Below are 288,358 nucleotides of genomic sequence, written 5' to 3'. Positions count from 1 at the left end.
GCAATTAGTAAATTCTTTAAATTGAAATGAATGGTTGTTAAAAGTTACTTTATATGAGAAAGATTATTATTACGAGATTTTTAAAACATTTACATGGGACTTGAGGTGACATTACTACATATGCACGAGGCTGCTTTTTACCTTATACAATAATACTCAGGCTCCGACATCGCTGCACCGCGAACGGCCCAGCCAACACGATACACCAGACCAGACCAGAGCAGACTGCAGACTAGCAACAACTTACTGCTACACCTACACAATTCCTACTGCAGTCAACACTGCTCTCTGGTCAGAGATTCTCTTATACCTTGCATATCTCAGGCAGCGAATGAGCAATACATCGAAATTACATCTGCTCGGACCTCTTACATAAAATTACATCTGCTCGGATCTCTTACAAGGCTTATCTTATCTCCGCAATTACGCTCAATATCACTGGAACAACCGTGAAGAGCCATCTGCTGCGAGAGATGCTTCGTGTGTCGGAGTCGCGCGGGATTAGCCGAGCGGTGTGAGGCGCTGCAGTCATGGACTGTGCGGCTGATCCCGGTGGAGGTTCGAGTCCTCCCTGGGGTGTGGGTGTGTGTGTTGTTCTTAGGACAATTTAGATTATGTAGTGTGTAAGCTTAGGGACTGATGACCTTAGCAGTTAAGTCCCATAGGATTTCACACACATTTGAAGATTTTCGTGTGTCGGAACTGACTCTGCTTCATTGAAACAAGTGCACTTTGCCTCCCTCCATGACTTACACGGCTATGCGACATACATGACACCAGGTGATCAGACTGACAGTGGTATGGCGATGCTTGTGCGTGGCGATATTCTGCATCTACATCTACATGGCTACTCCAGAACTCACAGCAGAGGGCTCATCGAACCGCCTTCACAATAATTCTCTGTTATTCCACTCTCGAACAGCGTGCGGAAGAAAGAACACCTATACATATCCGTGCGAGCTCTGATTTCCCTTATTTTGTTATGTTGATCGTTTCTCCCTATGTAAGTCGGCGATAGCAAAATATTTTCACATTCGAAGGAGAAAACTGGTGACTGAAATTTCGTGAGAAGATTCCGCTGCAAGGAGAAAGGCCTTTATTCTAATAATGTTCTCTACATCTACATCTACATCTACATTTATACTCCGCAAGCCACCCAACGGTGTGTGGCGGAGGGCACTTTACGTGCCACTGTCATTACCTCCCTTTCCTGTTCCAGTCGCGTATGGTTCGCGGGAAGAACGACTGTCTGAAAGCCTCCGTGCGCGCTCTAATCTCTCTAATTTTACATTCGTGATCTCCTTGGGAGGTATAAGTAGGGGGAAGCAATATATTCGATACCTCATTCAGAAACGCACCCTCTCGAAACCTGGCGAGCAAGCTACACCGCGATGCAGAGCGCCTCTCTTGCAGAGTCTGCCACTTGAGTTTATTAAACATCTCCGTAACGCTATCACGGTTACCAAATAACCCTGTGACGAAACGCGCCGCTCTTCTTTGGATCTTCTCTATCTCCTCCGTCAGACCGATCTGGTACGGATCCCACACTGATGAGCAATACTCAAGTATAGGTCGAACGAGTGTTTTGTAAGCCACCTCCTTTGTTGATGGACTACATTTTCTAAGCACTCTCCCAATGAATCTCAACCTGGTACCCGCCTTACCAACAATTAATTTTATATGATCATTCCACTTCAAATCGTTCCGCACGCATACTCCCAGATATTTTACAGAAGTAACTGCTACCAGTGTTTGTTCCGCTATCATATAATCATACAATAAAGGATCCTTCTTTCTATGTATTCGCAATACAAAATCTTGTATCATGTCCACGACACTCTCTCCTATTTCTGAATAATGCAAACGTGCTGTCCGCCTTTGAACTTTCTCGATGTACGCTCTGAATCCTATCTGGTAACGATCCCGCACCCCAGAGAAGTTCTCCAAAAGACGACAGACAAACATAGGGCAGACAGTCTCTTAAGCGGATCTGTTACATCTTCTGAGTTTTCTGCTAACAAAATACAGTTTTTGGTTCGCCTTCCCCACAACATTTTCTGTGTGTTCTTTGCAATTTAAGTTGTCCGTAACTGTAATTCCTAGGTATTTAGTTGAACTTACGACCTTTAGATTTGATTTATTTATCGTGTAACTGAAGTTTAACGGATTCCTTCTAGTACTCATTTGGATGACATCACACCCATCATTATTTAGGGTCAACTGCCACTTTTTACACCACACAAATATCGAAATCGTTTTGCAATTGGTTCTGATTTTCTCGTGACTTTACTAGACGATAAACGACAGCATCATCCACCAACAACCCAACAACAGAGGGTCGCCAGAAATCATTTGTGTTGTACTCGACGACTTTCCGTCATTTACCACTAATTGTGGCCTCTCTTCCAGGAAATCACGAATCCAGTCGTATAACTGAGACGATATTCCATAAGCATGCAATCTGATTACAAGTCGCTTGAGAGGCACGATGTCAAAAGCCTTCTAGAAATACGGAATCAATTTGAAATACCTTCTTGACACCACTCAACACTGTGTGTGAGTAAAGAGCTAGATGTGTTTCACAAGAACGACGTTTTCTGCATCCGTGTTGACTACGACTGAATATACCGTTCTCTTCGAGGTAATTCATTGTGTTCGAACACAGTACATGTTCCAAAATCCTGCTCCATATCGACGTTAGTGATATGAGCCTGTAATTTAGGGGATTACTCCTATTGATTTTCTTGAATACTGATGTGACCTGTGCTACTTTACAGTCTTTGCGTACGAATCTTTCGTCGAGCAAGCTCTTGTATATGATTCTTAAGTAAGTAGCTATTGCATCTGCATACTCTGATAGGAACGTAACTGGTATACAGTCTGGACCGGAAGCCTTGCTTTTATTAAAATTTATTCATGTTCGCAGCTGTTCTTGATTTGAGTTCTGGATTATCCGTTTTGGCTTCTTTGGTGGAGGAATTTCGGAACGCTCTGTTTAATAACTCTATTTTAGCAGCACTGCCATCTATGGTATTTCCATTGCTATCGCGCAGAGATGGCGTTAATTCTTTCTTGCCGCTAGCATACTCTACATACGATCAGAAGCTCTTCGGATTTTCTATCAAGTTTCGAGACAAAGTTTCGTTATGTAGTCTATTATAAACATCTCTTATTGAAGTATATACTAAATTTAGAACTTCTGTAAAAGCTCTACAATTTTGGAGATTTTGCGTTTAAATTTCACATGCTTTTTTTCATTGTTTCTTCATCAGTGTTCTGCCCTGTTTTGTGTACCATGGAGGATCAGCTTCGTCGATTGTTAATTTATGTTGTATAAATCTCTCAATTGCTGTCGATACTATGTCTTTGAATTCGAGCCAGATCTGGTCTACACTTACATTGTTAATTTGGAAGGTGACAAGCGAACTTTTATTTGCTTTTTTCGTCAGATTTCAGTACCTATAACGATTTGAACATTATTGCTTTCTATTAGCGTTTGTAGCTCTGATGCTTATCCAACACAGCTACTACAATTTACAATTGTTATAACGATGGCTCCTAGATCTATGTTCTTCCTGTGTTCGACTATACCTTTTGAGACTGAAGTCCTTTCTGTGCTTCCTAGAGAACCTCCAGCTTCTAACCTAAACAACCACTCAGTCCACGCCACACACCCCCGTTACCCATGTAGCCGCCTCCTGCGTTTAATAGACTCCTGACCTGTTTAGTGGAACCCAGGGCGTTACCAGCCTACGGGGCAAGTTGATGGATCTGCAGCCTATACAGTGTCTGAACCGTCTGAGCCTCTGATTCAGACCCTCCACTTGGCTCTGTACCAGAGGTCCGCAAGCGGTCCTCTCGACTATGCTGCAAATGGTGAGTTGCGCTTTCATATCGCATGCAGGACTAGCAGCCTTTATCACTTTAGATAGCTGCTCGAAATTGGAGAGAATTTGTTCCAATCCAAAGCGACACTCATCATTGCTGTCGACATGAACCACCACCCGCAAATGTCTGCACCCTGTCCTCTTCACAGCATCCATCTGGAATGACTACACCCGGTATGCACATAGAGTGTACATTAGCTTTCTTCTGCACCTTGGCGTCCATGTCCCTAAGGGGCCCTATAATGTGCCTAACATTGGAGCTCCAAGCCACCAATAATCCCACCCTCTGTGAAGGCCTGGGGCTTGCAGGCTGAGTGGTTTCTTCCAACAGGACAAGCTACTGCACATGGCTGAGGGACATGGCCAGCTACAGATAGCGCCTGGAATCTGTTGTCAGACTAACCGTGGAGGCCTTATGTTCGGTCCCCCCCAAGAGAGTCTATCGCAGCCTGTTACGTCCTCAGGCGACGTCCCACTCGACCACAGATCAGGGATTAACCTTAATGAGAACAGTAACTGGGCTGGCCACTATTGCGGACCAATCGTCGGGCTCATGGATAGAGCTAGACGTTCGTTGGATCACCATGGCCAGTCCACAGCAGTGGTGCCCATCTACTGCAGCCTCAAGCCAATACAGTCTGGAGCTGAGAGCGAAGTTTCACCCGCTCAGCTCGCATCCGCACACAACAATCACAGTCCCTATCCGTACTAAAGACGGTGGAAGACTACAGTACACAGACAAACAAAAGACCATCAACACTCGATGCGACATACAGCAGTGGACACTGAAGAAAACGCAAGAACTGCTGTCTAATAAAAAAGATTAACATACAGCGATTCAAAAACTAAACTACCAAACGACACAGGTGAGAGTAAATAATTCGCTCCTGGTTAGGAACTCTTCAAATGTCACAAAATCGGTTACTTTCCTGTTGCCGCTGTTTGTCGCCCAGTGGCTGTTGCCTGAAATCGAGGATCAATTTTGGCATGGTGCAATATACTTGCGTTCGGTCAGGTGATACAAAATGTGCAAAGGACATCACCGAATGGCATCGTCACTTTTTGGACTTTTATTATGCTATGATTCGCGAACTTCCATCCCAATCGCCGTTAACAGACCAACAGGTAGCAAGGCGCCGAATTAAGTCAAAAATATTCTGTCTTACACTACGAAAATTGGAAGGTGTCGTTATGTGGTCGCGGGGTTGCGACAGAGGCCGTGGCAAAATTCCATCTATGCACCACATAGTGCTAGATAGCTGTCGACGCTGACGACAGCTAATCACGAACCTCACTTCACCGGATGGTCGAACGTTAACAACTGAGGCGGCGATTGTGAAAGCCTTTACAGACCGTTTAGTGACGCTTTTAGCAGGAGAAGAATATGGAGGAGGGGGAAAATAGTGACATTTTGCAACTCGTGTCGTACACCGTCGAAGACACAGCCGCATCGTCGTTTTTAGTGGAGGTAACGCAGGACGACAACGAGGACGCGCTAGACAAGGATGCACTTAACACATAGCCGGGGCCAGACGGACTGCCGCTCGAACTCTATCGGACTTTCTGCAACCTGATGATGCCACGTTGGACCACTATGTTCCGAGGGCTACTGTCCCCGGTTTCTGCGTGCCATATACCTTCGACGATGGACTTCTATCCCTATACACAAGTTTCAAAACAGGTCGGACGATCGAGGACTACAGCCCGATTACGATGTTAAATTCGGACAATAATATCTTTGCTCAACTTCTGACAGCTTGCCTAAAGAAGGTGCTGCAACTAATCCTTCCAAAGGGGCAAACGACACAGGGAGAACAGACCAACATGCAAACGGCCGCCGATGAATGAAGGGATTCGATAGCTCTCGCCACACCATGTCGCCTTTGAGCTGCTGCGATCTCAGTTCGACCGCGCTTTTGAGAGAGTGCCCCACAAGTTTCTTACGTCAGTTATAGCCCGAAAAGGCTTCGCACCTGACTTATTCGATGTAGTTTTGTGCCTCTTACTCGCAGCACCATCCCACGTACTCGTAAATGCCCACCCTCTATGATTTTTTACGTGATGATACGCTCATAGGAAGGCTGAAGCGCAGACTTTCAGGGATTACGTTGAGGGGACACACTGCAGAGCATATGCTGATGACCTACTGCTGGTCGGGTCGGGTGATGATGTATGCACCGTGCCCGAATGGATCAAACGATATAGATTGGCGGTGAGAAGCCACATGAATGTAGCCGAGTGGGTGGCGATTCCTATTGACAGGAGCTTCGGGGCGCGCAGCGCGGCGCCCGTTGCACAGGTAGATGTGATCAGATATTGGGCCGTTACATTTACGCCAGACGTGCTCTGCATGGCTACCACGATTTGTAAATGTCCACTGCACACGATATGCACAGAAGTCCACGAGAACCTACTTCGACGCAGGGACCTCTAACACCATGTCGAGTGTCTTACCCTTCATATGGCGACCAAGTTGATGCATATGGTTCAGGTTCTCCACTACCAACAGCGATGGCACGCAGGCTACATGCAGCATTTGGATATTACTGTTGGATTTCTATTTAATTTCCTTTACGACGCCCTGAGTCTCCCTCCATATGAGGGCAGATTGAGACTTACAAACGTACAAGTGAGAGCTGCATTTGTGCTCAATGGCAAAACTGTGGACCCACCAGTGTACTTCACTTATGCCGCGCAGGATTAGCCGAGCGGTCTGGGGCGCTGCAGTCATGGACTGTGCGGCTGGCCCCGTTGGAGGTTCGAGTCCTCCCTCGGGCATGGGTGTGTGTGTTTGTCCTTAGGATAATTTAGGTCAAGTAGTGTGTAAGCTTAGGGACTGATGACCTTAGCAGTTAAGTCCCATAAGATTTCACACACATTTGAACATTTTGAACTTCACTTACGGGCAGTCTGTTGGAGGAACTATTTCCAGCATCCATCCTGCCACCTGTTACGATTGTTCACATCACTCCCTCTCTTTTTCACATCTCGGCATTCATACCCGAATATAGTTACGTGCACCACCATCTCACCACCGTTTGATCTCTTGAGGGGAGATACATCTGTCGTCTGCTGCTGTGATCCAACCCTCACGAAGTGATTGAGAGTAAAAGCACAGACACACTATGGCCTGCGGTGTCGAGAGTAGTCCAACAGCCCTTCCTTCCTACACACTTAGGACTAACGTGGCACCATGGGGTCTACTGGAAATACGTGATGAGACACTGGTTGCGCATTATCGGGTTGGCAGATTCTCCCTTTACCCACTGCGCTACCTCCCAGGTCCTGACGAACACCAATCTACATGTGGAACAGCGGTTGACTTACGGATTCTGGTAAAAAAGATCCTCGTCTGTTACCTCTGAGCCCCACCTCACGCGATTGATCCCCAGATCCTCCTATGCCTGACGGATACTTATTTCCCAAAAGAAAAGACTCACACTCTTACATGGTTTAAGGGCATCTTCATTTACGACATATTCCTCAATGATGAGAAGATGGTTCTTGACTATTGGCAATATCTCCTAGATCATCATAGCGCACTGGATCGCACTACTTGCTATCAACATGTCTTTGCAAATTAATTGTGCATTGTTTTTGTAAACCCCTCACAGTTGGAGAGTACCAGGCAGAAGACGGCCTCTGTAGTGGACCTTGACACTAGAGGAAATGTAAATATACTGAAAATAGGAAGCAAGCATGGGATGGGGTGCAGGATTTGTTTTGCAGTATTATTTTGATGTCCTGGGACACTGTGGACGCTGTTTAAGCCTACTTTGTCTGCAACAGCCTGAAGGTGACCGCTCTCCTTCCTTAAGGAAATGAAAGAAAAAGTCAGGAGTAAAAAAAAAATTCCGGTGATTATTTGAAAAAAGAAAAAATAAAAAAATTAGAAAGGGCGCTCGACGTGGGGGTAGGCCAGTTAGAATCCTGATGGTGGAAAAAATAATTATTGACGGTATTTGGTTGGCAAAGGGAGAAGAGGTGGTGGTGTAAATTTCCATGTCATCAGACTTTGCGCCAATGTCCTGGTTTAAATACCAAACCTGTCTTCAGCGTCTCGCGAAATGACAGCATGTCACAGTATTGATGGTGTGATCCGTTCGTCTAGAGGGGACATTAAGTTCGGAAGCCCCCTTGGTGCTATTAGTGAGGAATGAGCTATGTGCTGGCACTCGGTTTCATCCTCTTCCTTCTCTCGTCATCTTCATACAACACAAACACTACACTACACACACCACACACACCTACCCTCCCACGCGCCTACCCACCCACACACACACTCACACACAATACATACATGTTTTATTACAAAATGCAGTAAAGGAGCGTGTTGCATATAAATAAACAAAAAATAAACACCTCTTTGTCGAGGAAGCCAAGCGCAATCGCGGAAAGTGTGCATCTCCCGTCGGTACAGCGGTTCACGTCCATTAATCCCGTTACTGATTTCCATAGGACGAGTGAATGAATTTTTATGAAGGAAGTACGTTGGGATGTATGAAAAAGCGTACACAGGAACTTTAGGCGGGTAGCCAAGCGTGACGTATTTTCAATTTTTCCAGGATGCACGAGGTCATGGTATGCTTTTCGTATAAATCCAGCTAATTATTTCACAAACATTCATTATTTTTCATGCAGGACGAAAGGATATCCGTTTGGCAGTCCACCCGCTGAGAAATGGTTGTCTTTGTTGCTTGAGCTCCAGGCTAGTAAAGCAGGTACGCTCATCTTCTGACCACAGCGCTCTGTGTCTTATATTTTAATGGAGGTCTGTTACAAAAGACCTTTTTTAAAGATTTATATGTATGCAAGTACTCTTGCAGCCAGAGATCGCCATCTAATTTTTTTAAATTATGTGTTTCAGTCTCAGATCACACAAATGGTTTCATAGCGAGTTTCTACTTATAAGTAATCGTGTACGTCATCGCGTCTGTAATATATGCTTAAAACTGTTTTCATTTTATCTGAGTTTAAATAAAGGATAAACATGGTAGGTTCATGGTCAGTTGTAGTTCGATCACATGTGGTAAATTTGTGTCAGCTCTAAAAAACAGTCTCTTTCCTACATTTATCATTTAACAAGTATGGCTATTTGGAAACAGCTTTTATTTCTTTGTTTGCAGACGTAAGAACAGAAGACAGGCAGCGTGGAAGTCAGAATGAGATTTTCACTCTGCAGCGTAGTGTTCGCTGATATGAAACTTTCTGGCATATTAAAACTGTGTGCCGGATCGAGACTCGAACTTGGGAACTTTGCCTTTCGCGAGCGAGCAAATGCTCTACGAACTGAGCACTCCTGCGCAGTGGTTGGGGAAATACCGGCTGTCTATATAGTAACCTCCAGCTGTTTCAATAAATCTCTCAGTGTAACAACTGGAAGTAGGGAGCAATGGAAGAACGAAACACGACACCGTGCAGTGGACGTAGTCTGGTTTGCTGACGAGTCGAAAACAAACGAAGACGCTTGGGTCGGGGTATACGGGGTGCAGCCTATACGAGAGAGGACGATATCTCTAGGGTAGCAGGCCACGGTATTCCACGTGGAAGTATCCGCTACAGAGTGTGCATGGAGGACAATTTGCTTACGTGCCACAAAGATCGTAGCATCAACATTTATTCAGACAGACAAGCAACTCTGAAATCTCTGTCAGCCCATACAACGAGATCAAAAATCGTTCCAGAATGTTAAAAAGCTCTTGTACGACTGGCAGAAAGCAGCAGGATCAACCTGCTGTGCGTCGCTGGTCACGAAGGAATCAGTGGCAAAAAACAAGCTGATAAGCTAGCCAGGACAGAAGCAACGACTCCATTTATTGGACCGGAACATGGCCTAACCATCACTATCGCGATGGTTAAATCAAAACTGTATCAGAAGTCAGCATGTAGAATATTGGACTATGACCCAAAAACAAAAATATGGTAATCTAATGATGCCAAATTCATGTTTTAAGAGAAGTACCGTAATACTGAGCGTGAACAGGAAGTAGCCTAATTCGTGGTATAATTAAAAAAAAAAAAACAGGCCATTGGAACTTTAAGAAAGACGTACACACGACGGGTATAGAAAAGGAAACACTTATGTGTAAGATATCTAGTAAGGGTGATGAAACGGTACCACAAGATCAATAGACACACAATATTCGCTTCATCAAGTCATGAAGAAGTTGCATTTCATAAAGAACTTGTACAGAACCTCATACTTTTCTTTAAGGGTACTGGTTGACTTCACTGGCATCACGGGAAGTGAAATCGCACAACAAACCCTGTTTCAGTGCGGGCAGTAGTGGGCTCCAAATGTCAGACACTCAGGTCATTACCAAACGTTGTATGTCGACTGAGTATTAACCAAAACAGCGATTTAGTTCCTGCTGTGTGCTGTCGTCCAGCAGAACACGCGTGTAATTAAACGTAACACTGGAACTACGGAGCACCGGAAAACTGTACCTCTCACTCATTGTTTCGCATAGGTCTGGTGGGTGATTTGGTAGAGCGTGCGGTCGTCCTACGTGCTGACAACTTTTTAAAAACTGTTTACGCTTGAAACTGTTGTATGGGAGAAAATTTTTCTGACACGTAAGAGGACTTTAAGGATTTTGTAGCGATGTTCTTTTGGCAGACTGCTTCGTTAGTTGAACGACATGACCTTATTATTGATCTTATTAATTTATTTGTTATTACTAATGCTACCTCTATTATTATTATTATTATTATTATTATTATTATTACTATTATCATTACTTCCGACGTGTGATGCAATTGTGTCTTTATTTTCTTCTTCTGATTATTTATTTTGTGAAACTACAAATGTACTCTATAGGTTTACTATTTTCAAAGAAACAAAGCGAAAGCAGACCGCCAAGAGAAAATTGCTGTAATCTACATACAGCCCTTTAACAAGTCAAAAAAATGTTGTCGCATATAAAACTTTCTCGCAAATCCAGTAAAAGAAATCGTCAGTGGTGTTTGAACCGATGACCCCTTACGCGGAGATGTAACGCTCTATCAAGTTCCTCACGGAAGGTATGCATATTACTTATTCACAGTTATACTTTATAGGACCTTCGTAAATGTGGTGTACTGTACTTTTAATTGACGTTTACACCCGTTCTGCAGGACGATAGCACATACTGCGAACTAAATCGGAGTTTTGGTTGATACTCTATCGACATACAACGTTTGGTATCGATCTTAGTGTCTGACGTCTGGAGGTTTGGGTGCAACACCACTCTTGTTTTTAGCTCCCTGTTCAAATAAAATTGAATTGAACCAACAGAATAAACATTTTGGCTTATGCTCGTATGCTGTTCTTGTTGTCGTCGCTGTTTAGTATTGGCCTACAGTTGTAAGGTTGATTTAATGCAGCTCTCCACGCTAATATGTCCTTGTGAAATGCTATCCATTTGTGCATAAGTACTGAAATTTACATCCATTTGAGTAAGTTTGCTGTAGTGAAGCCTTTATGCCACTCTCCAAGCCGTACGCCCATTGCGGGTTCTTATTACCAAACTGACAATTCTTGTTTTAGTCACTTTGTGCGAATTCACCCTCTTCTCCTCTATTCAAATGCGTAAATTTATTAGTTTTTCGATCTATGCACCATGAACCGTTGCGCAATCGGTAACTCGCGCCACGTCTCCTAGAGCACGATCTTTGGCGTGAAGGGGGCGTGGCACATTCGCCGCGACTGGCGTTGAGACGATTTTCTGGGACAGTTGTTTGTTCTAGCGCCCCTGTGACTTCCACATTTGTCTGGCTGAGCATATGCACTGGTAGTGAGAGTGGACACATTACTCATTTGACCGACCACATTTGGAGGCGAGTGATGACTCGTCTTGACGTCTCCCAGTTTTTCCACTGTTTGTCACCGCACAGGCCCTTTGGATGCTCTGTAAGCTGCTTTTAGCTTCGTTGCTTCGGTGCCAAGAACAAGCGGTATTTGTGAAGACCGATCTTGCTCCCCATTGTGGGGGTGATAATTGTTATTGGTTCGCTTACTGCGTGTGTTTGTGTCTTGCTGCTTCTGTAATGGGCTCGGTTCAGCCTGCTGCTGTTGTTGTTCCCTGTCTCTGTGTCGTTCGGCCAGGCGATTTGAGGAGCGTGTCTTTCGTATGAAAACATAATAGCTTCAGTTTGTCACAGAGTTGTGATCTGATTGATTTAAATTATTGGAGGTTTGTAAATTTTTTATTTTCATTGCGTCATTATTCATGAAGTTCAAATTCTTTTTGCCTGGTACGTAGTGCCAAGTGCCAAGTCACTTTCTTTGATTATTTGAAGCCTTCAAGCTTGTGCGTGTTACGGGTGCAAATCTTGTTGCATATATTTTGGTGGGTTATACTTTCAAGCTAAGCTTGTTTTTAACGTAGGTAAGTTTCATCAGCCAACCGTCCGCATGTTCCTTTTACCTCCTTCCACCTGTGTTTGCTGTCCCCGTTCTTACGGACCACATTATCCTATGTGTGGTGGTTTCATATCAAGCGGTGGCTTTAATTGATTTTCTTTCCCTGTAATGAACCCCCTTTTAGTTAAACCTGAATTATTTGTTGTACTTTAATCAAACACATTCTAAAGATGTTTATTGTCTTCCTGTTTGGATGACTGTTTTTGTTGTTGTAAAACACTGTTTTTTTGGAGCAGTCTTGAGATTTGTAATTCAACCTTAAGAACCTTCAACGATATTGTTTTCTGGATTATCAGTAATTGTTTTTAAACTTTCTTAAGTAATTTGATCTTAATATGTTAAGGTCCTGTTGACATAATTGGTAAAGTTACTTTTCCTGCTGTGTGTTAGTTAAAATCTTGATACGAATGATATTCAGTCTTTATTTTGCTCAGTCCTTCCACTCGCAGGCAACCTTACGGTATTACTGCATACCATTGCTAGGAAAAGTATTGTTATTTCAGGAAGTTAAGGGATTGAAGTGTATTAAAGATCATGTTGTTGTTGTGGTCTTCAGTCCTGAGGCTGGTTTAATGCAGCTCTCAATGCAACTCTATCCTGAGCGAGACTCTTCGTCTCCAAATAACTGCAACATACATCCTTCTGTATCTGCTTACTGCATCTAGACTTGATATCCGTTTACGATTATTAACGCCACACTTCCCTCCAATACTAAACTGGTGATCGATTGATGTCTCAGAATGTGTCCTATTAATCGATCCCTTCTTTAGATCAAAATGTGCCACAAATTTCATGCCTCCCCAGAGCCTCCTCATCAGTTGCGTGATCTACCCATCTAATCTTCAACATTCTTCTGTAGCACCACATTACGAATGCTTCAGACAAGTATTTTCAGAAAAGACTTCCGAACGCTGAAATCCAAATCCCATGTTAAAAAATTTCTCACTTCAGAAAAGCTTTTCTTGCCATTGCCAGTCTACATATTATATCTTCTCCACTTCGGCCATCTTCAGTTATTTTGCTGCCCAAATACCAAAACTCTTCTAATACTCAAAGTGTTTCGTTTTCTAACCTAATACCCTCAGCTTGACCTGAATTAATTTGACTACATTCCATTATCCTTGTTTTGCTTTTGTTGTGTTCATCTTATATCCACTTTTCCACACAGGATCCATTCCGTTCAACTCCAAGTCCTTTGTTATCTCTGACAGAATTACAATGTCATCATGTCATTGACGAACCTCAAAGTTTTTATTTCTTCTCCTTGAACTTTAGTTCCGACGCCAAGTTTTTCTTTTGTTTCTTTTACTGCTTGTTCAGTGTACAGATTGAATAACTTCACGGATAACGTAGACTTATGCCTCAAATTCTTCTCAACCACAGCTTACATTTCATGCCCGTTTAATTTTTGTAAAAACTGTAAATAGCATTTCGCTCGCTGTATTTTACCCTTGCTTCCCTCAGAATTTCAAAGAGAGTATTCCAGTCCACATTGTCAAAAGCTTACTCTAACTCTGAAAATGCTATAAACAGGGTTGTCTTTCCTTAACTTATCTTCTAAGATAAATCCCAGCGTCAGTATTGCCTCGAGTGTTCCAATATTTCTGATCTTCCTCGAGCTCGGCCCCTACCAGTTTTTCCATTCTTCTGTGAAGAATTCGTATTAGTATTTTGCAACCATGACTTATTAAACTGATAGTTCGGTAATTTTCGCATCTATCAGCACCTGCTTTCTTTGGAATCGGAAATATTACATTCTTCTTAAAGTCTGCGGATATTTCGCCTGTCTCATACATATTGCGCACCAGATGGAAGTATCAGTAGTTCTAACAGCATATCGTCTGCTCTCGGGGCCTTGTTTCGACTTAGAACTTTCAGAGCTCTATCACATTCCTCTCACAGTATCGTATCTCCCATCTCACCTCCATCTGAGTCCACTTCCTTTTCTATAATCTTGCTCCTAGTTTACTTCCTTGTATAGACCCTCTATTACTCCTTCCACCTTTCAGCTTTCCTTTCTTTTGTTAGTGCTAGTTTCCCATCTGAGCTTTTGATGTTCATACAGCAGTTTCTCTTTTCCTCACAGGGTAATTTGGACAGTATTTTTCCTATAGTGAAATATGCTTTTAAATCCTTATATTTGTCCTCTAGCCATTCCTATTTAGCCATTTTGCTCTTCCTGTCAATATCGGTTTTTGAACGTTGGTATTCCCTTTCACCTGCTTCATTTGGCGCATTTTTATATTTTCCCCATTCATCATTTAAATTCAATATATCTTGTGTTATTCAAGGATTTCTGCTTGGCCTTGTCTTTCTACCTAGTTGATCCTCTACTGCCTTCACAACTTCATCTCTTAGAGCTACCCATTCGTCTTCTACTGTATTATTTTCCCCAAACCTATCCAACAGTTGTCTAATGTTCCTTCTGAAACTCTCAACAGCCTACTTCATTTCCTACCTTTTTCCAATTTCTAAAGTTTTAATCTACAGTTCATAATCAACAAATTGTAGTCAGTCCACATCTGCCCCTGCAAATATGACTTAAAATCTGGTTCCTAAATCTCTGTTTTACCGTTATATAATCAATATAAAACACAGTGAAGTGGTGAAGGCAGCAGAGGATAAAGTAAGTAAAAGGACGAGGGGTAGTAGAAATTCTTGGGTAACAGAAGAAATAGTGAATTTAATTGATGAAAGGAGAAAATATAAAAATGCAGTAAATGAAGCAGGCAAAAAGGAATACAAACGTCTCAAAAATGAGATCGCAAGAAGTGCGAAATGGCTAAGCAGGGATGGCTAGAGGACAAATGTAAGGATGTAAAGGCATATATCACTAGAGGTATGATAGATACTGCCAACGGGAAAATTAAAGAGACCTTTGGAGAAAAGAGAACCACTTGTATGAACACCAAGAGCTCAGATGGAAAACCAGTTCTAAGCAAAGAAGGGAAAGCAGAAAGGTGGAAAGAGTATATAGAGGGTCTATACAAGGGCGATGTATTTGAGGACAATATTATGGAAATGGAAGAGGATGCAGATGAAGATGAAATGGGAGATGTGATACTGGGTGAAGAGTTTGACAGAGAACTGAAAGACCTGAGTCAAAACAAGGCCCCAGGAGTAGACAACATTACAGCAGAACTACTGATAGCCTTGAGAGAGCCAGTCCTGACAAAACAATACCATCCGGTGTGCAAGATATATGAGACAGGCGAAATACCCTCAGACTTCAAGAAGAATATAATAATTCCAATCCCAAAGAAAGCAGGTTTTGACAGATGTGGAAATTACCGAACTATCAGTTTAATAAGTCACAGCTGCAAAATACTAACACGAATTCTTTACAGACGAATGGAAAAAAACTGGTACAACTCGGGGAAGATCAGTTTGGATTCCGTAGAAATGTTGGAACACTTGGGGCAATACTGACCCTACTACTTATCTTGGAAAATAGATTAAGGAAAGGCAACCTACGTTTCTAGCATTTGTAGACTTAGAGAAAGCTTTTGATAATGTTGACTGGAATACTCTCTTTCAAATTCTAAGGGTGGCAGGGGTAAAATACAGGGAGCGAAAGGCTACTTACAATTTTTACAGAAATCATATGGCAGTTATAAGAGTCGAGGGGCATGAAAGGCAAGCAGTGATTGGGAAGGGAGTGAGACAGGGTTGTAGCCTCTCCCGGATATTATTCAATCTGTATATTGAGCGAGCAATAAAAGAAACAAAAGAAAAATTCGGAGTAGGTATTAAAATCCATGGAGAAGAAATAAAAACTTTGAGGTTCGCCGATGGCATTGTAATTCTGTCAGAGACAGCAAAGGACATGGAAGAGTAGTTGAACGGAATGGACAGTGCCTTGAAAGGAGGATATAAGATGAACACCAACAAAAGCAAAACGAGGATAATGGAATGTAGTCGAATTAAGTCGGGTGATGCTGAGAGAATTAGATTAGGAAATGAGACACTTAAAGTAGTAAAGGAGTTTTGCTATTTGGGAAGCAAAATAACTGATGATGGTAGAAGTAGAGAAGATATAAAATGTAGACTGGCAATGGCGAGTAAAGCGTTTCTGAAGAAGAGAAATTTGTTAACATCGAGTATAGATTTAAATGTCAGGAAGTCGTTTCTGAAAGTATTTGTATGGAGTGTACCTATGTATGGAAGTGAAATATGGACGATAAATAGTTTAGACAAAAAGAGAATAGAAGCTTTCGAAACGTGGGGCTACAGAAGAATGCTGAATATTAGATGGGTAGATCATATAACTAATGAGGAGGTATTGAATAGAAATGGAGAGAAGAAACATTTGTGGCACAACTTGACTAGGAGAAGGGATCGATTGGCAGGACATGTTCTGCGGCATCAAGGGATCACAAATTTAGCATTGGAGTGCAGCTTGAAGGGTAAAAATCGTAGAGGGAGACCAAGAGATGAATACACTAAGCAGATTCAGAAGGATGTAGGTTGCAGTAGGTACTGGTAGATGAAATAGCTTTCACAGGATAGGGTAGCATGGAGAGCTGAACCAAACCAGTCTCAGGACTGAAGACCACAACAACAACAACAACATAAAACCTTCCGGTGTCTCCATGATTATTTCACGTATATAACCTTCTTTCATTATTCTTAAATCATGTGTAAGCAATGATTATATTACGCTGTGTGCAAAATTCTAACACGTAGTTTCTTCTTTCGTTCCTTCCTCCCTTCCTTTTCCTGCTATCGGGTTACAGTCCCTCATCACAAATTTTCATCTGCTTTAACTATCTGAATAATTTCTTTTCTCATGATATACTCCTCAATCCCTTCATCATCTGCGGAGCTAGTTGGCATGTAAACTTGTACTACTGTGGTCGGCGTGGGCTTTGTGTCTGTCTCGGCTACAATAATGCGTTCACTATGAGTGTATAGCAGCTTACCCGCATTCCTATTTTCTTATTCATTATTAAACCCACCTCTGTATTACCCCTGCCAGATTTTGTATTTAGAGCCCAGCATTCATCTGACCCTCTGTTGCGGTTGCACCTACAGTACGGCTGTCTGCATTGCTGAGGTAAGCAAGCCGCACCACCGACGGCAAGATCCATGGTTCCTGGGCTTAATAGTTGTATTCCATCTGCCTATGCAGAATCTGATGTTTTTTGGTTTTGGGGTTCGGGTGCATTCGTCTGTTATGGAGCCTCAAGTCGTGGTGGGAGTGGGCTGCCTTTGCGAGAACCAGCTGAGATACAAGAATAAAATCAGAGGTTGGGAACGTCGCAGAGCTATCAGCACATCTTCGTACAGCTATGGGGTCCAGTGCATGTGGCAGCGGAGTGTATTGGTCAGGCGAGAATGGCTATTGAGCACTGTGTCGCTTCCCTGTCAGAGATAAAGCAGACCCTAAAGTTGTTTCGGTTTAGTGCCCCACCGCGCACTCAGCTGTACTGTATGAAGGGGCAGATTACGCATCGGTTGCATAATATTGTTTTTAAGTTCATGTATCCTTTGTACCAAGGGTCTTTGGCCGAAATGGATGGTGAGGTCTAAGTGAGAGAGGAATGTTTAAGGGAATGCTAAGGGAGCACCTGTCTTCCAGGATTAAGAGCGACTTCATTAATCAATTCTTCGTTTCCAGCATGATTATGAGAACCTAATTATTTTCGTGAAGTACGTAGGGCAGTCGAGGCCTTTAATCTAGAGTTGGCTGAGCACGAGATTGTTGCCACCATTTTGCGAGGGATTAAACTGGAGAATAGTTCCAGGGTCTTGTTTGTCGAGAGGTTAAAATGGTTGGCTCTGAGCACTATGGGACTTAACATCTATGGTCATCAGTCCCCTAGAACTTAGAACTACTTAAACCTAACTAACCTAAGGACATCACACAACACCCAGTCATCACGAGGAAGAGAAAATCCCTGACCCCGCCGGGAATCGAACCCAGGAACCCGGGCGCGGGAAGCGAGAACGCTACCGCACGACCACGAGCTGTGGACGTTTGCCGAGAGGACGACTACTTGCTTGGATAACTTACTGACTTTTGCGGAGGGAGATAAACAAGCTGATCAAAGGAGAGGCTATGAGAAGGCATCATCTCAGTCTTATGCCAAACCCACCTCAGGCGCCGTTTCCGCTAGTAAGATGATGTTCTCTTAAAGTACGTGATATCGCTGTAGTTGGCAGGGGCGTTTTTCCCACTAGCGCGAGGTCACCAGAGAAAGGTGTTTCGACAGCTAACGCCATAGGCAGAGACACTGTGGCACCTTTTCCATATTGCCGAGTGCATGTAGTAATGTAAAAGGGGTAACGTATAATCCTCTTCCGTTTATGTGTGAGTGCATTAGTCATGAATCGCTCTGTGCATTTTTAGATTCCGGCTTCACTCCTAATGAGTCGTATGTGGTACTCTGGATACTGGATCAGTTGTAAGTTTTCAAATTTAAAGCCTGTGGGTAGAAGTTGTAGTACTGTTGATAATCAAGCTCTTCTGACAAAATCCATGCGCATTTCTTGTAGTGTTGGCGAATTTTCTTGGCCCATTGTGGTGACACTGGCGAAAGGTTTAAGAACCGACCTCCTCTTGGGATCGTACTTTGTAAGTGAAACGGGATTAACTTTGGATTATCCAGAATTGGTAGGAGCGCCTGGTCGCCGGAACGAATCCGCCCGGCGGACTTGTGTCGAGATCGGGTGAGCCGGCCAGTCTGTGGATGGTTTTTAGGCGGTTTTCCATCTGCCTCGGCGAGTGTGGGCTGGTTCCCCTTATTCCACTTCAGCTACAATATGTCGGCGATTACTGCCAAACAAGTTCTCCACATACGCGTACACCACAATTACTCTACCACGCAAACATAGGGGTTACACGCGTCTGGTGGGTAAAGTGGACTGCGGTAGTCATCGTGAGGTTGTGGACCACTGCGGGGACGGAGCGTCTGCGTCGTTTCTAGGCCCCCAGTTAACATACAATACAACATAACTTTGGATTATGCCCTTGAGAATTTTTGTTTTGAATTTCGGTCTGAGGCTAAGTTTCGCTTGTGCTGCCGTTCTAATGGAGTGGGTGTCTGTGATGCTAACGTTAGTGGGCCGGAGTTCGACATTGCTCACTTACCTCCTGATCCGGCTGAGGCTTTCCTTTAGAAATTGCTTGTTTTCTCGGAAATATCGACGGATAAATTAGGTGTGACTAATCGTACTGAATATCGGATTTTACTTTCCGACTATCTTCCAGTTAGGCAATCACCCTACCAGCTATGTTCACCTAAGATGAAGGTATTGCAAAATGCTGGGCATTCGCATCACCGGTATTTTCGATGTCTACGAGAAATCGGGGAGGGATTTCAGACCAGTTGTGGTCCATTGTGCCTTTAGTCATGACGTGATCTTCGGGTCTGTCCCTATTTCTGATCTACACATGTGGTTTTCATGGTTTTCCAGGGCTCACTACTTTTCCGTTTTCGATATTACCAGGTGTGTTACTAGATTCCCCCTTGCTGAAGAATCGAAGACCGCCACTGTCTTTCGGCCTTTCTGCCGGGGGAGGGGGGGGGGGCGGGGGGAGGTTCAGTTTTTTCTAGGTTACTCGATTCCATGTTTGGAGATCTGAAGTTCGAGTGCGTGTATAACTACTTAGACAATGTTGTCATTTACAGTGCCACGGCTCCGAGCATTTTCAGCGGTTGCAATTGATTTAAGAATGTCAGAGGCAAGTGAGGCTAATTGTCAAACAGACTATAGTTACCTTATTTCATCAACAGATATCCTGTCATGGGCAACAAGTCTCTGCTGAGGGGGTCAGGACTGATCAATCTAGGACGCAAACTATTTGCAGTATCCGTCTAGACTATGAAAGGGATAGCCCGTTTCATTCGAATGACTAACTTCTTCCAAAAATTCGTTCTAAAGTTCGTTGAGATAGCCGCTTTGTTAAACCTGTTGTGAAAGATGGGTTTTTTGGTTTGTCTGGACCGACAGCCAGCAGGCTGCATTTGATGCGCTTAAGATCGCTTTGAGTAGTGCCCCTGTTCTGGTCGTTCCTGTCTTCAATCAACCCCCCCCCCCCGCCCCCCATGGCCCAAATCGACGCCTCTAACTCAAGGGGGTTGCTTCAGGAGCGAAGTGGTGAGTGGTGGCCTTTAACTTACGCCTCTTGGCGCCTGTCTCCAGGTGAGAAGAAATACTGCTTATGAGTTAGAAGCACCGTCTGTTCTCCTCGCGCTACAGAAATTTAATTACTACCTTGGACACCAGGAATTCGCACTGGAGACAGACAACTAGGCTCTTAGTTGGGTTCTGGCTCTCCTACACAGAAGAGGGCGTGCTGTGAGGTGGTCTGTCGGAATTTCCGCCTTCCACTTCAACGTGTGACACATAAGAGGGTGCGATAATGTTGCAGCGGCTACCCTGAGCAGAATGTTCAAAGAGGAGGAGGACGATTCCTCTCCCCACGATTCGAAGGTAGCAGGAGATCTTGTTAATTCAGTGGTTACTGAGGTTCCGATATTGTTTTCAGACCTTGCACAACAGCATGAGCAGAACCCCAAGTTAACATCTGATCAGCAGGTCTCTGGCTACGAACTTCGGAACCGGCCGCTTTGGCCTAGCGGTTCTAGGCGCTTCAGTCCGGAACTGCTCTGTTGCTGCGGTCACAGGTTCGAATCCTGCCTCGGGCATGGATGTGTGTGATGTCCTTAGGTTAGTTAGGTTTAAGTAGTTCTAAGTTTAGGGGACTGATAACCTCAGACGTTAAGTCCCATAGTGCTTAGAGCCATTTGAATGAACTTCGGAAGGACAAACGTTGGGATGAAGAGCTTAAAATCTGTCTGCCTCTCGCACTTGTTACGGCTGTTTTCAAATATTATCAGAATTCTGTGATGAGGGTCATCTGAGGGTACGTAAAACCATTCACAAGATGCGTGAGTCCCTAGACTGGACCACCCTCTATTGTGGTGTAAGAAAAATAGTTAATTAGTTCCGGGAATTCAAGATAGCTAAGCCGAATTCTGATGCCCATGGGAGGTTGCTTCAATCCACTTGGGTGGGGGTCTCTATGGAGAGTCTTTTTATTGATGGGCCCAAGGTGGGCAATGATATACACTCCTGGAAATTGAAATAAGAACACCGTGAATTCATTGTCCCAGGAAGGGGAAACTTTATTGACACATTCCTGGGGTCAGATACATCACATGATCACACTGACAGAACCACAGGCACATAGACACAGGCAACAGAGCATGCACAATGTCGGCACTAGTACAGTGTATATCCACCTTTCGCAGCAATGCAGGCTGCTATTCTCCCATGGAGACGATCGTAGAGATGCTGGATGTAGTCCTGTGGAACGGCTTGCCATGCCATTTCCACCTGGCGCCTCAGTTGCACCAGCGTTCGTGCTGGACGTGCAGACCGCGTGAGACGACGCTTCATCCAGTCCCAAACATGCTCAATGGGGGACAGATCCGGAGATCTTGCTGGCCAGGGTGGTTGACTTACACCTTCTAGAGCACGTTGGGTGCCACGGGATACATGCGGACGTGCATTGTCCTGTTGGAACAGCAAGTTCCCTTGCCGGTCTAGGAACGGTAGAACGATGGGTTCGATGACGGTTTGGATGTACCGTGCACTATTCAGTGTCCCCTCGACGATCACCAGTGGTGTACGGCCAGTGTAGGTGATCGCTCCCCACACCATGATGCCGGGTGTTGGCCCTGTGTGCCTCGGTCGTATGCAGTCCTGATTGTGGCGCTCACGTGCACGGCGCCAAACACGCATACGACCATCATTGGCACCAAGGCAGAAGCGACTCTCATCGCTGAAGACGACACGTCTCCATTCGTCCCTCCATTCACGCCTGTCGCGACACCACTGGAGGCGGGCTGCACGACGTTGGGGCGTGAGCGGAAGACGGTCTAACGGTGTGCGGGAAGCCCAGCTTCATGGAGACGGTTGCGAATGGTCCTCGCCGATACCCCAGGAGCAACAGTGTCCCTAATTTCCTGGGAAGTGGCGGTGCGGTCCCCTACGGCACTGCGTAGGATCCTACGGTCTTGGCGTGCATCCGTGCGTCGCTGCGGTCCGGTCCAGGTTGACGGGCACGTGCACCTTCCGCCGACCACTGGCGACAACATCGATGTACTGTGGAGACCTCACGCCCCACGTGTTGAGCAATTCGGCGGTACGTCCACCCGGCCTCCCGCATGCCCACTATACGCCCTCGCTCAAAGTCCGTCAACTGCACATACGGTTCACGTCCACGCTGTCGCGGCATGCTACCAGTGGTAAAGACTGCGATGGAGCTCCGTATGCCACGGCAAACTGGCTGACACTGACGGCGGCGGTGCACAAATGCTGCGCAGCTAGCGCCATTCGACGGCCAACACCACGGTTCCTGGTGTGTCCGCTGTGCCGTGCGTGTGATTATTGCTTGTACAGCCCTCTGGCAGTGTCCGGAGCAAGTATGGTGGGTCTGACACACCGGTGTCAATGTGTTCTTTTTTCCATTTCCAGGAGTGTATATTTGTGGTGGTTGGTGATTTTACTCGGTTCAGCTGGTTTCTCCCTAGTAGCGGTGTCACTGTAGGACCAAGTATTAGGCATTTGAGCAAGATCTTCTCTTGGTTCAGTTCTCTGAATGATAATGCACCTTGTTCCTCTTTGAGGGAGTTTCAGCACTTCTGCTACTGATCCGACGTTAAACACATCACCAGGGCACCCTATTATCCTAGCCTTCGATCGTGGTTGTGAGTTAATCTCTGTTTTACACTTGGGCTCTAACTAAATGGGATCTTTCTTTAATATGGCACACATGAGGAGCAGAGAGTTACCCCTGCTTCTATCGTGTTTGATTATCCCCTTAATTCTCCCATTTCAAATAAGTGGCCCATACAAGGTTTGTTGCCCTGTGATGTTAGTCCTGAGTCAATCATAATTGGCATTGAACCAGGGTAAATATTCAGAGCGCCAATAAAAGGAAAGTGGCTCAATATAACCAGGGAAGACATCAGGGGAACGTTCTCGTCTGGGATATAGTCTTTATGAGAAATTTTAAGGGTAAACACTCTGCAGGTAAGGCGTCCGAAAAACTGTCACCCCAGTTTGTGGGCCTGTATAAGGTGTTGGAGGTACCCACCCTAGTCATGCTTAGGCTCAGTAACGAATAGAGTGGAAATGAGCTGCAGGTGCACCTTAGACAAAAATGGTTCAAATGGCTCTGAGCACTATGTGACTTAACTTCTGAAGTCATCAGTCGCCTAGAACTTAGAACTAATTAAACCTAACTAACCTAAGGACATCACACACAACCATGCGCGAGGCAGGATTCGAACCTGCGACCATAGTGGTAGCCCGGTTCCAGACTGTAGCGCGTAGAACCGCACGGCCACTCCGGCCGGCCACCTTAGACAAGTTAACAGAAGTAATATTAATAAAATCTCTTTTGTGACCCCTGCCCTCTCCGGGTTTCCTGTTTTGTGGGGAAGACTGAATCATAGCGCCATCGACAGCTAGTGCCACGTCTTCTGGAACATGATGTTTGGCGTGAAGAGGGCATTGCACATTTGCTACTAATGGCGTTGAGGCGGTTTTCTGGAAGAGGCACTGAGTGAAGCAGCACACAGAGTGGACATATACTGCGCAAACGGCTGGCTATTTGTTTTACTGCCCATGTGACTTTCAAGTTTGTCTGGATGAGCGTCTTGTGGACATCAGAGACGTACAATGGGAATGGGAGTGGATACATTATTCCTTTGACCAATCAGATTTGGTGGCGAGCGACGGGTCGTCGTCATTCACACATCTCCTGAAGGCTCCAAGTTTTTCCACCTTTTGTTACCGCACTGGGCCTTTGGGTACGCGGTGAGCAGCTTTTAGCTTCGTTTCTTCGGTGGCAAGACCACACGGAATTTGTAAGTTCTGATCTTGATACCCACTGTGGGCGTGATAATTGTTACTGGTTCGCTTATTGCACGTGTTTGTGTCTTGCTGCTGCTATATTGGTCTCGGTTCGGCCTGCTGTTTTTGTTGGTCCCTGTCCCTGTGTCTGGCCACGCGATTTGGGAGCGTGTCCCTCATATGAAAACATAATAGTTTCAGTTTGGTAATTCTCACAGAGTTGTGATTTGATTGTTTTATTGGGGTTTTGTAATTTCTTATATTTTCAGTGTGTCATTAATCGTGACGTTCAAATTCTTTTTGCCTGATACGTTGTGCACTTAATCGCCAAGTAACTTTCTTTAATTATTTGGACCCCGCAAGCTTGTACGTGTTTCGCGTGCAAATCTTGTTGCATATATTTTGGTGGGTTATGCTTGTAAGTAGGCTGTTTAGGTATTTTTTATTCTTAACGACACGTAGCTCTCTGTATGAAAATCACTGACTGTGCTGTGTGCAGTCTGTGGCTGCTTTGCATTGTTGTAATACTCGCGATTGTAGTGTTGGGCAGTTGGCTGTTAACAGCGCGTAGCGTTGCGCAGTTGGAGGTGAGCCGCCAGCAGTGGTGGATGTGGGGAGAGAAATGGCGGAGTTTTGAAATTTGTAAGACTGGATGTCATGAACTGCTATGTATATTATGATTTTTCAACACTATTAAGGTAAATACATTGTTTGTTCTCTATTAAAATCTTTCATTTGCTAACTATGCCTATCAGTAGTTAGTGGCTTCCGTAGTTTGAATCTTTTATTTAGCTGGCAGTAGTGGCGAGTAACGAAGATTTTTGTGAGGTAAGTGATTTGTGAAAGGTATAGGTTAATGTTAGTCAGCGCCATTATTTTGTAGGGATTTTTGAAAGTCAGATTGCGTTGCGCTAAAAATACTGTGTGTCGGTTTAAGGACAGTGATGTATAATTTTTCCAAGGAGACGTTTCATATGCCGAATTTCAAAACTCCGCCATTTCTCTCCCCACATCCACCACTGCTGGCGGCTCACCTTCAACTGCGCAACGCTACGCGCTGTTCACATCCAGCTGCCGCTGCCCAACACTACAATGGCAGACAACAATGCAAACTAGCCACAGTCTGCACACAGCACAGCCAGTGATTTTCATACAGAGCGTTACGTAACGTTGCGAATAAAAAAACCTAAACAGCCTACTTACATGCTTTCAAGCCAAATTCGTTTGTAATGTAGGAGAGTTTCGTCAGCCAACCGTTCGCGTCTACCTTCCACCTACCTTTCCCGTCCCGTGCGACTCTTTAAGCAGTTACCAATTCCGCCTCGTAGCGTGATTCAAAGCTGAATCTCGGTTGATCACTGAACTTCTTTACAATCAGGTGTAAATGGGAAGGAGGTTGCCTTGGCCAGTTATCTTATTATCTTTTAACGACTTAACACAACTGTTTTGTCTATGTAGCCAGAGGGTAATCTAATGACGTAAGGTTTTACTTGCTTTACTTAAAAGATATTGCATGCTAACATTGCATGTTTATGCCTTGGGTACCGTCTCAATAGTTGCTTAGAAAAGGAGGAGTATGGTGTGCAGCACATCGTGCCTGTCCTAAGTAATATCGGCGCCGTCCTGACCACATTATCTGATGTATGGTAGTTTTGTATCAGTCGGCTGTAATTGTTTTTCTTTCCTTTTAATGAACTCCATTTTTTCTGTTTTGAAGCCTTTTTTTCTATTGTTTCATACTTTTAAACATTGTTATTTGGGGCAGCCTTTAGTTTTGTACTTCGACCTTAAGAATGTTCGAAGACATTGTTTTGTCGATCGTCAGTAATTGTTCTTAAATGATCCTACTTAATTTAGTCGTTTAGTTTTAATATGTCAATGTCTTGTTGAAATAATTGATAAAGCTACGTTTCCTGAGAAATGTTAATAAAAATCTTGATACGAATCATGTTCAGTCATTACTTTGCCAGATCCTTCCAGTCCCAGGCAACCTTATGCAGTAGTGCATACCACATGTATGTTCACTATTCTTCTTTAGAACCACATTTTAAAAGCTTATGTTCTCTTCTTGTCTGAAGTTTATTGTCCATTTTTCACTCTCACTTCAGAAAATTACTCTCTAGTACTTTAATCTATATTCGATGACGACAAATTTTTGTTTTTCACCGACAATTTTCTTGCTACCCAGTCTGCATTTTAAACCGTAAACAGAAGGTGCTTGACGAGGGACGTGCAGTCTGATACTAACGGACGGTGTGCGTGAATAACTTATAATAAAAGTGAAAATGCCTGCTACCCTACTTCGAGCAACCAGGTGCTACAGCAGCTACCCAATAATCTGGGCTACTCTGAGAATCCAGTAATCAGTAACAGCAATTAAGAAAACCCTCTCGAGAAATGTCCATGGGCCACGTGTGCGTATATCGACGGATGTAAGAGGGCTGCTTCTGTGTTGGCAGCGCTGTGTAGCGCTTTGCATTGGATCTCTGACTGCGCTTTCGTTGTAGGAGACTCTGTGGCTGGTCGGACTCGTTGTTGGAAGTTAATCGCCAGTACTATTGGGCAGTTGGAAGTTAGTCACCAGCAGTGATGGAAGTACTGTTGGGCAGTTGGAGGTGAACAGCCAGCAGTGATGGATGTTAGATGTGAGAAGTTAGCATCAGTGGAGGGTAGAGGTCTGAATTGTTAGTATAGGCTAACGATCTGTACATGTTCGACTTGGAGATTGAATAATATTCATGATTATATGCCTTTGTACTAGATGTTAATGACGATTTACACTGGTGCCTGAACTGGATGTCACATTATTAAGGTAAAAAAATACGTTATTTGGTTTGAAACAAAATCTTTCCTTTGGTATCCTCATACCTATTAGTAGTTAGTGGCTTTAGTAGTTAGAATCTTTTATTTAGCTGGCAGTATTACGCTCGCTGTATTGCAGTAGTTCGCGTAATGAAGATTTTTGTGAGGTAAGAGCTTAATGAAATGTATATGTTATTGTTAGGATTTCTTTTTAGCCAGGGTCATTCTTTTTAATTAATTATTTGAAGTGAGGTTATCTTTTTTGAGCAGTCAGATTGCGTTGCGCTAGGATATTGTGGGTCTCAGTCATTTAGGAATTTAAGTACAGCCACACTCATTTAGATAAATAAGTTTCAGTGTAAATACAAAGATACTGTCGTCTGTGTCTATTTCGCTTTTAAAAATAACAAGAGTGAACTATTTCTTTCGCCTTAAGAGGCGTGAATGTACACCTGTTGAACTCTAGTCACTGCCAGAGCACTAATTTAAGGCATGACCATAGCGGCTGACAGTCTTGTCATACTCACGGATTGCTCTCAACGGTGAAAGTTCTTATGTTAATTTATAAGGACAAAGGGATGTGTTAGCTTACGTACCGAACAACTGCTGCTGTGTCGGAGTTTTATCAAACCGGTAAGGGGGTCTCATTTCTGTGGATCAAGGACCGTGCTGGGATTGTTTGGAACGAAAAGTCAACCAATTGACTATAGAATTTGGTGGCCAGTGGAAATGTTTAAACTCAGCAAAGTGTTCCTGGAGCCACTCTATAGCAATTCTGGACGTGCAGGATGTCGCATTGTCCTGCTGAAATTGCCCAAGTCCGGTGGGATGCACAATGGACATGAATGGATGCAGGTGATGAGACAGGATGTCACCTGTCAGAGTCGTATCTAGACGTATAAGGGTCCCATATCACTCCTTCTGCACACGCCTCACACCATTACAGAGCCTCCACCTTGAACAGTCACCTTCTGACTTGTAGGGTTCATGGATTCATGAGGTTGCCTCCATACCCGTGCACGTCCATCCGCTAGATACAATTTGAAATGAGACTCGTCCGACCAGGCAACATGTTTCTAGTCATCAACAGCCCAATGTCGTTGTTGACGGGCGCAGGCGAGACGTAAATCTTTGTGTCGTGCAGTCATCAAGGTTACACGAGTAGGCATTCGGATCCGGAGCCCATATCGATGATATTTCGCACGCTGCCACTTGTTGATGGCTCATCATTGAAATCTGCAGCAATTTGCCAAAGAGTTGCACTTCTGTCACGTTGAATGATTCTCTTCTGTCGTTGGTCCCGTTCTTGCAGAATCTTTTGGCGGTTGCAGCGATGTCGGAGATTTGATGTTTTACCGGCTTCCAGATATTCACGATACACTCGTGAAATGGTCGTACGGGAAAATCCCCACTTCATCGCTCCTCGGAGATGCTGTGTTCCACCGCTCGTCCGCCGACTTTAACACCACGTTCAAACTCACGTAACTCTTGAGAACCTGCCATTCTAGCAGCAGTAACCTGTTGTTTTATACAGGCGTTACCGACCGCAGCGCCGTATTCTGCATGTTTACATGTCTTTGTATTTGAATGTTTATACACATTATTAGTGGCATTTGTTTTAAAAGTTGGAATTGAATTGTAGACGTTAATTTGGATACTCACAACTTTCTGGGGAGTCTCTAATTGTCCTTCTACATTATGGAAATAAAACCATCATAAATCTGATGACACGTCTATATTGAAATGAAATCGGTAGATGCGAGTAAAGTACCTTCATACAGGTATGCGGCCTTTGGAAACATCTCATCATTCTTGACTTTTTTATTTTTACGGCTTTATGATGATTTGAATGGTTACTCAGTATTAAGTGACAACGTTGATATTTTTAATTTGGAATTTACACATTGTGTGTGTGCGTGGATGCGTGTGAGTACGCGCGCGTGTTTGAGTCTTTGATTGTGTGTTCTAAAGATGTTCTTTCGCACTGTTTCACAGCTGATTGTTAGCTTAATGGACCGATGTATTTATTTCAGTATTATTCTAAGACGTTGTATGTCTTTTTTGTATTAATCATAATGTAACTGAAGTTTTCTTTAATTTTAAACCTTTCTAAGACGTTGTATGTTTGGGTTGGCCGTATGGGTGCAACCGAAAGCCAATAAATATACACAGAAAGAAAGGTGAATGTGCTGCTGAGTTGGGATTCAGAGTCATTATTTTCTTAGAACGCAGCCGCCGCAGGACAGTTTGTAGATGAATAAAAGACGAAATGCCTGTCCACAGTTCAATAGTCTTGTCTTCCTCAAAACTTTCCCCAACCCAGAAGCCGGGAAAAGCCTTAACTGAGTGCTTCTACCAACCAGTAGGATCAATAGCTGCAATCACAGACCGCTTGGAAGTGAATCTCCCTTGATTGCGCTCAATTTTACGGTTTGCACTACGGTAGCAGCAGGGCTCTTGTATCTCTCGCGTGATACGTGGAAGAACCACTCATCAAATACAACTGAAGAGGAAATCTTGTCTTAATTCAGGTTTTTTATTATTGGTGCGTGATTTGTAATGAACATCAATACAACATCTGAAAAAGTAAGTAAAGTCAGTGTGCCGGACTGTGACTTCAATTCGTGACACAAATCATTCGCATGAAGCGTCTGTAGGTCTGCGGAAGTTTAGCTCTAACTTAGGGATCGGATCTGTTAATCACGGATTTTGATGAGTCTTAGGTATGTTGTGGATGGAGCTGTCCTGAGTACTTGGCTAACGGCTTTTCATGTGACCGTCCCAGTTCCTGTGAATTTCGATGTTGAAGTTTTACACGTACCTCCAGTACCGGTAACGTTATTAAAGATTTCACCGTGTGAACGTAGCGCAGCGGCTAAGGATCACGGCTGTCATACTGGCGTTTCAGTTTCAATTTTCATCATCAGGTGTATCACAAATAGTATATGTCCTGCAAAATTACTCAAAAATAGTTATTTTCGCCGTGGTCATTCTATTAATAGATAAATAATCGCATCAAGCTTTCTCAATAATGTGTATTGTGTTTGTGGTTCGTTGTTAAAATTCCAAATATTTGGGCAACGGTCGCTTGATTCGTGGGGAGAGCCGTTTGACAGGCACCTTACGATCAAATCTTTGTAGATGAGTGAAAAGCATGGGCCTGCACCTTAAAAATTATCTCACCCAAATGTACTCCACTTTACCAACCCTGTAGCGTTTATTTTTGTAGACAAGTTAAAATTTACACGAAAATTCAAAATGCTCCGAAGTTTTTAAAAAGTAATGGAGAAATCGCTTCAAGGGAAGGTTCCATAGATTAGATTAGATTAGATTAATACTAGTTCCATGGATCATGAATATGATATAATGAATAATGATGTGGAACGAGTCAAATTTTCCAATACATGACATAATTAAGTTAATTTAACAACATAATTAAGTTAATATAACAAGTTTTTTATTTTATTTTTTTGAATTTTTTTCCTTAGTTTATATCTAAAAATTCCTCTATGGAGTAGAAGCAGCTGTCATTCAGAAAGTCTTTTAATTTCTTCTTAAATACTTGTTGGTTATCTGTCACACTTTTGATACTATTTGGTACGTGACCAAAGACTTTAGTGGCAGTATAATTCACCCCTTTCTGTGCCAAAGTTAGATTTAATCTTGAACAGTGAAGAGCATCCTTTCTCCTAGTATTGTAGTTATGCACACTGCTATTACTTTTGAATTGGGTTTGGTTCCTAATAACAAATTTCATAAGAGAGTATGTATACTGAGAAGCTACTGTGAATATCCTTAGATCCTTAAATAAATGTCTGCAGGATGATCTTGGGTGGACTCCAGCTATTATTCTGACTACATGCTTTTGTGCAATAAATACTTTATTCCTCAGTGATGAATTACCCCAAAATATGATGCCATATGCAAGCAATCAGTAGGTGAATTTGGATTGGGGGGAAGAAATGAAAGAGGAGGCCGCCTTGTAGAATTTTGCACAGAGCATAACTTAATCATAGCTAACACTTGGTTCAAGAATCATAAAAGAAGGTTGTATACCTGGAAGAATCCTGGAGATACTAAAAGGTATCAGATAGATTATATAATGGTAAGACAGAGATTTAGGAACCAGGTTTTAAATTGTAAGACATTTCCAGGGGCAGATGTGGATTCTGACCACAATCTATTGGTTATGAACTGCAGATTGAAACTGAAGAAACTGCAAAAAGGTGGGAATCTAAGGAGATCGGACCTGGATAAACTGAAAGAACGAGGCTGTAGAGAGTTTGAGGGAGAGCATAAGGTAACAATTGGCAGGAATGGGGGAAAGAAATACAGTAGAAGAAGAATGGGTAGCTCTGAGGGATGAAGTAGTGAAGGCAGCAGACGATCAAGTAGGTAAAAAGACGAGGGCTAATAGAAATCCTTGGGTAACAGAAGAAATATTGAATTTAATTGATGAAAGGAGAAAATATAAAAATGCAGTAAATGAAGCAGGCAAAAAGGAATACAAACGTCTCAAAAATGAGATCGAGAGGAAGTGCAAAATGGCTAAGCAGGGATGGCTAGAGGACAAATGTAAGGATGTAGAGGCTTGTCTCACTAGGGGTAAGATAGATACTGCCTACAGGAAAATTAAAGAAACCTTTGGAAAAAGAGAGCCTTTGGAGAGAAGAGAACGACTTGTATGAATATCAAGAGCTCAGATGGCAACCCAGTTCTAAGCAAAGAAGTGAAGGCAGAAAGGTGGAAGGAGTATATGGAGGGTTTATACAAGGGCGATGTACTTGAGGACAATATTATGGAAATGGAAGAGGATATAGATGAAGACGAAATGGGAGATAGGATACTGCGTGAAGAGTTTGACAGAGCACTGAAAGATCTGAGTCGAAACAAGGCCCCGGGAATAGACAACATTCCATTAGAACTACTGATGGCCTTGGGAGAGCCAGTCACAACAAAACTCTACCATCTGGTGAGCAAGATGTATGAGACAGGCGAAATACCCTCAGACTTCAAGAAGAATATAATAATTCCAATCCCAAAGAAAGCAGGTGTTGACAGATGTGAAAATTACCCAACTATCAGTTTAATAAGTCACAGCTGCAAAATACTAACGCGAATCCTTTACAGACGAATGAAAAACTGGTAGAAGCGGACCTCGGGGAAGATCAGTTTGGATTCCGTAGAAATGTTGGAACACGTGAGGCAATACTAACCTTACGACTTATCTTAGAAGAAAGATTAAGGAAAGGCAAACCTACGGTTCTAGCATTTGTAGACTTAGAGAAAGCTTTTGACAACGTTAACTGCAATACTCTCTTTCAAATTCTGAAGGTGGCAGGGGTAAGATACAGGGAGCGAAAGGCTATTTACAATTTGTACAGAAACCAGATGGCAGTTATAAGAGTCAAGGGGCATGAAAGGGAAGCAGTGATTGGGAAGGGAGTGAGACAGGGTTTTAGCCTCTCCCCGATGTTATTCAATCTGTATATTGAGCAAGCAGTGAAGGAAACAATAGAAAAATTCGGAGTAGGTATTAAAATCCATGGAGAAGAAATAAAACTTTGAGGTTTGCCGATGACATTGTAATTCTGTTAGAGACAGCAAAGGACTTGGAAGAGCAGTTGAACGGAATGAACAGTGTCTTGAAAGGAGGATATAAGACGAACATCAACAGAAGCAAAACAAGGATAATGGAATGTAGTCAAATTAAATTGGGTGATGATGAGGGAATTAGATTAGGAAATGAGTTTTGCTATTTAGGGAGTAAAATAACTGATGATGGTCGAAGTAGAGATGATATAAAATGTAGACTGGCAATGGCAAGGAAATCGTTTCTGAAGAAGAGAAATTTGTTAACATCGAGTATAGACTTAAGTGTCAGGAAATCGTTTCTGAAAGTATTTGTATGGAGTGTAGCCATGTATGGAAGTGAAACATGGACGATAACTAGTTTGGACAAGAAGAGCATAGAAGCTTTCGAAATGTGGTGCTACAGAAGAATGCTGAAGATAAGGTGGGTAGATCACGTAACTAATGAGGAGGTATTGAATAGGAATGGGGAGAAGAGAAGTTTGTGGCACAGCTTGACTAGAAGAAGGGATCGGTTGGTAGAACATGTTTTGAGGCATCAAGGGATCACAAATTTAGCATTGCAGGGCAGCGTGGAGGGTAAAAATCGTAGAGGGAGACCAAGAGATGAATACACTAAGCAGATTCAGAAGATGTAGGTTGCAGTAGGTACTGGGAGATGAAGAAGCTTGCACAGGATAGAGTAGCATGGAGAGCTGCATCAAACCAGTCTCAGGACTGAAGACCACAACAACATGCAAGCAATGAGTGAAAATAGGCGTCGTAAGCTAATTTATTAAGATGTTTATCACCAAAATTTGCAATGACCCTTATTGCATAAGTAGCTGAACTCAAACGTTTCAGCATATCACCAATGTGTTTCTTCCAATTTAATCTCTCATCAATGGACACACCTAAAAATTTTGAATATTCTACCTTAGCTATATGCTTCTGATTCAGGTCTATATTTATTAATGATGTCATACCATTTACTGTACAGAACTATATGTACTGTGTCTTCTCAAAATTCAGTGAGAGTCCGTTTACAAGGAACCACTTAGTAAATTTCTGAAAGACATTACTGACATTTTCATCAGTTAATTCCTGTTTGTCAGGTGTGATTACTATACTTGTATCATCAGCAAAGAGAACTAGCTTTGCCTCTTCATGAATATAGAATGGCAAGTCATTAATATATATTAAGAACAACAAAGGACCCAAGACCGACCCTTGTGGAACCCCATTTTTGATAGTTCCCCAGTTTGAGGAATGTGCTGATCTTTGCATATTATGAGAACTGCTTATTTCAACTTTCTGCATTCTTCCAGTTTGTTACAAATTAAACCATTTGTGCACTGTCCCACTCATGCCACAATACTTGAGGTTGTCTAGTAGAATTTCATGATTTACACAATCAAAAGCCTTTGAGAGGTCACAAAAAATCCCAATGGGTGGTGTTCAGTTATTCAGATCATTCAAAATTTGTTTGGTGAAAGCATATATGGCATTTTCTGTTGAAAAACCTTTCTGGAAACCAAACTGACATTTTGTTAGTACTTCATTTTTACAGATATGTGAAGTTACTCTTGAATACATTACTTCCTCAAAATTTTTTGATAAAGATGTTAGAAGGGAAACTGGACAGTAATTGTTGACATCAGATCTATCCCCTTTTTTATGCAAAGGTATAACAATAGCATATTTCAGTCTATCATGGAAAATGCCCTGTTCCAGAGAGCTATTACACAGGTGGCTGAGAATCTTACTTATCTGTTGAGAACAAGCTTTTAGTATTTTGCTGGAAATACCATCAATTCCATGTGAGTTTTTGCTTTTAATTAAGTTTATTATTTTCCTAATTTCAGAGGGTGAAGTGGGTGAGATTTCAATTGTATCAAATTGGATAGGTATGGCCTCTTCCATTAACTGCCTAGCATCTTCTAATGAACACCTGGATCCTACTATATCCACAACATTTAGAAAATGATTATTAAAAATATTTTCAACTTTTGACTTTATGTTCGTAAAGTTTTCATTCAATTTGATGGTAATACTGTCTTCCTGTGCTCTTGGTTGACCTGTTTCTCTTCTAACAATATTCCAAATTGTTTTCATTTTATTATCAGAGTTGATGATTTCAGATATGATACACATAGTTCTGGATTTTTTAATAACTTTTCTTAATATAGCACAGTAGTTTTTATAATGTTCAATAGTTTCTGGGTCAACACTTAGCAAGCCATGGTTTGTTACATATTAACTATTTTCTTGGGGAAGCAGTTTTAAAATGCATTTACAAAAGTGTCATGAAATAAAAGATATTTTAAATTGGCATCAGGTTCACGGTACACCTCATCCCAGTCTAACTGCTTTAGCCTTTCCCTGAAATTTGCAATTGTTTAATCGTTGGCTGAGCATACTACTTTGGAGGACTGTTTAGTACTGCTGAATGGAGCTATGTCATATATTGTAACTAGCTGTGCACCATGATCAGAAAGACCATTCTCAACAGGCTGAGCATTTATCTGGTTAAACTTATCTTGGTCTACAAACAAGTTATCTATCAGTGAGCTGCTATCCTTTACCACCCGAGTAGGAAAATCAATAGCGGGTGTCAAATTGAAAGAACCGAGTAATACTTCAAGGTCATTTTTCCTATTACCCTCTTTCAGAGAATCTACATTGAAGTCCCCACAAATAATAATTTGCTTCCCCCTGTCTGATAGATAGCATAACAAGGATTCCAAATTTTTCAGAAATAGACGAAAATTTCCCGATGGGGACCTATATACAGTTACTATTATAAATGTGCCTTTATTTAATTTAAGCTCACAGGCACATGCTTGAGAATCGAAGCATTTGAGATGTGGTGCTATAGACGAATGTTGAAAATTAGGTGGACTGATAAGGTAAGGAATAAGGAGGTTCTACGCAGAATCGGAGAGGAAAGGAATATGTGGAAAACACTGATAAAGAGAAGGGACAAGATGATAGGACATCTGCTAAGACATGAGGGAATGACTTCCATGGTACTAGAAGGAGCTGTAGAGATCAAAAACTGTAGAGGAAGACAGAGATTGGAATACATCAAGCAAATAATTGAGGATGTAGGTTGCAAGTGCTACTCTGAGATGAAGAGGTTAGCACAGGAAAGGAATTCGTGGTGGGCCACACCAAACCAGTCAGTAGACTAATGACCAAAAAAAAAAAAAAAAAGGCACATGCTTCTACATGTTTCTCTACATAAACCTTTTGTGTTTCTATACTTTTTGCTCAATAATAACTTTTGACATATATGGCAACTCCTCCTTTCTCCATATTTTCTCTAGTTACATGTGCAGAGAGCTTATATCCACTTACATTTACTTTATCCATATCAGTAACAATATGATGCTCAGAGAGGCATAGTATATCTATTTTATCCTCAGCTTCTAAATCTTCTAAACAAACCAGAAGCTCATCTATTTTATTCTTTAAACTCTCAATATTTTGATGAAATATACTTACATTATATTTAGTTATACTTTTATGAGAACCTTTCCTTATTCTAACATTTGCAGTTCTCTCCTGTCTGAGTTTCTCATTGTGCTTAGGCCTAGTTCCTATACCAGTGGTCACATGGTGTTCAGAGAGGCAGATTATGTCAGCTGGGTTGGGTGACTTTAATTCATCAATGCAATTACCTAGGACTGAGATACAACTTGGTGGAGATACAATTTCTGGTGATTGGTGAAAATTTATAATTGACAGCTGCGATTGGTGATCCAATGTGCTAGAATTGTACTGTCTAATTTCTTTCCTAAACTGAAGATTTGTTTCAATCCTGACCTCTCGTAGAACTTGACATCTTTGTGTCTTACCTATCCTAGAAAAGGTGCTGCTCCAACACCTGTAACCACTGGTATTTTACCATTCATGGCAGTGCCCCCCCCCCCCCTTAAATTTCCTGCTATTACCCCAGGCAGTTTACCTTTCCCTTTCCTGTTAAGATGTAGGCCGTGCCTGGTATAGTCCCACCTACTGAGAGAATCAACAGGAACCATACCAATATGAGCCCCCACACCCGACTCAAGCAGCTGTTCCAACTCCAAATTAACTCTCCCAACAGAAGAGTTCAAATGAGGCCGGTCATGGCGTCTCAGGACAGATACAAATTCAACATTGGTGTGTCTCGATGCCGACGCAATCTTTACTAGGTCACATTCTATACTGTACCCAGGATCTCTGTCGATACTGTTCCCTGGCCCTCCCACAATAACCACGGTGTCTTCCCTGGTTAATCCCTTACAGAGTGAACCTAAATCCTCTGTCATCTGATCCAGACTAGCACGTGATTTGAAAAAAAGTTGTGACCTGGTATTATGGTGCTAATTCCTCCTGCAGAAGTTGGCCTACACCTCTGGCATCAGAACTGCCTAACAACAAAACTTTCTTCCTTTTCGATGACTTTCCTACATTCTTTTTCAATTTCCTATTGAAAGTTTGTTGTGTCCTGTCTACACCTACCTCTGCTTGAGGCTCATCACTTTCTAACTGAAGCAACAGGTCAAACTTATTTTTGACATTCACCACAAAACTGTCAGACATAGTTCTAGGCCTGTTCCTTCTGTTACCTGTTGCCACTTCCCACCTCTCTTTGCCCTTCTCCCTTCTTAACCTGTCCAGATCTTCCCTAGCTTGATCTATCTCAGCCTGAAGGGCAGCAATTTTCCACTCCTGTTCCACTATCTTCCTATCTCTGCTGCAAATCCTACATAACCACTGATGAGCCTGATCCACTTCCCCGACACCCACGCCACTGCAGTCCCCCCAATGAAAAAAACTACTGCATCCATCACACCAAACCCCGGAACTAACAATTCTACGGTAAGTCGGGCACTTCTCACTCATGGCAAAAATAATACTTTAGCTAGAATAAATCAATTAAATTACCGAAAATCAAAAAAGACGTTACAAGAATTAAGCCTATTCACAAATGTATATAAGCAAGTTTCTGATTTAAAATTCGGCTGTTTTTCTGAGATCTGTAACAATGAAGGTATACGCTATTTTTTATATATTTCACTCGATGGAATGAAAAAAGGACAATTAAACGAGATACTTTAAGTTTGATTCTCCAAAAACGTTACGAGAATTTGGCTATAAACAAATGCATATAAGCAGGTTTCTGATATAAAGTTACACTGTTTTTCTGAAATCTGTATTAAAACAATGAAGTTATACGCTATTTACGGTAGTTTACTTATTTGTTAGCGAGATACTAGTCAAATTACCGTGAAACAAGAAACAATCACGTTTACAAAATTTAAGCCTAAACGCGGCTTCGCGAAGTTACGATCTTTTCGTGTTTTCTGAAAAAATACGCAAAGAAAACTGAAACCTTTAACGCCAAGACTAAACGATACACTAATGCACGTATTTAATTTGCTGTCGGCGTTAAACTAAATTATATTCCTGTCTAAATCACTTAACTTTCTGGAAATAGTTTCTGGCGTCACTTACTCGGCGGCCATCTTGGAAGCACTCTTTACTTCTGCATCAATTTAGGGCATCTGCTTTGATAGGAATGTTAAAATAGGCATGAGTTTAATCTAAGTTGATCGAGAAAAGAACCATCTTTTTGAATTTAAACTAACTGCGTTTTCTGGTATCGCTTCTGAAAAACCGGTGTGCCTGCAAAGCTTTAGCCTTAATTAAATATGTGTATGTTCTATGAACTTGTGTGTTAGATGGTTGTGCATCAAATACTACCTGGAATTCTGTTGCGGCACAGCAGGCGATGCAAGAGATAGCCAGTAAGACGATTCTGTAATCTGTTCCGTAACAAACGGGACACACATTTGATTGATTACTACTGCGAAAATAACTGTTTTTGAATACTTTTGCATGACATATACTATTTAATAACATTCTGTACAGTTAAATTGAAAAAAACGAAGAAAAGAAAAAAGCCAGCGTGGGACCGTGAACCTAACTTCCTGTACTACTTGCCCATCTAACATAAGATGACATGAAAGTGACGTAAATTAGGTGTATGCTGTTCATTAGTAGCTCTTAAAAATTGCAGAAAAATAACATGATACATGTCACTGGAAAAATGCAGGTTTTTCAGGATATGTTGCCGATAAACAGAATACATTGAATAAGAGAGTACGAAAGAACATTGAAGATGTAAATTAGTGCTAAAGGAGAGTGTGATACTTTTCGAACATAGTGATTCATTAACTACAATATGTACCATATTAAAAAGAAGTATCCGAGACCCATTTCAGGCCCTTTCGGCCAGATTTTCAAATTTGAGACGAAAAGATATTTTGCAAATTATTCCGAATTTAAGTTTAGAGAAAGGAAGATGTTTTTACATGCTGTAATGACCTTTTGAGATTACAGATTCATATATTTTTATTTTCATTGTACGAAAGTCTATGAACACACTAATATTTGAATCTTTCTCACCTCTATAGTATTTGGGCCTGATTTCCACTCAAAAGCGCTAGTATAGACTTCCTATAGTAAACATGAATTTACTCTTCTAAATGTTGTTGTTTTCCACTTATTCCTTAGACGTAATTCATTGCACAACAAAAATCGCAACTAATTTTCCTACGTGAAGTATGATGATGGCCCTGTTTCTATACATATTGGGAAATACGGAGATAAGCAAGACTCGTCTCCAGTCTATGTATAAGAACAACAACCGCTGGTCTAGTACAGTGGCCAGCTATAGTTTGAAAGTGTTTTCGCTTATCCTTTAAGATAATGGCTGATTAGTTCCTCACAGCCGCCTTACAAATGCTTCATACACCTAAAACGCGAAACCACACAAAACAGAGTTGATACGATTTTCATACACCCTATTTCTCACATTATGTGTGAAGGCATATTTTTGAACCAGAAAGACTCAAAAAGGAAACTTCACATCGGCTATGAGTATAACTTGCAATGCAAGTTAAATCCAGGAATAATGAGAAGGAAAAAGGATATTGTTATTTAATTGTAACTAAACGTAACACAAGCGCAACGGACAAACAATTAATGAACGTCGGGAGACATTTCATTCATGCGGCCCGCCACGAATTCCTCCCCTGTTTCAAACTCTTCATCCCAGAGTAGTTAATTATTTGTGGGATATATTCCAATCCTTGCCTTTCCCTATAGTTTTTACCCTCTACAGCTCCCAACAAAGGTCCTATCAGATATAATAATGGATCAAGAAGAAAGTGTAAACTTTACAAAAGCATTTTTAAACTCATTACGTCCGCCCCCTATGCCTCTGCATGCATTAAAACTGAAAACTGGATCGCCAATATCATTATTACGAAATGTTAACGCACCCAAATTATATAATGGGACCAGATTGTGTGTCAAATAACTATTTCCTAACATTACTGAAGCAATAATTTTAGCTGGTAAACAAAAAGTAAAATCGGTGTCCACATGAAGAATCTCATTGATCTCCACTCATATGCCATTTTCTTGTAAAACATTACAATTTCCCGTGCAATTATATTACAGTATCGCAATCAATATGGCTCACGGCCAAACATTTCATTACTGTGGAGTTAATTTGAAATAAACTTGTTTCTCACACGGTCAACTCTACGTTGCGTTTTCACGTGTCGGATAAGCAGAAAATATATATGTGCATGCGCCACAAAACCAAATATCGAATATAGTGTATAAGAATTTAATTTAATGTAAAGGCTTGGTATGTAAGATATTTGTTCGAATATAAATAGAAAACAAAACGATAAAGTCTTTCACTGCAGTTTTGTGTCCCTTATTTCATTTACAGCCACTGACAGAAGATTAAAACTCGAGGGAAACGAGTCACTGTTAACTAGTTTTTCATAATTTCCTTTCGTGACAATCTGAGTGTACGCTGCTCAGTCTCTTATACTCGCCTAAAAGGAACGTCGATTCATTGTATAATATTTTTTCACTGAATCTACTTTCAGAGGACGTATAGCGTGTTCTTACTTGTTCAGTTCAACTCGAGTCGAGCAATAAGAAATAAAAAGCCAGCAGTACTGTTTACTCAGATTTACACACTCCCTGACAGTGGAAAAATTGATTGCTGCCGCTTCCGTACCGCCGCACCAGGAATCCCAGGAGAGTGATTCCTCTCTCCGTTTTCTTTTTTGCCCACTGGCGCTCACCTGGAAGTGACGTACAACTCGCAGAGATAGCTTTGAGCGCTGGCGCGGGAGAGCGAGCTAGACCACCCGCGTGACACAGCTCTTGGCTGCGTTCAGCTCCCTGATACGTCACCGCCAACGTTCGCTCGTGGTGTGTCTCACTTGCCACAACAAAGCTTAACCGACGAGCGGGCTCCAAACTGAAACCTCTTACCGGCAGCTACGCCTGAGCACACTAGGGTGGCTACAACGGAAAGATGAACGGAGAAGGAAAAAAGGAGAAAAATATCAGCATCCCGCAAGGAACACCTCTGATCTCGAACGCTCGGAACCGTACGAAATTATGCTTTGACTAACAGTCTATCATTAAAAAAAAAACTGTGGTCTATTTCATTTCCACCTAAAACTTTACAGTCTACCACAAGTGACATTATAATAGGCAGAAACAAAGTAGCAAGATATCAGTGACATCAGTGTATCATTACATTTTCAATCAACAGACCCAAAAACTCTCTACTTAAAGTGAATATAATAGCGCAAAAGCACATATCGTACACACCTGATGGCGCTTATATTAGTCATCAAATGCAGATGTGGGAGTCCGATGAAGTTGATAAAACAAGGTGGAAGAGAACAATGGCACACCACAGTAAAGTCAAATTTTTACACTCAAAATTCCTTTCTCATTCAAGCAGTCCAATATTAGAAGCCACTCTAATTATATGTTCGAATGATGATATGGGTATGTCAATGTCATTACCTGCCTTCTGCCAGAGTATTGGAACATACGCTATACTTTCGTGCAGAAAATTGCTTGTAAATCACAGACTGAAGTTCGATGATGAAATAACGATTATGTACCTTCACTTGTGGATTGGCACATTGTAGTCTCCTTCTGATACAGAGCTAATGTTGCCGAAAGAATTAAACATCAAGAGGCTGGCAATATTTTGTTGTTTTCGGTGGGAATGTCTCCAACATAACATCTTTGTTTGGAAAACTTGCTTCTAGAAGGGTATGATTTTATGACCTGACCAGGTTCAAAAAAATGGTTCGAATGGCTCTGAGTACTATGGGACTTAACTTCTAGGTCATCAGTCCCCTAGAACTTAGAACTTCTTAAACCTATCTAACCTAAGGACATCACACACATCCATGCCCGAGGCAGGATCCGAACCTGCGACCGTAGCGGTCGAGCGGCTCCAGACTGTAGCGCCTAGAACCGTTCGGCCACACCGGCCGGCCCTGACCAGGATTCACACAACAATAGGCTCTTTTCACTTGCTAGATGTTCGCCAAGAACTGAATTTACAAAACGTTTCTTTTGTTCTTTAGTCCTTTTTCCACTTTTGCTTGAGTCTGCATGAATCCTTCGTGCGTAGATTGTATGAAGTTTCTTTGAAAATATTTCGGCCGAAAGTGCCTTACGCCTTTTGTAAACAATAGTACAATTTATTTGCTAGTCTCCCTGTCACTGATGTAGCCACATCAATTGTGTAGCTGCGGGTAGGGCTATGGAATGACTGCTGAGTAGCAAAGTCACCGTGGTGTAGTGGTTATGATACGGCCGGCACGGTAGCTCAGCGTGTTCGGTCAGATGGCTGCTCGCCCTCTGTAATAAAAAACTGAGCAAAGGAATCAACGATCAACCTGAACGGATGTCTTGTGACGTTCTCCCAGACCAAACGCAACGAACAATACCGAACAAAATACAAAAGAAAAAAAAAAAATGATACTAGACTGTCGCATGGAGGGTTGTGAGTTCAAAATTCACCTGAACTGTAAAATTTTTATTTCTGTATTCGGTTCGAGTACATTCTACAAGTACCCACAAACGTCAAGAATCATTGTATTGGAATGTTCTGTAACTCTATATGTACCGTACGTGAACTGACCGGAGGCAGTTCGCTCCACGATCTTGTACGTACAAGTGCTGAATAAACCTCTGTTTAGTGAAGTTGGTGTCCGTCATTCAACTAATTACACCTTCTTCTACGTGACATTATTCTGGTGGAGACGCTGGGTATTGGAACTTGTGATAGCGCACATTATCGGCGATACTGTGGCTCCCATCAGGCCACGACAGAGCCGCCCTTTACTAGGCGAGAAACTCGAGTCCGAGCCATATTCAGCAGATCGCAATCTATCGGAAACAGAAGAAGAAGACGACGTTACGAAGAGAGCAACCGTGTGCCAGCACATGAGACATCCTTCCGGATTCTCTGGTGACGACGGCCAAGATCCAAACAAATGGGTGAAGGTATCCGAGAGAATAGCCAAATTTGTCAGATGGGATGACACCGTGTGTTTGGATAACATATTTTTCTACTTGGAGGGCACTGCCAAGCAATGGTATGAAAACAACGAGGAGAAGTTCACAAGCTGGGAAGTATTCCAGGCGGAACTGTGGAAGTATTTCGGTGACACACAACGACAGAAGTGCGAGGCTGAAGATAAAGTGCAGGGCATAGCGTCCAGTAGAAACTACAGCATTCGACATTCAAGACGTCATTAACTGTGTAAACTAGTGGATCCTAGAATGAAGGAGGAAGATAAGGTTACACATCTCATGAAGGGTATTGCTGAGGACATGTATCAAGCCCTGCTCATGAAGGAGGTCTAGACTGCAGACGACTTCATAAAATGGTGCTAGTATATCGAGACAATGCCTCAAAAAAGAATTAGACGCAAGAAATTTGAACGGCTTCCAAACGTCGTATCGATGTCTGTGATGGAGGATGAAACTGATTTCACAATTGTTCTTCGTCAGATAGTGAGAGAGGAAGTTCAGAAGGCACTTGGATTGCACGGCGATCAAAAAACCGAGACACTTCAAGAGGTCATAAGTGTGGAAGTGAAACAGACATTGAACCCAATCTCTCGTCCTTAATGTCCCTTAAAATGGTGAGAACGTCAAGACCCAGGCAAAGTTACGTTTCTACAATGCCGCATGAGGAGCCTGTTTGGGCACCAAGGAATACTGACGTCTGGAAGACCCAGGATAACCAACCAGTATGTTTCCACTGCAGACGACCGGGACATTCAGTGCTATTGTTGAGAAAGGCGGCGGATATTTGATGACGCCCGCGCCAGAAGACAGCAGACCGATCTTAGCCGACGCCAACTCCGGGATGACGAAGATGAACAAGAAGCAGGACGATATACACTCCTGGAAATTGAAATAAGAACACCGTAAATTCATTGACCCAGGAAGGGGAAACTTTATTGACACATTCCTGGGGTCAGATACATCACATGATCACACTGACAGAACCACAGGCACATAGACACAGGCAACAGAGCATGCACAATGTCGGCACTAGTACAGTGTATATCCACCTTTCGCAGCAATGCAGGCTGCTATTCTCCCATGGAGACGATCGTAGAGATGCTGGATGTAGTCCTGTGAAACGGCTTGCCATGCCATTTCCACCTGGCGCCTCAGTTGGACCAGCGTTCGTGCTGGACGTGCAGACGGCGTGAGACGACGCTTCATCCAGTCCCAAACATGCTCAATGGGGGACAGATCCGGAGATCTTGCTGGCCAGGGTAGTTGACTTACACCTTCTAGAGCACGTTGGGTGGCACGGGATACATGCGGACGTGCATTGTCCTGTTGGAACAGCAAGTTCCCTTGCCGGTCTAGGAATGGTAGAACGATGGGTTCGATGACGGTTTGGATGTACCGTGCACTATTCAGTGTCCCCTCGACGATCACCAGTGGTGTACGGCCAGTGTAGGAGATCGCTCCCCACACCATGATGCCGGGTGTTGGCCCTGTGTGCCTCGGTCGTATGCAGTCCTGATTGTGGCGCTCACCTGCACGGCGCCAAACACGCATACGACCATCATTGGCACCAAGGCAGAAGCGACTCTCATCGCTGAAGACGACACGTCTCCATTCGTCCCTCCATTCACGCCTGTCGCGACACCACTGGAGGCGGACTGCACGATGTTGGGGCGTGAGCGGAAGACGGCCTAACGGTGTGCGGGACCGTAGCCCAGCTTCATGGAGACGGTTGCGAATGGTCCTCGCCGATACCCCAGGAGCAACAGTGTCCCTAATTTGCTGGGAAGTGGCGGTGCGGTCCCCTACGGCACTGCTTAGGATCCTACGGTCTTGGCGTGCGTCCGTGCGTCGCTGCGGTCCGGTCCCAGGTCGACGGGCACGTGCACCTTCCGCTGACCACTGGCGACAACATCGATGTACTGTGGAGACCTCACGCCCCACGTGTTGAGCAATTCGGCGGTACGTCCACCCGGCCTCCCGCATGCCCACTATACGCCCTCGCTCAAAGTCCGTCAACTGCACATACGGTTCACGTCCACGCTGTCGCGGCATGCTACCAGTGTTAAAGACTGCGATGGAGCTCCGTATGCCACGGCAGACTGGCTGACACTGACGGCGGCGGTGCACAAATGCTGCGCAGCTAGCGCCATTCGACGGCCAACACCGCGGTTCCTGGTGTGTCCGCTGTGCCGTGCGTGTGATCATTGCTTGTACAGCCCTCTCGCAGTGTCCGGAGCAAGTATGGTGGGTCTGACACACCGGTGTCAATGTGTTCTTTTTTCCATTTCCAGGAGTGTAGATCACCATCGCCGCAAGCTAGCTGCTGGGGAGGACGCTCCCCAACACACCGATCAAGGTCTCCATCGCCGTTTAGATGCTCGAACCGATCACCTAGCCGCCGCAACCTGGAAAACTAAAAGGTGCGACCTTCCTTGGAGGTGAGGCCGCCGAAGAAAAAAATCCTCCGCTGTCGATCACTACAAAAATGATAGGAAACTACGTTGATATCCTCTTGGATGGTCGACCAGCCCAAGTTCTTGTGGTCTCTGGAGCATCATATTCAGTCGTTTCGGAGAAGTACCGTCGCCAGTTGCAGAAAACCGTATTCGTCGACAGCAAAACATCTCTGCTGAAGGTGGCTAATGGGAAATATGTAAAACGTACAGGAACATGTGTCATTCGTGTAGGTATAAGTGGCCATACACAGCCCTTAGTATTTCGTCTTACACGAGTGTAGTCGTGACGTCTTTCTCGGATCGGATTTCTTGAAAGCTTCTCAGACAATTATAGATTGTGGTCGCTCGAAGATTATGCTAGCCGAAATGAGACACTGTGGACAGGAAGATGCGCATCCAAGTGTGTGGAGACTGTGTGTGCTGGATGAAGTGATCATTCCTGCAGGAAGCGCTAGAAAGGTAACTATCATGTGTCATGCCATGCATCAACCCATGGATCTTGTAGTGGAATGTAAGAGAAGCATACCACTGAGGAATAAATTGGTCATCCCAACCACTGTCGTCTAGTGTAAGAACGGATTCGGTGAATTGTGGATGGTTAACTGTCGCCGAGAACAACAGATCCTTCCATCATTCATGTAAAGAGCAAACGCTGAGTCGTTAATTGCAGAGCAGCTGAGCATCATAGAAACCTCCGATGCCAAGTCTGTGGGCGAAATTAGCGCTACCACAACGAGACCAGATCTTCTAGTTCGACTATCACCAGATCTTACTAAGAAACAACAAAAGAAGATACTTGCCATTCTTCAAGAGTTCTCTGAATGCTTCAATCCATAGGTGAAGCGCAAATTAGACAAATCGATGGTGAAGCACCGGATTAGCACTGGAGACCATCAACCAATAAGCCAGGGAGCATACCGTGTGTCAGCAACGGAACGTCGAGTAATTACCGACGAAGTATAGAAAATGATGAAGAATAACATCATTCAGCCTTCGCAGAGCTCATGCTCGTCACCATTGGTTCTTGTCAGGAAGAAGGATGGCAGTTGGCGCTTTTGTGTTGGTTACAGGAAGCTTAATAGGATAACTAAAAAGGACGTTTACCCTCTTCCACAAACTGACGATACCCTAGATTGTCTGAAGGGGGGTAAGTTTTTCTCAACCATGGACATGTACTCGGGATACTGGCATATGGAAGTAGATGAGGCTGATCGTCAGAAAACTGCATTCATCACTCCTGATGGCCTGTATGAGTTCCAGGTTTGTGTAATGCACCAGCAACTTTTGAACGGATGATGGATAATCTTCTAAGTCACCGGAAGTGGACGATGTGTCTTTGTTATTTAAATGACATTATAGTGTTCTCAGAGACATCTGATGAACACATAAAAGGACTGAGGACCATTCTTAAGTGTCTTCAACAAGGCGGACTGAAACTTAATCCAAGAAAGTGTCTCTCTGGGGCAAAAGAAAGCAAAATACTTGGACACCTTGTGTCAAACGAAAGTATGCGGCAAGACCCAGAAAAGGTGAGACCTATAACGGAATTTCCTATTCCTAAAAGTATTAGAGATGGGAGAAGCTTCTTCAGATTATGTTCTTATTACGGGCGTTTCCTCAAAGACTTTTGTATCAAAGTCAGGCCACTCCAAGGGTTGTTAAAAGCCGATGCTAAATTTATCTGGGGTGGTGCTCAACAAGATTTTTTCGATGTGCTGTGGAAAGCTCTGACGGCTGACCCTATAATTGGTCTGTATGATGAGAGAGCACCTGAAGAACTACACACAGCTGCTAGTAGGTATGGGATCGGTGCTGTTCTGGTACAGATTTTGGATGGAAACGAGAAGGTTATAGCCTATGCTTCTAGGACACTTACAAAAGCCGAGAGAACTACTCAACTACAGAAAGAGAATGTCTTGCTGTGATCTGGACCATGTGCAAATTTCGACACTATCTCTCTGGAAGGCCATTCACAGTTGCTACAGACCATCATTCACTTTGTTGGTTGACAGGTCTTAAGGATCCAACGGGACTATTCGCCAGCTGGACACTTCGTCTTCAAGAGTATGACATTACCAGAGTGTACAAAAGTGAAAGAAAACACCAAGATGCCGACTGTCTCTCAAGAAACCCTGTGCAGGACCATCAAGATTTTGATGAAGGCAGTGACTGTTTCGCTGCACTCCAGGATCGCTGTGCTGAGCAGGAGAAGGACGCCAAGATACCTCAAATTATGCTTGCCTTAAATCGGTCAGAGGGTGTGAAAGGTCAATTTAAGGTAGTTAATGGATTACTTTGCAATAAAAACTTTGATCCGTTTGGAAAGATGTTGCTACCAGTACATTCTAGAAGTATCCACGAATGTCAAGAATAATTGTACTGGAATGTTCTATAGCTGTATATATACTGTATGTGTTCTGGCCGGAGACAGTTCGCCCCGCGCTCTTTTATGTGCAAATGCTGAATAAACCTTCGTTAAGTGAAGGTAGTGTTCGTCATTCATCTAATTACACCTACATCTACGTGACAATATTACATACTCTCTTATAGTTTGTAATTGTGTCGGTCTGTTGCCTTTGGACTGAGCTCCTACTCACCTTTGATGAACACATATTTGAGAAATAACCTTCATTTACTTTCCATGCACTTATAGTGGTTAATCAGTTTGGGACAGGAAAAGAACCCACGATAGTAATAGTCTTCATAAATGTTCTCTAGTAAGTTGTCATCAATATCTTCTAATACACTAGACCTCGACACTTTGGTTAGAGATAGTTCGTATTTACTTTGACTGGACTGTTCCTGGTGCTCTGGAGACGATCGTTGTGCACTGCTTAAACAGCCATCTTCAGGTTCTTTCTGCCCTTCAAAATTGTACACTTATGTTCAGAAAAAAACACCTTCAACGACTATAGAGAGGACGTTCATATTAACAGGACGCGTACATTAGAACGTTTCTGCAGAAATGATTAATATTTGAACCATGCCGGCCTTCGGGTTCGAAGTCAACATCCATATCGCAGCCCAACACCACATACTGCTAAAAATGCGCCTGCAGCTCTCGTTGTCGATATAAAGCACAGGGTTACGTGCGCCTCGTTCACTCCTCCGCCTGCCTTTGATGAATGTGCAGAAACATTATGGAAGGAGATGGCGTTTGGAACGACGTCACTGGGACAGAAATGGCATCAGATAGTGTTTTCAGACGAATCCAGGTTCTGTTTATTTGAAAATGATGGACGCATTTTTGTTCGCCACAGACAGGAGGAGTGACCTTATGGTGTGGCGTACAACCACAAATCACAGATGGGGCATGTCCAGTGCACGATGACTAGTGTGACCTTCGTGAATGACATCCTGCGACCTGTAGCCATACCCTGTTGTTGTGGTGGTCTTCAGTCTTGAGACTGGTTTGATGCAGCTCTCCATGCTACTCCATCCTGTGCAAGCTTCTTCATCTCCAGCCATACCCTCTCTGCACAAAATCCCAGACGCCATTTTTCAGCAAGATAATGCATGACCAAATGTTGCTGCACCAATGCGTGCCTTCTTGGTGTCACAAGATGCCAGCCTTTTGTCTGGCCCGCCTGATCATCAGACTTCGTCAATGGAGAATGCATAGGATGTGGCGAAGCGACGGTTACAGTGCTATGGCCAAGTGCCAACCACCATAGATGAACTTTGGAACCAGATGAAATGCGGCATGGATGGCTATATCACAGATGCCATAACCGCCGATGCCGTCAAACATGGAACAAGTTATCAGGGCCCATGGTGGACACTGCGCCTTCTAGGCTACAGGACACATGCTGAACTGAGATGACTGAAATACTAATCATTACTGGAGAACATTCTAATGTACACGTTCTGTGAGTATGAACGTTCTATCTCTAGTCGTTCAAGGTGTTCTGTTTTTTTTTCTGAACACGAGTGTATATCAAATTACAAATAGGCAGGAATTTAAGGAGATGAGACCTGGGTAAGCTAAAAGAACTAGAGGTTGTAGAGGGTTTTAGGGGGAGCATTAGGGAACGATTGACAAGAACAGGGGAAAGGAATATAGAAGAAGAATGGAAAGCTTTGAGAGATAAAATAGTTCAAGTAGGTAAAAAGACGAGGGCTAGTAAAAATGCTTAGGTAACAAAAAATTTGAATTTAATCTATGAAAGGTGCAAACATAAAGATGCAATAAATGAAGCAGGGAGTACAAATGTCTAAAAATTGAGATTGATAGGAAGTGCAAAATGGCTAAGCAGGAATAGCTAGTAAACAAATGTAAGGATGTAGAAGCATATATCACTAGGGATAAGATAGATACTGCCTACAGGCCTTTGGAGAAAAGAGAACAACCTGTATGAATATGAAGAGCTCAGATGGAAAACCAGTCCTAAGCAAAGAAGAAAAAGCAAAAGGTGGAAGGAGTATATAGAGAGTCTATCCAAGGGACATGCACAGATGCACTTGAGTGCAATTTTATGGAAATGGAAGGGGACGTAGAGAAAGATAAGGGAGATATGGTACTACGAGTAGAATTTGACAAAGCACTGAAAGACCTTAAGTCGAAAGAGGCCCCAGGAGTAGACAACATTCAAGTTAGAGCTACTGATAGCCTAGGGAGAGCCAGCCATTACAAAATTCTTCCATCTGGTGAGCAAGATGTATGAGACAGGCGAAATAGCCCCAGACTGCAAGAAGAATATAATAATCCTAGTTCCAAAGAAAGTAGGTGCTGACAGGTATGAAAATTACCGAACTATAAGGTAAAAAGTCACTGTTGCAGAATACTAACACGAATCATGTACAGAAGAATGGAATAAATCGTAGAAGCCACCCCTGGGGAAGATCAGTTTGGATTCCGGGGAAATGTAGGAACACGCGAGGCAATACTGACCCTTCGACTTCTCGTAGAAGACAGCTTAAGGAAAGGCAAAGCTACGTTTATAGCATTTGCAGACTTAGAGAAAGCTTTTTACAATATTGACTGGAATACTCTCTTACAAATTCTAAAGGTGGCAGGGGTAAAATACAGGGAGCAAAAGTCCTTTTACAATTTATACAGAAACCAGACGAAGGGGAAACAGTGGTTGCGAAGGGAGTGAGACACGGTTCTAGCCTATCGCCGATGCTGTTCACTCTGTATATTGTTCAAGCAGTAAAGGAACCATAAGAAAACATTGGAGTAGACAAATAAAGACAAATAAAAACTTTGAGGTTTGCCGATGACATTGCAATTTTGGCAGAGACAGCAAAGAACTTGGAAGAGCAGTTGAACGGGATGGACAGTCTCTTGAAAGGAGGATATAAGATGAACATCAACAAAAGCAAAACCAGGATAATGGAATGTAGTTGAATTAAATCAGGTGGTGCTGAGGGAATTAGATAACGAAATGAAACACTTAAAGTAGAAAATGAGTTTTGACATTTAGGTAACAAAATAACTGATGATGGCCGAAGGAGGCAGGATATAAAATGCAGACTCGCAGTGGCAAGAAAAGCATTTCTGATGAAGAGAAATTTGTTAGCGTCGTATATAGATTTAAGTGTTAGGAAGTCCTTTCTGGAAGTATTTGTATGGAGTGTAGCCATGTATGGAAGGAAACATGGACGATAAATAGTTTAGACAGGAAGAGACTAGAAGCTTTTGAAATGTGGTGCTACATAAGAATGCTGAGGATTAGATGGGTGAATCAAATAACTAATGAGGAGGTAATGAATAGAATTGGGGAGAAGAGAAATTTGTGGAACAATCTAACTAAAAAAGGGATCGGTTGATAGGACGCATTCTGAGGCATCAAGCGATCACCAATTTAGTACTGGAGGGAAGTGTGGTGGGTAAAAATTGTGGAATGAGACCAAGAGATGAGTACAGTAAGCAGATTCAGAGGGATGTATGTTGCAGTAGGTACTCGGAGATGAAGAGGCTTGCACAGGATTGAGTAGCTTGGAGAGCTGCATCAAACCAGTCTTCGGACTGAAGACCATTACAACAACAACATTCAGTTCGTCGCAGCTTTGCCCCAAATATTTGGAACACATTCGTAAGATTAATTTTCTTCATGAAATAACTGTACACAATTTACACAGTATCCCGGATGCGAACACTCCAAGAGATGCATTCGTACTGCAGCTATACCATTCACACAACTCGAGCAGTTGCTTGTGCAGCTACAGCACGCTATTGTCTGATGGCGCTAGCAGATAGGTGTGGAGTTCTACATGGAAATGACACAACCCACTATTGTTTTTATGATCGAGTATTAGTCTAAGCAAGGTTTCGTGCTGTTCCGAGTTTTCGAGGTCAAAGGTGTCCCTTGTCGGTTCAGGAAGTAGCTCATCTGCTAAGCTGTTTATAGCGAGTATCCTGTTAAGTTACAGGCGAGACCCTCTGTGACATTACAGGTAATGTTCTGGCCATAGACTGGGATATTTCGGGCCGTCTGTGACACAAAATTATCTTATATAGTGAACAATACCAGGCTTGAGGTGAACTAAGCCCGCTTTGCTATCCTTCTTTTCTTGGCCTCTCTAAGACCAGCGTTGAATACATGCAGCGAGGTGACAGAAGCCATGGGATAGCGATACGCACATATGGATGAAGGTAGTATCGCGTACACAAGCTGTGAAAGGGCAGTGTATTGGTGGAGCTTTCATTTGTATTCAGGTGAGGGATGTGAAAAATTTTTCGACATGATAATGCCCAAACATCTACAGCTACATCTACCTATATACTCCGCTAGCCACCAAGCGGTGTGTGGCGGAGGGCACAATTCGAGCCAAAGTCATATTTACTGCCCCCCTCCCCCACCGTTCCCACTCTGTTCCACTCGCCGATAGCACGAGAGAAAAACGAGTGTCTGAACGCCTCAGTACGAGCTCTAATTTCCCTTATCTTTGAATGCTGATCATTGCGTGATTTGAAAGTTGGTGGTAATAATATAAGCTCTACATGCTCGGTGAGTGGTTAGCACACTGGACTCGCATTCGGGAGGACGACGGTTCAATCCCGTCTCCGGCCATCCTGATTTAGGTTTTCCGTGATTTCCCTAAATCGTTTCAGGCAAATGCCGGGATGGTTCCTTTGAAAGGGCACGGCCGATTTCCTTCCCAATCCTTCCCTAACCCGAGCTTGCGCTCCGTCTCTAATGACCTCGTTGCCGACGGGACGTTAAACACTAACCACCACCACCATGCTCGGTGAAGATCTGATTTCGGAATTTAGTGAGCAGCCCCTTCCGTTTAGCACGTCGTCTGTCTGCGAGTGTATCCCACTTCAAACTTTCTGTGAGATTTGTAACGCTCTCGCGATGGCTAAATGTACCAGTCACCAATCTTGTCACTCTTCTTTGGACCGTTTCAATCTCTTGAATCAAACCCAACTGGTAAGTCTTCCATACAGACGAACAATACTATAAGACTGCACGAGCTAACGTATTGTAAGCTATTTCCTTTGTTGAAGAACTGCATCGCTTCAGGATTCTACCAATAAACCGCAATCTAGAGTTCGCCTTGCCCCTTACTTGTGTAATCTGATCATTCCATTTGAGATCATTTCGAATAGTCACACCCAGATACTTCACGGATGTTACCACTTCCAAAGATTGGCATTTATTTTGTACTCGTACATTAATGGGGATTTTCGTCTTGTTATACGCAATAGGTTACACTTACTATAGTTCAATTCTTTTATCTTGGCGGCTCGCGCATGCCCGCCCAGACGCGGGAGATTGCTGCGTTGCCAGTTGCACACGACGCACGCGCCAATAGAAGCAGCGCCATAGTATAGCATAGTTCGCAAACTTACGTTTAGGGGGGAGCGCGCAGTTCATGAAGTAAAGCCACCACGGCCGCATTAACCCTTTCGCTGCTACAAAGACGTGCTCCCTGCCTTCCGCGCCGTGCGCGATTTTGTCACTGCACTGCTCGCCTGTGCAGACACATTGTGTTCCGACTGCTTTGACACTCTTATCAATCGATTCCACAAAAACTATTTGGCACAAAAATTAGATTTTTACACATCTTCTGGACTGATACCTTCCACTCAAAAATGACTTAATTTTGTTTCGATGTTCAACGTAGTTATTATGCAGCATTAAATATAGTAAACCATTGCACGAAATTTTGAAGAGTTTGCAGAGGTAAAAGTCCATAGAGTATATTTTCCTTATGGTCGATTTTAGTCGCCACAATGTTGAGAATGAAATGTGGACAAGATACCTAAATTTCATATAAAATTTACTGTATAACAATAGCTCATTTAAGTACCACATAGGTGTCGTATGTAATATTGAGAAATATTCCGTCTTTCGCGACTGTAATAAAAGTTTTATTTACACTGAGCACGTTTGGCTTTATTTTAAAGCACTTCAATCAATCAAAAGGAAGTAGACAAAATACATTAAACAAAACTGTGGACTTACAAAAACATTAGGACTTGAATATACCGTCTATCAGTGAAGTGCTCTGAGCTATGTCAAATATAATTTTTGTGTGTGGCACACACAAACATCATTTATTTGCTAAAACACTGATCTGCCAACACAAACGTTGAATATTGTGTTACGGCAGCACAAAACTACGAAAGGTGACTTGGCAATGGAGGAGACAAAATACTGTCCACTGAAGATGCTTCAAAAGAGAGAAACGCGTCTGGTCTAAATAAGCCTCTTATTACAGTTGCAGAAGAGGAATATATTTCAGTACCCTTGGTAAAACTGCGACTGTGGAACAAAAACAAGAAAGAAAACATGTGCCATACCTTTCCTTGATTGAAGTGCTTTAAAATAAAGCCAAACACGTCCGGTGTAAATAATACTTTTATTACAGTCGCGAAAGACGGAATATTTCTCAATATTACATACGACACCGATGTCGTACTTAAATTAAATGAGATATTGTTATACAGTAAATTTTATATGAAATTTAGGTATCTTGTCCACATTTCATTCTCAACATTGTGGCAACTAAAATCGACCATACGGAAAGTATACGCTATGGACTTTTACCTCTGCAAACTCTTCAAAATTTCGTGCAATGGTTTACTACATTTAATGCTGCATAATAACTGCGTTGAACATCGAAACAAAATTAAGTCATCTATGGGGGGAAAGGTATCAGTCAAGAAGACGTGTAAAAATCAAATTTTTGGGCCAAATAGTTTTTGTGAAATCGATTGATAAGTGTGTCAAAGCAGTGGGAACGCTATGTGTCTGCACAGGCGAGCAGTGCAGTGATGACAAAATCGCGCACAGCGCGGAATGCGGCGAGCACGTGTCTGCAGCAGCGAAAGGGTTAATGAAGAGACAAAGCACTAGAAATTTCAAAAAATTGCATTCAAACGAATATAATTCGTGACGTTAGGCACTTCGATATTGTTTTTAAATAATGAAAATATTAAGCGCTGCATAAGGTTTGAACTCATAACCTTTCGCATAACAGTTCAACACCCTAACCGTTACGCTAATGCACCGCATGCGACTACATAGCGCCATGTATGGATTATAACACGTAACGCAAAATACTGACAAACACTGTTGGTATGACTATGAATTACTCACGCTTCGTCGAAGTGCATTAGGAAATAAACAATTATCGCTGTTCTTTATTGCGAAAAAGCGATTCGTGAGAGTGATACAAACACCTTTCCTTGCTATCGCCTGAATTAGGAGTCTTATTGCTTGTTTGGTTTAATTAATTAATAGAATATGAAGCAATTGGTATAAAGAATGCTTTTTCCAAACTTTCTATAAAAGAATGTCTGCTATCAAGACATTGCTTTTGTTCTATTACTTTATTTATGACTGAACGTTTCTAAAACTGAAGACACTCGTCCATGCTCTGCACTGCAGTCGAGATGTGGCAACGTCGTTCTCTGTTCATTGGCTGACTGTGTTTTGTGACGTCAGATGAGCAGAACGAACCTAAACTCGGCCGCCAAGATAAATGACGCGCACTTTAGTATTAAGAGATAACTGCCAGTCATTACACCATGGATTTATTTTCTGCAAATTCTCATTGATTTGTTCACAATTTTCGTGTGATACTACTTTCCTGTAGACTACAGCATCATCGGCAAACAGGCTAATGCCGCTGTCAAAACCATCAACCAGATCGTTTACGTAAATCGTAAAAATCAGCGGACCTATTACGCTGCCATGAGGCACACCTGAAGTTACGCTTGCTTCTGTTGAAGTCACCCCATTCAGGACGACATACTACTCTCTGTCTGTTAGAAAACTTCCTATCCAACCGCATATGTCATCGGATAGACTGTAAGCGGGCACTTTTTGGAGCAAGCGACACTGTGGAAATGAGTCGAACGCCTTTCGAAAGTCGAGAAATACGGCGTCAACCCGGGAGCCAGTATCTAGAGCTTGTTGTATATCATGCACAAAGAGAGCCGTCTATGTCTCGCATGACCGCTGTTTCCTAAAACCGTGCTGGTTTTTGCAGATGAGCTTCTCAGAGTCTAGAAGGGTCATTATGTGTGAACACAAAATATGTTCCATGATTTTACAACAAATCGATGTCAGTGAAATTGGCCGGTGATTATGTGCATCCGATTTTCTACCCTTTTTATAGATTGCTATGACCTGGGTCTTCTTCGAGACCTCTGGAACTGTCCGCAGTTCCAATGGTCTCTGATAGATGATGGATAAGCATGGTGCTATATATGTAGCGTAGTCAACATATACTCTCACGGGGATACCGTCTGGGCCAGATGCCTTCCTGGCGTCTGAGGATCTTAACTGTTTTACAGTCCCAGATACACTAAACACTATGTCAGCCATCCTTGCGTTTGTTCGATAATTGAAAGGGGGAATGGTGCTGCAGTCCTCTACCGTAAACGAGTTTTTGAACGCTAGGTTTAGAATTTCGGCCTTCTGTTTATCAACATTCGTTACATTACCCGTCCTGTCAGCAAGAGAAAGTATTGAATAAACAGACTGTGAATGCGGAATGGTAGCCAGAGGTAGACGCATGGGACATTCCATTTCGGAAATCGTTAGGGAATTAAATATTCCGAGATCCACAGTGTTAAGAGAGTGCCGAGAACACCCAATTTTCAGGCATTATCTCTCACCATATAGGACGCAGTGGCCGATGGCCGTCACTAACAACGGAGAGCAGAAAGACTATATCGGTAGGACATTAGACGACTGGAAAACTGTGCCCTGGTCAGATGAGTCAAGATTTCAGTTAGTAAGGGCTGACGATAGCGTTCGAATGTGATGCATACCCCACGAATCCTTGGTCCCACGTTGTCAACAAGGCAGTGTGGAAGCTGACGGTGGATCCATAATGGTGTGAGCTCTGTTTATATGGAATGGAATGAGTATTCTGGTCCAAATGAAACGATAATTGACTGGAAATGGCTATTTTCTGGTACGTGGAGACCTTTCGCTGCCATTCATGGATTACATATTACCAAACAGCGATGGAATTTTTATGGATCGCAATACGCCACGTCACTGGGACATAATTGCTCGCGATTGGTTCGGAGAACATTCTGGGCGATTCGAGAGAATGATTTGACCACCCAGATTGTCCGCCAGGAATCCCACCGAACACTTATAGATCGTAATGGAGAGATCAATTCGAGCACAAAATCTGGCACCGGCGACACTTCCGTTATTATGGACAGCTATAGAGGTGCCAGACTCAACATTTCAACAGGGGACATCCGAGTTGTTGAGTCAGTGCCATGACGAGCTGCTGCACTACGCCGGGTAAAAGGAGGTCCGACACAATATTAAATGGTATCCCAAGACTTTTGTCATCTCAGTGCATAGTCCTTCGTTAACTGTAAAATTTTTACCATGAGTGAAAAATATGGGCTTTATCATGGGTTTGTGAGAAGAGGTTTGGGAGTAGTGTGAGATTTGTGTAAAGTATTTTCATTTGGGAGCAATGCAGTGGGGAATCCATTATATAGTCTAGTGAGATCTCCTATTAGAAGTGCAAAACGTGAAGCAAAAATGAGTTAATTGAGGAGCAGGAGTGTACGAAAATGCAAGGGAAGAACTAGATAGAATGAGGTGGAGGGAGGTGGCTGGGAGACAGTTGCACTGATCTCAGCCGTTCAGAAGCCTAAGTCAGTTGTAAATTCAAACAGAAAGAAGGAGGTATATCTCATTGCAGAGTAGTGGGCCAACAGATGCAAGAAGTGTTAAGGAGGGAGTTCCTCATCACCAGCATTGTGAATCCCAGTGCGTGACTGGATCAGGTGACTGATATTATAGGGGAGATAAATAGCAATTTGACAAGACTATCAGATAGTACGTATGTTTTTGGATTGGGTCCACCGTAAGCAAAACACAATTTTGTTTTTTAACCCAAACATGCTCCACTGCAGTTGCAGCATCTACAGTGGGCTTTTATTCTTCATCTATTAAGGATAAAAAATTTTCTTTACTGTTTGTATGCATGTAACTATTAGGTTTTAAGTCGTAATTACAGATATTTGAAAAAAAAACACATAAATTATGAATTCATACGTTTTAGCTACATGGTTTGGTTTTTCTGATGTGTTGTGTTACTACAGTGACTGTTTTGTTCCACAGTTTGCCATCTGCAACCATTTACGCCTTAAAGCAGATAAATTGTTTAAGCTAAAATTACGATTTGAAAACTGTTATTTCTATGCCTGAAGTTAATTAATTATGTAGACACACGAACACACACACACACACACACACACACACACACACACACACACACATACACACACACAACACTTAGAACTAATTAACTTCAGGCATAGAAATAACAATTTTCAAATCGTAATTTTGGCTTAAACAATTTATCTACTTTAAGGTGTAAGTGATTGCAGATGACAAACTGTGGAACAAAGAAGTCACTGTAGTAACACAACACATCAGAAAAACCACGCCATTTGATAAAAGGGTGTGAATTCATAATTTATATGTTTTTTTCAAATATCTGTAATTACGATTTAAAACCTAATAGTTACATGTATACAGACAGTAAAGAACATTTTTTATCATTAACAGATGAAAAATAAAAGCCCACTGAAGATGCTCCAACTGCAATGAAACATGTTTCGGTTAAAAAACAGAACTGTGTTTTGCTTACGGCGGACCCTATCCAAAAACATACGTATTGTTAAAGTAAACACGGAAAAGAAGAGCTTCAACCCCAAGATGATTAGTATCAGATAGTGGTTGACAGTGGAGCTGGGAATACTCTTTATAGGGACAAGGGAATATGACATAGGTGGTGACCTGGAAAAGTGGCTTCTCAATCTTGTGACACAAATCTAAATTGCTTTTTATTTTTGAAAGTAATATTTACGAAAATAGAACAATTACTGTTATTTGGACAACTTAATAGATATTTTTTACATTGTTTTATTGAATTAGTGCCATTGTATGGGGTGTAAATTATTTGAGGTCCTTGTGACCCTATTGGTACACATGAGCCTGGTAGTAGGAGGGTTAAGCGACGTGACCGTTCAGAGGCTTCCTATACCAGGATACAGATTAGGTGGATCTTTTTAAAGGAGATCTTTGCGGATTGGGGGAGTGGCCATGTACCTGGAAAACGTTATTCTATTGAATCTATTGATATATCAGAGTACTGCAAAGATGTCGTTGAATGTTATGTGGAGCAGTTGTATTGAGTTAAATGAAAGTTTTAATTAGGAGTATAGTTATCTACAGGTCCTTTAACTCTGATTTCCGAATAGTTCTATTCAAGCTGGAGAGAGTTCTTGACTCACTCTATAGAAAGTACTAAAAATTATTTGCACATGGAGATTTTAATACTAATTTCATAAGTGATTTGCGACAAAAGCAATGTTGGAAGATTTCGTAAGTTCATACCATGTAATGCAGATTGTCTGCATTCCATCTAGACTGCAAAGTAAAAGTAGCACAGTGATAAACATTTTTGTTCGTTCTTCATTAATAGGAGGGCATTCCATTAGTAAGTGGGTAGATGGCCTCAGACCTCGATGGACAAATTTTGACTCTAAAAGTGATTTGTAGTCACACTCACTGATTAAATATAATTACAAACTATTTGGAAATAATAATCCAGTGGCAACAGACCTTTTCAAATCTTACTAAGCAATGAGATTAGAAGTATGTTTGTAATGCTGATGACATAGATAATAAACGTAACGCTTTCCTCATACTCTTAAAAAACTTGCTTTCCTTTAGACCGTCTAAAACAGAGTATTAGAACTAACCGGCAACCTGGGTGCCTGACTGGTAGGCTAAGGATATCATATAAAACAAATGGAAACTACATCAACACGTCAAACACAGTCACAGTAGATGTGCAGTAGCACATAACAGGTAGTACTGTAAGGTGTTTGAAAACGTTATTAGGAAGGCAAACAGTATGTGGTATGCAAACAGAAAACCTAACTCTCAGGATGAAATTAAAACCACGTCGTCAGTCGTGAAGGATGTGTCTGGCCAGCAGCACATAGTCGAGGATGTAGAGCCAATATACAATAAAATATTTTTGTTACTGATAAGTAATATACACTCCTGGAAATTGAAATAAGAACACCGTGAATTCATTGTCCCAGGAAGGGGAAACTTTATTGACACATTCCTGGGGTCAGATACATCACATGATCACACTGACAGAACCACAGGCACATAGACACAGGCAACAGAGCATGAACAATGTCGGCACTAGTACAGTGTATATCCACCTTTCGCAGCAATGCAGGCTGCTATTCTCCCATGGAGACGATCGTAGAGATGCTGGATGTAGTCCTGTGGAACGGCTTGCCATGCCATTTCCACCTGGCGCCTCAGTTGGACCAGTGTTCGTGCTGGACGTGCAGACCGCGTGAGACGACGCTTCATCCAGTCCCAAACATGCTCAATGGGGGACAGATCCGGAGATCTTGCTGGCCAGGGTAGTTGACTTACACCTTCTAGAGCACGTTGGGTGGCACGGGATACATGCGGACGTGGATTGTCCTGTTGGAACAGCAAGTTCCCTTGCCGGCCTAGGAATGGTAGAACGATAGGTTCGATGACGGTTTGGATGTACCGTGCACTATTCAGTGTCCCCTCGACGATCACCAGTGGTGTACGGCCAGTGTAGGAGATCGCTCCCCACACCATGATGCCGGGTGTTGGCCCTGTGTGCCTCGGTCGTATGCAGTCCTGATTGTGGCGCTCACCTGCACGGCGCCAAACACGCATACGACCATCATTGGCACCAAGGCAGAAGCGACTCTCATCGCTGAAGGCGACACGTCTCCATTCGTCCCTCCATTCACGCCTGTCGCGACACCACTGGAGGCGGGCTGCACGATGTTGGGGCGAGAGCGGAAGACGGCCTAACGGTGTGCGGGACCGTAGCCCAGCTTCATGGAGACGGTTGCGAATGGTCCTCGCCGATACCCCAGGTGCAACAGTGTCCCTAATTTGCTGGGAAGTGGCGGTGCGGTCCCCTACGGCACTGCGTAGGATCCTACGGTCTTGGCGTGCATCCGTGCGTCGCTGCGGTCCGGTCCCAGGTCGACGGGCACGTGCACCTTCCGCCGACCACTGGCGACAACATCGATGTACTGTGGAGACCTCACGCCCCACGTGTTGAGCAATTCGGCGGTACGTCCACCCGGCCTCCCGCATGCCCACTATACGCCCTCGCTCAAAGTTCGTCAACTGCACATACGGTGCACGTCCACGCTGTCGCGGCATGCTACCAGTGTAAAAGACTGCGATGGAGCTCCGTATGCCACGGCAAACTGGCTGATACTGACGGCGGCGGTGCACAAATGCTGCGCAGCTAGCGCCATTCGACGGCCAACACCGCGGTTCCTGGTGTGTCCGCTGTGCCGTGCGTGTGATCATTGCTTGTACAGCCCTCTCGCAGTGTCCGGAGCAAGTATGGTGGGTCTGACACACCGGTGTCAATGTGTTCTTGTTTCCATTTCCAGGAGTGTATATATACAGTATCTAACGATCACTTTTTGAATGTAGCAGGTGAGTTAACGAAAACATGATTTCAACAGGGAATTTATGACACTCTCGGCTCAGTAATTAAACCGTTGAAACTAAGGAATCCATTTATATGACGGGGTATGTAGCAGAATACCAAAGCACTGTGCTACATATATTAACCGCATTTGTAATGTATCCTTTAGGGAAGGTGAATTTCGTGACCGATTAAAGTATTCAACAAGGAAAACGCATTATAAAAAGAGAGAAAGGGATAATGGAGACAATTTTCGATCTGTTTCCATACTATTGATGATTGCTGAAGTTAGTGAAAGAGTAACTGATCATTTCAGTTGACGTAATCTGCTGTCAAACGTAACGTAGGCCTTAGAAGTGGTTAACAACTGGAAATGCCATATTATCCTTTTTAGTTAACCCATTGAAAGAACTGAACGGAAAGTTGGGAACACTATGTGCTTTGTAAGACCTTGGTTTCTCCCGATGTATACAATGTTCAAATAACTTACGAGAATGCAGCCTGTTAACGGCGTCGACAACAGCATATATTCCGACAGGAGCCCGCACTGCTATTTTCCAGACAAAACTGCAACCAGTAAGCTTTGTGCAAGTGAATTTAAAACCTTAGTGTTCAGAGAAACTCTGTAAAGATATCACACGTACACACACACACACACACACACACACACACACACACACACACACACACACACACATGTGCCATCAGAAACAAAAGATGACACAGACGTCAGACGTAATCGATAGTGTTACAAATAATCGACGGTTGAGGTAGCATGAACTCTGTCTCTCTCTTTTTTGACAAGTGAGAGAGCAGGATTCCATGCAGAATTTAGACAAAAACTACCATCTCTGTTCTTAAAGTTACTAGCTAATTTAATTTCCACAGTTTTCTTAATAACACTATCACAATAGCTGGAATTACATGCCAGAATCTCTATGTTGTATTCCATAGGATGACCAATGCCAAGACACGTTCAGCAATGGCGGATTTGTTCGGCCATTGTAAGCGTGTATACCGCTTATGCTCAGTACGCTGGTCTTCCACAGTCCTGAAAGTCTGACCAGTACGAGACACGCCACAACTGCAAAGAATACAGTACACAACTGATCCAAACCAACAACATCCTTTACTGAGCGTAAAAGAATCCTGATCTTAGATAGTGGTCGAAAGACACACTTCAGGCCGTTTTTCCGCAAAATATGACCAGTCCTGTTCGAAATGCTCCCTGCGTAAAGAGTAAAGGCCGTAGACTTTGGTGTCACCTCGGTGCACAGTTGCTCGATAGCGCAATGCACGTCCAACTATCAGCCTGCAGACACATGTCAGCGTGAGTACGCTTCATATAAACGGCATGTCCCACTGTACCATCCACCATCCTCATGACGAACACATCAAGGAAGGGAAGACATCCATTCTTTTCAACCTCCATCGTGAAACGAACATTCGGTTGGATTGAATGCACGTATTCTGAAAGGTCATTTATTTCTCACTGCCATGAGACCAAGCAACAAACGTATCGTCTAAATATCTGAAAATAAAAGGGAAAAAAAGGAGCAGGTTTCAACAACGCCGACGCCAAGGCGCATCCTCGAAGTCTTGGCAGTAACATGTGACAACGGGCTTCCCACAGAAACTCCATCTGTATGCTGAAAGTATCTATTATTAACTGACCTGCTCTTTCCCTTGTCCGTAATAGAGGGAGAGAGTTTAAGCTACCTTACCCGTTGATTATTGATTTCACTGCCGGTACTGTCTTTTATGTATACGCATATGCCTTCTAGTCTTAAAGGTGATTCTAAAATATTTCTGTATGCTGATGGTACTAGCTGGGAAGTAAAGGATGTTGAGTGCAACATGGGCAATGTAACAAATAATCTAATGTAACAAATAACCTATGTTGAAGACTTCTAGGAAATAAACAGTAAGACTCAAGTTTTTACAATTTCTAAGACGCAGTTGTATAAAACTGACATTTCCATGATACGGAACAGGCATATGAGTAGTGAGACTGAACAATCCAGGGAGTACAGTACGCTACTGAATTCCTTTTTAGTAAGCTACCACAAGAATTAAAAAATCGTAGCAGTAACGCCCAACATTCAAGTCTGAACTGAAGAATTCCCTTATGGCTCACTCCTCCCATTCTTCTGGCGATTTCCTGGAAAATAAATAAATAAACAAAAAACCTAAGCAGATCCTCATGCCTAAAATTCGTGTAAATTTTATTTTACCTGTTATTAACTTTTCCGGTGGCACTTTCATGCACTGACTCGTTGCATGGTCATCTACATTTGATCCTCGAATTGATCCTAAACGTGTAAAATAAAAATAAATAATTGCCTTTGGTACTTGATATTACATCGTTAATATGATTCACTATCTCTTTGAGATTAAAATTTTTATTTTGACGCCGACTGGTTATCACGTCAGAGTCTATGTCGTTACCATAAACAGACAAGATTCTAATTTTCAGTAAATAATTCATTTGAGTGTATGTCGTTAAGTTATTGTATAACTGCACGTTAATCCATTTGAGGAATAATAGGATAAAGAGAGGTAGATTCTTTCCTAGGACCTCTTTCAGAAACTGTAAAATTCAGTTCATGACGTTATTCGTTGCCTATACAACCAGAAAACTCGACAAACTGCTAATGGAATCGGTAAGTTGTTGCATTCTGTACTACCAATTACTTTTGGAAATATTTTTCAATATTAATATTTCCTAGAATTAATCATCATATAATTGGACTGCTTTTCGTTAACGTAGTTTGCAGTTCATTCCTCTCTCTAAAACGCTACAATATTTTTTCGCAAAATCACGTCGAACTATTATGAGAATTAAGACAGACTTTTGTTTTTCGTATTTCTCATGATTAAATAATACATTTGACCAGTTAACTAATATTCCACGACAGATACAACTTAAGTTTTATACATCTGACCACTTAGCTAATACTCCATAACAGATGCATCTTAAGTTTTATTCCTCGTTGGTTAATAACGTTATCCCCCATAAATCATATGGGTTATTCATACCAATATTATACAAAGGATGGGCACGTAATAAAGTGTTTTGACTGACTCCATAAAAGTGTGAGTCATTTGAGAGTAGTAAAGATGAGACTCACTACACTTTAAAAGACGTACATGACGTACATTACTTATCCAGTTGTTTCATTAAAAGACCATAATAGCCACCGGAGATGTGGTATAGCTTTAGGCTTATTGCTGTGGTGAAGGACCGTCGACCACCTTGTTATTTCATCCGGAAACTTGATAACCCTGCATCGCCTGAAGTATAGGCGTCGCAGCTCGCCGTATTCTGGCGGTGTGTACGTAACAAGTAAAACCAGACAAACGACTTTGTATTTTATTGTAAACAAAAGTATCATAATAAACTAATTATATTGATTATATACAGTACCAAATGTATCGTGTAGGTGGCAAAGTTCTCTGTGAGACTGCAATACTTATGTACCACTACACATCGCAGCTGAGTCAGAATTACTAAATTAGCTTGCGCTATATGTTATGTGGTTTGCATGCCTCCAGTGGGGTAGCGTACTGCAGTCGTACAAGTTAACGTTACATATTCACTCCCTGCGAATTCCACGGAAGAACTGTCGCCGCGACATCGTTCGAAAGTCCCAGCAGAGACAGTTTAGCGGCAGGGACGGAACTCTTTGAGTTTTAGCAGCACACCTTCTTCTGCCACACAACTTAGGCCCCGTGCCAGAACCGCTCTCGCGGAACTTTCGAAACCATATTAGAGGGGGTGGGCGGAGAGGGGTAGGACGAGGGGGTGAGAGGGGCGTGGCCTACGCAGTGGACCGGCCTTCCCTGCGGTTCTGGAGGCGCAGAGCCAGGTGGACGCAGCCGCTATTAAGGGAGAAACAGAGCGAGCCACAGAAAATAAGACCCAGATACGGGTAGTTTGTGACGAGACGCATTATGCAGTTACGAGGCACTCCCTGAGACTGTCCAGTCGTCTTAAAGTGGACATACATTAACAAAGAGGTATGCAATTTTCAAAATAGCGGACCACTTTGTAACGGACAGCCGGCTCCAGAATTATTCACGAAGATGCGCGAATTAACTGTAAGTGACCATGTGAGGAGTTGGGGCTGGTGTAAATGCTTATACATAAAGTAGTATACTAAAACAAGACGCCTACTTTTATCAGTTTATACTTATTTGTGTGTGAAAACTGACTTTTAAGACAGTCTGAAATTGCTGGCAGTAATGGGATATTCGCTATATGAAGCCAAACTCAGATATGTATCTTAACTCTTTGAAGGGCAGGCAAAACTGTAACTAACGACATACGTAGACGGTTTCAATGGGCGATGGTCACTGTGGCTAACCACATAATATTTTCTCCCTTTACCGCTCAGGGGCCAGTAGTCTCTCTGCCAACCACCTAATTGTTGCCTAAAATGCCCCTAGATGGCAGTGCAGGTCTTCTGCGCGAATTTTTGCCGCGTACTCAGAACAATAGTTGATACTTCTTCATTGTTAGCACTGTTCTTGGAAGCGGCGTGCCGTTTTCTCTGTAGCTCTTCTTTATACGACTATTTTTTGTAAGTAATTGCTTATATTTATGTGTTGAACATATATAAGTCTACGTGTAATGTAACTTTAAATTTAAATAGAATTTTCCATGTTTTTACGGACAAATTTCTGTGTGGTTAGTGCTGCTAACCACCGCCCTTCTGCTCCATCCAGTATATTTTCTTCGTCTCCGTCGAATATGTCTAGCTGAAAATGAATAACTGAGGACGAATGTTACCGAATTTTATTTGAAGAAATACCTTCTAGTGACAACAGTGTTGACAGTGATGGCAGTGATGGAAATGACCCCACATTCACGACAATCTGTGCAAGTTCTAGGCTTGTGTGCAGTCGTGTGTTGAGCAGTAGTGATTCTCTGGATGACAGTGAAATTGATGACGTCACTGAAAATAACATTTTACCATCTACTGTTCCATCAACAGTCACGGTAAACTGGAGCCAAGAAACAAGTGTTGACCAAGTGCCCTTATTTATTGGAGAAGGTGATGTGATCGCAGAAATAAAGAACAAAGTGAACCTAAAGCCAATTGACATGTTTTGTGATTTTTCGATGAAACACTGATAAAACACATAGTGTTCCAAACTAATTTGTATGCTACACTGAAAGGCAACGCTTTCATGCCCACCAACGAAGTTGAAATTAAGACTTTTATTGGAATAAATCTTTATATGGGTATCATAAAAAAGCCTAGCTACAGAGATTACTGAAGCACTGATCCAGATCTTGGAGAAAGTTACATATCAAAGCTGTTGCCAGTAAAACGGTTTAGTTGGCTCCCAACAGAAACAGTCAGAACTATGATAAACAGTACAAACTACGTCCATTTCTAGACCATTTGAACAGGAAATTCCAGGATTGCTATAAACCACATCAAAAACTTGCTATTGATGAAGCAGTGGTTAAATTCAAAGGCAGATCATCTCTCAAACAATATATGAGGGACAAACCTATAAAAAGAGGGTAAAAAGTGTGGATGTTATGTGATCAGTCGTCATACAACCTTAAATTTGATGTTTATACAGGAAAAGCTTCACATTCTCCAGTAGGATCGAAGGTGGTTCTAAATTTAACCAGCGGTCTTCATGGAAATAATCATATTATTTTCATGGACAATTATTTTACATCATATGATCTGTTCAAGGACTTAAAATCCAATGAGGTGTACGCTTGTGGAACAATAAATCCCAGAAGGAAAAACATGCCAAAACTCAAGGAGGAAAAGGAATTGCAAAGAGGGGAATTCGATCACAAAATAAGCAATGATGACGGAGTAATTTATGGATGGAAAGATAACAGGGCAGTCAACTTGATTTCAACATGTCATTCACCATCAGATGTGTCCACAGTAACTCAAAAAATGAAAGATGGAACAATAACCAGTATCACTTGTTCAATTGTATTGAAAGACTACAATTCCAGTATGAACTATGTGGATAATTTTGATCGACTAAAGTCAGACTATGCCAGTGATAGAAAAAGCAGTGTGACAAACGCGTTCATTATGCACAAAGAAATCGAAATGGAGCAGTTCTCCAAAAATCTTGTTGGCTCCAAAAATAGTTTCAGTGGCTTCTGTATCCCAAATTAGTATAGCAACCCAGATCAAATCACACAAACCATACGTAGACAAAAGTATTCGCCATGAAAGCAGTAAACATCAACCAATTCTCTCATCATCTAGAAGATGCGCAGTTTGCAGTTCAAAGAAAAATCTAGTGCGAAGAGTGTGGATGTGTTCAGTGTGCAAAGTACCTTTGTGTCTGAAAGCAGGCAAGAACTGTTTCAAGAGATATAATGAAAATTAAAAACTAGTTGTTTCAAAGTTCAACCACCAAATATCGAATTTGTTTCCTGTAATGGGGTGGTGGTTACCTGTAGTGACCACATTTAATGTTAATACTTTGTTGTTGTTTATTTGAATTTTTTACAAACTCAATGTATAAAACATGTCGAAACAATAAAACAAATGTGTTACAAGTAAAAGAAATTTGAAATTTTCAAATAATTTTTCTTGCCCCACTAGGGTAAATTTTAGTGGTGTTTACCTGCCCCTCAAAAAGTTAAACAGTTTTTCTTCCAGAGCCCTGAAGAATATCTTACATGTGATTCCACGGCTCTACACGTCGATTATTAAATCTTATATGAGTGGATATGAATATTCATTTAAGAGGAAAGATACAAATGACTGTAGTGCTGATGCGCCACAAGTGACGTCAAAAATCAGTCAGTAGCTAGAACCAATTTCCACGATCTCAGCGAAGGTTAGCCCATTCATGAGTGATTGTCATTGTTTAAACCAACTATCACCAGCAATAACGGATTTGAATAGACCACGACCATTCTTAATGGAATAATAGGTTCAGAGTTTCCATCATTCAGATGGTTTTCCAACAAAAGACTGAATTTGTAAACAGTATAAAATTTACGTGTAAGAGTTTCTACCGGTAATCAGGAACGTGGTGTGCATTTTCATAGTAAATTATTTATTTAGGCAATACGCGTGAGACAAAGGCAAGACAAATTAAATTATGAAATAAATTTCAGCTAGCAAAAGCAAATACGCCTTTCGAGGTTCACAAGAGGAGGAGAGACACTTCGAAAAGACATGGAGACACGGAAAGACGGCAGCTGGATAACATCATGCTGTATAGAGACTCAGAAATCCAATACTAGGTCGTAAGGCATACTCAGGAGCAGGTATAGACTCAGATCGCAATTAAATAATGATAAAAAAATAGCCTGATGCTTGAAAGCAAGGGTATAATCGAGGTACAAGAAAGTAGCACGGTACATATTGCTACACTAAATAGTACCTTAGTTCAGTTTAGATGGAATGGGTACCTCTAAAAAGGGTATCGACAAAAATACATATGAGATGTAACTGTGATTAATTGCGATTAGCAGGAGATATACTTCAGTTGATTGATGAAAGAAGGAAGTACTAAATTTCCGGAAAGAGTAACGAATACAGTAATACAAATCACTTGGAAAAGAAATCTTTTGGATGTGCAGTGGAGCTAAGGCGATAGCAAAACTGTGAAGAAATGGGAAAGGAAATGATCGTTGGAAGCGTGGTTTCAACATCAGACAAGTGAAAAATTACCAAAGAGTTCAAAACACTAAGGCGACAACATTAAGATGCAAAAGCAATCCCTTTGACAAACGCGAAAGAAGCAGCATAAAGATGGAAAGAAAAAATGAGGTTCTGTACGAAGTGGCGCTAGCATAACAGAAGAAGAAATGAATGAGAGTTTAGAGGATAAAGGAAATAGAGCATTAATCAGAGGGAAATGTATTCGTAGTTGGGAATATAGGCAACCATCAGGTCGTTAATGGAATGACGACAGCGAAATTTTCGCCGGGCGGTGCGGGACTCAACCGGGATTTTCCACTTATCGCAATGATCTCCTTACCATTAGGCTATCCGAACACGCTCCAGCGCACGACCCAAACTTCCATAAGTCGTCAGCTACCTGTTTTTAACCTGCTCTCGTACATTCATTATGTAAGTTCTCGTACAGGGAAGACATTTTGACTGAAAGTCGATTGCCGTGTGTTGGCGGACAACTACGGTATTGTAGTGCCTATGTCGTTCAGAAAGACGATGCAGTGTTACTTAGAATATGCAGGCACGTCCGAAGCTTCGCAAGCACGCTCCGTAGCTAGAAGCAAACTTCAATATGTCGTCAACCATGTGATATAGCCTGCACGTGTACATCCATTATTTATAAACCCGTAAAGTGGAAACATGTTAATTGGAAGTCGCCTGCCAGGTGTTGGCAGATAACCACATTAGTGCAGCGCCTGTGTTGCTCAGAAGTGCATTTTAGAAGAAATATTACATCATCTTTCTGAACAACGCAGGTACTGCATTATCGTATCTATCCGCCGACACCAAGCGATTGACTTTCGGTTAAAATGTGTGGAGGAATGTACATAATGGATGTACGAATGGAGGCTGTAGTCACGTGGTTGACGACATACGGAAGTCTAAGTCTGACTGTGGAACGTGGTCGGACACCCTGATGGTAAGGTGATCTCTCGCGATAAGTGGGAAATCCGGTTTCGAGCCATGTACGAATGGAGGCTGTAGTCACATGGTTGACGTCATACGGAAGTCTAAGTCTGACCGTGGAACGTGGTCGGACACCCTGATGGTAAGGTGATCTCTCGCGATAAGTGGGAAATCCGGTTTCGAGCCATGTACGAATGGAGGCTGTAGTCACATGGTTGACGTCATACAGAAGTCTAAGTCTGACCGTGGAACGTGGTCGGACACCCTGATGTTAAGGTGATCTTTCGCGATAAGTGGGAAATCCGGTTTCGAGCCCCGATCTGGCACAGATTTTCATTGTCGTCATTGCATTATAAAGCTGATGGTTATACATGCAACAGCAAATTCGTTTCATGTTCCCCATAATGACTGTAGTTCCCGCAGTGCCTGTATTTTTGAATAACACAGGCACTGATACATCGTTTTCATCAGAGCGACAGAGCTTTGGAAAACGTGCAATGAAACTGTGCAGAAGGGCGAGACCTGTCCTTCAGAATTGTTATTGTAGGACGTGGCAACTACAGAAACACTGAAGAAGCATTGAAGTAATTATGAGAGAATTTCAGAAACGGGATTAAATTTCAGAGGGAAAGGATATCCGCGATAATTGATAAGACTTCCTGATGACGTTGCTGTCCTCTATGTAAATGAGGAAGAATTACTGAACGTGTTGAATGGAATAAACAGTCTAATGAGCGCATGGATTGAGAGTGAACCAGGGAAATATGAAAGCATTGAGGAGCAGCAAAAATGAGTCTGGAAACAATCATACGAAAAACTTTGCAGACAGCACCGCAGAAGACGCTAAGAAATTACTCTACGATGGCGGACGATGCGTGGGAGACCTAAGAAGAAGAGTAGCACGACAAAGGGAGCTTTCACATGTAACAGAGCTCTACTGATGTCAAACATAAGCCATAACTTGGCGAAGAATTTTCCGAGAACGTTTCTCTGGAGCACCGGAAGCGAAAAGAATGGAACCGTTTGGCACGTAGTGCAACAGAAGAACGATGACAATTAAGAGGTCTAGCTGGGTAAGAAGCGAGATTCGCCATAGACTCGACGAGGAAAGAAAGTCATGGAAACATTATTAGAAGAAAGGACAGGATGATGGGCATGTGTTAAAACATCAAAGAACAAGTTCAACGGTACTAGAAGGAGCCGTAGGCAGCAAAAGTTGTAAGAGAAAAAAAGAGATTGCAATATATACAGCAAACAACTATACTATGAAAAGACGATATTGTCCTACAAATGTGTTAGAAGACTAGTAACTTCCTCCTCCTCCGCCCTTTTCCCTTTGTTCCCAAAAAGACCTTAGTTGTTTGGGTCAAGAAATACGTGGACATTTTAGAGCAACAATTCAGTTACAAGAATTCAGTCTTTCAAAATGAGAATGTTGAAACATTCACTAGTGCTATGGGGGAATGGGTACAATGGGTAACACCTTATCAGTTCTTGCTTATTTATCTTTTCTTTTGCTGATATCATTATGTATATAATCATTTATGCTGATACTAAGAATATGTAAGAGTTTGCTAAGGAGAACGGTCGTCTGTTGTCCTGCTCAGAACATCAGTTACCGTTCGAAATTATCGTCGAAAACAGTCTGTAACTGAAAACGTTGTGTATTTATATTCTTTCTGCATACGTTTCACCTGAATACTGTAAATACTTCGGAACGTACACTACTGGCCATTAAAATTGCTACACAACGAAGATGACGTGCTACAGACGCGAAATTTTACCGACAGGAAGAAGATGCCGTGATATGCAAATGATTAGCATTCTAGAGCATTCACACAAGGTTGGCGCCAGTAGCGACACCTACAACGTGCTGACACGAGGAAAGTTTCCAACCGATTTCTCATACACAAACAGCAGTTGACCAGCATTGCCTGATGAAACGTTGTTGTGATGCCTCGTGTCAGGAGGAGAAATGGGTACCATCACGTTTCCGACTTAGATAAAGGTCGAATTGTAGCTTATCGCGATTGCGGTTTATAGTATAGCGACACTGCTACTCACGTTGGTCGACATCCAATGACTGTTAGCAGAATATGGAATCGGTGGGTTCAGGAGGGTAATACGGAACGCCGTGCTGGATCCCAACGGCCTCGTATCACTAGCAGTCGAGATGACAGGCATCTTATCCGCATGGCTGTAACGGATCGTGCAGCCACGTCTCGATCCCCCAGTCAACAGATGGGGACGTTCGCAAGACAAAAACCAACTGCACGAACAGTTTGACGAAGTTTGCAGCGACATGGACTATCAGCTCGGAGACCATGGCTGAGGTTAGCCTTGACGCTGTATCACAGACAGGAGCACCTGCGATGGTGTAGTCAACGACGAACCAGGGGGCACGAATGGCAAAACGTCATTTTTTCGGATGAATCCAGGTTCTGTTTACAGCATCATGATGGTCGCATCCGTGTTTGGCGACATCGCGGTGAACGCACATGGGAAGCATGTATTCGTCATTGCCATACTGGCGTATCACCAGGCGTGATGGTATGGGGTGTCATGGGTTACACGTCTCGGTCACCTCTTGTTCACACTGACGGCACTTTGAACAGTGGACGTTACATTTCAGATGTGTTGCGACCCGTGGATGTACCCTTCATTCGATCCCTGCGAAACCCTACATTTCAACAGGATAATGCACGACCGCATTTTGCAGGTCCTGTACGAGCCTTTCTGGATACAGAAAATGTTATACTGCTACCCTGGCCAGCACATTCTCCAGATCTCTCACCAATTGAGAATGCCTGGTCAATGGTGGCCGAGCAACTGGCTCGTCACAATACGCCAGTCACTACTCGTGATGAACTGTCTTATAGTGCTGAAGCTGCATGGGCAGCTAGTTGTACCTGTACACGCCACCCAAGTTCTGTTTGACTCAATGCCCAGGCGTATCAAGGCCGTTATTACGGCCAGAGGTGTTGTTTTGGGTACAGATTTCTCAGGATCTATGCACCCAAATTGCGTGAGAATGTAATTACATGTCAGTTCTAGTATAATATATTTGTCCAAGAATACCCGTTTATCATCTGCATTTCTTCTTGGTGTAGCAATTTTAATGGCCAGTAGTGTACATATTATAAGTCAAAATATTGTCTTGTCGGTGTCAATTTCATCAGCAACGTCTAATACGTAAACAATATCATGCTGTGTGCATTCAAAGCTCAAGGAGAAAGTGGTATTTTGATTACTAAGGTGCAGATGCTACAGAAATTGGATGATTCCGTGATGTGTTAATGGGGACACTCCTCCCCTTGCAAAGCTTCTCGCTTCATTGCATGGAATGGACTATAGCCACAGCAAGGTTCTGACACAGACCTCCAAATTCTGGGACTGTCTCATTACGAAATCTACTGAGATTCGTAATAGCGGGGATGCACATCACAAGGTATGTGACCCTCCATTACAATGGTCAAGAACTGGAATGAGGTACTAGACAACGAACTGACTTCGGGGGCAGGCAGAGGAACAGAAGAGGTGCAGCTAGCACACGCACCTGGGCGCAAACCTAGGACAGAATATAGGGTCGGCGGGGGCACTGGGGCTGGGTACGCTGAGCGCAGGTGGCCTATAGAGCTGCAAATTAGAGGGAGATGGGGAGGAGATAAAGGCGCGGCGCCGGCCACTTATCAGCCAGTTCAGCAGCGCGCCTGAAGATGGCAACGTCGTCGTTTGTCGAAATATTGTGTCTGTCCGGCAATTCCACATGACCTATTTATAGAAAGATTAAAAGTTTGTCCTTCTCGCCAAAATGTTGGCTGGTGAAAATTTTTACCAATTGTTAAGGCTTTTAAATATTACAGAAATCTTGTGAATGTAGGAAGTGGAGGCTACTATTAATTCAGCTCAAACATCCCCCGTAGCAGAAATATGTCTCCCCACTTAAGATCCTTAAATGATCATTAAATCAAGACCCTACGCTGTCGACAAGAGTTGATATACATCAATGGGGACAGTTGAAAATGAGTGCCCCAACTGGGACTCGAAGCCGGTATCTCCTGCTTACATGGCAGACGCTCTATCCATCTGAGCCACCGAGGGCACAGAGGATAGTGCGGCTGCAGGGATTTATCCCTTGCACGCTCCCCGTGAGACCCACATCCCCAACTTAATGTCCAGACACTACATTCGTAGTGCCCCTACCCTCGGTGGCTCAGATGGATGGAGCGTCTGCCATGTAAGCAGGGGATCCCGGGTTCGAGTCCCGGTCGGGGCACACATTTTCAACTGTCCCCGTTGATGTATATCAACGCCTGTCGACAGCCTAGGGTCTTCATTTAATTATCAATACATTCCAGAGCCCTGCATGGTCACCGATGATATCTGATCTTTCGGACATGTCTGAAAGAACAGATACCATCTTCATGTAAGTTCCTTAAAGGTGCCCAACTGCATGCTTGCTATTTAAACTCTTGTTTGACAGGTCAAAATTACAGCAATGGTGTGGAAACACAGTGTGAAATGACAAATAACATTAATTAATAGTACATTACAAAATACTACTGAACTTTTGCACAATTTGATGCAATGCATTTGATTTCTTAAACAGAAAACAATAAAACCTAAATAACTATAATGTCTCTTCGAAGTCTACGATAGTCTCACCGTAACTGGTAGTTACTAGCAGACATGCTGTTAATGATCTTAGTTCACTCTAAATTGTAACTGCTAACTCAGATGATAGTCTAGCAGGGGACCATACTCAACTGGCTGCAGGCACTGAACTGAACTAATTGCTGGTTCAGAACTGTCTGAGTGACTGTGCCATGTGACGTTTTCGTGCCTGTCAAAAAATGGTTCAAATGGCTCTGAGCACTGTGGGACTTAACATCTGAGGTCATCAGTCCCCTCGAACCTAGAACTACTGAAACTTAAGGAGATCACACACATCCATGCCCGAGGCAGGATTCGAACCTGCGACCCTAGCGGTCGGGCGGTTCCCGACTGAAGCGCCTAGAACCGCTCGGTCATAGAGGCCGGCTTGTTGCCTGTCAGTGGAAGGATTTCCATGTCTGCCAGAATAAGTCAGAAGCAATGTAGTCTGTGGTTGACAATGCCCCTCACTATCCACTCTAAGGGCAAACATATACAATATGCTGAAGGAAGTGACGCAGAAGCAGGAAGAGGTCGATGTTTGTGAGCTCCATCCGGAGGCTGTCGGCACCAGATGAGTGGTTGTGACTGTGTGGTGACGGCCTCTTGCGACATTTCGTGAATACTCAACCTGTAGTTGCTCGCATTGCTCATAGGTGTCGCTCTCAGTCCACTTGATGTGGCAGGAGTTGTATTATAATTTCTTGACACTGATTTTTTGCACTACGTTCAGATGAGTCATACCTCTGCAATATAAGCTCCTTGCTATATAGTGTACACTGTCAATCTGGTTTCACACAACAATCAGAATATTATTCACTGCTTATTCTACATCACTAACAGTTTGTAAATTAATAAATCGGCACTTCTTCACTGAAGGTTTCACGTCCTGTCACAGTTACCATGTATCATGCCTGGAGGTATAGTAATAATAAGGTCTCGCTTCCTCCTGCTATTGTTGCACACGCTTTTGTCAAAGACAGGAAAGTAAATTGGGTATGTTCCACATATCTGACACCACATGACGGTTTTCCTTCCTCTACTCCCACTGCTAGCTAAAACCAGAAAGCAGTAATGTTAATTAGTTGTGGCAAGTTGGGAAACACACAGTGATAGTCATGAAAAACTGGTAGTATTAAAATACACTGTCCAGTCACACAAATGTGACCAACTGTCAAAAGCATGTATAACCACCACTTGGAGTGCATCGCCTACAAGACGCCCCGAAAGAGAATCAATGAGATTCTGGAAGGTACCGACAGGAATCGGAAGCTATGTCGACTTCACTGCCTTGACCAGATGCGCTAGCCCTCACGGATAAGGATCCATGGCGCAAACAGCTCAGCTGAGGTGGTCACACAGATTCTCGAGTGGGTTTAAGTACGGGGAGTCTGGTGGCCAGGGGCGAACGGTAAACCCATCCTGGTGCTCTTTTAACCACGCACATACACTGCGAACAGTGTGGCCTATTGCATTGCCCTGCTGGTAAATGTGATCGTATCAAGGAGAAACAAAGTGCATGTAGGGGTGGACTTGGTCCCCAAGGCAGATGCATACTTGCGTTGATCCATTGTGCCTCCAAAATAATGAGGTCACCAAGGAAATGCCACAAAAACGTTCCGCAGACCACAAAGCTTCTTTTTCCGCCCTGGACCCTTCCGATGATTGTAGCTCGGTGTTTGCTTTCAGACGTTTCACACTGTACATGCATAAAACGTGACTCATCTAAAGAGGGTACATGTCGCCTATTAGTGGGCGTCCAGTTTCAGTACTGGCGTCCAGCTTTCAGCCTTTGTCGGCGATAAATAGCAGCAGCATGGGCGCATGAACCAAGTTGAGGCCCACACATAGCAACATTCGCTTAAAGGACATTGATAAGACAACGTTGGTAGCCCCTTGATTCATCTGGGTGGTCGGTTGCTCAAGTTGCACGTTTCTTCGTCCGTACACATTTCTGCAGCTGTTATGCGTCGCAGTCATCCATGGCTCGTGGTACATCGCAGTTGCCTCGGCGCCAATTTTGGATAGCGCCGTATTGCCATGCACCGTATACTGTAACCGTGGTGGCATGCAGATAGTTCACAAACTCAGTCGTTTCGGAAATGCTTCCATCCTTGGCGGTAAAGCCAATGATCATGTCCTTTTGGGAGTCAGTTAAATCCCACAGTTTCCACGATACGACAATGAATATGACGACTGCACTGTTGTCTGCATGCCCCTAACACTCTTTATATACCCTTCTCTGCTAGTGTTGCTACTCGCAGTCTGTGAGTGCTTCCTTAAAGTTAACATAGGCGGTATCACATTAATTTCACTCGACCGTATATATTATATCATGGGATCCACAGCTCGCAATGGCTGTTGTCATATAATCTACGTAATCATGTATTGACACTTCAACCATGTAGTCAGTTGAGATACACTGACGTCTACTATCGAGATGTTAATCACTCATGTCAATTACTTAGCGGTCAAAGATGCAAACTCTACTTTTCAAAGAGGTTGTTGTAAGTTTCGACGTGTGTACAAGTTTACATTAATCCATCATAATGGCATTATCAATTACTTTCACGAGAGCTCTTGTCGCCGATCGCGTAGCAGCAGCTGTTTGACGATTTAGCAGTGCAATATTCTTCAAGAAACATCCATGTTCTTGAGATTTAGTGCAACCAATTATATGTCTGATTTTCACTTAGCATGTTCAGTCAGATGTAATAGAGTCCTTCTCTGCCTCGTGATGACTGCGTGTTGTGTGATGTCCTTAGGTTAGTTAGGTTTAAGTAGTTCTAAGTTCTAGGGGACTGATGACCATAGATGTTACGTCCTATAGTGCTCAGAGCCATTTGAACAATTTTTTTGTAATAGAGTCCATGTGATTTGTCCCATAGCTGTCGAGACACGGTTCACTGTTGTCTCGAAACATGGCACATGAGTTCGGAAATTTCAATAGTCAGGTAACTTACTAATACTGAACCGTCAGGACTGATGAAAGATACACAACTTTCGTGCTAAATACTTAAATTAAATCGTCAAAATGTCACTGTTTTCATTCTTGCAGCCATGATGTCAGCACCCAGCGTGACATGCTCCATGGAAGCTGAACCACGAATTTCTACAATCTAGTTTCTCCGGAGAGGAGACTTTTGATATTGTCGCAGGATTGACAGCGATAATTTGTGTAGTTGTAACTTGAACCCTTGACTTCGAGGCTACAGTTCATATGCTCACCACTATAACAGGAGCAGATGGAGCACTACAACAGCTCGAGCGAAAGAAAATTCATTCACCAGAAACTTGCTTCACGAGGTGACAGATTTCTTGGAGCCGTAAGTGAATGACGACTGGCCAGCGGCCAAGTTTTATGTCAAAGACTGTACATAATCGGTCTTATAGCCAACATAACTTCTGGAGTATCCTCTGTCTGTCAGTCAAGTAAACAATCCTTAGCACAATCAATGTGGATGACTACTGAGTGAGTGACAAATATCTCTCCTTCGTTTTATCAATGACTGCTTTCACCTGCTTGACGTCTCGTAGTCGGCATGTTTTGCTGCTGCTATTGACAAATTTTCTGTCCCTTTGTATACAGTGAGCGAATTTTTTTGTTGGCGTGTGTACATCTGCAATCTCAATATCTTTGAAGTACCTTTCATTATGGTGACAGCCCCATATAATCACGGAGGACTGTGCCTCATAAATCCATAACTACAATGTCGATCATATTCCTAAAATAGGTGTATACGATTCCGACTACTGACAATGCCACTGTAACTCAGCATTTTATCAACCTTTTTTTCCAAAACACAGAGGAACTGAAGACAATAGCTGCCAGAGCGCATTGATGCTCAGTTACAGTTAATGTCTGTAATTCCTATGTGTCTTCATTCATAGTGGCTGCAGCTGCAAAATGGTGTCCGTTCTCTCGGTCATGTCTGAGATAACAGACACCACATACATAATTAAGGCGATGACGGCCAATGATCGCTTCAGTGCAGATACATACCGAGCTCAAACTCTTATGGTAATTGGGGAGGTGCTGAGATTAATGAGGCTAACGAGCAGGGCTACTACATCAGTAGTGCATGTTATAAATTGAGAATCTGGGTCTGACAGAAGGGATACTAGAATATTCCGTGCATTTATGGTGGCCATTGTGTCTGGATGATGTGATGGTCAGCAGGAGACGTGGGTTCAAATCCTGGTCCTGCACAAATATTCAATTTGTCTTATTGATATAAAAATCAGTGCCCACTGGCAGCTAATGCCTTTAATTCCTTTTTCTCTTGATTCACAATGGCTGCAGAATCAAAATGGTGTCTGTTCTTTTGGACACTACTGAAAGAACAGACACCAGATATATAGCTTTTATGAATTTTAGATTTTGTAGCCTCCTATCAACCTCAGCTCTAAAACTCTACTCCCCCAATTATTTCTACTTGTGTTACTGTACGTCGAAAACAGCTATGTTAGTGAGGAAGTTATTAAAACAGTCGTTGATTAGATTAGATTAACTTTTCGTTCCACAGACCCAAAAATGAAATGATTCTCGTGGGTGTGGAACATGTCAGAAAGTATAACGTAAAAACGTAGAACATTTAACGATACTACTCACGTCCCTGATCATTTGGCAGATGTGTGAATACATTACAGTAAACGGCTAATATTTACAGAATCAATACGCTATCAGAATGAAATATAGTTATGCAAATAAATTTATCATACACAGATATCTAAGATTGACTGTTGTGATCAAGTGCTGTCAGAACTGAAATGTAACAGACATTTTCACTTAAGCTGCTCTAATAGCCCCCCTTAGATATTCATCTACAGAGCAGAAGCAGTTCCCTTACAAAATGTCTTTCTAACTCTGATTAAACTGTGTTTTATCTGAAATCAAAATTATAATGGTTGTTGCCTTTTTATAGAAAATGTATGTTCTTCAGTATTGGACCACTTTCTGGACTAAGGTAAGTGTTTTTAGACCTTTATATAGATTGCCCTTATCCCTAGTTATGATATGTGTTGAACTGTTGGTGGGAAGTAGACATGTTATTTGCAACAAATTTCATTAATGAATAAATATGCTGAGAAGCAATGGTTAGAATATCCATTTCCTGGACCATTTTTCTACATGATGTTCTTGAATGTACACCACAAATGAGTTTCATTAGACGCTTTTACACTCTAAAAACTTTTACTTGGTGTAAAGAGTTAGCCCAAAACATGATCCCATATGTCACAACAAAATGAAAATAAGCAAAGTTTGCAATTTTTTTGATATTTTAATCTCCTAAATGTGACATAATCGACATTGCAAATACAGATATGTTCAAGCGCCTCAGCGATTCTGTGGTATGCCCTTCCCAGTTAAATTTATTATCGAGTTGTAATTCCATGAATTTGACACTATCAACCTTTTCTATCTGTATGTCTTCATAGGCTGTACACAGGCTGGAAGAAAATCTCTTACAGGTTCTGAACTGCATATAGTGGATCTTTCCGAAGTTTCATGACAGTGAATTAGCCTTAAACCAATTATTAATGTCAGTGGAAGTTTGATTAGCAGCCGCTTCTAAATCTGTATTTGACTTGCTATTTATTGCAATGTTTGTGTCATCTGCAAGAAGAACAAACTTAGAATCTAGCAATATAACGGACGAGAGGTCATTAACGTACAAAAGAAAAAAGAATTGACATAAGACAGAACCATGAAGAACACCACATGTATTTAAATCCCAACCAGATGAAGACTGGTTGCTTACTCCACAGATACTTAGCAATGACACCCTTTGTTTCTTGTTAGTTAGGTAAGACTCGAACCATCTTGCAGCACTACCAGAGACACTGTAATATTCTAATTTACTTAAGGGAATTCTGTGACTCATACAGTCAAAGGCCTATGACATGTCACAGAAAATAGCAGTAGCCTCTAATTTGTTATCTAGTAACTCAAGTACATTTTCGCTGTATGTGTAAACAGCCTTCTCTGTATCAGAACCCTTAAGGAATCCAAACTGTGCCTGGGGCAATATATTATTTCCAGTCAGATGCCTTAGAAGACACTTAAACACGACCTTTTCAGACATTTTTGAAAAAGCCGCCAAAAGTGAAATTGGTCCATAGTTTGATACTATTTCTTTATCCTACGTCTCGTAAAGAGACCTAATGTCAGCATATTTTCGCCAGTCTGGAAATGTTCTGCTGATAAGAAATTAATTACACAAATAATTTAGAGCTCAGCTCACGTGAACACTCTTCGATTAACTTCACTGATATATTACCATAACAATAAGATTACTTTACTTTTAAGGATTTTATGTTTGATGCTACTTCTTTGGGAGAAGTGGGTCTCATTTCAATTTTACAGAAGTTATTTGTAGAAACTGGTGGCAGATATTCCATTGCACTGTTTACTAAACCTGATAACCTCAAGCTGTACCATAACAGAAACAAAGTACTTGATTTAGATACTTGCAACACTACTTGCACTTGTTACCAATGTCTCATTTATTTTTAGAGATATCTGTTCCTCCTCCTTTCTGGTCCCCACCCGTCTCTTTCTTCACTGTATTCCCTATAGTTTTCTCTGGTGCCTTTATCTCATAATAAAGCTGCTTACATTTCTGGATTACTTGCTGAAGTATTTTTCAGTATTCTTTGCAATGTATTATAATGCCAACATCAGAGCTGTTCCTAGAAAGTAGACACAGATTCCTTTTTGTCGCACATGGTACTTTTGTCACTCATGTTACTTTCATTCCTTGTGTAATTCATGGTTTGCTTTTATGCTTTCGTTTGATTTGAGTTACCTATAGGGGAAAAAAGCTTTCAAATGAGTAAATTACTTTATTAATGAATGCTTAGTACTTTCCATTTGAGTCAGAAGAATTGCAAACATCTATCCAGTTCATGTCTTTGAGAAGTATCCTACAATTCTCAGTTTTTGCTCTTTTCTTTTCTTTTCCTTATAACCACCCTGTACTTAGATTTAATAAAGTTTATATCCCAACAAGTTTCAACATTTAACATAAGGTCTCCCGAGGTGATCACGAATGTAAAATTAGAGAGATTCGAGCGCGCACGGAGGCTTTCAGACAGTCGTTCTTCCCGTGAACCATACGCGACTGGAACAGAAAAGGTAGGTAATGGCAGTGGCAAGTAAAGTGCCCTCCGCCACACACCGATGGGTGGCTTGCGGAGTATAAATGTAGATGTAGATGTCATTATCAGATAGCCCATTTACTAATTGTTCTATGATATGACTATCTCCCGAGATTTGTCTATGAAGATATTATCAATAGTAGTCTCAGAGCATTTACATAGTTTAGTTGCAAAGTTCACAATAGGAATAAAATCGAACGACAATGTTACTGCCTGTAGTAACTGTTCACTGTGTGGGGCGGCGGTTAGAAAATTTACTGTTGTATAAATGTATGAATGTTGAAACACTTCCCGGCCGATGCACCAATTGTGGGGCGGCTGGTTGAATTTAATCAATTTTATGTTGTTTATATAAATGTTTGGTTTGTAGAATGTAAAACCAGTTCCTATTATTTATGCTGTTGTTTTGACGTTCTCAACACTGGCTCTCTAACTACAATTTTGGCAACCAGAAAGTGATTAGCAAAACGTGAAGCCTGTAATTAGAATTCCTAGTGCCCACTTCATCTGAGAACTACACTTATAGCTACAGCTTATAGCTCTGAGGAATTAGGAGATTGTCTGGGATTCATAATCAAAAACGATCGTGAAAAAAACGTTCTCTGTATTCTGAAAGTCACAGATGAAAAAAAAAGAATCCACACAATCTGACTAACACAGCAGTTCAGAATCTAATGCGCTGATGCAACTATAATTGTCCAAATTAAATGTTTAATTGAATGCTCGCCATAATTTGATGATAATGTTCATCAAACGCCACGCTAAGTAATGGTAGAATGTCTGTCCCGCGGCGGCACGTGAAAATACGACATACGCAAACTGAAGATATATCATTAAAGTCATCCCAGAATTAACACTTCACTCGAAAAGATTTCATGGTTACGCATATCCCGAGTAACTTAATACGGCATCCGAGGCTGTATATAGCAATGATACCGACGCGACGCGACTCTCGACACAGATGGTGTGCTATTCAGTGTCTGGAGAGAACTGGGGCCTTCTTCTCTCGCGCAGCGTTCTTATATATAAAGCCGCGGGTCGGACGGCTGATCAGATCGGCTCTCCCGACTAGCCGCTGGGCTAGTAATGCACCACATTAAGTTATTGAAAAAATCATAGCTTCTTTTGCTGATAGAAGATGAAGCTCTCAATTGAAATGTGCATTCAACACACAGGTAAGTAATCATAATAAAAGTTTAACGTGGATAAGTTAAATATTTTGCGCCAGAGAATTAATTTAATTACACTGCACGCAGTAGACGAGCTCTGAACTTGTCCTTTGGAGATACGCTATCGCTATAGTTTTATAGTTATTCAGTTGAAACTTCTCACATCTTTATGATTATAGCGGATCCCTATTCTACTTAAATATAAACATCCTAGCCTTGTTTATTAGCCTACTTAATCTATCTTGCTTCCTTAATTTTTAAGACGAAACCAGAAAATTATGAATTTCAACTAAAATCTTAATTTATGAGATCCAAAGTACTGTTTCTATTAAATTATAATGGAAAAGGAATCTAAATATAAATTTTTAAATCTCTAGCTCTTTTCTGTTGCGCCAATGATTTTTACAGAAAAACGTCCAAATTTCGAAAATGGTTAAAGTTATCGAACTGATATTCAACACATATTAATTTAGTATTACTCCTGACATGCTAGAAACATTTTAGGTTATTTACTTGATTTTTAAAGTATTGCGCAACATTTATGATGTCAGAGCTAGTTACAGCGGACTGGCTGGCACACAATGGAAAGACTGATGTGAATTTATTACGGCGTGAGTAGGCTGCTTCCCTACATCACCCTCTACTTAAATTTTTTTGTTTTTGAATGTTAATGAACAAAAAAAATTTAATTACAAAAAAGGGAAGCAAGAGTACAGCTTAACTTCCTATGAAAAATTAAAATTGAAATGTAAACATATAGAAATATTAAAAGAAAACTGATTACCTACTTCATTATTTAAATTACTGGTATGTTCACTGCCTCTTAAGCAATATCATCCCTCAAAGTTTAAGCAAAATCAATGAAACACTTTGGCATACATATTGCCTTAGACAAACAAACACATAAAAATACGTAAAATTATGAAAATCTTAAATCCATTAAATAAATTTTTACATACACAAATTCAAAGAAAATAACACAGTTATTCATGATACACAAACAGATGATTATCTCTTTGCAGTCTTTTCTAAACCTGAAAGAAAATTTCACAAATGATTTTTACACACGTGATTGTAGCCGCTTTGGCTGGCGTTCTACACTTCCATTCACAAGGGTAGAGGAGGGGAAGTTGCTATGGTGTGCGTCTTTCACGTTCACTCTAAATTACATGGGGAAAGGGGAGGGGTCACTGTTAGTTGTGTCCAAGTTACTCCTCGCTTTCACGCAGCTACCAGGCTGCCATTGTATGGTTTGCCTGTAGAACAAACAAAAAGAGTGCCTCAGAATCTGTTCACTTAATATCTAAGGGTGGGTCACAATGAAATGGGGATATATACATTTTATCCTTCAATATTTTGCTGGAACAAAGTTAACAGAACTTTTTCAATATTACTCTCGTCGTTACTTAATTGTCATAAAATCGGTAAACAAATGGCTTAAAACGCCGTTAGTCATGTACTAGAGAAAATTTATGCTCAAGGCATACAATCATAAATCCTATTTAATCTGAATTTATTATTTCTGGGCCGGAACACTGAACCAATGCTCGGTACATTCCTGACAAATCTGTATTTTATTTACTTAGCTGACTCATCTTCGATTACCTTATTCTTAGAGATAGTATGAGTATATTTGATTAGTAGTTGTTTTCTCAGCTTCTTTGTACATGTGAGTAACTTGTGGTAATAGTACAGTTCTGAGTGTTCAAAACACACTACGTTTAGTTGACTACTAAATCCACTTATTGGTCCACTCCTGCTGTGTCAGTTCCACATCTGCAGTTATGTACTATTTCATCGAAGTGTATTTATGCTGAGCTATAAATAATGTTTCACGTCTGCCATTATGTTACTCAAATATGTTGCTAGTGTATGTACTTATTTAACACTCACTCTATTAACATTTAAAGCATAGGATAGCACATTTATTTCATATCTATAGTGTATTGCAGCTGATCAGTTTGCTCACGTGGCAATCCATTTCCACTTGATCGGACGCTGAAACAACAGGTAGTCTCTCTCGACCTACCACTAAAGTGCATCAAGTAATTATGGACGAGCGTAATGCTAAATTCCTTAAACCTATAGGACACCATGAGCTGCTCTGTCTCATCTAACATAAGGGTACCTATGGTCGCATTCACGCCTCTAACTCATAACCTCAATACGTGTAGGTGTGTCCTGTCACACACTACACCAAATAACGGCCAGCTCCAACCTTATAAATATTCCAGGGACGTGTCCTTCACGTCTCAACCACAAACACTGTTCAACTCTATTACACTGCCATTCCTTGCTACACAAGGTGAGTTCATTCTTACAACTTATCTGCATATTTTTCATAACACAAAGCAATCTCTTTTATTATTAATTAGTTAGCTCTACATCATACAATAGGTTTCACTCCCACTTCAGATCCTGCTTGAACACGAATTTATACATCTTTTTAAAATAATATTGTCGGACCAGTTCCAATAAAACAACAACTTGTACTTACAATATTACCAGGGTTCTATACTTACTTGTTACTCAAATACATTTTATCTTAATTACATCATACATCTCTGTTGTTTATGTCACTGTTAGGTTTGTCACATTAGGTATTTTTCTTCACTAATCGGTGGATAGAATGGTTACAGAACTCATGGCTTGATAGCCATGACGGAAAATTTTAGTATTTGAGAGTAAGCGTCAAAATTTTGGTGGATAGGAAAGATGAAGAATGAGTGAGACCTGAAATGGGAAAGAAGATCTCACACAGCGGGGACTGCACAGCTGCCACACTGTGTAGAGGTTACAGAACAACCTCCTCCCTGCACAATTCATTGGTTTCAGAAAATTTTCATGTTGGAAAGAAGGGGTCGAAATTTTTGTGGATAGGAAAGATGAAGAGTGAGTGTGAGACCGGAATGGAAAGAAGATCTCACACAGCTGGGACTGCACAGCTGCCACACTGTGTAGAGGTTACAGAACAACCTCCTCCCTATAGAATTCATTAGTTTCATGAATTTTTCGTATTGGAAAGAAGGGGTCGAAATTTTTGTAGATAGGAAAGATGAAGAATGAGTGAGACCTGAAAAGGAAAGAAGATCTCACACAGCTGGGACTGCACAGCTGCCACACTGTGTAGAGGTTACAGAACAACCTCCTCCCTACAGAGTTCATTAGCTTATTAAAATGGTTCAAATGGCTCTGAGCACTATGGGACTCAACTGCTGAGGTCATTAGTCCCCTAGAACTTAGAACTAGTTAAACCTAACTAACCTAAGGACATCACAAACATCCATGCCCGAGGCAGGTTTCGAACCTGCGACCGTAGCGGTCTTGCGGTTCCAGACTGCAGCGCCTTTAACCGCACGGCCGCTTCGGCCGGCGCTTATTAAAATATTCGTATTAGAAAGAAGGGGTCAACATTTTGTAGATAGGAAAGATGAAGAGTGAGTGAGATCTGAAATGTGAAAGAAGATCTCACACAGCTGGGACTGCACAGCTGCCACACTGTGTAGAGGTTACAGAACAACCTCCTCCCTACAGCATTCATTGGTTTCAGAAAATTTTTTATTGGAAAGAAGGGGTCGAAATTTTTGTAGATAGGAAAGATGAAGAATGAGTGAGACCTGAAAAGGAAAGAAGATCTCAGACAGCTGGGACTGCACAGCTGCCACACTGTGTAGAGGTTACAGAACAACCTCCTCCCTACAGAGTTCATTCATAACCTTTGACCACGCCACGTCGATCTGAAAATACTTTATGATGCCTTTTAAAAACCTGTCTCAGTTCTTCCTTCTGATTAGCTGAAATGTTATCGATTTCCTGCAATTTAGCTTCTATTTTGTCCAAAATAATTGCTTCTTCTTCTGTGTTTAGCTTACTTGTACTAAGATTAACACCTTCGTCCCAATATCTCCTATTTTTCAGAACTCGTATAGGCAGCTCCCAAGTTTCATCATTAGTTACTACATGTTTATCAATAAAAGGTACCATAATTACTCCAGTTATCGGCAAGACCATTTTTAACTGGCTTCTTTCAAAGTCAACAACACTCTGATATTTCGACAAGAAATCTATGCCAATTAAAACCTCAATACTGAGATTATTTACAATTAAGCATGGATGGTCAATTAAATTACCATTAATGTTAAAGGGCAGCAAAGCTTCTTGCTTTACCGTTTTTGACACCTTGCCAGTAGCACCAATTATTCTCAGTCCTGATACCCTCATTACTGTAAGCTTGTCTTTACCAGGTAATGCATCAAATAAGGACTGAGATATCGCACTCACCTCACTTCCACTGTCTAAGAGACAACGTACATTGATACCCAACATATTCACTATTATTATAGGGTGGCTTATTCTAGGTTGTACAGGTGGTTCCTCAAATTCATTCAATAGTTCCTTTTGGATTTGTCTCCAACTAAAGTGATCGACATCTGTCTTCATTACATTTAGGTCAGAGTGTGTAGGGGTTTCCTGAACTACATTTTCAGCTGCCTTTTCCAGTCGATCTATTAATTTCAAATCAAAACACCGCACGACTTCATTACATTTAGTTTGTTGAACATGACCCAAATTACTGTAGTCTGAGCGATTCTGCGCCTCCAGACCGGGCATAACACTAGTTACAGCTAAACCACTTTCATTATTATTGTCGGGTTCCTTCTCAAGTGACAACTGGTCACAGCTACTGGGTTCATCGACCCCCAACAGGCTACCCTCTACATTCTCACTTACCTCCTGTTCTAAATCTATTAGTACAGTATCAACATCCTGCACAGGCACTTTAGATAAGAGCACATCATCCTCATCTTAAATATAAGCATGAATTTCTTCTGCTTCTTCACCTGTCAATTCAGTATTTTGTAGCTCTTCCCCACCGTTACACTGCTGCACCTTCTCTTTCTCTTCCCACTTAGAAAGCGTCTCTAACACGGTATCTATCAAATACTGTGAGTGATCTAATATTTCAGTTGTATCCTTAGATGCTACCGACCCTTCATCCACATGTTCAGTTTGAGTATTCTGATCTGTCTTACCAATTATTGTAATTACTGGCTTAGGAAAAGTAACCGCCTGGTGAGCGCCAGTGTCCTCAAAGACGGGAACTAGTTTTCTTGCCTCGGCCTACTACTGTTTCCTTTATTTCCATTATAGTTAACTGGCACAGCATTGCTTTCCGTACTGTTGTTTACCTGCATAATTTTGTTTGGAACAAAATTACTATCATTTGGATGCCATTGTTGGTGCTGATAATTATTTCGCCCATTCCTATCTCTCTTAGGATGGCGAACACCTACTGTTCTGATGTTTACATTGCCATTCTGCTCGTTCTTAAAATTACTACTAGTGTTATTACCATTTCTGTTATTACGTGCTTGCTCCTCATTGGCAGCCACACGCTCTACACGTTCCAAATATTCAATGAAACGATCCAGATTGTCTCTAGGGGCAGATATAATTCTAGTTTGCCAATACCATGGCAGTTTGGCTTCAAGACCTAGTATTATCATTTCAGGTTTTAGCTTTTCGGCCAAATGTGACAAACGTGAGATCCATGATCTACCAAACTCTTTAATAGATTCCTTGCCTGCATTGAGGCATTTTCCACTCCAAAATTCTCTCAACACTTCATTTTGCTTATTACTAGACCAATACTCATTAATGAAAGCTGTTTTAAATTCCGCTAATGTTTTACACTTCCACATAACATCAGCTGACCAATGCATGGCGTCACCTGCTAAATGGCTTCTAATAAATGAGACTTTCTCTCGTTCACATCAAGTTGGTGGAATCACATCTTCAAAATCGTTCCAGAAATCTAGCAGGTGGATATTTTTATCTGGATCGAACCGCAAGAACTGCCGACACCCGATAAAAGCGACGTTTGCAGCTACAGTTTGTTGCATACTACCATTACCAGAAGTTACTGAAGCTACTTTACTCTCAAGGTTAGCAATGTTAGTACTAATATTTTCTACTCTCATTTCAACATTATCTACTCTTTGCACAATATGAGTAGTATCAGTTTTGATTGCATCTACTTCTGTTTGACATATGTTTACTTTTATATTAACATCTTTAAACCTATCTGAGCACAGTTCAGATTCCGCCTCGATCTTTTCTGTTAACTTGTGCTCCAGCTTCGCATCTTTCATTTGGAAATCTTTGCGAACCTCAGCAACTTTGGATTTTACTGTTTTATACATTTCAGAAAATTGTTGAGCAACTTTTTTCTTAATATCCTCATGGTTGTAATCAATTTTATAATTCAAATTGTCCAGATCCTCTTTCAACTTATTGCAACCAGCCTTTAAGGTATCGTCCATTACCTCCAATCGTTTATTAAAATTAGTTTGGCTGGCCACAATCTCATATTTAAAATTCAGCATTATTGGTTTCTAATTTATTGCCCATTACCTCAAACCGTTTATTAAAATTGGTTTGACTGTCCACAATCCTGTTATTTACCTCAATTATATTAGATTTTAATTCAGCATTACTGGTAGCTATTGCTTGTAATATAACATTTAAATCAATAGCCCCAGTATCTTTGGGTTGCTCACTAGCTGGCTTTTTATCACACTCAGGTGACGAAAAACTAGCTCCAACACCAGAATCATCAAAACTAAATGAAACTTCTGATTGATCAGTCATACCTAACTTCTCCTGTTTAAACTCTACCACCTCTGATGACTGTTTCGTTTTTAACTCATCAGATAAACTATCATCCAATAAATTAACAATTCCTGCTTTCTGCTTTACTACAGGGGTCTCTATTATTGAATCATTGCCTCTTCCCACACTACTGTCAGAAGACAATATTTCATATTTCACATTAACATTACTATTTTCATGCATATTTACACTTGAACCGTTGTCTGGATTTACAGTTCCTTCAACAGACATAGGTTCTGATTTAAGTTTAACCTCGGTTTCTTCTGGCAGTTCCATTACCGACAGTCTTTTAGTGCAGGTTAGTAAAATTTGTAACAGCTTTTCATTTAGTTCCTTCTGCACGACGTATGGCGTTGCCTGTGCGGCGTACCAGGATTACTGATGCGACGCAGCGCGTTGAACTGCAGACTGCACTCTGACGGCTGTTGTGTGTTTGCGTGGCCCGCAACTGCAGGCACGGCTCCGGCTGCTCCGGCGGACGACTGCGGGGAGGCGAAACTGGCTTCTCGCGATGCCGGCAGCACCGCTAGACTCAGTGCCAGCTCCGTCAATCCAGATGCGTTGTTAATCCAATTGCATCGTCCACACGCTCACGTAACACTTTCACTGTTCTATTACTCAGTTGCGTGTCGCATTTCACTCCCGAATTCGAATACTTAAAAATCACTTTCACTTCTACTCAGTTTGTTTCTTTCCCGGCCGATGCACCATATGTGGGACAGCGGTTAGAAAATTTACTGTTGTATAAATGTTTGAATGTTGAAACACTTCCCGGCCGATGCACCAATTGTGGGGCGACTGGTTGAATTTAATCAATTTTATGTTGTTTATATAAATGTTTGGTTTGTAGAATGTAAAACCAGTTCCTATTATTTATGCTGTTGTTTTGCCGTCCTCAACACTGGCTCTCTAACTACAATTTTGGCAACCAGAAATTGATTAGAAAACGTGAAGCCTGTAATTAGAATTCCTAGTGCCCACTTCATCTGAGAACTACACTTATAGCTACAGCTTATAGCTCTGAGGAATTAGGAGATTGTCTGGGATTCATAATCAAAAACGATCGTGAAAAAAACTTTCTCTGTATTCTTAAAGTCACAGATGAAAAAAAAAAAAAAAGAATCCACACAATCTGACTAACAGAGCAGTTCAGAGTCTAATGCGCTGATGCAACTATAACTGTCCAAATTAAATGTTTAATTGAATGCTCGCCATAATTTGATGATAATGTTCATCAAACGCCACGCTAAATAATGGTAGAATGTCTGTCCCGCGGCGGCACGTGAAAATACGACATACGCAAACTGAAGATATATCATTAAAGTCATCCCAGAATTAACACTTCACTCGAAAAGATTTCATGGTTACGCATATCCCGAGTAACTTAATACGGCATCCGAGGCTGTTTATAGCAATGATACCGACGCGACGCGACTCCCGACACAGATGGTGTGCTATTCAGCGTCTGGAGAGAACTGGGGCCTTCTTCTCTCGCGCAGCGTTCATATATATAAAGCCGCGGTGCGGACGGCTAAGGGAACGCCTGATCAAATCGGCTCTCCCGACTAGCCCTGAGCTAGTAACGCACCACATTAAGTTATTGAATAAATCGTAGCTTCTTTTGCTGATAGACGATGAAGCTCTCAATTGATATGTGCATTCAACACACAGGCAAGTAATCCTAATAAAAGTTTAACGTGGCTAAGTTAAATATTTTGGGTGAGAGAATTAATTTAATTACACTGCACGCAGTAGACGAGCTCTGAACTTTCCCTTTGGAGATACGCTATCGCTATAGTTTTATAGTTATTCAATTGAAACATCTCACATCTTTATGATTATAGCGGATCTCTATTCTACTTAAATATAAACATCCTAGCCTTATTTATTAGCCTACTTAATCTATCTTGCTTCCTTAATTTTTAAGACAAAACCAGAAAATTATGAATTTCAACTAAAATCTTAATTTGTGAGATCCAAAGTACTGTTTCGATTAAATTATAATGGAAAAGGAATCTAAATATAAATTTTTAAATCTCTAGCTCTTTTCTGTTGCGCCAACGATTTTTACAGAAAAACGTTCAAATTTCGAAAATGGTTAAAGTTATCGAACTGATATTCAACACATATTAATTTAGTATTACTCCTGACATGCTAGAAACATTTTAGGTTATTTATTTGATTTATAAAGTATCGCGCAACATTTATGACGTCAGAGCTAGTTACAGCGGACTGGCTGCCACACAATGGAAAGACTGATGTGAATTTATTACGGCGTGAGTAGGCTGCTTCCCTACAACTGAGAGCGATTTTCATAAATCCAAATTAAAATCACCATCAGCCACTATTTCTTTGTTTGTTGTGAGATGGGACAACAGAACTTTCAGGTATTTTATGAAGAGGCTAACGTTTCCTGAAGGTGCTGTTTATATCCTTACTATTGTTGAGGACTCATTCTCAAACACTACTTCTGTTGCACGAGGTTCGAAGCACTGCTCTGAGTAAAATTCGTTACTATCAATATGCTTAAAATTAATACAATTTCTGACAATTGTGACTCATCATCCTTTCTTCATATTTTCTCTACAGAAGTAAGAGGCTAACTTGAATGCTGTAACATTTAACATATCTGTTCCTGTGGTCACATGGGGTTCAGAGAGGCAGCTTATATCAAGTGGTTTTCTCAACTCTAATCTTTCAACACAAATAAGCAACTCATTACGCTTATCCCTAAGTACTCGGTATTCAGAGGCAGTAAGGATAACTGATTTTGTGGACTAGACCTAATCATTCCATGTAGGCTTTCACGGACAGCGTCTTCATCAGTAAACACTTCTGGGCTAAGTTGCCGTGGTCGATCTGCAGAACTTCTTCTCCCTGACGTTTCGTTCTCAACAACAGAGAACATCTTCCGAGGTGAGTCAACGACTGGCTGCTAGGAGCTGGAGCCGCCGCTTATGTGGATATCGTAGGGGGCGCCACCGCACGTCGCGTGGCGTCGATGTGCAGCTATCTCTGGCTATCGTCTGTTCTCTCGATTGCAGGCAATCGATTGTCACGTGATTGATGCAACGTCGACCGCCATATCTTATCCAATTTTAATCCTTCTTCTTTACGATTAAAATTGTATTGATGTTTGTGGATTTCAATTGCCTCTCTATACATACGTGTATAATAGTGCGACGTCCTCGCTAGCACGCTTGTTTCACCAAATTTTATTTCGTGATCTCCATCCTTAAAAACATGTTCCGCTACTGCCGATTTGTCGATATGTCCCAAGCGACAGTTTCTTTTGTGCTCCGTCAACCGTGTATTGATGCTTCTTTTTGTAGTTCCTATGTAAACCCTGCCACAACTACACGGAATTTTATATACCCCTGGGGTGGCTAGGGGGTGATGAGCATCTTTTGTTGATCTTAGGCATTCACTAATTTTCTTAGTAGATCTAAAAATGGTCTCCACCTGAAACTTGGCTAGTACTTTCCCAATGCGATCCGTGATATTATGGATGAACGGAAGAAATCCTTTTCCAGCTGATGGTTGTTGCTGTCTCCTATTTTTAGGCATTTTTCTATTTCGGTGAAGTGCTCGGTTAATCTCGTTTTTCGTATAACCATTTTTCGCAAAGGCCATTCGTAAATGATTTAGTTCTTCTTGTAAGTAACCTGGTTCACAAATATTATTGGCCCTATCCACTAGTGTTTTTATGACCCCCTCTTTTGCCTAGGGTGGTGGTTTGAGTTCTTATGGAGGTAGCGAGCAGTATGTGTACCTTTCCTGTAGACCTTATGGCCTAAGGTCCCATCCGCCCGTTTGATAACTGATACATCCAAGAAGTTAAGGAAGGAGAAGAATGGACAACTTAACTTCTTGGATGTATCAGTTATCAAACGGGCGGATGGGACCTTAGGCCATAAGGTCTACAGGAAAGGTACACATACTGCTCGCTACCTCCATAAGAACTCAAACCACCACCCTAGGCAAAAGAGGGGGTCATAAAAACACTAGTGGATAGGGCCAATAATATTTGTGAACCAGGTTACTTACAAGAAGAACTAAATCATTTACGAATGGCCTTTGCGAAAAATGGTTATACGAAAAACGAGATTAACCGAGCACTTCACCGAAATAGAAAAATGCCTAAAAATAGGAGACAGCAACAACCATCAGCTGGAAAAGGATTTCTTCCGTTCATCCATAATATCACGGATCGCATTGGGAAAGTACTAGCCAAGTTTCAGGTGGAGACCATTTTTAGATCTACTAAGAAAATTAGTGAATGCCTAAGATCAACAAAAGATGCTCATCACCCCCTAGCCACCCCAGGGGTATATAAAATTCCGTGTAGTTGTGGCAGGGTTTACATAGGAACTACAAAAAGAAGCATCAATACACGGTTGACGGAGCACAAAAGAAACTGTCGCTTGGGACATATCGACAAATCGGCAGTAGCGGAACATGTTTTTAAGGATGGAGATCACGAAATAAAATTTGGTGAAACAAGCGTGCTAGCGAGGACGTCGCACTATTATACACGTATGTATAGAGAGGCAATTGAAATCCACAAACATCAATACAATTTTAATCGTAAAGAAGAAGGATTAAAATTGGATAAGATATGGCGGTCGACGTTGCATCAATCACGTGACAATCGATTGCCTGCAATCGAGAGAACAGACGATAGCCAGAGATAGCTGCACATCGACGCCACGCGACGTGCGGTGGCGCCCCCTACGATATCCACATAAGCGGCGGCTCCAGCTCCTAGCAGCCAGTCGTTGACTCACCTCGGAAGATGTTCTCTGTTGTTGAGAACGAAACGTCAGGGAGAAGAAGTTCTGCAGATCGACCACGGCAACTTAGCCCAGAAGTGTTTACTGATGAAGACGCTGTCCGTGAAAGCCTACATGGAATGATTAGGTCTAGTCCACAAAATCAGTTATCCTTACTGCCTCTGAATACCGAGTACTTAGGGATAAGCTTAATGAGTTGCTTATTTGTGTTGAAAGATTAGAGTTGAGAAAACCACTTGATATAAGCTGCCTCTCTGAACCCCATGTGACCACAGGAACAGATATGTTAAATGTTACAGCATTCAAGTTAGCCTCTTACTTCTGTAGAGAAAATATGAAGAAAGGATGATGAGTCACAATTGTCAGAAATTGTATTAATTTTAAGCATATTGATAGTAACGAATTTTACTCAGAGCAGTGCTTCGAACCTCGTGCAACAGAAGTAGTGTTTGAGAATGAGTCCTCAACAATAGTAAGGATATAAACAGCACCTTCAGGAAACGTTAGCCTCTTCATAAAATACCTGAAAGTTCTGTTGTCCCATCTCACAACAAACAAAGAAATAGTGGCTGATGGTGATTTTAATTTGGATTTATGAAAATCGCTCTCAGTTGTAGGGAAGCAGCCTACTCACGCCGTAATAAATTCACATCAGTCTTTCCATTGTGTGGCAGCCAGTCCGCTGTAACTAGCTCTGACGTCATAAATGTCGCGCGATACTTTATAAATCAAATAAATAACCTAAAATGTTTCTAGCATGTCAGGAGTAATACTAAATTAATATGTGTTGAATATCAGTTCGATAACTTTAACCATTTTCGAAATTTGAACGTTTTTCTGTAAAAATCGTTGGCGCAACAGAAAAGAGCTAGAGATTTAAAAATTTATATTTAGATTCCTTTTCCATTATAATTTAATCGAAACAGTACTTTGGATCTCACAAATTAAGATTTTAGTTGAAATTCATAATTTTCTGGTTTTGTCTTAAAAATTAAGGAAGCAAGATAGATTAAGTAGGCTAATAAATAAGGCTAGGATGTTTATATTTAAGTAGAATAGAGATCCGCTATAATCATAAAGATGTGAGATGTTTCAATTGAATAACTATAAAACTATAGCGATAGCGTATCTCCAAAGGGAAAGTTCAGAGCTCGTCTACTGCGTGCAGTGTAATTAAATTAATTCTCTCACCCAAAATATTTAACTTAGCCACGTTAAACTTTTATTAGGATTACTTGCCTGTGTGTTGAATGCACATATCAATTGAGAGCTTCATCGTCTATCAGCAAAAGAAGCTACGATTTATTCAATAACTTAATGTGGTGCGTTACTAGCTCAGGGCTAGTCGGGAGAGCCGATTTGATCAGGCGTTCCCTTAGCCGTCCGCACCGCGGCTTTATATATATGAACGCTGCGCGAGAGAAGAAGGCCCCAGTTCTCTCCAGACGCTGAATAGCACACCATCTGTGTCGGGAGTCGCGTCGCGTCGGTATCATTGCTATAAACAGCCTCGGATGCCGTATTAAGTTACTCGGGATATGTGTAACCATGAAATCTTTTCGAGTGAAGTGTTAATTCTGGGATGACTTTAATGATATATCTTCAGTTTGCGTATGTCGTATTTTCACGTGCCGCCGCGGGACAGACATTCTACCATTATTTAGCGTGGCGTTTGATGAACATTATCATCAAATTATGGCGAGCATTCAATTAAACATTTAATTTGGACAGTTATAGTTGCATCAGCGCATTAGACTCTGAACTGCTCTGTTAGTCAGATTGTGTGGATTCTTTTTTTTTTTTTTCATCTGTGACTTTAAGAATACAGAGAACGTTTTTTTTCACGATCTGTAGTTGAGAACGAAACGTCAGGGAGAAGAAGTGCTGCAGATCGACCATGGTAACTTAGCCCGGAAGTGTTTACTGATGTAGATGGACCTAATTTTTCTGTCAATGAATCACGTTTACAACGCGCTGCTACAACTACCCCATCCAGTACCCTACACATTTCCGTTGCACGACTGATCGTTCATTGCGTTTGAAATATACCCCCAATACTTGTGCGCCCCTTCTGGTGTTATGCAGTTACGGAAACTACCTCCAAAAAGGAGAACAGATACAGGATCAGTCTTACTCCAAGCCAAAGTATTAGTAGCACGTAAGTTTCTGTACAAACGGAAAATTGTCATATGAGGCTGGACGAGGAAGAAACTTTCGCTTATGGACCATAGGCACCACATGTAATTGACATAACGTATATCTTAAAACCGAGCTGGCGACGTTTCCCCAGGCCAAGTGTAACAGCTGTCTGCGACTGACCGAACATTTTGTATATGTTACACTCGCCACTGTCAGTTCAGATGATTAAGATTAGTTGATGCACATCTCAACACAGTGTTGCCAAAGTCATGTGTAAACACCACCACACGTATAAAGATACCTCTTAGAGCTATTTACGTCTTATTTTATCTGACCCACAGATATAAATTTTTTTCCAAATACTTACGAGCCTTAGGAAAAGGGAAAAAGAGGAAGAAGACTATTACTGTAAAAATTATAAACCACAATATAATAAATTTTTATGTGCATGTTGCATATTAAATCAAATTTATTTTTTCTCTTTTTCATCTATTTTGTATCCAGTTTAATGAATGTGTTTACCAGCCCGTGTGGCAGAGTGGTTCTAGACACTTCAGTCCGGAACCGTGCTGCTGCTCCGGTCGCAGGCTCGAATCCTGCCTCGGGCATGGGTGTGTATGATGTTCTTAGTTTAGTTAGGTTTAAGTAGCTCTAAGTCTAGGGGACTGATGACCTCAGATGTTAAGTCCCATGGCGGTTAGAGCCATTTGATTTTTGAATGAATGTGTTTAACAGAGTTTGAAGTAGAGAAAGAACAAAGAAAAAATCGGACATATGCGAGTAGGACTTGCGCTCTGAGGGTTCCATACAAGCTTAATTATATACGTATGTTTAGTAATAATAATAACATGGCGTGGTTCAATGGTCTGTTGCAAGCCTTTCATCTGGATGCCACTTCTGCGACTTGAATATCCCTAAGCGACAGATTAACGAGGAATCCGAACCACTTGTCGCTTCTCGTGGCTCCTCACATCGCTGAGAGGTGAAGGCAAGACCGAAACAAAGATTGAAAAATCCATCGACCGACCGAGATTCGATCCGACGATCTCTGAGATTCCAGGCATGCGTTTTATCACTAGCACACTACGCCGGACATGTATTTAGCTAGTTCATTTTTAGGTTTTCATGAAACAGTTTGCATGTAGCAAAATATATGGTATAAATGGCCACATATTTTGATTGTGTTGGCTTAGAATCTTAAATTTTTTACACCGCCAATGGACCGTAAACCTTAATATTTGACATAAATTTCAACTTGAAGCTTCTACATCTTCCTAAGAAAAATGGATCTGAACAGTCGGCTGGAGATACAGACAGACAGACAACAAAGTGATCCATAAGCTTTCCGTTTTTACCGACTGAGTTACGGAACCCCTAAAGAAATTCAAGACTCGCCTTTGATCATTATCGAACTCGTACTGTTTTACATATTAGCTTGCGTCCTCATAAACTGTGCCGTATGGCAAACTGGTGTCGTGTATAAAGAAGGCAACTAAAGGCGATTCGCCCGCTGCCCGAGAACAATACCTCTTGAACGAAGGCCCTGCGATGTGAGAGGTTTTGTAATGAGGTACCAGGCAAATTCAAATCACCATTTTTCGATCCCAATCTCCAACTCCACCCTCTCATAATGAGAAAGTTTCTTTGTTTGCCTTGAAGTCCACCTCTGCACGGCAGAAGCTGACAAGTTCTTAGAGAGTTGGCATTTGTGTTGTTGACAACACCGCACAAATTGTTGCCGAATAAAGCATCCAGCCACGTGGTCAATAGTTTATATTTTTGTGTGCACCTTGACACTTTTCCTTCTGGCTTAATTCATCAGTTTCACTCATCTTAGCACTGTGTCCCTACTTTTGATAGTTACGCATCACCGACTTTAACTATCTTCAGCATTCTGCTTGCAACACTTTTTCGTTCCCCTTGCTGAGGTAGGGTGGCTTGCGCGCCTCAGCGCCTACCGTAGGTGCAACCACAGCTGAGAGGTATCTGTTGAGAGGCCAGACAAACGTGTGGTTCCTGAATAGGGGCAGCAGACTTTTGAGTAGTTGCAGGGGTAAACGTCTGGATGATTGACTGATTTGACCTTGTAACATCAACCAAAACAGCCTTGCTGTGCTGGTACTGCGAACTGTTGAAAGCAAGGGGAAACTACAGCCGTAATTCTTTCCGAGGACCTGCAGCTCTATTGCATGGTTAGATTGTGATGGCCTCCTCTTGGGTAAAATATTCCAGAGGTAAAACAGTCCCCCGTTCGAATTTCCGGGTGGGGACTACACAGGAGGACGTCGTTATCAGGAGAAACAAAACTGGCCTCCTACGGATCGGAGTGTGGAATGTCAGATCCCTTAATCGGGCAAGTAGGGTAGAAAATTTTAAAAGGAAAATCGATAGGTTAAAGTTAGATATAGTGGGAATTCGTAAAGTTCGGTGGCAGGAGGAACAGGACTTCTGGTCAGGTCAATACACGGTTATTAATACAAACTCATCGGTGGCAGGAGGAACAGGACTTCTGGTCAGGTGAATACACGGTTATTAATACAAACTCAAATATGGGTCATGCAGGAGTAGGTTTAATAATGAGTAAAAAAATAGGAACACTGATAGACTACTGTGAACAACATAGTGAACACATTACTGTAGACATGAAGCCCACACACCACAGTAGTACAAGTTCATATGCCAACTAGTTCCGCGTATAAGGAGGAGACTGAGGAAAGCTATGATAAGATAAAAAAGATTATTCAGATGGTTCAGGGAGCCGAAAATTTAAGTCATGGGGGACTGGAATTCGATAGTAGGAAAAGGAAGAGAACGAAAAGTAGTAGGGGAATATGGACTGGGGGAGGAAAGGTATGAAAGAGGAAGCCGCCTAACGGAACTTTGCACAGAGCAGTTTAGTCAATGCTAATCATGAGAGAAGATTGATTACATGGAACAGACCGGAAACACAGTAAAGTTTGAGACTGAGTATATATTGGTAATATAGAGATTTAGGAACGAGATTTTAAATTGTAAGACATTTCCAGGTGCTGATGTGGACTCTGACCACAATTTATTGGTTATGAACTGCAGATAAAAACTGAAGAACCTGCACAAAGGCAGGAATTTAAGGCGATTGGTCCTTGATAAACTGCAAGAACCAGATGTAAGAGTTTCATAGGGAGCATTGGGGAAGAATTGACAAGAACAGGGGAAATAAATACAATAGAAGAAGAATGGGAAGCTTTGAGAGATGAAATAGTGATGGCAACAGAGGATCAAGTAGGTAAAAAGACCTCTAGTAGAAATCGTTGGGTAACACAAGAAATATTGACTTTAATCGAGATAAGTAGATAATATAAAAATGCAATAAATGAAGCAGGCGAAAGGGAATACAAACGTCTAAAAGTTGATATCGACAGGAAGTGCAAAATGGCTAAGCAGAAATAGCTAGAGGACAAATTTAAGGATGTAGAAACATATATCATTAGGGGTAAGATAGAAACTGCCTACAGGAAAATTAAAGACACCTTTAGAGAAAAGAGAATCACCTGTATGAATATCAAGAGCTCAGATGAAAACCAGTCCTAAGCAAAGAAGGGAAAGCAGAAATGTGGCAGGAGCGTATAGAGGGGCTATACAAGGGAGACGTACTTGCAGGCAATATTATAGAAATGGAAGTGAACGTGGAGGAAGATGAGAAGAGAGATATGATACTGCGTGAAAATTTGATAAAGCATTGAACGACTTACATCGAAACAAGCCCCCGGGAGTGGATAACATTCCATTAGAGCTACCGATAGCTATGGGAGAGCCAGCCGTAACCAAAATTCTTCCATTTGATGAGCAAGGTGTATGAGACAGGCGAAATACTCTCAACTTTCAAGAATACAATAATCCGAATTCCAAAGATGTCAGGTGCTGAATGGTGTGAAAATTACCGAACTATCAGTTTAATATGTCGCGGCTGCAAAACACTAACGCGAATCCATTAGAGACTAATGGAAAACCTGGTAGAAGCCAACATTGGGGAAGATCAGTTTGGATTCTGGAGAAATGTAGGAACACACGAACAATAATGAACCTACGACTTGTAATGGAAGACAGATTAAGGAAAGGGAAACCTACGTTTCTAGCATTTGTAGACTTAAAGAAAGCCTTTGACAAAGTTGACTGGAATATGAAAGGAAGATATAAGATGAACATCAACAGAATGATAACGAGGACAAGGGAATGTCGTCGAATTAAATCAGACGACGTTGAGGGTATTAGATTAGGAAATGATGCAATTATAGTAGTAAATGAGTTTTGCTATTTGGAAAGCAAAATAACTGATGATGGTCGAAGTAGGGAGCATATAAAATGTAGGTTGACAATGGAAAGAAAAGTGTTTCTGAAAAAGAGAAATTTATTAACATCGAGTATAGATTTAAGTGTCAGGAAATCGTTTCTGAAAGTGTTTGTATGGGGTGTAGGCATGTGTGGAAGTGAAACATGGAGGATAAATAGTTTAGACAAGAAGGGAATAGAAGCTTTCGAAATGTGGTGTTACAGAAGAATGCTGAGGATTAGATGGGTAGATCACATAACTAATGAGGAGGTACTGAATAGAATTCGGGAGAAGAGAAATTTGTGGTAGAGCCTGACTAAAAGAAGGCATCGATTGGTAGGGCACATTCTGAGGTGTTAAGGGATCGCCAATTTAGTACGGTACTGGAAGGAAGCGTGAGGGGTAAAAATGACTGAGGGAGACCAAGAGATGAATACAGTAAGCAGATTCAGAAGGATGTAGGTTGCAGTAGTTACTCGGAGATGAAGAGACTTGCACAGGATAGAGTAGCATGGAGAGCTGGATCAAACCAGTCTTCGGACTGAAGACCACAAGAAATTTAATTTTGATAACAAAAAACTTTCGCTCTCAGGTAACAAGCTGCTTAGTAATAGCACTGCTTGGCTTCTGCTGTCTGGGAAGAGCGCTATGTTACAAACAGGCCAGTAAACATAAAGTAAGTCACAAATTCATTATCCATTACGAAATGCCGCACTCGAGACAGATTATAATTGGTTAAATTAATAAGAATGCTCATAAGCTGTCTGTATACTCCTGGAAATGCTTTGATTCATTTATCTGTCTGATGTTGCAGAAATTCCTCACAACGTAAAATTTCAATAACTTCATGACAGGTAATTTCAGAAGGGTGCTCGAATCTGGAGTCTTGCTTCCCATGGGCAGGTTTCTTACCGAATGAGATACCCAGACTCGTACAAGCTATCGCTTCACACTCAAAGTTTGCCTCCCACTTCAAGATTAAAAATAGCTAAACGCTTAAATTGGGCTCGAAGTTTAATGTACGAGGAAGTTTCGTTAGAGTGGGATCTCTACAGCAGACTGAAATATTCTGATTTCTACCATAGGTCACGTTTAGTGGGTGACATCCCTTGCCAACATGCGACTCAGTTAACTTCTGCCGCCCGCTTGTTTGGCCGTGTAATTGAAACCACCAATGCGTAAACACTTTGTGTAATGCAGTGCGCTCGCACGGAAGTTGTGTGAAATAACCTAATTGTGGACATCTAGCTGACGCTGCAGTCAATGCTTTGTGAGAGTAGAGAATACGCTGCACAGGAGGTTTGTGATAATTATATACGGAAAACTGTATTTCGTTTCGTGTCCACTGGGAACGGCCGATAACGTTTACGAAATTTATCATTGACAGGGGATCCCTTGTTATTTTTCCTTACTAGCTTTTCTTTGGACACACTGCGACAACACTATCTGCGCTGACTGTTAAATCATTTGAAATTATCCTTGACTGATTGTACTTGAACCATCTTTATTATATCGTAATGAAATTTGTTGGAAACTTTTGTATGTCTTCGGAACCTGGTGTGAAAACTAAGAACAGTTCCTATAACTTCCTAGTAAGTAGACCTCTGATAGTGATTCATAGTTTTAGTGTGTTCGATAGTAAGATGTTGACTTCTTGTATCTATTTTAACACTAATGACCATTTACAGCAGTGCCATAAGCCATGTACAACGAATATGAGCCTTGAATATCTAATAAAGTGTGGTGCTCAAGCCACAGAACATTGCCTACAGGATTAATAGCAACATTCAGAATTAAATATTAAAATGGAAAACATAGAGGCAGCTCAAATGGCTTAAAATGGCTCTGAGCACTATGGGACTCAACTGCTGTGGTCATCAGTCCCCTAGAACTTAGAACTACTTAAACCTAACGAACCTAAGGACATCACAAACACCCATGCCCGAGGCAGGATTCGAACCTGCGACCGTAACAGCAGCGCGGCTCGCGACTGGAGCGCCTAGAACCGCACGGCCACCGCGGCCGGCAGAGGCAGCCCAAAATGTGGTGCAGTCCTTTAGTGGCCTGTCTCTATGTTTTATATTTTAATATTTTGTGACTAAAGCGTTATCGCTTCATATTTATTTTATACGTGACATGCCGGTTTCAATTTTTTATTTCTCATGAAGGCACTCTTAGAAGTGGCCGAAACCTAGGTCAAAAAGACTTCATCTTCGCGACCGAGGGCTGCAGTTGATTTAATTTTACCCTGTAACGGTCGCTGACAACGCAGCCATGTTTAAAGCTTTAAGTAACATTCAGTGTCAATAATTTGTGTCATACTGGCAATATTTCTTGTTTGTCACAATTTTCTATCTGTCTTTTTTCTAAGAGTTTGTGCTGACAGACTGAACAGAGCGTTGAGAAACGGTCAATGAAGTTCTGCGTTGCTGAATGCTAGAACGTGAGTTTACACACAGCTGCATCAGAAAAGATAAAAAATCATTTCTTAATCTTCAGTTCGCTGGAGCAGTGAAACTGTGTTTTTTTTCTGTGCTGGGCTATTTGTCTCCCGTCTGCATACTTTCCACGTTCAAAGCACTCAACAATTAGAAAATTTCGGTATTTGTCCCTATCTTGCTCTGTGTTTCCTTCTCTAAATCCTCGCACAAACGAAAAAATGGCTGACATCGAAATAAGTGTCCAAGGAATAGAAAAGCAACTGGAATCACTCAATAGAGGAAAGTCCACTGGACCTGATGGGATACCAATTCGATTCTACACAGAGTACGCGAAAGAACTTGCCCCCCTTCTAACAGCCGTGTACCGCAAGTCTCTCGAGGAACGGAGGGTTCCAAATGATTGGAAAAGAGCGCAGGTAGTCCCAGTCTTCAAGAAGGGTCGTCGAGCAGTTGCGCAAAACTATAGACCTATATCTCTGACGTCGATCTGTTGTAGAATTTTAGAACATGTTTTTTGCTCGAGTATCATGTCGTTTCTGGAAACCCAGAATCTACTATGTAGGAATCAACATGGATTCCAGAAACAGCGATCGTGTGAGCCCCAACTCGCTTTATTTGTTCATGAGACCCAGAAAATATTAGATACAGGCTCCCAGGTAGATGCTATTTTTCTTGACTTCCGGAAGGCGTCCGATACAGTTCCGCACTGTCGCCTGATAAACAAAGTAAGAGCCTATGGAATATCAGACCAGCTGTGTGGCTGGATTGAAGAGTTTTTAGCAAACAGAACACAGCATGTTGTTATCAATGGAGAGACGTCTACAGACGTTAAAGTAACCTCTGGCGTGCCACAGGGGAGTGTTATGGGACCATTGCTTTTCACAATATATATAAATGACCTAGTAGATAGTGTCGGAAGTTCCATGCGGCTTTTCGTGGATGATGCTGTAGTATACAGAGAAGTTGCAGCATTAGAAAATTGTAGCGAAATGCAGGATAGGCACTTGGTGCAGGGAGTGGCAACTGTCCCTTAACATAGACAAATGTAATGTATTGCGAATACATAGAAAGAAGGATCCTTTATTGTATGATTATATGATAGCGGAACAAACACTGGTAGCAGTTACTTCTGTAAAATATCTGGAAGTATGCGTGCGGAACGATTTGAAGTGGAATCATCATATAAAATTAAGTGTTGGTAAGGCGGGTACCAGGTTGAGATTCATTGGGAGAGTGCTTAGAAAATGTAGTCCATCAACAAAGGAGGTGGCTTACAAAACTCTCGTTCGACCTATACTTGAGTATTGCTCATCAGTGTGGGATCCGTACCAGATCGGTTTGACGGAGGAGATAGAGAAGATCCAAAGAAGAGCGGCGCGTTTCGTCACAGGGTTATTTGGTAACCGTGATAGCGTTACGGAGATGTTTAATAAACTCAAGTGGCAGACTCTGCAAGAGAGGCGCTCTGCATCGCGGTGTAGATTGCTCGCCAGGTTTCGAGAGGGTGCGTTTCTGGATGAGGTATCTAATATATTGCTTCCCCCTACTTATACCTCCCGAGGAGATCACGAATGCAAAATTAGAGAGATTAGAGCGCACACGGAGGCTTTCAGAACCATACGCGACTGGAACAGGAAATGGAGGTAATGACAGTGGCACGTAAAATGCCCTCCGCCACACACCGTTGGGTGGCTTGCGGAGTATAAATGTAGATGTAGATGTCTGCAACGCTTAACTACAGCTCACTACTTTATAATGTATCCCATTAAATTACACTCACCCTATTTTGTAATGGATTTCTATTTAATTCTGTTATCGAATATTATGCCTAGTACTTCTTTAATATCATTTTCAATACACGAAATTTCTTGTCAGCCTCCCAGTACCAGCTGGCATCGAACCCAGGAGCAACCACCCTTTGAAATTATTGCTATTTTAGTTACTTCATTCTTTTCCTTACCATCCGTGGCTCAATTTGTGACAATACTACATGTAGAGCCTAACGAGATATACACTTAATGTTATCAATTACATCATTTATGGATTATATTGTTAGGGCTCTGACTGTTAATTAGAATGACAAAATTTTATTTCATCTAAAAGATATTAACATGGGTGACAATCATCAACATCCAGTGGAAGGCGTCTTTTATACAGCCGTTCCTGCTGGCAAGCATTCATGATCTAGTGCAGCGGTACGTGAGGCGACTGTGTGGTTAAATTGGGACCTGCAAGTGCAGGCAGAGCAGAACATACTGCCTCTGTAATTCGCATGGTTTTTTCAATACACATCAGTGACACAAACAATATTATACCTAGTCCACGAACTCATGTGCCAATTCTAAGTTCCCAATACTCGTTGAAAGAGTGTGTGGGGGAAGTGGGGGTGGGGGGAGGGGGAAAGGCAGTACGTAGTAGTAGCAGTAGGAGGAGGAGGAGTTTCTAGCAGTGCAGTGACCTTTTGCTGCTCTTGGGTGTACGTTTTACAAATAAAAACGACATAAAAATACATTACAAGGTGGTAGAGCAACGACGATGTAAATGGAGTAGTGTTGGTTCTGTTCCTTTATTAGCAATGATGTTGGTGATAATCAATACTCGGAGATAACTGTAGAGAAGCAATTTGTACGTACAATCTATTGGAGATGATACCTGAAAAAAAAAACTGAAAAAAAACTGAGCTGTAATATGGTGGAAGTACATTAGTGTAGAGGTGTAGAGATTAGAATATATGCAGTATTTCATTTAGGGAAGAAGATAAAGAGTCGTCAGGTTAGGATTACCACGCAGTTAAAAACTTCTTTGAGATCATTTAAATAATACAACACGCAGTATAATGCGCACTGACACAAGTTAATCATTCTTCACAAAGCCAACCATTATTCGGAACATGGCCTTGAAACTAATCAGCTTAATACTTGTCATCAAAAGAATCTAGTAATTCACAACTGTGTGACTTTCAAATTGTCATGTACTACTATCTAGAATAGCCTTTTCTTCCCTACTTATGAATATGCACGTTATCTGTATAAGTTGCTTAGAGTGTATGAATGTGTGTGGTGCCCATTGTTCTCAACTGAATATGTCAGTAAATGAAACTGAATACAAAGAATGGCTATAAAAAGCGCACACAACGGCTTCCTCATCAAACAATCATAGCACACTGTGTAATTGTCGTGTATTCAACCTGTCCCCTCCTAGAAAACGCACCCACTGGATTACACGAAAATTTGCAAATGAATGCTGTCTTACAGTTGTTTCTTACCTGCAACGGATAACTCAGCTCTGTTCTGCCTTGTTCAGTTGTAAGAATATAAAATGCAGCAGTGCATGATCCTGAAAAAGTCTTTCCGTGGCAGTCTTATCATTCCCTACTTTTCCAAAAATGAGGTAGCTGTCCACGCAATAGTGCAAAGCATGACAGGGCAGTAACGTTATGAGATACATTGACATTGTGAGGGTGAACTTCAGTGAACTGTTTGCAAATAAACGTAAGACGTACAGCAAAAATCAATAATCCTACATGACTGTATAGTGTATAGGTTACCATACGTGTAGAATAATAATAAAGTAGTGAGTGAAATGACAAAAAAATATTGTACATTTTGAGGAAAGAAATAACTGAATGACCTACAACTATTGACAGTTACTTGACATTAAAGTATTAAATTTCTTTAGAAATAGATAAGTTGTCTTGCTAAACTGACAGAAAAGATGCATGAGAAATAACTCATGCACTAGGAAGTGAAAATGTTTAGCTAATGGCAAATGTCACACGAAACAGGATTTTTGTTTTATAGAAGACACACTATCAATTGATTCGTATACTCACAGCTGGACAGCCGGACGCGGGGGCCGAGCGGTTCTAGGCCCTTCAGTCCGAAACCGCGCGATTGCTACGGTCGCAGGTTCGAATCCTGTCTCGGGCATGAATGTGTTTCATGTTCTTAGGTTATTTAGGTTTAAGTAGTTCTAAGTTCAAAGGGACTGATGACCTCCAATGTTAAGTACCATAGTGCTCAGTGCCATCACATCTAGACAGAAAGACAAATGTTTATGGACCTACGACAAACTCAGTAAAGTGGTCAGCCAACTGGCTCAAAGGACTGACAGTCCATTACATCTCAACGGCTATGACGAAGAGTGAAGCAGATTATTGGAAGTGCCTGATGACAGAACATCAAAAGCTCGAACGACAAAAGGAATACAAAGAAAATTACGTAAATTTCTTGAACGAAACATTGTCTTAGCGCCAGAGCTGAAGAACGATTAAACGATACTTTCTTCAATCTCAGGATTCCTTTTTTTTATGAAATTATTTATTAAGTTTCTCAGTAATTCTACGCCAACAAGGTGGCTATTTCGTTTACCCTTTGCCCTCGTGTAGAAGCACAATTAGGTTGCTGACGCAAACATGAGACCCCGGCAGGCTGAAGTACGCCTGCCTCTCCTATAAGAATCGTTCACGCACAATGACAGAAGAATGTAGCGGACCTATTTTCTTTCCACAACGCCAAAAGAAGTGAAAAAAAAGTTGCTAGAGCACTTGCCCGCGAAAGGCAAAGGTCCCAAGTTCTAGTCTCGGTCCGGCACACGGTTTTAATCTGCCAGGAAGTTTCATATCAGCGCACACTCCACTGTAGAGTGAAAATTTCATTCTAGAAACATCCCCCCATGTCTCCGCAATATCCTTTCTTTCAGGAGTGCTAGTTCTGCAAGGTTCGCAGGAGAGCTTTTGCAAAGTTTGGAAGGTAGGAGTCGAGGTACTGGCAGAATTAAAGCTGTGAGGACGGGGCGTGAGTCGTGCTTAGGTAGCTCAGTTGGTAGAGCACTTGCCCGCGAAAGGCAAAGGTCCCGAGTTCGAGTCTCGGTCCGGCACACAGTTTTAATACGCCAGGAAGTTTCAGAAGTTAAGTCCGTTCTACCACAGACAAATCAATGATTTACTGTAGGCAGAATAACAGCAGCGTTGTCTCTTTTCCCAGTTACTGTCAGCTGTGCTGCATCTAGCCCATTTTCTGAGAATAGGACCAGGTGATAAGACAAAATGGGGAACTAATGTTGTGGTAATTTTTGCATAATACGGCGCTTGAGATGGTGCACAGAGAAGCGTCTGTCGTCCTCCACTAAATGAAGCGGAAGTGGACATCAAGCTTCAATGTTGATATCATCCATATAAGAGCTCCTATCAGAGTAATGTGTGCATGCATATCTTTACAGAATTGAGTGCCTCTCATGCTTGTCCCGAAGACATGAATCATGAATGAATGTAAGTTAGACATTATATTAAATGCACCTACATTTGAAGCTAGAATACAAGACTGATTGGGTAAATGCATAAAGTTATGTATACAGAGGACAAGGCGCCTCATGAAGCAAAATCTGTTTATAATACCTTGGATTATCTTATGCAATGAAATACTAAGTTTTGTATATAAAAGTAAGCAATAATATATAATATTTATGTGTCACAAAATGCATCCTGTAATGTTGAGTTTCTAACTAAATTATAGATAGGACGTATGGGATGACATGAACATTGGATAACAAAATGTGTGCTAATATACTAATTGTATTATGCTGAGATCTTAATTAACGAATAACCTCAAGACAGGAAAAGAGAATAATCTATAGGATACCCATTCATTCATTACAAGTATGTAAACAGAAGACATGCTAAACTACGACCCAATATAAACACCATTAGTACAAATATCTTGTTGTTGTTGTTGTCTTCAGTCCACTGGTTTGATGCAGCTCTCCATGCTTCTTCATCTCCCAGTACCTGCCGGCCGGAGTGGCCGAGCGGTTCTAGGCGCTACAGTCTTGAACCGCGCGACCGTTACGGTCGCAGTTTCGAATCCTGCCTCGAGCATGGCTGTGTGTGATGTCCTTAGGTTAGTTAGGTTTAAATAGTTCTACGTTCTAGGGGACTTATGACCACAGAAGTTGAGTCCCATAGTGCTCAGAGCCATTTTGAACCCAGTACCTACTGCAGGGCCGGCCAGAAATTCTGCACGCGTGCGGTGCTTTTGCACATCTGCAACTTCCGGGTCACAGCGTGCACGCCGCAGCCGTCAGCGTTCATGTATTGCATGTTTCTACGCACAGATGTCGGTCCTCTGTTACACAAAGTGCGTTATCGACATCTCGTATGTATATCACAATCTGGGCTGTATCTGTAAGATCTGTTGCTTCATCGAGCGCAACAGAGAAAGCAACAAAGTATTTAGCCTTATTTATTAGCTGCCTGTGCAGATCGCCGGCCATAGGACTGATACGTCTTGTCACTGTTTGTTTGGATAGACTGATTTCTTGAAACCTACTAGCGTTCGTGGGACACACAAGTTCTGCAGCATCAATCAGACAGCTTTTCACAAACTCTCCTTCGGAAAAGGGTTTCCCAGATTGTGCAATTCTTAATGCGATTTTAAAACTTGCTCGCAGTGAAGATTTAGTGTGGTTGTCATTCTGGAAAATTGAAAACAGTACAATGTACAGCGTACAGCAAAACAGACATAAATGTAACAAAAGAATCTAAGAGTTCAAGAAGTATCAGTTACTTTGACGTACAGTAAAATCGAGTTGATTTGTCTCATCCATTTTCTTAAGGACATTTAATTTTGCTTGCCGTTCTTCACTGTTGAGTACACTACACTCGTCTTTGTGATATGTATTGTAATGTCTTGCAATTGAAAACTTACGCTGGCAGCCTATTTTTCGGCGGCAGAGCAAACACTGTGAGTTTTCACCACCGGCTACAAAAAATAATTGCAGTTCCCAGTCATTTTTAAACGACTGAGAACATAGATCTCCTGTCCTTTGCTTTTTCACAGTACATGCCATTTCTCAGTACTTCTCTGTTAAGGTTACGGTCACCAGGGGTAAGCGAGACTGGATATGTTGCGCTCTTGCTTGCACCACATGGAAGTGGAGGCGCCGCCGTTCATTTAGGACACATCTCTAATAACAGATGTCGTCGTCGCTCGCTGTCGCACACGTGCGTACATGTGCAGCACTTCGCACGTCTGCACACTGTGCAGCGTTTGGCCGGCCCTGACCTACTGCAACCTACATCCTTCTGAATCTGTTTAGTGTATTCATCTCTTGGTCTCCCTCTACGATTTTTACCCTCCACGGTGCCTTCCAATACTAAATTGGTGATCCTTTGATGCATCAGAATATGATATGCCCTACTAACCGATCCCTTCTTCTAGTCAAGTTGTGCCACAAATTTCCCTTCTCTCCAATTCTGTTCAATACTTTCTCATTAGTTATGTGATCTACCCATCCAATCTTCGGCATTCTTCTATAGCACCACATTTGGAAAGCTTCTATTCTCTTCTTGTCTAAACTATTTATCGTCCATATTTCACTTCCATACATGGCTACACTCCATACAAATACTTTCAGAAACGACTTCCTGACATTTAAATCTATACTCGATGTTAACAAATTTCTCTTTTTCAGAAACGCTTTCCTTGCCATTGCCAGTCTACCTTTTATATCCTCTCCACTTCGACCATCATCAGTTATTATGCTCCCCAAATAGCAAAACTCCTTTACTACTTTAAGCGTCTCATTTCCTAATCTAATTCCTGCAGCATCAGCCGATTTAAATCGACTACATTCCATTATACTCGTTTTGCTTTCGTTGATGTTCATCTTATATCACTCCTTTCAAGACACTGTCCGCTCTGCTGCTCTTCCAGGTCCTTTGCTGTCTCCGACAGAATTACAATGTCATCGGTGAACCTCAAAATTTTTATTTCTTCTCCATGGATTTTAGTTCCAACTCCGAATTTTTCTTTTGTTTCCTTTAATGCTTGCTCAATATACAGATTGAAGAACATCGGGGATAGGCTACAACCCTGTCTCACTCCCTCCCCAACCACTGCTACCCTTTCACGCCCCTCGACTCTTATAACTGCCATCTGGTTCCTGTACAAATTGTAAATAGCCTTTCGCTTCCTGTATTTTACCCCTGCCACCTTCAGAATTTGAAAGAGAGTATTCCAGTCAACATTGTCAAAAGCTTTCTCTAAGTCTACAAATGCTAGAAACGTAGGTATGCCTTTCCTTAATCTATTTTCTAAGATAAGTTGTAGGGTCAGTATTGCCTCACATGTTCCAACATTTCTACGGAATCCAAACTGATCTTCCCCGAGGTCGGCTTCTACCAGTTTTTCCATTCGTCTGTAAAGAATTCGTGTCACAAAATGGTTCAAATGGCTCTGAGCACTATGGGACTTAACATCTGTGGTCATCAGTCCCTAGAACTTAGAACTACTTAAACCTACCTAACCTAAGGACATCACACACATCTATGCCCGAGGCAGGATTCGAACCTGCGATCGCAGCGGTCACGCGGTTCCGGACGGAAGCGCCTAGAACCGCACGTTCACACCGGCCGGCTAATTCGTGTTAGTATCTTATTTGAAGGAAAAGTCATGTGCATGTTCTTAATCCTAATTTCACCTTATCTTACTGTTCAAATATAATACCATGTTATAACAGTACAAGGTAACTTTAGACTCTGCATGTCTTAATTGTGCGACAGTAGTTGGCCATATATTCATTGGCCGTTTAGATCTTGCCTTCATAAAAAATTAGTGTTAAATGCTGACCAAAATAATATGTAAAGGAACATCCTCAGTTTTTAAATAGCTTTTCAGAGTATTTGTGGACCAAAAGAACAGGGGAAATAATCTATTATGAAAGTAACAACAAACACGTTTGTAACTAATTCATAGTTGCTTCGATTGCTGATGCGAGACCAACGCATCAATTAACTACCCTCACTGTACCTGAAAAGAACATATGAATTTATTCATCAAGTTCGTAGAGTATTTTCTTAACTTACTCAAGAAAAAGCTCTCTCTCCAAGTTTCAACATACTTTGTCCTCTTCATCTTTATCAGTATTCCTTCACACAAAATAACGTTAAACATACCTTACATATCACGACTACATGTTAAGTAAAGCATAGAGTGAAAGCACGTTTCTTTTTTCTACAATTCACCTGTTTTTAATGACAGGTACCATTTTTCCCAGAAACTATCTGTTACTCCCGTCAAGCCTAAGTTACTAAACAGTACATGTATGATAAAGTTAGTTAACAGTCCTTGTTTTGTTGCCCATCGTTGTGATTGCTGGCCTGCGGGATTTCACTTACGTAATAAAATGAAAAAAATGCAGCCGTCGGTTTGAAGTTTCATTTTCTAGCTGTTGACTGCAGAGACAACGTCGCTTTGCAGTATTCTGCGGAAGCCAGTTCATAGATGTTGGATACTGATAGCATCGCGTACACCATCAGAGTTCTCCCCTTCAGCGTCAGTTGAGGACTGAAGAAAGTATTCTGAGTCACCGAAACTGGTTGCAATATAATAAAACAGCGTCAAAAACACTGTAAGTGTTTTATTTTGCTACATAAGTTAACATTGCAGTTTTAGTGCTAAATATCACTTGCGTATTTTAGTCGGAACAAAGAGGGTGGCGGTGCAAGATAGCCAGTTAGCCGGTGTTTGACACAGTACCTGTGCCTATATTTTGTCGGCGGCGCATGGCCTGTTGTTTGCAGTCCCTGCCGCAAGATAGATTGCGCTGACACGCCAGCGCCTAAAATTGCGCCACCAGCGAAGCAACACTGCCGCTGCAAAGCTTACAGCTTTTGAAAAAGCGCTGGCATCTAACACAATTACACCGCCTGTTTTGCCTCCGCGACTTCCGTCGCTACTTGGAAATTTTCATAGCCATCGTAAATCAAACTAAAAAGCGCGTTGTTCTTAAATTTATGACTTAAATCCTCTAAATATCTTTCTCAAGTCCGCGCTTTCAACATGTAATGGTCTGCGTGGTCGTTATGCAAGGTTGAGAACAAATTGTGTGTTTAACATTTGTTGCTTGCCTTTTCATAACCTGATGACTTTACATCTGTATAACTGTTTTCATACTATGTCAACTAGGCAGTTACTAGGGGCATTCAATAAATAATGCAACACTTTTTTTCGAAAACACGTTGGTTTCCTTCAGGATTCCAATACACCATATTATTACCCACTTTTTTGGCTATGAAAAACTGTTTCTCATTATAATCTCCGTTCAGTTCAACGGCATTACGCCACCTCAGTAGCAGGGCCTGTATGCCCTCATGGTAGAACTCTACTGGTCGACGTCGGACCCAACGTCTTGCTTCATAAATAACCTCTCCGTCATTTATTTACTGCTTCCCGTGGAGTGCATCCTTCATCGGGCCAAACAGATGGAAGTCAGAAGGTGCGATGAGGAAGGGCAGTCCAATGAAACTTTGTGTGCTCCTCTCGGGTGCAAATACTTGGGTGAGACCTTGGCCGGCCGCGGTGGCCGTGCGGTTCTAGCGCTGCAGTCCGGAACCGCGGGGCTGCTACGGTCGCAGGTTCGAATCCTGCCTCGGGCATGGACGTATGTGATGTCCTTAGGTTAGTTAGGTTTAAGTAGTTCTAAGTTCTAGGGGACTGATGACCTAAGATGTTAAGTCCCATAGTGCTGAGAGCCATTTGAACCATTTTTGTGAGACCTTGAGTTCTGATGAAGAGACAAAAATGGTTCAAATGGCTCTGAGCACTATGGGACTCAACTGCTAAGGTCATTAGTCCCCTAGAACTTAGAACTAGTTAAACCTAACTAACCTAAGGACATCACAAACATCCATGCCCGAGGCAGGATTCGAACCTGCGACCGTAGCGGTCTTGCGGTTCCAGACTGCAGCGCCTTTAACCGCACGGCCACTTCGGCCGGCGATGAAGAGACAGAAGTTAGTTTGCAGTTCTGTGGCGACGAACATGCCGAAGTCGTTTCTTCAGTTTCCTGAGGGTAGCACAATACATTTCAGAGTTGATCGTTGTACTATGAGGGAGAGAATAAAAAAGAATAACCCTTTCAGAGTTTAAAAAAAAATGGTTCAAATGGCTCTGAGCACTACGGGACTCAACTGCTGAGGTCATTAGTCCCATAGAACTTAGAACTAGTTAAACCTAACTAACCGAAGGACATCACAAACATCCATGCCCGAGGCAGGATTCGAACCTGCGACCGTAGCGGTCTTACGGTTCCAGACTGCAGCGCCTTTAACCGCACGGCCACTTCGGCCGGCCCTTTCAGAGTCCCAGTAGACTGACGCTATGATAGATGCCTAAAATAAAGATCATAGTTCTTGAAAAAAACAAAGAAAAAAAAACTCAAAGAACAAATAAGAGTTTACTGGCTGAGGTTGCGGCTTTGAACTTCTTTTTAGGAGGAGAGGTGGTGTGGCGTGAGCCGAGCTGCGGCTCGCGTTGGTGCTGTTTGTAGCATTCCGCCCTCTGTTGCAGGCCAGACGGTATCGTTTAGTTGGCATGGTTGCAGTTGTTTGTCTTCTTTTCGTGTTGACTGGCGCCACTCGGTTTCGCAAGCGTTGCCTGTCCGCTAGTGGCAGCAGTGGCGGTTATCGATATGTAGTAATTGTTGCCCTATCTTTGGGGAGACGCCGTGGTTTTTACGGGTCGTGTGAGTGCGCCAGTTCGGTTGGGGACTCAGGAGGAGCCAGGTACGCGCAGTGCCAGAACACGCCGGGAGCGCTGGCGGCACGCATGGACTGCTGGATGGAAGGGCTGTGGTCACGAGGGTGCAGGACCTCGTCGTAAACCGGATCCAGCAAACTTTAAGATGAGTGCATTTCAATCCAAGCAGAGAAACCTCCACCATTGTGATATCTCACGATTCTTAAGTACTTCGTTTCTTGTTGCTACTCGTAGTGTCGCCGAGGCGGAGAGCAGCTAGTGGAATGTTGGGAACGCCGATCCGATTAGCTCTCCTCGACTTCCTATTACTATTTACGTCGTTCAACTTGTTACAATTTGTTAAGTTCAACCAGCGGTAATTTTTCTTTCCTGGTGGCCGCTAACGCCCCAGTTACCTGCCCTGGGGGCCAGTTGGTGATTCTTTTACTCTGGTGGTACTGAGTGATTCCTTCCTCGTTCCGGGCGCTCTAAACACAGTATTCTGTGGACATAGTGCAGACCGCCGGTTCCGGCTTTGGCGAATTGTTCCCTCGTTGCATTTGGTTCATCGGGCGTCAGGTAGCTGCATCAGGATTATCATTAGTCATTCGTTAGACTGGCACTAGCCTGAGGTCAGTTGCATCTTGTGAAGTGAATCCAACTCTTGGCTGCCTATCCAATCTCTCGCGAAAGTGTTTGTTGCCGGGCCTTCCCAGAGGTCGATTCCTGGAGCACCGTCTGTATCAGTTGCTTGTTTTTTTAATTAACTTTCGCTATTTTATTTGCTGTTTTATAGCAGGTTTCAAAATGTCTTATATTATTGCCATTCCTGGCGTCTGATGCCTTCTGCTGTGTTTGTGGCGACTTCCTTTAACATTTCAATACCTGTAAGGCGTGAATCGCAGCGAGTTATTAACCAATTCTTAATTATTGTAATTCTTGGCGTGTAAGGCCCTCAGGCGTGATTGTGCTCGCTTGCCTAAAAATTCTAATTTGTATTTGTATTAACGCAGTAGGCCTTTAAAACTTTATTTACTGCCATTCCTGGCTTCTGATGCCGTCTGCTGTGTTAGTGGCGACGTGTCTTTAATATTTCAGTACCTGTAATTTGTAAGTTGCAGCGGGTTTTAAACAATTTTTAATTTATTGCCATTCCTGGCGTGTAAGGCCTTCTGCCCAGATCACAGTGGCTTGCTTTAAAACATTACCTGTTTTACCTGTATTTAATGGTGGTTTGCTAAATTTTAACTCACTGAAAATACTATTACTTATACTGTTGTTTATTCCTTCATTAATAACGTGTGGTGTTTTTTTTATTTATTGTTGAGTCTGGAATTACTGGTTTAAAATAAATTGTGTGTAATTGTAAAACGCAACCAATAGTAATTGATTACGGTCCCGTCCACAATCGTAACCGAATCCTGCCTTCCCTTGAATACCACCAGGTTACTGCATCGATTGCCGTTTTTCTTCCAATTTGAAGTGAAGAACCCTTGTGTCATCGGCTGTGACGAATTTCGACAAAAAATTGTCACCATCAGCGTCGAATGACGCAAGCAATTCCGCACAGATGGTCCTTCGTTGCTCTTTGTGGAGGAACGCAGCGGGCATACACCTTTAAGTACCCTTGCTGGTGGACGAGTGCGTCAACACTACAAATAGAGACGTCCAGTTGAGTAGCGAGCTGTTTGATCGCGATATGTTCATCACCTCGAATGAGAGAGTCCACACGTCCCAATACTGCAGGAGTCACAGCTGTGATGGTTTGCACTAAGTCTGATGTTGCTGTACTTATAACACCGCTGTTAATCTGTAACTACTCTCGTTGGGAAAATTTTGTTTTAACTTTGGTACAGCTCTTGGAGAACTTGGTCTTTCTCTTTTTGGGCTTCTCGTTAGTAAAGTTAATTATCTTTCCTGTAAAGTCTAAAATCTACTTAATAATCCTTGTCCAGTTACGTTCAATATGCGTTTAGCATTTCAGAATAATTGTTCAGTTGTTATTTCAAATCTCTGAGGAAGTCTGAAGGCTCTCGTTCTGTATTAATTAAAATATTGTTATCACTACTAAAATTGTTTTAAATACTCTCCTAAGATAGGATTTCAATCTTGTTATGTTGTTTTAAATAAACTGTCTTACGTATTTTGCGAATGGTGCTTGATCTTCAATGTATTCAACCTTTCCAACCCTTGAACAATAAATAAATCTCAGGAAGTGTACCAAATATATTAGTCGCTCATCGTCGGAATATACCTGGTGTAAATAAAAACTATTTACAACGTACTACAGTGGGGAATTCGAGGCGAGTAACTTGATACATGACCCTTGTGGTCTAACAAGCTGCGAAACAACCTCATATTGCCACCCAGGATCATGACTCTAGAGCACATGGGTGCACATGGGTGCCCGCTTACGCCACCTACTCTATTATTACGACAAGGTAATGACAATGAAGTACAGTAAGTCGCTAGAAATATGAGCACTGGGCACCTTAAAATTAACTAAACGATCGCGCAAGAAAAAGATAAAAGCGTAACCGATAAAAGCATGGCCGGCCGGAGTGGCCGAGCGGTTCTAGGCGCTACAGTCTGGAACCGAACGACCGCTACGGTCGCAGGTTCGAAACCTGCCTCGGGCATGGATGTGTGTCATGTCCTTAGGTTAGTTAGGTTTGAGTAGTTCTAAGTTCTAGGGGACTGATGACCTCAGAAGTTAAGTCCCATAGTGCTCAGAGTCATTTGAACCATTTGACAAAAGCATGGCCTTTCTGGACCTAGTAATTACTAACGATGATGGAGGACGCACAGTAGGTATACAAAGAAAATCAGCTAACACTGATGAGATCATGACTGCGAAATCATGTTACCCCCGCAGATATAAGTAAACCTTGTAGATTCTGTGTATGATAGACATAATCTCGAAATTATCTTTGAATGAGTTGGAAATTGAGAAAGAACTTCCAGTAGATGGTGATGATAATTAAACTTCAGCCAGAGTAGACGGAAAACTAAGAGGGACGTTCAGTAATTAATGCAATAGTTTTTTTCTGAAAGCAGCTTGGTTTCATTAATAATTCCAGTACAGCATGTTATTCTCCATTATTTTGGCGATAACACCATATTTTTCAAGATAATCTCCGTTCACTGTGACGGCCTTACGTCATCTTACTGGGAGGGCCTGCATCAATAACCACTCCATCATCCACGGACTGCCTTACGTGTAGTGGATGAGGAACAACAGTACCCCAACTGGTGGACGAGTGTATCAGCACTATCACCAGAAACGCCCAGTTGAGCGGCGAGTTATTTGATTCCGATTTGACGATCACCTGGAATGAGTGTGTCCGCATATTCTAACATTGCAAGAGTGACAGCTGTGTTCTGCCGGCCAGCACGCAGGAGATGGGACAGGTTTGCGCCACCTTGTTGCGCTGATTACAGACGTCTCACCCAAAACTCTCCGTGCTTTTGTACACTTCCAGGTCTCCGCAGACATTCTGGGAGCGCCTGTGAATATCTGCTTCCCTCTTACCTCTTCCGCTGGAAGAAAACTCAATGATTACTCTCTGTTTGGAACGCACCTTCATTACAGACACCAGTTTGAAGACTATGAATAGCACCGCCACTTATCGGAACTGCATGAGGAGGCAATATTCCACGATGTCCCACAATAAATTCTGCATTTTGTCAACCTTTCGTGGAGAAAAAAAAAAACGTGTTGCATTACTTACTGAGCGCCCGTCGTGTTTACTGTATGGGTACTCAACTACTGTATATAGGAATGATGTTCAGACAATGAACTCCGGAATTTCGCCGTTAGGCGTCGGTTTCTTTGAGGAACTCTGACCCCAGGAACCTAGAATACGCTGCGTGACGCCACACATTACTGTGATATGCTTCACCAACATCTTATCCTTGTTTTGCGAGAGAGGGGTGCTTTGGAACGCTCTATTTTGGTGCGAGATGGACCTCAGCCACATGCTGCCCTTGAGGTCACTCGATTACTCCGTAATACATTTGGAGAAAACCGAATTACAACCTGCGTAGCCGCCAAGATCATTAGATTTGAGCCCGTTTTCTGGCTTTGACGTCACCTGAAGGACAGGATTTGTCAACGGGACGCACGATGGAGGTTGAAGATGAGCGTAGCTAGGGATGTAGCCAGCGTCTCACCTGAGATGTTCCAGGCTGTCGTGGATGCAGATGATCATCGCTCTGAGCAACGTTTGTAAGTTGGGGCGTAACCATGATACGCAACTGACAAGTATTACTCTCTCATGTGGCAATTAAAAAATTTTTCTCTCAATGGTTTACTCGTTATTTCTCTTGTCCTTCCAAATGTTCCCACAAGGTTTCATTGTCCTACCACTCGTTTCTCATGCGGTCCTCTCAATCAGCGAAAGTTTAAACTACCCTGTAATTATGCAAGCAGGTGGTGCATTGCTCACAGCTGCGAGAGAGCTAATGCCAGTACAGGCTTCCAAACAAAAGGGAACTTGGGAAATGGGTTGCGCTAGAAAGATGGAAACACACGCGACAAGTACAGTGATTTTGGAGTGTATAGAATAAGCCGCAATAATTGAGGTATGTCATATATATGATAAACTGGAAGGAAATTCGTGACAAAGTTTAGACAACAATCCCACGAAGGGAATGGTAGCGCAGTGACGACGCACTTAAAAACTCGGAAGCATAAGTTAGGCCAGATGAGTGAAAGCATGGAAACAAAGAGCTCCAAAGGAACGTGGCTTAAACATTTGGAAGACCTAGAAATATTTATCTACAAAAACATAGCTCCAAAACTACTTTGATCAACCCTAACTGGTATGTTGACACTTTTCGAGAATTAACATTGTGACGTGTGCACACCTTGGCGTACTTTGCTGTTGGTGACTGGTTCTACACAATGCATCGCATGTGCTGGGCCGGCAGAGCTCCCTCTGGAGCGCGCAAAACGCCCTGCGTCAGGGAAGAAGTTGCTGCTGCTTCCGCAAGATAGCGCTGCCTTCCAAAATACTTCAATTTAAGAATTAGATTGTTTTGTCCATTATCATGTGGTTTATAAGTCTACATATTTTAATATATTGCATCACTGTGTTTTAGTTCACACAGCACAACTTTCATTCGTCAAACATCTGTTATTGTAACAGCTAGTACTACTTTTATAATCGCAACATCACGTTTATGTTCCACACCAAAGTTCACGCTGCTGTTATGTAGATATTACTGTGTAGCAGATATAATGAATACTTGTTTGTTTGCAGAACTCCACATGATCTAGTTGATTCCATATGAATAGCTAATTTGACAAGAACGAAATTATACTCACTTGTATTGTATTTCGTAATTTGATTTTGAATGTTTAAATCCTGAAGACGATCTGTCGTTTTATAAGTATGTAGGCAGAAATAAATATACCGGGTGTCTATGGGCAAAAAAAAAAAAAAAAAAAAAAAAAAAAACAATATTTAAAGAAAATTTGAGATAGCGCTGTAATAGTTAAAATACGCACAGCAACAGACGCGCGGCACACGGTTCTTACTAAGTTTGTGTTCGTGACGCCCAACGTGTCTGCATGAAGCATCACTCATCGTGCGGTTATCGTGCTCTAGGAGCCCTGTAAAATCGCCGGGTATTCAAGGGTATGGAAAAAGAAAGGCACTAGTCCGATGTCTGCTAAATGTCTGGACAAAAGATTACAAAATTCGAAAAGACAGGTTCTTATGAAGCAAAATGTGGCAGAGGGAGGAAAGCAGTTAATCCGATGATCGTAGAAGACGTGAGCACAGCACTGCAGGAGGGGTCGAGTGGTAGTGTGTAAAAACGCAGTACACGGGGAATCGCAGTTCTTTTACCCTCCTTATGTACAGAAGTCATTTTCAATTTTTTTCGCGTATTTGGGAATCTTATTATTACCCTTTACTTTTAAGTTCAGTCATCATATAGTCAACTTGATTGGTAAGCAGTCGATCACACCACAATATTCATGTAAAGATAAATGACTTTGAAACTATGTTTATTGGATTTCCTGAGGGCGTTCGGCTGTGTACCACATCATGGAGAAATGATCGAGTTAAGCTCATATGGAATACTTTCATAGATATGTGAATGGCTCAATGAGTCCCAGTATATCCAGAGCAGCAAAAAATCCAGCAGTAGAGAAAGTAATATCGACAATGCCCTAATCGGCTGAAATAAATGGAAGACCGGAAGCATTTTGTCAGAAGTCTCTGTTGTGCGCAGAAAGCTGAATGTGTCATGCTGTGAGGCCAGTGTGACTATAGCGCCAAATGAAGCTGGCCCCAAAACAGGAGTTATTTGAAGGAATGGGAAAAGACAGTGCACAATGATCAGCCAGAAAATCACCAAAGTACTGTCGATACAAACCCGTCCAGGCGATAACAGTGGCGAAGAATGACTGCTGGTCAGACACACAAACGATGCACGTGGTATCAGTGAGCGTATTGTCCTTGTGCAGAATGGAGAAGGTGCGCGATCTTTCCGAAGGGAGATTTTGAAGGCCTGAAGGCTCGGCACGAATATTTCGGAAACTGCACGACTTGTCGGGTGTTCGAGGAGTGCTGTGGTAACTGTCTTCAACATATGGTGAAACTGATCTGAAACCAGGTAGCTTCAGCGAGATTATCATTAGTCATTTGTTAGACTGCCACTAGTCTGAGTTACCGTCTTGTGAAGTGAATGCAACTCTTGGCTGCCTATCTCATAGCTCGCGAAAGAGTTTTTTGATGGACCTTCTTAGAGGTCGATTCCTGGAGCACCGTCTATGGCCCCCTGGTTCTTGTAAAGATGTGTGCTCTAAAAGGAGGTCTGATGGCCAGTAGTTCAGTGTAACGCTCCTTCAGTCCGCGCCTTCTGCGGGAATTGTCTCAGTACCCTTTAAGGAACTTATGTACTGGTCCGTGTGTTTTATTATTGTATTATTTATTACAATACCTTTTAATGCCTACATTAAAGGTTATATATGTCTAGTAATAGTTCTGGTGCCCTTCTGGAATAAATCTAGCAGTGTAGTGTTCAGTGGATGTTAAGGGTTGTGTTACAAAGCTTACCATCATCTTATTTCACCCGTTTGGTGATCAGTTGCTTGTTTTTTTAATTAACCTTTGCTATTGTATTTGCTGTTTTACAGCAGGTTTTTAAATTTTTTATGCACTACCGGGCATTAAAATTGCTACACCACGAAGAGGACGTGCTATAGGCGCGAAATTTAACCGTCAGGAAGAAGATGCTGTGATATGCAAATGATTAGTTTTTCAGAGCATTCACACAAGCTTGGCGCCGGTGGCGACACCTACAACGTGCTGACATGAAGAAAGTTTCCAACCGAATTCTCATACACAGGCAGCAGTTGACCGGCGTTGCCCGGTGAAACATAGTTGTGATGCCTCCTGTAAGGAGGAGAAATGCGTACCATCACGTTTCCGACTTTGATAAAGGTCGGATTGTAGCCTAACGCGATTGTGGTTTATAGTATCGCGACAGTGCTGCTCGCGTTGGTCGAGATCCAGTGACTTATCAGAATATGGAATCGGTGGGTTCAGGAGGGTAATACGGAACACCGTGCTGGGTCCCAACGGCCTCGTATCACTAGCAGTCGAGATGACAGGCATCTTATCCGCATGGCTGTAACGGATCGTGCAGCCACGTCTCGATCCCTGTGTCAACAGATGGGGACGTTTGCAAGACAACAACCATCTGCACGAACAGTTCGACGACGTTTGCAGCAGCATGAACTATCATCTCGGAGACCATGGCTGCGGTTACCCTTGACGCTGCATCACAGACAGGAGCGCCTGCGATGGTGTACTCAACGACGAACGTGGGTGCACGAATGGCAAAAGTCACTTTTTCGGATGAAACCAGGTTCTGTTTACAGCATCATGATGGTCGCATCCGTGTTTGGCGACATCGCGGTGAACGCAAATTGGAAGCGTGTATTCGTCATCGCCACACTGGCGTATCACCCGGCGTGATGGTATGGGGCGCCATTGGTTACACGTCTCGGTCACCTCTTGTTTGCATTGACGGCACTTTGAACAGTGGACGTTACATTTCAGATGTGTTACGACCGTGGCTCTACCGTTCATTCGATCCCTGCGAAACCTTACATTTCAGCAGGATAATGCACGACAGCTTGTTGCAGGTCCTGTACGGGCCTTTCTGCATACCGAAAATGTTCGACTGCTGCCCTGGCCAGCACATTCTCCAGATCTGTCACCAATTGAAAACATCTGGTCAATGGTGGCCAAGCAACTGGCTCGTCACAATATGCCAGTCACTACTTTTGATGACCTGTGGTATAGTGTTGAAGCTGCATGGGCAGCTGTACCTGTACACTCCATCCAAGCTCTGTTAGACTCAATGCCCAGGCGTATCAAGGCCGTCATTACGACCAGAGGTGGTTGTTCTGGGTAATGATTTCTCAGGATCTATGCACCCAAACTGCGTGAAAATGTAATCACATGTCAGTTCTAGTATAATATATATGTCCAATGAATATCGGTTTATCGTCTGCATTTCTTATTGGTGTAGCAATTTTAATGGCCAGTAGTGTATTATTGCCATTCTTGGCGTGTACGGCCTTTAGCCGTGTTTGTGGTCACTTGCGTTAAAATTCTAATTTGGTATTTGTATTTTAGCAGTAAGCCTTAACACCTTATTTATTGACATTCTTGGAGTCTGATGCCTTCTGCTGTGTTTGCGGCCAGTTACCTTTAATATTTCAATACCTGTAATTTGTAAGTTGCAGCGAATTTTAAACAATTCTTAATTTATTGCCATTCCTGGCGTGTAAGGCCTTCTGCCCAGATCACAGTGGCTTGCTTTTAAAACATAATCTGCCTTATCTGTATGTAATGGTGATTTGCTAAATTGTAACTCACTGAAAACAGTATTATTTACACTGTTGTTTATTCCTTCATTAACAACGTGTGGTATATTTATTTGCTGTTGAGTTTGGAATTACTGTTTTAAAATAAATTGTGTGTAACTGTAAAAGACAACCAATAGTAACTGATTACGGGCCCGTTCACAATCGTAACCGAATCCTGATTTCCCTTGACTATCAGGTTCAGTATTCTTCCGGAGACAACATCTCAATCACTTCGTATGAAGGAAAATCATCAGGAATCTGGAACAAGGACGAAGCATGACAAGTGTAAGCCAGGAGTTTGGTATTGCTAACACATTGTTTCATGTGAATGAGAGGCATTCAGGTACAACTGTACAAAGGAGAGGAGGTGATCGACCACGCTCAAATACAGAACCAGTTGATCGCACATTGTGCTGCAGGGAAGAAGTCACCCACGTTAAAAGGCAGGTTCAACTGGAACAACATTTAACACGAGCGCATGACACTCTCCACAGTGGCACAGCAAATTCACATGGGTGGGATCACATATTATTCTCTTATGAAAGCAGATTCAAACTGAGATGTACCCTCACAGGACGATAGTGGGAACAAGTACTGCACCCATGGAGATTGTTCAACATGATCATTTTGGCGGTCGAAGTGTTATGATGTGGGGTAGCATAAGAATACATGGACATACTGACTTCTAACTTTTCATACTCAATGGTCAACATTATTTTGACACTCTGCTCCTTCCCCAAATTCATCTTGTAACACCGAAAATGCAGGATGCATGGCACCTGCTACCGATGTATAAATTTTTTTCTGAATTGTATGTAAATATTTGTATTTTAAATGCTTTCTTTTAATAAATGGCTCTGAGCACTATGGGACTTAACATCTATGGTCATCAGTCCCCTAGAACTTAGAACTACTTAAACCTAACTAACCTAAGGACATAACACAACACCCAGCCATCACGAGGCAGAGAAAATCCCTGACCCCGCCGGGAATCGAACCCGGGAACCCGGGCGTGGGAAGCGAGAACGCTACCGCACGACTACGAGATGCGGGCTTTCTTTTAATAAGTAAGGACATTGCTTCACTGTATGTGTAAATTTAGGTAGAAGTCTGTTAACATTTCATTTTATTTATCTGTGTCTTACTGTGAAGCTCATAAGCTCTGGGAAAAAGCCAAAGGAATTGTTATTTGCAGCGACTAGCAACGATAACAGCAGTGCTTGTGCGTTACAAAATCCTTGGGTAGGGAGTTGTTGCGCGGAGCGCGTGGAGAGAGAGAGAGAGAGAGAGAGAGAGAGAGAGAGACGGGTTCCAGCGCTTGTGTGCGGAAGTGTGGTGTTAATGCTCTCGCAGTAGAGAGTACCATTTCAGCGGCATAATGTACGCGCGCCGGCCAGATGTCTAGAGCAGGAGTACGGACAGTGGACGGGCGGAAGAGGCTGTATTAATTACGATTGTCCATTCCTGTAATTAGCTGTGGCTCCCCAAGGTGCTACCGTCTTCAAAAACTGCAGCAGTTCCAGCGACACAGTTTCGTCGTCGGCCCCGAGTTTCGTCGTATGCACAGCACTGAAGTAAGACTGTTCATTGGTAGACAGTATTAATGGCTAACCCAGCAGCACAACTGAATGCGATTTTATTGATAAAATTCATTTAAATCAGTTAAACTCAGGGCGATTGTGTCCTCATTGCCCCCAGACATTGTTACCAAGCAGGATCCTTGTTCCTTTTTTCTTTATATGCTAACTGAGTGTCGTAAGAAACAAATTGAATAGTTACAGCCAGTTTATTAATGAATAATTCACTTTTAAGAATTTTGCCCTCGGTCTACTTTCAACTAACTGTTGTACAAGAGAGGTTTCAGTATATGACTAAGTAAAGCAATTTCATTTTTTGAGTTTGAGAATCAATCACTGGAAAATATCCAAATCTAAAGAAATGCACAAATTAAGAGTGTGGAAGTTTTATTTATTTTACATATAGCTTGGAGCACATGGTTGGTTGCTTTCATACGTATTCTAGTGTTTAATTCTGTTCAAGTCAATAAAAAAAGGCTCAGTTGTTCAGACAATAATATGAAATCCAATTTGCAAAATAGGTAACGGCAAAGTAAGAAGTGCTTGCTTTTTTTCTAAATTTCTCTGATGACGTTATGTTGAGGTCACTGAAAGTCATTGTTCATGTAGTGAAGTTCAATACTAACATACAGTTTAATTACATATTTCCAAATCATTACTCGATCGCCTTTTTCAAAACATAATGCCAAACATATAGTTACTTCTCAGTTTTCTTTATACTCAGTTAAAATTAGTCTAAAAAAAAAAAAGTGATGACTTCAGTTGCCACGTCAATGTTTAATACTACATGTTTTTCTTTCCCATCATCTTGTGCAGGATTTGTATGTAAATTGCCCTAGTGGGATGGCGACCGTTAATTATTTCCTTTTCGTTCATTAGTGTAACTTTTGGATTCATGATCAGTGGCACCCCTTTTCTGTCCAGTGTTGTTCGTGAGTGAAAGCACAAAATAACTTTCATTTTCCAAAGTATAGCCCTGTTCGGTTTAATTACTTTTTATTTTTAGTAGACTTTCCATCAGAAGGGTCGGTTGTACACTTTCCTCCTACTTATCGGTACCACTTCTTTGGGAAAGATAGCCTTATCCAATTAGAAAAAATCCATTAGGCACACACGCGATCCACGGTCACATTTTGTATTGCAAGCAGGATAGGCCGATTAGTAAGAGTGAGGTTACAATCTTCTCAGGGATGCATTTTGCTCAGACTTCCTTTTTGTGGGTGAATGCGTAGCCGCATCGAATAACGTAGGGGGAGGAGATCTTGGAAAGAGAGGTTAAATGAACCCATGAATTGTCAAGTGTGGAGAGTGAGAAGAGACGTCAGGAAGACAGCAGAGCTGTTTAATTAACTTGCTGGCCGTCGGCCATAGTACATAAGGAATACTTGGTGAAGGCGTCCAGTTGCACTTCATGCGAAACAATAGACGTCTGGCTTTGTTGACAGCGTAAAGAGCATGTCGATTATGGCGTCGCTTGAATGCCACTGTCGACAATGTCTATGATTGGCAATACTGTGACCTCCCTCCAGAAAATGGGCAGCTCTTTGCTATAGTGGTGACTGCTCTCTTGACTCAGGGTAGGCTGCCCCTTCTAGTGGTCGAACAGCAGACCCTGTACCGAATTCTGGGATGTTGCTCCAGGTGTCGCATGCTCGTGGTGTAGGCTGTGATACTGAGATGAAAATATTTCAGTACGTGAACGTGCTTATACACTCTAGACTATGCTCGTTAAGTGCTTAAGGTACACTTCTGTGGTGGCAAGTGAGGAAAAGCTTCCATCCTTTCACTAGCATATTGCAGCGTTGGCTGTTGCTATACTACTCCCAGCTGGCTCTGCTTCGCAACGACTGTTAGCCATGTTCTGCTTCTCAATGCATAAAACGCTTGCCTGTCTGCGGCTGGCTCCACTGCAACTCACTTCCACTCTGGCGGAGTTATCCACCGAATACGGTCGATACGCTACATTGCCCTTCTTTTTATCAAGACCTGGGACCTCGGGTTAACCAAACTAGGTTATCCTTTACTCTATAGTTCCTGTCAACTGGCCTTCTAGTCCTGTTAAGCCTCTTTTTCTTGACTCTGTCACTTATATTTACGCATTTATACAGGGCGTCTTGCCCTGCTACTTAACTCGAGCCGGCCGAGTGACCGTGCGTTTCTAGGCGCTACAGTCTGGAACCGAGCGACCGCTACGGTCGGAGGTTCGAATCCTGCCTCTGGCATGGATGTGTGTGGTGTCCTTAGGTTAGTTAGGTTTAATTAGTTCTAAGTTCTAGGCGACTGATGACCTTAGAAGTTAAGTCGCATAGTACTCAGAGCCATTTGAACCATTTTGAACTTAACTCGAACACCATGGAAGTTATTTCATTAATAGCCTTCTTGCACAATAACTTCTAACTCTCTGTTCCAAACATACGAGTTAAAACGCATCAATTGTCCTTAATACTACACCCTCGTGCGTTCATCTTCCTCTGCTACTTTTATGGTAGGGATATCCAATCCATTGAAATCCGAAAAATGGCTGGGTCTGAACTCAGTCTTGTAAATAGTCTTCCACGTACCAAAATAAGGACTTTGTTCAGCAGAACAAGTGTCGCTGCAGTGGTTCGCTTCACGACAGTCATTGTTTTCTCTCTTCGGTACTGGTTTTCACGATATAAATTTACGAGCTGCGCTAAGGTTTCCAAGGAGACTCTTTTCTTCCGCTTGTGCATAAGTCTGTTTATAGACGGCATTGATTCCGGCCCTAGAGTTTGATTTAAGCTGGTTCGTTTTGTGGCAGGTAGCACTTCCGTAGGCTCCTCTGGACAAAAGAAACGAGGCTGCGAAATATTCAGATGAATTATCCGTGAAATCACTGTGGGAAGACGAAAAGTAGGCCCCATTATCTCGCACACTGCTCCATTTAATAAACAAACAACTTCCGTTTCATTGTAGCCACTTCGCTGGCGTAAGCTTCCCTTGCTCGAAAAAACTAGCCGCTACTAGCATCTTGCCAAAAGTAGAGTACAACTAATGTGCCTCGACCTGCTGAAACTACAATTCTGGCACGTGTAATGTAATAAAATAAATTTTTTTATTTGTGACTCCTTTTCTTTGCTATCAGTGTAATGTAATAGAATGAATATGAGGCGTGACTTATACAAAAAAGAGACACACATTAATGCAATGGCTCAGCATAAAAGAGAAATTACTAATGTAGGAATATTATTAACAGTGTAATATGTTGTTTAATTTAGCCCGATCTGTAGAAGCACTCAGTAAACTAGCTCAGTTCTCATGGTAGTTACGTAATCGTTGATAATTAATTGTCCTTTTCTTATTTATCCAACACTACAGCTATTATTCCAGTCTTGTGAGAAGTCGTGTGCTTATTGCACCAGAGAAAATTTGCCAAGTCTGTTCGATGTACACTATTGTAATACGTAACTTATCGAGGTTTCATCTCGATTCCCCAATATTAGATAACAAGAGTAGCATCTACAAATAAATACTATAATGGAACTGGAATCCTGTGAGCAGACCTTTTCTGCCTGTGATGTTATCTCCTTATATAAAGAAAATCTGTAAATAAAATTGTTAAATGATTAGTAGCTGCCTGCGGATCTGAAATAAAGTTAATTTTCCTAACCTACGACACGTCTCGCAGATGAGCTAAAAGAAAAATGTTAAAAAATTTTCTAAGATGGCGCCTAACAATGAAAATTCTTTGTTAAGGCCCATATGTACTTAAGGCAATACAGGTATCAGACTAACAATCGATTGACCACATACACAAATTCTTTTGACAAAATAACCATTATATTTTTCGGGTTTTAAGTACAACTTACATTATCAGCTGTACAGCAAGATGAGCTCTACACAAGAACGTCCTCGTTCGAATCCAAGCAGATAAGACAAGTGAAAGACAAAGGAAACATAGTTCATGCATAGAAGCGCAAGAGTCCATGGAATAACATGTCGATGTAGTCCTATCTCTTCTTCTTTGGCGTACTTATCGATTATTTATAAAATTTATCGTAATATTTAGTTTACATTTTTTGAAACCCAAGTTCAACCAGGAGAAACAGTACACACGATTACTTCTTTGTTGTATTCTTTTACCTCCTTTTGTCCCACTAGCCATTTCACTGCGCAGGGATCGTTCCCCGCTCTTATTACCAAGTTACGACAGACTGTGATTTTCCCTCGGTAGCATTTTTGTAACTTCGTCCATTTCTAAATATCTTACCTAGTCTTTTCAAATATTAATAGTCGCTGCGTTTTTATTCTTATAAATTTCTTCAATATCCCCCAACTGACCGGATACACATGAGCTATGCAGCACTCGGAACGTGCTTGTTTCCCTCCTTCTGGTATATAAATGGAAATATAACCTTTCGCTCCATCAGTTCTCACATATACTGTGGCTACCTTGAAATAAGAAAGATAAGTTTTTGTGCTGGGGTTCTAAAAGCAACCCCTACTCCGGCGATGGTTTCTTCTGTACTTTCCTAAAACCCTGTAAATACTTCTCTGAAGACAGCAAGCTTACCCCTAGGTGCCCCCTTACAGCCTACTGTATAATCTCCTGTAGTTCTGTCACTTTCCCTCGTGTTTCCCAAACACTATCTTCTACAGATTGCAGCCATTTTATCATTACTACTTCCCTATCTAAGGCTTCTACTTCGGTTTGTAGTTCGCTGGTATTCTGATTTGCTGTTGTCGTAGTTCAAATGGTTCAAATGGGTCTGAGCACTATGGGACTTAACTTCTGAGGTCATCAGTCCCCAAGAACTTAGAACTGCTTAAACCTAACTAAACTAAGGACACCACACACATCCATGCCCGAGGCAGGATTCGAACCTGCGACCGCAGCGATCTCGCGGTTCCAGACTGTAGCGCCTAGAACCGCTAAGCCACTCCGGCCGGCTGTTGTCGTAGTACTTGCTTGTTATTCATTACTTGCTTCTCCAAACTTGCAGTCTGCGTAGTGTGCCAATCACTCACGGATTTGTTCCCTTTTGCCCATCGCTTAGACTCTTCTACGGTGTCCTTCACCCTTCGAATGTCTTCCTCATCAGCAGTGCTAAATATTGCTTTCATAAACCGACCTCCAACGTCGATCCAAACTCTCTTCCTTCGTGTACGCAGGATAACGCCTAGTACCTGGGTCATTGCAATCCTTAACTTCTCGTACGCTCCATGTACTCTCTCACATACCCTCACACGTCCTTTGAGTATACCGTATCTTTGCGTTTCCTGACGGAATTTGTCGAATGCTTCCTCCAGTCTTCTCACTCCGTTACCCATCCCCCATGCGTTGAATACCACCACTTCCAGGTGCTGGTTCCCCTACGCTTCCTCTCCGATGAAGATCAGCAGCCCGCTATGAAACGCATCATCTCGCCTTCTCTGCACCTCATCTACGGACAGGAATACTTATAACTTTCCTCTTCCTTAAATTCATTGCTGCTCCGCGGCTGCTCATATTAATTAAACCTAAACAAATATTAAATGTTTCTCCTAAGCCTTAATCTGTACTATTCCTCGCTACCGTTTTATTCACAACCTCTTGTGTATCTTCCGAAACCTTTCCCCTCACTCTCCCTTTCCAGTTCACCTCTCCTATCCCTGGAATAACTTCCGGACTCCCTTGAAAAGGTTTCAGCCTCTATACATGCACAACTGTCGTTGTCTGGCAACTGTTTCTTGACTGTCACAAGTCGAACGGTGAAGGTAATTTACGACCATAAACTATGTTACATGGCGATAATCCTTTATTCGTACGCTGTTTTGAGCTGTAGGCGGAAACGACATACTTCAAAGAGACAGCCCAGTTGGCGCGATGAAAGTCAACGTAGCATGCAAGTGTCTTTCCGATTGTCCTGTGCGCTTTTTCAGTTCTTCCATTGCTTGTGGATGGAGAGCACTCGTCCTTATGTCTTCATACTCAATAACTTATACGACATGAAGTTCGTTTCCTGGTCTGTTACTATTGTTTCAGTATCCAATTATCCAGAAGTGCTTATGCGACTGTTGCTGCCAGCTGGTTTAGCGTCGCGACAATTTCTACGTATTTTGGAAAGTGATCTGTGATTGTATGTACTTATTCCCTGCAAGTGTTTAATTGGATGGTCATAAAACATCAACCCCCAGAAATTCGAATGCTGCAGATAAACACTACTATGGTATTCTTGTTGGTCACAAATTAGTTCTCTGTGTGCACTGTATACAATTCCGCACATACTAGTGTACTTCCATCTGTCTATTTCTCCACCAATACCTCTCTGCTACTCTTCTGTTGGTAGATCTTCAACCTCCACGACCCGCTAATATGTGTTCATGAGCTTCTAGTAGAGTTCTATTCTTTAGCTTCGTTTCGCTGGTACCGCTATACACGGTCCCAAATTAATTTCTCTTCATAGCAACCCATCCTGAATACAAAACTGTGACTGCATAAAATACTGGTTATATTCATCATTTGCTTTCTGTGCTGTTTGCCATTCCTTACGCTCATTAACCTGCCCCCCCCCCCCCTCCAAATATGTAATATTCTTACGTTTCTAGTACAGCCATCCGCATTTCCGTGATTCCTCCCAGGGTTATGCGTGACTTGAAAATGAAATTCTCCTAGTCTCACTGCCCATCATGTCAACCTACAAGAAATCTCATTCTGGAAACATCCCCTAGGCTGTGGGTAAGCCGTGTCTCCTCAATATCCTTTCTTCCAGAGTTGCTAGTTCTGCAAGGTTCGCAGAAGAGCTTTTGTGAATGGTTCAAATGGCTCTAAGCACTATGGGACTTAACATCTGAGGTCATCAGACCCCTAGACTTAGAACTATGTAAACCTAACTAACCTAATGACATCTCACACATCCATTCCCGAGGCAGGATTCGAGCCTGCGGCAGTAGCAGCAGCGCGGTTCCGGACTGAATCGCCTAGAACCGCTCGGCCACAGCGGACGGCTGCTTTTGTGAAGTTTGGAAGGTAGGAGACGAGGTACTGGCCGAATTAAAGTTGTGAGAACGGCTGGAGAGTCATGCTTGGGTAGCTCAATTCGTAGAGCACTTGCCCGCAAAAGGTAAAAGTGCAGCGTTCGAGTCTCGGTCACGCGCACGGTTTTAATGTGCCAGAAAGTTGCCTATCAGCGCACACTCCGCTGCAGTGTGAAAATCTCATTCTGGAAACATTTGAAATATGTGATTCCATAAATAATGCTTCACGTATCTTTCTGTGTTGCGGAATAATTTCTTTGACAGAATTTAGTTGTCTTGATGCGTAAACTACCTGACGCCCTATGCCTTCTACATCTTGTGACGACGTACAGCAAAGTGCATGGTTTGATGCCTCATGTGATGAAATTAATTCTCTATTAAACTCCGGAATACCAATATTGGAGTCGATATTATAGATTATTTTAGCTCGTCAAAAGCTTACAGGTACTCTTCTGACCACATACCTCTTTTTTAAAAACTGTGTCAATGGTCTGGCAATATCCGTAAATGCTTTTACGAACTGGTGGTAATAGTTTCCAATACCTAAAAATAATTGCAAGTCCTTTACAATATATAGTGCAGGAGATTGATGTACAACTCTAATCTTAGGTTTGTCTTAACCCCATCTTTACTTATGACCCAGGCATGCTACCTCTTCCATCATGAAATTACGCTTTACTGTATTGAATGGAACTGGGGACCTAGAAACGACGGAGAGGCTTCGTCCCCGCTGTAGCCCTCAGTGGTTCACTAACCCACAAGACGCTACAGCAGTCCACTCAACCCACAGCCGACCCACACCAAACCCAGGGTTATTGTGCGGTTCGGCCCCCAGTGGCTCCCCCCCCCTTGCACCCCCCCCCCCCTCCCCCCCCCCCACCGTCGTCTCACGACTGACGAGTGTAACCCCAATTTCTGCGTGGTAGAGTAATTATGTTGTACGCTTGTACGCGTACGTGGAGAAAGTGTTTGCGCGGCAATCGTCGACACAGTGTAACTGAGGCGGAATAAGGGGAACCGGCCCGCATTCGCCGACGGAGATGGAAAACCGCCTTAAAAACCATCCACAGGCTGGCCGGCACACCGCACTTCACCACTAATCCACCGGGTTCAGTGGTAACTTCACTATTTTTAACCTTAGGAATACTTCCCTTAATGCTGCATATGATATTCCATATCACTTCCATAGACGATTGTGTCGTCGGGATACACTAAGCATTCTCGTGGTTTTAAACCTGTTCAACAATCTCCGAAACGCTGCAAGTGCATTTTTTAAACCGAATGGCATTCTTCTGAATTGCTAGTGTCCCCATGGTGCCGAAAACACTGTTTTGTATCGATTCTGCAAATCCTGTTTGAGTGTTGCAGAATTGAGACTTCATTTTTTTACTCCAGGATATACATATCAACGATTATCAACCTCTTTGTTAATTATATGTCCTGTGCTCTAAAATTATCTTTAAAAACAAGTATCTCGTATTAACTTTTTATTTCTTGCTTGCATGCAATACCTTTTTTTAACTAAGCAACCTGTCTTATTTAATACTTAATTCCCTTCTAACGGTTCCACCACACACAAAATTCCTTCTGGCAAGCTAGACTCAAGACTAACCCAAAGTGATTTCACAGTACCACCAGGTCCACAATTGTGCGAATAAAATCTTAGTGTGATCAATGATGGTTTAACTGGTTTGCCTTTTGTGACAGACCCCCCTTGCGGCATCACTACATTGGAAATGGCAACACTTAAATGAAACATTTTTTCGTCAAGTTCCACCCTATGTTATCAAAGATCGATGTGACACAATGTTGATACAAGAAATCTAATTGTAAAATCATGTCGTAGCCCCAACGTAACCCCCACTCTGTGCAGTCTGAACCATGGTTGGTGGCACTGCTTACATTTCACCAAATCACTACTGACGACCAAAGCATGCGCTCCTGTGTCCAATAATATCCTGCAACCCATTCTTCCTACTGTTCCTCTTACCTCACAATCCATTTCTGCATACGATTTCATAACATCCAATCTTACTGGGAATGACATTATTCTTGCCTGTCCTCTGCTTCTAAAACTATTACTTCCTCTTACTTTATTCACATCAACCTGAGACAGGTGACATTGCTTCCTCATAAGCTGGTTCTTCCACACCTGAAACATTTTATATAAGTTGCAAACACTGTTCTCCGTTTACCCTGTATTCCAGTCTACAAATCGACCTCTTCACACTCTATAGCCGTGCAGAAATCTGTCGGATCCCCTGTCCATACACATCTTGAGACTTCCGCATGCAACCTTCTTAAAAAAGCACTGAGCGCCCTCTGCTCAGCTTCTTGCAAAATAATTTCATTGACTATAGCATCCTGCCCTAACTCTTAGGTATATTCATTACTTTTCCTTGTCCTACCCACAAATTGTTCCACAGTTTCCGTATTTCTCTTAGTTATTACCCATAATTCTTTTATTGTGCGTGGCGCTATTTCGTTTCCTATGTTTATGAATTAACTCTTCTTTAAATTCTTCGAATGTTGTGTCCCCCTTAAGAGCTTCGTGTACGCTACATAAGCCTTAGCTTCATCTGTTATTCTCAATTTTGCAACACTCAGTGATTCCTTATCATCTCACCCCGATTTCCAAGGTCTTCCACAAATGCTTGCACATCCTCGTTTGTCTTAACTTGCGACTGATAAATCTACCTTCCGTTGTGACGATTCTGATTCTACCAACACATGCAGTTCTGCATTATCCGCTGACGACACTCATTTTGAGAACTAATATTCACAAGACAAGGAAACAAAATACATTACGTTAATTCTTGCATCTAATCATAAGCCATATCAACTCACAGCATTACCTAATCGTGTACCCTTAATGGTTACATGTATAACATTTTACAGGAACTGATTCCACACATGGCGCTGAGTGGCCCTCAAGGTTACACTGTGCACATCTAACAGGCAGTAACCAGTCGTGACTTCCGTTGCTCTAAAACTGATTCCATACATGGAGCTGAGTGGCCCTCAACGTTACATAGTGCACATATAACGCCGGCCGCGGTGGTCAAGCGGTTCTAGGCGCTTGAGTCCGGTACCATGCGGCTGCTACCGACGCAGGTTCTGATCCTGCCTCGGGCATGGATGTGCGTGATGTCCTTAGGTTAGTTAGGTTTAAGTAGTTCTAAGTCTAGGAGGCTGATGACCTCAAATATTATGACCGATAGTGCTTAGAGCCATTAGAATTTTACACATATAACAGGCAGTAATCAATCGTGACTTCCATTACCTCTAAAATTACACAAATTCGCTGGTTCTCTACTCGCAATAATACCTACTTTACAAAATGAACGACCTTCAAACCTTTTCTCTATGACCAACATACAATCAAAACTTTTTGGTCTCAACATACCGAAGGCTATAGGTTCAGGCAATATTCTAATAAGGCGACGTCAATTATTTGATACCAGTGTTTGAGGATCCATGGAGAGTGAAATGAGGTGTCGCGACAACAGGAGATTTGCTTAATTAATTTCTTTATTCTGCCACAGCTCGGCGGAGGCGTTCAGTTACCTCTCATGACGAACAAAAGATGCCCAGCATTGGTGACAGCGCAAAGAGTTGGGCCGAACGTAGCATCACTAGAATGGTGCTGTTAGCGACGTCTCTGGGTGAGACTGTGATGACAACAAGGCAGTGCAGCTGGCTACACCATGGAGACAGCCGTGACCTCTCTCTAGTGAACGGACGACTCTCTGCCAGTGAGGTCTGCTCTCGTGATGTAGGGCTGGCTGCCGCGTCCCTTGGTCGAACAGCGGACCCCGCACTGCATTCCAGCATGTCGCTCCAGGTGTCACAGGCTCATGGTGTGGGCTGATACTGAGATGAGGATATTTTAATACACGAATGGTTGAGTTCTTATACGCTCTAGACAATGTTCGTTTAGGGCTTACGGCAATTCCATGGTGGGAAGTGAGGAAAGTCTTCCACCCTTCCGATAGCACACTGCAGCGTCGGCTGTTGCTATATTGCACCCTGTTGGCTCAGTTTAGCAACGCTGTTGGCCATGTTTTGCTTCGCAATGCGTAACAGGCCTGCAGCTGGCTCTGCTGCAACTCACTTGCGCTCTGGCGTACTTTTTGGCCAAATACGGTCGATACGCTGCACCGTGAACGGACTGGCCTGCCCATTCCGCCAACTTAAACCCCTATGACCACAAGTGGGATGTGGTGTGGAGATGTATTGTGTGATGTCCACATGCACCAAAGACCATTAAGCGGTTGTCAACCGCGGTTCTTGAGGAATGGAACGCCATAACACAAGAGTTCCTTACATGCCTTGTGGGCAGCATGGGAGCACATTCCAGAGCACGCACCATGGTGATCACACACCCTGTTAAGAACCATGCCGCGCCCTTTTTAATGTCCGGGAGACCATCATAACTCGCAGTGGCTTCAGTGTCACTATTATCTTCGAATGGAAGTGTCATTTCTGTTCGTCTCATTGGTTAGTTCTTTGAATTACCTTCTGCATTATACTGTAGGAGTTACGTCTATGCTTGGCAGTGGCACATCGGATGAAAGTTTCTTTCGTCCATATGTTTTGCATGTCAGTGTATACAGTACGATCAAAGCTACAGTGTTGCACCAACGTTTGGAGCGCTCATCAGATAGACTTTACAGCAGACGTCAAATGAATTCAGACATGTGTTGCTAGAATAGTAACAGCTCGAGGTTTCCTAGAATTAAGTGGAATAAAAATTGTATGGAAACTTGAATGACAAACTTTGCAAGAGTGGTGGCTTGTTCCCATGAAACCCAGTTCGGTGAAATTAGACTTCACATAACCAGTATTCGAGGAAGAACGTTTGTTAGTTTTGCTGGCATCGTTTATCTCGTGCAGAGACCTGGGAATAAGATACAGGAGATTAAAGTGTATAGACAGAGCCATACAGACAATAATTTTTAGCCTCCATCTGAACAGCAATGACTTGATTAGAACGGAAAGTCGCTGATACATGTATGTGAGAAACACCCTAAGTTATACACTGTACAGTGGCCTGCGCAGTATATATCCGTATCACTGATGAATGTTAGTGGTTTGTGCCGTACTGATGGGCAATAAGCAATTGGGAATGTAACACCATCATCCGAGCGGAGATACAAGTAAACTGGAACATTCCAGAATGAGATTTTCACTCTGCAGCGGAGTGTGTGCTGATATCAAACTTCCTGGCAGATTAAAACTGTGTGCCCCACCGAGACTCGAACTCGGGACCTTTGCCTTTCGCGGGCAAGTGCTCTACCAACTGAGCTACCGAAGCACGACTCACGCCCGGTACTCACAGCTTTACTTCTGCCAGTACCTCGTCTCCTACCTTCCAAACTTCCAAGGTCCCGAGTTCGAGTCTCGGTCGGGCACACAGTTTTAATCTGCCAGGAAGTTTCATATCAGCGCACACTCCGCTGCAGAGTGAAAATCTCATTCTGGAAACATCCCCCAGGCTGTGGCTAAGCCATGTCTCCGCAGTATCCTTTCTTTCAGGAGTGCTAGTTCTGCAAGGTTCGCAGAGGAGCTTCTGTAAAGTTTGGAAGGTAGGAGACGAGGTACTGGCAGAAGTAAAGCTGTGAGTACCGGGTGTGAGTCGTGCTTCGGTAGCTCAGTTGGTAGAGCACTTGCCCGCGAAAGGCAAAGGTCCCGAGTTCGAGTCTCGGTCGGGCACACAGTTTTAATCTGCCAGGAGGTTTCAAACTGGAACATTGTTGATTCACCGTCATCTCCATCATCATCATCATCATCATCATCATAGGGTTAGCAGTTCATCTGTGTTTCTATCTTCCTTGACCCATTGCCTCTTGCTGAATTTTGTTGTAAATGCTGCCGTGCACCACATCATCCAGGATCTCAAATGCCATCGTCTCTTGCCTATTCTTTCCTTCCACAAACCCATCTAATTCTGTTTTTATAAGCCTGTGCTTCTTTCTTAAAATACACCAATCCGGTTTCTATTCCTTCTTTTTACATCTGCTTTATGAAAAGTTTTGTGAAAGTTACTATTACAGTGGATTTTAAAAGATTTCTGGTAATTCGTGTAGTGTATTTATATTATTAAAACTTGAACATGAAATTGTTTTCATACTGTAGATGGTTCTTGGCTAAAAGAAGATTGAGACAAATGTGCCCAGGCAACGTGGGTTACAAGAGCTAGAGTGGAAATGAAAACTGATTATGCGTAATTGCAGGCTCACATCTAGCGGATGGTGTACCTAACCATATTTAATTACTGTGGTGAGTGCAAATATACATTTTAATTAATACCCAAAAAGTGAGATAACACATGAACCGACGTCGTTGTCAATGACTGACTGTAAAAGACATTCAGCTATATGGGATGCTTTTGTTTTTCTGTTTGTTAACGTTTTGAAATATCCTTCTTTGTCGTCCACTGTTCACAAAAGAGTTAGGCAGGAATTTGTAGTTAATTAATTTACGGTTTCCTCTCTATACCTCATGCATGTCTAATGCGGACGTGTGAGCGCAGTTATTTTTCACGCCTGTGAAAGGCTGTTGTGGCTCCAATGACCTGGATATCGACAGGATGGTGACCACAGAAACCACGGCCGCCACCAGAGGGGCGGTATGGCCGCGCATGCAATTAGGAACACCTGAACGGGGCCAGCGATATTTCCACCAGTGCGGCGCAGTTGGTCCGAAAGTACCAGGGGCGTTATCGGAAAAGCAATTGTGTGGAAATGCGTGAAATGTTACGGGGTTTTCTAAATTCGATTAGAGAGCCGGCTGACCTCACTTCACTTTGCGTGGCGGCGAAATGGAAGCTCGTGTATACGGAGGATCTGCTATGTTACTCGTTGTGCTTCGACGCATAGGTGATATTGACTACAGAGACTGGATTATGTAGAGTTTCGTATTGCGCCTTTTTGGAGTGTAGAGCAATCACGTTTGTCAAAGCCATTCAGCGCCGTGAAATATGCGAGCGTAGGACTGATTCAAAGCTTCATATTTACTTTCCAGATTACATAAATATTTAAATGTGAAATGTGGACAGTGGGATACAACAATATACCAGAAATGTCTGAAATGTTACAACGCCGCAGTGGTTAGATACTGGTAAAAACTCCAGACTGGTATGGCATTCGCTGTAAAAACCAGAGTAAGGTAAACTGACGATTACGGAAAGAGATATGTCGAGGAGCAGAATACGCCAGACAGTCCTGAACCGTGATTTATTTTCAAAGAGTATTCTTAAGAATTTATTTTATTTACTAGCGATTCATCAAGAACATTAACACATTTAATCACACTATGTAAGTATGGAAGTAATTGCCAGGGAGTAACTGATGAAATCATAACCAAATTCCTTTTAACAAATGGGAATTTTATTCACTTTAATAGTCCCTAAAAGCATTTTTTAAAAAGAAACAGATTTAAAATTATAATCAGAAAGCACCCTCTAAATATCAAAGACACAATTTATTCAAAGACATAAAGAAACAAGTTTTGACTGTATGAGCTTTCAGACAGAGAACCTTGCCACTCCCTTCTGGCACGGCCGTAGTTACGACCGCTCACAACAGCCTCTGAAAGACTACACTGGTGCAAATCTGCAACACGCCGATAACTTTAAACTAAGAGTTTTAACAATTTACACAAGCACACAAACTATGCACCCCCCGTAAGAGGGATGGAAATGGTACAAAACACTAACAATTAAAATATTAACCTTGCCACCGAAGGTGCAACTTGATTTTAACTTCTAAGAAAAGTCTTACAGTGAAAGGGTGGCAACTTTATACACTAAAATGACCATTTAAATAAAAGCCCATGAAATGCAATCTTATATAAAATTCTACAAGGTTGGCCAAACAATAGTTGAGATACTCTACAGTACACATATACTGCCTCTCAAGATCATAGGCAATAATATCAATGTTTCCAAAGATCAAAACATATTTCAGGTATCAGGCCGTTACACTCCAAGCAATAAATTCGTTAATACACCAAATCCGACAAACATGACAGAGGCAGCTACTAACGTACGGTAGATAGATAGCGAGATTACCGAACAACCCGAACCCAAGGTTGCTCTAACCCGCCCCTACTCCACAAGGGAAAAACGGACCACCCAATTTATAAACAATCACCTTCCCGCGGGTGGGCAAACGGAGAAGAATGGTGGGACGACCCCAAAGCAAAACGGCTGGTGACCTCACCAAGAAAATAAGTAGAATTTAACAAGAGTAAATCAAACAACATGTCACCAATCACTTAACTTTTGTACGGTTGGTTACAGTTCTCCTAGTGGTTACTAATCAGATAGTGTATACAGTTTGCACTATTAGCTCCCCATCTCCATCCTCCAGTGGCCGTCTATTAAGATAAATTACAGATGTGATACACTTTCATGAATGTCCTACACAAACTCTGCGACATTTTATACGTGCACGGTGCGTCTCGCGGCCGTGACTGGAGATGCAAATGCCCCACCTAAGGTAACTAGGTATCGAGTTGTACGCGAGACGCGCTCAGGCAAAATACACACATCAGAAAACGTTTTACAGCACCTCGACTCCCAGAGCACCTGAAGATAGACGTTGACTGTGGATATTGTATCACAGACACAATCACTTTGACTGTTCAGAGATGTCACTAAACCCGCCCAAAGATGCAAACAACCACGCGTGAGCAGCGCCTATTAGACGGAGGGGGTCCAACAGCCGATCAGTTCAAGTCATTCCACCAGGAAGGGGGTACATGGCTCGTGTTGTCTGTCGTTCCACCATGCCTAGATGGCCAACACCGCAATTCAATCCGCATTGTTACCTTGCGCCAGGAAGGGCTCTGAACAAGGGAAGTGTTCAAGCGTCTCGGAATGAACCAAAGCGATGTTGTTCGGATACGGGGGAGATACCGAGAGACAAGAACTGTCTATGACATGCCTCGCTCAGGCCGTCCAAGGGCTACTACCGCAGTGGATGACCGCTACCTACGGATTATGGCTCGGAGGAACCCTGACAGCAACGGCAACATGTTGAACAATGCTATTCGTGCAGCCACAGGACGTCGTGTTACGACTCAGACTGCGCAGTAGGCTACGTGATGCCCAACTTCACTCACGACGTCCATGGCGAGGTCTATCTTTGCAACCATGACACCATGCAGCGCGGTACAGATGGGACAATAACATGCCGAAAGGACCGCTCAGGATTGGCATCAGAACTCTTCACCGATGAGTGAGGCATATGTCTTCCACCAGACAATCGTCTGACGCGTGTTGGAGGCAACCCGGTCAGGTTGAACGCCTTAGACACACTGTCCGGCGAGCGCAGCAAGGTGGAGGTTCCCTGCTGTTTTGAGGTGGCATTATGTGGGGCCGACGTACGCCGTTGCTGGTCATGGAAGGCGCCGTAACGGCTGTACGATACGCAAATGCCATCATTTCGCGCCCCCATCGTGCACATCTTGTGAATGGCTTCCTTCAGGATAACGACATCGCTCGACTAGAGTGCCCAGCATGTTCTCCAGACATGAACCCAATCGAACATGCCTGGGATAGATTGAAAAAGGCTGTTAATGGATTCCGTGTCCCACCAACCACTCTGAGGGATCTACGCCGAATCGCCGTTGAAGAGTGGGACAATCTAGACCAACAGCGCCTTGATGAACTTGTGGATCGTATGCTACGACGAATACAGGCATGCTTCAGTGCAAGAGGACTTGCTACTGGGTATTAGAGGTACCGGTGTGTACAACAATCTGGAACACCACCTCTGAAAGTCTCGCTGTGTGGTGGTACAACATGCAATGTGTGGTTTTCATGAGCATTGAAAAGGACGGACATGATCTTTATGTTGATCTCTATTCTAATTTTCTGTACAGGTTCCGGAACTCTCGGAACCAAGGTGATGCAAAACGTTTTTTGATATGTGTATATTAGCACCCACCCAGATATGAATTCTTGTTCTCAGCTCTTGGTTCCGGAGGAGAGGACACGTTAGTCTAATGACTTCGTCCGTTAGAAGCGTTCGTTAGAGCTGATTGACTGATTTTCTTACCCACAGCTCTAGTCAGAGACTAGTGACTCGTATAATTATTGCTCGTACTGGCGTACTGTTCATGCAGTGGTTTACAGGCTCGCTAGCTGTATAAGCCCTGCTTGTGGACAGACTTCGGCTGTCGAACTGGACGTCCCTTATCGTGCGGTGGCAGCATGCAACGGAACCTCGCACCACTACCGCTGTCCCCTCACCTACCGTGCTGTCTGTGCAGCTATGGGCCAAGTTATTTTGTGCGCAGACTATCTGGCGATCAGCCGCTGCGAGGTACAGGTAACTGAGTCACGTACCGTTCAACAATGAAAAAATCTGTCACAGTGATTGTTGGTAGTACCCAACTTTGTCGAATAACCAGGTTAAAGTGAAATAACGCTAAAAACAGATGCGGATCCAAGGGTGTGCGATGACCTCCACTTCTCCCTCCTCCCCCCCAAAAGTTATTCTAGAAGTTATACTGAGAAAGTTAACAGAACAATGGATGTCAATGTAACAATGGCAGGTATGTAAAGAATTAGAGCTGCAATCTCCTGTGAGAAGAAACTGATAACCTTGCAGTTTAGTCCCTTTAATTTACAAACCAACCAACCAACCAACGTCTGTGACAGGCAAAACGGCCAACAGTGTGCATTAGTGTTGTTCGTGTTTAGTGTTGTTACAATCCCTGACAAAATAGCCTACAAAATGAGAGTGAAAAGCATCATATATTGAGGGATGACTGTCAACGACACAGAGATGCAGTGCGCTCGTGTGAGACAGCATCATCAGGACCTGAAAGACGACCCATTGCGGGCCTCCATTTGGCCAGCTCATCGAACCATGCAATATCCGGATTTGTGTGGTATTAGTAATGCGACAGTGGCATGTAGTTGGAATACCGTCAACGTTCTGGTCAATCACATGTGACCGCCACAATCGAGGATCGACGTATTGTGCATCGAGCACATTGTAACCCTTTCCAGCCGGTCGGCGTGGCCGTGCGGTTCTAGGCGCTACAGTCTGGAACCGCGTGACCGCTACGGTGGCAGGTTCGAATCCTGCCTCGGGCATGGATGTGTGTCATGTCCTTAGGTTAGTTAGGTTTAAGTAGTTCTAAGTTCAAGGGGACTGATGACCACAGCAGTTAAGTCCCATAGTGCTCAGAGCCATTTGAACAATTTTTTTAACCCTTTCACATCTGCACTTGCCCTCCGAAAACAAGCGATAGACACTCTGAAACATTCTACATCATCCCTCATTATTGGTCGGAGATTTGCAACTGCCGGACTATGGAATTACCGTCCTATTCGCAGGTCGTCATTATCACCACAACACAAACGGCTGAAATTGGAGTGCTGATGTGACTTTGAAGCATGGACCGTTGATAAATGGCGTCAAATTTTGACGAGCGATGAATCGCAGTTTCGAACTATCCAGAACGACCCTAGTCGGCGAGTATGGCGGCGACCTGGGCAGAGATCACATTCTCCAAACTCTTGGAGAGGTTTTGTGATGCTGCTCCTGGCGTCACGTCGTGGGCGGCTATTAGGTGTGTCTTGAGGTGACAGCTCGTAGTGAGTGCGGCGGCTCTGAAAGCACAACGGTACGTAACAGACATTCTGAGTATGTTACCCCTCTAGCGACAGTATCTTGGCGCCATTTTTCAACAAAAAGCCCGTCCACCTATTGTAATCGTTTCTATGAACAATTAGCGCGACGCTGAGGTACTTCTGCTGCTAGCAAGATCCACAGAAATGTCCCCAGTAGAAGATTTGTGGGATCTGCTGCGATGTCAACCCTGTCCCAATGTAGGTATCCAGGATATCAAGGAGTACGGTCAGCTTGCCTCAGGAGAGGAAATGTAATTATGACACCCTTCTCAACTGAATCAGGACATGCATCAAGGACAGAGCAGGTACAACGTCGTACTGAGAAGTCTGCATATACTGCCGAGCTCTTTATACATATGAGTCAATTCTACAATCACTCAATCCGTGAAGATTTATTTCGTTTCCTTCTCCTCTTCCGATGCGTTTCAGTTTCTTTGTCGGGCAGTGTATATCAGTTTCCAAGTACAGGATGTGGCATAAAAACAGATCGATTGGGACATAGCCAAACAGACCGAAGATTATATTGTACAACATTTGTAATCGCAACTACGAGACCCTTGCTTATTGCCATTTCATGCACTCTTCACGTTTTGAAAACGATGTCTTGTAGGTGGCCACCACTGTTACGTTGTCACTCAGACAAGCTTCGATGTAAATCGTTCACAGCACCTTCAAGCATATGTACAGGAATGTTTCTTATTTCTGCAGGAGTGGTGTCTTTGAGTTGCGCATTTGTGTGTAGACGTCTAACAAACATTTCAGGAATCGCAAAAGGCAGTAATTACAGACCGGTAAGTCAGGAATATGGGAGGCCATAAAAACTCCCCATTCCTTGAATTGATGTGATTACCAAACACTCTGCGCAGTTCTGCCATTGAAATTTGAGTACAATGAGACGTAGCACCATGTCCTTGAAACCAACGCTCATTTGCAAGAAACTGTTCAAGTTCAGGTGCGAGGAATGCGTCAACCGTGGCAGCGTTATGATGAGATGTGACTGTTGTTGATTGTCGGTGTTCATCCTCAAAAAACAAGAAGAGCCGATGAAGGCCATTGCAGAGAAAGCGAACCGCCGTTAAATCATTCCGTAACATGATGTGCACTCTACGACTGGACATCCTCGCTACTTCCACAATTTCTCTCAGACAATACTTTGGACTGTTGGCCACAACGTCCTGCACCTCCTCTATTCGTTCATGCGAGCGACAACTTCTGGGCCTTCTGGCTTCAGCTTAAGCGCACTTCCGTTTGCTTCAAAGTTTTTCACCCATAACCTGGCTGCACGTGCCGATGGTACATTCCCGCTCCATTTAAGGTTGAAATGACGACGGTATTCCCGCCTAGCGGCAAGAACACAGTCATCGATTTTGTAAAAGGCTTTCACGGTTACAGACCGTTCAGGCCTGCCCCAGTGCTCCGCCTCACCAATAGCGTATCTGCATGAAGCATGGGAACAACATTCAGTGTTGCCAATAATGCCATTCCATATTTAGAGACTAATTAAAACAGTCAGTTTCTTGCTATTTTGTCTAAAACTGACATGGTGAGACCGTGGCTGTGTACAATTAATGTAGGTTAATTCTTACAGAGAAGAAAACAGCAACCAGCCACTATTAACACTGCTATTTATTTAGGTAAAAAGTGCCATTACCGGTTTCGAACTGGAAAGTTCGACGTAAGTACCATAACCATTTAACCTTACATGTTTATTTACGCTGTATTTCATCGTTTGGAGGTTAGTTATTTTCACATAGGAGGCTTCTAACACTGTTTTTCTACCGTAGGGCAACAACACATCAAAAATACTTCGCCACAGTGGAATAATAAAAATCGAAAACGGACGATAATGTAAAGTGTATCTTGAAAGTCATGTGACCAGCCGTCTGATGATGAACTTTCCAGTTCGAAACCGGTAACGGCGCTATTTACCTAAATAAATGGCAGTATTAATAGTGGCTGGTTGCTGTTTTCTTCTCTGTAAGAATTAACCTACATTAATTAGTCCGTTTCTTTTTTTTGCCTCACCCTGTACTTTGGATTTCCTGAAAACGAAGTGGCGTGAAAACCGTCCAAAAATGGCAACGAATTTATAGAAAATAAGCATCAGTTGCTCGTTTTAGTACTGGGCTACACGGATGCATTTACGGGCTGACAGGCTGTAGACGGCGTCCAACCAGGTGAAGGCAGCAATCTGAAGGCTGACTTTACCTGCTGTTAACAGCAGGTCCAAAAGGTTCTTGAGTCTACAGGTATAAACGGGAAACGATAAGAAGTTGAATGAGGCACAAAAGAAAAGGAAAGGTCCTCCACTATGGAAAAAGTGGCAGAGGCACTGATCTTTCTGGTCGTAGGGGGAAACAACTGAAACAAACAGCATTCCACCACTTACACGCTCACTCACAAAGCCATAGTCTACAGGCCCGTGTTCCCCGTTTTTTTTTTTGAGTCAATCTTCTGACTGGTTTATGTGGCCCGCCACGAATTTCTCTCCCGTTGTCAACCTCTTCATCTCAGAGTAGCACTTGCAACTTTCGTCCTCAATTATTTGCTGATTGTATGTCAATCTCGGTCTGCCTCTACAGTTTTTACCATCTACTGCTCCCTATAGTACCCTGGACGGCGGGCATGATGTCTTGACACATATCCTGACATCCCGTACCTTCTTCTTGTTAGTGTTTTCCACACATTCCTTTCCATGGCGATTTTGCGGGGAACCTCCTCATTTCTTATCTAATCAGTCCCCCTAATTCTCAACAGCCTTTCGTAGTACCACAACTCAGATGCTTCGATGCTCTTCCGTTCCGGTTTCTCCGTAGAAATTTATTCCTCAAACTGAGGCCTATGTTTGATGTTAGTAGACTTCTTTTGGCCGAAATGTGCTTTTTACCAGCGCTAGTCTGCTTTGTATGTCCTCCTTGCTCCGTCCACCATGAGTAATTTTGCTGCCTTTACTTCGTCTGCTTCATGGTCACCAATCCTGATGTTAAATTTCTAACTGTTCTCATTTCTGCTACTTCCTCTAACTTTCGTCTTTCTTCGGTTTACTCTCAATTCATATTCTGTACTCATTAGGCTGTTCATTCCATTCTACAGATCGTGTGATTCTTTTTTACTTTCACTGAGGATTGTTGTGTCTCCAGCAAGTTTTACAATACCTGGAGATAAATGACAGGCTGATAACGATTAACATGTAAAATATTAGCCTTGTAAGCCAGAAAGGAGTTTAATCGAAGCGTTTGAAACATGATGTTATAGAATGATCTGAAAATCAGGTGGACTGTTAAGATAAGAAATGAAGAGGTTCTCCACAGAATGGTCGAGGATAAGAAAACATGGAAAACACTGACAAGAAGAAGGAATACGATAATAGGGCGTGTATTAAGATATCGGGAAATAACTTCCATGGTACTAGAAGGAGGTGTAGTAGATGAAACGGTTCTGGAAGACACCCTGTGTTGTTACATCAAGTGACGTAATGTGTGAAACTGTTATTATTGATTCCAAGGCAACTATGGTACATTGAACGTGGTTGAGACCGAAAACTATAGTTGGAGGGGATGGGTCGGAAAATAAGAAACTGTGAGCTCTATTGGAACCGTACCCTGTGTGTGTCTGACTCCAAATTTAACACTGCAAGTAGAACCAACAGAAAAAAGGTAAAGCTTCGTGTTCTGCCTCTGGATGGACCAATTGCGCCCAACCGAAGACCGTGTCATCCTCTGCTAGTGGCATCATCAGACGCGGTAGGGAGAGGCATGTGGTCAGCACACTACTCTCGCGATCGTTGTGGGTTTTCTTGACATGGAACCGTTACTAATCGGTGAAGTAGCTTCTTAATTGGCATCACGCGACTGAATGCACCCGAAACCAGTCATCATACGAAGGTGTCCGCCCCGAAAGCTGAGTAGTCAGCGTGACAGATTGTCATCCTAAGTGCCCGGGTTCGATTCCCGGCTGGGCCGGAGATTTTCTGCGCTCAGCGACTAGGTGTTGTGTTGTTTTTATCATCAAGGGTAATTTTCGACGCCGGTAAGGACACAAATCACATGCATGACGATGTAGCGGACAAAATACACAACGAATGGGGGTTACACCTGTTTCACGACTGCTCCCAACTTCTCAATGGTGGTTATTAACTTCATTATGACATTTTCCTTTATTTATGTTCCCCGTGCATGTCTTTGTTATTAGTTTGTATGCTCCAAATGGCTTTCTGTGAAGAGTTTGGACGGTTGTGAATAAACTGACAGAACTGCAATTCTAGTTAAGACAGTCACTATATATTTTTTGTCATTCTCTTTAATATGTTTGCTTTTTAGTTCTATGTCTCTGTCTGTCATTTTAAAATTTTTGTTGTGCTTTATAAGCTTAAAAATGGCACTAAGTATATTGGATGTGTTCTTCAGCCTATTGAAGGACGAAATTTGTGTTGAAACACTTCCAGTACTTCATTATTTTTGTTTCTGTGCTTACGTTCTTTATAAGATTATTAAGCACAAAAAAAGTAGCTCAGTAGTCAGGGTGACGGATTGCCGTCCTACGGGCCTGGGTTCGATCGCCAGCTGGGTCGGAGATTTTCTGCGCTCAGGGACTGGGTGTCTTGCTGTCTTCATCATCATTTCATCCCCATCCGGCGCGCAGGTCGCCCAATGTGGCGTCGAATATAATAAGGCCTGCACCAAGTCGGCCGGACCTGCCCCGCAAGGGGCCTCCCGGCCAATGACGCCAAACGCTGATTTCCGTTTCCATACCAAGGTAAAATCACTGGCAGCACCTAGAACTGCAATCGGGTCCGCCGCGAGGCACTCAGCCTTGCAAACCATTTTTTCTTTTTTTAAATTGCAAATGTTAAAATTTATGATAGACTTAAATTTCGTAGTTTAATCTGCAATAACATCACAGTAAATATGAACACACAATCATAAAGTGGCAATTGTACATTCACTCCATTAAATTAAGTACTTGGTAGAAGTAGTAATGTGCGCACGGCACATATTTTTCATTGGTCAAAGTCAACGTAGACGGCCGGAGTGGCCGAGCGGTTTTAGGCGTTACAGTCTGGAACCGCGCGACCGCTACTGTCGCAGGTTCGAATCCTGCCTCGGGCATGGATGTGTGTGATGACCTTAGGTTAGTTAGGATTAAGTAGTTCTAAGTTCTAGGGGACTGATGACTTCAGAAGTTAAGTCCCATAGTGCTCAGAGGCATTTGAACCATTTGACCGTCAATGTAAATCACTGTTTTAGCTGTCACATCAAGTATATTTATTATCATCTTGTGGAAAACGCTTGCGCTTAGAACAACTTCACAATAAACTATTTTATATTCTGGCCATCCGCAGCTGTTGAAAGGCTTTATATTACAAATAATTTCACTAACAACTGGTAAATTGTTATTTATTGAAACACAACCGGTTTCTCCGTCTAAAGCCGCATCATCGGGCGTAACCTACGTGGAAAAGAGCAATTCACAGTGTCATCACTTACTGGATATAATAATTAAGAAAGGAATGTCTAAATCATACGAGTACTTACAGAGTTAAAATGTTGTAGGCATACCCATTATTCCTAGTAAAACTTTACTGTTCAGTGAGTATTGTCAATATTATGGCAAACGATAGGTTCTCCATTAATTTAGGACAAATTGCTGATAGGTGAAAGCTACAGTTACAGAGATTTGTTTTAAAAGTATGTCTGCATCTAAAACGAAAAAAAGAAATTTTACTGTGAGAGGACACTACAAATTTTTCAAAGTTGCGGACTGACGATAAAAATTGGCATTGCTAAAATGATTAATCGCGGCGTTACGCAAATTACTGTGTGGAATGTACCAAACGGTGGTGTCTTACAGGTGTAGCGAAAGGGCAACCCAGTGTTGAGCAAATTAAAACACAAAGAGAGACTAAATGGCTGGAACAACGGAACCTATCCATGTGTACATTACGACCTCATATGACCAGGAGCACTGGGTCACTACCTCTAAAAGAGAGAATAATACAGAATTTTGTTAAGCACTAGTACCTAATAGTATAAACGATTAAAATCAGCCAGAATGCTACGGTGCTTTAATTCTAAATGGTTATTGAGCGTGAACTGTGCATTTTCTTTTTTTGTATCTTAAAATTTCTTGTTTCTTTAAAATATTCAAAATATGACTTTTTTCATTTTTATGAAGTATCTTTAAATTTTCCGAGGGCTTGTGATGCTGTGTCCCTCATCACATAAGTGCGGTGCTAATCCAGATCGGGGATTATTTAAGGTGCTCCTGTAGTCTTGTTCTAAATGACCTATCAGCTTGTCCTACATATAATTCAGGGCAATGACTGCATGTAATGTAATATATATCCGTTTCATTATATTTATTTATCATAGCTTTTCCCTTTTGCCTGAGTTTTTACCTATACGCGAAAAAGTAAAATACGTTGAAATAATGTTTTTAAGTCCCAACGTCTGCCTATTATTTCGCATGCTGCACCCAGATATGGTATGCTACAAAAGAGCAGAATATTTCAAGACAATCTTGTCTAATCTTCAGGTACCTGTTAGGCATCCTTCGTGAACAAGTTAATGAAGATGAGACAAAATTGTCTGGAAATCGATTTTACGTACTTGAGATAAGCACGAAATTAAATACAGCTGTATGGGAATTGACTTTCATGAAATAAATAAATAATAGCTGAAAGTCCTATTGGTATTCGGTACATAACTGACTCTACAGAAAAAGTAAAGTGTGTGTTTTGTGTTTGTTGTTTTGTAGGTTAAGCGTTTGCACTGATCGCCAATGAAGTAGCAAAGAGCGAATCGTGTTAGTGTTGCAAGAGATTCGACTTTGAACTGCGTGTTTTACTTGTTCGGAATGCGGCTTACAAATAAAAGAATTACTGATATTAGCACCTCTTACTTCTTGTGAAATCGTGTTATATACCTACAGGGTGACAATTATTGAACTATATGAAGTAAAATCGTCATAAATTCTGACCGGTTTGCGTTCGTACGTTCAAACTGCTCGGTTGGCCGCAAGGCATGATGTGGATTAGTATGCGTTGTATGGTTTGGTTTAGTAACGAAGTCCACTTTCATTTGGATGGGTTCGTCAATAAGCAAAACTGGTGCATTTGGGGGACTGGGAATCCGCATTTCGCGATCGAGAAGTCTCTTCGCACTCAATGGGTGAGTCTGTGGTGTGCAATATTCAGTCCCCGAATAATCGGCGCGATATTCCTTGATGGCACGGTGACTACCGAACGGTACGTGCGGGTTTTGGAAGATGACTTCATCCCCATTATCCAAAGTGACCCTAATTTGGACAAGATGTGGCTCATGCAAGACGGGGCTCGACCCCATCGAAACAGAAGAGTGATGACCTGGAGGAGCACTTTGGGGGTCGCATTCTGTCTCTAGGGTATCCAGAGGCCACTGGCATGGACCTGGATTAGCGGCCATATTCCCTGGATCTAAACACGTGCGGCTCCTTTCTGTGGGGCTATGCTAAAGGCAAAGTGTACAGAAATAGCGGCAAAACCATTGCTGAGCTGAAAACAGGAGATCATCGACAGCATCGATGTTCCAACACTTCAGTGGGTCATATACGAGGGGCGTTCAGAAAGTAAGCTCCGATCGGTCGCGAAATGGAAACGACTATGAAAATCCGATAAAGCTTTGCACAGATGTGTTGGGTAGTGTCTCTAGTATAGCCCCACTTAGCATCACGTCACTCTTCTCATTTCTGAGCTCGCAGTGAGTGCGTAAAGATGTCTAGAAAGTAGTGTCTGCCGCCAAGTACGAGGGCCTGGTGAGAAATTTCGCCTGAAGCTATGCAGCTAACATTACGTAACTGTCGTGCTGTTTCTTCTTCAAGACAATTCTCAGCCGCATTCTGCAGGGGCAATGAAGATGCTCCTGCATCGTTTTCAAATGGAAATGTGAGATTACCCACAATACAGTCCGCAATTGTCTCCCCCTGAGTTTCATCTCTGGTCACATGAACCGCTGTCTTTGAAGACAACATTTTGACACAGACAACGAGGTGTAGGCCAGCGTGGAGAATTGGCGGAAAGCACTGGCGGCTGCCTTCTATGATGAGGCTATTGAAAAGTTGGTACAACGCTATGACAAAAGTCTAAGTCAGAACGGCGACTACGTAGAGAAGTAGCTGAAAGGTGTAGCTAATTGTTACAAGTAAAACATTTCTGATGTTCACTGTGGTTTCAATTTGGCAATCAATCGGAGCTTACTTTCTGAACAGGCCTCGTAGAATTTCGCTATTCGTCTGCGCCACGTCATCGCCAATGATGGCAGGTATATCGAACATATCATAACGTAAATCCGAATATGCTAAGTGGCGTCACATTTTGAATAATGTGTGTGCACTCAGTGGTTTGTAGCTAATTCACATTTTATTCTTATATTTCAGTAACTGAATCCCTTTCTAAAGGCTAAGGAGCGACGAGGATTAAATAAAAAGTGAGTTTAGAGATAAGGAGACGGGTGGACGGAGTCACATGTTCTCAGTGTCAGTTACACTAGTTACGCCACCAAATGCAAGCGTAAGTCCCGCAATTAATTTTTTTTTTGTGGGCTGGGGGTGCAAGAGCGTCATCCATCATTTGACTGATTTGATCAGGCTATAAAGGCACATTTGCATGCCGAGCGTGAGTTTCCGCGGAAACGCGAAATACTAATTAAATAAATGATCAGTGACAAATAAATAAAGCCTATGGCACACAACTGCAGCGCTGAGTCGCTGATAAAACAAAAGCACAATTACGTTACTCTTATGTTTGATTAAGAAAGAGAGAGCTCTGGTAGAAGTGGTGCGAGAAGCACGTATTTTATTTTATTGTCTGGCACACCGCCATATTTCATGTTATAGAAGAATACTGCGAGTTGCAACCACACTAGGCACTCGATTCTGTAAAGAATTTATATTTATAAAAGTAAGTAGGATTATGAACTGTAGGCTTATTCATTGAATATATCTGATTTAACTAACTGTGTAACCTTTTTATGTTTAGTAGACAATCACCTTTGTACGACGTATTGGCATGGCTGGCAAATTATTGTAATATTGAGATTTAGATTATGAGTCCGCACCTACCGCAGCAGTCTTTGGAAACGATTTAATTACGAAGTCCGATTATTCAGTTTTATTTCACGGTCAACTACGAGTAACATTGCCTTTACGAAAAAGCCATTGTCAAGCGTCTGATAACGAATAATTAAACGTCCACGTTCCAGATAAGCAAATACAATTGCAATCACAATCACCATCATACAGATAGAATAATTAATATTTAAATAACAATATATTTTTTTATTTATTTTATTTATTTTATAAGGCTCCTTGAATTCTTTCCTGTGACAACCACTTTGTCTCTGAGTAGCACTGGAACAGGACGATCTCAATTAATTTTCGCATATATTCCCATATCCGTGTGTCCGTACAGTTTTTACCCTCTGCAGCGTCCTTAAATATCGTGGATGTTATTTTCTGATGTCTTACAGGTGTGCCTATTCCCTTTTCAATGTTTTTCACATGTTCCTTTCCTTTCCGATTCCACGGAAACTTCATTCCTTTTTTTATCAGTTGTAATCCTCAAATTCCTTCTGTAGGTTTTCTTCTTTTCCCGGTTTCCCACGGGTCATGATTCACTTCTATACATTGCTGCGCTCCAGATTTACGTTATCAGAAATTTGCTACTCAAATTAAGTCTTATGTGTTATACTACTGTACTACTGTTTACGACGAATGTCCTCTTTGCCTGTGCTACTCTGCTGCTTGTATCCTCTTTGCTTCGTCCGAAGTGCGTAATTTTGCTTCCAAGGTAGCAGAATTCCTTCACTTCGTCTGCCCTGTGGTCCCAAATTTTGGTGTTCAGTTTATCGCTAAACTGATTTCGCCTACTGCTAATTTCTTACATTTTTCTTTCTACAGTGTGTGCCCATCAGAGTGTATTATATCTCTTAAAAAAAGTATAACTATTTATTTTAGAGGAAACACTCTCCTAGTAAATTTGTTTGCCCTTTACTTTATCGTGATCTGTTACTGATTTTTAGTGAAGTTAGTTTTTACGTTTAGCTTTCAAATCATCATCATCATTTAAGACTGATTATGCCTTTCAGCGTTCAGTCTGAAGCATAGCTTTCAAAAAAAAAAAAAAAAAAAAGTACAAAAGAGACATAAAAAGCAAAATAATGAATTTCGTAGGTTGCCAATTACGTATTATATCTGGTTTTATCGAGCGCCAGGCTACCTACATATTACTGTAAATGCAATAGCGTAGTATTACTCAGCTCCAGTTCAATGATCTGAAATTATTACTATCACAGAAAATAGACAAGTTTTAATAAAATTATTTCACTGGATTCCTTCAATTAATCTCACTGAATATTTTACGTAATTTCTTCCGCTCCTGCTATCAGACATTGTGCTGTGAAAAAATATTTTTAAATGTACCATGTAATGGCGGCTAATTGTTAACAGTCAGAGATCACTGTTACTCGCTCCGCAGCAGCTGGAAACATGCTAAATAATTTTCATTAAATATTCTTTTAATAAGATAAATGTGGCGTAGGTTCTTGAAATAACACACGGAAATCACTTTATGCTAATATATTCTTACTAGGACACAGTTTACGCCATTAAATATTTGCAATTACGTTACGACAGAAACAAATGCTAGCGCAGCACAATAGCTTGCGTACCTTATTCCAGCTAACACCAGAACGAACAGAACAAAACAGACTAGACAGAAGAATGAGCATTGCATTGTGTTTTATACTCTTACAAAGATAATAATACTTCTTTTAATTACTTACACTTTATAACATCATACAATAAAAATAATGTCTTTTCTGCATCTATCGATCTATATTGTATATTTTTACAGTTAGTGTTATTACCTTTCGCAGATAAATCTATGTTTGCAGTTCATTTTGACTCACATACAGTCATTTTTATTTATGTTTCACCTCGGTAATGGTGAATATTGCAAAAGGGACACTACAAATGTACATTCCATTCAAAAGGATACGGAACTATTTTTCATTTCCACTGAGGATGGGTAATGTCATCAGCGCATCTTATCAATGATATCCTTTCACCTTGAATTTTATTCCTACTCGCGACTCTTTTATTCCATCATTTCATCGCTGTATAGCTTGAACATTAGGGGCGATAAACGGCATCAGTGTCTTACGACCTGTTTGGTTCGAGCACTATGTTCTCGATGTTAAACTCACATCTTTCCCTCTCTGTACGTATACATGCACTACAGGATTATTCAAAAAGACCTGACACTTTCAAGTGACTGTAAAAAAAGTTTGTATAGAGGTAAGATATTACGTAATTATATCTATGAAAAATGCTACTCAAAAAGTGTGTTTGGCTACGGTGATCACAAACAACTGTATCGTTGTATACTGAGCTATGACGACGACGACGATGGATCGGTTGCGAGTCAACTGGCAATCTCCAGTTGTTGGCATGGTTCCCGTGTTCATCGGACCTGACACTGCCTGATTTTCACCAGCGGGTGTTTTTACGTCTGCACTTCCCCACAACATCGCCGACTTAGAGGAGCAGCTGTGACTGACATCGATGGGGTCCCTTAAGGGTGAGTGTTGGTGGCGTGTTTTGGTCGAATTGGACTATAGACTGGACATGTATCCTGTCACTGACGGTTCACACAATGAAGATTTGTGAACGTGGAACGAAAGCCTCTTGTGTTGCTGTTTCCCTACATATACCAAACGTTAATACAAAAACTTTCTGCAATCATCTGAAAGTGTCTAGATAATTTTCAATAACCCTGTACACTACCAGTCTATTTTCCTGAACACTTCGAATATCTTGCATCATTTTACGAGAAGTGTTCAGTAAGAAAGCAAAACATTTCTTTCTGAAAGGGGATTCGTTATATTCAAGATTCCAGAACACCATATTAGCCCCAACACTCTTTTTACCATCATAAACTCTGTACAATGCGATGGCATTATGCACCTTACTGGGAGGGCATGTATGCCCGCATGCTACCACTCTACTGGTCGACGTCGGCGCCAATGTCTTGCTGCGTCAATAACGTTCCCATCATCCACATACTAGTAGCACCAGCTGCAGGGTGCATCCTTTACTGTGCCAAACAGGTGGAAGTGGGACGTTGTGAGATCCGGACTGTAGGGTGGATGAGGAACAACAGTCCAATGAAGTTTTGTGAGCGCCTCGCACGTGCGCAGACTTATGTGATCTTGCGTTGTCATGGAAAAGAAGTTCGTTTGGATTTCTGTGGCCGCGAAACGTTTCTTCAGTTTCCTGAGAATAGCACAGAACATTTAATGCCCGCACACCCACCGTCGTCGCGACTGCACAGATATCGCTTCGCCGCCCCCCCCCCACCCCCCACCCCCACCCCCCGGCAGTGGAGCTGATCTAAAACGTTTGTATATATTGTCCCGGGGCTAGTTAAGAACCACTGCCTGCCGTGTGGGTCGGGCATAAAACATGAAACATCTCTGAATCACGTTGTGAATCTAGTCGTGTGAACTAGCAGCTGAAAATTGATCGCGTTTTTCCAGAGATATTTCATACACTTTCAACGACGACGGATCGAAATACAGTTTTGTTTTTAGTTTTGTTACTCTGTAGTAAGATATCAATTGAGTTCCAATCTATTTTTACTAATTTGTTTCTCTGAGTAATTTCGTTTACTTACTTTAGCAGTCTGTATGCAGTCGTTGAATCCTATTAAATCTGTTTGTAAAACGGTTTATCAACTTGCTTCAATAACCCTTGAATGTTCACAGAAATTATTGTCTAAGTACTAGCTGATTATGGAGTTTAGTAAACACTGGGCATGTCTCGTATATTTCTGTTTTATTGACACAATTAAGTTCTTAAATTAATGAGAGATGGCACTGGGGGATCAATGAAAGGAGAGTTGATGCTAGTGTGTATTGTTTTGGTATGATAACAGGCAATCAGTACTACATTCCTTCGTTTAACTATCATCAAAGATATGCTTTTCCATGAAACTGTCCTTTGCTATTAATGTCCGATAAATTATAAATATGTCTCTGGGACTTACGATATCTAAGTTTCTCAATTATTACTACCCGACATTAATTATGGGTTCGAATCCTTTCAATGTCCGTTCAGGACAAGTTTAGTCTTTTAACGGGCACTAATTTTCACTTCTCGTTTATTAGCGGTATCACATTGACTACGAGCAGCAAAGATACTAGTGTGATAAGGTCCAAACTATTTTCGGTCCCAATACTCTTTAGTAGTTCGCATACAGCGAATAAAGTCCTAATTCAACACAAAAGTTTCAGTATTGTCAATAAATCTCTTCACAACCGTAAGTATACGATCGTTGCGTTTCGTTTAACACGTACAATCACCATTCACTTGAATATCAATGTTCGTACATCCAGTCACCTCTAATTGATTCCGTCTCTGAATTTATTCCAAAATAATCTATTCTCCACCACTTCAATGTCTAATCTAGTTCTAAGAATGCAATTTAATTAGACTTCTAATCTCAAAATTCCGACTACCACGGAAGAACTGCGAACACACTCGCCACCGCTGAAAACAAAAACTCAAGAGACCTAACAATGCTGTGCATTGGTTTATATATTACATTCAAAACAAAACGCAGCTCTGTCTTCCTTGGATTTCCTTTGTTCTACTTTGCGTTACTCTATTTCGAATATCTACTCTTCGTAAAATTTTAACTATTACTTCGATATACTACTGCCGTTTATGGCTCTTAAGTCATTTCGTATTACAGAATTTAATCTAATACTCGTTTCCGTACAACTAGTCTCTAAAGAGCGGTTACAACTTCAGAGTTGATAGTTGCACCATGATGGAGGGCAAAAAACAGTATAACGCCTTCAGAATCACACAAGACTGTCACTATGACTTTCCCAGCTGAGGGTGGGGTTTTAACTTTTTCTTCATCAGTCAAAGGATTGCAGATTTGTTTCCGGTTCGAAGCGATGTCCCTATTATGCTCCATCGCGTAAGACGGTGTTCGACAAAAAATTGTCAGCATTGACCTCGTAACGCGCAATCAATGCCGCTCAGGTGGTCCTTCGTTGGTTTTTGTTGTCTTTTGTTGGGCGGCGAGGAGCGCAGCGGGCACTCAACTTTGAAAACCCTAACTACTGTACGAGTGCGTCAGCAGTACCAACAGAGACACCCACTTAAGCAGAGAGATCTTGTGATCCGTCGATCACCTCGAATGAGAGTGTCTGCACTTTGGAACATTTCAAGAGTCGCAGCTGTGTGCGGCCGACAGTCGTGCTTGAGATCAGACAGGTTCGCGCGACCATGTTGCGATGACGATAGACGACTCGCCCAACGACTCACCGTGCTTTTTGCCAGGTCCCCGACAGACATTCTGAAAGCGCTTATGAGTACCTGCGACTTTGTGGTTTTCCACCTCCGTTATAGACCCCAATTTGAAGGTTGCGTGTAGCGCCGCCACCTAGCGGCACTTGATGAAACCATAGGGGCTGAAGCTGCAATTCACAACAAACTTCGCAGTCATCTTAACCGAAATTGGTCGAGAGTAAAAATATATTGCATTTTCTTTGTCGAAGAATACTACATACGTGTCTCGGTCTTATATCTAGAGTATGCAGATAATTTTATTAAAATTACCTTAAATCGCAATAACCCGTGTGAACACGTACATATGGAAAGTGAGATTAACATTATATGTGTGTGTGTATTCTATTGATTGGCCGCGCGGGATTAGCAGAGCGGTCTATGGCGCTGTAGTCATGGACTGTGCGGCTGGTCCCGGCGGAGGTTCGAGTCCTCCCTCGGGCATAGGTGTGTGTGTTTGTCCTTAGGATAATTTAGGTTGTGTGTAAGCTTAGGGACTGATGACCTTAGCAGTTAAGTCCCATAAGATTTCACACATATTTTAACATTTTCTGTTGCTTGTAGAACAAACTGACTTTTTCGTATTATTATTATTATCTTGTTCATTCTAATAACCCCTTTTGAAACGAAAAATCTAAAATTCCAATCAAGATAGTAATTGCATAAAAGCAAAGCGTGATTCTAACAAGGTTACACTAGTGTGGGACGGTATTAAATACAGGGATTCAGCCACAATCGACAAACACTGTCAGAGCGCTATCCCGTGAAGTCGTCCTTTTTGATCCGCTGGAATTCCAGCGTGGCTCCCCTGGGTTTCGGGCTTCCATTTAGCGGCTCCCCGCCGCCGGAACACACAGCCGTCCATCCCGTCCCGTCTGCCGGCAATTTAAGGCCGCTACAGATTCCGGCGAACCAATTCCTCCGCCTATTGAATTCCCGCGCCGGCGGCGAGCCGCGCGGAAATGAAATGCGCCGCGAGAAGCTACGCTGGCCGGCGCGCCTTCTTTAGCCCGCCCGTCGCCTGCCTTCTCTCATCTCTACTCTCCTCTTCTCTTGCCGCCTCTATGCAGCGAGGCACGCCCGCTCCGGTGCAGGCGTTATTTCCGTCTCGGTGCTCCTGCGTTACTCGGGGAGGATACTCCCGAGATCGCGATATCTGCAATGACGGGACTAGAGTCGCGCTGCACTGGCGACCGAGTGACGCATGCAAACGCTTCCAATGTTCAGCGGCTGGTGAGCAAGGCGACGTCTCGCACATCAGTGTCTCTCTGCACCGCTGATGAATCCTACTCTGCTGTATTTATTCATACCGCGTGTGAAGAGAAGGCCATTATGAGATTTGACAAATGATAAAGTTAATATCACGATTAAAAAAACGGAAATGTGCGAGTGCGTCTCGCACTATGAGGGACAATAGTAATAATAATTTTGAGTGGTTTAGTGTGAAACGTCCCCTTAGAAAAATTTACGAATTACTGTGCTGATAAACCTCTTACGTTATTTGATTTTCAAACAGCCGAGCAAAACTGAACGTACTCAGACATTACTCTCTTTACTTATTCTGATCAACACTAAACTGACACACAATATTTTTAGCGCAACGCAATCTGACTTTTAATAATCCCTACAAAAGAATGGCCCTGACTAACAATAACCTATACCTTTCATGAATTCTTACCTCACAAAAGTCTTCGTTAGTCGAACTACTGCAATACAGCGAGCGCCAATACTGCACCTAAATAAAAGATTCTAACTACTGAAGGCACTAACTACTCATAGGCACAGTTAGCAAACGAAATATTTTGATAGAGAACAAACAATGTATTTACCTTAATAGTATTCAAAAGTCATTATATATACAGGGCTATTACAAATGATTGAAGCGATTTCATAAATTCACTGTAGCTCCATTCATTGACATATGGTCACGACACACTACAGATAAGTAGAAAAACTCATAAAGTTTTGTTCGGCTGAAGCCGCACTTCAGGTTTCTGCCGGCAGAGCGCTCGAGAGCGCAGTGAGACAAAATGGCGACAGGAGCCGAGAAAGCGTATGTCGTGCTTGAAATGCACTCACATCAGTCAGTCATAACAGTGCAACTACACTTCAGGACAAAGCTCAACAAAGATCCACCAACTGCTAACTCCATTCGGCGATGGTATGCGCAGTTTAAAGCTTCTGGATGCCTCTGTAAGGGGAAATCAACGGGTCGGCCTGCAGTGAGCGAAGAAACGGTTAAATGCGTGCGGGTAAAGCAAGCAGGGAGCTAAACGTACCACAGCAGACGGTTTAAAAAATCTAACGGAAAAGGCTAAAGCAGAAACCTTACCGTTTACAACTGCTACAAGCCCTGACACCCGATAACAAAGTCAAACGCTTTGAATTTTCGGCGCAGTTGCAACAGCTCATGGAAGAGGATGCGTTCAGTGCGAAACCTGTTTTCAGTGATGAAGCAACATTTTTTCTTAATGGTGAAGTGAACAGACACAATGTGCAAATCTGGGCGGTAGAGAATCCTCACGCATTCGTGCAGCAAATTCGCAATTCACCAAAAGTTAACGTGTTTTGTGCAATCTCACGGTTTAAAGTTTACGGCCCCTTTTTCTTCTGCGAAAAAAAAACGTTACAGGACACGTGTAACTGGACATGCTGGAAAATTGGCTCATGCCACAACTGGAGACCGACAGCGCCGACTTCATCTTTCAACAGGATGGTGCTCCACCGCACTTCCATCATGATGTTCGGCATTTCTTAAACAGGAGATTGGAAAACCGATGGATCGGTCGTGGTGGAGATCATGATCAGCAATTCATGTCATGGCCTCCACGCTCTCCTGACTTAACCCCATGCGATTTCTTTCTGTGGGGTTATGTGAAAGATTCAGTGTTTAAACCTCCTCTACCAAGAAACGTGCCAGGACTGTGAGCTCGCATCAACGATGCTTTCGAACTCATTGATGGGGACATGCTGCGCCGAGTGTGAGAGGAACTTGATTATCGGCTTGATGTCTGCCGAATCACTAAAGGGGCACATATCGAACATTTGTGAATGCCTAAAAAACCTTTTTGAGTTTTTGTATGTGTGTGCAAAGCATTGTGAAAATATCTCAAATAATAAAGTTATTGTAAAGCTGTGAAATCGCTTCAATCATTTGTAATAACCCTGTATATATATATATATATATATATATATATATATATATATATATATATATATATAAGTTCATGACATCCAGTCTCACAAATTTACTGTCTCTGTCCAGATAGAGAACAAACAATGTATTTACCTTAATAGCATTCAAAAGTCATTATATATATATATATATATATATATATATATATATATATATATATATATATATATATATATATATATATATATATATAAGTTCATGACATCCAGTCTTACAAATTTACTGTCTCTGCCCAGATCAGCCGCTCTCAAAACTCTGCCACCTCACTCCCCACATCAACCACTGCTGGCGGCTCACCTCCAACTGCGCAACGCTACACGCTGTTAACAGCCAACTGCCCAACACTACAATGGCGAATATTACAACAATGCTAACCAGCCACAGACTGCACACAGCACAGCCAGTGATTTTCATACAGAGCGCTACGTGGTGTTACCAATATAAAAACCTAAACAGCCTACTTACATAGCCCCCATGGTCCCCACAAAAAATTTTACAAATTGTTTTGGGCACTGGCCAATACATATTTATTAAAATTTTTTCGCAATTACAATAACAAATAAATCAAATGCACACACTTATTGATACAATGTTGGTCAAGAGCTAAAATTTTCTCACAGTCCATAAAGACAGTCCTGATCGTTCATCACAGTAAAATTGCAGTGTTTTTCTCAAAGTCTGAGCAGTAAAAGAAAATGCACACGGAAGTAGTGGATTTCCATGCAGTCTTGAAGAAGTAGTGTTGTCCTTCCAACGGAAAGACAGTACTGACTCTTGACATGCAGACAGGTAATGGGCCACAACAGAGCAAACCCACCGCAGAGTCAGTCGAAGTTCAAGAATATTGGTGCATCGCTACGCGCTATTATCAGTCAACTGCCCAACACTACAATGGCGAATATTACAACATGCTAACCAGCCACAGACTGCACACAGCACAGCCAGTGATTTTCATACAGAGCGCTACGTGGCGTTACCAGTATAAAAACCTAAACAGCCTACTTACAAGTGGTCTGGTGCAAGTCTTTCTACCGGATACAAGTTTGGCGATTTGTGGGCGCTAACGTCCTGCAAATATCCAATGGGAGAAAGCCTAACGCCGTTAAAAGGTGAATGCTACGTTAAAATAAAGACTGAAAAATCCTTGGCCTGACTAAATTAGATCCTGCGACCGCTCAGTTTCGAGGCATGCACTGTACCTACTTTTCAAATATGTGAAACAGAAAATGCTTGTACCACCACGAAAGAAGGGACACAGTCAGCTTCAGGCTGGGTGGGCCGTCGAATTCCCATGCCTGGCCACGATGCTGCTATGATCTGGCATCGAAGAGAACGCGAGTTAGAAGAATTCATTGCGACCTTGATAGAACTGCAAGGGAAGTTTCGTTAACTGTTACTGTGGATGGCATAGGAAAAGGCTCGAGTGGATGGTGCATTAATAGAGTTGGTGGAAAGGATGTACCACCAATGAGAAGCAGTTGTAAAGGTAGCTTGTAAGACATTGGAAAGTTTTAAAATAAGAAAAAGGTTAAGAAAAGGCTGTTCTACGTCACCAACCTTATATAAGTTGCGTTTGAAAGTTGTTCTTGGTTACTGGAGTAGCCAGTGCAGAAGTTTGTGTCTGACAGTACAGCGTCAAAGTTTATATTCGTTACTGTTTGCCGACGATCAAGTACTGATGACTCTGGATACGAATGATACCATCTACATCTATATCTACATCTACATGGATACTCTGCAAATCACATCTAAGTGCCTGGCAGAGGGTTCATCGAACCACCTTCACTATTCTCTATTACTACAATCTCGTATAGCGCACGGGAAGAGTGAACACATATATCTTTCCGTACGAGCTCTGATTTCCCTTATTTTATCTTGGTGATCGTTCCTCCTTATGTAAGTCGGTGTCAACAAAATATTTTCGCATTCGTAGGAGAAAGTTGGTGATTGGAATTTCGTGAGAAGATTCCGTAGCAACGAAAAACGCCTTTCTTTTAATGATGTCCATCCCAAAACGTGTATCATTTCTGTGACACTCTCTCCCATATTTCGCGATAATACAAAACGTGCTGCATTTCTTTGAACTTTTTCGATGTACTCAGTCAGTCCTATCTGGTAAGGATCCCACACCGCGCTACAGTATTCTAAAAGTGGACGGACAAGCGCAGTGTAGGCAGTCTCCTTAGTAGGTCTGTTACATTTTCTAAGTGCCTTCCAATAAAACCCAGTCTTTGGTTAGCCTTCCCCACAACATTTTCTGTGTGTTCCTTCCAATTTAAATTGTTCGTAATTGTAATACCTAGGTATTTAGTTGAATTTACGGCTTTTAGATTAGACTGATTTATCGTGTAACCGAAGTTTAACGTGTTCCTCTTAGCACTTATGTGGATGACCTCACAAGCTTCGTTATTTAAGGTCAACTGCCACATTTCGCACCGTTTTGATATTTCTTCTAAATCATTTTGCAGTTTGTTTTGATCTTCTGATGATTTTATTAGTCGATAAACAACAGCGTCATCTGCAAACAATCATGTACTGAAACTGAATGAGAATATTAATGGATCCTTATAAAGAATGAGGACTAACGGTCCATATGGACAAAACAAAATAACTTGTTGTTGCAAGTGGGCAAGGTGAGGATTTGAACGTTCAGTCTGGCCAGGCAAGAAATTTGGAAGTGTTCAAGTACCTGGGTTCACTAATCAATAAGACTGGGCAGTGTGACGTCGACATATGGCATAGTCGAGTGAGGGAGACTATTACATCCTTAAATGGCGTGGTGTGGAGTCGGAACATATCCAGACAAACAAAAAAAGTAATGCTACGTGCTGTTGTTGAAAGCGTTCTGACATGTTGGATGCTGAACGAGAGACAAGGGGGAAACTTAAAGCTGTCGAAGGACGAATGAATATATAAGAATGGAGACAGATACGGTGGAAAGTCACAGATAGGATGGAGACTCGAGCACTGACATGAATGAACTTTTACGACGGATGAAGGCACAGCGATGGCAGCAGTGTTTGCCCAACTGGGTATCCGCCAGGGAGAAGGAGCTGGGGGAGGCCGAAGGCAATGTGGAGGTGGAAATCACAGCCAAAATCATGGACCTGCGAGGACTATTGGAAGAAGATAGGCAGGATAGAAGTTTGTGGCATCTGAGAACAGGCAATTACTGATGAGCGGAAATACCTGCTAAAGTAAAGTAAGCTAGTTTCGTAAACGTTTTCAAGACACTACCAATCTTACATCTGTTTTCGAGCAATTGTCGATACCGTGTGGCGTTTCTGTTGAAAGCATTGGCATGTCGAGATCTGCGTCGTAATTACTATTTTAAAGACAAATCCTTTCGTGCTGAAATTGTCAAGGATGTCTACGTTGGTTTCCTCAGGTAGAGATTCCATGTCTCCACAATGAGGTTGCGGAAGTGCTACACTATTTCGATCAACATATTTGTGTGAAAGATTACGAAAGTAAATACGTCACGATGACGTGGAAACCTTTGTGCGAAAATCTGTGAGACTGTCTGCAACTGTCCGTATGCTGACAGTTAGTACCAGGTAAAAATTATGTCTTCAGTGCGCCAAAAATTATTAAATAATACTGAAAATTCATTTTTTTTTGCAATCTATGTTGTTGAGAAATGTGAAATGTAAAACGAAGTCGTATGCAATGTTGCTGCCCTACCATTTACACGTGCCGTGTTTGCAGTTCCCCTTCTGGCCCTCCTCGGGCTCAGACAGCGTGGTAGCGTGGTTGACGGCGAAGCTGAGCGCTGTAGCACGCGTGCCAGGGCATGGTTGATGAGCCGAATTCTTGGTCACTGCTGCTATTGATAGTTCATCTACACGTTCTGATGAGTGAGTTTGCGAGAATCAAAATATGTCACTTGTAGGACCATATATTTTGACTGCATTGGCTTAGAAGCTGAAGTTTTTTATACTACCAAGGGAATGTAGACCTGAGCACCTGATGTGAGTTGCAACTTGGTACCTCTACCCGTTCCTGAGAAAAGAGGCTAATAGATGGATAGACAGATGAATAGCGAACGAGAAAATATTTTTTTTTTTGGTGACGTAATTCCAAAATATCCATTTTAGAAATTTTTCTTTACTAGTACTATAAAATGTTGCTTTTTCCGAAATTTAATGATTCCATATTGATTCTGTTGAATGAGTTTGCGATTATCGAAATATGTGACATAAATGGGAAAATCTTTTGATAACGTTGACTTAGAAGCCTAAATTTTTCGTATGGTGAAGGACCCATCAGTTTTAGTATTTTACATAAATTTCAAATTCATTCCTCCACCCGTTCCTAAGAAAAGTGTTGTTAGTTGTCGGAGAGACGGACGGAAAACAAAATGATTCTCTAAGGATTCCGGTTTTACCGATTGAGATATGCAACCCTAAAAAGGTGATGATTGAAAATGAGGTTACTGACGAACTATTAGTCTTCTAGGCGTATTTAATCTACCCAGAGATATGACGGCGGTTCAAAACTCCTTCACGAGGCTTTAGATTTTCTCAATTAATAAAACATTCAGGGCTATTAAGCCATGGTCGGTTGGCATTTTCCATCAAAACCAAACATTTCGTCCGCATCTGCGGAGGACAGTGTCAAGGGAATCATAACTTCTTTGAATGTCTGATTTACATCCTGGCTCGCTAGCGACTGCAGCAAAAATCCGATTACATGAGCTCCCACGCAGAGGGTTTTAATGGAATTTCGAAGATATGTTGCACGGTGTAAGTGCAGTGTCCATAAAAACACAGTGATCGTTAGGGCCCGGAGACAAATATCATGCTTTGTCAAGCGCTTTCAGTTTCAGGCCCTATAGGGGTTGCTGCTGTCAGTAAATACGGGCCGACTTCAATCAGCTTTCATGCGTTCATTCCATTGGAGCTGTATCGATACATCGCAAAAGGCTATTGCACACAGCGTCACAAAGAGCAGCTTGTCTTCAATGAACCAAAGAACACAGAAATTGTGCAGCAGCTGACTCGAATCGTATACTGATGCCCGACAGATGAGAATTTTAGACATTTTTAGATGATAAAAAGCATCGAATGACCAGAAGGTCCTATAAGGCGTTTAACCGTCATTGTGTCGTGGATGTAGTTCAGGCCAAAGATAGTTCCTGATATTTTGGCGGTGATTTTCGTCTGGTGACTTCAGCCAGCTCTTTCAGGTTACGGTTAACATGAACCAGTACGTTTATTTTAACATCCTCGGCGACCAAGCGTCGCCTTTTCTTTTACATCTTAACGATGAGTACGGTGTGGACAATCTTTGCCTTCCAAGATGATAACACCCACGTCCATGGGGCTGCACGCTCACATTCCTGTTTTGACTGACATCCAGGTATATTATCTCATCTCAACTCGCCCGCTAAAGCCCCAAGCCTTAATGTTTGGGACTGTATGGATTAGCGAGTCAAACGTAACAATCAACATACCTGCAGTTTCGTAACTGTACCGTGTCTAATATCAACATACCTCGCCATTATTAAGACTAGAGAACGTGTCAACGGCCGTGTAGACGTGGACAGATCTGTTCCGTCAAGTCATAGAAGTTAAGCACCGTCGGGCGGGGCCAGTACTTAGATGGGTGACCACTGACGTACACCGCGTGCTGTTGACGTTTCCACTTTAGCTTTACGGTGGGGGGAGAAGAAGGGCGGCGCCGTGAAGTACCTGATCACCATTCTCTTCGCATAATGCCCTGGATTCAGTATCAAACCTCACCGCAGTGTCTTACGAAGTGAGGGCATGAGACACTGTTAATGAGAATCCGTTCGTCGGATGGGGAAGATAAGCTCGGCTGTCCCCATTGGTGCTCTTCGATAGGAGTAGGCTATGTGGCGGCACCAGGCTTCCCCCTCACTCTTCTCCCATCATCTCCAGCTCGAACATGACGCTGCACTACACACACATACACACATACTAATCACCGTTGCTCACACATAACAGATTCACTTACGTAGACAGCTTTCATACTTCGCGAAGGAAAGGTGCCCACGAGGGCGAAGTATAGAGAACACCTTTCCAATTAGGCGGCTGAACCTTCTGTTAGGGGTCTCCCAGCTATACATTTTACTTTTTAGCATGTATGATTAATTTTTTGTCCAGTGTGTTTATTTACAATTTGTATTCCTCAGCTGCTAATTGAGTACTGTTTATTTTGTGTGTAAGAAAAACTGTTTTACCTTCCGTAAATGAATTATTTTTAACGAAATATGTTTCCTCTAATACTTTCAGACACCTCTAGTGGTGGACAAAGGAAATCTTTATTACATTAATTATATTGGCACTGTAATACTAACACGTATTCTTTACAGAGGAATGGAAAAACTGGTAGAAGCCGACCTCGGGGAAGATCAGTTTCGATTCCGTAGAAATGTTCGAACACGTGAGGCAATTATGACCCTATGACTTATCATAGAAAATAGATTAAGGAAAGAAAAACCTACGTTTCTAGCATTTGCGACTTAGAGAAAGCTTCTGGCAATGTTGTCTGGAATACTCTCTTTCAAATTCTGAAGGTGGCAGAGGTAAAATACAGGGAGCGAAACGCTATTTAAAGTTTGTACAGAAAGCAAGTGGCAGTTATAAGAGTCGAGGGGCATGAAAGGGAAGCAGTGGTTGGGAAGGGAGCGAGACAGGGTTGTAGCCTATCCCCGATGTTATTCAACCTATACATTGAGCAAGCAGTAAAGGAAACAAAAGAAAAATTCGGAGTAGGTATTAAAATCTGTGGAGAAGAAATAAAAACTTTGAGGATCGCCGATGACATTGTAATTCTGACAGAGACAGCAAAGGACTTGGAAGAGCAGTTGAACGGAATGGACAATGTCTTGAAAGGAGGATAAGATGTATGTCAACAAAAGCAAAACGAGGATAATGTAATGCAGTCGAATTAAATCAGGTGATGCTGAAGGAATTAGATTAGGAAATGAGACACTTAAAGTAGTAAATGAATCTTTCTATTTGGAGAGCAAAAGAAATGATGGTGGTCGAAGTAGAGAGGATATAAAATGTAGACTGGCAATGGCAAGGAAAGAATTTCTGAAGAAGAGAAATTTGTTAACATCGGGTATAGATTTAAGTGTCAGGAAGTCGTATCTGAAAGTATCTGAGTGGAGTGTAGTCATGTATGGAACTGAAACATGGGCGATAAGTAGTTTGGATAAGAAGAGAATAGAAGCTTTCGAAATGTGGTGCTACAGAAGAATGCTGAAGATTAGATGGGTAGACCACATAACTAATGAGGAGGTATTGAATAGAATTGGGGAGAAGAGAAATTTGTGGCACAGCTTGAGTACAAGAAGGGGTCGGTTGGTAGGACATGTTCTGAGGCATCAAGGGATTACCCGTTTAGCATTGGAGGGCAGCGTAGAGGGTAAAAATCGTAGAGGGAGACCAAGATATGAATACACTAAGCAGGTTCAGAAGGATGTATATTGCAGTAAGTACTGGGAGGTGAAGAAGCTTGCACAGGATAGAGTAGCATGGAGAGCTGCATGAAACCAGTCTCTGGACTGAAGACCACAACAAACAAACAACAATTCGCATTGTAAACACTTTCTTTCCGAGTCATTTAGTTTAGCCACGTTGTAGCTTTACAGCAGCGGTTTTAGTTTAATTAACTTCTTATTTTAATCTCTCCTATCTACGATTTTTGTTTTGCTTTGGATTTTTTGTTAGACTTCTCGATTCAAAATCACGAACTCCCTTGTGTTAACGTCCTTACTGCACTGCACTTACTAAACTGTATCTAATTCAGCAGTCATAGGAAGTTATAACCTGCAGTGGCGGCTCGTGGCGCGGTAGTTATGTGAGGAGGTAGCAGGAAAGGAAACATAAATATACCTATGCGTGCTGAGTGAGGAAGAAAGGTACAAGCTTTGAGTGGCGGTAGTGTTGGTAATTCTGAACAAAAAACATTATATGGACATATACACTACTGGCCATTAAAATTGCTACACCACGAAGATGACGTGCTACAGACGCGAAATTTAACCGACAGGAAGAAGATGTTGTGATATGCAAATGATTAGCTCTCCAGAGCATTCACACAAGGTTGGCGCCGGTGGCGACACCTACAACGTACTGACTTGAGGAAAGTTTCCAACCGATTTCTGACACACGAACAGCAGTTCACCGGCGATGCCTGGTGAAAAGTTGTTGTGATGCCTCGTGTAAAGAGGAGAAAAGCGTACCATTACGTTTCTGACTTAGATAAAGGTCGGATTGTAGCCTAACGCGATTGAGGTTTATCGTATCGCGACATTGCTGCTCGCGTTGATCGAGATCCAATGACTTTTAGCAGAATATGGGATCGGTGGGTTCAGGAGGGTAATAAGAAACGCCGTGCTGGATCCCAACGGCCTCGTATCACTAGTAGCCGAGATGACAGGCATCTTATCCGCATGGCTGTAACGGATCGTGCACCCACGTCTCGATCCCTGAGTCAGCAGATGGGGATGTTTGCAAGACAACAACCATCTGCACGAACAGTTCGACGACGTTTGCAGCAGCATGGACTGTTAGCTCGGAGACTGTGGCTGCGGTAACCCTTGATGCTGCATCACAGACAGGAGCGCCTGCGATGGTGTACTCAACGACGAACCTGGGTGCACGAATGGCAAAACGTCATTTTTTCGGATGAATCCAGGTTCTGTTTACAGCATCATGATGGTCGCATCCGTGTTTGGTGATATCGCGCTGAAGGCACATTGGAAGCGTGTATTCGTCATCGCCATACTGGTGTATCACCCGGCATGATGGTATGGGGTGCCATTGGTTACACGTCTCGGTCACCTCTTGTTCACATTGACGGCACTTTGAACAGTGGACGTTACATTTCAGATGTGTTACGACCCGTGGCTCTAACCTTCATTCTGTCCCTGCGAAACCCTACATTTCAGCAGTATAATGTACGACCGCATGTTGCAGGTCCCGTACGGGCCTTTCTGGATACAGAAAATGTTCGACTGCTGCCCTGGCCGGCTCATTCTCCAAATCTCTCACCAACTGAAAACGTCTGGTCAATGGTGGCCGAGCAACTGGCTCATCACAATACGCCAATCACTACTCTTGATGAACTGTGGAATCGTGTTGAAGCTACATGGGCAGCTGTACCTGTACACGCCATCCATGCTCTGTTTGACTCAATGCCCAGGCGTATCAAGGCCGTTATTACAGCCAGAGGTGGGTGTTCTCGGTACTGATTTCTCAGGATCTATGCACCCAAATTGCGTGAAAATGTAATCAAATGTCAGTTCTAGTATAATATATTTGTCCAATGAATACCCGTGTGTCATCTGCATTTCTTGTTGGTATAACATATTTAATGGCCAGTAGTGTAGCATATTCGGGAAGGTTTCCGAGCTGTGAAACGTATGATGTACATTGTTATTTATTTTCTGTATTACTCAGTAGATTTTCCTTATTTACAACGAGCCACGGTAGTGTGGAGGAATTCGAAGCGAACAGTTTGTTACAGGACAGTTTAAGTCGGGAAACTATCTCAAATTATCTCACAAACTATCTATCACGCTAGATTTTTAATATTATCTTGCTCTCTTCGCGCAAATTATTAGGAGGAAAAATAAATAGGGCCATTTCTGTAGGAAACTTGATGTAGCTTAAGTTCAATTTTAACCTGCCGCGGTTTTCGAGTTATTGAAGAAAAACGTTCAAAACTGTCTTAAAAGTGTCCCGTCTTGGAAACGATTCGCAATACGGTTTATGTCCATTTGAAATATTTTATTCAGAATCACCAATACTGTCACCCCTCAAAGCATCTACGTCTCTTCCTTACTCACCTACTTTCTTTTGTGGTCAGTAGTCTTCTGACTGGTTTGATGCAGCCCATCACAAATTCCTCTCCTGTGCCATCCAAACTCTTCATCTCACTTATCACTTTCAAAATACGCCCTAAGTTATTTGCTGCGTGTGTGCCAGTCTATGTCTTCCTCTACAGTTTTTACCTGTACGCATTCCTCTAGTATATAGAAGTTATTCCCGGATGCCTTAACACAGTCCTATAATCCTATCCCATCTCCTTCAAAGTATTTGCATATATTCCTTTCCTCGTCGATTCTGCGGAGAGCCTCCTCATTGCATACCTTACCAGCCTACCTAATTTTTAGCGTTCTTCTGTAACACCACATCTCAAATGCTTCAGTTCTCTTGTGTTCCGGTTTTCCCATAGTCCATGTTTCACTATCATTCAATTCTGTGCGCCAAACGTACATTCTCATAATTTTTTTCGTCAAATTAAGACTTATGTTTGAAACTAGTAGACTTCTCTTGGTCGTGAATACCCTTTATGCTGTAGCTAATCTGCTTTTTATGTCCTTCCCGCTCCGTCCGTCATGGATTACTGTGCCGCCAAGGTAGCACGATTCCTTTATCTACTTCGTGCTCACTAATCCTGATGTTAATTTCTTGCTGTTCTCATTGCTGCTGCTGCTCATATCTTTCGTCATTGTTCAGTTTTCTCTCAAACCATATTCCGTACTCATTAGAGGGTTCATTCCATTCAGTAGATCCTGTAAATCTTCTTCACTTTCAATGAAGATAGCAATGTCATCAGAGAATCTTATCATTGATATCCTTTCAACTTGAATTTTGATTCCACTCTATAACTTTCGTTTTATTTTCATCATTGAGTCTTTGATGTATAGATTGAGCTGTAGGGGCTAAAGACTACGTTCCTCTCTTGCTTCCTTTTTAATTCGAGTACTTCGTTCTTCGTCTTCCACTTTTGTTATTCCCTATTGGTTTTGTACATATTGTATAATACCCATCCCTCCCTATAGTTTACCCCTATATCTATCAGTATTTCGAACACCTTGCACCATTTTACATGGTCGAACGCTTTTTCCTGGTCGACAAATCCTATGAATGTGGATTGAGTTTTCTTTAATCTTGCTTCCATTTTCAACCGCAACGTCAGACTGCCTCTCCGGTGCCTTTACCTTTGCTAAAACCATCCGATCAGCATCTAACACATCCTCAATTTTCTTTTCCATTCTTCTGTGTACTATTCTTGTCAGCAATTTGGATGCATCAGCTGTTAAACTGAGTGTAGGATAATTCTCGCACTTGTCGGCTCTTGCAATCTTCGGAATTGTATGGACGATATTTTTTCGAAAGTTAAATGATATATCGCCATACTCACACATTCTACACACCTAACTGAATAGTCGTTTTGTAACCATTTACCTCAATGATTTTAGAAATTCAGATGGATTATTATCTATCCCTTCTGCCTTATTTGATCTTAAGTCTTCCAAAGATCTTTTAAATTCTGATTCTAAGTCTTCTGTATCGACTCCTGTTTCTTCTTCTATCACGACATAAGAAAAGTCCTCCCCCTCTACATTTAACAGTGGAATTCCCAATGAACTCCTAATATTACCACTCCTTATTTTAATTTCACCGAAGTCTGTTTTGACTTTCGTGTATGCTGAATCAGTCCTTCCGACAATAATTTGTTTTTCGCCATACTCACACATTCTACACACCTAAATTTACCTCAATGATTTTAGAAATTCAGATGGATTATTATCTATCCCTTCTGCCTTATTTGATCTTATTTTTCACATTTTTCCTGCTGCCATTTCACCTAAGCTTCCTTGCACTTCCTGTTTATTTCATTTCTAAGTGACTTGTATCTCTGTACTCCTGAATTTCCCTGAACGTTATTGTACTTTCTCCTTTGATCGATCTACTGAAGTACTTCTTCTGTTACCCTTCGTTTCTTCGTAGTTTCCTCCTTTGTACCTGTTTTTCTTCTTTCCTCCTTCTATTATCACCTTTGTAAAAGAATTCCATTCCTCTTCAACTGTATTGCCTACTGAGCTATTCCTCAACGCAGTATCTATAGCCTCAGAGAACTTCAAGGGTGTCTCTTTATTCTTTAGTATACCACTTGTTTTGCCTATTGATTCTTCCCGACTAGTCTCAGTAACTTTAGCCTACTCTTCATCACCGTTAAATTGTGACCTGAGTCTATATCTGTTCCTGGATACACCTTACAATTCAGTACCCGATTTGGGACTCTCTGCCTGGCCATGATGTAATGTAACCGAAATCCTCCAGTATCTCTCGGTCTTTACCAAGTATACCTCTTCTTCTTGTGTTTCTTGAACAGTGTATTCGCTATTAACATCTGAAATTTAATGCAGAACTCAATTGCTCTTTCTCTTCTCTTACTCTTACTACCAAGCCCATATTATCCCGTAAACCTTTCTCCTACGCCTTCCCCTACACTCGCGTTCCAGTTCCCCACGACTATTAGATTTTCATCTCCCTTTACGTACTTGATTACCCCTTCAATATCCTCTAACACTTTCTCCATTTCTTCGTAGTTACCTTCATTGACCTTGGCATGTACACCTGAACTATCGTTGTCGGTGTTGGTGCCCTGTCAATTACGATGATAACAACTCTATCACTACCTTGTGTTTATACAAGGACATCTTAATAACTGAACTTACCTGTTCCTTCACATCAAATCAATACCTCGGTCCTTTAGTACCGAAAACATGTCGGTAACGTCTTAATAGAATGGCTTTGTTTTTGTTATCTGCGAAAAAATTTCTTTCTGAGTTCAAGTGCTCGCAAGAGAATGAACTATATCTTCTGAAATGGCGTTCCTCAGGTATGTTCTTGTATGGTTCAGTGAGGAAAAGTTTCTTTCTACAGATGCTATACGGTAGCAGAAGAGATGGACAGAAGAAGGAAGAATAGTTTATGAGTATCGGTATAAAGTCCTTATCCTTATTAAGCATTTCTAACATCTTCCCGGGGAAATCTTTCTCTATTTCTCATGAGCATATAAAACAGGGAGTTTGTTTCTTAAGCGTTGTGTCTTTGATTATACAGGCCTAAATAAATGTTGTAAGTTTCAAATGCACTAGAAGGAAAACATATGTGGTGTTCTACAAATTTTATGGTGTCAAACTGAATTTTTGTCACAATCAATAAATCTGTCATCAATTTCCATCAAAATATAATACAAAATTTCATAATACAAGGCTCAATACAAAGTGAAAATGTTGTTTCTAATAAAATACACACTATGTCATAAGCAAAATTCATAGATAAAGCATGCAGCATTAAACAATTTTTTTATAGTTTGTTGTCTGGAACTGGAAGTAGTTGGGAATAAACATTCAATGAAATTAGCCTTGAATAAACTTCCAGTCTACCTCGCCGCATGTTCCCCTCCACAGACGAACTCAGGGAGGTGACGTCACGGTTGCTACAGCAACTATACAGCTAAGCGTGGGACTGTGGCTCCGGCCATGAGGTTGAGCTGTAAGAAAGGGGAAGCCTACTTCGCTTCGTCTGGCCACAATCGGGCGCTTGTTACGTTCGGAATAAAAACCAGCATGTGTCATAAGGTAAATAAGATACAAAAAAGATGAGAGAAATGCCTCCTCGCCCACCACCCGGGAACAGCTGCTCTTGATGATATCGCGGAAATCTTCAAAGTGGAGTGTATCGCAGTGAAGTGGGGACAAGCACGTGTGACATTCTGCTATGCATTACTTAGCCGACACATACTCCTAGAAGATATATATTTGTAAGACACCTGCAAAAACACAAACTGGTGGGCATACAAATTTCTGTAAGTGAATCAGCTTTCATACTGAAAAGAAGTTGTGTGTGAGTGAAATACATTTTTTGCGAGCTCATTGACAGAAGAGTGTGCATACGAATAAGAGGGGAAACACAAGCGTTTGTGATTTTAGTCTACAGGGAACCCTGGAAACATTTAGTTTTGCAGTGCTTCACTTACGACATTGATAGAATTGGGATCACTAACAATATGAACAGTATATTTTGCGATAAGGAAATGTGGTATACAGTTGATAGACCAGCAGACCAAATTTCAGTGACAGAGTTGAGGAATTACCAAGCTAAGCCGGCCGGGGTGGCCGAGCGGTTCTAGGCGCTACAGTCTGGAACTGCGCGACCGCTACGGTCGCAGGTTCGAATCCTGCCTCGGGCATGGATGTGTGTGATGTCCTTAGGTTAGTTGGGTTTAAGTAGTTCTAAGTTCTAGGGGACTGATGACCTTAGAAGCCATTTGCTCAGAGCCATTTGAGCCATTTTGAACCAAGCTAACCAGACTGCGCAACACGAGGCAACTAGTCTTGAATATTACCAAGTGACATTTGACTATGCAGATGCGACGTAATAATTTAGGAATTGTTTGTCATTTAGCTTTAGTAGTGAGACTCATATCATTCTGAGACCATCAAAAAATGGTTCAAATGGCTCTGAGCACTATGGGACTTAACATCTTAGGTCATCAGTACCCTAGACTTAGAACTACTTACACCTAACTAACCGAAGGACATCACACACATCCATGCCTGGGGCAGGATTCGAATCTGCGACCATAGCAGCAGCGCGGTTCTGGACTGAAGTGCCTAGAACCGATCGGCCACAACGGCCGGCTCCTAGACCATCATTGGTTTGTAAGAGTATAGTGTGTTGCAGAAATTTTGTGCCGAATTTCGATGAGTTATATGGATGTCTTGAGGAAGAAATGGAGGATAGGGATACGTGTCTGGAATCATAATCCAATGGCGCTACAGAGCGTCGTAAGTTATAGGCCACGGCGCCTGCTGCTAGGCAAACGTGACGTTGTAGGCCGAGGGGCTGCAGGCGGAACGTCTGAAGATGTCGCTTGTTATACACTGATCGTAAGCGATTGCTGCGACCGCCACTGGAGAGCATGGAGCTGGCTGCTGCGTGCACAGGGCTTGGCTCCTATGGAAGTAATACTCTGCTGCCTACGTGGACGACAGTTTCGGACACAGGTTTCCATCTACAGTTTATTTTCCGCCTGTGCACCGAAAAAAATTGAGATTTTTAACGGTACAGGGAGAAAAATAAACTACGGTTTCAAACCCGTGTCCTAAACCGTCATCTATCGAGGCAATAGAGAATTCGAGACAAGGCCCCTCTTCGGAGCATCGAGGCTCCAATTTCTCTACTGGCGATCGTGGCAATAAATCTCGATCACTGAATAACTGTCCGTCAGCGCACACATTCACGTTCGCTGCCGAACTGAATTCAGTGTTCCGAAACTGTTTCACTGCGGAAAATCGTAACACGGTCCCTGACTTCAGCCGTCGCACGGACGCCAAAATGGAAAATATTGAAATAAACGATATCGGAATTGAAAAACAACTGCTATCACTTAGTAGCGGAAAAGCATCCGGACCAGACGAGATACCCTTAAGATTCTACAGTGATTATGCTAAAGAACTTGCCCCCTTTCTATCAGCAATTTATCGTAGATCGCTGGAAGAACGTAAAGTACCTAGCGACTGGAAGAAAGCGCAGGTCGTTCCCATTTTCAAGAAGGGTCATAAATCAGATGCGAATAATTATAGGCCTATTTCGCTTACGTCAATCTGTTGTAGAATAATGGAACATGTTTTGTGTTCTCGTATTATGACGTTCTTAGATAATACAAATCTCCTTCATCATAACCAACATGGATTCCGCAAACAGAGATCATGTGAAACTCAGCTCGCCCTATTTGCCCAAGAAATTCACAGTGCCGTAGACACTGGCGAGCAGATTGATGCCGTATTCCTGGACTTCAGGAAGGCATTTGATACGGTTCCGCACTTACGTTTAGTGAAAAAAATACGAGCTTACGGAATATCGGACCAGGTTTGTGATTGGATTCAGGATTTCCTAGAAGAAAGAACACAACATGTCATTCTTAACGGTTCAAAATCTGCAGATGTAGAGGTAATTTCGGGAGTACCGCAGGGAAGCGTGATAGGACCTTTATTGTTTACAATATACATAAATGACCTAGTTGACAACATCGGTAGCTCCGTGAGGCTATTTGCAGATGACACGGTTGTCTACAAGAAAGTAGCAACATCAGAAGACTCGTACGTACTCCAGGAGGACCTGCAGAGGATTAATGCATGGTGCGACAGCTGGCAGCTTTCCCTAAACGTAGATAAATGTAATATAATGCGCATACATAGGGGCAGAAATCCATTCCAGTACGATTATGCCATAGGTGGTAAATCATTGGAAGCGGTAACGACCGTAAAATACTTAGGAGTTACTATCCGGAGCGATCTGAAGTGGAATGATCACATAAAACAAATAGTGGGAAAAGCAGGCGCCAGGTTGAGATTCATAGGAAGAATTCTAAGAAAATGTGACTCATCGACGAAAGAAGTAGCTTACAAAACGCTTGTTCGTCCGATTCTTGAGTATTGCTCATCAGTATGGGACCCTTACCAGGTTGGATTAATAGAAGAGATAGACATGATCCAGCGAAAAGCAGTGCGATTCGTCATGGGGACATTTAGTCAGCGCGAGAGCGTTACGGAGATGCTGAACAAGCTCCAGTGGCGGACACTTCAAGAAAGGCGTTACGCAATACGGAGAGGTTTGTGTGAGATGATGGTGTCCTGCAACATCCCATTGGAAAAGCTGAAGAATCCACGCTCAGGCGGTTCTTGGAGAAGTACACAACACTCCAGTTCCAGATGAATCTACACTGAGAAAGAACTATTTATCCATATGCCACAATGATGTGCCCAACAAAATACGAATTACTATTGCTGAGCAAAAGATCTGGCTGTCTATACATGAAACTACGGATATTAGGGGCGATATATTGCAAATGTTGTTGTTGTTGGTGTTGTAAAAGTTGATTGCCCTGGAGATATGTTCCTACTAACGGGTGAAACTCTCGATAGAGTAAACAATTCGACGATTGCTGTTTTGTTTGGCAGCTGTGTGAAGCTGCTGTGTCCAGATGGTGTGAAAAGAGACAACGGTTTGCTGCTTGTAACAGATGGTGCTTCATATATGGTTGAAGCAGCCAAAGGGCTTCAGATTCTCTACCCCAGTGTGGTGTACGCCACTTGCCTTGCACATGCGTTGCACAGAGTTGCCGAATAAGTGCGATAAAATTACCCTGACGTGGACAAACTAATTTCATGTGGCAAGAAAATCTATGTGAAGGCTCCGCTACCGGTGCAGAAATTCAAGGAACAAGCACCTTCAAAGCCCCTCCCACCTAAACCTGTTCTTACGCGATGGGGTTCTTGGCTTAATGCTGCTGAGTATTACTGCACCAACTACACCCAAATAAAGACAATGTTCTGTGAGTTGATAGCGATGAATCAAGTGCTATCAAAATTGTGAAAGAAGTTTTTACAGATACATTGTCTCGCAACTTGACATACATCAACGCTAATTTTTCAGTGATATCAAAAGCCATCAAACCACTGGAAGCTGTTGGCACTCAGCTATGTGAGGCCCTGAGTATTGTGCAACATTTTCAGAGTGAGTTGGGTCGAGCTCGTGGTCGTGTGGCTGACAAAGTGAAACCCAAATTGCAAAGTGTTCTCCAACGGAATCCTGGATATTCTAAACTGTGCAGAATTAGTGACAGTCTTTCAGGGAATGCCGCGACATTTGAAGATACTGAAACAAAGTTGAACTCCAGTGACCTGGCTGCCTTCAAATACGCTCCAGTGACGTCTTGTGAAGTGGAGAGGAGCTTTTCCAGGTACAAAACTATCTTCAGCGACAACCGTAGATCTTTGACAATAGAAAACCTGAAAATGTACTTTGTGGTCCAGCGCAACTTTGCAGATACAGTACTGAAGATTGACATACGGTATTAAATTATGTGAAACGCTTTAAATACTATGTAGAAATAAAAACATTGTTTTACTGTTTCGATAGATGATCTTTTCACTGTACTTTGTGTTTAGAAAATAAAACATTCAGACATTCAAAAAATAGGTGCAAATTAGCCACAAACCCTACAGAAAGAAAGAACTATACTTACAATATTTTGAGAAGTCAATATTGTATTACTTTATGGTGAACAAAAAATTAAATATACAAACAAGAATGCTTTAAATAAACTTCTACTAAGTCATATTTTATTTTTTAAGGTCATGTTTATGTAAGTTTTAGGTCATAAATGCTTGCATATTTCACTGTTTTTAGGTAATTAAAATCCAGGCCCTACTCATAATATCTACTGACTTTATAAGTAACCGAAACCGGTTAATATGATATTCGTTTGATGTGAAACTAAAAATATAATAAAAAGTTTTCTTTTTTTTTACAGAAAAGTCGCTGCATTCCCCTAAGACAGTAAGTCTAGTTTTTAGAAGCCTTGATCATATTTCCGTTGGTTTCTTGAGTTGTTTACCTGTGACATAAAATTGGATTTGTCACCCTAAATATCTTGTTAGACCTCTCAACTTGTACAAAGAGCTTGTGATCCAACCCTGATGACTCTGCTGTTAGATTCACGCGCATAGTGCATAAAAACGAATAGTGATTAATGTGCTGGATGCTGTGTCTTGTAACGTCTACGGCACTCCGCTGATGTTTCGAGCAGTGGCTGTCCTCGATGCTTGAGTGTTCCGAAAGATGACCCTTGCGCAGCTGAGACTTTTATGTTACTCTGTTCCCTCCTGCAGGTTTACATAGGGTGAGGGTGAGTCGAGTGGGGCTATTCAGTGACAAGAGTGTCCAAACAAAGGGCTCACTTGCACTCTTCGATTATGCATACGCAGCGAAAGAAGGGCAGGGAAAGAAGAGCTCTGGTCTCTTCGGTCTTTATAGCCGATCCTGTTTATTGACTCATAAAAAGTACTACGATACGACAGCAGGGTCCGTAAAATTCTCAGATAAAAATGGCTTCGGTAACCACATACCACAAAGAAAAAGCTGTGAAGATCACTCAAAGCAACCTATGTAATAGCCTCTTAAGTGCAGAGCAACTAAAATTCCTAGGAGGGCGTATTTTTAATGTCTCTAGAAAGGATAGATGGCATCATCTGTTAACATACACATGACGTAATTCCTGTAGATTACGAATAGGCTAGAAAGCACTTTATTGCAGCCCAGATGTGTTTTGTAGTGTTCCTGTTGCTGCGGTAAGAATATTTCCACCCATGACTAATATTTGTCACCCGTGCAAAGTAAGGGAGAGGAAAGAAGAATCATAACTGTCGATGAAAAGGTATATTAATCAGTATTTTATTCAATATTTTTTTTGCTTCCGTAGAGTCACCTCTAAGTGTTTCATAAACTAATACACTACTCGTTGTAGTCTGTATTGTGCTTTATTAAAACCGTGCTATTCGATAATTCGTTGGCAGGCTACAGCACATATAGTACGTTACTATGGAGCACTACTGGTTTTATGTATGCCACATAAAAGAATGTGATGAGCACGATATGTAATACAATACGTAGCAAATGTGCGTGATAATGGCTCACGGCGGAAATTAGCTACTAGCACGATTTTAAAAAACACAATACAGCCTACAACAGACACTGTATTCTTTTATTATTTGGTATTGTTTGATAGTGTTATGCTTCACTTACCTAATAACAGTCTCATGGAATGTTTCACGTTCACGTCGAGCGCGACAGATGATACAGCAACTCGCGTGAAATATCTACGACTGTTACGCTTATCTCATGTTCATCTGTCGGGTATTCGCGAGGTGCGTCCTCAATTTTGCATTCTCTGTAAGCAATGGACATGTCTATGAGTTGGATTCACCCACACAAGACTAACATGGAGTCCACAGCTACTAACCAAATTCAGTTCACAATGCACTTACGGTCACAATCTACATCTGCGTACATTGTTGCCCATTAAAACTGCAATAGATGAAGGCTGCGCGTACTAATTGTCAAAATGCAGGGTACTACATGCTTGCATGTACAGATGGTTCAAATGGCTCTGAGCACTATGGGACTTAACATCTGAGGTCATCAGTCCCCTAGAACTTAGAACTACTTAAACCTAACTAACCTAAGGACATCACACACATCCATGCCCGAGGCAGGATGCGAACCTGCGACCGTAGCAGTCGCGCGGTTCCGGACTGAGCGCCTAGAACCGCTGGGTCACCGCGGCCGGCGCATGTGCAGGTGGTTAGCTGTTCAATGCAACAGCACAAGCTAGGTGTAACACCACCTGCTGTAGTGGAAATCAGTATAAAGGCAGCGTAATAGTACAATGTCTGAAGCATACATTTATCAAATTTGGTATGAAAGTAGGGATACATATAAGAGATAAACAATCACGACGGAATTACATAACTTCTTTCATAACAAGAGCAAGAAAACCAGGCGTTTACCCTTTCTGGATGGAAGTCGATATAAAGGCATACACTATCCTGTTGTGTTGTTGCACTTTCTGTATATTGTTCAACCTCCGTTCTTCCTACTTACCTCAAAAATTTTCAGCATTGCTTTCGTTCCTGCAGTGAAATTATCGCCCACTCTTCTCTTGTCGCTCTTTTCAGCTCAGATATGGCCCCAATTTGCCTTCCATTGTGATAAACATGTCTTACAAGTCTTCCCCAAAGGTTTCCACGGGGTTCTGATCCGAGTTACGTGCTGACAACGGGAAGACATCGATGTTTTTACCTTCAAACCACTTTTTTGTTGTAACAGAAACATGTACAGATGCAGTATCTTGTTGAAACTGTAGACTTTCGTCCCCCATGTCCTCATACATTCTAATCAGCTCTGTCTCTAGCAGTTAGTGAACGTGTTAGGGTTCATTCTGGTGTTCACCCAAGCGATGTGTGACTCACCTTTAATACAGAAAGCTTCCCGAATCATGACGTTTCAGTCACCAAAATTTCTGCTATATTCTCAGCAATGCCAATAATATTGAAATCCATCCTGCCCGTCTAAATCAAATTTTTTATCACTACTGAAGAGCGCTTTATCCCATTATGCAGTGCATGACATGTATTTTTCAGCAAACTACAATCTCGTGCGTTTATGTTTGGGTGTTAAAGTGGGCTTCTGCAGTCGTTTCTTGAACGAAAGATGTTTTTCATGTGACAAAACTCGTCGTACATGTCTGGCGGTTACTTGGAACTGTAAATTAGCAACAAGCTGAAAATAATGACGGTTTGCGTGCCTTGTTTTGCCCAGAAGTAACCCTGGCCCTCACTCACGTCTGATTTGAGTCCTGTGGGTAGCCTTTCGGAAATACTTGAAAGGCGTGTTTATTGCAAAAGAAGCCAATTTGAGGCCGTATGTGAGCTGGGAAGACAGAGAAGAGTAGGCGACAATTTTGCTGCAAGAACTACAAACCCTAAAGACATAATTGCCGGAAAGAACTGTTAACGTAATTAGGAATAACGGAGTTTGAAAAAAGGGCTAACAATGCAATAATACAACAGAGCAATGAATGACTCTATACCATTCCCATTCAGCAAATGGAAACACCTTATTTTGTTACCCGTGTTATGAAAGAAACTACGCAATCCCGTCGTGATCGTTTATGTCTTGTAGATATCTATTGTTTTCATAATGAATTAGATACATGTATACTTCAGACCTTGTAGTGTTACTTTCGTAGGCACTCTCCCTTTATACCGATTTCCACTACTGTACCCCACGTCACGTACCTCGAGTCGCAAAACAGTCTTGTCTGCAACAAGCCAACTGTCCACACGCATTGTGCGTCGATGTTTGCATCACTATGGAATGTCAGCATGTCGATCTATCTCGTGGCTTTCCTTGACGCGGCAGCGGATAGAAGCGTGCCGACTGTGGAGGGACCAGCAGAAACTACTGACACAGATGAAAAACCATGGAGGTGAAAAATAAACTGACCTGGCAACACTACCCTTTCTTCATCACAATAAATAAATCTTGCCTTTCTGCGGAAACGCAATTCGAAACCCCTAATACTTAAAAATTGGATGAACTGATCAGATAGTGTTTATCGACGAATAAAAGTAGTCGCTTCGGTCATAATTAACTGGGAAATCCCAACGAATTTGTTCAGTTGAACGAAACTTACAAATTCAGACACATAGCGTTCTAATTTTGACCCTATACTTGCCGAAACTTGTTGTTTCAACAATTAACTGTGCCCGAAGCGAACAGTATGATCAAATACTGTGTCACTCACGGCCACCATTCGATGCGTTATTATGTTGAGTAAATCCAGACTACGAAATGGACTTGCCTCCTGTACAACTAGAACGTTTATTTTGACTAACAGCATGCACACTTGAAAGTAGATGTAGCGTAAATGACTCTAAATTAGTTGAAAGCAGTTATATAGGGCTGCACCAATAGTTTGAACATCGTGTAATTTAATGTGCTACGTAAAAGTAAATAAATGTGTAAACAACGAATGACTTACATGCATTCGTCTTTAATAATCTGTCTTCCAACAGTCATTTTTTTGTGTTCTTGTATGGCTTTTTATAAAATAATTAGTTGTCTGCAGTGTTTTTGCCGCAATGTAATTTCGGTATTTATTAAAGTTTAGACTATTTGGCTTTTCGTACACAATATTTATCAATATAATTAATACGTAAACTTAATATGTAAAGCAGGTGTGGAATATTCTAAATCTAAATACTGCAAATGATCGCTTACACTTTAAAGAAGTATGAACAAGAAAAAGAGCGTAACACAAAGCCACACGCCGTACAGAGAGAGAGAGAGAGAGGTAAATAATATCACTTAATAAACGATGTCAGAGGTAACACGCGACAGAATTACAAAATACCCTGACTGAAAAGAGCTTTAAACATTGCTTCATTTTTGGCGAATTGTATTGTTGTGAATGTAGATGCTCTCAATTCACCCCAAACTTCTGCGGTAGGATAAAAGTTTTTCTCTGTTATGATTGCACACTTGTTAATTACACACTTGTTCGGCAGTGTTGCACTATAACGCATAGGTGACAAGCACAGTAAGAATAAAAAAAAAAATTTACTAAGAGTATGTTGCAAAACGGTATATACCTTTGGTACATGAATGGAAAGGAAGACTGATCTGTTAGATGACTATCAGTTTGGCTTTAGAAAAGTGAAAGGCATCGGAGGGGCAGTACTGTCGTTGTGGTTGATAACGTAAACAAGACTGCAGAAAAATCGAGACACGTTCATAGGATTTGTCGACTTGCAAAACGTGTTCGACAGTACAAAATGGCGCAAGATGATCGAAATTCTGAGCAAAATAGGGGTAAGCTATAGGTAAATAAATAATAAATGTCGGCTGACTAGGGCCTCCCGTCGGGTAGACCGTTCGCCGGTGCACGTCTTTCGATTTGAAGCCACTTCGTTGATTTGCGCGTCGATGAGGATGAAATGATGATGATTAGGACAACACAACATCCAGTCCCTGAGCGGAGAAAATCTCCGACCCAGCCGGGAATCGAACCCGGGCCCTTAGTATTGACATTCAGTCGCGCTGACAACTTATTTTATTTTAATTTTATTTTTATTTTGTTTATTTTTTTTGTAATCTCATTTTGTTCGTTATAGTTCGCTGCAATTGTTCGTGGCGGACGTCCACTGACGCCCGTTGAAGTTTTTTTTTTATTACATAGGGCAGCTAACCCTCTGACCGAACACGCTGAGCTACCAGGCCGGCACCACTCAGCTGCCGGGGGCGGACAAGCTATAGGCAAAGACCGGTGACATACAATACGTACTAGAACCAAGAGGGTACAATAATGGTGGAAGAGCAAGAACAAAGTGCTCGGATTAGAAAGGGTGTGAGGCAGGGATGTAGTCTTTCGCCCTTACTGTTCAGTCTATACATCGAAGAAGCAATGACGGAAATGAAAAGAAAGTTTCAAGAGTGGAATTAAAATGAAAGGTGAAGGGATATCAATGACAAGATTCACTGATAACACGACTATCGTCTTTAAAAGTGAAGAAGAATTACAGGATCTGCTGAATGGAATGAACAGTGTAATGAGTACAGAATACAGACTGTGAGTAAATCGAAGAAAGGCGAAAGTAATGAGAAACAGCAGAAATGAGAACAGCGAGCAACTTAACATGTTAATTGGTGGTCACAAAGTAGAAGTTAGGGAATTCTGTCATCTAAACAGCAAAATAACTCATTATGAACGGACCAGGGACGATATAAAAGGAAGATAGCACACCCAAAAATGGCATTCCAAGCTAAGAGAAGTCTGCTGGTATCAAATATACGCCTTAATTTGAGAAAGATATTTCTGAGAGTATAAGTTTCGGGCACAACATTGTGTGGTAGTTGTACATGGACTATGAGAAAACGGGAACGAAGAGGGCCGAAAAATTTGAGATCTGGTGCTACAGAAGAATGTAGAAAATTAGGTGGACTGATAAGGTTACGAATGAGGATGTTCTCCACAGAATCAGTGAGGAAAGGAACATAAGGAAAACACTGACAAGAAGAGGGATCAGAATGATGAAAATGTGTTAAGACATCAGGGAAAAACCTTCATGGTGCTAACAGGATTTGCACAGGATAAAAGATGTAGAGGAAGACAGAGATTTTGTACATCCAGCAAATAAATGAGGACGACGTAGACTAAAGGTGCTACTCTGAGATGAAAAGGTTGGCACAGGAGAGGAATACGTGCTGGGCTGCATCAAACCAGCTCAAAAGACTGATAAAGAAGAGAGCGACAATGATATCTAAATAACTTTACTGTCTTTTGGCAGTCTATGATATTGTCACTAGAACTGAATGTAATGTGCATGTGATTTTAGTTCTCCGTAAGTTAGGACTTCTATGTCGGAAGTTAGTTTCGAGAGTATTGTGCTGAAATGACTTCAGGCACAGAAATGTCTAGCTGCTGGTTTTTAATTGTGTGAGTGCCTGCAGTGCATCGTTTTATGGAGTCTATCAGCGGAAGGATTTCCATGTCCGCCTAGCCAAGGTAGGAGCAATGTAGTCTGCGGTGGGCGTGTTGCCTGTGGTGACTGGCAACAATATCGGCAGACGAATCAACGCACTGAAGAAGAAATTGGGCGGAAACAGGTCGGTATTTGTGAGTGCCATTTGCAGGCTGCTACACGGCAATGATAGATACTGCGTGAGTGGCTGTGACTGTGATGTGGCGGCCTCTCGCGGATTTTGTTGTGCACCACCTGTTTGGTACACAACATCGCTCCCCTAGGGGTGGAGGAAGGTGGGGAGTGACGAAGCTAGCCGGCTTCAATAGCGCCATACTTCCTTCCTAGTCGGCATTCATATTTGATGGGCGGGCAAATGATGTTCCTCCCTGGCATTCACCCATGGCACTATGAGAAACCCAAGAAAAACCATAGTGACATGTCGGCTGGCCAAATGTTCGCCATTTCGACCTATATAGAGTTAACCTATTGAACTCTATGACATACTTTATTTCGTGATAGCAGAAATATTCTTTGTGCTTACGTAAGGTAGGCCTTCTAGACACAGTTTATGCCTCAACAAATGGCAAGAATGTCTTCACACTGGAGAGACTTGGTTCGGAGCGAACGCTGTGTGCCGAATTTGCTTATTGTTTGTTGTGTGGGGATAAACGTGTCGTTTTCTGCGCTGATCCTGTAAAACAAGTCCATTGAAGTAAGTTGTTCAAGTAATTAGTCAGACACTTGCATGCAGTTGTATTACCGGTGGAACATACTTATAATCTTGGTCATCATAGTTGGATTTAAAAACTCATTAGTGTCCATTTATGTCTAACCAATTGTCTGAAGAAGGCCAAGCCAAAAATGGTTTATGTAAGCAAGAGCAGACAGTCCTACTGAACTGATGAGCTTCGTAGAGCACTTCAGAAGGTTTTGTAAGAAAAATGGTCGATATACAAAGCTGCTAAACATTTCTCCCTGCTGTAGAGTACTTTACAAGACTATATAGATCGCAGTGATGCTGACAAAGACGTTGTGACCATTGGCAAAATGGGCAGATCGTTTGTCCTTACGAGTGAACTGTAAGTTAAGTTAGTAAATTTCATAATACAAATCCAAGAAACAGGCCAACGTTAGAAGTAAAGGAGGACAAGATTAAAGGAACGACAGTCGGCAAAACAATGATGTCAGTCAGCAAGTGCAGCTGGAGTACGTTTCCATAGGTTGCATGTTAGAATGGAAATGATTCAAGGTACCAAGGCTATCAATTAAGCTGAGTTTTCGCATGGATTTTTTGAGGGAAAATGAGATGGTCCTAGATTTTGGACGTGGTGAAATAATACTGCAAAAACAGGTGCCTGTATGCATCCATTTTGAGGAAAAAGGAACTTGTAAGCAGATATTGGCAAATTGTCTGAAATTATGTTTGGAAACTGAATTGAGCAATGCCAGGTCAGGGAGCAATTTTGGAGGATAATATGACAGTTTTCTCACTGAATCTGGGTATGATAAAGAACTTTTGATATAAATTTTAGACGAAGGAACAAGTGAAGTTCTTCATGTGCCTTTCTGCCATCTTCCTGGCAGAAAAGCAAAAAGACTTTGAAGAGATCAGAGAGGTGCTCAACCAAGGTGTGATCGAATCTGCTTTAAACAACGATATCGAAGCGACCACGGCGCCTATGCTATAATCTGAAACACAAACAGCAATTGAGATCATTTTGCTCGTATCACAAGACGTAAGATACGAGACTTCAAGCAAACGTTATTTTAATCTAGTAAATGCATGTTAGCCTTTTCGTAACTACTTGTGCAGTGGTTCACTGATTTAAGCGACAGAAGAGAGAAGCTTCCGATAGTAATTTATTCGTCCTAATACGGAACGTAATTGGTTGACATCTTTCGACGAAGGAAGGCTTTCAGTGGCGTCAGTGTGTTGTGGGGTCGGGTTGATGCCGCTTGGAGGCAGTATAGTGCCAAAGTATTGCACGTCACATTGAAAAAAGATGCACTTGTCTGCGTCGAATTTCGAATTTGCCTCTTGCAGAATTTTGATAACAGATTCCAAATTCTGTAAGAGTTCCAGCGGAGTTGTGCTCGAGATAATTATTTCGTTAACGTAGTTTAAAACATTCGGAGCTTTCCAAGTTAATTGTTCTCAATACCTCTAGAAGAAACTTGATGGGCTTGCTATTCTAAGAAGTAACCTTTTATTGCAGTAGAGACTAAATGGAATATTTATCATTACAACTCTCTGTGTGTTTTCGTCCAAAGGACTTTGGGAATATACCTCTTTAAAAAACCAGATTGGCAAAATATACTCCATCCGCTAATTCCCTCGTCAGTTCTTCTGGATTAGGAATAGGATATAAATCAATAACAGATTGAAAATAAACCGTCAGTTTGAAATCTCCGCAGACGCAAAGTGAACTTGTCGGTTTCTGTACAACTACGATCGGCGCTGCCCATTGGCTGCTGGTTATGGCTTCGATAACGACATTCTATTCTACATGTTCTAGCCCCTGCTTTACTTTAAAACAAAATATGTGTCCTTTGCAAAATTTCGGAACAGCATTGGATTTCAGCGTAATGTTTACTTTGTTGCTTTTCACACTATTTGTAACCTCGGAAGAGATATCATCACTTTTCACAAGAGCTGATTTAATTTTCCAGCCGGAATGTCAGTTTGTATTCGATTCGCTCCCTCGTGAATAGTGACACAAAACATTGAAAGAACTCGTCCTAGTAAATTCGTCGCTTTATTTGAATTTACAACTGCAAATGTAGACTGTTTCCTAAATTGTTTACATGTAACATCTGTTGCAAATTAGGGAAAAAGAGAAGTTTGGTGTATTACTCGAATTTATGGAAAAATGGAATTAGCAGAATAATGAAACAAAATGAACATTGTATTAGCAGAGTAAAGAAAGGAAAGAGATATTTGGTAAGGAGCATTGTGCCAGAAACCAACAGACCAAAAAACCTGGAAGAACTATTACAAAAATTTCATGGTGTACACGTTCCTTCATCAGTTGATCTGCTCTCGAGTTAGTGGCAGACTGAGACCAACCCTTCCTGCTGACAGGACAAAGCCCTTCTTGTCTTTGAACGCTTTTATTATTACAAGCTTTATTTCGACTCAACATTCCCTCCACTGCATTCATCCATGGTTTGATTTATGCTGTAGGTGAGCGGTTGAGGCACCAAGTACCTCAGTACATGGACGACAATTTACTACAGGAAAATTCTTGGGAAGAGCATAATCAAGTACTAAGTGCAGTGTTCCATCCATTCTGGAATCAGGGTGTCACTGAAAATATTGACGAATTCTGTTTTGGATCCACCAAAATCAAGTTTTTGTGCCAAGTAATTACAAGAGATGGAATTTCAACCGAACTGCCCAAATTCAAAGTCATTTAAAAGAGAAGAAAGACCAGCTTCAGCAATATCTCTGCTCTGTTAATTTCTGAGTCATCAGTCTTCCGACTGGTTTCATGCTTCCCGCCGGTGTTAGTCTGTTTTGTATGTCCTCCTTGCTCCGACCGTCATAAGTTATTTTGCTGCGTAGGTAGCAGTATTCCTTAACTTCGTCTTCTTCGTAATCACAAGTTGTGATGATATGTTTCTCGCTGTTCGCATTCCTGCAACTTCTCATTTCTTGGTCTTTCTTCGATTTACTCTCAGTCCATATTCTGTACTCATTAGACTGTTCATTACGCTCAACACATCCTGTAGTTTTTCTTCACTTCCACGAAGGATAACAATGTCATCAGCAAATTTTATCATTGATATCCCTCACCTTAAATTTTAATCCCATTCTTGAACCTTCATTTTACTTTCCTCATTGCTTCTTCGATGTATAGATTAAACATCCCTGACTGCATAGATTGCATCCCTGCCTTACAACCGTTTTAATCCGAACACTTTGTTCTTGGTTTTCCAGTCGTATTGTTCACTCTTGGTTCTTGTACGTATCGGATATTACCCGCCTTTCCCTGTAGGTTACCCGTATTTTTCTCACAATTTAGAACGTTTCGTACCGTTTTACATTGTCGAAAGCTTTTTCCAGGTTGACAAATCCAGTGAACGTGACTTGATTTTTCTTCAGTCCTACTTCCATTACCAAACGCAACAAAAGAATTGCCTCCCTGGTGTCTTCATCTTTCCTGAAGCCAAACTGATCGTCATCTAACATATCTTAATTTTTTTTCCATTCCTCTGTATATAATTCCTGTCAGAAACTTGGAAGCATGAGATGTTAAGCTGATATCACGATAATTCTCGCACTTGTCAGCCGTTGCAATCTTCAGAATTGCGTGGATGATGTTTTTCCAAAAATCTGATCACCAGTCTCATACATTCGACACATTAGCGTGAGTAGTTTTTTTGTTGCCACTTTCCCCCCAACGATTTTAGAAATGCCTTTTGTGATCTTAAGTCTGCCAGAGCTCTTATAAATTCTAATACTGGATCTCCTAACTCTTCCCTGTCGATTCCTGTTTTTTCTTTATCAAGACATCAGATAAGCCCTCCTCATCAAAGAGAAATTCAATGTACTTTTTCCACCAATCCGCTATCTACTCTGCTTTTAACAGTGGAGTTCCCACTGAATTCTTAATGTTATCATTCCTGCTTTTAATTACATGGAAGGCTATTTGGACTTTACAGTAAGTTGAATTCGTCCTTCCGACCACATTTTCTCGATTTCTTCACATTTTTCGTGCAGGCATTTTGCCTTAGCTTCCGTGCACTTCCTATTCGTTTCTACACTAACAAGGGGAGGCCGCCAATTGTGAAATTCAGATTCGATTCATACTGCGCATAATAAAAGCTCATGGCCAGAGTTGTAATGTGGCAAAGCACCAAGATGCACTTCTCAGCCGTTGTCGAGAAAATCGACAGTTAAAAGAAACCGTTGCGGTGAAATACTCTCTACGATTAATAATTTTCTACAGCGTTGTAGCGCTGCGGTAAGCGCTCGGGTTCGTAATCCGAAGGTCGCTGGATCGAATCTCGCGCCATGCAATTTTTTATTATTAGTTTTTTGTAATTAATATATATATATATATATATATATATATATATATATAAACTATTAATGAATTGCTTATGCATGTTGGTGAATGCGGATCGCTCTCCAATTGTACCGCCTCCATTTTTCCGTTTTTTTTAACAGGGTATACCAAAGCTCTCCCGTCCGCACTGATTTTCGACGATGTTATAAGTTGCGCTAGGGACCGCATCTACCTTCTTTCGAAGTTAGCAGGCAACTACGCTGTTATGCGGCGGCTCGTTTCGGCCCATTCAACATCTGTCCTTCAAGTGTAACGAGCGAGTAACGGAGTTTATATTTCATACCTGCCGCAGCAATTTTGTGTTCGTGGGGTCTCTATTCTAATTCGAGCGTTTGACTTGCGCTATATGCATTCGTTTGGCAATACCGTTTCTACGTCTTCCGTTAACTGTACGTGGTTAACATTATGAAGACAATTAATAACATTTGTGAAATACAACTTTGTTTGCGGAAAACATAATGATGTTCGAAGTCGTCAGTTTTTCCACGACAAACGACTTTCAACAACTTATTATACGCATAATTGTTGCAACTGATTGCCGGGAATTATATATATATATATATATATATATATATATATATATATGAATTACAAAAAACAAATACTAAAAAAATGGGTTGCATGGCGCGAGATTCGATCCGGCGACCTTCGGATTACGTACCCGAGCGCTAACCGCTGCGCCACAACGCTGTAGACATTTATTAATCGTAGAGAGTATTTCACCGAAACGGTTTCTTTTAACTGTCGATTTTCTCGACAACGGCTGAGAAGTGCATCTTGGTGCTTTGCCACATTACACCTCTGGCCATGAGCTTTTATTATGCGCAGAATGAATCGAATCTGAATTTCACAATTGGCGGTCTCAACTTGTAAGTGACTTGTATTTCTGTATTCCTGAATTTCCCTAAACACTTTTGTCTTTCCTTCATTCATCGATCAACTGAAGTATTTCATCTGATATCTGTGGTTTCTTCGCAGTTACTCTCTTTGTGCCTACGGTTTTGTTTCCAGCTTCTGTGATTGCCCAGTTTAGAGATATCCATTTATTTTCAACTGTACTGTCTACTGAAATATTCATCATCGCAGAGTCTATAGCTTCATAAAATGGGATACACAAGCTGAATGTGAATTCCAGCTGCTGAAGAAGGCACGTTAATTCATCATGCGATTTCTGAATTGTTAAGGACACTCCAAAAAACCTTCTAGGTGTGGTTTTATTCCACGAGTTTGAAGAAGGTGGAAACATGACAAGGAAAACTATCATCTTTGGGAGCAGACTACTATGAAAATGCGAAGAGACTTATTCTGATACAGGGATAGAAGCCCTCAGCATCGTGAGGGGTTTCGAAAAGTTGCAGTGTTCCTTGTTTGGATGCAAAACCAAAGTGTATACTGAGCAGAAAGTGTTAAAATTCTTTGTTCACCATGAAACTAATGCATAGGTGACTTTCGCAGGTGGTGTGGTGCAGGGGGGGAGGGGGGGGGGGAAGGTGGAAGGGATGCTGCTTCAACACTTAACTCACCACCCATATGCTAGGAACTACCAATATCATAGCAGGTATGCTGTCACACTCGCTGACAGGATTATTTACTGAGAAACGAATTTCTGTTTTGTCACTAAAATGTGGTCGAATCACCCTGGTTGTTGTGTACCAGGTAAGTTAGTGAAAAATTTGTGTGGTACACACAAAAGACATATGCACTTTGGGCCATAGAAATGCTTCAACAAGTTCCTTCAATAATATCGACCAAAGGATCCACAAGGTGCTGTCAATCCGTAACACATGCCCTCCTCGACATTGAATCAAGCGCGCTGTAACGTAGCAAGTTATTCTGTGTTTCATAGGTGCAGTAAAGTACGGAGCCGTGAGCACCTCCGGTCCAGTAGCTGCAGGAAATTCATGCTTTCTTTTCTTTTTCTCCTTTAGTCAGAAAGCCGCTGACGCACCTATATCAGATGCCGCCCGTGGCAGCGAATGAGACTGCCAGAAGATCGCTACGAGAATACTTATACTCCCTATAGATGTCAATAAACTACATTAATTATTCTCCGATTTAGTTCAACCTTGAGGCATTCGTTTTTGTTATTGATGAAAGAACTCTGTCCAAATTTCATTTCGTTATTTTTCATAGTTTCGAAGAAATTTTACCTAAAAGCCACAAAAAAACCATTCTGGTATTTGTTAACTGATCTAGCAACGGCAATAGATTAACTGTCAACATCTTATAGAGCTATTAGAAAAAGTTCAGTTCCTACAAACCATTTAACTAGAATCTTTCATTTTATAACATTTGCAGTTTTTATTTGATGTATTATTAAAATCTTTTAAAATTAATATTCAGTTACATTTTGTTATGTGAATGCGTGGAAGTGATTCAGAGAGTGAATGAGGGGCATATGAAAATTCTAAGTACAGGGTGATTCAAAAAGAATACCACAACTTTAGGAATTTAAAACTCTGCAACGACAAAAGGCAGAGCTAAGCACTATCTGTCGGCGAATTCAGGGAGCTATAAAGTTTCATTTAGTTGTACATTTGTTCGCTTGAGGCGCTGTTGACTAGGCGTCAGCGTCAGTTGATACTAAGATGGCGACCGCTCAACAGAAATCTTTTTGTGTTATTGAGTACGGCAGAAGTGACAGTTGTTCAGCGTGCATTTCGAACGAAGTATGGTGTTAAACCTCCTGATAGGTGGTGTATTAAACGTTGGTATAAACAGTTTATAGAGAATTGGTGTTTGTGCAAAGGGAAAAGTTCTGGACGGCCGAGAACGAGCGATGAAAATGTAGCACGCATCCAGCAAGCATTTGTTCGCAGCCCAGGAAAATCGACTCGCAGAGCTAGCAGAGAGCTGCAAATTCCACAATCAACTGTATGGAGAGTCCTACGAAAAAGGTTAGTTATGAAACCTGAACGTCAACTACCCGAGGCGATGGATCGGCCGCCAGGCAGCCCATGACAGAGCACTTCAACCCTGGCCTCCAAGAAGCCCTGATCTTACCCCCTGCGATTTTTTCTTATGGGGGTATGTTAAGGATATGGTGTTTCGGCCACCTCTCCCAGCCACCATTGATGATTTGAAACGAGAAATAACAGCAGCTATCCAAACTGTTACGCCTGATATGCTACAGAGAGTGTGGAACGAGTTGGAGTATCGGGTGTCTGGAGTGTCTGGAGGGGGCCATATTGAACATCTCTGAACTTGTTTTTGAGTGAAAAAAAAACCTTTTTAAATACTCTTTGTAATGATGTATAACGGAAGGTTATATTATGTTTCTTTCATTAAATACACATTTTTAAAGTTGTGGTATTCTTTTTGAATCACCCTGTATTTTATTTTGTGAAACCAAAACCATGGGAAAAAGGTCTGAGAAGAACCACGAGTCATGCGACAAATATCTGAGTTTGGTTGCTTTTGTAAAAGGCAGCCAGAAAGTTTGTTGTTTGATTTTGGAATTATTTTATACTTTATTTGGTTTATAATTAAATCTAAAGTAATAACCTGAAATGTTGCTTAGGTAAAATTACTCCATAAATTGTGACCGGATAAGAGAGGATTTGCCGTGAGAATTATCAAGAAAGAATGTCCTGACTGGTCTTTCAGGTCAACAAATTTAGGAGCTTTCAGCGCGGAGAAAGGGATGCTATCGGTACGAGGACTCGGGCCAGAAGAGGCGCTTCCGAACCATTATACTGAACACATCATGTTAATTTGCTCTTCGCAAATAGTATGTAAAATGAAGAACTGGATACGTGAATTCGGTTCGGTTCGGTTATCGGTAACATAATGCGATTTGAGTTTGGTAGACTTATGAGCTTCCTTATGAAAGTTAACTGCATGTCAAATATTCGGGTCGAACATAGAAAATGAGCGTGAAATGTTTAGCATTCGTGACGGAATAGTATGCCGAATACTTCTGTAAATGAAGATCACTGAATAGACCGAATGTTTGATTCGCGTATAGTTTGGGCCAGTGGCTGTTTAGATCGTGAGTAATATTCAAGTCGAACTTGCAAAATTCTGGCTGCTTTCATGTGAATATGTGTAGCACATGTTTATAGCTGTAAACTTGCTAATACAGCGCAGACGTAAATACTGGCTTGATAACCATTTCATGAGTTCTACTGGAAATAAACAGCCACCAGAACTTTAGACACCTTGCTACAAGAAGGCAGAACCCGAACTCCCGGTTTTTACCGTGAGCTCTGAGTAACTGATTATTAACTAGAGTTTTGCGGTCTCTGTGTGGTAAGTATTAGGTGGTGATTTCTGTAACGCCGCTTTGCACCACCTGGATAGTACCTGCTACGACAGAGTGAAGAGGCAAAGAGTAGACAAGAAGGTTGTCGATGTAGATGTATTGAACTGTACGAATGTGATAACAGTACGAAGACAAACGAACCCCGCCCCACCGCAATTCGTGCATCGTGCTTCCGGGAAGGAAAAACTTCGTGGGAACTAGAACTTTAAAAGCAGCAACGTAAAAAACCCGAGAAAGAAAGGCCAACACGTGTGAAAATAAATTTTCGGACTTTTAAGTAGAAAGAGGAACTGTGTTTTCGAGGCGAACACGATTTATTAGGAGTCGCTACGTTGTAGCAAGATTTAGCTGTCCAGGGAAATGCGAGAATACGGCAGCTAACGATGTTGGCGACAGCTGACTATCGCGCGACACAAAGCAGCAGCAGCCGGAAAGCGGTGCAGCTCGCAGCGGTGGACGCAGCGGGGCCCATAATCTTGATTTGTGGGCGCAGAGCCTGGAGAACGGACTCCCAGTAACACGCCGTGCAAGCGATGAAAATGAAACTGTAAGTACTGTTGTAATTCGAGTTGTGTGTGGTGTGTGTGTGTGTGTGTGTGTGTGTGTGTGTGTGTGTGTGTAAAGAAACTTGTGAATATGGGAGAAAGTAATAATCCAGCGATATATGACGAAAAGGTGGGGGTTGCTTTGAAAGAGTAAAGACGTACAAATGAAGTAAGGGCAGGTAAATTTAATTCTGATATGTCACAAGCAAATGATAGTGGCTTAACAGATACTGTGATTTCGATTGATGGATCAGATAATGAACAGGACTTCGTGGAAACCGATGTCAAATTTACACCATTTCTTTTTCAGAGGATAAGAAGGGAGACGAAATTTGACGACGTCGGAAACTCTACACCCATTCGTGTTCTTGAGGTAATAAGGAACGCGATAAACTTCGGTTACACGATAAATGCCGCGCGGGATTAGCCGAGCGGTCTGGGGCGCTGCAGTCATGGACTGTGTGGCTGGTCCCGGCCGAGGCTCGAGTCCTCCCTCGGGCATGTGTGTGTGTGTTTGTCCTTAGGATAATTTAGGTTAATTAGTGTGTAATCCTAGGGACTGATGACCTTAACAGTTAAGTCCCATAAGATTTCACACACATTTGAACATTCTTTTTTTGAACACGATAAATCAGTCTAATCTAAAAGCCGTAAATTCAACTAAATACCCAGGTATTACAGTTACGAACAATTTAAATTGGAAGGAACACATAGAAAATGTTGTGGGGAAGGCTAAGCACAGACTGCGTTTTATTGGCAGGACACTTAGAAAATGTAACAGACCTACTAAGGAGACTGCCTACACTACGCTTGTCCGTCCTCTTTTAGAATCCTGTTGAGCGTTGTGGGATCCTTACCAGATAGGACTGACTGAGTACATCGAAATAGTTCAAAGAAAGGCAGCACGTTTTGTATTATCGCGAAATATGGGAGAGAGTGTCACTGAAATGATACAGGATTTGGGAAGGACATCATTAAAAGGAAGACGTTTTTCGTTGCGCCGGAATCCTCTCACGAAATTCCAATCACCAACTTTCTTCTCCGAATGCGAAAATATTTTGTTGACACCGACTTACATAGGGAGGAACGATCATCAAGATAAAATAAGGGAAATTAGAGCTCGTACGGAAAGATATAGGTGTTCATTCTTCCCGTGCGCTATACGAGATTGGAATAATAGAGAATAGTGAAGGTGGTTCGATGAACCCTCTGCCAGGCACTTAGATGTGATTTGCGGAGTATCCATGTAGATGTTGATGTAGAAATAAGAATCTGAGGTTGATGTTAAAGTTTTACTGTTGCTATTCCAGAAACGAAAAGAGATCCAGTATCAGGGCTTGTGAACAGAAAGTACTGAAGCAGTGTTGGCTAGTATGATGAAAAAAATTGGGGAAATGAGTTCTAAGATTAATACTAAAAAAATTAAATGGGTTCTAATTTAAAAAATTGCTTAAGCTCTGACATGAATTCCAAAATAAAATAAATGCGTACGGAGATAAAGAATGGGTGGGTCCGCTTCTGAAGTTAATGAAGGATTTAGTAACATCTCAAGAGGATTTGAGGCTAGAATGTATGGAAAAAATTCTAAATTAAGGGATTTGTGGAAAATGGCATGGCCAACTTTAATGATAGCGTATAGAAAGTAATTAGTAAATTCAAACGGTAATGTAACATTGCTGTTGTAACAGTAAGTAGTGAATTCACCTAACAGACTAAGCAAGCTGCTGAAGATAGCAAACAATTAGGGATCAGGTAAATGCAAAATTAAGTAAAGCACAAGAATAGGAAAATAATGTGGGAAAGCAATGTGGTGACAATCATAATATTTCTGGAAAATCAAATTAAAGATGATAAAGATGGATGTGATAGATTCGATATCCAAGTGACTACAAAATTTACTAACCTAGAAACTAACATAACTCAGTTCAGTAGAGCTGTAGGTGAACAATTCTGTGATCTGGACGGTAGACTGAAGAGGGTAGAGCAGAATACTACCAACAGTACCCGTCCTGTAGCAGTCTGTAATGGTACCAGCGTTTACAAGCTGCAGCAGCATATGTTAAATCCGCTAGAAAAGCCGTTTGTAAGACAACCGGGCAGCTGAAAGTCTTAATACTGGTACAGTAGAAACAGGTATTGCAGAAGAGGAACGGAATAATGTCAAAATACACGTATTACAAAATAACCTATAAGACTTTTGCGAAAGCAAGGCTCAGAACACTGATTCTAGGAACCTTGGTGACGGGGAACAGCAGTCAAATAATGATGATTCAGAACAGGTAATTAGTGTAGATATTCACTGTGATGCAGTGAGGATTCTATACAGAACTGTAGAATAAGCACTGTAATAGTAGAAACTGTCAGAAGTACCGAAAGAATAATTCAGGCGAGAAGAAGAAGTGTTGAATTGATTAAAACAATAGAGTCTAATAGTGATGAAGAAACAGAAGGGGAGGAAGCAGGGGGATTCATTGAGAATTCTGTCAACGCTGTAGAAACGGTTGCAGAATCTGATCATATGGAAGAGAGAGAGTATCTGGAGAAATGTTTTAACTTGTCACAGAAAAAGAAGAAGACACAGTGCCTATGTGCGTAATGTCCGCAGATGGTGTGGGATTTAACAGACTTGAGGCAGTGCAATATTTTCCAGACGAACCTGTTTGGAAAACTAATGAGGAAACAGCAGGACAGCCTACACAGAAGTTAACGTTTTTGACGAAAAGGTTCCTTGTTTACTAGATAGTGGCTTGCGGAGTATGGGTGTAGATGTAGCTATGTGTAGGATGGCAGGGTTTTGTAAACACTCTCCCTGACAGTAATGATGTTATTATTATGACAGTAATTGGAATAAACGTTCTTTTAGCCACTGGAAAAAGCAAGAAAGTCGTTAAATAGCAAATTATGCTACCTCTCAGCATTGGTGATGTACATCAGTACCAAAATTTTCTTATGATAAACGGTTCAAACGTGGAATTGTTGGTGCGAGCAGACTTCTTACAAAAGTACAAGGGAGAAATGGATTTCGCACGTAATGAGGTAGTCATTGTGGTAGAGCAGTAACGATTTCTTTTGTTGGTAGGAAGCAAAACGAATCAGACGAGAACTGTGACACGCCTCTACGTTACAGTCTAAAGAAGGAGGGTATCGTGTGGTATAACGAATATGGAGAAAGGAGGAAAGTGGATCCTTATGAGGTAGATAACATCAGAAAGAAGATAGACGAAAAGGTACAGAAATTTTTTATTTGACAGAAATTCAAAGGTATTCGTTAAGACAGGTCTTAAGTAGACATCAGGAAGTGTTAAGGATTGTCAATGCTATCTAACTGTAAAAGAGGATGCATTCTTTTCGAAAGTTGTTTGCTGTTTCGGAATTGCATAAAGAAGCAGTGAGGGACATGATACAGAAAACGTTAAAATGAGACATTATTGAAAAAGTAATTATTGTATATAACAATCCTTTAGTGGTGGTGCCTAAAAGGGCTGGTTCAGTGAGGCTTGTCTTGGATGCTAGAGCTTTGAACAAAATAATACTGCCAGAGAGTTATAGGCTTGAAAATACAGAAGAGTTATTACAAAAATTTAAAGGTGCCAAATTTTTCACATCTATGGGCGCAACTTGTGGTTACTGGGACCTACATTTAGTGAAAGAATCTAGATAATACGTAGCTTCCCTGTTCGATGGAAGGTGCTATTGGTACAAGGGTGTGCTCCTTGGTTTGAAAATCAGAGTTTCTGTATTTGTCAGAGCGACGTCTAAAGTATTAGGAGACAAATTGTTAAGGAGAATCACAGTCTATGTGGACGATGTGATGATTTCAACTCCAACTTTGGAAGAACATTGGCTGTTGTTGGATAAGATATTGGAGGCAATAGAGAGGGATGGAATGAAGCTGAAGTTAGACAAAATCGAGTTTATGAAGAAAGAAATAAAGTATTTTTGGACATATTGTTAGTGGAGAAGGGATTATGCCTGACCCTGGCAAGGGTCTTATTTCACAAGGCCGTTGGCTGAATGAGGATGATTTCTTATGCTGGAAGTCTACGCCCGCCATTGCCGATGATTTTCATTCAAAATGTAAGCGGCGGCGGTGTTCCAACCCATTACTGAGGGCGTTTTGATTACAAATCATAGACGCTACATTTAGACCACGGGTGCATTTGGTGACATTGTACCCAATCGTTAACGATTTTGTCCCTGCTGAAGGATGAGCCTGTGATGAAGTGATAACACATTTCTGTTGTGGACCCTCAGGCAATAAAGTTAACCTCTGTGACTGTAAAGCTGTTTACTGTTCTATTGTCTCGATGTATAATGCACAGGATGTTCCTCATAGTTGATCTCTTCACTGAGCACACACCCCAAAGAGTGGTTAGATGTGTTGCAAGTTAGTAGAAACTCCTTCTTAAAATACGGAAAAATTAATACAGGTCTTGATGTTAGAAGTTTTTCAACTCTTTCAACATGCTTTGTCATTCCTCCATTCACATTTATTTTGCACCTTTCTTCAACAGTTGCGTAAGTGCTCACACTACATCAATGAATTCCCTAACGAGTTTCGTATAGCAGTTTGAGTGCTCCAAAAACGGTTGTAGCTTTTTACTAGACTTCAGAAGTGGGAAATTTGTACTGTACATACCAGTCTTGAAACCGTTCTCAACCCATCCATGCTGATTACGTGCCCCAAGTAACCTACTTCCTCTAAAGCAAAACGACACTTTTCTGTAGTTAACATCAGGTGTTCAACCTCCAACCTCATCAATACCTCTCTCAACCATTTCCTATGTTCCTCCATGTCTTTTGACAAGACGGTTATATTGTCCAGGAAGGGCATATATTTTGGAGTCTTCATTCCTATCAGTACCTCATTTAGAAATCATTAAAACGTCACAGGAGAATTTTTCAATCCGAACATCATCCTCTGATATGGTGATTGTCCCAAAGTACTGTGAGCACTGTCTTTGATTGGTTCTCTGGAACATACTGGCGGTATTCACTTTCTGTACCCATGGCAGAGAAATGCTGGCACTGAAGTTATTGGTGGTCTCTGTGATGTTGGGTATAGTGTATGCATGTGTCATTGTCTTACTGTTCAGATGAAGGTCATCACAGCAAACCTGGAGTTCTTAAAACCGTCTGTGGACTTCCTAGGGGTAATCTCAATTCCTCCTCCTTACAGTCTACTGCTCTCTTCTATTGTAACATCAATCCATGTCTGCTTTATAACTCCTTCATAACCTGTTGTAAATACTGAGGTGTTGATGATGTTTGGTTTGTGTGGGCGCTTAACAGGGCGGTCATCAGCGACTGTACAAAGTTTCAATTTTTACAGAGTCCAGTCTAGCCACTATCACAAATGATGATGATGAAATGATGAGGACAACACAAACATCCAGTCCCCGGGGAGATCCAGAGACAGCAACGCTAGTCATTAGACCACGAGCTGCGGACTTTAAATACTCAGGTGTCTGGTACTATTTCCAGCATACTGTTGCTTCATTTCTCGACATAATTCGGTGACATAAACGGGCTGGTAATGGACCACGAGAGAAAAAAATCTTCAGATTACAACAAAAACTCTTCTATCCGCACTCTGTCTGCCTTCTTACACAACTAGTATTAGTGGCAGTCTGTGGGTGTCTATTCTGTCACCCTTCCTGCACCAATCATCCTCCTTTGAAATGTACAGAATTGTTACTAATATCCCCTATGTCAACTTCAGCTCTTCAGCGCCAAAATCATCAAAATTCATGGGCAGTACATTCCCACCATCTCTTTCCTGTGTGTGTACAATACTCTTTTGAACAAAACGACTCGCTGAATCCAACACATCATTCCCTTCTAGTGACGTTATTATTCACAGGTGAGTCTGGATCCACATTCACCCAAAACAATTAGCATAAAATTAAGTGAATCAAGAGTTAGTGCAGTTCAGTTGTTGTCATCAGTTCGATGCAGTTCAATTGGATTGCCCAATATGATAGACGCACAGTGCGGCAATTCTATACTCGCAACAGTTTCCCTAGCTGAAATGTTTTCCCACTAACTTCCGCTGCACATCACTGAAGATAAATAAAATAATAATAGTTCAAATGGCTCTGAGCACTATGGGACTTAACATCTGAGGTCATCAGTCCCCTAGAACTTAGAAATACTTAAACCTAACTAACCTAAGGACATCATACACATCCATGCCCGAGGCAGTATTCGAACCTGCGACCGCAGCAGTCGCGCGGTTCCAGACTGAAACGCCTAGAACCACTCGGCCACCCTGGCCGGCACTGAAGATCAACCACAGGATCCTGCTGTAACTGTCACGCACATAAGCCACTATTTCACATCACTTCAACTGAACTGCCTCCACATCAAAATCTATCTCCACTGATCCCAGTAGCCTCACATCACTATCTCTCACCCCATGCAAACTATAGCACGATGGGTTCCACCGCATCTGACTCACTAGGGTTCTGCTGATTCCTGACACAGGGGCCTCTATGTCCAACAAAAAATTATACTTCTTGCTCTCTGTAGCACCTACTATTGCTCTTTCTGTCTTTTCAGGCATAGTCGCTGTTTCTAAGACTTACAGGAACACATTCTGGTCTCTTGCGTTTAACTGCTGCTTATTTCCTCCTTATTGACTCCCTATAACCGTTACCAAAATTCCGTTAATGATTCATATTACCTCTTTCCCACTGAGGCTGGCAGCAATGCCTCTGCACAGCCCTGGCTGTCGACATCTGTAACATCTTAGAATTGTGGAGAACAATCTATGCATAACAGAGTCTGTTGACATACTGACCTCACATTCCATTGCTAAACCAACAGCAATGGAGAGAGCCAGGTGGACTACGGGGTGACAACTAGCGTCCAGAAACTGGCGGAAAAAACACGCTCAACTTTGAGATGCCTTTGGTCAGTGAATGGCATGTGAGCCTGTTGCCTGAGTCACGCCAAAATCACCCGCCATTAGTGCTCTATAAAGTCTGCAGGATTCTTGCTGGAGCAGCTAACTTTGGAGTGAACCACTGCGTCCTTGCAGCCATTGGTGCACAGTGCGGTCGCACGGCCATTGCATTGGCAGAAGACAGCTGCCATGCTTGGAATGTGACCCTGTGCTCTTGTGCAGGCGTCTGGATTGTTGCTGGAGTGGGGCAGCAAGGCCCACTGTGCCACGTCACTAGGTCTGGAGGGTGGACTTAATGCAGGAAGCTGATGCTGCGATGGAGATCCAAACTCTTGGTACTACTCGTGGCATCATGTGGTCTCCTCATCTGATGTAGCCGCAAAGTCCTGGTAGAAACGCTGGGGTGCGAATGAAACTGCTAGAAAAATGACAACCATTTATACAAGGTAACAGCGCATCAGCTTCTCCAGTGCACTGCTTCCAGTCATTTGCTCGGCAACACCACCGAAACTCATTGCTGCAGGAATTCTCTTGCCTGTACTCTAAGAACTGCAAATTACTGCTGCGTTTGCAGGTTCTGCCGAGCGAGCCCGACCCATCTCGGAATAATTCTAAAACCTGGATATTTTCGGTACCTACGTTTCCTGTGTCAGTGTTGCGTCTTAGACGCTGCATTCTGCAGTGGCGGCAGCTTCTACGGGTCTGTCCACGGTTTAGTTCAACTGGCTGCAATCCTGGTCTGATGGACAGCAAATAATAAAGATCGTGACTTCAAAACTGTGTACAGTATAAGAATAGATTAGCAGTGGTCAATCCATAGGGAGCAGCACGTCCAAGAATCCAGTTCTGCTGACCGCAGACGAGGTATTTCCTTTGGGTATGTCGGCGGCCATGTATGTGAATTGCGAGCGCGTCTAGCTATTGGTACTCAGGGACTTCAGCGGAAGTGACCATGGGGACCCGTTTGGTATAGCCAGTTACCTCACAGTGGTTAGTTGTTGTCGCAGCTACAAGAGTTGTGGGTGGCGGCTTACCTGTACTAGATTTAACCTCGTCAGAAGGTTCTATGAAGTGATCTCCGAACTCGACGCCTCCGTACTCAAGTCTCTTCCGTTACCCATTTAACTGAAAACCCATCACTTGAGTCATTTGTTGGGCACAAGTAGACTGCACCATCGTAGAATGGAGATTGAGTATGTGAGTTCCTAAGACCACCCGAGGACTCGTGGTATTACTGCTACATACTCAACCAAGACACATTCAGTAAACAGAATACGAGGATGAAGTGCATTCTCTAAATAGTGATTAATTATTGAAATAAATTTAGAGTAGAATACTAAAAAGATACAGGAATGAATGAAAAGCTACACAACTCGCTATTGGCCCATAAACAAAAGTTGCTACGACCAAAGCAACAAACAAATAGAGCGCTTTTTGGTCGCAGGGACCCTGTGCCCTGTTTTCGTTTCACGCAACACACATTTTTCATTCTGGAGGTGGAATAAATAAGAATACAACCATTTTGTTTGCAATGAACAGACTTTGAAGGTTTTTCATTTGACGTGTGAACTACAGCACAGAACTTTTTCCAGAGGTTGTCATCCCATAGAGCATATTTGCAAATGTATACACTACATCACTCTATCTAATAATCACAATTGGTCGTTTTAGTCCTGCCATTGCTACGTGACAATAGCAAAATCGTACGCTTAACCACCATAAAAGTCACGACTAACCCCATAAACTCGCACCGTTCATTAAGAGAGATTGAATCGAGAGATGGAAGCAGCCAAGCACCATTGTTCTCAGATATTGTTCATACTAGTGGACTGTAGCGGGAAGGAACAAAGCCAGTCTAGCACTGACGTAAGATGGCGCCTTGATTTCTGCCGTGCGCAACATATGTGCTCTCTCCGTTTCTGATCTCTAATAGCAACATGGCGCTGAACCGACTAACACAGGCGGAGCTTACTGGTGCGCAGAACTTTTTAGAAACAAATGTACTGTTACAAAAATACCAATGATGCGGTGACTACGGATACGTCAATGCGCAGAGATATTTCTGAAGGTGCAGCTTGCTGCACTGACTTTGCTCATTCGCTACAACTGCGGCTCATGTCTGCTTAGGACTTCCTACCGCTCTTACGTGTGAGAAGCTAAACGTACACTACCATTGCGTTTTAAGTGTAAATACAAGAGTCACTCAGAGAAGAAAAGATTGGCACAGGAGTTGAACTCGCAGCGGGATACAACAACCTAGACAACAGACTAAAAAAAGTCCATTGCAAATGAAAAACTAATATCTTTCTGTGTATGAGTTCGAAATAAAATGTTACTTAGTTCAGTGTTGCTTTCATCTGGGGACATTAAATACTCATTATCTCTCAAAACTGATTGTATTTTATTGTATTGGCGGTTCATTTATATCCGAGGAATTAATGTGAATCGTTTGTCTAGTTAGCCTTGTCATATGAGTAAATAACTAACTACTAGGAACGTTTATAAACGCAAGGTACGCGTTTAATATTTATTTTGTAAACTAGACTTCCTCAGAAATAAATGACAGTAATGGATGACCTAGATTTCACCATGAGAGTCTGTTCACAATTATTATTACAAAACGAACTGACATCACCACACTTTTCATTGCTACATAATAGCGTCCCCAAACCAAACCTTTAATTGGAAATCCGATTTATTTTCTTTTATTGCTACCAATTAAACTCGCATTTTACGATCGTTGTGTAATTTTGCTAATGATACTATGGACCGCAAATTAACAGACAAATCTGCATATTCTTCACCGATTGGGGTAAAGACAGAAATACACTCCTGGAAATTGAAATAAGAACACCGTGAATTCATTGTCCCAGGAAGGGGAAACTTTATTGACACATTCCTGGGGTCAGATACGTCACATGATCACACTGACAGAACCACAGGCACATAGACACAGGCAACAGAGCATGCACAATGTCGGCACTAGTACAGTGTATATCCACCTTTCGCAGCAATGCAGGCTGCTATTCTCCCATGGAGACGATCGTAGAGACGCTGGATGTAGTCCTGTGGAACGGCTTGCCATGCCATTTCCACCTGGCGCCTCAGTTGGACCAGCGTTCGTGCTGGACGTGCAGACCGCGTGAGACGACGCTTCATCCAGTCCCAAACATGCTCAATGGGGGACAGATCCGGAGATCTTGCTGGCCAGGGTAGTTGACTTACACCTTCTAGAGCACGTTGGGTGGCACGGGATACATGCGGACGTGCATTGTCCTGTTGGAACAGCAAGTTCCCTTGCCGGTCTAGGAATGGTAGAACGATGGGTTCGATGACGGTTTGGATGTACCGTGCACTATTCAGTGTCCCCTCGACGATCACCAGTGGTGTACGGCCAGTGTAGGAGATCGCTCCCCACACCATGATGCCGGGTGTTGGCCCTGTGTGCCTCGGTCGTATGCAGTCCTGATTGTGGCGCTCACCTGCACGGCGCCAAACACGCATACGACCATCATTGGCACCAAGGCAGAAGCGACTCTCATCGCTGAAGACGACAAGTCTCCATTCGTCCCTCCATTCACGCCTGTCGCGACACCACTGGAGGCGGGCTGCACGATGTTGGGGCGTGAGCGGAAGACGGCCTAACGGTGTGCGGGACCGTAGGCCAGCTTCATGGAGACGGTTGCGAATGGTCCTCGCCGATACCCCAGGAGCAACAGTGTCCCTAATTTGCTGGGAAGTGGCGGTGCGGTCCCCTACGGCACTGCGTAGGATCCTACGGTCTTGGCGTGCATCCGTGCGTCGCTGCGGTCCGGTCCCAGGTCGACGGGCACGTGCACCTTCCGCCGACCACTGGCGACAACATCGATGTACTGTGGAGACCTCACGCCCCACGTGTTGAGCAATTCGGCGGTACGTCCACCCGGCCTCCCGCATGCCCACTATACGCCCTCGCTCAAAGTCCGTCAACTGCACATACGGTTCACGTCCACGCTGTCGCGGCATGCTACCAGTGTTAAAGACTGCGATGGAGCTCCGTATGCCACGGCAAACTGGCTGACACTGACGGCGGCGGTGCACAAATGCTGCGCAGCTAGCGCCATTCGACGGCCAACACCGCGGTTCCTGGTGTGTCCGCTGTGCCGTGCGTGTGATCATTGCTTGTACAGCCCTCTCGCAGTGTCCGGAGCAAGTATGGTGGGTCTGACACACCGGTGTCAATGTGTTCTTTTTTCCATTTCCAGGAGTGTAGTCTTGTGTCACATGATTTCTAAGCTGGCAGAAATATTAATCTGATGATCATTTTAACTGTAGTTTAAAAAAGAATGCTTCGTATTTTCAAGTGAAACGAATCGTTATACATACTGTTGAGCACTGAAAATTAATATAAAATTTAATTGCCTTCATCACACATGTATGAAATGATGGCCCGTTTCTATGGCTGAAGCACTCATCTTGAAATCATTAAAGTTTCTTTATAGTGAGTAGCTCTTTTTGTAGTGAAAACTCGTACTTTGTCCTTAAAACTCAATTCTAAAAACTACTGATGGCAAACGCTTCAAAAATATCATTCAAATTCTATGAAAAACTACTAAGAAAATACCACGAACTGATTTTCAGGACAAAATGTACGAATATTCTTCAGTGTATTACGTATCGATTCGGTATCGAAAATGGAAAAAAAATCAGAGAGCAGTCCTCCCACACTTCATGCGTAAGTGAAATGACGTATGGAGGGATGTTCATCGCATGTTAGATGCAACTATCACTGAAACTGTTTCCATGTAAATTCGGGAGTGACGTTGTCATTTAAAATAACCACGCAAACAAATTTGCTGTGTAACAGATCAATAGATGTGATGCTTGGTGCTGAAGCTGAAAATGATAGGGTAACTCACGGCGGGGTAGTTAACATATCAGTTGTGGATTGACTCGTATGTTGAACACTTACCGGTGCCCATGGCTTATAGCACTTCACTGTATAAGTACTCGATCACGTTTGAGAGCTGTTTAAAACTTAACGCATTCTCGACAAAACCTCCTCAGAATGGCAGGGTACCACAACAGGTCACGGTAACGACAACTGTTGCGTTCTTTTTCTGCAGATACTTTCGCTTCCGAATCGTACTTGAACCTCTGCGGGACATGAAGCTACGGCACAGATGTAGCCATGGGCTAAAGATTTCAAGTAATTCTTGTGCTCACGCAGATATTCCCAAGGTACCCTGTCCGCCTGTGTTCCAGTTGACCTACCATTACTCACCATGCATTACTTTACGACGAAATATAATGTGATTCTTGAAGAATTCCAAAAATAGAGCGTATTCCATGAAGTTTCCGCATTGCAGCCGTATGACGTCGACTTCTTGCCACAATATTTCGGCTAAGAATCTTTCAGCCATCTTCAGGTGAGTGCTTCGCAATGGAGATTCTCGATTCCCAACGGTAACTTTATACTAAAAGTTGGGGCGGTGACGCATGCGCAAAACCGGACGCTATATGAGCAACCTCTGCCTAGTTTAGCACCCTCTTCGAATACTGTTCTATCCATGGCGAGCAGGAGCACGCGAAATGGTGATACTACATGCGCGATCTCTGTCAGAATGCAAGCTTGCGGAGTTAAAATTCAGATATCAAATTAATAAACTTAATTGTCACTAAAAGTGTCGCTCGTCATAAAATATCCAGTTTACGCTGAAAGTGGAAAAGTACGGCTGTCTGCCTTCTCTGAACGTTTTGGTCGGTCGGAGAGTGGATCGATCCTTCAGGCAGTCCGTCTACCGTAAGCCCACACATGCAGACTATCTGCAGCAATCTAGCACCCGTCACAAACGCTGGTGCACCGGGCACATGTAGCGTCTGATAGAGACAGTCTTTGAAATGAGTTGGGACATCTGCAGTCTGTTTTCAGAGATAATGGATGTTCTCGACATCAGATCAGAGCGGCTCTAAGGAGGAAGAAACATAACCAGTTGCATGAGCAAGAGAAGAAGGAGCGGATCTAGTTTAGCGCTCACCTCCCATACGTCGGCAACGTTTCGTCCCAAATAAGGCAGAATCATAAGGAAACATTATGTCATGGCAATCTTTCTGCACTTACAAAGACTTATGCTCTTCCCCGTTTCGGCAAAGGATGAACTCTGATTGCGGAGGGCTGGAATACCTTGCCAGAGTGGCAAAGCCTTCATTGGACAAACAACGCGCACAGTCCACGAAGGTTTCGTTGAATGTGATCACCACATTCGCCTTTCGCTGCGCAATGTGTTAGCCATAGCCAAGCAGTGTGTCTACTCTGAAATCTTGGCCTCGACAAGATCCTTCTGGGATTGAATTACTAAGGAATCAGTGGAAGTACTTTTGGTGTAAGATCTTATTAATTGTGGCGGCGCCGTTCAGCTGGCTGAGGCTTGGGAAAGGAAACATCTTATGACTAGTGCCCCAACCAGCAACAGTTCATTTTTATTAATTCGATATCTGAAAGCTGACTCCATAAGCCCGCATTCCGAAAGAGAGCGCGCACGTAGTATCACTGTTGCGCACGTGGCTGCGCGCCATAGATGGAGCATTATCCGAAGTAGGCTCGAAGCTCGACAGAGGTCGCTCATGTAGCAGCTACTTTTGCGCATGCAGCCACCCGCAGTTTTTAATATAGTCAGCGTTGTGAACCAGCAATCTCCAGTGAAAAACATGCACCTGCAGATAGACCGATTGGTTGTCATCCGAAATATAGTGGCAACTAGTGGACCTCGTCATCCTGAAACCTCATGGAATAACAAGTATCATTTTCGAAACAAACGTTATCGTCAAAAAAACTTCATAAAATGGGGTATGGTTATGTAGACAGGTAGAAAACTAGAAAACAATCAAGTAGGTGGAACAGGGAAACGTACAAATGGCTAATATAATGAGAAGTTGGAGGTACGTTTCGCACTTTGAGCGTCTTTAGCTAAACTGTACGGCTGTTCACCACGCAATTATTATCAGTTCTTTGACTTAATGCACCACACCCGTATGTGTTTACTCATCTTTGAATACCAGTAAGGTGTAGTAGGCAGAATGAAGCACGAAGATACACTGGTAAATCAAAACAATGTGGCCACCGCTGGAACAAACATTTGGGAATAGTCGATTCGGTAGGATGTTGGATTTCCGGAGGTATGTGGCATCAGACCCTCTACGCACAGTTCACCCAGGTCCGGGAATTACGGACTGGTTGTTTGTGGACGCTGAGATGGCGTCCGATAGCGTCCCAGATGTCTTCCGTGTTCAGGGTGAGTTCAGTATCATGCTCAGAATCCACTGTAGCACGATTCTGACCTTGTGACACAGACTTCCTGCTGGGAGATGCGATCACCTTCGGGGGACAAATGAAATACGAAGGGATTCCATTGGCTTGCAATAAGGGTCACGTAGATTACCATCACAGGTCCTGTGGAAGACCACGTGAGTACCCTCCATAGCATGATACTGACCACAACAGTCCATGGAGCAGTGCGCGTTATCAGGATCAGCTGGCGTGGACAGGGCATATCCGGGCACGAGCATTCACTTGGTATAAGAATAAACGTGATTCATCCGACTAGAAGACACTATCTGACCTCGATGATCCCGTGTCCACCGCAGTAGTAATGGACGATTTCATTGGGCCAAAATTGGGGCACAAATGGTCGTCTGCAGCGGATCTCGATGCTCAAGAATGAGCGTTGAACTGCGTGCTCAGAAACAATCTGGAGTCAGATCTGCAACAGTTCGCCGCCTATACTGCTTTACAGAGCGGACAAGCCATCGACCATCACGTTCTGTGATGAGGCGTGGGTGTCCAACACCTTGTCATTCTACCTGTGCTCTCACCGTCCTTCGAAGGCTTTCCGTACTTGCTCACGACAGGAGCAGGCGAACACCTGACCAGCACCACCGCTTCTGAGACGCTCGTTCCCAGACGTCAGGTCATAACAATCAGCCCTTTGTCAGACTCGCCCATCTGCGATCCGCATTGTAGCTAGAATGATTCCCTATTCGTTTCCGCTCCGCTTGTATACACTTGTCTTTTTACCCGCGTGAAGTACCCGAAACGCCACAATGCGGCATTCAGCCTCGCGATGGACAGTCGTCGTAATGTTCTGGCACATCAGTGTAAATACAATGTTATTTTACAAGAATAACTTAGTAGAGGCAATATTCATAAAAACTTGCCACAATCGAGTGCACAGTACAAGGAAGTTGTAATTTAATGTGATGTTTCCTCGTATTATAGTGGTGTAGAAAGATGTTCAAAACTGCTTCTGACAGTGGCACCATTGCCGTCGTAGAGGTTGAAAGTCAGGTGGTAACATGCACTTTCTGACAGGTACCAAACGAGTGCCCCCCATAAATTTCGTATCATGTAATGTGAAGAAATCGAAAAAGAAATGGTCGTCGGGAGGACTAATTCAGCGTAAAGAAGTTACCGAGAAGAGAAAAACAACTACGTCCACATTAATATTGCAATGGGAACTCTATGAATCGCAGAGGAGAGACCGAATAGGCGGAAAGAGTACGGTGAAGGCATTTGAGAGGCGAGATTTGTGTGATGGGAGTCGATATGGAGGACACACGGGATCCAGTATTAGAATCAGTGTTTAACAGGGCTTCGAACGTTTTGCGATAAAATAAGGCGGATGGATAACATTCCTTCGGTATATGTCAAATAATTGGGGAAAGTGACAACCATTCAACTGTTCAGCTGTGCGTGTAGAACCTAAGATTTTGGAGACATAACATCATATTTCTGAAAAAAAAAAATCTCCATACAACCCCGAGGATTGCAAGGGCAGATAAGAAGGAAAATTACCTTGGAGTCATCTTAACACATCGTGCACCGAAGTTTCTGACAAGAACAACATACAGAAGAACGGAGACTAAAATGGAGGAGCTTTCAGATGACGAACAGTTTGGCTTTCGGAAAGGTAAAGGCACCAGAGAGGCAGAACTGTTGTTGTGCTTGATAATAGGAGCAAAACTTAAGGGATATTAAGACTCATTTGATAGATTTGTTTACCTAGGAAAAATCTTCGACAATGTAAAATGGTGCAAATTGTTTGAAATTCGTAGAGAAATAGGAGTAAGCTATAGATCAATATGTGAAATATGTACAAGAACCAAGAGGGAAATATATGAATAGAAGACCACAAAATGAAGTGCTCAGATGAAAGAGGATGTACGAGTGGGTTGTAGTCTTTCGCCTCTACTGTTCGATCTATACGAGGGTATCAAAGAAGCAATGTCATAAGTAAAAGAAAGCTCGAGAATGGGACTCAAATTCTGTGTAAAAGAATACCAATGATAACATTCGCAGGTGACATTGCTATCCACAGTGAAAGTGAAGAATAATTACAGGACCTGTTGAATGATATGAACATTCTAATGAGTACAGAATATGATTTGAGAGTAAACAGAAGAAATACGGAAGTAAAGAGGTGTAGCCAAAATGAGGTTAACGATGAACTTATCGAAACTACTGATCACGACGTCGACGAAGTCAAACAATTCTTCTTCCTTGTATGCACATGAAGGACGAAGTGATGAGGACATAAGAAGCAAGAAGGAGACTAGCACAGGTAGAAAGTTCAAGACCTCACCAAAAGATGTGTATTAGTACCAAACATAGTGTTGTGTCCCGAGAGGGAGGGAGAAGGGCACGTTGTAATTGAAAGAGCTTACCTCGATCGATGGAATCGACGGGCGAATTATACAAGGGTGCAGAACTCCACCTCGTAAAGAATCTACTAGCTAAAGAGGGTGTTCAGGGACACAGAACTCGATGTACAGCACATGGAAACTCAGGTCTAATCAAATTCAGACTAATAAATTTCGTTCGAAATTCACTTCTGGCACTACTGTCTTTAGCTCCTTCTACTCAGTGCACAATTTTGTGATATACGACTTCGCGTAGCTCTGTCAGCTGGCTTCTACCTCGCGGTCATGAGACTATCTTCTCAGTATTATCTCGATCCCGATGTGACACTAACTGTTCTAAGTCCCCAGCGTGGCACAGGGGTAGCGTGCCAGACGACTACCAACTGTGCTCCCCCTTGGGTTGGGGCGGGTCCCTTTCTATACGGCTCGTCGAATTTCTAGAATATTCCATCTGATAAGCATCGCCAAAGAGGAGTGTACTTACCATATATGGGAAACTCACGAGGTACTTGTGTCATTGTCACGAGCTGCTATCCGGGACTTCCGTCACAAGCTGGCTGACCAGAGGCTATTTCCATGCGTACTTGGTCTGTGTACCGACCGTCGCCAGTCTGTCGCTGTTTGAATACCCGATTGCGCCAACTCCTCCGACATCTTCCCAACCAGCGCCTCGCTTAAAACTTTGATTTAGTGCCGTATTCCATCCCTTAATAGTGTATTTCACGACAATAGTCGTGAATGTGAGGAAGATATTTCTGAGCATGTACGTCTGGAGCATTCCGTTACATGGTAGAGAACAATGGACTGTGCGCATGCCGCGCGACTGGGTGGCGCCCACTTCGCCGACAGGTGGCATTTGTACCGACGCTGGGGCACGACATTCGTGGACACTATTTCGTGTCCACAGATCACGTGCCCACCAAACACTGATCATGTACCTGTTCCCTCGGTGTGCATTTAACATGGCACCTCATCGGAAACACGATTTTCAGTTTGCTGAGATATGAAGAATCATTGCAGAACCAAATCTTGATCTACGCTTCATAGGAACACAATTCCAGCTACCTGATAGAGACAGCCCTTCAGCCAGCCCTGTCACCTATTGAGTTTCTGCCTTTTTCGATTTGGCTCTATTCCCTGGGATTGGGATCAGCCGCTTGAAGATACTGTTTTCAATTTACTCCTACGTATCTTCTGTGACAAACGTCTGGACTCAGAATTGTACTGATAACGTCTCAAACTACAAAGAAGGGCAGCTCGTTTTGTACTATCGTGAAATAGGGGAGATAGTGTCACAGACATGATACGTTAATTGGAGTGGCAATCATTAATACAAAGGCGTTTTTCGTTGCGACGGGATCTTCTTACGAAATTTCAATCACCAGTTTTCTCCTCCGATTGCGAAAACATTCTGTTGGCACCCACCTACATAGGGAGAAATGATCATCACGATAAAATAAGAGAAATCAGGGCTCGCACAGAAACATTTAAGTGCTCGTTTTCCCTCGTGCCGTTCGAGAGTGGAACGGTAAAGAGACAGCATGAAGGTGGTTCATTGAACCCTCTGCCAGGCACTTCATTGTGAATAGCAGATTAATCACGTATATGTAGACGTAGATGTCAGCAGTGACCGAAGCCCGAAGCAGACATGATTACTTCAAGTGTTGTTGTTACACGTTTGTGTGTGTGTTGTCATATTTCGCTCCAGTGTATAATGCACGTCATGTGGCTTTAAATAAAGTGTATCTTATCTACAGTTATGAACGCCTGTAACGTGCAAAAAAGAACACTTCAAATCATCATTAATTTTACGTTTACACACGTACACGGTTACTATATGCAGAAGAAGAAGAAGCTTTCATGCATAGGGGAGAAAGTATGGGAACAACTCGCTAGGCTGTAGGCAGCCCATACAACTTTCTAATGTGCCTGACGTGAGTAAACTTCAAGCATTAATTCTCAACTGAGAAATGGGGTAGAACCTTGCTTTTAAAATAAGTAGTGTCAATGGCAAACTGATAAGAGGTCTTTCAGTCCTATGTCAAATTCTTCTCGCGTTATCATATTTTCCATCTCATCTTCGTCTCCACCTTTTCTGTCTCAATAATATTGCCTTCATCTCCACTGTACAGATCCTTATGTATTCCTTCCATCTATCAGCTTTCCCTTCTGTGGTTAGGACTGACTTCCCATGTGAACTCTTGATATTCATAATGCTGCATCACTTTTCTCATCATAAATTTACGAAGTATAACACAAATTATATACGTCACGGAATATTGATTAATACATACAAGTTTAAGGAAATTTCACAGAAAACTCCAATTTTGCTCATTTGAGATCGTAAGTTTCTTTGAGTATTTCTTCGTAAGTACTTCACTTTCACTAACACAGCACACGATCGGAGTTCTGGCGTCGAAATTTAGATCGTTCGCAGTCCAGCCACCTCGGCAGAAACTCATGGTCGTCTTGGCCACGTACGGGACCGAAACGTCCGTCAATCTGCATTCGCCGTTATTGCTGAAAGACGATAGCTGTCGAAATACGACTGTGGTGCAGTTACCAAAAAATCATATCTCTTCCGGAATCCCCACAGATCGCGCACTGAACGCCCACTACAGTGGAATGGATGCATTCAGAAACAGGACAGCAAGAGAAACCTGGTTTATACAAGTTAAAACTTGGTCTCTCTTAAATAAATCCTCATTTATTTCCGTCTAAATGCTACGAACTTTACCACAATTAAGTCCATCCACCGTTAACTCATAAGTTTCTTTGTTTAAAATATCCATTATACTCGTCGATACATGATAGAAATCACTACCAATAACTGTGTCAACCTCTACCGATACACCATATAAACTGCCCTTACTGCATCACTTCATATTTCTAATTCACAGTACAGTTGAATTCCGCCAAATTCGGAGCTTCGTATCGTTCCGCTATATTTTCGCTACTCGCAAAAGCCCCCTCCACTATTTGCTTTCTTTTGCCGTCCAACACTATTACACATCATCCTTCCACATCCATTCATAATTTTCGCTTTTATCAAGAACCATCGGTTCACTTCCATCAATAGAAATAAATGCACAAATTCCTTCCTTCAAGATATTCAAATGAGTAGCTTAAATATTCGCAACGCCAGCGTCTAAAACTTCACCTTTACCTCTCTTTAACAATAAATCAACCACATTTGCGGATACATAATAAAATTCATCACCAGCTAACGATGCTACTGCTACACCGCCTTCACAAATATCTCCACATTTCCCTCGATACAACACAAAATTTATCTCCAGCCGTCAAGACTACAGGTTCATCGCCTTCACAGGTAGTTTAACCTACCTTCTGCGATAGAAAATCATGTACATTACTTTCACCTACATTTAGTGTAATTTTTGCTACTGATTAGTGCCTCATCAGAATTCGTGATACATTATATCTCCATCAGATTCAGATCTACCTCTTCCTCTCTTCTGATCACAGAATTTTCCCTCATTCAAACATTTATTCAATCATTCACTTCCCTTTCTCAAAATAAATTCTCCACACCAGTATCTTCATCATCAACCTTGCTTACACATTTTACAATACTTCTTGCACTTTCTTTCTGGCTGCGGTGCTTAAAATTATCCCCCATATTATTTTTATTTCTTACAACGTCCAGCTTCAACATTGGTGACTCCTTTGCCGAATTTTCGATAGCCACAGAATTTTTCAAGTAATGTGTCATTTTCAACACTGGTTTATTTCACCATTTCCGGACCTGAGATGCGACGATACGTAATTTACCGACCTCGTTACTTATGTTACTTACGGTGGACAAAAAAACATGTGTGTGGCAAACTCAACAAGCCGTGAGAATCGAAAACTCAATAACGGAAATAAAAGCATAAAACAGGAATTTAACAATAATTGAGTGGGAACTTTAGTGAAACCAACGAGTAATTATGAACTTGTGTCCTCAGAGTGTCTCACGGTGGCATTCTTCAATAAAATCATCCTGGTTTACGAGCCTCGTTACTTTGAACAAAACACTCGCACTTTCAATGGCATCGTTTGAAGTTACGATCACTGCCGAGGCTGGCACGGTGTTCCGCTTATACATGTGCAGAGTAGCGTCTGGAACCCTACACAGAGGGATGAAGTAAAGCATGTGCAAAAGGCGCTTTGGTCAGTTCATAGCAATTCCGGCCCGCTGCGGGACCGAGTGACGACTGGTGATGCCGGAGGCCAGCGGCACGTTTCAAACTCCATTTCAACCGTCCTTCAAGCGTCCAACATTCAATCGATGTCCAAGCAAGGAAGGAAGTAATGGTTTAATGTCACATCGACGTCGAGGTCATTAGAGACGACTCGATACCCACTAGTCTCTGTTAAAGTTGTTGCTGTTATTCTAATTTTGGCCGCCTCCATTATAACAGATGACGTGCCATACTGTCCTTTCTTCTTGTCAATGTTTTCGATATAGTCCTTTCTTCGCGGGTTCTGCGGAGAACCTCCTTATGTCGTATCAATCCACTTAATTTTCAACATTCGTCTGTAGCACCGCACCACTAATGCTTTGGTTTTCTTCTTTCCTGGTTCTCCCACAGTCTATGTTTCACTGCCATACAATGCTGTGCTCCAACATATATTCTCAGAAATGTCTTCTTCAGTTTAAGATACTAGTAGACATCTCTTGGCGAAGAGTGTCCTTTTCTCCAGTGCTAGTCTGCTTTTTACCTTCTCCTTGCTCCATCCGTGACAGGTTATTTTGCTGCCTAGATAGCAAAATTCCTTACTTTCGCCTACTCTGTGATCCCCAGTAATGATGTTAAGTCTCTTACTGTTCTCGTTTTGCTATTTCTCATTGCTTTCGTCTTCCATCGATTTACTCTCAATCCATATTCTGTACTGATTACAGCATTCCATTTAACGGATTCTCTAATTCTTCTCCACTTCCACTTAGGATAGTAATGTCATCAACAATTTCTGTCATTGATCCACTTTCACATTCAAATTTAATTCCATTCTTGAATCTTTCTTTAATATCCTCCTCATTGCTTCTTCGGTGTGTAGATTGAGCAGTAGCTTCTTACACCCTTTTTAATCGGAGAATTTCTTTCTTGATTTTCCACTCGTATTATTCCTCTTGGCTTTTGTACATATTGTTTATTACTCGTCTCTCCCTATAGCTTACCCCTATATTTCTCAGAATTTCCAACGTCTTGCTACATTTGACACTGTCGAATACTTTTTCTAGGTCGACAAATCCTATCAATGTGTCTTGATTTTTCTTTAGTCTTGTTTCCATTATTCCCCGCCACGTCAGATTGCCTCTGGTGCCTGTACCTTACTAAAAACCAAACTGATCGTCATCTAACACATCCTCAGTTTTCTTTTCCATTGTTCTGTACATTATTCTTGTAAGCAAATTTGATGCATGAGCCGTTGATTGTGCGACAATTCTCGCAATTGTCGGCACTTGCTATCTTTGGAATGGTGTGGATGACGTTTTCCAGAAAGTAAGATGGTATATTGCCAGTCTCATACCTTCTACACACTAACGTAATTAGTTGTTTTGTTGTCACTTTCCTAATTATTTTACAAATTATGATGGAACGTTATTCATCCCTTGTTCCTTATTTTGTATTAAGTAATTCAAAGCTATTTTAAATTCTGATTCTAATACTGGATCCCCTATCTCTTGTATATCGACTCTTATTCTACCACATCAGACAAGTCTCCCCCTTCAAAGAGGCCTTCACTCTACTGCTTCCACATTTTCGCTCTCTCCTCTGCATTGAACACTGGGACTTCCATTGCACTCTTAATGTTACCTCCCATGCTCCTAATTACAGCAATGATTGTGTTGAGTTTTCCATATGCTAAATCAGTCCTTGCGACAATCATGTCTGTTTAATTTCCACAGGTTTTTCATGCAGACATTTCATCTTAGTTTCCCTGAACTTCCTCTTTGTTTTATTCCTAATTGTATTTCAGTATTCGTGAAATTCCAAAAACATTTTTGTGCTTCCTTCGTTCACTAACCTGGTTAAGTGTTTCTTATTTTACCCATGGTTTATTACCAATTACCTTCTTCGTACCTATGGTTTTATTTTCAACTTTTGTGATTACCCTTTTTAGAGACGTCCATTCTTCTTCAGCTGAATGTGCCTACTCAGTTATTCATTATCGCAGTATCTATAGCCTCAAAGAACTTAAAGCACGTCTCTTCTATCTTTAATATGTCCTAACCCCACTTCTTTGCGTATTGATTCTTCTTGAGTAATCTCTTAAACTTCAGCCTACTCTTCATCACTACTAAATTGTAATCTTTGTCTTTATCTGCTCCTGGGTACGCCTTGCAATGCAGTATCTGATTTCGGAATCTCTGCCTGATCATGCTGCAATCTAACCTAAAGCTTCCCGTATCTCTCGGCCTTTTTCCATGTATACCTCTTCCTGTGATTCTTGATCAGAGTATATCTTACTACTAGCTGAAATTAATTGCAGAACTTAATTAGTCTTTGTATTCTATCATTCCTAGTACCTGGGTCATCAACAAGTGTCAGCGTAAGAACCATTCAACGAAACATCATCAATACGGGCTTCATTAGCCGAAGGTCCTCTCTCGTACCGTTGATGACTGCACGACAGAAAGCTTTAACCTCGCCTGGACCCATCAACACTGACATTGGACTGTTGATGACTGGAAACATGTTGCTAGTGTAACACCCTAATTACAGAAACCCTAATAAACAACCGTTTGTTGTAAAAGAAGTAGGAAAATTAGTCATCCTAACAATGACGGCAGCTACTGACGACCAAATTTACACTTGTGATAATTTGATCAACAGGAATGTAATGTGAGTAATAATACTTATCATGAAATAGAGACTGAACGAAAGAATGTGGTAGGCTACGCAACAAAAACATCAAAGAAAGAATTGCAAAATAATTAATAAAGAAGGTTAAAGCCCAGATGGTAAATTCGCCAAAGATAACATTTACCATAGAAGAGAGTTGTATCGGCATCGAAAAGGGAATTCGATATGACTACAATGTAACTCGGAAATGGTAATGTTTGCTTCAGTTGCTATCTAGTCGTTCTCTAGTACTATTGCGATCGTAGCATGCATGTAAGCGCTACTAAATTGTTTTAAGCTAATCGGAAGTTTAAAAGTTTTGCGATATAGAATGAAGCATTATTCAGATGTCATACTAAAGCAAAGTCATCTTTACGTTAGCAAGATAACGGGATACGGAGATTCGCGACGAAATTAAATCGTGTGAGATTTGTGATGGGACTTAGACTTCGTGATACTGAATAAGCACGAACATTCAAGAACATTGACAAAGAACGATCGCCGACAGAGTCTCGAGTAGGTAACATACAAACGCAAACACGAAGAACGTACAATTACGCCGAGTTGTCAGAAGTTGTCGTCAAAGACAGGATTACTGATGCAAACGGAAGCAATTCCCTGAGTGAGAAACCAGTGTGCGCGCTCACTGTAGGGACAATTAATTACAAGAAACAATAAAATTGGATTCAAACTTTAATTCTTCGTGTCGCCTATATAATTGAATAGACATTATCAAGTCTATTAGCGAAAATTAATTGACTATTAGAATATTATGAAGTGATAAGTGAATTAATGATTATTTAACAGTGAAAAGTCATCGATTTGTCCCAAGATTACGACGCATTCTGAACATTGCTTAAGTATATGTAATCTCTGGAATTACGTCGTGTAGTTACCGAACACGCGACGTAGCGACGTCTTGACGACGGAATAACAATTTATCAACTTATCATCCTTGCAATTGCATAATGTGGCTACGACTTGGGTGATGAATTGAAGATTCAAGACGTTGTTGTTGTTGTTGTTGTCTTCAGTCCTGAGACTGGTTTGATGCAGCTCTCCATGCTACTCTATCCTGTGCAAGCTTCTTCATCTCCCAGTACCTATTGCAGCCTACATCCTTCTGAATGTGCTTAGTGTATTCATCTCTTGGTCTCCCTCTACGATTTTTACCCTCCACGCTCCCTCCAATACTAAATTGGTGATCCCTTGATCGCTCAGAACATGTCCTACCAAACGATCCCTTCTTCTAGTAAAATTGTGCCACAAACTCGTCTTCTCCCCAATTCTATTCAATACCTCCTCAATAGTTATGTGATCTACCATCTAATCTTCAGCATTCTTCTGTAGCACCACATTTCGAAAGCTTCTATTCTCTTCTTGTCTAAACTATTTATCGTCCATGTTTCACTTTCATACATGGCTACACTCCATACAAATACGATCAGAAATGACATCCTGACACTTAAATCTATACTTCTTCAGAAACGCTTTCCTTGCCATTGCCAGTCTACATTTTATATCCTCTCTACTCCGACGATCATCAGTTATTTTGTTCCCCAAATAGCAAAACTCCTTTACTACTACAAGTGTCTCATTTCCTAATCTAATTCCCCCAGCATCACCCGACTTAATTCGATTACATTCCATTATCCTCGTTTTGCTTTTGTTGATGTTCATCTTATAACTTCCTTTCAAGACACTGTCCATTCCGTTCAACTGCTCTTCCAAGTCCTTTGCTGTCTCTGACAGAATTACAATGTCATCGGCGTACCTCAAAGTTTTTATTTCTTCTCCATGGACTTTAATACCTACTCCGAACTTTTCTTTTGTTTCCTTTATTGCTTGCTCAATATACAGACTGAATAACATCGGGGATAGGCTACAACCCTGTCTCACTCCCTTCCCAACCACTGCTTTCCTTTCATACCCCTCGACTCTTATAACTGCCATCTGCTTTCTGTACAAATTGTAAATAGCCTTTCGCTCCCTGTATTTTACCCCTGCCACCTTCAGAATTCAGTATTCAAGTCAAAATTGTCAAAAGCTTTCTCTAAGTCTACAAATGCTAGAAACGTAGGTTTGCCTTTCCTTAATCTTTCTTATAAGATAAGTCGTAGGGTCAGTATTGCCTCACGTGTTCCAACATTTCTACGGAATCCAAACTGATCTTCCCCGAGGTCGGCTTCTATCAGTTTTTCCATTCGTCTGTAAAGAATTCGCGTTAGTATTTTGCAGCTGTGACCTATTAAACTGGTAGTTCGGTAATTTTCACATCTGTCAACATCTGTTTTCTATGGGATTGGAATTATTATATTCTTCTTGAAGTCTGAGGGTATTTCGCCTATCTCATACATCTTGCTCACCAAATGGTAGAGTTTTGTCAGGACTGGCTCTCCCAAGGCTGTCAGTAGTTCTAATGGAATGTTGTCTACTCTCGGGGCCTTGTTTCGACTCAGGTCTTTCAGTGCCCTGTCAAACTCTTCACGCAGTATCATATCTCCCATTTCATCTTCATCTACATCCTCTTCCATTTCCATAATATTGTCCTCAAGTACATCGCCCTTGTATAGACCCTCTATATACTCCTTCCACCTTTCTGCTTTCCCTTCTTTGCTTAGAACTGGGTTTCCATCAAAGCTCTTGATATTCATGCAAGTGGTTCTCCTTTCTCCAAAGGTCTCTTTAATTTTCCTGTACGCAGTATCTATATTACCCCTAGTGAGATAAGCCTCTACATCCTTACATTTGTCCTCTAGCCATCCCTGCTTAGCCATTTTGCACTTCCTGTCGATATCATTTTTGAGACGTTTGTATTCCTTTTTGCCTGCTTCATTTACTGCATTTTTATATTTTCTCCTTTCATCAATTAAATTCAATATTTCATCTGTTACCCTAGGGTTTCTACTAGCCCTCGTCTTTTTACCTATTTGATCCTCTGCTGCCTTCACTATTTCATCCCTCAAAGTTACCCATTCTTCTTCTACTGTATCTTTCCCCCACTCCTGTCAATTGTTCCCTTATGCTCTCCCTGAAACTCTGTACAACCTCTGGTTCTTTCAGTTTATCCAGGTCCCATCTCCTTAAATTCCCACCTTTTTGCAGTTTCTTCAGTTTCTACGTTTCTTCAAGACCTTATATTATTAATATTCAACATCCATTATCTAACCGGTCATAATAAAAGGAAGGACAAGAGCGGCCTACACATTCTGTGACGCTACTCTATCGAAATATTGACATTAATCACGAAAGACGGTATCTGAAATATGAATAAACCACTTGAGGAGTTCGTGTTTTTCTACTAGTTACAGGGCGTTGTTGTTGTGAGCGACGGACGCCGTTCCACGTCATACCGACTGGAACAACCATCACCGCCGAGTCGTGTCAACTCTAAGGAAACGCAGACGCCACACCAGATCGGACGAATCTAGTTTCAAATTGTAAACAAGCCATTAAGTTGCACTATGAACACCGAATGGAAAATGGCGCCACATTGATCACAAAGATTCGCGCTATCAAGATCGAAGGCAAATTTCTTGGGAGTTACAAACCATGCAGGACGTTCAGCTAGGTACCCACTCTGAAAGAATGCATCTAGAATCGTATTGGTGTAATAGAGTGATAAGAACTAATGGTATGTGATGGCATGCAACCGAATGCGGAACGGTCTGTCGTGGAGCCCGTCATGAAACTGGCTATCCTTTAAGGCGCAGCTGCAGATAGAGTGATAATATATTTAATAGGGACGGAAAATACAAACATCTAGAAGCTGAATTTGTCCACAGGTTTTAGGTAATATGAATTGCAATAGTACACTGTTTGCTCTAAAGGAGTGTGATTTTTATACGAAGAGCAGCAATCAGGCAAAAGCAAGTTATTTTGACTAGTTGTTGGCCAAAAGCAGTACTCATACCATAGTTGTAGTTCTCTTACGTTCATTTTCTCACTCTTGCTTGCTGTGACGTAAATATTCCCCTCTACCCTTGCAAGATCACACACACGAGAAAGAATCATAGGGGGGAGAGGCCCTCAATCTTCTCTCAGCACAATAAATATCTTTCCAGCCAATTTACTATGCAGATTAACAGGAGGCATAATTTTATGCGATTGCATTAAGGTATTGATGTTAGTTGATCTTGATACAAATCCCTTGGTACTTCTAATTTCCAGGGTTCCGTTCATTTTCATTTCGTCTTCAAATCCCGTTTGGTCTGAGTTGAACACAAAGTTCTTGCCGAACGATGGTATAAATTTACGTCATCTGCTAATTTTGGGGCCGATTCCACAGCTTGCTGTGCATCGTGAAGTTGACCCTTTGTTTTAAATTCCATTATTTTACATCTTCCAATTCTGTAGCGCTGTTTGAAGTTATGCAACCATCCACTGCCTCCATTGAAATCATCGTACGCAGCTTGATGTACATAAAGTAAAAGGTCATTATGATGCACATTCTCTAAATTGTATCGAATGTCCTTAAAACGCACGAACACGGTTTTTGTAAGAAGTGCACCCTACCCTCCCTTGAATATCCGTTTATCATATCGTTTAGCAATATTTGACATCTCCTATACTGCAAGGCGGCTGAAATACTGGCAAAATCCTCTATGTGTGTGTGTGTGTGTGTGTGTGTGTGTGTGTGTGTGTGTGTTTGTGTTTGTGTTTGTGTCTGTGTGTGCGTACGTGCGTTTCGTTTGTTTTCCAGTCTCACTCTGGAACACCAGGAAATTTGGTACACATTTGACAATGGAGATCTATTAGATGTCGAGCAATTTGGTTCTAGGAAAGGTAAAGGCAAAGAAGAGGAAGTACTGACAGTCCGGTTGACGATGGAAATAATTTTTAAGAAAAATCAAGAAACCCAGAAAAAGCTTTTGATAATGTATAATGGTGCAAGATGCTCTGTATTCTCAGGACAGTAGACGTAGGCTACAGGGAAAAGACAATTAATATAAAATACGTACAAGACCGCAAGCAATAAGAAAGGAAGATCATAACGAAGTGCTCGGACTAAAGAGAGTTTAAACAGCCTTCCCCCACCCCCCCTACTGTGCAATCTATACATCGAGGAAACCGCGACGGAAATAAAAGAAAGGTATACGAGTGGGATTAAAATTCTAGATGAAAGGATATGAATGACAAGATTATGGGATAACATTACCTTCCTCAACGAAAGTGAGAGATAACTGCAGAACCAATTAATCAATTAATGTTTTTAATGAACGCACTATGGACTGACATTAATAAGAAAAAAGACGAAAATATTAATGACAGTTAAATTAGCGATAAATTGAACAACAAAATTAGGGACTACTAAATAGCCGAAGTGAAGGAGTTTTGCTACCTCGGAAGAAAAACTGTGGTGTCACCGCCAGACACCACACTTGCTAGGTGGTAGCTTTTAAATCGGCCGCGGTCCGGTAGTATACGACGGACCCGCGTGTCGCCACTATCAGTGATTGCAGACCGAGCGCCACCACACGGCAGGTCTAGAGAGACTTACTAGCACTCGCCCCAGTTGTACGGACGACTTAGCTAGCGATGCAACACTGACGAAGCCTCGCTTATTTGCAGAGAAAATAGTTAGAATAGCCTTCAGCTAAGTCAATGGCTACGACCTAGCAAGGCGCTATAGCAATTGATAGTTATCGTATGAAGCATGTCTCATCAAGAACGATGTATACAAATGATGGATTAAAGTTCAGTATTCCAGAAGCTACGTTCTTTTCTTTATAGCATTCATTACGTATCCTGTTTCAGACCTCACGCCATCCTGCGTGAGCTTGTAGCGTGCATTTCGGCCTTCTCTAGCAATATAACAAAAACGACAAAGGAGCACGAAGCAAGGAGGACGTAAGAGGCATACTAGCACGGAGAAAATGGCATTCCTGGCCAAAACAAGTCTTCTGGCATCATACATGGGTTTTAATCTGAGGATGTAATTTCTGAGAATGTACGTGTGGACCCTAATATTGTATGGTAGTGTATCATGGACTGTGACACAACCGACTAAAAGGCAATCCAAACGTTTGAGATGCGATGTTTTATAACGCTGTTGAAAAGTATGTGGAGCAATAAGGAATGAGGAGTTCCTCCAAAGAATTAGTGAAGAGAGAAACTGACTAGAAGGCGGCACAGGAAGACAGGACATTTGTTAAGAGTTTGAGGAATAACTTCATGTAACTTGGTGACGACGTCTGGCTTGTGGGGCGCTCAACTGCGCAGTCATCAGCGCCCGTACAAAGTCCCAATTTTTACACAGCCCAGTTTTTGTACGCAGTCCAATCTAACCACTCTCACGAATGGCCATGTAACATGAGGAAGCGGTAACGGGAAAAACTGTAGGGGAAGACAGAGATTGGAAAACGCCCAACAAATAATTAAGTACGTTGGATAAAAATACTGGTCTGAGTTGAAGAGGTCATGTCGTGTCGCACCGCATCAAACTAGCCAAAGACAGGAAAAGAAAGGGCAGACTAAAGCTGTAAGCTGAGTTAGTCGCTGGTGGCAGTATCTGTCGCTGACATTTAAGTCGCCTCGCAGCATGGGAGCGTTCAAATTTCCCTAAATGATAAAACGATTTTAAATATAGATCGTAGGCCGTCTGCTTGCACAAGAAGACCGTTATTACATAATGTATATTGCATCATGAAATGAAGGTAATATTGAATAAAGAGTTTGGCAGCCTACGGTTCACTTTTAAAGTGGGTTTATCATTCAGAAATTACATAGAGACTGTAGAACCATACATGCAGAATCTAACGTCCATATATTGTTTACTTACATAGGCGTTTAAGGAAAAAACTACAGGCCGAGGAGCATCATATTAAAGTCATTTCATTACGTCAGCATCCGACGGCAACAATGTGAGAAGTTACGAATTGCAGATTCTGCACGTATCGTTGCAGGCAAAGCGGGTGACGACATAGGCTCTGGAGCCCATTTGTGAAACAGACTGGTTATAAAAGGTTCGTACGAATAATGTCTGAAGCTGTTCAAATGATTGACGTTCGTGTTGTGTCCCAGTACAAGGGGACAGTGTCGCATCAGACACTATCACATAAAGCTTAAATTTCTATATTAGTAAACGCTTGTAATGGTAAATAGAGGATTATTTTCCATCCATTTATTTACCATCCACGCAAAGTTTAACAAGATTAAAAAATTTACAACGCACACGAAGACACATAAAACTTAATTTTTCGGATAACACCCTAGAATGCAAGGGCAGAATATAGTGAAGTACAGTCAGAATAAAGCATCCTCCCCAGTCCTGCGATCTTCAGACAACTAAACTGTAGATGACGCAGGAAGAAGTGATTCCTGAAAGCGAAAAATAATCCTTTATAAATTTTAACGTAGCATTGTCTGGGCTCTGACGCTCTGGAAGATGATAAATGTTGCTCTATCTGTGGCCTTTCGGGCTAGTGGCAGGCGGGGGACGATCCGAGCGAGGAAAATTTGTCACTGAAACAGAGACGGATGCTGCTGTCGCTGAGAGATTGAAGCTGCCTCTTCGACGCTACCTTTCACCAAAACCAAAGAACTCTCACTGCTGGCCCCGTGTGCCCATGTGATGTTCTGTGTTTCATGAACCTACCCCGTCCAAGGTCCACCTCCAACGTAAGGAACAAGCTTCATTTTTTGTCGTGCCTATGACTGAATCAGAGGCCCACCACGAACTGCATATCTCTATGATGTAAATAACACACTTATTAAAAGTATCTCTGTCAGAAAAAGTACAGAAATCTCAGAGATGAAATACCAGAGTAGTAACTCAGACAGCAGCAAATCAGTAATCGTGGTAAATTCATTGTCACAAACATAAAATGAAACCAATCTCACCCTCATGTTCATGCAGACTTCCTTAATATGACGTCTACATATGTGCAGTGCATGAAAAGAGTTGTCTCTCACTTGACTAAACCATTTTCTGCCATTCATTCACATACTGAGCGAGTAATCAAAGAAATAAATACCTCAAAGTATCCAAACGCATAAAAGTCTCTCTGAATGTCGCGGTCCCTGTGCGAGAGACATCATGAGGTCTCAATTCATATCTCTCAGCATTGTTGCAGAAAACTGTAAAGGTATAAGTGTGAAGTAAAGGACCCCGGTCCAGAAACGAAAGAGTCAAAAGTTATAAGCGGAAATCCTTCTGATACGTCTGAGAGTGAACCTCTCCATATTTTTGGAGGAGATAGTATGGACCACAACAAGGAAAAAAAGTCTATTATATATGGGTCTTAAGTGCATACGTTAAAGCCTATAAGCACTTCTTCGACAGAAGAGGAGTGTTTCACAGTTCGCACTGTAATGTGCAACAGAACGACGTCCTTGACAATCTTTGCCACTGCACCCTCTCAATGTCATATGACTGCAACTCCACTGATAATAATGTGACCCCTGTGGACAGTAACAAGACCGCAATCTTTGCTCTGCTGTACAGGGTGGAGCCACTAGGGACGATTCAAAGCCATTTGATGAAATCTGAACCTGATCCAAAGCAGCAAAGAGCGTTGATACTTTTACGACACTCCTGCCGGGCGTTGTGGCCGAACGGTTCTAGGCGCTTCATTCCGGAACCGCACTGCTGCTACGGTCGCAGGCTCGAATTCTGTCTCGGGCGTGGATGTGTGTGCTGACGTTAGGTTAGTTAGGTTTAAGTAGTTCTAAGTCTAGGGGACTGATGACCTTAGATGTTAAGTCCCAGCCGGCCGAAGTGGCCGTGCGGTTAAAGGCGCTGCAGTCTGGAACCGCAAGACCGCTACGGTCGCAGGTTCGAATCCTGCCTCGGGCATGGATGTTTGTGATGTCCTTAGGTTAGTTAGGTTTAACTAGTTCTAAGTTCTAGGAGACTAATGACCTCAGAAGTTGAGTCCCACAGTGCTCAGAGCCATTTGAACCATTTGCTAAGTCCCACAGTGGTCAGAGCCATTTGAACCATTTTGAACGACCCTCCTGTTTCGTACCCTCCTGTGGCATGATCACAAGAGCATGGGGCGCGACTCTAAGACCCTCATTTCGGCAGCACCCTCAGTGCCATCAGCGCACATGTTCTTGTACGGACACAATACCAGGCCGATTCCTAGGCACCTATGGGTAGGCACACCCTTACACGACCCTCAGATTCCTCATGCCCGCAAGTAGATGTTACAGCAGCAGCGTAGTCGCACTCAGGGGTTGCCTGCCTGCAGATGCCCAAGAATCGATCAGTGGTTTCCCTGTACAGAAACATTTTAAGGTGCTTAGCCAAGTTGCACAGGTGGCAGCAAGAGTGTTCCCAAAATGGAGGATTTTAACGGAACCTTTGAAGTTTTATTTACGCACTTGTCAAAGTCTCAACCCCACCCAGTTATCACTCTACAAAATGATGCTGAAGAAAGGGCCTGAAGAAGCATAAACACCCTATGCTGCTGTAGATCAAGTTCAGATTTCGACAAGTGCTTTTGAACAGTCCTAAGGTGTTCCAACCGGTATACCAAAGCAAAAATTGTGGTCACGCTTCATTCCAAAAGGATCAGATCAGATTCAGTGGGGTTGTCGCCACATGATGTCCTTAGAGAAAGGTTGAATCGTCTGTGGCGTGCCAGCATTGACAATGTTGTCAAGAACGTCTTTCTGTTGCAATTGCACTGTAAAGTGTCATTTATGACCGCAAAAAGTGTGTAAATAATGCCCCAAGGAAAGGGGTGATTCCACTGACGTTCTTCATGTCACCTCCTGCCGATTTTTTTGTCTTTATTATGAGTGGTGATGCGTCTGAAATGCTTTGCTCGGGCATGCATCAAAAACCACGTGATTTCAGTTTTGGGTGTCGCTGTTCTGTCCTCCACCACAGATGTGTCAAGGGGAGGTCAGGGGAGGATGAGACACGTTCACCGTAAAGCTGTGGTAAAATTTGGTGCCAACGTGACGTCAAGTCACGTTACACCTCACGTAAACATCTGTGGCTGTTTTCTTCCATATGTCGACACCCTGCTATATGAAGCGCCGCCGATCCTGAAGATTATTTCGCAGGATGCCACGCTTTTGCATCATCACGGAAGATGGTTTTAGGTAGTCTTGCCACTTTTCTTACTTCTTCGTGACAATGGAGGAAAATACTGGGGTTTCAAAAAACTGATAGATTAATTCCTTCCCACAGTGCATCTCCGTGCGTACTCCACAAATTGCTATATGATGCATGGCGGAGGGTGCCTTGTACCGCGAGTAGTCATTCACTTTCCCTTTTCACTCGCAAATAAAACGAGGGAAAAACGACTGTCTGTATTCTTATGTATGAGCCCTGATTTCGTCTATCATCGCCGTCGTCATGCGAGATGTACGCTGTGGTGGCAGGATCATTCTTCAGTCTGCCACAAATGCTAGTACTCTAAATTTTCTCAACAGTGTTTCGGGATACGAATGTCTTCTTCCTTCTATCAAAGTTCACATAGCATTTCCGTAACACTCGCTTTCTGATTGAACCTACTGATAAAAGATCTAGCAGCACGTATCTGAACTGCTTCGATGTCTTACTTTAGTCCGACATGGTGAGGGCCCTAAACCTCGAGCACTCCTCACGAATGGGTGACTGAAGTGTTCTGAACGCGATTACCTTTGGAGAACAGTTACACTTTTCCAGAATTCTCCGAATTATTGAAGACTTTTCGTCTTCTTTACACCCGACCTGATTTGCTCGTTTCATTTCATGTCACTTTTATGCCTAGATATTCATTTGAGGTAACTGCCAGACGCAGCACACTAGTATTACTGCATCTGAACATCATAGGTTTGTTTTCCTTACTGATGTACATTCATTTTAGTTTTCCACATTTACGGCAAGCATTCATTCGTCGTATCAAGTAGAAATTCTAAACAGCCGTGCTGTATCTTCCTTCAGTTAGTAAAAGACGACTCAGTCCCGCACACTCACAGTGCCATCAGTATACAGCCAAAGATTGCTAATAATGCTATCTATCAGATCATTGATGTACATGGAGAATAAGATCGATCCTATCACATTCCCTGGGTCATCCCTGACGGTGCTCTTATATATGATGATCACTCGCCGTCCAGGACAACGTAATGGTTTCTATTACATGAAAAGTCTTCGACCCACTGACGTTTCTGCGAATCTGTTCCATGTGCTCGGGCCTTTCTTAACAGTCTGCTGTGGTGTCAATCTTCAAAGGCTGTTTCTAAATTTATTTTTGGAAATCTAGGGATATGGAACTACCAGTTACTCTTCATTCATGTTTCACATAATATCGTGCGAGAATCGGGCAAGCTGAATTTTGCATAAGTGATGCTTGAAAGATCCGTATTCATCTGTGGATAGAAGGTTTTCTCTCTGAAGGAAATTTATTACATTAAAAAATTCTGCAGCAATCCAGTGTTAAAGATATTTGTTCGTAATTTCCCTAGTCACATTCTTTAAGCATTCTTATCTTTTTTGGGGGGAGCTCATTAGTCTTCTGACTGGTTTGACGCTGCCCGCCACGAATTTCTCTCCTGCGCCAACCTCTTCATCTCAGAGTAGCACTTGCAACCTAGGTCCTCAATTATTTACTCGATGTATTCCAATCTCCGTCTTTCCCTACAGTTTTTGCACTCTTCACTTCCCTCTAGTACCATGGAAGTCATCCCCTCGTGTCTTAACAGATGTCCTGTCATCCTGTCCCTTCTCCTCATCAGTGTTTTCCACATATTCCTTTCCTCTCCGACTCTTTACAGAATCTCCTCATTCCTTGCCTTATCAGTCCACCTAATTTTCAAAATTCGTCTGTAGCTCCACATCTTAAATGCTTCGGTTCTCTTCTGTACCGGTTGTCCCACAGTCCATGGTTCACTACCATACAATGCTGTACTGCAGACATACATTCTCAGAAATTTCTTCCTCAAATTCAGGCCGATATTTGATATTAGATAGGCTTCTCTTGGCCAGGAATGTCCTTTTTGCCATTGCTAGTCTGCTTTTGATGTCCTCCTCGCTCCGTCCGTCATTGGTTATTTTACTGCCTAGGTATCAGAATTCCTTAACTGCATCTACTTCTGACCATCAATTCTGATTCTCCTGTAATCTTATCTTCTACTCTTTCCAGTCTCACATGATTATTAGATTTTCATCTTCCTTTATATACTGTATTACCCTTTCAATATCCTCATACACTTTCACTATCTCATCAGCTTCAGCTTTCGGCATGTATAACTGAATTTTCGTTGTCGGTGCTGGTTTACTGTCGATTGTGATAAGAACAACCGTATCACTGAACTGTTCACAGTAACACACTCTCTGCCCTACATTTCTATTCATAGCGAATACCATTTTCTGCTGCTGTTGATATTACCCTATTCTCAACTGACTAGAAATCCTTGTCTTCTTTCCACTTCACTTCACTTATCCCTACTATATCTATATTCAGCCTTTGCATTTCCCTTTTCATATTTTCTAGTTTCACTACCACGTTCATGCTTCCGACATTCCACTCTCCGACTCGTAGAACGTTAACCTTTTGTTGATTATTCAATCTTCTTCTCATGGTCGCTTCCTCCTTGCACATTACGTGTCTTTAATGCAGTGGTTTCTATTGCCTTCTGGATCCTCATGTCGTTGATCATTGCAGATTCTTCCCCCTTTAGGGGCAGTTTCGCACCCCTAGGACGAGATAGTGCCCTGAACCTCTGCCTCTTCCTCCACCCTCTTTGACAAGGTTGTTGCCATTATGAGGGTGACTTCTTATGCCGGATGTCTTCAGCCGCCAATGCTGATTATTAATCATAATTTAAGCGGCAGCGGGATTCGAACCCGGGACCAAGGACGTTTTCACTACTAATCAAAGACGCTATACCTAGAACACGGAGCCTTCTTATACTGGGTGATTAAAAATTCCTCTTACATGGTTTCTAGGGGTTGTAGAGGGGATGTTCTTTCTGGATGAAAAATCAGTTTGAGGATTGGATGACTTTCAAATCTTCCGCCTCACGGTACGCACACAGCGGAGATATTGCGCTCTGAACTGTTTTTCTGTTGGAGCATATTGCACGAACAGTGTTACTAGTAGTGTCCTCGTGTTCTCTTTTGCGTGACGAAGGACATCCTCTTCAAAGCCAAGAGTGAAGCGCGTCCGTGGAGCATCACAGGCAACCCTCCTAATCTTGGACGTACCAGTTCCTCGCAGCCATTGTTGTAGTCGGACGAAGGTGTTAAGTGACGTCATAATCACAACAAGGACTAACTACGACGCCCTCTTCTCAGGTTTTGTATGTACCGTGAAACGGGAGACTTTAAAGTTATGCAGTCTTCAGATTTATTAATATGCAAAACTGTACTTTTCCGGACATGGGTTCCGAATCAAAATATTTTCTACTAAGTCCTGTCTACAAACCCTATATCCCGCAATAGGGATCTTGAATCACTCTGCATACGCTAATCACCTGCGCCCTTCATCAGTAGCTTGGGACTTCTCGCTGGACAAGAGATCCGCGATAAGCGCAGAATAAGTATGAGGCCTGTAGAGACCGGATCGACTCCAAGTAGATATCAGAGTTGCGCTCTACTAAAACTACGGTTCGCTAGTTTTGGTACACTACATAAATGACGTAGTAAATTGTAGGATTACCGGTAATATTGGTAGTATTGATAGGGAAAGGAACATAAATGAATGAGTAAGAGAGAATATGGGTGCTGACGACTTCTCTTTGTTTTTGTGTTTGTCTTGCACATAATTAGAACCGCATATCATTCAGTGTAAGTCCATTGTGTGTTTTTTATCCTTACAGAATGTAAATTGTATTTTATAAGCAATAAAATTAGTTCACTGCGTAACCTCTGCCCTTTGCCTAATCAAAAATATTTTTATTGCAAGTACAGTTCACATGCACAAACATAAAAAATATATTCATTGTTGTTGTTATTTTGTATTCAATGGAAGTTCTTCATCATGAGCAAATTAAAGAGTTTCCTCTAATGATAGAGAAATGCAAAATTTGTTTATGAATAACAGAAATATGTTTTATATTAGTTCGACGAAATATTGAAGCAGTGTTCAATTTATTTTTCTTTTATGGTTTATTATTTTCCGTTTTTGTTGGGGAAATTTCGTTTTCTAGTGCTGTGTGATAAACCAATATTCTTTTCTTTATTTTTATTGCAATATCCCTCTGCTTCAGTTTCCTTTACAAATCAATAATTTTCGAATAAAACCTGTATTAAACATTGACAGATTCAATTTTCCTATAAGTACTGTTTACTTTTAAGTAACAGACAGGAGGATAACTATGTAAAACAAAAATGTTACGTAGATTACCACGCCATTTATACACTAAGTGATCAAAAGTATTCGGACACCTGGCTGAAAACGACTTACAAGTTCTTGGTGCCCTCCATCGTTGATGTTGGAATTAAATTTGGTGTTGGCCCACCCTTAGCCTCGATGACAGCTTCCACTTTCGCAGGCATACATTCAACCAGGTGCTGGAAGGTTTCTTGGGGAATGACAGCCCATTCTTCACGGAGTGCCATACTGAGGAGAGGTGTCGATGTCGGTCGGTGAGGCCTGGCACGAAGTCGGCGTTCCAAAACATCCCAAAGGTGTTCTGTAGGATTCACGTCAGGGCTCTGTGCAGGCGAGTCCATTACAGGGATGTTATTGTCGTGTAACCACTCCACCACAAAAATGGCTCAAATGGCTCTGAGCACTATGGGACTTAACATCTGAGGTCATCAGTCCCCTAGAACTTAGAACTACTTAAACCTGACTAGCCTAAGGACATCACACACATCCATGCCCGAAGCAGGATTCGAACCTGTGACCGTAGTGGTCACGCGGTTCCAGAATGAAGTGCCTAGAACCACTCGGCCACAACGGCCGGCCCACTCCGCCACAGGCCGTGCATTATGAACAGGTGATCGATCGTGTTGAAAGATGCAATCGCCATCCCCGAATTGTTCTTCAACAGTGGGAAGCAAGAAGGTGTTTAACACATCAATGTAAGCCTGTGCTGCGATAGTGCCACGCAAAACAACAAGGGGTGCAACCTCCCCCCGGCCCATGAAAAACACGACCACTCCATAACACCACCAAATTTTACTATTGGCAGTACACAAGCTAGCAGATGACGTTCACCGGGCATTCGACATACCCATACCCTGCTATCTGATCGCCACATTGTGTACCGTCACTCCACATAACGTTTTTCCACTGTTCACTCGTCCAATGCTTACGCTCCTTGCACCAAGCGAGGTGTTGTTTCTGATTTACTGGAGTTATGAGTGGCTTATGAGAAGCCGCTCGATGATGAAATCCAAGTTTTCTCACCTCCCGCCTCACTGTCATAGTACGTGCAGTGGGTTCTGATGCAGTTTGGAATTCCTGTGTGATGGTCTGGGTAGATGTTTGCCTATTAGACATTACGACCCTCTTCAACTCTCTGTCGTCTTTGTCAGTCAACAGAAGAGGTCGACCTGCACGGGTCCCTTCACGTTTCCACTTCACTATCACATCGGAAACGGTGGACCTAGGGATGTTTGCGAATGTGGAAATCTCATGTACAGAGGTATGACACAAGTGACACCCAATCACCTGACCACGTTCGAATTCCGTGAGTTCTGCGGAGTGCTCCATTCTGCTCTCTCAAGATGGCTAATTACTACTGATGTCGCTGATACGGAGTAGCTGGTAGTAAGTGGCAGCATAAAGCCCCTAATATGAAAAACGTGTGTTTTTGATTCATAATCAAAACGTCTTCGGTCCCGGGTTCGATCCCCGCCACTGCCTAAATTTTGATAAATAATCAGCATTGGCGGCCGAAGACTTCCGGCATAAGAAGTCAGCCTCATTCTGCCAACGGCCTTGTCAAAGAGGGCGGAGGAGCGGATAGAGGTTCAGGGCACTCTCTTGTGCTAAGGGTGGGAAATTGCCCCTAAAGGCGGAAGAATCAGCAATGATCAACGACATGAGGATGCAGAAGGCAATGGAAACCACTGCATTAAAGACACATAACGTTTATCCACAGGACATGTGGCCTGTAATTGAAGAAGTGTCATGATGATCTCTCCATTGGCAAAAGATTCCGGAATAGTCCCTCATTCGGATCTCCGGGAGGGGACTGCCAAGGAGGAAGTTACCATGAGAAAAATATTGAATAATATACGAAAGGATAACGTTCTACGAGTCGGGGCGTGGAATGTCAGAAGCTTGAACGCGGTAGGGAAACTAGAAAATCTGAAAAGGGAAATGCAAAGGCTAAATCTAGATATAATAGGGGTCAGTGAAGTGAAGTGGAAGGAAGACAAGGATTTCTGGTCAGATGAGTATCGAGTAGTATCAACAGCAGCAGAAAATGCTATAACAGGTGTAGGATTCGCTATGAATAGGAAGGTAGGGCAGAGGGTGTGTTACTGTGAACAGTTCAGTGACCGGGTTGTTCTGATCAGAATCGACAGCAGACCAACACCGACAACGATAGTTCAGGTATACATGCCGACGTCGCAAGCTGAAGATGAACAGATAGAGAAAGTGTATGAGGATATTGAAAGGGTAATGCAGTATGTAAAGGGGGACGAAAATCTAATAGTCATGGGCGACTGGAATGCAGTTGTAGGGGAAGGAGTAGAAGAAAAGGTTACAGGACAATATGGGCTTGGGACTAGGAATGAAAGAGGAGAAAGACTAATTGAGTTCTGTAACAAGTTTCAGCTAGTAATAGCGAATACCCTGTTCGAGAATCACAAGAGGAGGAGATATACTTGGAAAAGGCCGGGAGATACGGGAAGATTTCAATTAGATTACATCATGGTCAGACAGAGATTCCGAAATCAGATACTGGATTGTAAGGCGTACCCAGCAGCAGATATAGACTTAGATCACAATATAGTAGTGATGAAGAGTAGGCTGAAGTTCAAGACATTAGCCAGGAAGAATCAATACGCAAAGAAGTGGGATACGGAAGTACTAAGGAATGACAACATACGTTTGAAGTTCTCTAACGCTATAGATACAGTAATAAGAAATAGCGCAGTAGGCAGTACAGTTGAAGAGGAATGGACATCTCTAAAAAGGGCCATCACAGAAGTTGGGAGGGAAAACGTAGGTACAAAGAAGGTAGCTGCGAAGAAACCATGGGTAACAGAAGAAATACTTCAGTTGATTGATGAAAGGAGGAAGTACAAATATGTTCCGGGAAAATCAGGAATACAGAAATACAAGTCGCTGAGGAATGAAATAAATAGGAAGTGCAGGGAAGCTAAGACGAAATGGCTGCAGGAAAAACGTGAAGACATCGAAAAAGATATGATTGTCGGAAGGACAGACTCAGCATACAGGAAAGTCAAAACAAACTTTGGTGACATTAAAAGCAACGGTGGTAACATTTAGAGTGCAACGGGAATTCCACTGCTAAATGCAGAGGAGAGAGCAGATAGGTGGAAAGAATACACTGAAAGCCTCTATGAGGGTGAAGATTTGTCTGATGTGATAGAAGAAGAAACAAGAGTCGATTTAGAAGAGATAGGGGATCCAGTATTAGAATCGGAATTTAAAAGAGCTTTGGAGGACTTACGGTCAAATAAGGCAGAAGGGATAGATAACATTCCATCAGAATTTCTAAAATCATTGGGGGAAGTGGCAACAAAACTGCTATTCACGTTGGTGTGTAGAATATATGAGTCTGGCGATATACCATCTGACTTTCGGAAAAGCATCATCCACACAATTCCGAAGACGGCAAGAGCTGACAAGTGCGAGAATTATCGGACAATCAGCTTAACAGCTCACGCATCGAAGCTGCTTACAAGAATAATATACAGAAGAACGGAAAAGAAAATTGAGAATGCGCTAGGTGACGATCAGTTTGGCTTTAGGAAAAGTAAAGGGACGAAAGAGGCAATTCTGACGTTACGGCTAATAATGGAAGCAAGGCTAAAGAAAAATCGAGACACTTTCATAGGATTTGTCGACCTGGAAAAAGCGTTCGACAATATAAAATGGTGCAAGCTGTTCGAGATTCTGAAAAAAGTAGGGGTAAGCTATAGGGAGAGACGGGTCATATACAATATGTACAACAACCAAGAGGGAATAATAAGAGTGGACGATCAAGAACGAAGTGCTCGTATTAAGAAGGGTGCAGCCTTTCGCCCCTACTCTTCAATCTGTACATCGAGGAAGCAATGATGGAAATAAAAGAAAGGTTCAAGAGTGGAATTAAAATACAAGGTGAAAGGATATCAATTATACGATTCGCTGATGATATTGATATCCTGAGTGAAAGTGAAGAAGAATTAAATGATCTGATCTGCTGAACGGAATGAACAGTGTAATGAGTACACCGTATGGTCTGAGAGTAAATCGGAGAAAGACGAAGGTAATGAGAAGTAGTAGAAATGAGAACAGCGAGAAACTTAACATCAGGATTGATGGTCACGAAGTCAATGAAGTTAAGGAATTCTGCTACCTAGGCAGTAAAATAACCAATGACGGACGGAGCAAAGAGGACATCAGAAGCAGACTCGCTATGGCAAAAAAGGCATTTCTGGCCAAGAGAAGTCTACTAATATCAAATACCGGCCTTAATTTGAGGAAGAAATTTCTGAGGATGTACGTCTGGAGTACAGCATTGTATGGTAGTGAAACATGGACTGTGGGGAAACCGGAACAGAAGAGAATCGAAGCATTTGAGATGTGGTGCTATAGACGAATGTTGAAAATTAGGTGGACTGGTAAGGTAAGGAATGAGGAAGTTCTACGCAGAATCGGAGAGGTAAGGAATATGTGGAAAACACTGATAAGGAGAAGGGACAGGATGATAGGACATCTGCTAAGACATGAGGGAATGACTTCCATGGTACTAGAGGGAGCTGTAGAGGGCAAAAACTGTAGAGGAAGACAGAGATTGGAATACGTCAAGCAAATAATTGAGGACGTAGGTTGCAAGTGCTACTCTGAGATGAAGAGGTTAGCACAGGAAAGGAATTCGTGGCGAGCCGCATCAAACCAGTCAGTAGACTGACGACCAAAAAAAAAAAAAAAAAAGTTTTTGGGGGTTCCGGATACTTATAATCACATAGTGTATATCCTCACTCTCTTTCTAGACAGTTCACCACTTGCAGTTTTTTTTATTGAAATCTGGTAAGATAGTCAAATGGTTCAAATGGCTCTAAGCGTTGTGGGACTTCACATCTGAGGTCATCAGTCCCATTGACTTAGAACTACTTAAACCTAACTAACTTAAGAACATCACACACATTCGTGCCCGAAGCAGCATTCGAACCTGCGACCGTAGCAGCAGCGTGGTTCCGGACTGAAGCGCCTAGAACCGCTCGGTCACAGCGGCCGGCGGTAAGACACTCATGGCGTTCGCAAAGAAAGATATCGTTATGAAGTAACGACCGATGAGTGTGCAACACACCTAACATATAGATAATGTGGGTACGATCTTAACTGACCAAAGCTACTAGGAGAAACTTCTGTAGTCTACACTTACTTAAGATAGTCTAAGGTAGTTTACAACTGTAGTGTTAGTAGCGTCAGAAAAATGCGCCACTGTTCTTGGAGCGCAGCTACTGATGCGCTGGCCCCGCTACCGTCACCTAGTTGTCGAAGGGACGTTAAACACTAATCTTCCTTCCCTTCCCCTATCGGCATGGCCCACCCACCTGGTGGCGGACCGCCGTATCCTGTAGGCGCAGTGGCTGCAGGAACCACGAGTCTCCCTCGGCAGCCCACCGGCTACAGCGTTGAATAATTGAGTGGCAGGCCTAAGTGGCCGCACCTGGTGGACGGCGTTAGTGACCGCGACCGGCGCGCTTAATGGCGGCCGTCCCCGTGCAGGCCGGGTGCTCCGCCTTTTCTCTGTGTGCCTGCAGGCCGCGTGCGGCGCGACAGGAAAGGTTGCTCGCTGCACGGCGAGAGGGCGTAGTTGCACATGACTTTCATTGGAACCGGGAGGGTGAACCGAAAGGAAAAGAAAATCTGAGAAACCAGTAATTCGAGAAGGATTCCTGGTATCACCATCAGCTATTCATTGGACTAGGTTAGATTACATGATTCTTTCTAGCCTTGCCAGGTGTGCGAAATCTCATAATACATGTTTTACGGAATACATATTTTAAAACACGTGTCTACAGCACGTTTTTAAGCTATGAAAAGTTTATTTCTTAGTAATGAGTTCAAAAAATGTTCAGATGTGTGTGAAATCTTATGGGACTTAACTGCTAAGGTCATCAGTCCCTAAGCTTACACACTACTTAACCTAAATTATCCTAAGGACAAACACAGACACCTATGCCCGACGGAGGACTCGAATCTCCGCCGGGACCAGCCGCACAGTCCATGACTGCAGCGCCTCAGACCTCTCGGCTAATCCCGAGCGGCAGTAATGAGTTCCCTCAGAACGTTGTTTCGTAGGGCATTTTTGAATGAAAATATGCAAATTTTCTGATTTCTTTCTCTCGAGGACTTGGAGTAATTAGAGTGGAAATGTGGCTGAACTGAGTTATTTTAGGAGTCCGAGAATATTTTTTTCCAGCTGAAGTTGTCGTCAACAACGACATCTAAAATTTTTGAGGTCTCCAGCCAAGTTATTATTTCCCCACCATATGTTACCTTCATTATTGGTGTAGTATCTCTACATGTGTTGAACTGAATGTGCTGCGTCTTTTTCAAACTGAAAATGAGCTCATTTACCAAAAACCACTCAATAATACTATTTAGAACATGATTAACTTTTCTTCAGTTTTTGTATGTAAGTTTCGTTTGATTGCAATACTAGTGTGATCTGCAAAAAGAACTAATTTTGCTTGTTGTATATTACACTGCCCGTCAAAGTAAGCGAATCACCTGGAAGACATGGTCGGATTTCCATGTAATTTTGGATATGTAATCATCATCTGTGAATATGTAAATGATCAGAGTTACAAGTAATTGTTACAGTTGGGGTAGCCACCAGAGTACTTTAATATTTTTCGTTTTTAGTCTTATTACCAGACGTGATAGGATACGTAAAGGTCATGAACAGCGTGAGACATGCTGTGATTACTGTGTAGGACATGGAGATGCCGCGTACTAGTAGCAGACACCATTATCAACACCTGACAGACTTCGGAAAGGGGCCTTATTGTAGATCTCCAGTTGCCCACCTGGTAGAATTCTGAAATATCCGGCATTCAGATGTGACAGTGTGGGGCGGCGGATTCCCTATCATAATAATAATCATTAGTCATAAGAGGAAATTGGAATTCTTGTAACTATTCCTCGCCATCTTTTACGAGAGCCTGGCATCTACTTCTGTGGTCAGCCAGAAAGTGATGGAGAATATACTGACCATAGGATCCAGTCTGTAAGTCTACATTCTTGTCCAACCCACTGAAAGAATTTTTTTAATTCTCTGCTTGCTCAGCGGGATCAGGACTATGATTATACATGAAGATTTTCAGTTCTAATTGATACATATATTTGGTAAAGTTTCACAAGCACAACATTGTAATACGAGACTGAAACAGAAGGGAGAACCGGTAGAGGTATTCAAGGTACCCTCCGCCACACACAATCAGGTGGCTTGCGGAGTATGGATGTAGATGTAGATGTTATGTTCATACTGTCAATAAATCTCTCTATCCTAAACAGCACTATGAGCAGCTCAGAGGCGACCTTTACAGAGAGTTCCTACTAAATTGTCTTTCGCCCCGACCGCTGATAATCAAAATAAATGCTCGCCAAGAAAGTGGAAAATAATTGTCACCACTTGCCACGTGGATTTGTTAACATTATAGGAGGCACACTAACAGTTACTTTTGCGAGCTCCAACTGATCCAGGACGGTGTAAGTTCTCACTTGTTCACTTTCTATTATTACTGAAAATAAACGTTTTGCAACAGCTTGTCTCTGACGTTACCTGAGGCAGCTTGCACTCCGGCATTTGACTGACGCGGGTCTTACGGTGGCTGGGTGCGAAGTGAAGCCTAGACTTGCCTCTCGGGCGGTATTTATATATGTGGTGCAGCCGACGGTCAAGAGAACACTTGCTGTCATCCGCCCTATGCCCACATTAGCAGTCTCTAAACGGCCGCTTTCTCGGACACATAATACACTCCTGGAAATGGAAAAAAGAACACATTGACACCGGTGTGTCAGACCCACCATACTTGCTCCGGACACTGCGAGAGGGCTGTACAAGCAATGATCACACGCACGGCACAGCGGACACACCAGGAACCGCGGTGTTGGCCGTCGAATGGCGCTAGCTGCGCAGCATTTGTGCACCGCCGCCGTCAGTGTCAGCCAGTTTGCCGTGGCATACGGAGCTCCATCGCAGTCTTTAACACTGGTAGCATGCCGCGACAGCGTGGACGTGAACCATATGTGCAGTTGACGGACTTTGAGCGAGGGCGTATAGTGGGCATGCGGGAGGCCGGGTGGACGTACCGCCGAATTGCTCAACACGTGGGGCGTGAGGTCTCCACAGTACATCGATGTTGTCGCCAGTGGTCAGCGGAAGGTGCACGTGCCCGTCGATCTGGGACCGGACCGCAGCGACGCACGGATGCACGCCAAGACCGTAGGATCCTACGCAGTGCCGTAGGGGACCGCACCGCCACTTCCCAGCAAATTAGGGACACTGTTACTCCTGGGGTATCGGCGAGGACCATTCGCAACCGTCTCCATGAAGCTGGGCTACGGTCCCGCACACCGTTAGGCCGTCTTCCGCTCACGCCCCAACATCGTGCAGCCCGCCTCCAGTGGTGTCGCGACAGGCGTGAATGGAGGGACGAGTGGAGACGTGTCGTCTTCAGCGATGAGAGTCGCTTCTGCCTTGGTGCCAATGATGGTCGTATGCGTGTTTGGCGACGTGCAGGTGAGCGCCACAATCAGGACTGCATACGACCGAGGCACACAGGGCCAACACCCGGCATCATGGTGTGGGGAGCGATCTCCTACACTGGCCGTACACCACTGGTGATCGTCGAGGGGACACTGAATAGTGCACGGTACATCCAAACCGTCATCGAACCCATCGTTCTACCATTCGTAGACCGGCAAGGGAACTTGCTGTTCCAACAGGACAATGCACGTTCGCATGTATCCCGTGCCACCCAACGTGCTCTAGAAGGTGTAAGTCAACTACCCTGGCCAGCAAGATCTCCGGATCTGTCCCCCATTGAGCATGTTTGGGACTGGATGAAGCGTCGTCTCACGCGGTCTGCACGTCCAGCACGAACGCTGGTCCAACTGAGGCGCCAGGTGGAAATGGCATGGCAAGCCGTTCCACAGGACTACATCCAGCATCTCTACGATCGTCTCCATGGGAGAATAGCAGCCTGCATTGCTGCGAAAGGTGGATATACACTGTACTAGTGCCGACATTGTGCATGCTCTGTTGCCTGTGTCTATGTGCCTGTGGGTCTGTCAGTGTGATCATGTGATGTATCTGACCCCAGGAATGTGTCAATAAAGTTTCCCCTTCCTGGGACAATGAATTCACGGTGTTCTTATTTCAATTTCCAGGAGTGTATTTTATGAAATGGCCGTGAATCAATTTTGAATCTTCGTAATTTTTGAATCAATGTAAGTAAGTGGTTAAAATCTCAGAAAAAGCTGTAGCTCGCCTGCATTAAAACTTTACCTTTTAGTATTTTTAGAGCGGAACTGACAAGGAACATGACCTTTGAATCCAATTTTAAGAGACCTTGTATTGTTTGTTATTAACATCAAGGTCCTAAAGCTTGTTATAGCCCTATTATTTAATAGGTTTCATCACGTGCTGTAACCAAAACTTTCTAGCATTAATATAACAGATACTTAATCTACTACAAATAAGGCTGCTTTTGTTCCAAATTTAGTTTTCAGTAAATTACTCGAAAACTAATAGAGGTAGCTTAATGGGGTCACGTAGTCAGTATTTTTATGTTGAGCTGAAGCGTCATATAAATTTTCACATTTCTAATATTTAGCGCCTTCAATTCTTCTTAAAACCGTGGATTCTGACCAAAATATTGGTTTAATCAAGTTGAGACTTGTACCAGTTAATTTTGACATACATCTGCACATCATGACCAGTTTATGGCTTCCCGGCTTTATTATTTAGCGCCACTTATTTCTTTCTTAAGACGATGTATTTAGGCAAAATATTGATCTAATGAATCTGAGGGTCACACTTTAAACATTATTACACTAAAGCATATGTTGACAAAATTTGAAAAAGCAACTTTAACTTTTAATTTCATTCTTAATTATGGTGCAGTACTTGTGTGTTACGCACAGACGCATTATGGTGACGTGGCGCTTACTGAGGTAAGTCTCCGGCACACTCGCTCGCCTCTGTATCTCTCAAAAGATACAACACTTATTTTGCCACAACAGTGGCCCGATGCTGGAATGCATGGAAACGGTAGGTCAAACACACCAGCCGTAAATGTTCCAGTCGACCACTTCTCACCAACACAAGGGAGGATCATTGTATTGTGAACTGAATATATCGTAACCTCCATCACATCTGCACGTGCCACCTGAGAACAAATGGACTCCCCACAACATTCTGTGTCAACTTGCACCATTGGTCAGAGACCAGCAGCAGTCGGACTATGGAATTACGATCCCATGCTTTCCCAGCTGATATTGCCATCAACAACGACACATAGCATTTTTGAGGTCTCCAGTCGTGTTATTATTTCCCCACCCCTCATTAACACCACATCACTAATGCTGCATTTGGAATGGTATGGGAATGATCGTCTGCTGATGAATGCCGTTGCTTTGTGTTCAGTTATTTATTGTGGTACTGCACGACAATGGATGATCGTCGTTGGCTAGTACCGTCGCGAAATGTAGTATTCTTCGAATATTTTGGTTGTTTGCAAATTTGACTCTCTTTTGTAATAACCTAAATAACACCATATACTCTCTCAGCTCACCCCTTCTGGGTGCTTTCAGTGTTTTTCAGGCAGTGTAGATGGAGATTATTTACGAAGCAATAGTGTATGAGAAACAACAGTGGATCAGGGTGGTTGGCCACACCATCAATTCCATAAAACATCAAATTATCTAGGAACGTATTGTGATTCACACAGATGCCTTCGACAGTTCACAGAATATATCAGTTGGTACTTTTATGTTATTTAATACTTCCAAAATTTGGTCAGTTGAATGCAGAAATGGCATTCTTGGGTTAAGACTTCTAAAATCCAAACTGTGATTTACTAGGTGTATTACTGTTGCTCAGATAGGATACTATTCTGGAGGACATAAGTTTCTGATAAATGTTGGTGCAGGTACAAGTGTTTCGGAATAAACTGTTGTGGAGAATGGATCTCTACAGCAGACGAAGGCTCACATGTTGTCATGTTGATCTAACTATAACGTCAGTTATACTTTCCACGTCATGGACACGGGACCATTGAGATTAAACTGCGGATCAATGGCGTGTCACCTGGTCAGTTAAACACGTCTCTTGTTACACTACTGCACTGGCTGTGTCCTAATACACCGTCACCCAGGCCAACAGCTACTCGAAACATACACTACGCTATCTACAAAGGCCTGTGGGGCAGTATTAATGTGAAAGGGATACTTACTGGGGCCTCCATAGGAGCTGTAATAGTAACCGATGGACTATATGAACTTTATTGCCGACCATCGGCTTCATTTCTTGATGTCTTCCTTGAAGACGATGGCATCTTTCACCACTAAAACTCTTCGTGTCATGATGCTAGAATCATCCTACAGAGAATTGAAGGGTATGATAGTGAAGTGATGTTGTGTTACTGCCAACAAATTTGCCTGATACGGATTCAATGGAACACATCTGCCTGTAAGTGTCGGATGATGCCACCTACCTCCTGAAACCTGGAAAGGACTTGTCGAATCTATCACATGCAAAATCGCTCTTGTATTGCTTTTCAAAGACAGACCAACATGCTACTAATCTGGGGAATAACTCAGGATGGAGATGATATACAGCAAAATGTTATCGATAAAAGTTGTACGTGGCAAAGAGCGTTACGCATTGCTACTAATGGTCGTGACCTTGAACGTTATTTTTAAGGTGATCTGGAGGTTAAAACAATTTTTTTGAAATGGGAACCTTAATATTTAATTCAAGGTTTTGAAAAGAGCGGCGGATTTCAGGTATAAAAAGATATATTATTGAAGGTCATGGTAGCTCAGTGAAGGTGAAATAAGCAAATATGTTTCTAGTCCTTGTAGAGACTAGCTTAGAATAGAAGAGGAACACAGCAAAATATAACGTTAAAAACAAATTGGAAGGGACATCCTGAGGAATGAGAGCCGAGGGGACTCATTCACCGACTTGTAAATCACTGATGTGCGTTTTATTTATGTTTGTTCTGTCTTACAAGTGCCACAATAACATTTATATATTCGCTTGATGCATTTATGTTTGCCAGTAAACATGTTAATTAAAACCTAAGTTAAAATCTCTGTCTGCTCTTTCCAAACCCGACGTCGTAAACAAGGATTTCCATTCTGTGAAATTTTCATTCTCTGAATGACCTTTGATAATTGCCTTAAAAATATTTTTTATTGTTAAAGATACGTTACCTCTTATGCCCCTTCCAATCTGTATCTATCATTTTATTTTGCTGTCTCCTTCCACTATTCCGAGCTAGTCTCACTGGAACTAAAATCATATTTGCTAATTTGATCTTGACTGAAACTTGGGGCATGATCTTTGATAATATATCATTTGATACGTTAAATTTGCCACTCTTTTCAAATCTTGAGTCAATATCAGGGTCACCATTCAAAAAATCACTTCCAGGGTCACTGCCATTTGTAGCACCTACAACTCTTATCTAAAATATTTTGTCTTATCTATCTCTGTCCCCATTTATTACCCATTATGGATTAAAATGGTCCACCCAGTTACCATGTATATATTCCAATGAGCTTCTGCAAGCTGGTGGGACCCTGTAAGACGTAGGAGGAGAGTCCCAACACTTTCCACTTTCTTGATAACGCCTCGTCCCCAGCGCCTGCGTGTGCCAAAATCTCTGAAAACGAGGACATTATATATACAGGGGTGGCAGAACCGACTAAGAAGTTTTAAGGTGCAATAGAAAGTAAATCAGGGAGTATAGGGAAAATGATTTTATTTTATAAATTAGTACAATAATCCATTTTTATTCATTTAGTTTTGGGAATAATGTACTCAAGATGGCGGCCGTTAGCATCAGTACGTTGTTGTAGACGGTCCCTGAAGTTTCTAGCAGCTCTTGCACATATATCGCGGGGTATGGCATTCATTTCGTCAATAACCCGCTCTTTTAACTCTGGTAGGGTGTGAAGACGGCTTTTGAAAACATTTTACTTCGGATATTCCCAAAGAAAGTGGTCACAAATGCTCCAATCTGGTGACCGTACAGGCCACCCGACATCACCCCTCAAAGAGACGAGGCGTCCCGGATACATTTCTCTCAAAACATCAAGGGAAATTCGAGATGTGTGAGCAGTAGCTTCATGCTGTTGGAACTACAAGTCCCCCAGTCCATGTTCTTCAAAAATCTCGTCCATTCTGTATTGCAGAAAACTTTACCACATTGAAACAGAACATGTGGAATTCACTGTCACGGTCGCTCCTTCTTCCTCAAAAAGTTAGGGCCTATCACGCCAAGTTGTGATATGACACACCACGGACTTTGATGAATAATTCGGGGGTCATTTTCAGACCAGTACCGAAAGTTTTGCTTATTTACGCACCCACTAAGATGAAAATGTGTCTAGTCGCTACTGAAAAAAAGCTGCATTCGGAGGGATCTGAGCAAGCATTTGCTCACACAGATTTTAACGGTTGGCGTAGTCTGCTGGGCATAATTCATGAGCAGTCATTATTTTGAAACGATGGAACTTCAAATCGCACTACAGAATCCTTCTCAAACAACGATCTGAAATCCCCAATGCAATAGCATGTCTTCGAACACAACGTTGCGGTGATTGTTGAGCTGCCGTTCCCACCCGCTGCGCATTTTCTGGCGTTCTGGTGGATCTGCGTCGGCCATGTGTATCTATTCTCAGTGTGCTACCAGTTTCCTCAGACTGCCAAACCCAGAACCGAATTGTGTTTGCATTAGGAACGGCATTGTTGCGCGGACTGTTGAACTGTCGCTGGACAGTTCGTTGTGTAGCGATCACAGATCTGTTGTTTTCATAATAAGAGCGGACGGCAAAACTACGACGTGCACCAGTCCAGACCATGTTGGCTACTGAAATGGAGTCAACGACTGAACAAAGGCAGACCACGTGCAACTGCGTACCCCAACACAGCCCCAGCGGTAAGCGATAGAATCTGCTTGGTCGGTTCTGCCGCACCCTGTGTATTCACAAATTTCTACATCTTCTAGAGGGATGGTATTGTTTGGGGGAAGAGACCAAACAGCGAGGTCATCGGTCTCATGGGATTAGGGAAGGAAGGGGAAGGAAGTCGGCCGTGCCCTTTCAAAGGAACCATCCCGGCATTTGCCTGGAGTGATTTAGGGAAATCACGGAAAACCTAAATCAGGATGATCGGACGCGGGATTGAACCGCCGTCCTCCCGAATGCGAATCCAGTGTGCTAACCACTGCGCCACCTCGATCGGTATCTTCTAGAGGGAACTGAGTACATAATATTTAGAATTGGAGTCCAAGTCCAAGAACTGGCACACATGTTCGGAAACATCCCACTTCCGTGCTACACTCATTTGAAAACATGATATTAACACGATCACTTTTACAAATAACTTATTCGACGTGACCCAGTGCATCACTTGTTTTACAATTCCACTCACTAGCAAAAGAAACAAAAAGAAAACATGATCAGCTTTCACGAACACTGTTCTTTACAGAAAAACTTAAAAATACTGCTCATCTCGCCTTTCATGCGACACCCAGTGCCGACAGTGTTTCCCATTACAAGCAAAACGATCTTCAAGGCGGAATTTTAGGTACCTCTTTGACAGAATAGTCCAAAATTAGTCTAATGAAATATTTTTATCGGTATGTATTAACAACGATAGCGAAACACCGAAAATAACCAGTATTGAACAGCGACAGCCCTGCTCTGGCCCACGCTGACAGCTACTGCCATGCGGCAGCGGTTCTCACTCACTGTTGGAATACTGGTTATTCTTTAATTGTTAGTGTTTTACTATCCCTGTTACTGTTGTTGAGTTGTGGTCTTCAGTCCAGAGACTGGTTTGATGCAGCTCTCCATGCTACTCTATCCTGTCCAACCCTCTTCGTCTCCGAGTAACAACTGCAACCTAGGTCCTTCTGAAACTAGATACTGTATACATCTCTTAGTCTCCCTCCATGATTTTTAGTTTCCCCCCTCCCCAGGCTTCCCTCCAGTACTAAATTGGTATTACCTTGTTCCTCAGAACGGGTCCTACCAACCGATTCCTTCTTCTAGTCAGATTGTACCACAAATGTCTCTTCTCCCCAGTTCTATTCAGTACCTCCTCAATAGTTACGTGATTTACCCATGTAATCTTCAGCATTATTTTGTAGGAAACCTTACTAAAGCTTCTACTCTCTTCTTGTCTAAACTGTTTATCGTCCATGTTTCACTTCCATACGTGGCCACACTCCATACAGATACTTTCAAAAAGGACTTCTTTAATATCTGTACTTGATGTTAACTAATTTCCCTTCTTCGGAAAAACTTTTCTTGCCACTGCCAGTCTACATTTTATATCCCCCCTACTTCGACCATCATCAATTGTTTTGCTTCCTGAGTAGCAAAACTCATCTACTAGTTTAAGTGTCTCATTTCCTAATCTAATTCCTTCAGCGTCACCTGATTTAATTCGACTACATTCCATTATCCTCGTTTTGCTTTTGTTGATGGTCATCCTATACCCTCTTTTCAAGGCACTGTCTATTCCGTTCAATTGCTCATTCAAACCTTTGCTGTCTCTGACAGAATTACAATGTCATCAGTAAACCTCAAAGTTTTTATTGCCTCTCCCTGGACTTTAATTCGCACTATAAATTTTTCTTTTGTTTCCTTTACTGCTTGCTCAATATACAGATTGAGTAACATCAGGGATAGGCTGCAATCATGCTTCATTTCCTTCACAACCACTGCTTCCCTTTCGTGCCCCTCGATTCCTATATCTGCTGTCTGGTTTCTGAACAAATTGTAAATAGCCTTTCGCTTCCTGTATTTTACCCCTGACATATTTAGAATGTGAAAGAGAGTATTCCAGTCAACATTGTCAAAAGGTTTCTCTAAGTCTACAAATACTATAAACGTAGATTTGTCTTTCCTTAACCTGTCTTCTGTGACACTTTCTCTTTTGCTTTCCTTTCTTTGCTTAGGACTGGTTTTCCATCTGAGATCTGGACGTTCATAGAGGTGGTTTTCTTTTCTCGGAAGGTCTCTCTAATTTTCCTGTAGGAAATACCTATATTATCACTAGTGCCATGTTTCTACATCCTCTCATTTGTCCTCTAGCTACATCTGCTTAGCCATTTTGCACGTCCTGACGACGTCATTTTTTAGACGTTTGTATTGCCTTTTGCCTGTTTCATTTATTATATTCTTGTATTTTCTCCTGTTATCGATTAAATTCAACATCTCTTGTGTTAGCAAGGGTTTCCTACTGGCTTTCATCTTTTTACCTGCTTGATCCTCTGCTGCCTTCACTATTTCATCTCTCAAACCTACTGATTCTTCTTCTACTCTATTCCATTTCCCTGTTATTTTCAATCGTTCCCTAATGTTCCTTCTCAAACTCTCTACAACCTCTGGGTCTTCCAGTTTATCCAGGTCCTATCTCCGTAAAGTCCTGCTTTCTTCTAGTTCCTTCAGTCTTATTCTGCCCCTGGAAATGCCTTACAATTTAAAATATGGTTCTGAAATCACTTTCTTACCATTATATAGTCAATATGAAGCCTTCTGGAGTCTCCAGATATCCTCTACGTATACAACCTTCTTTCACGATTCTTAAACCAGATTTAGCTGTGATCAAATTATGCTCTGTGCAAAATTCTACCAGACGGCTTCCTCTTTCAATCCTCTCCCCCAGTCCTTATTCACCTACTACTTTTCATTCTCTTTCTTTTTCTACTATCGAATTCCAGTCTCCGATGACCAATAAATTTTCCTCTCCCATAAATATCTGAATAATTTCTTTTATCTCATAATATATGTCTTCAATCCCTGTCTCATATGCGGAGCTAGTTGGCATATAAACTTGTGCCACTGCGGTGAGTGCAGGCTTCGTGTCTATCTTGGCTACAATAATACATTTGCTATGCTGTTCATAGTAGTTATCCGTGTTCGTAATGATTTACTCATTATTAAACCTATACATGCATTACACCTATTTGATTTTGTGTTTATAACCCTGTATTCACCTGATCAGATGTCCTGTTCCACCCACCAACAAACTTCACTAATTCCCATTGTATCTAACTTTAACCTACCCTTTTCCCATTTTAAATATTCTAACCTACCTGTCCGAGTAAGGGTTCTGACATTCCACTCTCTAGTCCGTAGAAGGCCAGTTTTATTTCTCCTGATAACGACGCCCTCCTTCGTAGTCCCCGCTTGAAGATCCGAGTGGTGGACTATTTTACCTCCAGAATATTTTACCCAAGAGCATGCCGTCAGCGTTTAACCAAACACTAGAGCTGACTGTCTTCAGGAAAAATTACGGCTGTATTTTCCCCTTGTTTTCTGTCATTTACAGTACCAGCACAGCAAGCCCGTTTTGATTGATGCTACAAGGCCAGATCAGTCAATCATTCAGACTGTTGTCCCTGTAATTACTGGAAACCTCTCAACAGACACACCTCCGTTATGGTTGCACCTATGGTACGGCTGTCTGTATCGCTGAGGCACGCAAGCCTCCCCATCAAAATGAAGGTCCGTGGTTCATGGTGGACGGGGGGCCCTGTTAATACATTTCAGTAAAACAAATCAAATACTGCACTAAACTAATCTGGCACCACTATTTCAAATGGGCACATAAATTCCCCCATTAATAATGATTTTTATTGTAACAGGAAACAAATTCACACTTTCTGTCGACACTGCGCATCCCGGGAAAGATGTGACAAGCAGTACTTGTTCCATATAATTACATTTCCTTCAGACCTATGAATCTAGCCGCGAGGGCTAGCTGTTACACCGCCACAGCAGCATACACAAAACAGCTACCTACATGGACTACCCTAGTCCTTCAGCTTGTAACATTATCGTTGATAAATTTGAGACTCATACTTCGCAAGGAAAATTTAATTATATCATATCTATACATCACCTAAGCCTGAGGTGCAGGCGGGATTTGTCCATTACATAAAATCTGCGGTGCTATTCGAATACCAGAGAGCCACGGCAATAATGACGACTTATGAAGGGGAAAATAATCTGCAGAAGTGAATTGAAGTTTGTGTTAGGAATGGAATTGCATTAGGGAAGTCTATGCAGGTGTGTAAGCTTCGCTCTGGTGGTGCTCTAATGGCTGACACACTTGCCTCGTAAGTAAGGAGACCCAGTTTCAAGTCCCAGCTGTGATACAAATCGTAATTCATTTCTTCAACTTCCAACATTATCGTAGTATTTACCTGGCCTGCTTCATTATACAGTGCAAATGGGAAATAACACCTGGTACACAAGTGAACCAGCTAAATATATTGAGGTGCGGTTTTCGTCAAGTTATTGCGAACGATATGACGAATTTCCTTGCGTTCGCAGGTAATTTCTATTGTTTATACTTTGCCGAACTACGTCACCGACTTTTTTTAACGGAATTTTACAATGTTGTTCTGTAGCATTTGAAAGAAGCTTCCAAGAAAACTTCAACGACAGACAACGACATACCTTGTACGGAAATTGATCAAAAAGTATAAAAATAAAATCACAGAAAACCAATGTCCCGCCGTCAGGGGAAAAGGTTCCTCAAAAATCTGCCTTATTGTACCATATCCAAGCAAACACGTAACTCAGGTATGGTTCTGGTGTTTACCTTTGCGCTTGAGGTCCATCAGCCTATGTTCTGCTGTTTTAGTAATCAAGTAACTTGCTCGTAAAGCTATTGAGACATTATCTACGTACACGGCAGAAAATGAAAGTGAACACCGTTTATGACAAATGTAGCCAAAGCATCAGAGCAACGGTGCGGCTGTATGCTGAAGAGTATCCAATAGTGCGAAGCATTCAGGAGAATAAATTACGCGAAGGATAAAGAGGTGCAACTGATGAAAGAGTAAAACTAACATTTTAGCAGTAGTAATATACACTGCGAATGTCACTTAGCGGCATATCGGAAGTATGAGAACACTACATTCCATCGCATTTCATCCTCTTTACGTTTCGCTACATCCACAGCTTCTTGTCAATGGCAATTGATTACAGTCCTCTGACGTCATCTACTAAAAGTGCAAAGTGATGTAAGTTACACTACGTGATAAAAACCATCCAGACACCCCCAAAAACATACGTTTTTTATATTAGGTGCATTGTGCTGCCACCTGCTGCCAGGTACTAATTATCAGCGATTTCAGTAGTCGTTAGACATCGTGAGAGAGCAAAAGAGGGCGCTCCGCGGAAGTCAAGGACTTCGAACGTGGTCAGGTGATTGGGTGTCACTTGGGTCATATGTCTGTACGCGAGATTTCCACACTCCCAAACATCCCTGGGTCCACCGTTTCCGGTGTGATAGTGAAGTGGAAACGTTACGATGGAAAAGTCAACATACTTCTCTCACGGGTCGTTTACTACAGTTTCTGATGCCAGTCTCTCACGTCCCGCCGGTGTTGATTGCGCACGTCGCACCACAGCTCTCCCACGCGTCGACCTTCATTCTTGATTTCAGCTATGACAGCTCGAACCTCCCCGCCACACGCCCACCAAAGGCGAAATATTTTTATACCAACCTTCTGCGGGCTCTTCCCTCTAACGTGGTTGAGAACAAGTACCCTACCGTTCATTGGCCAAGAGTGTGGAAAACGATACATCACTACTTTCTGTTGTCCACGGTCCGTTCGAAGTGAACATCAGATCGCCAACAAAAAATGTATGACACGACAGCAACTTTACACTATTGGACTGGCAGACTCACCTTTTGCCCAGATTGTCACTCTTGGAAACCGATGAACATCGTTTTACATGTGTATCGTCGTCCGGAGTTTGACGACTAACACAGAAGATATTGGCTTGTTACCGCCGGGTCACGGCTGATATGATTGACCCTCAGACCCTCCTCTATCCAGATGAATCTTACTTTCCCGCCGCAAAATATCATGCGCTCACATGGTTCAAAGGAATTACCGTCGCCTATATCTTTAGCGACGGAGAGAAAGAGCAGCTTGATTACTGGCGGTTCCTACAAAATGCTCACAATGCCCTCGAACGCACACCGAGATACCGTACGCTCTTCGCAAATTATTTACGCAGTGTTTTCGTTAACCCACTACTCAGTTGGGGAGTGCCAGGCTGCTGTTGATATTCTGAGCCGCATCACACTTACGGCTGAACGTCCTGCCTTGTCAGCCATGAGAGGAGGAAGAGACAGGCTACAGCAAGGATTGCTGTTTTCCTTGAGGCACTTGCGAAGCAGGATGCCTCCGTTGCAGATACCCTTCAAAGGCGCTGATGGCGATATCAGATAACGACGGCCCAGTAGCAAATGGAACCAGTTACGTTTACTGAAGAACTTTTTTAGCTGGAATTGTATTAGTGATTAACATTTTTTTGTTTACTCTTTGCCACCTTTGTTGTTGTAACACTCAGTTACTAGAATTATCATTTGTACACGTTTCCTAAAAGTAATCATGTAAAAAAAAAATAGCGTAGCGGTAGCGTTACCGCCTACCACGCTAGGGGGCCCGCGTTCGATTCCTCGCAGGGACCTGGGTGTTGTGTGTCTTACATCATCATTGACACGCAAGTCGCCGAAGTGGCGGCAACTAGAAGGACTTGCAATACCAAACACCAAAGTGCTATACGATCATTACATTTTACCGCCGACAGATGAAGAGGGTCACAATGTGTACTAGGCAGACATCTATCTAGACCATCACATAGGAATTGCAAACTGCATCAGGATCCACTGCAAGTACTATGACAGTTAGGCGGGAGGTGAGAAAACTTGGATTTCATGGTCGAGCGGCTGCCCATAAGCTACACATCACTCCGATAAATGTCAAATGACGCCTCGCTTGGTGCAAGGAGCGTAAGCATTGGACGATTGAACAGTGTAAAAATTTGGTGTGGAGTGTCACATCACGGCACGCAATGTGGCGATCCGATGGCAGGGTGTGGGTATGGCGAATGGCCGATGAACGTCATCTACCAGCGTATGTAGTGCCAACAGTAAAATTCGGAGGCGGTCGTGTTATGGTGGCGCTGGTATTTTTCACGGAGGGGGCTTGCATCCCTTGTTGTTTTGCGTGGCACTATCATAGCACAGACCTGCATTGATGTTTTAAGCACCTTGCTTTCCCACCGTTGAAGAGCAATTCGGAAATGGCGATTGCATCTTTCAACACGATCGAGAACCTGTTAATAACGTACGGCCTGTGGCGGAGTGGTTACACGGCAATAATATCCCTGTAATGTGCTGGCATGCACAGAATCCTGATATGAGTCCTATAGAACACCCTTGGGATGTTTTGGAACGCCTGTGGTGGTTATTTTTATGTTATGTATTGATTTTTATATGTCATGACAAGTTGAAGTTAGTATTATTCTGCCTGCTTCACAACTGGAAAATTATTTACGTCAGTGACTCAGTAGGGTACTTCTCACACTTCGGTTTGCTCGACACGTTGTTAATATTTTAAGACACCACCCAACTGTAACATGCTTAGATATACATCAGTACAGTTAATTGCAGTTGACTTTTGTTGAGCGGCGATGAAAAAACTTACTGAAGCCACGTTACGTAAATATGGTTGAATATTGGAAAAACTGACTACTGTTACTGCTTCAAAGGAAGAACCGCTAAACAAGAGAATTGTCCTACATTTATACTTATTTTTACTCGTTAAAATTAGCGAATACTAAGATACTTATTACAACCCTGGACCGTTACTATTTAGAACAATGGCGCTGACCTCTGTGCCAATGTTCTCCTATAAAACTTGCATAAAGTATTGAAATATATCACTTCATGAATATAGGAGTTGTTACAGAAAAGCATTATCGACAGTTTTAAGTAATATTTAATTATATTTAGTCTAAATATTACATGAAACTTATACGTTTTCGTTCCTCGTCACAAAATGACTTCTTGCGCTACGAAGAAACAAAAGGGAAGTGAGTGATCCTTTTTCAAAAGGAACAAAAGATTACAATTTACATTTGCAGATCATATTAATTGATTATATAGCCTTTCTGAATTTTATGCGATAATATTTATTTCGTTATGACGTCAGTTTTGGTATATTTGCGAATTTATTCAATATGTTTTTCATCACGTTATATGGCGTACCGCCGCACGCCGACTTCGTGCCAGGCGTCACCGACCGACATCGATACCTCTCTTCAATGCAGCACTCCGTGAAGAATGGGCTGACGTTTCCCAAGAAACCTTCCAGCACGCGATTGAACGTATGCCTGCCAGAGCGGAAGCTGTCATCAAGGCTAAGGGTGGGCCAGCACCATACTGAATTCCAGCATTACCGATGGAGGGTGCCACGAACTTGCAAGTCATTTTGAGCCGGGTTTCCGGATACTTTTGATCACACAACGTATCTATGCAAAATTTTGTTTAAGAAAGAAGCGCCTTTTACAGATCATGGGCAAGTTAGTTTTCGCTATATGCTCTATCAGCTGAAGATCTTCACTGATTCAAAGAAATGTAAAGAAAGAACGTGTGGTGCCATTTTTCAACATCAGTATTATTTGTTCCTGTTATATTCATGTGACTCTACATACACTGAAATATCTCAAGTTCCTAAGATATTCTGTCTTTACAGTTATTAGAATACATTCCACTGGACAAGAGGCAATCAGTGTGATAAAAACGTGAAGGATGTCCCTCCCTTTCCGTAAATATGGCAGACCCTTTAAGAGAACATTTGGAGATCAATGTAACCGTTGTTCAGTAACCCAGAAATGGTCTGCTCACTCACCAAACTTAAAACATCTATAGTCTTATCCATGGCGAAAATTATAACTACAGATCTCTCAGGAAACACCGACGACTTCCGAAGGCATAAATGCCTTGTAACACGGGTCTCTGTTGCCGTTAACTCAAAATTCATCGCTCAGTATTGTTTCTCCATAATCAATTTATAGCGTGTAGGAATGTTCAATGTCAACATTTTGAGCAATTGGTATGACAACCGCAGTAATAAACACACAAACCGTAACTCAGCTAAGTTTTGCTTACATTTGGTATAATATGACAGAGGCCTGAGGTAGCTCTTCGCGTGACAGTAGGACAGTGGTTTGCGGCGCTTTTGTGTAGATACGATTTGATTAAGTACCATACATGTTACGACTTTGAACGTCTGTTAGACGCTTATTTCAAATACCACAGAAATAAGTTTTTAGTTCCATCAGAAAACAACCAAAGTTGGGGTCATAGCTCGACGACTGTAAACGCCGACGCCAGGAAATTCTCCCCGTTGTCCGCTAGCTTGGCGAAAACCGCATCTCGATATACTCGTATTTACTCAGTCTGTATCTAACTGGGGTGGTCTGTCTTAGCTAGCTGCCCCAGTGTACAAATAAAATTTAGTGTCGAGGTTTTGGGCACTGTATGGTACTTCTGAACCGTCATGTATTGTGCTCCACGGTATGTGGACTGTTTAATGTCTTGTGCACTATTTGAATATAACTGAAGCAGTCTAGAGTTTTCGTCAAAGAAAATCGGTATCTGTATAACCCGCAAATCGTAGTTATATACATGTAGACAGGAATTTATTCCGTACAATAAGTTAACAACTGCACATTCCTAGCTGGCTTGATACTAGATTCCATACTATGAGTTAACTACTGTACCTATCTAGCTGGCTTGATATGTAGAATTGCAAGGGATGTACCAGGCATACTCATTTGTCATTTGTGACGAGATCATTCTGAAATTACTTTTCTTTGGTTAGACCGAGGGGAGGGAACGTTAAAAGTCTTGTCTTCCATCCGATTGTTTGTTGGTATTTTTTATACAGGATGTTCTGAAATTGCTGTTACAAACTTCTGAGACTTGTAGAGGGGAGTGAGAAGATAGCATTTTGAATTGGAACCCATTCTGGAAACGTAATGTTTCCGTGCTACAGACGTTGCAAAACATGTTGGTGACGCGACCATTTTTACAAGTAATTGATTAGGCATGACGCAGTACATCACTTGTTTAATAATTTCACTCATTAATATCAACGGAAATTACTTGTGTACTGGATGACGTGTTCTCTTCAATGCAATACAGTATGGCCTCTTCCGTTTCGGGTGAGCGGCGTCTCCTTAGGGCATCATGGTCACGCCTGCCCACGGGAAAGGTACCATTTCTCGAAGCCGTTGTGTAATTTCAGCGTAGAGGTTATGCGATGGATTCGGACGTTGTGGAGAATGATCCTGATAAAGGCGACTAGCAGCACTTCCGTTATAGTGACGAGCTCCATTCAGAAGGAACATGTCGGTATATTCTGCAAACGTGTACTCAACCGTGTTGCTCTAAGATTCACAGACACGTGAATGGGGCTCGAACTAGATCATAGAGGTAGGACAGACGTCAAATGACGTCATTCGATCCGACATAACTACCCCAAACCATGCCTACACTGTGGCTTATCTACCTAGCAAAAAAGTTTTTAAGAGGCTGTAGGACGGAAACCGAAAGATTCCGGACGTGGGTTCCTATTCAAAATATTATTTACTCACTACCCTCTACAAGTCCGAGTAGTTGTTATAGGATTTTCCGAAGATCCTGTATATCGGGTGTGATATGCTTGAGCTGTGTTGCGGCTCGTGTTGCTGCCGTTGGTAGGTTGGCGTCATGTAATAGGGATAGTGGCCTCTCGTTTTATTCTCGCACTTACTGGCGCCACTAAGTTTGTCAGCGTTGTCTGTCCGTGAGTGGCAACAGCAGCGGTTATCGATATCTAGTACCCTAGTACTATCTTTGGAGGGGCGTCAAGTGTTTTCCGGATCAGAGTGTGTCGGGTAGTTCGGTTGGGATGGAGCAGCAATGAGGTCCGGCAGCACGAGGACATGCCGGGACTGCTGGCGGCACGCAGGCACTGCCGGATCGAGTGGCTGTAGTTGCGAGGGCCACAACTTCATTGTCCACTGGACCCAGGGCGTTTGAGTTGAGTGAACATTTACCCAGTAGTGAAACCTCCACTACTTTGAGATCACGCCGCTTGTTTGGCCGTTGCTACTCTCTGGGTCACTGAGATGAAGAGCAATGAGTGGAGTGTTTGGAGTTGGCGAAATTAATTAGCCATCCTCCACTTCTTATTATTAATCATTGAATTCCTTGTGTTTATTGATGAAGTCCAACCAGCGGTATTTTTCTGCCTGGTGGCCACTAACGCCCCAGTTACCTGTCCTGGAGGTCAGCGTATTTTCGCGGCCGTGTACCATTCCTCGCCTTACTGCTGCTGTCGGGTAAGGCATGAAGTTAGACAGCTTCCTTGATTGTGGTTCGGATATTTGTTTCTTTTGGACTACCTTGGTCATAGTGGTTCCTTCTGCTTCTGGATGTTCTAAACACCTGATTCTGAAGACTCAGTGCTGTTCACTGGTTCTGCCTTGCCTGGGTTATTCCATCGTTGTGTTGGTTACCAGACGTTAGGTAGATCTTTTAAGAGTGTTGATCTGTATTTAAACTGTCACTAGTTTGAGTTGCCATCTGGTCAAGTGAATACAACTCTTGGCTACCTGTCTCATCGGTTGCGAAGTTGAGCGACTTTCACAGGTCAATGCTTGGAGCACTGTCTGCGGCCCACTTCTCTCTTGATTTGATCAGATTGTGATGATTATTTTTTTAAAATTTTTTTAAATTCTGAGTTATTACTATTGGGGTGTTCAGCCGACAAGTAATCTGAATTTCTGGTCAATAAGGCCTTCAGCTGTGAGTGCAATTTGTCCTAAGGTTTTTTAATTAGATATTGTCTCTTAATAGTGAAATTTTGATGATTTTTTTTAAATATTTTAATTGTGTATTATTACTATTGGGGTATTCAGCCGACAAATAATTTGAATTTCTGGCCAATAAGGCCTTCAGGCGTGAATGCCATGTGTCCTAGCAATTGTTAACTAGATATTGTCTCTTGATGGTGAAATTTTGATGATTGTATTTTTTAAAAATATATATATTTTTTAATTTTGAGTTTTACTATTGGGATGTTCAGCTGACAAATAATTTGTATTTCTGGTCAATAAGACCCTCAGGCATTGTGCATCTTGCTTAAGAATTTTTTATTTAGACAGTGTGTTTTAACAGTCAAATTTGATAATTGTTCCTCATTGTCAACCTTATTTGCAATTGGTTCCAAATAAAGTGCATGTGATTTTTTTTTTAAAAAAAGAAAGAAACTGAGCAACCAATGGTAACTGAGTAAGGCCCCGTTCACACTGAAACCTGTCATTCCCTAGTCACATGTGTCAATGACCTTCTGCAGTCCTGAGGATGCTGGCCGCTAGTGGCCGTGGGGTTCTAGGCGCTTCAGTCTGGAACCGCGTGACCGCTATGGTCGCAGGTTCGAATCCTGCCTCGGGCATGGATGTGTGTGATGTCCTTAGGTTAGTTAGGTTTAAGTAGTTCTAATTTCTAGGGGACTGATGACCTCAGATGTTAAGACCCATAGTGCTCAGAGCTAGAGATGGGCAAAACTGTTCTTTTCAGAGATCGGATCAGGACTTTTCACTCCCAGAAATGAACTAGCTCTTTTTCATGGCTCACCACTCATTCACAATAGAAAATAAATGGAAGGCACATTGCCCTTTAAACTTGGTTTATTGCAGTACTATACCTGTATTTTGATCTTATTTGATCCCATTTTGAAGTAACACAGATAATGAGTAAGAATATTGTATTGTTTATTGAAATTTCCACGATATGACAAAGTTTTTGACTATTGATTTATTTTGCACTATCGTGGTTTTTTGGGTGATCGGAAAATGTTGTAACTTGAGATTTACATTAACAATATATTTGGCTATAATGTATTAAAATTTCATTAACTTCGTACAAATACATCGCAAGCCATATATTTTTAAAGTGAAAGTTTCCTTCCAAAGACGCCTAAAATCGCAAAATCCGTACCAGAATAAGAAAAAAAATATATATAAATTTGACTGTAAGACTAAAGTGCTGCATATAGCCTTATGCATAATAAAACAAGGAAAATATTGGTGTATCACATTTTGCGATACATTTATCGGTTCGCTCGTAATTAAAGCGTAAATTCGAGTGTCCATAATAAAAATCCTGTAGTAAGAGAAGTCATCAGGAACCTAATCTGATCAGTTTAAACAAATAAAAATAAAATAAAAACAAATAATGTATACATAACATAATATTGTAATATACATAGCGGTATTACTACGAAGAACAATATCCCGTAGAGACGAACTCCGATGCAGAGGCGCTGAGTCAAGCAGGTCGAGCTGCGAGCTGTATTACTGCGTGAGCTAAGACCGCAGAGACCAGAGTGACACCTGAGTTGCTTTGCTCAACACTCTGGCTAGAGTCGAGAACGGTGGGGTGAGCGTTGAGCGGGCGAGTTCCGAGGGTGGGGGGAGCGGTGAACGGCCACCAGTCACCCGCTCCAAGACAAATCGTCCGTTCTCTTGCGAGCAGGTTGTTGCAAGTAGTTCTATGTTCTCCGCTAGGAGGCTCTCTGTCCTGCTGCTCGCATCAACTGCCCAGAGGGCAGGACGTGCACGTGCAGTGTGCTCTGACCAGCAGAGGCCCCGCTGCTATGCTCTCTTTCTCTCTCTCTGCTGTGGGAAACGTTTGGAGCTACCGTTCTTTTTTTCTGAACCACTGATTGTTCACTCCTTTGAAAGATTCAACTCTATGAATCAGTTCAGGAGTGGATCCCCCATCTCTACTCAGAGCCATTTGAACCACTTTTTTAGTCCTGAGGATGTCTGCTGCAGAGAGATAGTTAAATTGCATATAACAATGAACCTAATTCTCTGGCGAATTCCGTAGATTTCCTACGGCTTTGTCACCTTTTACCGAAATCGCTTGTTATGGACCATTCCCTTCGTCGGGTGACGTATTTACTCACTTCAGGAGCAGGTAAAAATCGGACAGAACATTTGACTGTAAAAGGGCAAAGCGTCCGTTAGCACTGCAGTGGAAACGCTTTAGACGTCGAAATGTCGGCGGAAAACGTTTTCCCGCTGTGGGCGAACGGCGAGAGAAAAGTCGGCGCGGGTGCTGCTCCGGCTGGGCGCCTTTGACCGCCGGCGCACGTAATAGAATCGGATGCGGCTCAACTGGTGCGACAGAGCCGCGCGGAATATGTGAGGGAGCCGGCGCGGCGGCTGGCGGCTGCTGCCCCAGCAATTTTTGGCGGCACGCGCGCCGCACGTGCCCGGAATGCCGCGCCGCTGCCCGCCTCGGCGTCCATTGCCTGGGCGAGGAACAGCCTAGCGTGGCGTGGCGTGGCGTGGCGTGGCTGCCCGCGCTGCTTCATTACGGAAACCTAATTACGGCAGACGCCTTTGTAGGGGCGCTCCCTTCACCTTAGGCTGCACAAACGTATAAAAGGGAGTCTAGGGTGCTCTCAACAGTGCCGCAGAGTGAGGTCCAGTTTCTGTGGTGTCCTGATTAGCTTACTAACAAGGAGCATCACACAGTTATATATTTTTAGCATTCCGAGGTCGCTGCTAGCTGGTTGTGTTACAGTCAAACTCGTTTTTGTTCTTTATTTTTACTTCATCGACCAACTACCAAGTGAATGGGGCGTGGCAAGGGGAGCCGGGGGGGGGGGGGGGGGGGGAGTTCTGTAAGCGTTCTATCAACCTGCACTATTCCAGCAGAAGGACATGTAACGCGCAAAGAGACAAAAAAAACAACAACAAAGACAGTAATTAAAAACCTCAGATACGAACAAGTGATATTTTGGGAACTTAAAACAGGATTACAAAAAGGTAAAAACAAAACAATAGAAATACACTCAAATTTAATACATGATACGCTACTAGCTATTAAAATTGCTACACCACGAAGATGACGTGCTACAGATGGACCGACAGGAAGAAGATGCTGTGATATGCAAATGATTAGCTTTTCAGAGCATTCACATACGGTTGGGGCCGGTGGCGACACGTACAACGTGCTCACATGAGGAAAGTTTCCAACCGATTTCTCATACACAAACGGCAGTTCACCGGCGATGCCTCGTGAAACATTGTTGTGATGCCTCGTGTGAGGAGGAGAAACGCGTACCATCACGTTTCCGACTTCGATAAAGGTCGGATTGTAGCCTATCGCGATTGCGGTTTATCGTATCGCGACATTGCTGCTCGCGTTGTCGAGTCCAATGACTGTTAGCAGAATATGGAATCGGTGGGTTCAGGACGGTAATACGCCGTGCTCGATGCCAACGGCCTCGTATCACTACCAGTCGAGATGACGGGCATCTTATCGGCTTGGCTGTAACGGATCGTGCAGCCACGTCTCGATCCCAGGTGGGGACGTTTGCAAGACAACAACCATCTGCACGAACAGTTCGACGACGTTTGCAGCACCATGGACTAACAGCCCGAGACCATGGCTGCGGTTACCCGTGACGCTGCATCACCGACATGAGCGCCTGCGATGGTGTACTCAACGACGAACCTCGGTGCACGAGTGGCAAAAAGTCATTTTTTCGGATGAATCCAGGTTCTGTTTACAGCATCATGATGGACGCATCCTTGTTTGGCGACATCGCGGTGAACGCACATTGGAAGCGTGTATTCCTCATCGCCATACTGCCGTATCAGCTGGCATGATGATATGAGGTGCCATTGGTTACACGTCTCAGTCACCTCTTGTTCGCACTGACGGCACTTTGAACAGTGGACGTTACATTGCAGATGTGTTACGACCCGTGGCTCTACCCTTCATTCGATCCCCGTGAAACCCTACATTTCAGCAGGATAATGCACGACAGCTTGTTGCAGGTCCTGTACGGGCCTTTCTGGATACAGAAAATGTTCGACTGCTGCCCTGGCCGGCTCATTCTCCAGATCTCTCACCACTTGAAAACGTGTGGTCAATGGTAGCCGAAGAACTGGCTCGTCACAATTCGTCAGTTACTACTCTTGATGAACTGTGGTATCTTGTTGAAGCTGCATGGGCAGCTGTACGTGTACAAGCCATCCAAGCTCTGTTTGACTCAATGCCCAAGCGTATCAAGGCCGTTATTATGGCCAGAGGTGGTTGTTCTGAGCACTGATTTCTCAGGATCTATGCACCCAAATTGCGTGAAAATATAATCACATGTATGTATGATATATTTGTCCAATGAATACCCGCATATCATCTGCATTTCTTCTTGGTGTAGCAATTTTAATGGCCAGTAATGAAGAGCTGCGTATCGACTCGTGCTACACCTTGTGTTTTGATTGCATTAGTTTTTCTTTTCTTCCCCTGACATGTTTGTTTGATTGTTGTCTTGCATTACGTGGCTGCTTGGATGTCTTTTCTCTCTCTTCTATCAATATCTGCGTTTTGTTTCCGGGAAACTGCTATGGAGGAAGTGAGATTTTAGACCGGTGGTTACTTTCTGTGGTGGCGCGGAAGTAGGGGGTGCGCGCAGAGAGAGAGAGTCTGGTGGACACGGGAGGGCATAGTGTCTCGCCAGCGCGCACCAGGCGTGGTCGGTTGTACCGAGTAGCCACGTGATGTATGTCGGTTGTGTGTAACGAGCGGGCCGGCCGAAGTGGCCGTGCGGTTAAAGGCGCTGCAGTCTGGAACCGCAAGACCGCTACGGTCGCAGGTTCGAATCCTGCCTCGGGCATGGATGTTTGTGATGTCCTTAGGTTAGTTAGGTTTAACTTGTTCTAAGTTCTAGGGGACTAATGACCTCAGCAGTTGAGTCCCATAGTGCTCAGAGCCATTTTTTGTAACGAGCGGGTGGAGTTGACGGAAGAGCTCCCCGCGGGTTGGTTGTATATAGAATCGTCCCACTAGTAGTTGCTGTTCATTTCACCTTGGTGGGACGTTAACGAGCTTCTTCAAGTCCTCCGTTTCAACACTGGACTTTAAAAAGGAGACACCTAACATGAAGGAGCGGTCACTACCCGTCAACGTAGCAGAGAAGACGTGAACTCCGGTGACAGAGCGTGTTGTCGCGTGACCGTGGCGTGTTGGGTACACTGGCGACGCGGTCGTATGTGTGGATCCTTGCCATCGGAGGTCGTGTACTGCCTGTTCGAGCATAATTGCAAGTTAAGTTACTGGAAGGTTTAAACATTAAGTAATAAGTTTGCGTAACCAGTGTCTCATCTGCCTTGTGGTCTCCGGCAATCGGGTTTCCTGTCCCCGGCACTGGTGTAATTGAAGACAGTGATCTTTCCTCCTCCTCTCGTTACTGCCCGATGAGAGGTGTAGTTTTGGCAGTTTAATTGTTTCGCTATTCTGTCGTGTGTTATGAGTAAATTCATGCTTCTTGTTGGTTGATCATGTGGTCGCTCATTCAGGACTGTGTGGTGTAATGCTTCCTTGCGCGAGGTTAGCTCTAATTCTGCCAGCAAGTTAAGCCATCTTATTACAAGTTTTCGCTGGCTAAAAGTCGGTGCAGTTACCAGCCTGAGAGTGGCAATTGTGTTTACGGGCGCATTTAAATTGGTCACTATCTGCCTAGACTGAGCATCCCTGAGTGGGTGATTTGTGGCCGCCTTACATGGGTCCGTCATATCTGTTATGTTCTAATGATATTCCAGGACACTTTTGTTTAAACACTTTTTTTAAATTTCTCCATTCCTTTATTGCCATTAATCGTGTGTTTGCTGACACCTTTGATTTCTTTTTTAATGGCGGTGTTGGTAGCTTCACTACCTCATCGTACTTTATTAACAAAGTTCTGTATTTACTTTAGTAGCCTGTTTACTAATGTTCTTTAAATTTTTTAAACTGTTGTATTGCTATAAATGACTTGATTGCCGTATTTCTTAAAAGAAATTTTTAAACTGTTGCATTGCTGTAAATTACTTGATTGCCGTTAGCTGCGTGTTTTGAAAGGTTGTTGATTGCCGTACTGCTAGCTTTTGTGTTTTTTTTAAATTTTTTTAAAACTGTTGTATTCCTATAAATGACTTGATTGCCGGTAGCGGAGTGTTTTGAAAGGTTGTTTATTGCCGTACTGTTACTTCTACTTTTTTTAAAAAAGGAAATTTTTTATATTGTTGTATTGCTATAAATTACTTGATTGCCGTTAGCGGCGTGTTTAAAAGGCTGTTTATTGCCGTACTGCTAGTTTCTGTAAGATATGAATAAAACATTTCTGTGTGAAAATCTCAACTCGACAGTAAACTACTAGAAATTTAGCCCCGTTTTCCAACTTGTGGGGTGGCTTGTAGTAACCGTAACCACTGTGTGTGTGTCAGTTCTGGTAGCAGGGCGTGGTTACGGTCTCTTGGTCAGTTGCTTACTGTTGAGTTCGAGAAATTGTTTCATTGTGTGATATCTTTGTGTGGTGCAAAAGCTGATTAGTTTCTTCCGTTTCAGCTTCTTAGTAATTACAGAGCCGCGAAAGTGCCCTGGAATAAACTTGTTGAAGAGGGAACATTTGTTGTATGAATTGGCCATCCGCCAGCAGCCCACAGAAGGAAGTGTGTCGGAGCTGGCTGCGCGTTTACGGTCTGCACTTTCGTCTCCGGTGGTCATCACGCCGGAAGTGATTGGTGAGTGTAAGGCGGCAGCAAAATTCTTGGGTGAAGCGGTTGATCGTCTCAGAGATACTATATCCTTCTTAAAGAATTTTTACGTCGTTTTGTTCTTTAGTATTTTTGTATATGACCATTAGATTTTTGCAATTTTCCTAGATTGCCTGAAGATGCCTTAACGAGTCGCAAATGAAGAACTAATAAATCCATTTTATTGCAACCATTAATGAAATCTCTCAAAAAATTATTTGTGCTCGAGTGTACTCTTTTGCCACATTTTCCCTCACATATCATGTGTCCGAGGAGTCCCCAGGTCAATGCAGTATATTGTAATAAAAAGTCAAATTAATGATAAAGCTAGGAAACATTTACATTCGTTATTATTCTCATCTCATTCACCAATGAAAAATGAATCCATGGCCGATTTTCCTGTAATTGACTCGACTCAGCAATTCGAACAGTTTGGAAGGGAGGCGAGGGAGTTAACCATTTCGTCCCACTGCTATAGCTTTATAGTCTTAAGTGCATACGCAGGCAGCGGATGTGATGTGATGTCAGCGAGACATGTCGATACCTCGCTCAGTTTCTTTGGTGCCTGGTGCTGGCTGACAGCTGGCAGCCTACGTCATCCAGGAGTCACGGCTTTCAGACACTGTCCTGAGCGACTCAACTAATTACTCTTTCAGCACTCCCGCTCTAAGCCATTGATAGACAGAGATGCCCAATTGCCGGTGTGATTTTTTTCAGTGATTAGCTTGTAAGACGATGTCAGTGCAGTGTCTGGAAGCTTAAGTGGGACGAGGGCCACACTGTCGGATGTTCAAAGATTCAGGTATCTACCTATAACAAAGACCATATGGTGAGAGCTAAAATAAGGATATGATATAATGACCTTAGACATCGGAATGAATGCAGGGATCCGACCCAAACTGTAAAACCTGTTGACAACAGCCCAACAGTCCTCCAGAAAGCAAGGTCAGAAAGCTTCGTGAGAAACAACGTGCCTGTCACTTACAATGACACCTGATCGATTCGAGAAGAAGATCCAGCTCAGTCCACACGCTTTCCATCTGATGTTTTCCAGCATTGCTTATTCATAAACTAATACTCTTTCCTCATTGCCTCACAGCTCTCCAATTGATTGCTCTATTCGATACCTATTAATTACAACTCTTGTTACAAAGCTTCCTACGATGGGCTTCATATTGTTTCGCGGTTTGCGGGCCGTCTTTTGCTGCGAAAACGGCTTTGAATTTCGTCGAGTGCTTCTCTGCATGTTTGAGCTTTCAAGAAGATTGCACCCCAAGAACAACCTTGTTTGTTTGTAACAGGAATCCGGTAAACCTTTGCTCAAGTGCTAAGGCACTCGGACTTCAGTGGTGTCCACCCACTGTCAGTCAGCCTTTAATTGGGACAACCATTTGGTGTCGAAGCGAACACTTCAGTTGAGCCATAACTGTCGACTCGTGGCTCCCAGGAAAGTCTCACTCTGTCCAGATGCGCCTTAAGTGGAACTATTGTGTCCTGAGCATAGGGCAGCAAATGGCACTAAATATTGAGCTGTCTCTGACAGATTAAGTGCAAGCAGTTTGCTTAAAGTGTCAATAAAACCGGCCAGCTGTCAGAACTCAGAACCGGCCTTCTGCGTGATCTGGAAACATCGTAAGATGCTGAAGCTTTCACACGAAGTATTATCTAATGGCAAAAGTCGTGCGGTGTAGACTCAAAGTCGAAAGTTCAAATCTCTTCCTTCTTCTGTTTTTTAAACCACTTTTCGATAGTCTGCCAAAAATATCAGTCTCACGAAACCTCAAAGATAATTTTTTCACTTTCTAAGCCACAGTAAATAGCAAAACCTTCCAGACACATTGCCACGAAAGGGCTCGTGGCTGCGTCAAGGTCGGTAGAGATTCTCTCCACGAGTTTCCTCGCCATGCTTATACTCGGCGCGAAAACCTCCAATAAACCGAATGAACAAAGTGCAGTAACGTAAAATGCGTTGGTTGCTATTATTATGTTTACCAGCTGACAGTTTTTTTTATTTTAATTGATATTATACCGTTGGCGTAGGGCGTATTAGAGAGCTGAAGGCAGTGCAGGCCTCTCAGAAAGTTTGTAAAGTGTGTGGGAGTGTCCCGTCGAACACATCACATCAGAAAGGGGTTTTATATAGTCAAAAAAGTTCATTCCAGCATGAATGATGTTTTACCTTCAGGAAATCTCGAAGTCGTGAACTGTAACCATTTAATCTTCAGATGGATGACTATTAGCGCAATTTTGTTTTAATGTCATTGTTCGCTCACTCACCATTTCTGTGCAGTGTTGTTCCTGGTGACAAGTTATGATAACTAAGACGAAATTAATGCCTTTAGAAATAACAAGAAACATACCTTTCAGCCAGCAGGATTGGCCGAGCGGTTCTAGGCGCTACAGTCTGGAACGCACGACCGCTACGGTCGCAGGTTCGAGTCTTGCCTAGGGCATGGATGTGTGTGATGTCCTTAGGTTGGTTAGGTTTAAGTAGTTCTAAGTTCTAGGGGACTGATGACCACAGCAGTTAAGTCTCATAGTGCTCAGAGCCATTTGAACCAAACATACCTTTGAGCAATAGGGCGGTGTGAACCAGATAATATATAGCACCTGTGTCATGCTCCCTCACTTAATTATACTACTTAAATGAGGGTAACTGCTGTTGGTAGCCTCTAAAAGGTTAACCCCGTGAGACAAGCGGAATTATTCTAAACGAAAAAAAATATTGGCCCATCTGACGGCCGTGAAGACCAAGCGTCCGTTCATATGGATCGTCGAACTATAGGGAAACCAATTCAACAAAACATGCACTATATATAAACATAGTGTAACATACACGAAGATTATGACGGACACTGAAAAAGAAATGACACAATAAAGGACATACAACACTTACAGGTGGATGACTTGACGTTAAACATTGAAAATGATAAAGGACAGCGATTGGAGACAGGTCTGGTGATTGAGAAGTCCAAAACAAATTGTCCACATTGTGTAGATAATGTTTAGTTACAACAGCGGTATGCAGGCAAGAGTTATCCTGTTGGGCAATAGGCCGGCCAAAATGGCCGTGCGGTTAAAGGCGCTGCAGTCTGGAACCGCAAGATCGCTACGGTCGCAGGTTCGAATCCTGCCTCGGGCATGGATGTGTGTGATGTCCTTAGGTTGGTTAGGTTTAACTAGTTCTAAGTTCTAGGGGACTAATGACCTGAGAAGTTGAGTCCCATAGTGCTCAGAGCCATTTGAACCATTTTTTTGAAGCGGCCGTGCGGTTAAAGGCGCTACAGTCTGGAACCGCAAGACCGCTACGGTCGCAGGTTCGAATCCTGCCTCGGGCATGGATGTTTGTGATGTCCTTAGTTTAGTTAGGTTTAACTAGTTCTAAGTTCTAGGGGACTAATGACCTCAGCAGTTGAGTCCCATAGTGCTCAGAGCCATTTTTTTTGTTGGGTAATACCCCCTGGAATGCTGTTGATGAATGGCCGAATAGCAGGCGAATCACCAGATAAACGTACAAATTTGCGGTTAGTGTGCGTGAGGTAGCCACGAGAGTGCTCCTACTGTCATACGAAATCGCACCCCACGCCATAACTTCATATGTAGGTCCAGTGTGGGTAGCATGCATACAGGTTGGTTGCAGGCCTTCAGCTGCCTTCTTCTAATCAATAACTGGCCATCACTAGCACCGGAACCAGCTTCCATCAAAAAACACAGCAGGCCTCCACCCTGCCCTACAATGAGTTTTCGCTTGACACCACTGAAGCGGCAGATGGCGGTGGTTTGAGGTAAGTGGGATGCACGTTGCAGGCCTCTGGCTCGGAATAGTCATTGAAGTAACCGATTTCTAACCGTTCGTTGTGTCACTGTGGTGCCAACTATTGCTCACATTGCCGATTCAGATACCGTACGATGCGCGAGATCATACGCCGAACATGATGATCTTCACGCTCTCGGTAGTGCTACGTGGCAGACCGAAGCCCGATCTTATTGCGACTGTGCTTTCTCGTGACTACGGTTGCCAGCAATCGCGTACAGTGGCTACATTCCCGCCGCGTCTTTCGGCGCAGTATCGTAGAAGTAAATCCAACTTCTAGTAGCCCTGTTACACGACATCAGTCAGACCCAGCGAGGTGCTGACACTGTCGTCTTTGTCGCCCTGAAGGCAGTCTTGACTAACGTCTACTCACAACGTCCAGTTATAACACTACCGTCTGCTACTGTTATACCATAACCTCAAAGCTGGAGGCAAATTGTATCACGTAATTAGTAGTCAAAGCAATTATAGTATAAAGAAGTAAAGCTGTTTTACTCTCTGGAAGGAATTTTGTTATGTTGACCGTGATATACCTAACGGAGGTGGCTTATCGGAGGTGAAAGTGAGAATTACGTAAACATTTAAACAGTAACAAATAAAAATGTACCTATCCACAGTGTCCAAATGATAATAAAAAACGGTCGCCAGCCTAATTAGGCATAAGAATGAGTAACATTCTTGTTCAAGAAACTGAAAATAAGTAACTTCAACGGGCAAACACAGCCTATTCTCTTGTCACACGGGAGTGCAATGAACTCTGGCACCTGCATTTGTTAACGTTAAGGTTGGAGCCGACAGAAGAGAACAAACTGTTTACATAAATATAATAGATAACGATACACACTATTACCTTCAGCGCTTAGTCAACTGAATGGTCTCAATAATATTACTATTAATATTCACTGTAGAATCACTAATTGGACACAGGTTCAGTATTACTTTTCAAACATTTTCCTATCTGACAAAAAACTGAAAATGTAGTTCACGGCAAAATTATGATTTGGGCAAAGGTTAAGTCTCTCTCAGCTAAATACTTTTCTGTTTGGAATGAAAGTTGAATGTATTTCACTACCAAACACTTTCTCACTGACCTTTGAATAAAAGAAGATACTGTTTTCGTAGATAGTGGTCTTTGTATTAATTAATCATAAATAATTACAGAAACTCAATGATATAACACTAAACAAAACAAAATGCAAAATAAATCCGCACAGTATTAGAGCTATGGTGTTGCACAGTCCTAAAGATAACTAATGCACACGACCCTTACCGTGTGCATTTGAAGCAAACCTGGTTTGCATCTTCATAGTGACACTACTAGCGCCACTCTTATGCGACTGGCGCGAAATTTGTATAGACGTCATCTCCCAGGCGTAGAAAGAAGCCTACCAACCTTCGTTTAGGTCGCACGCCTCTTGGTGTTGCAATTTTTTTCCGTCCGTGTATTTTGCAATGATTCATTTACGCTTTGTAACGTAACACTTTTTCTACTGATGCACAGCATCTTTCTATATGTTTGATACGTAATCAAAATGACACAGAAAATTACTCAAAACAATACCTGACCACAATTAATAGCATCCTTTGTATGTATTGCCTACATACCTGAGACGTATGATGTCTGTTTGGTGAAGAGATGAAAGGCATTGCCTGTCTCCATCGCCGTGTGCCCCCTCCGCTCCCCGCCTTCGTCCACAAAGGCAGGCTCAGCGCGCGCAGGGCCAGTGAGCCGCGAGGGCCGTCTAATCGCACAACACAAGCGTCGGCAGCTGCGAGCGGCTGTCAGCCACAGCTCCCCCGTAACACGGGCGCGCCACAGCAGAGGTGCGCATTTACCTTGCAGTTCGCCGCAGAACATACGCGCTCTACACGCCTTGATAAGCTTTTCAAAATAGAGACAACCCCTCCTGAATGTATGTCTGAAAACCGTCGTTTAGTGAAGAAAACAAATATCGAAGATGTGTTTTTACGGATTAAATTACATTATATGTACTTTTAGTTCCAACTAGCCAGTAGTGAGGAGATCTGGGATTTAGAACACGTGAGAAAAAAATACACCATAAATATTTACAAACTAAGAAGACATATGCTAATGTACCTTCCTCAGATACCAAATGAAATTGCCCTTGTGGGTGTGCAATAAAAACTTTAAGCTTATTTACATTTAAAAGGATATAAAACTTGTCAGCAACTACTAAATGTTTAATGCATTTATAAATGCAGATAAAAATACCTTCTGCACCATCCAGAAATGTTGCCGCTTAATATCTGTTGATAACTTCTACTGTACTTCTGATTCTGAAGCTGTAAGCTATATTACAGAAACTATATTTAATAAGTAATCGATGTAATAGTGTATTTATTTCTGACTGTACATAATTGATTGTAATTATAATGAAAATACTGTAAACTGCTGGGTAATAGCCAAGGGAACATCATTGAAATCTATCGATAGCAACGACGAAATGGTAGTAACTGTGCCGTTGTATATCTCTGCATATGGAGAGTCTCTGTTGTATTGGGAGCAGAGAGGAGGCAGAGCACCTTGAGTTATGACAGAGTGCGGAAGTGTTTATTGGGTGCTCCCGCCGACGCTATGTGCAGCTATGCTCGCCCCAGTGTAGGCGTGCCTGATTCGTTAACCTGCGGGTATTGAGAGCACGGTGTGAGTCGACAGGCGGAGGAAACAGCAAGTCTAACTATCACCTGTCCCATAATAATTCGTGGATCTGGAGGCGTCTCGGGGTTTTCGAACAGCAGCAGCAGCAGCAACAGCTGCAGCTCAGCATTGTCGTCGGCTACATTCTTCGCCGTCCGCACAGCTAAAACATTGTAAGACTCTTAAGTGAAAAATTATAATCTTACGTACGCATTACCCAGTCACATTTATTTCACGAAGTATGACTAAGCTGTATAATAACATGCAATAGTTAAAACTTGGCACCTGTGTTGTCATTGTACTTAGACATTATTACTTAGTAGGGCCCCTTTCCTTTCCATGCAATCACCGTGTGTCGTAAGAATATAAAAATTTATAGCATAACAGAGGCTACATAAAGTAAAAGAAAATTTCACTGGCAAAACTAACAACTAAAGATACAACACAAATTAATAGCGCGCAATTTCATTTATTCTGTATAAACTTAGCGAGTGACGTCTGTCGGCTTGGTGTATGTTTTATTGTTGTTATTTTAAAAGTAAAATCAGTTGCTCATTTGCTTAAAGTAAATTCAACAGAGTGTTTCAATAATCAAAAATTAATTGTTTGCCCTTTTCTGAATTTTGCATTACGTTACACTGAGGTTACTAAAAGTAACTTTTTTACATAACAAAGTTTAAGTTAAGCCAGTCATTTATTTAACCAGTAACTTCATTTGATTTTACTTTCAAAATTTAGTGTTTCAGAATAAGTAACTGCGAACTCAGTGCTTTCTGGTTCATTTATTTTCTCGTGAACTGTTGTGCTGTGGAAAGTCGTCACAAACTTCTGTTGCCACGCCAGTGATTATTTGCTTAAATTTCTTGTCATACCTTTCTTAAGATTCTGGAGATTCATTGTCCGATTATGAAGTTGGAGGTTACACACATCCGTGCATATGGTAATTCTTAGACTATTGTAGCCGCACATCATCAAATAAAAAAATTAAGAAAACATGTTACAACACTTACACACAACGATCGCATTACTGTACAAAATTTCTGCAGAGATCAGGTTGTGCGCATTATTCACATTATGTTATACTACTAATAACATACATGTGTCGATCGGTTCTGCTAAGAAATTCGTTAATTGAGTAGGATGAGTTTGCGACCAAAAAATTTTTATACTCTTCTCGAACTGAACTTTATTATTTGTTAAATTTTTCATGACTGCATGTTACTGAAAATGTGTATTGCTGAATATTGGACACCTTTCTGAACCAAAGTAAGTCATTTAAATCTTTGTAAAAGTTATTCTTACTACTGGTGCTGATTCCATGAATTTAGTTGTGGATTGAGAGAAAGTATATGTACATTTTAATGACAAATTTCACTATGGAATAAATCTATTGGGGAGCAGTAGATAGTATCCCCAGTTCCTTAAACAGTCCTCTGCAAGACGTACTTGAGTTCACGTTACAAATAATTCGTATTGCATGTTTTTGGGCTTTGAAAGTTTTAGCTTGGCTTGATGAGTTACCCAAAAACTAATGCCGTACGACACTGTGGAATGAAAGTAAACATAGCATGCTAGATCTTTTAAATTTTTATATCACCTATGTCTGACAACATTCGTTTAGCAAATAGATAAATTTGTATAGGCGCTTCAGCACTATTGTTGTCTGCTCCTCCCAGCTAAATTTATTACCAAGCTGTAATCCCTATAGTTTAACACAGACAACTTCTTCTCTCTGCTTGACGTCATATTTTAGGCATATACGGGCAGGAAACATTTTACAAGTTCTGAATTGCATATAGTACGTTTTTTCAAAGTTTAGTGACAGAGAATTGGCTGGGAAAAATTTATTAATGTCCATGAAAATTTCATTAGCCGACCTTCCTAAGGTTATACTGGATTTATTTTTTGTTGCAATGTTTGTATCAGTTGCAAAAAAAAATTTGTTGTCTGGTAATGTTTCTGATGACTGGTCATTGATACGTACAAGAGAAAGTAAGAGCCCGAAGGTGGAAACTTGGGGGACACCATAGGTTATAGGTTCCCAATTGGATGATGCCTGATAGTTGGATGAGGCGATAATCATTGTTTAAGCTGTTTTGCTTCCTATGTAAATGATCTGCTCACTGTAATGTACGACAGTGCGTCAGTCGTACGGACTACGCTCTTGCAGACAATTCAGGGAAGGTCGTTTAGTATTGGACAGTGGATTGTATCAGACAAGAGCTTTTTGCAAACTCTATCGCTTGTGACACCACCTGTCGCTTCTAGGACCATAACTTTCTTCACAAAAATGAGAAGATTTTTCATGGCCAAATTTTTAATGACTCAAGCAATCACATGTATATTATATGCCATTTTCGATCAAAAAGTAGTCACATTTACATCTTAAAGCCTAGTGCTTCATATCACTGTGGTATTTCAAACTGGTTTCGCGTTGTTGAGGAACGTACTGTCCTTCAGTAAGTTAAAAAAGTGTTTGTAGGGCGTGTCAAAATTTATTACAATTTGAAGCTCTGATTTTATGAGTTCTGACGAACACCTGTTCCTAACAAAAGTTCAGTTGTTCCTCACCACCGAAAAACTCGCTCTACAAATACATTGTTCAAATGTATGATTAGTGTAACACATATTAGCTGAAAAATATTTTCACTTTTTGTTGAGGCACTAGTGTGGAGAATTTCACTCACTTAGACACATCACCACCCTTAGTGATAAGTTATCTTTCACCTCACAAAATTCTTCATATAGCTGATCCACACTGACTTGTTCTTGTAGTATGAGCATTTACACTGTAAGTTTAAAGACATAACGTTTTATTTCCCCATTCAGAGAATGTGGTTCCAACCTTCCATACTTATTACTAGCTGAGAATCATAATGGGTCCGAGATAGTTCAACAATGTGTCATAAAAACAATCGAATGTTCATAGAATCTTAGTAAGGGACATCGATGAAAAATCTCTCTCATTAATTTACTGGTTTCACTCATACTGAATGTATCCTTCTTTCTTTGTCTGATCTTCTCATATACCATTCACAGACTGTTATTTGATTCAGTACAAGCTCCGTTTTCTTCAGGTATTTTGATACTGATTGCATTTGGCCTCCTATATTCGACACAAAATGCAAATATATTTCAGAAATAATTCCTTTCCAGCTAAAAATACTGATGTCAGTTGCTTTGAATGGGCATCAATGCTCTTGAAATTGGCCAGTCCTCAGTCAATCTAATTATGGCACGAATTAAGCACAGCCTTCTTGTGGGCACATTCTGTAATATCTCAGACCACTCAGGGTCTATAAATTCAAAAATTAATTTCAGTTCCTCACTCCTTTTAGCTTAAACAGAAAATAATTTGAGGTCTTCAAAACAAGAATCTCTACATCAATTTCCAACTCTTTCGTGGCATGTTTCATCGCATTATGGATCATGTGTTTGAACAAACGGTTTTCTACAGGTTGGGATTCTTGGAAACCGACAATTGATAAACACATTGTTTTCTGTCAAAATTCACTTTAGCATTGTGAGCACTTTATGTTGTTAAATGGCTCTCCAGATTATCAAAAACTTATTTTGCCCCTCTATTTGAAGACACATCAGATAATTCAATCACTGTCAAAAGTTTATTTAGTACGCCAACTAACGATTCAAAGTATCTTGTACAAATTAGGAACTTCCTTTTGTTGCCTCTGTTGGAAGCATATGTTGCTACTGAGAAAAATTTACTACTTTGAGGATATTTTAGAATAATAATAAATTCACTGTCTTTTTTAGGTGTTAATACGTTTTTCATTAACATTTCTATCTTCGTCTTGCCACAGGAAATTTTACAGCTGTTGCTGAACCAGCGAATACACATGTCGTCAACTGATTGCTGCAATCTAAACTTGTGTAACTCAGGTTATGTTTGACTGTGTGATAGAAAAGTCCTAACTCACAAGCTATGACAACGTTGGCTTCAGATTTCTTATTAGTGTTCACAAAATATTTTGACATTTTCGTGACTTGACAACATGCTTTTTCCTTTAACTGGGCTTGATACTTGAGATCATACTGACTGCCATGCAAAATGCTGAATCCCTTCCTACACAATGTACAAAAAGTATGTTTATCAGAAGCTGAACCAGGTGTAACCTACGCGAAAGTATCATTCCATTTGTTTAAGTATACGTGACTTTACTTTGCTTGTAGCGTTTCTTCTTCGCTGGTGAACTCATTACGATTCTCGAACAAAAGTAAATTAAGAAAACTAGGTGATACAGTGTATGGATTCAAAAAATTATCAATATAATAACGTTTACAAATATGTATATAACTTTAGAATCAGAAATTATGTATATCGACAACATTATCGATTGTGTTATCGAGTGATCTTCAGAGGTACCAAGCTAAATATACTCTATTCTAAAAATCTGTATCACGATAATAAAACAAATATAATCAAATTAATTTCCATATTTGTTACATGTTTATTAAGGGGCAGTATTGCATTAGGTTTTGCGATAGCCCAGTGCAAATATTAAAAGAAACGAAAGAAAGTTCTGTACAGATAAGTGAAATGCGTAAGGGTAAATTAACCGTAAAAAACGTAAGAATGCGGGAGGAACGTACAACCTGGCAACGTTAGTCGCGCCACTGTTGTGTGAAATCTGGAGCAATCAAAAAACAGTACATTTTGCTGTGGAAGCAAGTTTTCTATTCCCATTCACTTTTCAGGTACACGTACGTAAATTTGGAGGGTAGTGTTCTCTTTGCAAGTAAATGGTATAACATTACTATTATATCTTTAGGTACGACTGATATTGTTTATATTTTAGGCTGTGACATAGGCTATCCCAAGCGTTAAAAATGCGAATATTAAGTTACCAGACGGTGCAATCGGGATGTATTGGAAAAGGCAGATTCATGTTTTATCGGCCAAGAAAGGTACTATGAAACCTAAATTTTTACATTTTTTCGTTAACACGCAAAGACGGAGATATAAAGATGTAGAGTGGGTTGATATTGTAGGAGGTGCGGCACTGGTAGGTGCGTATACGAAATAATATACACCGCTACTGAACAGACAATGCCTTAATTTTTTAGCAGAGCAGACAATAAACCATGACATTCAAGTCTGAGGCACATAGCGAAGTGAAATCAGAGTCAGGGTAGCAGTATCGATATTTATGGTGAGAGACGATAAATAGTCGCTATGTCGCCACAATAGAAAATGAAGGAAGCTGCAGGAAAAATTCACATTTCTTGAAATGGCTGTCAAACAAGCGAGTGAAATATAATGTTGAACATCACAGCTGACACTAATTTTAATAACCAATGAAAACCACATCAGCTATATTTATACACATTTATGGTGCTACGACCGCTTTAGTTCTTAAAACATCTGAAGATAGCGAGTTGTAATAATAATAATAATATAAATTTTATTGTCTTTAGGCCATTACAGCAATTGACAACGTCAAATGAAGATACAATTTACAATACAGTGTGATAAAGTATTGACTACTGAAATATTTTAGCTTATATTGCAATAAATGTACAGTGGATCATGTATTATATTATTGCGTTTTACAGTTGAACAATTTATTGACGTCATAGAACAGGTGGGAAATTAACCATTCATGCGGTCTTTCTTTGAATGTTTGTTCAGGAAGATCCTGTATAGCATGTGGCAGCTTATTAAACAGTTTCTGCCCTGTGACTTCATAGCTATTTCTTGATTTTGATAATCTGTGGTAAGGTGTGTATATGTGTTTGAGGCATCTTGTATTGTAACAATGTACATTTTCTCTGCGTTTCACATCCTGTAGGTTCTTCTTCGTATATATTAAGACATTGTACATATAGAGGTTTATTACTGTCATAATTTTTTGTTCAGTAAATAAGGGTTTGCAGTGAGTCTTATGTGAAGAATTTGTAATTATCCTAATGGCTTTCTTCTGCAATAATAGAATGCAATGTACACTCCTGGAAATTGAAATAAGAACACCGTGAATTCATTGTCCCAGGAAGGGGAAACTTTATTGACACATTCCTGGGGTCAGATACATCACATGATCATACTGACAGAACCACAGGCACATAGACACAGGCAACAGAGCATGCACAATGTCGGCACTAGTACAGTGTATATCCACCTTTCGCAGCAATGCAGGCTGCTATTCTCCCATGGAGACGATCGTAGAGATGCTGGACGTAGTCCTGTGGAACGGCTTGCCATGCCATTTCCACCTGGCGCCTCAGTTGGACCAGCGTTCGTGCTCGACGTGCAGACCGCGTGAGACGACGCTTCGTCCAGTCCCAAACATGCTCAATGGGGGACAGATCCGGAGATCTTGCTGGCCAGGGTAGTTGACTTACACCTTCTAGAGCACGTTGGGTGGCACGGGTTACATGCGGACGTGCATTGTCCTGTTGGAACAGCAAGTTCCCTTGCCGGTCTAGGAATGGTAGAACGATGGGTTCGATGACGGTTTGGATGTACCGTGCACTATTCAGTGTCCCCTCGACGATCACCAGTGGTGTACGGCCAGTGTAGGAGATCGCTCCCCACACCATGATGCCGGGTGTTGGCCCTGTGTGCCTCGGTCGTATGCAGTCCTGATTGTGGCGCTCACCTGCACGGCTCCAAACACGCATACGACCATCATTGGCACCAAGGCAGAAGCGACTAATTACTAATATAGTTTACATGATGGCCCCAGGAAACTTTTCATCTAAATAAATTTGCAGGAATTTAACAAAACTAGGGTCATTAGTTCATACATGGCTACACTCCATACAAATACTTTCAGAAATAACTTCCTGACACTTAAATCTATACTCGATGTTAACAAATTTCTCTTCTTCAGAAACGCTTTCCTTGCCATTGCCAGTCTACATTTTATATACTCTCTACTTCATCCATCAGTTATTTTGCTCCCCAAATAGCAAAACTCCTTTACTACTTTAAGTGTCTCATTTCCTAATCTAATACCCTCACCATCACCCGACTTAACTCGACTACATTCCATTATCCTCGTTTTGCTTTTGTTGATGTTCATCTTATATCCTCCCTTCAAGACACCATCCATTCCGTTCAACTGCTCTTCCAAGTCCTTTGCTGTCTCTGACAGAATTACAATGTCATCGGCGAACCTCAAAGTTTTTATTTCTTCTCCATGGATTTTAATACCTACTCCAAATTTTTCTTTTGTTTCCTTTACTGCTTGCTCAATATAGAGATTGAATAACATCGGGGAGAGGCTACAACCCTGTCTTACTCCCTTCCCAACCACTGCTTCCCTGTCATGTCCCTCAACTCTTATAACTGCCATCTGGTTTCTGTACAAGTTGTAAATAGCCTTTCGCTCCCTGTATTTTACCCCTGCCACCTTTAGAATTTGAAAGAGAGTATTCCAGTCAACATTGTCAAAAGCTTTCTCTAAGTCTACAAATGCTAGAAACGTAGGTTTGCCTTTCGTTAATCTTTCTTCTAAGATAAGTCGTAAGGTCAGTATTGCCTCACGTGTTCCAGTATTTCTACGGAATCCAAACTGATCTTCCCCGAGGTCAGCTTCTACTAGTTTTTCCATTCGTCTGTAAAGAATTCGTGTTAGTACTTTGCAGCTGTGGCTTATTAAACTGATTGTTCGGTAATTTTCACATCTGTCAACACCTGCTTTCTTTGGGATTGGAATTATTATATTCTTCTTGAAGTCTGAGGGTATTTCGCCTGTTTCATACATCTTGCTCACCAGATGGTAGAGTTTTGTCAGGACTGGCTCTCCCAAGGCCGTCAGTAGTTCCAATGGAATGTTGTCTACTCCGGGGGCCTTGTTTCGACTCAGGTCCTTCAGTGCTCTGTCAAACTCTTCACGCAGTATCGTATCTCCCATTTCATCTTCATCTACATCCTCTTCCATTTCCATAATATTGTCCTCAAGTGCATCGCCCTTGTATAGACCCTCTATATACTCCTTCCACCTTTCTGCTTTCCCTTCTTTGCTTAGAACTGGGTTTCCATCTGAGCTCTTGATGTTCATACAAGTGGTTCTCTTATCTCCAAAGGTCTCTTTAATTTTACTGTAGGCAGTATCTATCTTACCCCTAGTGAGATAAGCCTCTACATCCTTACATTTGTCCTCTAGCCATCCCTGCTTAGCCATTTTGCACTTCCTGTCGATCTCATTTTTGAGACGTTTGTATTCCTTTTTGCCTGCTTCATTTACTGCATTTTTATATTTTCTCCTTTCATCAATTAAATTCAATATTTCTTCTGTTACCCAAGGATTTCTACTAACCCTCTTCTTTTTACCTACTTGATCGTCTGCTGCCTTCACTAATTCATCCCTCAGAGCTACCCATTCTTCTTCTACTGTATTTCTTTCCCCCATTCCTTTCAATTGTTCCCTTATGCTCTCCCTGAAACTCTGTACATCCTCTGGTTCTTTCAGTTTATAGGTCCCATCTCCTTAAATTCCCACCTTTTTGCAGTTTCTTCAGTTTTAATCTACAGGTCATAACCAATAGATTGTGGTCAGAGTCCACATCTGCCCCTGGAAATGTCTTACAATTTAAAACCTGGTTCCTAAATCTCTGTCTTACCATTATATAATCTATCTGATACCTTTTAGTATCTCCAGGGTTCTTCCATGTATACAACCTTCTATCATGATTCTTAAACCAAGTGTTAGCTATGATTCAGTTGTGCTCTGTGCAAAATTCTATCAGGCGGTTTCCTCTTTCATTTCTTAGCCCCAATCCATATTCACCTACTACGTTTCCTTCTCTCCCTTTTCCTACACTCGAATTCCAGTCACCCATGACTATTAAATTTTCGTCTCCCTTCACTATCTGAATAATTTCTTTTATTTCATCATACATTTCTTCAATTTCTTCGTCATCTGCAGAGCTAGTTGGCATATAAACTTGTACTACTGTAGTAGGTGTGGGCTTCGTATCTATCTTGGCCACAATAATGCGTTCACTATGCTGTTTGTAGTAGCTTACCCGAATTCCTATTTTCCTATTCATTATTAAACCTACTCCTGCATTACCCCTATTTGACTTTGTGTTTATAACCCTGTAGTCACCTGACCAGAAGTCTTGTTCCTCCTGCCACCGAACTTCACTAATTCCCACAATATCTAACTTTAACCTATCCATTTCCCTTTTTAAATTTTCTAACCTACCTGCCCGATTAAGGGATCTGACATTCCACGCTCCGATCCGTAGAACGCCAGTTTTCTTTCTCCTGATAACGACATCCTCTTGAGTAGTCCCCGCCCGGAGATCCGAATGGGGGACTATTTTACCTCCAGAATATTTTACCCAAGAGGACGCCATCATCATTTAATCATACAGTAAAGCTGCATGCCCTCGGGAAAAATTACGGCCGTAGTTTCCCCTTGCTTTCAGCCGTTCGCAGTACCAGCACAGCAAGGCCGTTTTGGTTATTGTTACAAGGCCAGATCAATCAATCATCCAGACTGTTGCCCTTGCAACTACTGAAAAGGCTGCTGCCCCTCTTCAGGAACCACACGTTTGTCTGGCCTCTCAACAGATACCCCTCCGTTGTGGTTGTACCTACGGTATGGCTATCTGTATCGCTGAGGCACGCAAGCCTCCCCACCAACGGCAAGGTCCATGGTTCATGGGGAGGAACATGGGGAGGAAGTGAAACATGGACGGTAAATAGTTTGGACAAGAAGAGAATAGATGCTTTCGAAATGTGGTGCTACAGAAGAATGCTGAAGATTAGATGGGTAGATTACATAACTAATGAGGAAGTATTGAATAGGATTGGGGAGAAGAGAAGTTTGTGGCACAACTTGACCAGAAGAAGGGATCGGTTGGTAGGACATGTTCTGAGGCATCAAGGGATCACCAATTTAGTATCTGAGGGCAGCGTGGAGGGTAAAAATCATAGGGGGAGACCAAGAGATGAATACACTAAGCAGATTCAGAAGGATGTAGGTTGCAGTAGGTACTGGGAGATGAAGAAGCTTGCACAGGATAGAGTAGCATGGAGAGCTGCATCAAACCAGTCTCAGGACTGAAGACCACAACAACAGGGTCATTAGATAGTGGCTTCTTTCTCAGAGTGAAGATTATGTGCTGAGTTTTATTTTCATTTAGCAAGAAACCGTTTGCTCTGAACCAGTATGCTGTGTGAGTGAGTGTATTTTCAGTACAGGTTTTAAGATCTTTAAGATTATTACTGCTATGTAGAAAAGTCATATCATCTTCATACAATACAGTGGTGGATCTAATAAACGAGGGGAGGTCATTGATCATTATCAGAAACAGGAAGGGGCCCAGTACAGATCCGTGAGGCACACCTACTTTAACATTTTCGATATCTGACATTTTCTTACTAACACAAACTACCTATTTACGGTTATTGAGATAAGCTTTTAATAGTCTGAGACTGTTTCCTTTGATGCCATAGAATTCTAGTTTCTCTAGTAGTGGTATATGCTCAACAGAGTCGAAGGCCTTACTTAGGCCACAGAATGCGACCCAAGCAAAGCCTTTGTCTTCAAAAACTTTGAGGATGTAACTGGGTACCGTGTCGATTGCATCAATGGTCGACAGATTCTTCCTAAACCCATGCTGTATAACATTAATTATTGCTAGTTTCTCAAAGTGAGATTATATTTGTTGGTACATGATGCATTCTATTACCTTGGAGAAAGTGGGTACTGTTGAAATAGGCCTGTAACTAGATGGAGAGTTTTTATCTCCGTTTTTGTAAACTGAGACGATCCTAGACAGTTTTAATTCGTCAGGGACTGATGACCATAGATGTTAAGTCCCACAGTGCTCAGAGCCAATTCGTCAGGAAAATGTCGCTCTAGTAAGCACTTCTTCATGCAATGGTTAAAGGTTACAGAATGCAATCACACACCTTTTTAGCAGGTTGCATGATATGTCATATATATCCAGTCTATCAGATGATTTCAATTGTCTTATGAACCCTTGTACAAATCTAGGCGATGCTTCAGAGAAGGTTAGCATGCCTGTGTTTAGTGATTGTCTACCCCAATTGTGAGAGAGTAACTCTGATGGACTAATGTCTGGTTTGATAATTGTATCTCCTATTTCTTTCACTGAATTAATTAAAAACTCATTGGGGGTTTGAGGTGGGATATTAATTTTGTCTTTTTCAGTGTCTGTGGCAGCACTGTTAATTATTTTCCAAGCAGTTTTGCATTTAATGGTGGTATGCTGTTGGCATTGTAGTGTTTTTGGCTTGCAGGATGGCTTTGTTGTATTCATTCCTGCATTCCACATGGACTGATTTGGCATAGTTAGACATCATACTATCGTCTATGTTGTACAGTAACAAAACCTTTTTTTATATCTGTTGGCTGTTTAGTGTACCACATATTTTGTCTGTTTTGAGATCTGAATTTGTGGCTGCTGTCCGTTATTTTGATTTTATTTATGGGAATTCTATGGTTAAATACGGTCAAGACTGCGTTAAAAAATCTATCAAATATTATTTTGGCTGTCAGGTCATTACTTGATGTGTAATGTCCATCGACACTACAATGGCCTAACTAGTTTCTGTCGCAAGGGAATTACGAAATGTGTTAATTTTATCCTCAGTTACGGGCCTGCTAATCACAACTGTTGAAACAGGTCTGTTTTTATTGCCCTTCTTAAGGGGAAATTTACTTGCATAATTTAGAGATACAGAGTCATGGTCCGAAAATGGGAACACTACAATTTCGCATGTGTTTTCAGTGGTCTTGAAGTTCACAAAGATGTTGTCTAAACATGCTGGCCTGTCTAAACATGTGGGCCTGTTATTGACATGATGTAAGTTACATTGTCTTAGCAAGTTTTACAGTTCTGCAACACTACCCTTACATTTAGTAACATCAAAATCAGCATTCAAATCACCTCCTATTGCAAAATCATAGTGTAGCCCCTTGATATTACTTAATTCACTCAGTAGCATGTCCATTTTTCAAAAAATATGTTAATACTTCCCTTTGGTGATCTGTATGCGGATACTACTATTAGCTTATGACTACTAATGATCATACCCATAACTTCAAAGTGCTGTTCATCACTTAAGGAATTTAGGTCAAGTTTGGTTACTGAGCAATTGAGTAACTGGTTGGTATAGACTGCCACACCACCTCTAATGTGCTCTTTCCTACAGTAGCTGTTTACTATACTAAAGTTGTCAAATTTGGTAACTGCATTTCCATTAGCCCAGTGTTCACTCAGACAAAAAATATCAAACAGGTTATCAAGACCAAACCCATTTATGATATGTTCTTTATCTTTCGGTCCTTGAACGTTAAGGTAACATATTTTAAGATCTAAACTCTTATTGCTTACACACTGAACACTATGATGATTCGTTTTCAAACCTTACAAGGCTTATCTTTTGGATTTCTGCCTCCTGTTGCCTTTTACCAAAAAAATTGTTCACTTTGAGTGGTAGCACATCTACTGTTGTTCCCTACCTCCTTGTGATGATATTGTAGGTGTGGCTGCTATTACAGGAATTGATGCAACTGCTGTTATGGTGTGTGGAGGCACTTTTGTGGCATCTGGTGACTGTGGAGATGTGGTTGTTGCTTCTTCTCCTCCTGTTGCTGTTGAATCTTGCTGATGAAGTGTGGCAGGTACTGCTACTGCTGCTGCTGCTGTATGCACTGTTGTGGCAACTGGAGACTGTGGAGATGTGAATGTTGCTTCATCTTCCGCTGCTGTTGAATCCTGTAGATGAAATGTGGTAGGTGCTGTTGCTGCAGCATTTGTTATGTTTGTAGGTACAATTGCTGCATCCACTTCTACTGCTGCTTTAGAAGTAACCATTTCTTCAGGCTCTGCTTGCGTCAAGGAAGCAACTGGAGGAGCAGCAATTACTTCTTGGTTGTCAGATGCTTTCAGTACCACGCCGATGTTATTAAGGTCCATGCCATGTCTCGTGTAACAGTCTCTTTGCAATGAGTCCAGACTTACTTTGAGTATTGCCTGTTTGCTTTTCGGATTTCTGCGTTCACACATGACCATTCCAAAAGGTCATGCCTATGTGGAATTCTGACTACAAAAATTGATTTCTCTTCTGTTGAGTTTAGCATTGTCTTAAGGTTTCGTGTTGCACCGTGGAGATCGTTTTGATAGACATTATTGGCACCAGCTGCGACGACAATATGACGATTATTTTCAGTTTCTATGTTTCTAGCGAGTTCTTGAATGGGTGCACCTGGTTTGAAAATACTAGTCGCTTGTATACAATCCTACCCCCATGAACCATGGACCTTGTCGTTGGTGGGGAGTCTTGCGTGCCTCAGCGATACAGATAGCCATATCGTAGGTGCAACCACAACAGAGGGGTATCTGTTGAGAGGCCAGGCAAACGTGTGGATCCTGGAGAGGGGCAGCAGCCTTTCCAGTAGTTGCAGGGGAACAGTCTGGATGATTGACTGATCTGGCCTTGCAACACTAACCAAAACGGTCTAGCTGTGCTGGTACTGCGAACGGCTGAAAGCAAGGGGAAACTACAGCCGTAATTTTTCCCGAGGGCATGCAGCTTCACTGTATGGTTAAATGATGATGGTGTCCTTTTGGGTAAAATATTACGGAGATAAAATAGTCCCCAATTTGGATCTCTGGGGACTACTCAAGTCGACGTCGTTATCAGGAGAAAGAAAACTGGCGTTCTATGGATCGGAGCGTGGAATGTCAGATCCCTTAATCGGGCAGGTACGTAAGAAAATTTAAAAAGGGAAATGGATAGGTTAAAGTTAGATATAGTGGGAATTAGTGACGTTCGGTGGCAGGAGGAACAAGACTTTTGGTCAGGTGTATACTGGGTTATAAATGCAAAATCAAATAGGGGTAATGCAGGAGTAGGTTTAATAATGAATAAAAAAATAGGAGTGCGGGTAAGCTACTACAAACAGCATAGTGAATGCATTATTGTGGCAAAGATAGACACGGAGTCCATGCCTACTACAGTAGTACAAGTTTATATGCCAACTAGCTCTGCAGATGATGAAGAAATCGATGAAATGTATGATGAGATAAAAGAAATTATTCAGCTAGTGAAGAGAGACGAAAATTTAATAGTCATGGGTGACTGGAATTCGAGTGTAGGAAAAGGGAGAGAAGGAAACATAGTAGGTGAATATGGATTGGAGCTAAGAAATGAACGAGAAAGCCGCCTGGTAGAGTTTTGCACAGAGCATAACTTAATCATAGCTAACACTTGGTTCAAGAATCATGAAAGAAAGTTGTATACATGGAAGAATCCTGGAGATACTAGAAGGTATCAGATAGATTATATAATGGTAAGACAGAGATTTAGGAACCAGGTTTTAAATTGTAAGACATTTCCAGGGGCAGATGTGGACTCTGACCACAATCTATTGGTTATGAACTGCAGATTAAAACTGAAGAAACTGCAAAAAGGTGGGAATTTAAGGAGATGGCACATGGATAAACTGACTAAACCAGAGGCTGTACAGAGTTTCAAGGAGAGCATAAGGGAACAATTGACAGGAACGGGGAACAAAATACAGTAGAAGAAGAATGGGTAGCTCTGAGGGATGAAGTAGTGAAGGCAGCAGAGGAACAAGTAGGTAAAAAGACAAGGGCTAGTAGAAATCCTTGGGTGACAGAAGAAATATTGAATTTAGTCGATGAAAGGAGAAAATATAAAAATTCAGTAAATGAAGCAGGCAAAAAGGAATACAAACGTCTCAAAAATGAGATCGACAGGAAGTGCAACATGGCTAAGCAGGGATGGGTAGAGGACAATTGTACGGGTGTAGAGGCTTATCTCACTAGGGGTAAGATAGATACTGCGTACAGGAAAATTAAAGAGACCCTTGGAGAAAAGAGAGCCACTTGTATGAATATCAAGAGCTCAGATGGAAACCCAGTTCTAAGCAAAGAAGGGAAAGCAGAAAGGTGGAAGGAGTATATAGAGGGTCTATACAAGGGCGATGTACTTGAGGACAATGTTATGGAAATGGAAGAGGATGAAGATGAAGATGAAATGGGAGATACGATACTGCGTGAAGAGTTTGGCAGAGCACTGAAAGACATGAGTCGAAACAAGGCCCCCGGAGTAGACAACATTCCATTGGAACTACTGACAGCCTTGGGAGAGCCAGTCCTGACAAAACTCTACCATCTGGTGAGCAAGATGTATGAGACAGGCGAAATACCTTCAGACTTCAAGAAGAATATAATAATTCCAATCCCAAAGAAAGCAGGTGTTGACAGATGTGAAAATTACCGAACTATCAGTTTAATAAGTCACAGCTGCAAAATACTAACGCGAATTCTTTACAGACGAATGGAAAAACTGGTAGAAGCCGACCTCGGGGAAGATCATTTTGGATTCCACAGAAATGTTGGAACATGTGAGGCAATACTGACCCTACTACTTATCTTAGAAAATAGATTAAGGAAAGGCAAACCTACATTTCTAGCATTTGTAGACCAGAGAAAGCTTTTGACAATGTTGACTGGAATACTCTCTTTCAAATTCGGAAGGTGGCAATGGTAAAATACAGGGAGTGAAAGGCTATTTAGAAT

The sequence above is a fragment of the Schistocerca americana genome, chromosome 1 (assembly GCF_021461395.2).
Source record: "Schistocerca americana isolate TAMUIC-IGC-003095 chromosome 1, iqSchAmer2.1, whole genome shotgun sequence".
NCBI classification, from domain to species: Eukaryota; Metazoa; Arthropoda; class Insecta; order Orthoptera; family Acrididae; genus Schistocerca; species Schistocerca americana.
Note: the sequence above shows the minus strand (reverse complement) of the source record.